At 38.4% G+C, this 288,358-nt stretch overlaps 6 protein-coding genes across 11 annotated transcripts in view; 3 read left to right on the forward strand and 3 right to left on the reverse strand.

Annotated features, from left to right (window-relative positions):
* The first annotated feature begins 18,445 nt into the window (after nt 1-18,445).
* FAM189A1 (family with sequence similarity 189 member A1) lies at nt 18,446-122,237 on the forward strand. The gene is made up of 12 exons (XM_042824739.1): nt 18,446-18,496; nt 63,420-63,476; nt 77,790-77,900; nt 82,889-83,020; nt 94,580-94,687; nt 106,883-107,043; nt 107,654-107,792; nt 112,964-113,039; nt 113,845-114,438; nt 117,565-117,636; nt 118,497-118,825; nt 120,837-122,237. Exons 3-12 carry the CDS (start codon nt 77,802-77,804, stop codon nt 121,020-121,022), a joined length of 1,896 nt encoding a protein of 631 aa, XP_042680673.1. The 5' UTR covers nt 18,446-18,496; nt 63,420-63,476; nt 77,790-77,801; the 3' UTR covers nt 121,023-122,237.
* A 1,385-nt stretch (nt 122,238-123,622) lies between these two features.
* On the reverse strand, nt 123,623-162,640 carry APBA2 (amyloid beta precursor protein binding family A member 2). Of its 2 annotated transcripts, XM_042824737.1 has the most exons (12): nt 161,672-162,640; nt 153,261-153,341; nt 151,953-151,989; nt 146,266-146,411; nt 145,332-145,367; nt 143,664-143,750; nt 138,037-138,222; nt 134,779-134,958; nt 132,592-132,804; nt 131,671-131,790; nt 125,194-125,334; nt 123,623-123,834 (listed from the first exon to the last, which is right to left on the reverse strand). In XM_042824737.1, exons 1-12 carry the CDS (start codon nt 162,638-162,640, stop codon nt 123,763-123,765), a joined length of 2,268 nt encoding a protein of 755 aa, XP_042680671.1. In that variant the 3' UTR covers nt 123,623-123,762. The 2 variants fall into 2 exon arrangements, with proteins under 2 accessions (XP_042680671.1, XP_042680672.1); XM_042824738.1 differs by lacking the exon at nt 145,332-145,367.
* Nucleotides 162,641-218,528: 55,888 nt separating this feature from the next.
* Nucleotides 218,529-227,192, reverse strand: MCEE (methylmalonyl-CoA epimerase). Of its 2 annotated transcripts, none has more exons than XM_042824566.1 (3): nt 227,051-227,192; nt 221,845-222,185; nt 218,529-219,192 (listed from the first exon to the last, which is right to left on the reverse strand). In XM_042824566.1, the coding sequence occupies exons 1-3, from the start codon at nt 227,175-227,177 to the stop codon at nt 219,040-219,042; spliced, it is 621 nt and encodes a 206-aa protein (XP_042680500.1). In that variant the 5' UTR covers nt 227,178-227,192; the 3' UTR covers nt 218,529-219,039. The 2 variants fall into 2 exon arrangements, with proteins under 2 accessions (XP_042680500.1, XP_042680501.1); XM_042824567.1 differs by lacking the exon at nt 227,051-227,192 and adding an exon at nt 226,808-226,864.
* A 209-nt stretch (nt 227,193-227,401) lies between these two features.
* MPHOSPH10 (M-phase phosphoprotein 10) lies at nt 227,402-233,409 on the forward strand. The gene is made up of 11 exons (XM_042824736.1): nt 227,402-227,484; nt 228,009-228,666; nt 229,415-229,563; nt 230,001-230,163; nt 230,412-230,553; nt 230,995-231,062; nt 231,360-231,497; nt 231,718-231,828; nt 232,059-232,166; nt 232,565-232,795; nt 233,133-233,409. The coding sequence occupies exons 1-11, from the start codon at nt 227,408-227,410 to the stop codon at nt 233,280-233,282; spliced, it is 1,995 nt and encodes a 664-aa protein (XP_042680670.1). The 5' UTR covers nt 227,402-227,407; the 3' UTR covers nt 233,283-233,409.
* Nucleotides 233,410-234,281: 872 nt separating this feature from the next.
* Nucleotides 234,282-258,176, forward strand: FAN1 (FANCD2 and FANCI associated nuclease 1). 4 transcript variants are annotated; one of them, XM_042824012.1, is made up of 13 exons: nt 234,282-235,676; nt 239,224-239,379; nt 240,370-240,565; nt 241,655-241,888; nt 242,389-242,520; nt 243,575-243,683; nt 244,347-244,466; nt 245,299-245,463; nt 247,847-248,018; nt 248,258-248,361; nt 249,508-249,702; nt 250,042-250,170; nt 251,024-258,176. In XM_042824012.1, the coding sequence occupies exons 1-13, from the start codon at nt 234,386-234,388 to the stop codon at nt 251,159-251,161; spliced, it is 3,141 nt and encodes a 1,046-aa protein (XP_042679946.1). In that variant the 5' UTR covers nt 234,282-234,385; the 3' UTR covers nt 251,162-258,176. The 4 variants fall into 4 exon arrangements, 3 of the variants coding, with proteins under 3 accessions (XP_042679946.1, XP_042679947.1, XP_042679948.1); XM_042824013.1 differs by having other exon boundaries at nt 239,224-239,364; XR_006169821.1 differs by lacking the exons at nt 250,042-250,170; nt 251,024-258,176 and having other exon boundaries at nt 247,847-247,969; nt 249,508-249,593.
* The window catches only part of MTMR10 (myotubularin related protein 10), a 37,090-nt gene continuing 712 nt past the window's right edge, over nt 251,981-288,358 (reverse strand). The window contains exons 2-16 of the mRNA XM_042824016.1: nt 287,686-287,746; nt 276,046-276,182; nt 274,446-274,518; nt 272,051-272,193; nt 264,009-264,099; nt 261,443-261,626; nt 260,935-261,022; nt 260,700-260,788; nt 259,687-259,817; nt 259,510-259,579; nt 259,259-259,329; nt 258,171-258,340; nt 257,792-257,962; nt 256,757-256,939; nt 251,981-256,238 (exon numbers count right to left, since the gene is read on the reverse strand). Of these exons, the coding sequence (XP_042679950.1) occupies nt 255,639-256,238; nt 256,757-256,939; nt 257,792-257,962; nt 258,171-258,340; nt 259,259-259,329; nt 259,510-259,579; nt 259,687-259,817; nt 260,700-260,788; nt 260,935-261,022; nt 261,443-261,626; nt 264,009-264,099; nt 272,051-272,193; nt 274,446-274,518; nt 276,046-276,182; nt 287,686-287,746 (2,262 nt within the window). The 3' untranslated portion in view covers nt 251,981-255,638. The remainder of the gene's footprint in view (nt 256,239-256,756; nt 256,940-257,791; nt 257,963-258,170; nt 258,341-259,258; nt 259,330-259,509; nt 259,580-259,686; nt 259,818-260,699; nt 260,789-260,934; nt 261,023-261,442; nt 261,627-264,008; nt 264,100-272,050; nt 272,194-274,445; nt 274,519-276,045; nt 276,183-287,685; nt 287,747-288,358) is intronic.

Genomic DNA, 288,358 nt, shown 5'->3' on the forward strand with positions numbered 1-288,358 from the left:
AAAGAGTAAGTGTATTAAAATAATTTCCCAAAGAGCAAGATATACCAACTGTATTGTTAGGCTTTGACTTCTCAAAGTTGATGTATTTTCAGAGCAATGTCTGTATGACAGTAGAATTCTTCCATAGTCTAAACGGCATAATTGAAAACAAATTCTAAAACAGGAAGAGTTCTTGTCCTGCAAAGCTTCCCCTTTGAGGAGGGAGGACCTTGAGCTTTGTGCCCCAGAAATATGTCCGGTAACTGATTTACTTTGTTCTACAGAAATAAAGCCATCTTTACAAAGAAGGCCCTCACTGTACTGCTGTGATTTAAATATGAGCATTTTGGGGCAAATAGTTTGGGTATAACATCAGCTACCTTCAAACATCAGTTACAAATACTCTTGCTCAGACTGCATTGGTTGCTTTTTTTTCCTCTTTAGAAAAGGAGTCAAGAAGAAAAGTTCAGAGTTCTCAGCGTTTTGGTGCATGCATCTTAATTTATGGTCCATTATTAAGTTCATTTCAGTTCTTTTTTAGTTGCTTTTAAGCAACGCTTTGCTGAATAAGTAAAACTTCTCAACTGACAATGGAAGTTAAATTTGAAATATCTTTGTGCAACCTCAAGTGTTCAAAAAAATCGACGCCTAATTTAAAAAAATCTTAATGTCTTCTTTCTGAAGAAAGGATGTTCAAATCCAAGAAAGTCAGATTAATGTACCTTTAACTAATTTTCTGTCGGTGTACTAATCCTGGGTAGCCAGATCAGGTAATACTTCTTGAAGCAACTGCAGCTTGGATTAGAATTGTCTTTCTTCCTTTTAAGTGAAAAATTAACATTGCCAGAAATGTTTCTTCTCTCAACTGCAACTGATGCTTTTTGAAGTGTTAGATAGGCAATGAAATTCAGGAGATTAAGGGATCCATCTGTGCATCATTATATTCTTAGTTCATGTTTTCTTAGAATTTAACATTTATAGTCACAGCTAAAAATATTTTGAGAGGGATGCTGAGGTTCTGGTGCGGAGTTATATAAGGATAAGTATAACTGGAAAATAATATTTGCTTATGTGCAGAAATCTAGGACTTCATTCCCCCATGCATGGAGTGTTAGCTGAATAGTTTCTGTGCTTTGCATTAAGAACAGTTGTATTGCAGCCACTGAATAAGTGCGGAAGGAAGAGGACTGAAGTACTTCTTTTAGTTCTGTGGGTCTCAGTAAATAATGGACATCTACATGCTCAGTCCTCCTCGTAAAATATCTGATATGTGAACAGTTTTCTTATGCAAGTCACTTTAGATGTAAGTAGACTTAAAAAAAAAAAAAATAGAGTGAATACTTTCTGAGTCCTTGTAAGTATTAGATTAAAACGTTTAGCTGTATTTGTGTTCCAAAAATAAATGGTTAATGGAGTCAGTCACCATCCTTTCTCTGGATGCTGTGTAGGTAACTGCAGCTGGCTGTGGGGCAATCGAGTCACGCTATGAAGAGCATCTTCCTGAATCAAAACGAATGCCATTTCTCTGTAGCATTGAACTTCCTCGCTTGCATTCTCTGCAGCATGGCCACCCTGACATTTTGATGGTGGGAAGCTTCATTTCCTGTAGTTGTTCTCTTTTATTCTCTTCTGTGTGTTTTTTTTTTTTTTTTGCCCACTGATCAATTAGTCTGTGGTCCTTAATCATACTGTTGTTCAGCCTCAAAAGTAAGTGTTAGACCCTTACCACCCAGAGCTGCATCCAGGTGTACATCACTGAAACGTCACCATTACACACAGCATGTGGAGGTGCTGTGTCTTTTTCAAATACATGCAGGCTTCCTGAACGTTGGAGAGTGATCAGGTCCTAAACAGATCATTGTTTTTTTAAGAAGTTTGTCTGCAGAATACCTTCAGACTTCATGAGCAATCTTGTCATCTTATCAGCCCTTACTGACAGAGAAGTGACCACTTCTTCCTCCCTCCCAATCTTTATAGAAAACCCAGTATCTCACATAATGCTTGCTGAATTTTTAAATGTTCTGGTGCCTGTCTTTCTCTCACCTGAGATGTAGTGCATCAGAATCTTTTTTTTTCTTTTTGCTTTTACCCTTTTTGGTTTTTGGTTTTTTTTCTTGTGCTCTATTTTGAAAAGTCTTCAAAACTTTTTTCCTCATCTGTATTTCCAGTGTAATGATGTTGCTGCACTGGAGTACACTATTTTTGGTGCTGTCTCTTCCAGGAATGTTTTCTGCTTTATATTTTACTAAACTGTTAAAAGCAGTTCCTCTACTGGAGGCCAAGAATATACTATAAGTATTTTTCAATTATTCAGGTATATTGAGTGAATGTAGAGCCTACCTTTTATAAGAACATCTCAGAGCATAAAAACCAACCACATGTCTAAGCAGAACACATGGAAGCTGCTCAGAGCTTTTGTCTCCAGCATCAATCCAAATACACTACAGTAAATCTCGTTAAACATACCTGGAGAAGGAAAAAGCGTACTGAAAAGAGCAAAAGCGTATCTTAGTCACAACTCTTCTAGAGCAGTAGTGCTGCTCAGCTGTTGTGTGACTAAATGTATGGCTAATTCTGAGAGTTGAGGCAAAAGGAAACTGCGTTCATGTTCAGCCTTAGTTGTGAGTCACAGTGCACATCTTCAATTTACAAATGAAAATGCCAGGTTTTCCTAATGTGCATCAGTTGTGATTCTAAAGCGTAGATGTTTTCCTTATTGCTGACAAATGGCAAGTTATGGTAGGGAAAAGCTATGTGCCTGTATCCATCAGGCCTCGTGAAATTACTTGTGCTTTTTCTTTAATCTTAATGTACTGAAAGTACAACTTTCATGCCATGCTGTACTGCCATCAGACCACCTTCTGAAGGTCTCAGTGAACAGTTCTTCCATTCACTGCTCTTCAGTGGTGCCCAGTCGTAGAACAAGAGGCAAGAGGCACAGACAGGAATACACGGTGTACTGTCCAAACAGCAGGAAGCACTGGTTTTGGCTGTAGAGATGATGGAGCATGGGCACTGGTCAGGCAGAGACTGCAGAATCTTTTCCTTGGAGAAGCTGAGCATGAGCTGAGCACCCTGCTGGGGATGGCCCTGCTGGGGCTGTGGTTGGAGAGCTGTCTTCCCAGCTCAGCTGCTCTGTGCTTTTTCTGACCAGGTAGCGTCACGTTCATGCTAGCTCCAGTGAAGTTGTTTCCTTGTTTTTAAGGGCCTGAACTAGATTAAACCTATAAATTCCTGTGGTCTAATAGCATTGGGAGGATCTGCTTGTGACCAAAGAAGTATGATAGCAAAAATGCTGTACTTCATAAAGCTCTTTACTTTTGTGAGACATCAAAGCGAGCTACAGCTCAGTTAAAGAAACAGTTCAGTTGCTGTTATTGGTATTCTAGCCTGCTGTCACACTTCATTATTGATGGAAGAATAGAAGTCAATAAACAGCAGCTAGTTCTGTCTCAAAATCCCTGTTAGTAGGAAATGTACCTTGGCTGTTAATTGACCAAAATGCAGCTGTCTGTAGTTCTTCAATCTAATTATATTGTTTTCTTTGAGGCTTCTGGAGTTAAATTGCTGCAAACTTGTGAAAATATAACATGGATGTCGCTGACAGTGCCACTAACCTCGTAATGTGATTTTATGCTGTAATGTTTTGAAGCATATGTTCTTCTCTCTTGATGCTATAAAGCTTTTTTTATTCACCTAGTCTGTGTTAATGTCTGTAGTCTTCAGTAGGTAAATTAACTCCATTCTATTGTGTGTCCAACATCAGGAAATATTAAAAGCTTTAATTGTAGAAGTGATGTGGCGTTTGCTGCACTAGTCATGCTCTGCTCTGCAGTCTGTTGTTTCATCTAGGCTTTGCTGAAGCATTTCTGTGTCTCTGAAATTGTTTTGCACAGTGCCTGCAAGCAGCAAGGGCACTGTGACACTTCCGTGTGTGTAGTGGACAGAAACAAATGAAGCACCGTAGATCATGCAGGTCTTCAGCTGCTGCAGTCTGACTTCAAGGTTAAAGCAATGGTTATGGCTCTGTAGTACGTGTGTTCTGTTCCTTTCCATGCTTGAATAGTTCCCTCACTGAATTTTCCCATGGAGGTTTCATGTTGGACCGTAAAATCAATTCTTCTCACCCAATGAACCTCAGGATACCTTTGAAGATGAGAATGGCACAGGTAACCCGTGCAGTCATTCTTAGTAGAATCTCAAAACCACTCTGTCTCAGCTGGATGCAAACAGCTCACACTTCATTGTTTTAGGGAGAATTCAACAGAAACAAAAGATTAAAGAACTGCAACTTCAGTGTTTTTCACTGCAGTACTTTAAGGTTCAGCAAATGAAAGAGAGAAGTGTTTTGAGCTTTCAGGATATTGCAGTCTGTGCTTTATTTAGGAAATGTTTTTATAGTGTCCCCAGCAGGGCTGTTATTCCCACTCTGCTCATGGTGCAAAAGCAAAAACCAGCTGCCTGGTGCTAGCACAGCCTTTCTATAGGTCAGCTTCCATAGGAGAAACTTCTATCCATTGTACACAGTTGAGATTCACCTTAGCTTTTCGGTTTCTTTGTGTGGGATCATAATTTCAGATTGCTGAGCATCAAGTGATGACAAGTAGCTTTTCATTGGCAGCTCTTTAAGAAATAGTTCTTGTTCTGATTTGGCAAATTAGGTATGTTTTCATTTAACTGTTACTGCAGCACTAAGAGGGAAACTGTCTGCCACATCAGAGCTAATAAATGTCATCGACGTTTGTGCCTAGCTGTCGTACACTCACAGTGCATTTAAATGGCAAGTCCAATGCAATAGGCTGCTGCCTGCTGTTGGACTCATTGTTAGTGTTCTGCTGCCAAAGCTGGCAAGGGCTGCCCCCAGCAATCAGAAATGCGTGTGTGCATACTGTTAATCCAGCCTTTGTGTACTTATGTGGGTTTTACACTGCTCCTGCCATGATGTGCAAGGAGCTTTATTCTCTGGTAAAAGGAGGAAAACCCCCTGTTGGACTTATTTCAGAGAGAATGATTGTAGGAAGGCCTCGTTATGAGCATTACAGTCTAGACAGATGCTACTGGGAGCAAATACAATAGAGAGCAAAAGTAAATACTGAAGTCAGCATAATGATTCAAAACGGTGTCTTACCACCTGGACGTGTAAAAAAATAAAATAAATAGAAATCCTGTGATTTCTGTATTCCAGCCTCACATTTCTGATGGATGCCCCAAGCCTACACTGACACTAGTCTGATTTTACTGATGCTGCATCTTTGAGGAGAACAGAGCCTGCCATATTCCTGGAGTATACACCTCAGGAACGTGTGAAACACTGCCTTCATCACCTGCATTCAACAACTCATTAGCTTGGCTTGCATCTGAACTTTTAAAAATCTACTTGTAGCTTGTAGTTAGTGAAATTTTGAGCATTTAAAACACAGACTTGCTGGAAATGCCCAGAATGAGGCACATTTGCTTCCTACAGCATCAGGCAAACTGTGTTATGTTGTGCTATTAAAAGTGAAATCTAATCTTGTATATGTAAGTTCCTCTTGTCTAAGTACTGCTCTGGAACAGCTGTGCTGTTCAGGCATTGTGGCAACACCTGTGCTTTTACTCTCCCCCCACTGGCTTTGGGAGCACTTGCTGCATCTCTCTAGCTGTTAATGGGGGATTTCTGACCTTGCTGCAGGTGAGGGAACAGAACTTACTGCAGCCTCTGTCACCAGAGGAGTTGAAAACAAGGGCAATGAAGACAGCAGATCTTAAAATGCCAGACTGACTTAGATGAAAAGATATATTAACAGCTAGTTCTGCGTAAATAAGTGGGAGACCCTGCCAGACCAGCTTTTTAAGCAATCCTAAAATCCCTTGTTAGAGCACGTAAGATCAGCAGTTGTGCATGGGTGCAGAGGAGTGGCAGATGACAGTGTCAGCAGCCCTGCACAGCTGGTTAGCAGCTGCCTGGCACTGGCTTAGGACGGTGCCCAGCTCTGGCAGCACAGCCCTACTGACAGCCATCTGCCCAATGGGGGATGCCTAGGACCGAGAGAACTCGCTGTTCTCTGCAAGGTACCAGTGGATGGGAAAAACACAAGCAGTAAGTTCCTATGGACGCTTGAAAATCTTCTTTGGTGTGTGTCAGTGGGAAGGTACTTGTGGTGTTTTTGTTTTTAAGCCAGCAGTTCAAAAGGGTTTTGGTCTTGTTTGCTGAATCCTACCCAGCTGGCGTATCAGCCCTTCCACTGGGAATGATGGAGACAGCAAATCATAATGCAATGGATATGCTTTCTGTGCCACCTGATTTGTATAGGAATGTCAGCAATTCATTCTCAAAAAGATCACATACCTCTGTAACAAATGTTCAAACTAAAAAATTGATTGAACTATCAGGAGACTCTGCTTTCTTATGTGGAGTCCATTAGTACTGCAGACCTGCCCCCCTCCATGCACTCTGCTGTCTCCAAAGGGTATGCAGAGAACTGACCTCAATCAAAATCAGAAAATCTACTGTGGTTTGTTTATGGTAGTCATTAATTGGGTTTTAAGACCCTTAGAGTATTTCTTTCCTTTGGAGAATGAGATCAAAAGACTTTCTTGGAAATCTTCCCATCTCTGAAGGGGAGTTAATGAGAGGTCCTGAGCATGGGCTGGGAAAGACTGGACTGGCTGTGCAGCACCAGATAAGATTGCTCTCTTACACTGTCCAAGAGAGTATATACAGCTTGCATTTTGGCACGCTGTAGCTTCTGTATGCTACTGTGGGCCCAGTAGTGTAAAATACTTCTTACTAAGTCATAACTGCTCATGTTGTGAATCAGAACTATTTTTGTCAGATTATAAACTTGTGTTTGTTTAGGAAGGATGGAAAGAATCATCAACTACAAACAAAAGGTTGCATAGTATACTCATATCTCTAATCTTGCTATTAAAAGGAGCTTAATTAAATAAAGTGCTGTGTGATTTATTAAAATAGCCCAAACAGCTCAGTGCAGCTTTCTCTTGAAATTCCAAAACCACACTGTGCTAATGCAGCTAATGCAAAGTCCATCATTATGCCACCTGTTTGTGATCTGTGAGGCCTATTAAGCCTATTTATCATTCAGCTGGTAAGGAACAGAGATAAAAGAATGACATTAGAATCATTTTCACAGAGTAAAATTGTATTGGATTGCATAAATCAATGCTAGTAGTCCTTTTCAGTCAAAGAGGCGGCAATTGATTGTGTATCTCCAAAAAACGTTTGGAGGTGAGACGAGTACATTGGCAATTTTTTTCTTTTCTCAATGAGCAAAAGAGTGCCACTTGATTTTTTTGTATCTTTTCTTGTCACAGAATTTATGCAAAACCACCTGTGATCAGTGTGAAAATAACAGTGGCATTAGGAACATCTCTATTCCTGTGTTAGTGTCAGTTGGTTCAAATGCCCATGTTTTTCCAGATACGGGAATCTTCCAGATCTGAATGTGTTATGAAAACTAGTGTCAGAGAAGAAAAACATGAAATCGTTAGGAAGTCAATTTAAGTTTCAGGAATGTTTGTTTTTAAATATTACACAACTCAAAGATGAAGAGAACAATTTAAATTTTTGTTTTATCCTACATTTCCATTAAAATGACTTCAGTGAACTTAAGTTCATTTTGCCACACAGATCTTGTTTCCCCAGGTGTTTGTTACCTTTCCACGTGTTCAGCAAAGCCAGCGCCAAGCGAGTGGGCAGCCACCTCAGTTTTCTGTTACATCAGCGATGGTCAGCAGAGTTGCATTAGAACTGAGATTTGTAGGCATGCTGGAAAGATTTTTGGTCCTTGTACCCAAATCACCAGTCTGTGCTGAGCTTTGAGGACATTTGCTGTAGTGCAGATACCAGCATGGCTAGCTTGCTGTGATAGAGTTCCTGTCACCATAGTGAGGTAGGAAGTTTAATGCTCTGTTTTTGTTTAAATATCAAGAATTCCACTATAATTGTGGATGAGGAGTAATCCTTGCTTGTACTTAAGCTGACCCTGTTAGTTTTGCTAGTTACTTCTTGGAAGAAAAAACAAGCAAATATAAAGGCTTAACGGTTTTTCTCACCAATTAGTTCTTTGTAAGAAGGGCGGCAAGACAAACCGCTCAATTATTTTTGGCAGTTAACATAATTCTGCTTTATAAAAGCTGCTTGTAGTAACTAAGACTCTGTGAGAGTTCTTGGTTTTTCCGCCCGCCTCTCTGTTTAATGTTTTCATATTGTTGCTTTTATTATAAACTCTCCAAGGAATAGATCTCTGCCAAACCAGTTTATATCCTTGGCGTGCTTTCTGCCTATATGGTTCTTGCCAGATCTGTGCGCTCTTCTCTGACAACCACCACAATTTAAGAAAGGTAAGTTTCTTTCTAGTACTCCAATGCATTTTACCATTTTGATGCTTGAAAGAGGAAAAAAAAAAAAAAGAAAAGCAGAGGTTGATGATCTGATTAAAGGTAATTATAGCTAATTCTTGTTCTCGCACCACCAGAAGCAAAGAGATTTGAACCATGCTATCATTCTTACTCACCCTGGGGCACTGCAGCTAGGGGACATTGCAAGCCACATTCCCCAGCAGTGATGACCCAGCATGCTGCTTGTTGCACACTGATATTCCTCATCCATTTCCCCCTTGCTCCTGGCCAACAGTAAGCTGATTTTGGAAAGACCTTGATAATACCAGCTACGGCCCGTGTCATGATATGGTGTGTAAGCAGAGAACTGTTGTGAATTATTACAGTCTTTCAGAAGAAACATCTGACCATACACAGCCTCGTTTAATCAGTGCTGCACATCTGTATGGAATGAACACCCGTGAGGTGTTGGGCATTTTAATGGTGAATATTGATAAGTGGGACTGTCTGACCTATTGGAGGTATTGAACATGCTTCAACAGTCAGGCTACTTTTCTGCCATAGAGATTAATACACAGTGATGGATCCTAGGAATTTTTGATTATGTTATGCAGTAGCTGTTATAACAGTACCACAGTCCTGTCAGGTATACAATATATCTTTCCAGCCATTCATTAGTTTCCAAAGAGAGGGATTAATGGGGGAAAGAGAAGGGTTGCTTGTGTTTAGTTTTGTGCCATCACAATTAGCTGCATCAGCTCTTCCACACACCAAGATACGCAGGAAGCGTATGACTCCAGGGGTTGCATCCATAGACTGTGTCTTTTTTTCCCTGTCAGTAGTTGAATTTGATGTGTTGTATGGTAATTTGATGGTGAATGGATAGTGATCGTATCCAGACAGAATAGAAGAGAAGCTAAGTTCACTGGACTGCATGGACTGCATCTTGTTTGCACTTGACAGGGATCATACCAAATATCACTGCTCCTTGCAGACAGAGATGACAGAATTGTGCAGCATGGAAAGATGTGTATATTTTCTAAAATACAAATGCTTAAGGAACACCAGATTTCACCACTGACCCACTGCTTTTGAATGTGTCAACTTTTTAAGAGATAGAGGCCAGGATTGTACAGCCGACAAGAAGGAAGGGTGCTATCTCTTGTGCTCTCCATTCCTGGTAGGCACTGCCCAACTGCCTGTTGCTTAGAAAATAAATCTGTGAATGTGATCCTGGAGGAAAGAAGGGAGTGGGGGAGAAGCAAACCCATGTTAAGTTTCACATCATTATACTTACAAACGTTTCAAGGCAAACTTTAACCAGATGTCCTCTGTGAGGACAGTAACAGATGTTTTTCTTTGCACTACAGACTGACCATTTAATGAAGTACTTTAGCATTTAATGGATCTTTTTTGCTAACATATCTATTACCATTAGCTGGACTGATCATGTACTGCTAGAGGAGAACAAGCTGTTTCACTCCTAAAACAGACCAAAACAGTACTGAGTATAGCATCAGGAGGATGATATAATTACGCTAAAGCAATCAATACCTGATGTCAGGTTAACACAATGTTCTGAACTGAGAAATGATTTCCTTGACTGTGCTCTTTATAAATCTCTACCTCAGATGTGACAAATAATTTTTCTAATTTTTTTGAAAGTGCAAGCTGCATAACTCTGGAGTTCTGTGAAAACTCTGAAGTACTCTTTTCCATTTCATCCAGCTGTTAAATAGAACCAACAGATTATTCAAGCACCCCTTTTGCAAATGCTTTTTTTCTGACTAGCTCAAGAAATTGTATGGCTCGAACTAGGAGAAGTATTGCTTCAGGCTGTCATCCAGCAGAGAGCTTCCTACTGAACATCACCCTGAGATGAGGAATAGGTATTTCTACAGGGAGAGCTGAAGAAACCTGTTTTCTTCTTTCCAAAGTGGGAAATTCAATTCTCTTAGATGCTCTAAAAAGAGTTTTCAGCATGTTGTTTTTCTGTGACTCCTTCTAAAACTACAGACATTGAGGAAAACCATAAATGTATGCCATCTAAATCTTTATCTCAGATTCTTAATAACATGAGAAAACTGTTAAATTACCAGTGGTGTGACAGATCTTGTCTGGTATTTCACCTTCCATGGCCACTTTTATGTAACATATATTTTAATCTCTAAGTACTTCTGTATCATAGGTTATTTAGGCAGTGTTACACTGGAAATCAGTTCTTATACACAACCTCATGACAATAGAGCATTCTTCTATATTAAAGAAAAAAGAACAAAAAAGGATCAAGTACTTCGTAGTTTCTTGGATAGGGTGAATTCTTACTGAATGCCATGAGATGGGTCTGTGCTAACAGGGACTTAGGACCATATATTTCAGTCTCTCCATCAGAAATATTTTTTATCATCATTTCAGCTTCTTGGTAGCTACCTCAGTGCTTTCCAGGAATGTCACGAGACAAAAAACAAGCTGTAACTAAATTTCACCTGCCTTCCTGTTATTGAAATATCTGAAAATTACTACCAGTATGCACGTTAAATGTAACAAACTGAGATGCGGCTAGAAGGGAGAAGCTGCGCAGTGTTCATGACAGATGTGTGTGTACTTACTTTGCAGTTTGATGCCTTTTTTCATCTCGGTGCCCAAGGGATCCGGAAGTGCCCCAGATTGCTGTAGTCTTCCCTGCTGGGATGATACTGGTGTTTACGTTAACCATTCTGAAATTTACTTTTTTCCTTAAGCTGTGACACACTTGAAACCTGGAGTGTATGAGAAAGTAGTGCTTTTCTTCAAGTTCTGAGCTGCAGGTTTTAAACTCATCCAGTTTTAAACCAAGAGACCACATAATAAATAGAAGAGGCGTGGATTAAACTTAATTGGACTAGAATGGTCATTTTATGTCAGTGCAGCCTTTAGCACAGAATGTGCTTATTTTTAATATATATATAGACTAATCTTTCCAATTTATGTAATTGTGCTTCTGTTTAATCAAGGCTTAAGGTTACTGACTGTAATGAATATGAAAATGGTGTGTTTATTGCTACAGCAGAACTGCTGATGTTGTAACAGGGGATCAGACGTAGAAATATTAATACAGAAGAAAATATTGTAGGTATTTCTAAATGTGAGTTGATAAAAAATGTAAATGGAACTCAAGTACTGTTTATCTCAGTATCAGTTTCTGGACAATTAGCTTTATAATGTAACTCCCCAAAAATAAGAACATCCTTTGCACTTTGTATAACGTGAAGATTTGCAAGTTTAGACAAATAAGGATATGGTTTTCTGGGGGAAGCTTTTTCCTGCATTTGGCTCTAAATGCATCCTGTATTTCAGCTGTGGTCACAACAGATCGGTGCTACAATAGTGAACAATGCTCAGTGGGAGTTGGGTCCTGTCAGGTCTGCTACTGATTGTAGATGGGTGTGACAAAACAAGTTTATTAGCCTAATAAAAGTGCTCAGCAAATGTAGATCTGCAGACACTGACGTCATTTCCCTCACGTTCTGTGCGTTCTCTCTCTGAAAGCTTAATGTAGAATAAGTAGTTATTTACAATTGTTTAAGGAATGCTTGAGGTATTTAGGAAGATTAGGGAAATTCAGAGGATCATGAGAGCTAAGTAGGTGAGAAAAGAATGAAAGACAACGAGTGTTGGTGAAGTTCATCTGTTCTGTGGAATAGGGTACAAATCAAAATGGACAATATAATTTCCATATGTGCAGGTTTATGCACATATGCAGCCTATTGCTTTGGTTTCTCTGGAGGGGAAGAGTGGTGGGAGGTCGAGTATCAGCAGAAGGATGCTTCTCCTCTGGGTAGTTTGATCTCCGAAGAGAGAGAGAGGGATAAGAGAGAACCATTTCATGACCACATCTACAGTGCAGCCCTATTAGATGTGAGTAGCTGGATAACACTGTCAAGCAAGTTTCCCTGCTTCAGAAATGAGATTTCAAGCCCTGTGTTATGAAGGAAGGTTTCTTGTGCCAAACAGATTGAGGTACAGTTTAAGAAAGTTTGCGTATAATAGTGTAACCCACAGAGCACTGCCAAGGTCAGTGAGTGATTTGCTGTGTAACTGTCAGTTATAGAAGTCTGACGTTGCCTGAAGGCTGGTTTGACTTAGACATGCGAGTTTTCCTCAAACATGAAAAAAACCTGCAATTTCCTGGGTTGTTTTTCCTTTGTACAGTTTTATTTTCAATATAATTATGCATTATATAATCATATATTTCAACCTTCTACACCTGGCAAAACTGTTATTGTCTGCATGTCTAATCACATATATTCAGTCACTACTGGAAGTACTCAAGAATGACTTCCAGTTTGTTTAAATGTATCACAGCCAATTTTACCTTCTGGTTTTCATCTGCATTTCACAAAGAAAAGTCTTGAGGAAATGATCCAATATCTTATAAGTTTAGGTTATATAGTGCAGCTTCATTCTTGTAGCTAAAAGAACAACGTAAAGATTCAAATAACTTAAATTAAGTGGCCCAAAAGCTCCTAAATTTTACAGTAGAGTAAAAGAACAGAGTCTTTTTCAGGAAAAACTGAAGAGAAAGGAGGGAAGAAAATTTAACCTTGGAGATATCTAAATGATATATAAACATATTTACATACTTAAAAATAAACAAATACCACCAAACACAACAAAACAACACTGCCACTGATCTATTTAAATTGCAGATCTTTGTATCTAGAAAGTTGGTATTCTTTCCATGAACACCTATTTGTGTAGGTAATCTTAATATTGCAGCTGTCTCAGTTATTTAAACATTTCTTTGCAATTGACATCGAAAAACTTAACTCATAAATCGAGTAGGTGTATTCTTACAGGTCTTCAGAGATATGTCAGGAGGTAACTTCACATTTTTTTAAACTGCCACTTGCTGGATGTGCTGAAGCAGGCATGTCCAAAGGTGTGATCAGAAACACCTGTGTGAGTCTTTGTCTATTGCAAGTGTCTCCAATTACATGGACTCAATGTTAGATCCTCAGCTGGCTTTAACAGGCTTAACAGATAAACCAGGTGAGGATGTGGTCCTGAAAGCACAGCATGATTAATTATAAGGAAAACTGTCATTAACTTCAGGTTAATGGTATGCCTAAGTTAAGGAAGGTATGCCTAATTTAAGGAAGGTATGCCTAAGTTAAAACTGTGGGTGTGGGTTCAGTGCTATGGTGAACCGGACAAGGGTTTAAATCCTCTTTCTCCTTATCCTCTGTACTTACTTTTCTACAAACTTTTCAAGTCGGATAAGCATATCTAGTGGAAAGTATCCCTGCCCAGGGCAGCCGTGTTGGAACTTGATGATCTTTGAGGTCTCTTCCAACCTAAACCAATCTATGACTCTCCGATATACCTAGGATTTCGATACCAATTAGCTGTGTTACGGGCACTGTGGCAGGACTGGCTTTATTTCTTCAGCATTGTTTAGTTATGCCGATCCATGTAAGCTTCGAGACCAAACTCAAATTTTGAGGTATGTTTAAGTCTTATTTCTCTTGTACTTCATGAATGAGGAAACTACTTAATAAAAATGAACATAGTATTTACAAATTTAGTCTCCATGGCATTGAAAGTTCTCTCAGCTCTGTAGTACCTATTTTCTGTAACCCATAAATATCTTCTACATAAATTATCTGCACCTGTTGTTGTTAATTCCATGCTTGTAGAACCACCCATATGTAACACGTAAATTTTTATCGGTTGTGATTCTGAAATTTGTCATATCCAGGTGCTCTCGAGTTTTGATATTCAGTTGTTAAACACATCCACACAGTAATTACAGTTGGGGCTGATGTTACCAAAAGCAGCCATTCAGATTTAAAAAGACTCCTCTCTCCAGTTACAGAAAGCTCTGTCATACTCAACCACATAGCCTGAAAATGTTCAGAGTAGGAACTCCAGTTTGGTGCATGTGATTAGGAATACAGCAGTGTCTTGTACACCATGGAAAATGAATCAAGGATTTAAGGATTCTGAACTCTGATACGGATCCTCATTTTCACTTGCACAAGAACTTGCACAAGAGATGCACAGCTTAACTGGGTTTCCTTGCTCCTTGTTGCTAAGATTTATTCTCTGCTGTTGGAGCAGGCTGCAGGTAAGATAGTGTACATTCCTGGTGTTATTTAGAACTATTGGGATATCCCACACATCTCTATACATTTTTTTTTTTTTTAGACTAGTTCATGTCAATTTTTTCTTTAAAATTGATGCATGCTGTTGAGCGGACTTAAAGAAATTAGCTCTTACTCTGCTCTTACCCACTGTCTCCTTTTCATTTCCTGCTGTGGAGTAGATTGGAGTTCTTGTTTTATTGGGAAGAGTGAGAATAGAGGGGGAATTAAAAAAAAAAAAAAAAAAAAAAGCTTTGCAGATGGATTTAAATTCATTGTAGTACAGTGGTTTTTTTCAGATTCTTGAAACTTTGCTATAATTTACTCACAAGATGATATGGCACAATTTCTATCTGTTGTTTCTTTGGAAGTCAGCTGGAGCTGATGAAAATTATAGAAGGAAAATCACAGTCCACTGCAAAAAAGGTCAAAGAGAAAAATCTGACAGTTCACAGCAAATGAATAACAAAGTATTTTTTTTTTATATGTAATATCCTGTTAGAGATTGATTTAATAAATCACAATAGAAACTTCGTATGAAATAATCCCATGTGAATTACTATTCCATTGAAGGAAAAAAATTAATAATCCTTACCTTCAGTTCACGAGTTGCAAGGCTGGAAAGAACATTTTATTATATCTATACTAGAAAAAGCTGTGCTTACCTACTATGGGTTTTAACTAAATTGGTGTGAGCGGCTCAGCTGGCCTCTGAGCTATTTTGGTTACCTACCCCATCCCTCTGAAAATAAAGCCTGGACGTCTTAGCCATCAAACAGTAATTTCTGCTCCTACAAGAAAATTCCTTTTGCCCTATGCTTAAAACTTTACTCCCTTACAACTAAAAAGACCATCTGCTTTTAGACAGCAACTTTATTGAGAGTAAATCTACGCAGCCAAATAAGTATTGTAATTTTTGTACCATGCTGATTGACTGAGAAATCATGCTTTGCAAATATTGCTTTTTTTTTTTTTTTTTCCATCAGGTCCCCTTACCAAATAATGGTGGTGGAGGCAATAAAGCTTAGCAATCTATCAACAGAAAACTCTGGCTAAGAGGAAAAATAGATGAAGACATAATCTGTATCTTTTCAAGTATTTTGATAACTTCAACTTGATGGCAATTTGAAATCTGATAGATTTTTCCTTTTTATCTTCACTGACGTGTGCATACTATTAAAGAAAAATTGGTAGATGCGCCCACAAGCAGATTCATTTCTGATTCCATGTCCCTTCCTGGAAAATCTACAATCTCAGCAACCTGAGGAATTATTGATTTTTGCTTTCTAAGCACTTCAAACCACTTACCTGTAAATCTTATATGTTTTTCTCAGTAAACCAAGTCTTTGAGTTCGATTAAATCACAATCTAGCTTTCAATTTTCTTTCAATAAAGGAAATAAAAGCCTACTTAGAAATGCTCGAAATGATCCTTCAGTTAAGTCACTAAAATCCAGATGTACTTTCTAATAAAATATTATTGTGTGCTGTTAAAAATGACCATGTTAAGTTCTACTTTGGACTTTCTACTATAGAACTTTAGTAGATGAAAAGAATCAAATAGCAGACTGGCACTGTCCAACCATTTTAGAAAATAATATGAAATAGCTGTATCTTAATTGATAAGCACTTATGAATTCTAACTATGAATAATAACTTCTTGTAATTGGTTTCTTGTTTCTGTCAAACTTGAAAATACTACTTGCCTACAGGACTTTGAATAATAATTTCAGAGGCAATGTACCTGAAATTCACCAACACTGAAAGTAAATAAAAATGTCAGTGCACCAATATAGCTCCTAGTAAGAGGCTTGAAGCTGCTTTCTGAACTGGCTGGGAGCTGGTAAAGATTGACAATAATGAGACAGTTACTGTAGAAATGAAATCATTTTCATGCTGGCTGCAGAGTTCTGATGTATTTTAATCTGCCAGATATGTAGTGCCCTTCTGGCTGCCTTCAGGATTGTTTTTTCAATTCAGAATGAATATATTATAGTGTTCAAACGTGGCTACTACAAATCTTTTGTTACTGTAGTTCTGGAAGGAATTTCAGTACTGCATCCCACTTTGTTAGAATCAATGATACGGCAATGAAAAATATGCATGAAAGTATTTTAAAAAGCCTCTTCAGCAAAACGACATCATTTAAAGCTGGAGATGGTAACAGTTCTCAAACTGCTCTTGTATCATTTTTAAACAGATGTCGTAACAGAGAGCCTCCAGAAGTCCAAGAACTATATATCCAGAGCTAAGTTGCACCTTGGGCAATATCTAGTTACACCTGAATGTGCAGAGAAATGAAATGAATGAGATGTGAAGCCAGAGTATGAAATGTGTTTATAAGTTCCTAAGTATCCTGCTGTTGAATAGGTTTAAACATTTGTGGTCTGGGGAATGAACTGTTTAATCATGATCACTGCACAAGTTCTGTTTTGGTTGTTTGTTTTTTTCTCTGCTAGTCCCTTTCACTCTCGCATAACAGAACAGTCTTCCTATACTTTGAAATGTGTCTTCTGAACTAACTTTTCAGCACTGGATAGCAGAGAGCTTTAGGGTTTGTTTTTTTTTTTCCCCCCTCTTATGTCAGTTTTAGTTTTCCCCTCTCCATTTCTCTTCATCTTTCTGTTCCACCTCAACTTCCAGGTGTGATGTAGCACTCCCACTGAAAGTCAGCAATCACGTCAGGAATGACAACGGGCGCAGAAACGTGGGCCAAGAGCTGTGTATTTTGTTTTAATCAACTCCCATTTGGCTCATATCCCATATGAGCAACTGAGGCACTCTAAGCTAACTCTTCTACATCCATGTTGAGTTGATAGCATTCTGCATTGGACTTGCTTTAACAAAACAGCGGTCTTCAGCATGGAGAGCTTTTTGGGACTGGTTAAATATGAATGCATGTGTGCTGGGGCTGCATCCGGCCGTGTTGGGAGTGGTACCGCTGTCAGTTGCTCTCCTTGCTGGTTTTGTACAAGTGCTGATTTAACTCAAGAAGAACAAGTTTCTTCTTTCTTTTCTTTCTTTCCTTTCTTTCTTTTCTTTCTTTTCTTTCTTTCATTTTGTTTGCTGTTACAGCAAAATATTTGACTGTATTAAGTATGATAAAAGAGGGGACGTAACGTCGTGAAGCTCTCCTCAAGGCACGCTTCTCCATTACCTCCTGAGGAACCAAAACACCGTACACAAAGAGCTCTCGAAAAAAGAAGGAGCCGGTGAATGAAGATGTAAGCCTCAACGCCGTGCCTGCAGACCACCACTCCCGCCTGCACCGCTCCGACCCGCGTCCGGCGCTACAGCGGTGTTGGACCACCCCCATTGTCCTGCTATATAGGGTGACGATCGTGCCTCGATTTCAGGACTGGGCCTACACTGGCTGTCGGGAGGCTATTCCTAGACTCTCCCTGACGTAGAACCCCCTGAGCGCGCTCCAGGCGCTGCTCGCACCGCCGCGGGGCCTCCCGTGCCAGCCGGAGCGCCGCGGGGCCGGGCCTCGCGCCGCCGCCGCTCCCTCCTCAGCCCTCCCCGCCATTGGCCGCCAGCAGCCCTCCCCCTTCGCCGCCCGCCCGCCTCCCTCCGCGGGAGGAGCGCGGGCCGGAGAGCGCGGCTCCGGTTCCCCAGGCGCGCGTCTCGCTCTCCGGGGCCGCCCCCGCTCTGCCGCCGGGAGAGGAGGAGGTGGCGGCGGCGGCGCTTTGCCCGCCCGTCCCCACCCGCCGGCCGCAGCCGCGCGGGCCGCCCCGGGCAGCGCCTGCTCCATGAGGCGCGGCCGTCGGCTGCCCGCGGGGCGGGGGGGCGGTCGGGAGGCCCCGCCGGAGGATGCCGCCGGGCGCTGTGGCGGCGCGGCCCCCCGGCGGGGCGCGCTCTCTGAGCCCCGCGGCGCTGTCTCGCAGCCTGTCCCGCCTGCGCGAGCACCGTGCCCGCTCGCGGGCCATGCTGGCGCTGGGGGTCACGCAGATGCTGCTGGGCTGCCTCATCGTGGCCGTCAGCTTCGCCGCTCTGGCGCTCACCACCTCGGCCCGCGTCCGCCACTCATGTCCCTTCTGGGCCGGCTTCTCGGTGAGCGGGGGCTGCGGGGCGGGTTGGGGCTGGGGTTGGGGTGGGATCGGCGGCACGCGCCCCCGGCCGTTAAACGCTCCTAACGGTCACTGCGGGCGCGTGCCGCGGCGCCGCCTCAGCGCTGCGGGCGGGAGCGGGGAGCGGGGCCGGGCACCGCGTGGCCAGGTGCGGGGCTCCCTTCCGAACCGCGGGAGGGCCGCCGCCCCGCCGTGGAGGCAGCGCCGCGTACGCGGCTGCCGCGCCCGGGGTTCTCGGGGCCGGATCCGAGGCGCTGAAGGCGATGAACCGAGCGCGGTGAGCAGCGGACACGGGCAGCGCCGCACGGGTTGCGGGCACGGCCTGCCGGCTCGCTTCGGTAGCGCGTGGTTAACCCGAGTTAAAGGGCGGTAATAAATCCCGGTGCGCTTCTCCGCTCGCGGCCCCTCAGCCCGTGCGCGGGCCGCCGTGAAAGTTCTGCCCGAGCGGCGCTCGGAGAAGCGGCGGATCCCGAGGGCGCCGGGAGCGGTGCGTGCGCTGCTGGTGAGGATGAACCTCGTGCGGTGTAAAGCCCGGTTTTTGGCTGCTCGTTCTTGTGGCTGCCCGGAAAGCTTTCCGTGCTTTAAGTACTGGTTAGGGACCAGAACCGCTGGGTGAATGGTGCGGGTTCGGAACCACCTGTTTGTGTGCAGCACTTCGCTCGGTAACTAACCAGCCCTATAGAGCAGGAGAGCGGTTTGCAGTCATTGTTAGGATACTTCTCTCGATTTCTCCAGGATGTTCTGTAATCTTGAGAGGAAATATCAGTTCATGCGAGTAGCCTTGATTCTGTCATAACCGCGTCCTTTGAGCCGTAAGCCCCGCAAGCTGAAATGCCAGCTTTTGTCACAGTGAGGTGTGAATTTCAAATCGGGAATCTGACTGCTCACTTATTAACGTGCTAATAAAACAACGCCACTGAGGCAGATCTGGTGCCTTAATCTCGACAGAGCAAGCCGCAGTGTGTGCAGCTGACTGTGTGTTCCAGCAAGCACGGCCTTCCCACTGATGCCTTTTCTCCTTGAACCCCATAATGTCTGTGAGGATTTTGGGGGTTATCAATATGCTGGAAGACATGCCGTTTCTCTTCTGTTTTTCTAGATGCCTTCTACTTTCCTCTCTACACCATGGACAGGTGTGCTTTCTAATTTGATTTCTTGATTGCTACTTGCTCAGTGTAGGTAATGGAGAAGAAAGATGTGCTTTATGGACACGTGTTGTGAACTGGTAGAAGCCGTAAAAAGTAAGAGGAGGGATTGCAAGATTGTTCACTGGAAAGCCTTCCTTCCTTATTCTCTTACGCTGTTAGAATGGGGCGGGTATACTTTCTTTTCCAAATTAAAGACTTAATTTTTAATGTAAAATTCTACCTTATAGAATAAATTATCAAAGAATAAGAAACGTGCTTTTCTCCTAAGCACTTTTCTCTCAGTCTCGAGAAATAAGGTAAATAACAAGTGCTTTTATTGCACTGTACTGTAGAAATCAAGCACTGTAGAAATCAAGCACTTTTTCATACTATGGTGAGTCCTAAAGAACTCTCAGTGTCTTAGTCTTTAACAAACCTTATTCTAAAAGCCTTTTTAAGGGCTTAGTCAACTCTGGTTGTCCTTTCCAGTTATTGTCTTACTCTGGAAATGTATGAGCATTTGCTGAAGCCACAGCAGGTCCTGCCCTGGAACTGAGGGCTGCCTGTGTGGAGCAGCACAGAGTGCTGCCAGACTTCAGAGTGGCTAAGTAGCTTAGTTGAAGTGGGAATTTCCAAGGTCAATAATCCGTTCATTAGTAGCTGCTGAATTTACCGCACCTCTGTTTTAGTTGTACGCTGCAGCGTGTTGAAGGAATGAGTTGTAAATTATCGTGCTTAATTGGCTATTCTTTCTTGGCTAATTTTTCTACTAATTCCTGTGCCTTTTGGAATCAAAGGACAGAAAAGATCATGGGGCTGCCTGAAACAATGTATAACAATTGTGGTGGTTTATTTGTATAGGAGTCCTCTCCTGGAAGCAGAATATACCCTTACGTTCCCTCTGTTCTGCAGGAATAGCCATACTGCTTTGAAGGAATAGCCTGCAAACCTGACTGTGCTAGGAAATTTATAACCAAACTATTTACACATTGAAAGCATCACCACTTCTGTGCAAGCCATTTCTTAAGATTAAAACTGGTCCTAGAGTAAGTCCCCTCAAGTCACAGAATTTGCCTCCTATAGCCAAGGGCTACAACATGAATTTCTAAGAACAATGGTTTGTAATTCCTTTAAAAGTGTGTAGCGATGTTGTTTGAGATATAGTCCTCTCCCCAGTGTAATTTCTCATCACTGTTGGTGGTTTGTAGGGGTGTGTCAGTGCTCCAGTTCACGTGCATGCTCCCACTCAGTTTTTCCATTGTGGATTGTTCTAAAAGCATACTGTTTTACTGGGGATAAACTGAGACTAAAAGATGTGCTGTAAGAGCTTAGGAGATGCAATCTGATTGCTGTAGGCATTAAGCCTCAGTGCCAAACCATAGTGTGTGTGAGTTAGATGCCTGTACAAAATGCATACAGTGTGAATGCTCTCTTAAGAGCCATTTCCTTTGCAAACAAAACTGCACTGTTCCATTTACTCCTAATTAGTTCAGCTAGGACCTGTGAAGTCAGACTGAAAACTCTTGGCTGGAGGACGTGCCCTCCCTCCTTAATTCTGCCTGATAGAAGGGATTCCTGGTACTTCAGTGTGCTGGCTGCACCTGCCTCAGTACTGCCGTGTGGATCTGCAGAATGAAGGAGCCAGCTGGGAGGGGGTGTTGCTTCTGAGTATCTCTAAAGTGGTGCTACAGCCTGAGAGCCAATTAACACCTAGCCCGCCTTTCAGTTTAGTTTCATCTGGGAGAACTGAGGTTATGTGATCTAAGGCATTTGCGTAGCGCTAACCACAGCCCGGTAACTAAGAGCAGTCAGGAGTTTCTCCTCAAGGTACACTTGTGGTGAATTTCCAGCAGATGTACAGCTGCTCTGCTGTGTGCTTACCATCTAGCACCTGGTATGAAGGGTGAAGTGATCTTTGCTGCAGTAGTCGTGTTATGCATGAGGATCTTGGTTAGTGGGAACACTTACAGGCTGTGTAGTGGTTGCATGAAACCATAACTCCCATGTCCTAAAGCAGCTTTGGGGAAGTCTTACCCTGGTGAAGACGTCTCCTGCTTTAATGGGTGCGTGTGTCTGGATAGTAATAAATGAAACCAGTAGGTAGGATGTGCTTTAGAAGGTGTTATTTCTGATGGCTGTAGAATTATTGTGAATTTATTTTATAGTACTTAGAGAAATACAGAGTAATTCCTCAATGTAACGTTAGTGATACACTTGTTTAAGCTTTTCTGATAGCTGTCATTGGCCATTTGTGTATGTAATCTGTTGGTATGCATTTTCCACCCTGAGCTCTTCTATTTTAAACTGTATTGTAGCCATTTTTGCTGTCACAGTTTGCATGCAGCGTCTCTGGTATAAATTCAGTGGGTTGTGTGTTCTAAGGATCCTTGGTTTGCTCTCCAGAATGTACAATACAGCGGTATTGTGAAAGGGATTTTTCTCCTCCTCCTCCTCCTTTCTCCTCTTAAAAACTCCCATTTTTCAAAATTAATGCTGTGCAAAAATGGTACAATTCTTAAAAAAAAGCAAGCAAAAACCCTGAGTTGTTGGAATTAGAATACCATGCAACAAAGGGTTCAACCTGTTCTGGGTGTGCAAATGGCATTTGCATGTAGGCATCGGGCTGCCTGCCTCTTTTTTGGGTGGGGTTTTGAGTTGCAGAACTAAGTGGCAGTAAGTTCTGATTAGTACACAGCCACTTGTAATGAGATGTTGTTGTTAGACTGTGATTATTTAAAAAAGGAATTATTTTACAGTGCTCTAACAAATACGTGCTTGTTTTTTATTGTTGTATGCAGAAAAAATGAGAAACTTCTTCAGTGTAAGTGCTTCTAAGGATATATTGATTTTTGTTGTTGTTGTTTTGTATTTTATTTTATTTTATTTGGCTGAGAGGAGACAAACTGCATGGTAACTTGTGGAGTTCCGGTCTTTACAGCAGCTTGGTTGAAACATGGGTAGCTGAACTAGTAAGATCTGAACAGTACACCTCAACCCAGAGTGGACCTTGAGATGAACCTCACAACCACACGTTATATAGCATCAGTATCTGATGGTTAGCAGAATGAGTATGACTATTAGAGAAATATGTATCTTAATGAGGTTATTTTAGATCAAACATTACAAGAATGTTATTAACCTTTCCTTGTATAGAAGCACGGTGTCAAGGCCTAATACGCAAACTTCCTTGGTTCTTCCTTGAGCCCTGGCCAGGCTTGAGGTGGAATCCAAAAAGGAGAATGAAACCAGATGTTTCCACCCTTGAAGATATGTGAACTTATTTATTCAGCAGTATAAAAGCTGGCCCTGCTTGCAGTGAAGTTGGAGCCCTCACCTGTGGATGGACACATTGCATAGGAGCTTCCCTGTGAGTGTGGATCTGAGTGGTGGTGCAGTAGCTGGGCAATTGGTGACACCTCTTTCTTAATCACTGCAGTTACTCTTGTATAGGAATAATTAGGTGCATTACCGTGTTCTGTTTTATTTTTGCTGTGTCGTTTCACCTTGTTTTGTTTCATTCTTGCTGCCTTATTTTTCTATTGCTTAAAGTGTAAGTAAAGATAAACTCACTATTTTGACTCGGTGTCTATGCTGACCCCGTCTGTGGACAGAGCAACAGTCAGAACTGTGTTACAAGCTTAAACTTACACAGACAGTGTGTCTGGTTTATACAAGTTAATGCAAGTAGGTGACTTTGCAAGCTTGTCTTCGGTTTTGAATATGAACTTTCATCCTTTCTAAATGCCATCATTGTGAATAATATGTTTTGCAGAACAAGCAAGTAATATCCTTATTGTACAGTTCTGGTAATCTAGTCACCTATCAGGAGCCTGTGTCAGCAGAATTACATTAATGTGAGGACATAATTTACTTAGGAGATTTTTTTTATTATTATTTTATTTTTTGCTGCCGTTTGTAGCAGAAAAGAGCATGGCTTAGTGTGAGGGCTTCAGATAAGCCTGCATTGTTGGCGAGATAAGAGCAGGAGCTTCTGAGCTGAATGCATTTCATCTAGAGATGCTGTGGGGTAATGAACATGTAACTTCAATGTCACTTTTACATTCACTCTTCACAGAAGCAGCTTGATTTTACTTAGGTGAAAATTGGGGAATGCAGCTTTTTAAAAAGATTTAGTTTGATACTTGTCCTCCTAGAAAAAGCAAGGCTGCTTTCTAGTTAAAAAAAAAAAAAAATCAAAACCAGAGGTACAACTTTGGCATGCATAATAAGGAGCTAATGGACAGTGTAACTTATCAATAATAAAAGCAGGTAATTATCTCCCTATCATGCATTTCACTGATTGCAGCTCCAACAGAAAAGTAAACTGGATGCTTTTCTGTTGTAGCAATAAAAGCATTCGTTGATGAGCACTACTAAAATAGGTGTTCAGTTTCTGACTGTAAAAATGATCAAGAGCTTCCTAAGCCGTGCCCTTTACAGTAGAGCTGTGAGCACCTGGCCAGCACATGGCCTGCTATGCTGTTCTGAAAGCAACACTGGTAGAAAGTGATTTTATTAAGTATTGAAGGTTGCTGTGGTTCCAACAAATGTTATTTTTCCAAGAGGCAATTTCAAAACCTTTTGAAAATTTGTGAAAAATGAGCTAATAGAAATGAAATGTTGCGGCATTTCTGTGGAGCTGGGAACGCGGTGCTTTTGGAATGTGAGAGGTGAAGGAAGCAAAGGCTCAAGTCCCATGGTTGTGTCAGTGTGAAGGGAGCTGAGTGTGTGCTGCACAGCCCCATGTGGTGCTGAGGCCAGGCCGCTGCCTTTGCACCTCCCACGTCCTTGCAGTGGGGTTCTGTTTTAGCACTTCAGTTTTGATGTATGTGATCTCTGAGTCAGAAACAGATTTCAAGAAGTCCGAATGAAAGTATGGGATCCTGGGTGAAAAGTGTCAGATTCCTCCTGTACAGAAATGCTGGCAGCTGAGTACGCATTCTGTCTCTGGAAGGTTGTTGTGTCTCTTTTAAACAATAAGAATCAGGAAAAAATCAGCCTCTCTTAAGTCAAGTGGATGCCTTTCTGCTCTGCCTTTGCAGTAACTTCCTGACAAAGCCATGTTAACTCAAGATGTGTCAGATTTGAATTTTTGGTTTTACAGTACTTTTTAATGGATAGACCTTCATGCAAAATACACTTTCATTACAGGTAGAGAGCAAAGAGGGGTGTCAAAAAAAGAGTGTTCATCAGAGTTTTAGCCACAAATATTTGGCTACATTTTAAAAACAGGGCAAGCAAGCCAGAAAGTACAACAGAAATGAAGCAAATGTGTATAAAATAACAAGCTTGTATTCTTGAGTCCACATCAGGGCTGTGTCGGGGCACACAGGAATCTGTGAGATCTGCACCGTGCAGGTGTGACCCATCTGTGACATTGCCACCACAGCATGCTGTGTGCGTGGGGAGAGCGGCTGGGATGGCTGGTGCCTTCCTTTCCTTTGTAGCACTGTGCAGAGCGATTAAAACATCGTCGTCTTTTCTGTGTTGCCTGTTTTGCATGAAGGTAGAAGTTACATCGGCAACAGTTGTCCTTTCAGAAGGACATTAGTGCTGTTGCTATGGGATATAGGAGCCAGATTTAATGTACAGGCCTGAGTCCTTCACATACCCAATCCCTCGTTGTTTGTTCTGCTGGAAAAAGAGTTGTTAGCCTTTTGAAGAGTTCCAGAAAAATGTATCACTTGCCTTCTTATAATTTGTATAACAGAGCTTAATCTGGGGTGATAGAATTTAGGAAGTCATTTAAAGATTACTTCCTTTCCTCTCTTTAACATTTTTTCTCCTTCCTCATGAAGGATCCATCATCAGACAGTATTCCAGGTTCCTGTGAAATACCATTGCTGTGGGAAATAACTAGCAACCATACTAAAGCATTAGCATCTATTTCTGAAGTTTGTGTTTATTCAGTAAATATGTTCTTAGTAGTATAAATAGTCAATGCAGTTTCCCTTTCAGCTTTTAAAAAAACTCCCGCTGTGATTTGACAGAATAATTTCTGTTAGTACATAGCATGTATCCTGTGAATGGAAAGGAACCTTTACCAGAAAAGCAATAATGACAGTACAAACAGTAAAAGGTTGTACAGATGGTAAGTAAAACCAACATCAGAATGGCATTTTGAAGTCTCCCAGAGACCATGTGCTCATCTTCCTTAACCAGCGCTGTGCTTATCTTCCTTAGTCTAACTTATTGTGAAGGAAGTGTCTGACAGTGAAAATATCAATCCAACTATTAGGAAAAGAAGTTGCTGGTAACAACACCCATCAGTTCTTGATGACAGATGTCTAAAATGTTCAGTCATATCCTTTGTTGGTTTGCGAATCCAAAGCAATTGGAAGGAAAGTATGAGAGAGAAAAAACATTTTCCATTTCTGATGCTGAACCTTCCTCAGAAGCAGTACATTTTTGCTTGTGGAACCCTTATTCAGCAGTAGACACACTGCACATGTCCTTCCACTTGACAGTTCCCAATTGCGTGCTGACAGTTTAAAAGCTTCCCTTACAGTATGAATTATTTGGGGTTAATTTGACGTTTCTCCAGATCAGCTGTTTTGGTTCCAAAAATACAAAGGTAATTATCTTGCATTGTCTGGTTGATTAACTGATTGCGAAAATCGGGTAAGGTAAGAAGTAATGGGCAAAACAGGAGTCAGTCTGAGAGTGGCAGTTACTTTTCAATCTTCAGTGTTTCTGCAGGTGACAGTATTTTGTTGGGAAGTGGTGTTGTTTTTTTGGTTTTTTTTTTGTACTTTGAATACTTCTTTCCCCATTCATAGCTGTTATGATATGTATATATATATATAATGTAAGGGAAACAAGTTTAGGTCTGTGAAGTATGAGATTTTTCTCGTCTAAATAAGGCTACGTGTGATTGAGTCTAGTGGCTCTGGAAAATAAGGATGACTTGGATTGTTACTTATTCATTTTGTTTGTTTATCATTAGGGATGCTTAGGAACTGTATGAGAGTCCATACACACTACATTTTTTGCACCTACCCTGCTGTAATCAAGGAAAATAATCTGATGCCCAATTGAATTCTGTATTAAATTCAATTAATGAATATTAATTCAATTAAGGATCAGATTCTGAAAAACGAGCCTGTTAAGAAATTTGAACCAGAATTTTAAGTTGTATTTCCCTAGTTCAGGGACATCTGGAAATACTTCTAGTATCTTCCTTCATTCAGTATGTTAATTACACGATGTCAAAGATATGCCTCCTTTGCCTTTAGTGTAAGAGCTTCATTTTAAGAATGTGGACTGAAGCAGTGTGAGGAGTGTGTATTTTGGATGAAGCTGAAGCTGTGATCCACGTCAGTTATTCTGATGGTAAGTTAATTCTTCAAGCAAGCAGATACCCGATGGAAGTGGTGAAAAATGCAAACAGCAATCTCACAAAGGCACTGCTTGCTGCAAAAGTGAGTCCTACTTGTTAAAAAGCAAATCTTCAATCACACATCTTACTTCCTTTGAATTATTTCAGAGCAAGCAGAGGGATTTTGTATGTTAGCCGGTGACTTTTTCCTTACAGGCAGTTGTACAGTAAGAAACAGAGCAGATGGAGGCGAAGTTCTGCTTAACATCATACACCACAGAGAGTGCTAAAGGTGAACAGGATATAAAAATCTTATACTTAATGATGCTTTGTGAACTGTTCTGCTTTTTGGAAGCAGAAAATTCAGCTGTCATTGTAATTATATTTGTTAAATGTCCATAAGGAGCCTGCAGCTTAACAGTAATGCATGATGATTATATAACTCAGTAGATACTTGTGGAAATGAGAGGTTGGTATAAATACTTATAATGATGATGTCCCGGATGATATAAAAATAGGGGTTGGTCTGTTTGTGTTTGATTGAGGTCAGTCTGAAGAAGATAGAAAGTGAACCTCTAATTTCTCTAACAGATTTGGGAAAAAAGACTCTACTCTGTTTTATTTAAATTACAAAGTGTGGGCTGCAAAAGCAAAAAGTAAGCTTGTATATTAGAAAAGGTGGAGTCTCTAGCACTATGAAAGGTAACTCATGCAGCTGTTTTAGAAACTGAAATTATGGCTGCGTCAAGTTACTGGATTTCTCAGCAGCAGGCATCAACCTTTTCATAAGTTCAGTACAAAGCAATCCAATCTATTTGTAGTACAAAAATCAGTGTTGTTGCTGTCTGCTAAAGAAGACTGCTATTACTTACCTGGGAGGAATGTTTGCTCCCCCAGCTGCCATTTGAAGTGCCTAAGGAGTGGGAAGATGAGGGTAAGCTAACAGTGTGTTCTCAGACGGGCTTCACACCTCCTCAGGCCCAGAAGTACTTTCTAAGAAATGTGCTATCTGTTCCTTCTGTGTTTCAACATCTGACAAGTGATGATCTGTTATTTTAGTAAGCTATAAATAGCCTGTACCATTGGCTAGCAAGGTTGTACAAATGTGCTGAGGGAACTGTAATGGCGTTGAGTTCTTGACTGTCTTTGCCTCTGAGACCTGAAAACTTTTTGGTCTGACATGTCTGTGTCTTTTTTAAGATGTTGAAGAGACAGTGAAATCATTTCTTTCAGTGACCCAGAGATCAGTTTTTGCTTTAGTGACCCAGCAAGGCTTTAGGGAAAGTATTAACAGATAATGCAAGGAATATTATGATTCAAAATCTAGGATTATAATAGTGGCATTAGTAGATGTATAGCTTTGCAGTTTATAATCCTTTGGAATTATGAATATGTAGAAGTAACCTTCTTAAACTTAAAAATAGTTCCTGCACAGCCTTTTTTTTGTGGTTGAAATTTCTAAAACACGATGTCAGAACAAAATAGAACTATGTAAGCTGACAGCTGATATTTTAAGAAAATAATGGAATGCTCATGGTATTTTTTTCTACAAATTTAGTTTTTCAGGAGAAAACAGTTTATTGGAAGGTGGAAAATCCTTATTCTTAGTTAGGTAAAAGCATTACATTTTTTTGTCAGCAACTTTCCTGCCTGTGAAGGTAGCAGCTCTCAGTTCCTGTGTTAAGAAGTGAGGAGCAATGTGCTGCTGTTGTTCTCAGGTTGCCTGTGATCCTAGCTCTTGGCCTATACATATGCCATTCAAAATCATCGTTCCCTTTGATTGGTTGACTTTTGATCTAGTCTGTTCCTCTGTATCAAATTAGGATCAGGTATGTTCTAACCTGTCTCTTTTATAATTTTGTGCAGTTGTTTCTCCATGCCTGCTGAAAACTATTATTTCTTATCCAGTTCTCAGCGATCACTTGAAAATGTTTAACTACTTCACAGCAACCTCTGATATATTTGAAGGCATCTACTGAGTGTCTCTTTCTATCAATAAATTAAACACCTGCAATCTTTTTGTCATTTTCTGTAGACCTCTGATCTTCTCCGTTGCTCTTTTTCATCATGTAGCTCCTTTACTGAAAATGTTGATCAAAGAAAAGTCTCTACAGAGTTTTACACAGTAATTCTTGACTACTTGATAGCAATCAGAGGTTAAATATTTTTCATGCATAGCTTTTCAGCCAGCTGTATATTTAACACACAACACCGTAGCCAGCAGCAAAAAAAAAAACTTCACTAAAAACACTGAAGATGTGATTCATCTTAATAATGGTTCTAGCCTAGTTATATGGTGAAGGCAAAAAAACATTATGACCATGATGTTTCTGCTGACAGTGGGCAAAGACAAGAAGGATTTGATTATTAGAATGTCAGAATTGTTTTCTACCAATAGAAGTGTCTCTTTTTTCATCAACGGAGATAAAAGGATGACTTTCAGGTGACACACTCTTCTAAGTTTAAGGACACAAAAAGTTCTACATAGAAAAGAATGAAAGCTAAAGAGCATGCACTATAGATGAGATGTTTGTGATTCCTAAGGTGTTTGGCACTCTTTTCTGAGTGTTAAACAGTTTCCTTTGTTAAGCAGTATAATGGTGCTATGTGGGCTAGCTAGGTGACTCTATGAAAAGTGAATGCAGGCTTACATTTGGAAGCTACGAATAACGAGCGTGATCAATGACTGCTGGTATAATATCATAGAAGCCGCCAGAAACTGAGAAGACAGTTTTTAACAGCGATTGCATATAAATAACATATATTGCACATAAATATACATTCTTTTCATAGGTTTTAATCTAATTGCCCAGAAAGTTCTTGATGATTTTTTCAGATTTTTTCAGCTTGTCCATAGAATCTCCTTGTTCTTATTGAAGTACTTATCTGACAAAAGTCTAAATAATTCATCGAGGGTGGGGAAAAAATGGAGATAGGTAGCAGTAAATGTCAACATTATAATTACATTGCAGCAAAAGCAAACAAATGTGAATTAACAGAGCAAGTTTAAGTAACAACTCTAAAACAACAGTACGTTGTTTATTTTTCTCATTTCTATATTGTTTAATCTGGGCACAGGTTGTATTGCCCTTCATAGGCTCAGATGGTGAGATTTCAGTTTTACTGGTGTAAAATGCATTGTTAGTGCTTTTGTTTTTTTTCTTTTTTTTTCTGTTTTTTTTTCCTCCCTTTCTGTCTTCAGACCACCGGCCTGCATGAATCAACCTAGCGGTGTGTCTGACTGTCTGGGCAGCAGCAGTAGCTTAGCAACACCAGCTAGTGCTGATGCCAAAGAACAGTATTGACTTTCATCATTTTTAAATGCCAACTGGCCCTTTAATAGTCATTCTATTTTTAGAGATGCATTGATAATCACATTTTAACTTCTAGACCTAGGTTTTGCCTTGATAAAGAAATTGGGAAGCGTAGAAGTCTTTAACTGTAGACACTGACAAAAGACATTGAAAAAAGATTTAGGAAAGGGGTGTTGGTAACTACAAATCCCAAGCTGAATCCTGGTGGTATCTGGAAATGGTACAGTGAAACCTTCCTTGCTGCCTATTCATGTTAAGTGCATAAGCAAAACTGCCTACATGTACTAAAGAAGTGGTAAACTGCATTATCAGAGAAAGATCAGGTGATGTTTTCTAAGTGTAATCTCTCATTAATAAATAGTAGTATCTGATAAATATGCAGACATTTTTGAAGAACATAATTTTGAAAGGAAATTAATATTACAAATATAAAACTAACATTCTATATAAGTAAAAGATCACTAATGTATTTTGGTATTTGGAAATGTAGACGCGGGAGGGACTTAACAGCTCATCCAGTCTGTGTGCTTTGAGATTCATCTGTAGCCACAGCGTTCCTTTTAAGTTTCACTTACATATTCCTAAATTTGTGTAATGAAGAAAACTTGGTGGATTGTTGGCCAAGTGTTGTGAGAGGTTACCTGTTTCTGTGCTAATATGAATTTCGTGTTATCTGTGTATGTCCTAGTAAATAACATATATCTTTGCTGCAAGTCAAGCTACTGATTTTTTTTTTATTATTATTATTTTTTTTTTTATATTTTTACTCATCCTTGATGGACACAAAGCAGATCTTTTTTTAGCACCCAAGAATAGTTCTGCTATCCTTTACCCTAGTCTAAACCAAACCAAGTCTGTCTAGCTTATAAATCACGTTTTCTCTAACTTATGCCAACTTTACATTTTCTAATTCTAACATTTTTTTCTACTTGCTGGGCATATTCAATAAAATATGATGCCTAGGCTTGGCAGAGTGTTCTACTGAGCCTTTAAGAATGGTCAGAGGGCTATGGCATCTCTCCTGTGAGGAGAAGCTGAGGGAGTTGGGGCTGTTCAGCCTGGAGAAGAGGAAGATCTGGGCAGACCTTCTAGCAGCCTTTCAGTACTTTAAGGGTCTACAGGAGAGCTGGGGAATGTAATGATAAGATAAAGGGGCAGCGGCTTCAAACTTAGAACAGAATAAATGTAGATGAGATATACGGAAGAAACTATTAATGATGGGGGTGGGTGAGACCTTTGTGCCTGCTGCCCAGGGGGGCTGTGGGTGCCTCAGCCCTGGAGCTGTTCAGGGCCCTGTTGCTTGGGGCCCGGGCGCTCCGATCTAGTGGGAGGCGTTCCTGCCCGCAGCAAGGGATTGAGCGATGTGGTCTTTAAGGTCCCTTCCAACTCGGATCATTCTGTGATTCACCATTGCCTACAGCAGAAGAATATATTCCGTTCTTTTCCTTTGTAAAATGTTCCTGCAACTTTTTTTCCAGGTGCTGTCTGTTATTTTAATGTTCCTCTGTTACCTTTTTATTTATATTTTGATTACTGGTTGAATTAATCCTCAGTTACTCATTTACAATTTTCTTGTTATTTTGGCATTTACTCCTTCTTACATCCAGAAGGAAGGATTAATTTCTTATGTGTCTTATTTTTCCAATACCATTAGAACTTCCTTATTTGCAAGTATCTTTTAATTTCCCATGTTAAATAATTGTTTTAATTTTTCAAGTGTCTTAGCCTGTTCTCCCAGCATATCTTCCAACTTTTGGCTATACCTGAATGGTGTTCTCAGCCTGCCTTCACATTAATGCATCAGTTCAGATGGGCACTTCTGAAATGAGCTATGCTGTTATTTCCTCACTTTGCTGTGTTTCACCTTGCATAGCCTTCTGAACACGTGATCTGTGTTTCTTTTGGATAAAGCTAAATTGGAAAGCATGCACCAGCAACCTCTCTAGTTTTGTCAAGGTGCAAACCGATGTTTAATCCATGAGCTGGGGATAGAGCTAGCTCTAACTGTAAAGCAAGCCAACAGAAGAAGAAACTATCAATACTCGCCTGAAATGTAAATAGTGTGGATGTCAGCTTCTCAGCAGCACTTGTTTGCTCTGGTCCTATTTACCCATGCTACTTGTTAATGTAGACACTGTTCTTAAGAGTGCTGTGGTTTAGTAAGCTATACTGATTGATCTCATGTCATATTCTTTGGAGTGATATAAACCCCTAGCTGGTAGCTCGCTCTCTGGATGTTGTTTGTGCCACTTTGTGTTCTTTGGGCTCTGCTTAGTTGAACGACTCAAATTAATCTCAGTATTCTTTCTCTATTCTGATTCACATTGCTATCCTAGTCTGATCTTACCAGTTTTGGAGAAAGCCAAAAAGATATCTTTATGGAGAACAAAAAAAACACGCTAGTGAGCTTTTCATGAAAAGAACTTCCCTATTATCGAATGGGCTAGTATTTTCGTTAGCTAGAGCAACCCTGGTGTGTCCTTTTGGAGTTTCAGCCTGTTTTGTATTGCTAGTTGAGTCCTCACGTGGTCCTGCCCTCACTGTCCTGCAGTAGTTCTGCTGTCCACGGTTCATTAGGGCTGCCCTCAGTGGTCAGTGTAAATAAATGCTGTCATTGAAATGACTTCTCTTAAAAGTGTGTAATCTGCTACTGAAGAGTACTTGGATGTGTTTTCTGGTTCAACTTTTTCTTATTGATCCCCTGGGTAATTACTACACAAGTATTTGGAGAAAAGGACTCTTCTGTTTGTAAAATGCTTCTAAAATAGCTTTATGAATTGGAAGCTGGCACTGTGCAACTTAACTCGTGTTTAATTAAACAGCAAATTGAAGGGTTGAATTTCAGGGAATGAATAACATGATTTCCTTTCAGTGTTGGATTTTACTTTCTTCATCTTGCTTTGCAAATACCACACTAGGTGTATATTACAACCAGAAAAAAGGTTGGAAAAGAAAGTAGTTTTTCCTCTGAAAGGTGGAGATGGGTTTTTTTGCTTGAAAACTGACAAGCAGTACACAGAAAAACAGAGGAGAGCAGCTGTGATAAGAGAGCATGAAGTTAAGTGAGGACAGATTTCTTGCACTCAGCCAGTAGCAGTTACTGTCTTTTGAATGTCCCTGTTGTTCTCCAGCAAGATGTTTTAAAGCAATTAATGACTTTTTCTATGAGTTTATGATAAATGGGATAACAGTAAATCATTGGTGCAGTGTGTGTCACCTACTGAAACACGTGGGCCTCATTTGATACCATGTGCCAGCAGAATAATTGTTTTGGCAGAAGATGACACTTCTTCAAATGCATCTCTGGTGCCTGTACCCTGCTGAAACTGGTACAGCACCGTGTGAGTGGGCTTAGTGGGGTGTTTTTTTGGCAGATGGAATTGATTATTGTCATGTTAATGAATGTAAATGCAACCTAAGGGTAACAGACCACAGAATGGAAGGCTTCTGTTACTTCTGATCAGAAGCCTGTGGAAAGCATCAGAGTTTTCTGTCCCAGATCTGCATCTTCTGGTATGCTAGCTCTCATGGAACTCCTCTTTCAGTGGAGTCTGCTGTCTCCAGTTATCCACAGCCCTACTTAAACTTCTCTCTCAGCTGACTATTGAAAGTCTGACTATTGAAAGCCTTCTTTTGAGGCTGTCTCTTAGGGGGATGTCACTGGCCAGCTCTGCCCTCCCATCTGCCTTTTTCTCCTTATGCTGGAGAGTGAGGGTGTAGCTTGCTCCTCAGGTAAGAACAAATCAAATTCTGTAGGCACAGCATTTAGCAAAAAGCGTGTCTCTTGGAACACTGCCAGGAAGTGCCACGTAGCTGGGAAGAGAAAGATTAGTGATTTTAGGAAAGTCGTAACTGCTGCGGCTACTGATTATTTTTTGACATTTGCTTTTTATATTTGAAATGAAATTGAGTTAAAACATTAAAATTCTGTCTAAAAAGCTATATGTTAATTGTTGTGAAAGTTACATGCTGGTACCTGTGATGAGAAGAGTGCTTTGGCACATGACTCTGAGTGAGTGGAAGGAGCTGTTCTCTTGCATTACTAATGTATTAGCAATGTATGAATCAGTGAATTATGAAGTTCTGTTTCTGAGTTGAGATTTTGTCCCTGGTTGTCAGTGTTTTGAAAGTTAAGTTAAAGATGGGGTAGATATGTTAATGTTCTTCAGGAGACTGCAGATAACATTCCTAGACTTTCTTGACAAACAGAAAACCTCAAACTGAAGCAAGCTATTGCTCCACAGATTACAGATGCCATCTGCATTCCTGAAATCTTGGATACTAAACGCCAGCTTGTAATGGGCATCCAGCACTGAGGGGGCAGGACACAGACTGCTGTGTTACTGTTGTTACTGGTTTCAGAGCTATTTGCAGAATTTCAGGAGAATGTTGGAAATCAGTATTCTTGGAATTTAATCTGTAATGGAGAGGATTCTCTTGATGTTACAAATACTACATTGCACGTTCCAATTAAAGGACAGAAGCTGTGTGTCATGCTTGAATTCTTTTTATTGGGGGAAGGTGCTGTTTGCAGATTGTGTTGGGTTTTACTTATCCTTCTTATCACAAATTACACTGGCTAAAATTTCAGGAGTGAAAGGCTCAGCTTAATAATTACACCTTTGATTTGTATGGAATTGCTGCTCACAGGCAGAATCCTGTGGTTGGTAGCTACGCCTTGTGTAAGCAGACTCTGTCTGTTAATATAGTACATGCTTATGAAAAAATAAATCTCCATAGATATGTGAGCTCCAGTCTGCTTGCATTTTTCTTTTGACCTACTACATAATGTAGTTGCAAGTTAATGGTTTGGTTTCTAGAGTATTAAATAATCAGATATCAGTAGGGATATATGTTAAACTGAAATATGAACAACATTCAGTCTAGCTTCTGTGAAAGATTTTGAATAAAGTTGGGATATGTTTTAGAGCTTTTCTGACTTTGTCCTTCTTTCTGATTACTCAGTGAAAGCAGTGTGCACAAACTATTTTGGAAGGACATCCTGCTCTTTCTATCTTTTGCTGTTTCTGTTGTTGCGTAGCTCTGAACTCAGCAGTGTGTTTCTTGTCCTCCTGACTGTTTGAATTTCTTTCCAAGCTAACTACTTTCTTCAGAGTTGGCCTAATTGGGTTATCTTCATTCCAGTTTAGAAGTTTCCTGCATGTAATTTGTCTTTTGTGGTAAGAATTAGTTTGTGCTTGTGTATATATTGGTTCAAAATATTTCACTTGAGAATTAATCAATCAGAATTAATCAAACTAAAGGCGTGATGATAGTTATTTTGGTGGCTGTATGGAACTGCTAAATCACGGCCTCAACCTGATTGATGGCCTGAGGCGAGCACTGAGTCAGTCAGCCCTGGGAGCGCAGGTAAGGCAGTTCACCTGTGCTGCCGGAACGGTGGAGCCTGGCTGCACCTCTCCCAGACCCATTTAAGAGCTGACTGCCAGTGGGGAAGGATCTCTTCTGGAGTTCCCTCCTTTGGAGTTTTACAGCGAGCCCAGTACAAGGGTAAGCACTCTATCTATTCTCTTTTTGGTATAATAACCTGCTTAGCTGAACTCTTCTGTTCATTTCATAATTATAACATCTGTATATTCATTGATTATACAGTGGTCTTGGTCTTGGTCTTTTTTTTGTTTATCTATTTATGTATTTATTTACAGTGGGTTATTTGGAACATTGGAGATATAGAAAATAGTCTTGTATTCTACCTTTGATTTCTGGCATATGTTCTTATGAACCTTTCAAAGAGGAGATGAGCTGGAATTGTTGTGAATTTTGCTGTGTAGCTAATATAATTAGTGACCCAGTGACATGCAGAATATGCAGCAGGCACCCTCGTTTGCGGCTTACAGTGCTTTATTATAATTAAGGAAATATTTAAGTAGCTTTAGGAGTCTGCCCTTCTGAACTGACTGTATTATTAAAGTATCGAGAGTTGTTACTAGTGATAGTATTGCAACAAAGGTCAAGAGCAGCACGTGCTTCTAGATATTGACTTCTGGGTGCTGACTACTGGTATTTTACAATGTTCTTTGAAGATAGATATATGTAAAAACCATTGGAGTTTAATCTATTCAGACTGTCCCTGAAGTTTAATGTTACATTCATCCAGAACAAAAACAATTAAGTATTAACAGAGATTGAAATAATGTATATATTAATATTTATTCTACAATTTAGCCATATCGTAATATTTCCATTTCAAATATGAATTCTCATAATAAAGCAAGTAAAGCAGAACAGATTAGTTTGGAAAAAAAAAAACCTGATGTTTACCATACCATGACTTATTCGATCTCAATGTACATTGTGGCCAGAGATCTCAACACGTTTTGTGTTTATTACCAAATTTCCTTGCCTAAAAGATTCTACAAGCTTTGTTTTCCTTGAGTAAAAACATAATGTAATGACAATAGAATACATTCTTGTCTGGTGTTACTGTTCTTATCAAATCAACTCTTTCTTCAAAAATGACATGTTAGTATCTTCTTATATTGTAAACGTATTTAAGATTTTGGGGGCTGTTCTTGAGGGTATCTATCAATCTGTGATCTGAATATTAATATCTGCATTTATGTTTCATAAAAATGCACTAGGTCAGTCTTCTGAATCTTGCTTAGTGTGTAACCCAAGCAGATTGTATCTAGGCGCTTTAAATACCTCTTAAAGGATTTAGCGTAGGATTTGCAAATTCTTTCTGCCAGTGGGCTATTTCAAATTTAAATTAAACATCCTAAAAAATACCTGTTTTGTTCTCATCTTGTTTTATTACATGAGAGGATAGTGATGGAATTAATCTGGTGTTGCACTGATAATAACTCAGTGGTGCTTCGTAATGTATTGGCTCTATATCTCAGAGGCAAAACTTTAAGGATGGCAACAAATATGTATATGATTCAGTGCCAAGAATTTGATATTGATTTCTGCTAGTTTATTATCACTGTGTTAGGGTTATAGATTTAGCATAGTAATGCTCTCGAAGTATATGAGTAGACCTGTCCGTGTTTTTTAATTGTGAACTGTACTGTGCACAATCATTTGTGCTCTCACTTCTGCCTTTGGGTTTAAAATGGCTTGCTTAATGTTTGACAGATCTTTTAAAAAGCTGAACTGAAATTTCCTTGGAGGGTCTGTACATATGGCATACAGTGAGGTCTGGTTTGGTGCTTGCAGGGAGCCAGTGCTCTCACTTGTTTCAGTAGGATTTGCAGTGTGCCCTCTGTCTCCTGCAGTGCTGTACTTGATCCAGAGATTTTGCTGAAAATCAGCATCCAAGTTAATTTCAATAAGCGAAGAAATTGCAAAAGAATAGCAAAACAAAATTTTATCAACTATGCCTGTTTTCAGAAAGCACTTCTCTTTTGGTACATGAAGTTTTATCGTCTCCTTAATTTCTTCTTTAGATACTAAACCCAATAGCTGTGTAACAGTACAGCAACATCAGTAGTTTTAAAGTGATGTAAAGGGAGAGCTGAGAAGTCTTCTCTGCGTATCATAATGAAGACAGTGATAAATTTCTTTTCCTTTTTCCCACTTCTTTCTTATCTTCAAAGCTGCTCAGATGCCCTGTTCTTAAATTGTCGATTTTAAAAGTGTAAAATATTTTCATAAAGCTTTCAGATGGAGGAAATTAGAATTTGTGCGACCTTCACACATGACACTAATGAAGTTCATAATCTGGATTTTAGCATTATTCAACATGTTACAGTCCTTCTGGATCATAGCCTATGTGTCAGTGTGAGTTTATATGTTTTTAAACTCAGTCACTGGCTGCTTGGACAAGGGAAGCCCTGACCGGGAGAATCTCAGTGCCCTGCGCTCAGCAGTCATAAAATGTCTTCTCTGACTTAGTTGTCTGAATTAGAGTAAAGATCACAGACTGCAGCAAAGTACAACTCATGAGTTTTTATTTTAATTGGCTTTTCAAGTAGTCTTGTCAGTATAAATGTTCATCTGGGAATGCTCCCACAGAGCTATTGTGTTGTGCTTTCACTTAATAATCTGATAATGAGATGCATGCAAGCTCAAAAGTTTACTGTCTAATTAATTTATATTTTTTAAGCACAAATTCTTTTGAATTATTTGGCTCAGAATCATGGTACTGTAAAGCAGAAGTGAATCATGCATGTCAAATTGCAGCTCAGATTTACTCTGCTTTAAGTCAGAACCATGATTTGAACACTATTTCCCTTAATAAATATGTTAAAGTTAGGAAGGTGTTGCTTTGTGTATTTAATGTGAGTGATTGAGACTTCTGATGTTTTCCAAACTTGAAGCCTAGGCAGCAGGTTCTGTAATAGGTTGTATGTCAGCAACCACATGGACTTCGCCAAGTTAAATGTGATTTGATACAAAAATGATTAGTTAAGCATTAACTGATTGGCTGAAAATAATGAACTAAACTTCTCTGAGAAAGTGGTGTAGGCAGATTTCTAAGTTGCTTAATGCTGAAAGCAGGTAAGTCAGCTTTGCAGTATTTACACCAAATAAACTTAATGGAGCTGTTTCTGATAGATAAACTGAGAAAATTGACTGCATTGATTAAATGTTTGTGGTGATCATCTGCGAAGCTGCAGGATCACTAATACATTTTTAAGAAGAGAGGCATTGCAAAATGAAAGTTGTGTAAAATATTTTTAATTGCTGTTTTGTCACGTGAACTGTTTGAATCTTAAAGCTGCTGTTACACAAGCAGACAAAAGCACAGCAATCTTTATGACAGCTTTCTAGCTTTAATGAGATAATTTTTTAAAGATATTCTGTTCTGTAGCTGAAAACTTAAGTTATTTTTATGTCATCAAATGTTTGTTTTTTCCTTTTTTTTTTTTTTTTTTTTACTGAGTTGTGGGAGAATTTGATGCATTTGCCGGCATTAATTTTATTAGTTGCAGCTTTGCTTTTTGTTTTAATGGTCTTTCAACATTTGATTATTTAATGGCATTTCTTTTAAAGACTGCAATTCACTGAATATTGAGTCGTTCTTACTTAATTACAGAACTGTCTATTTAAGACATCGTATGTGCCAGCCCTGCTCTCTTTCGTGTCCCGTTTCCCCAAATCCCCTCTACTGTAAGAGGGGAAAAAGCCCAACACATCACTGTGATGTGTGCTTCTCGTCTTGATAATCTGCTTTGTTTTGCTATTGTTGCTGTTTTCTCTTAGGATAAACAATAATATTGCAAGACCAGTGGTCAGATTAAAGAGGTGGGAGACAAGGAAAGTTTTCGCTGCTTTTCCTTCAATCTTACCATGTTTGGGATGCAGGGAACCTACAAAATGAGCAAAAATATTCAGCAGTACTGTTTCTCATAAAGCTGTCTTGGAATTTGCAGAATTTTTTGAGATCTCACATTAAAACAAAAGCTTATAATAAAGTATATTTTGTGTTGTTCAGTTAACCTCAAACTTTTCAAAAAAGAAACTTCTAGAGTAGACGTGTGTAATTTAAAAAAAAATCAGAAGAGTAAGAATGATTTACTGATGGAAAAATACATACTGATCTCCAGTGTTATGGAGTCATTAAGGTCAGAAAAGACCGCTAAGATCATCTAGTCCAACTGTCAGCCCATGCCCACCATGCCCACTGACCATGTCCCTCACTGTCACATCTACGTGTTTCTTGAACTCCTCCAAGGACAGTGATTCCATCACTTCTCTGGGCCATGGTTTGTTATATTGTATGCCACTGTGTGACATATAATTAATGATTTGTATAAAAAGAGAACAAACGGACCAAGTAATGCAGTGACATTAATCTTTTCAGCTCCAGTTTCATAAAGAATGTTGTCACCTTACTGTTGAGTTTCAGGTAATTGATTTTAATGCTTGTGAACTTGTTATGCCATGGTGTGAACTGCATCTTGCGTGGACTGAGGTAGGGAAAGGTAACAGCACTGGATTACTGCTTTTTCCCAAATGCTAGTATATATGGCATCACTGAGGAGTGGTGAGCTGGCATGTGTTGATAATGAAGGGAAACAATAGCTCGGTAGGGAGCTGTTGTAACCCTGCTTGCAGAACTGACAGTCAGAAGGCATTCACACAATCTGTGACAAAAAAGAAGCTTCTGTCCCACTAAGCTATACAAGGTAAAGCAAAGCCCTGAAATGTGAACTCATTTGATTTGATAAGGGAGGACTGTGCCAAAGTTGAGTAAATACGTTTAACAGAGATATTTCTTCCACTGCGTTGCTGAAATCCTTGACTGAATTAGAGGTGCATCTGGGGTTAAAGCAGCTAATTTAAATTGCGTTAAAGAAGTTGACGGTCATGCACAGCTTAAGTAATTTGTATGAAGTGTTACTAAGCAAAATAATAGTTGTCCATATGTATAGGTAAGATGAAATAAAACGGTCAAATATAAATTCTGAGAAAGCATTTGAACATGAATGAGGGGTCTTTTACCACCAAATTTTTGTGGTAATCTTTTCAAGAAGGATGTCAGGATACAGATCAGGAGCACTTCTAGATAACTACTGTTGAGATGAATATTAGTTTATAAAGTTGTCTATCCTGAAGTAGTTTAGAGGTAATGCAGTATAGCTTGTTCATGATGGCATAGTAAAAGCAGAATCTTCATGTGGTATTAGGTACTCAAAGCACTTCAGAAAGCATTACAATTTGTTAAATTTTGCAGCATTACATTACATTAAGGCAGCTCTTTGCTGAGTCGGTTGAGAGAGCCTGAAGCGTGGGAAGTTGAGATGACCTATGTTTGTGAGAAACATTCTTGCTTTTCAGAAAATGGAGGAGCCTACTATTTGAAAAAATAAAAATAAAAAACATCTCTTCAACTTTTTCCTTTGTATTTTCTCCCTTTGATGTTCTCTCATCTTTTCTTCGTGTCATTAGACCAGCCATTAGTTTAAGCGATGCCTGTAGTTATTGTCTCGCTGGTCTTAACCGTATGTATGTAGAAAAGTTTATGGTATTATGGTATGTGATACTACAGAATCACAAGGTTGGAAACGACCTGCAAGATCATGTAGTCCAACCACCCTCCCATTCCTATTAGTACCACAAGCACTAAACCATTAGTTTACTAAACACTAAACCACTAGTTTGGTCACTGCAAAATCACGCCGAGTTTTTATGCTCTGTGTTGCTAAGGAGAATCTGTACTATCAGGGAACACTATTACAGAGAGTAGAAATTCTGAATAATGTGGGATGAGGAGATATAGATGAAAGTTCCTCTGTATGCTGAAATTCAAACGATGGAGAATATAAAGACTTTTTTTTTCCAACCTTGGGAAACAAAACTAGTGTCACTTGGAGAGCAGTTTACTATCTTACTAGAATTTATTGAGAGAATTTTAAAATAAAGATTCCCACCATTTTTTTCATCCTGATCTACACTCATAGTGACTGAATACTGCATATCAATATTGTCTTTTGTTCCCAACAGCACTATGATTCTTTAATTCTCAGTTTCCTGCTGCTTCTGTATAGAGTACTTCATGTACCAGAAACTGTGATTAATTGAGGATGTCTGTGCCATCTTAGAGATCAAATTGAATTTCAGTTATAACACCCTGCTTTTGTGTATCCCAGCTCTCTTATAAAAATCTCTTTGATTCCAAATTCATTTTTGGCAAAAGCGTGTTTTGTTTGGTCTCTGAAATTCTCATCTTGTTATCTAGGCTCATCTCGCATCAAGTGACTGAGAAATACAGTGTTTGCTAGACTGGCTCAAGATAGTGAGGCTGTAAACCCATGCAGATACTATCCAACCCTGAATTGGCTTCTCAACGGCAGCTCAAGTAGCTGAAACCAGTGGAGTTTTGGGGGAATTGCCTGGAGCTTTTGAAGTGACTGTGCAGGATTGAGGCATTTTAAGTTTCCTAATGGTTCACCAGCACTCTGTCAGGGTGCATCATCAAGACTGACGTATTCTTGGTGTAGTTGTTTGACACTCATGTTTTGGTTATTTGTTCTTGTAAAGCTATTCACTCAGCTCTGTCACGTATTCAGGCCAATTTAGCACTTGTCAGCTCTGCAAAATGCATTTACCTAAAGCTAAATACAGATGCAGATGCCCAGGTGTGCACCAATGTGCTATTGTAGTGAGACTCATATTTGAGTTGTCTGTAGTCTCGTTTTTATGCTCTTCTACAGTAAAGAGCTGGAGGAAGTTTTGTTTTTTTTTAATTGGTTTGCAGATTGTTTGACGTTGTTACTTTTCAGTCTGCATCGAGATGATTTCCCTGTGTACTTGTCAGTATGCTGCATAAATAAAGATAAGTTCAAAAGGAAAAATCTCTCAGGTAAATTATTGGACAGGTTACAGGTTTTCTGTCCCCCAGCTGTTACCAGGTTCCTGTTTCAAATGACATCTCTGCTCTTTGTGCTGCAGTTTTGTTTTTTCTCAGAAAGGTAGTCGTATATAACTTGCCATGCACTGAGCAACAGGTTTTTGGTAAAGTGACAAACTTCATTTTACTGATGTACCTGAGAGTAAGGTGTCCTCTATTCTCAGGTGATTGTGTATGCCTTTCCTCTTCGTTGTCACATTAATGTGAACGTGAAATTTCAGTTTAAAATTCAACTCCAAACAACAAATGCAGTTGAAGAAATACCTAGGCCATATATTTTGTAGGTCTGACATTCTTCTTAACCTACTTCCGAGCTCAGAATTTCCTCCCACTTCTAAATTCTTCTGATTTTTAGATCTGACCATATTTTTTTTATTATTTTTTTGATGTTGAAATATTTTCCCTGGAAGCATAAGTTGATTATTATTGTGGCTAACTTCTTTATAAAAAGAATATTGTTGTTGTGGATGAGTTCTCATGCTACCCTATGTAATGCTCTTGCAATCCCCAAAGAACAGTTCTGATGCGTTCATTCTGATGGAAATACCAGGTTACTCTAATGTCAGTCAAACAAAGGATTGCTTTTTCCTTTACTAGAGTTTACATAAAATACATAAAAGCATTCTCTTTCTTAGTTCAATAGCTGGGATGTGGTGGGTTTTTCTTGCAAGTGTTTCTAAGGATATCTCAAAAAGCTTTGATTTACAAGTGGTAATGTTACTTGATTGTATTGATGGCTTGCAGATTCATTTTATTTTCTTGCAAAATTAGATGGAAATCTTAGATGTCTTGGGGACTTTTGTAGTTGGATATTATAATTGAGGAGTTTGTAATTCAAATTCAATGCTATTGCTGTTACTGAAAATGAGAATGAAATATTACTGGGACTCACCGGGGAACTGGAACTCCTTGTGGTAATTTGTATGATTTGAGGGATTCTGGGGATCATTACTTCTAAATTCGTGAATTTTCTTTTTTGTAATGTCTTCCCTTAATTCTTTAAAAAATATTCCTTACGGAATGGAGAAAGAAGGTGCAAAAGAGAATTGTAATAGCATATTCTATAATGTTTTTGGAGTCTTTTCCTTTAGTTAGACAGTACACTTATAGCTGCATTTGTTATCCACAGATATTTGTATGTTCTGAACTTCTGTGCATTGGGACATATTCAGTTCTGACCTATTCTATTCCTTTTGAAATGTGAATAATTTGAAGGAAATTATCAAAACTAAAGTAAATAATCCTTTAGTTTAATGAATCATTATTCCCTATCCCTTTGTGAGATAACATCTTGATAGTTATATTCACCTTGAAGACATCACCGTATTTTTCCTTTGATACTCTTGAAGGCATACTGACAGAACACGGAAGCCCCGCTTATTTGTATATTCATGTAGAACCATGCTTCACTTGGTTCTAGAGGGAAATATTTAGACTTCTGTTTCTTAGCAGCGAAAAGGAGAAGAAAGTCAAGAAATAATTATGAAGGGAAGTTGGAAGGTAATCATTGTTCTGTACATCCTGTGCACTCTGGTTCTATTCCATCCTTGGTAGCAGTGCTGCAAGGTCTTTTCAAATTGAAAGCTGGACTGAAAGCACGGAAATGTATTTCATTGCAGAAGCTGTCACAAGAGTGTATCAGCTGAGACAGGCTACGCTTTTTCTTGCATATTGTCTTGAGAAAAGTTGAGATGAATTTCCCTAGAGAAAAACAAGAATTTTACTTCTGGCTAGATTTTAATTGCGTTATGAAATTAAACAAACCAATATCCAAAGAGAATTGTTGTGCTTAGCCATTACCCAAGTAAATAACCTTCTTTTTGTAGTTGCAGGCTTAGAAGGACTTTCTTAAAATAGTACTATACTGTCACCATTACTGACAATATCAATAGTTGAGTATTCATAACAAGCTTACTTTGTTATGAAAAAAGTTATTAGGATTTGGAAAAATATTGATGTAGCAAATTTATAAATATTACAGAAACTATAGGAGATTGTAGAATGTATATTTAGAAATAATATTGGCTTTCATAATGTCTGCTGTTGGTTTTTATAAGCACAGTGATACGAAAAATGAAAATTTTCAACTGTTTTTCTGAGTTTGCCCATTGTATTTTGTAATAATACAACCTTGAAGTGAGTATTATTAAGCAAATCTTAAAACCTGGGATTGGTGGCTGTTTTTCTGTTCTTCTGCCATGTTTCATGGTTGTTAGGAGTGTTTGAGTTTTATAGTTGCTGTGTTCTTTAATAGTTTTTAGTAAGGAGAGATTATGTGATTGGATGCTAAGTTATTTTGTTGTCTTCTTAAATATTGGGAAAGTTAGTGAAATCCATTCATTGCCTACTTGAATCAATTAGATTAAAAAAAAAGACCATTTAAGTGTAGACTTTAACATTCACAACTCTTACAGAAGCAGTCCCATGAGAGTAAAGCCTTTGGTGGACATTCAAGCTTAGTATTTATCTTCACTTCCTGATTTTGCCGGTAGCCGTAATGCCCAGCTTACTCTAACCTTCCCTTTAACTAACAAAAAGCTGTGTAGTGAAATGCTGTTAAAAATACTTTGCATTCAAGTATTTCAGCAGCGCTGGATTGCTACTGACCTCTTCAGTTTGTGTTGAGTTCTTTTATGCAGAATCCGTATGCTATTTTCATGCCGGCTTTTTAAAGCTGTTGTTCTACCACAACAAGTTAAAAACATTTGGGACGGTCGGGGAACTGAAAAATAAGTTTAATTTAGGTCATTTATGGAGGAAAGTTCAAAACTTTTCTAAGAAAAACATAGAGGCTAATCTCCCTGGAATTTAGGAAAGCATTTTTTTCTTTCTTCTTCACCAAGTTTCAGTCCCAGTGGGTAAGAAGCAGATGTGTCATAGAAAATTCCATGCAGCATGAAACTGATTCATATTTTGAGCATATCTGCCATGCGAGGCACATGTTCTCTGAAGAATGGTATGAAGAATTAGTAAATCTTATTGCACCACAAATTATGCATGAATTGTGAACATAGATGGAATAGTGCAATTTGGGAGTTTGGGTCTTAGGAGAGAGCTACAAGAAGATGTGGGCTTTTACACTTTCAACTTTCTATTCTGTCCTGTTTCTTTTAGCCTTAAAATTGCATGCATCTTCTACTTCTCATTTGCAAACACTATCTTCAACCTCCAGTCTTCATTTTCCCCTTAATTTGCATGAGATCCTTTTGACTTCTACTTCTGGGTCATTTGTTGACAAGTATTTTTTTACTTTTCATGCTCAGTTCATTCTGCTTCCATCACCTATGCCTTCTGTACCTCCCTTGTCTGTCTAGCTGTTTGCATTTGGACACTGTTTTGAACTGTCTAAACCAAGCAGATAAAAGGTACTGGTTGCATAGACTTCATTTTCACTTCTGCTGTCTGTGTGTTTGACACAACTGCGTGGCTGCAGCTCATTAATTTCTAACTGATAGCCATGGCAGCTTTATGTGTACGTACTGCACATACACAGTATGTGTGAAGTTCTTATGTTTGTGTTGTGGGTGTCACAGATTGGCCAATATCAGATTATGCTGGAGCATGTGAGAGACTAAGAAAGTTTAATCTCTGGAATTCTAGTTTAGACTGTGTGTGTGTATTTTCAGATGCATAAAGGCTCTTTTTGAGCTGGGATCTATTGGCTGCTGCATATACGAAACCTTACTGAAATGTAAGCAGTGGAAATTATAGGAAATTAATCATCTCATGTTCTCAGAATATTTGATAATGGAAGAGAAATAGCACAGACTATAAAATGTTGTAGTCACGATTAGTACAGCTTTAATATAGGGAGCCTGCTTTTCAGGGGGGTTGGATTTTTTTTTAAACAAAAACCAAAATCTGCTAATTTTGTTTGTTTTCAGATTGCCACAGTTGTGCATTTCCTTTTGCCATGTTATGTTTTCTGTAATACAACGTGAGGTATAATGTATTACAGATAACCCTGTAGAGAATCTTCTTCTCAGATAAGATATCATTATCTGATATACCTGCTGTCCAAATTCTCCTTGAACAACTACATGCAGCTTGTGTTCCTGAAAGTCAATAGCAAGAGCTTGGGAGAATATTTGTTGATAGTGCTGGAGTGCTAAAGCTGATTTTCTTCAAGTTAGCTGCAAGCTGGGAGTTTGAGGTCGACTCAGCATGTAAATTGCATGTAGCAGTTAGATAAGTGAGCTTCAGTACGGCTCTTTGTCTTGAAAAGCCAATTCTATCTGTTTAATGCTTTTGATACCTGAAGACTTTGTCAGGATGACCATTGCTGTCATTGCTTTCCTATCAGCTTTCTCACTGTGTACAAAGAAATGCTGCTGAACAGAGCACATCTGAAGAGGTTCATCTCTCAGCATTCTGCAGCTTAAACATGAAGGTTTCTCTTCCGAGGTGGTAACTCTCTATACTTTTTTTTTTTTTTTCTCTAGTGAGAAGATACTTTTAGAAACAGGTTTTACAAGCTAAGCTACCACCCCTTTTTATTATAAACTTGACCTTATTAAGAGGAAGCACATGTTTTGAGAAGACAGCTGATGCTTATCTTTTGGAATACTATCCTATTACATTTTTTGATTCGAGAGCTAATTTTCAAAAACATCTGATTCAGGAGCCTAAAAGTCTAAGTTACTTTTGAATTACAACTTAAAGGTGTCAGTGTCTTGTTAAAAATCCAGGCTTATGTCTTATGTTCCTGCCTTGCTTGATTTATTTTTTTTTTTGTACGCTGAATGTCAATGCATGTAAAATACAGTAGCGCTAGATTCCTTGCAAATAATTATTAGCCTTCCTTATATTCATTTTAGCCTGTTCTAATGAATAAAATGTTTAAGAACAACTGAAGTAGGGGCATACTTTCTTTTATGAAAGTCAGCATGTTACTCTTTTGAGTTTGTGGTCAGCAAAGCTGCAGTAACACAAGCATTGAGTGTGGGAATCGTACTGGGATGAGAAATCAGAAGTGAAGTTATTGTGATTTCTCAGGAGATTTTTAAAAAGGTGTTTTAAAATATCTGTCATGGAGTTGTCAAGAGTGTTAAGCAAGTCACGTTATTAGAACAGGGAAGTGAAAAAAGGTAGATGAAGCCATCTTAATGTAACCTAAATCAATTCTGTTCCTCGTTGGTCTGAATCACTATGATGATGATACAGATGTTGCTTCATTAAGGCAGAAAAACCTTACAGGATGGGAAAGAGAATTCTTGAAGCTCTGTTGATTTCATTGTGATTATTGCATGTACGCACTAAGGTTTTTCTTTCACCAGAAGATTTTATTACCCTTCTAAATAGTATACAGGTTGTAAATATGACAAGCGAGAATTTATTGGTGGTGTTTAAATACGCTGAATTGAAGTATGCTTTAAAATACAGTGAGAATGTAACAGTGATCAGCCTAAAGCAGGTGTGTCCAACACTGGCACGAGGCAGTGCCATGTGCAGTCCAGCCCACCAGCCGCTCTCTGCCCCGTGCCATCATGGTGGCAGCTCTTCCCCACCATTGTGCAACGAGCATTGCATGGGCTGAAACCAGGACATGGGGCGGGCACTGTGCAGTGCTGACTCAAGTTATGGCAAAGAATTTTATGCTAATAACTTGATGAAATGCCTCAAGGTGAGCTTCTCACATTGAAAGGATCAGTATTTGCGTTCTTATGTGTTGTTAGACAGAATAACTTTTGTGTCTGTATTTGCCCTTGGTGTGCTCTGTTGTATTCAGAATCACAGAATCATTTGGGTTGGAACAGATCTCTAAGGTCCTTAAGTCCAACTGTTAACCTAGCACTGCCAGGTCTGCCACTGAATCATGTCCCCAAATGCTCCATCTGCATGTTTTTTAAAGTACCTCGAGGAAGCAGCAGCATGCACACAGCTGCAACAGCTCTGGTTTGGGTAAGAACGAGACTGGCCATGGAATAGTTGTAATTTTGAAATTATTTTTTCTTTTCTTTAAAAATAAGTGTAAGCCCTGCTTAGAAGCACTGCGGGGTCGGCCTCTTGCAGGACTGGGAAGCACCCTGGGCACTGCTGGCCCTTCTTGGGGTGTTAGGGACCCCTTAGAGGAGCAGTTCCCTCCCTAGCTGGGAGCAGAGTGCCTGTGGCTGCAACCCTGGGCGCTGAAACCTGCTGCTGGGTCCTGTGCTGAGCTCTGTGCATTAGAACGTGGCATCCCTGTCCAGCCCCAGCTACAGAGGCAGCGCAAGAAGAGGCTCTCTGATGGTCTGGCTTAACACCCATGGATCCTGTGGGTGGCAGAGAGCTGCTTCTGATGGAGGGAGGGCAGCACAGGGTCAAGGGTGCTGTGTTGTTCTCAGAACAGCGCGGTCCACTCTTGTGGCAGGAGACCACCCCATCTAGCCCTTATTTCTGGCCTCACACCCCTCTGCTCCAGTGTCAGTGACAGAGGGAATGGAGCACGTGATGCAATGCCATTGGGGTGGCTGGAGGTGCCGTGGTGAAAGTTGGTGGATACTGGCAGTGCAGGAGGGAAGGTGACATGTTCTTTGTAAGGTTTGTCTCCCCACACATGATGATCTGGTGTGGCTTCAGAGCTGGAGCTGTGCACGAAGAGCTTCTGTCTGTAATGATTCAGTGTACCCAAGTGTTTTGGTATTGTTTATGTTAAATCATAAGTTGCTGTTCAAATGAGTTGTGCTGCTGGGCATCAGAAATCAATGTGAATCTGTTGCAGAATAAAAAGAACTGTGTTTCTAGGATTTTCCTTTTCCCCACTTCCCACTTACACACAGAAGGGCTGTGGGTTTTGATTTTGGGAGGTTATGCTTTATTCAGTGCTTGTGCTAGCAATGCCCAAATACTTCATTTAATTAAAATTACTGAAATACTGTATTGCATGCTGAAATCTGTTGCTGGCTGACATCTAAAAATCGTATATTAGAATTGGACTTGGATTTGTTTGTGTTTTTTTGTTACTGCTACAGTTTTTTTTTTTCATCCTTTCTTAATATTTGACTTCAGTTTTGGTGGCATGTCACATACCAGATTTCACCAGAAGACAATTAAACTTCTGCAAAGTAGTTCTGGGTTTTGAGTGGATTTTAAATGCATGTCAGCACGCTGCCAAAGTGCTTGATGCAAAAACAACTCTCAGCTAGATTTTTCCAATAATGTGCGTTCTCCTTAATGAGCTTGATGGCTTTCATCACAAAATGGAATGCCATAGCTCATTTTTCTTGTGGTGGCATTGTTGATCTTCAGGGGTGGTTTGACCGCACTGTTGGAACGGTATGCTGTTCTACTTCCAAGTTCTTTGTTCTTTCTTTCCAATTTGAAATAGATTTTCATAAAAGTCGCGAGGGTTGTCACACAACAGACTTCTTATGCTTTGTATCTAGCATGCCTAAAATAATGTATTTCAAGTCTTAATTAATTAAAACTAAGAATAGTGTACCTGAGAGCATTAGTTCTAAATGCATTATGTTGTTCTTCAGGCATTTTGACTTTGTACCAGCATTTGCAGTTTGCCACAGCCAGGCTGTATCAGAAGATGCAGCAGTAGGTCCTGCTGTGCTGGCCTCTGAGCAGGGAGTGGGCTGCATGGCGCCTTCTCCTGCAGCATTGCCATTCTGTGGCACACAGGGTGGAGAAGCCCAGGTGGAGGAAGTGCTTACTGAAGCTATTTGGGATAGGGTTAGATTTGGGAGCAGATGAGGAACATTCTTAGTGTAGATGTACTTGGTCAAACCTATGTCTTTTGTAAGGGTAAGGCTGAGTATCAGTGCTGGTGTGTTCCGTGTCAGTGAGGTAATGTGAAACTTGGTGTTGTAGTCTGTGGACAAGAGATATACTAGATGGTTTTCCAGTACTGTCAGTAAAATGTAAGCAGAAAACCAGAATGACTTGCACTGCTGTGGGGTTTTGCAGATTAGTTTAATTAAAAATAAATTAAAAAAAAAAAATCTTTGCTTTTAATGAAGCCATATTCTACATGATAGCTTTGCATTTTTACAGCATGATTTTTCATATTTGGTATGGATGATATTAGATCACATGCCATTTTTAGCATGGAATTTTTCAAAATGACAAACTGATGTTTTTGTTCCTTGCAGTTTTAATTGGAAGTGCATTTGCTGTGCCTTCAGAAAAACGATTAAATAATAAGTAATGAAATAGTCCGTGGATACTTGCATGAAGTAAAACCCTGTGTCTAGAATTTATTTTGCTGTACTGCTTCATAAAAGATGAGGGCTTCAGGTGGCACAAAACCTTAAGCTGATCTTTTTATCATTTCTAAAATTAATTGCACTGTCTCTACTGCAAGCCTCTTCATTCTGCCAGAAGTCAGGTGTCAGTTGTGGCCTTTACCTGAGGATTACTGCTGCAGGTCTGCAACATGAATCTCCCAAACACCCTTGCATGCTACGTGTCCTGTACTCCGGAGAGGTCTTAATTACAGTTATAGGGAGGGATGAACAGAAAAACCAAAAGCTTTAAAGATTGACCAGTTACAGAAAACTTTATCAAATATAAAGGTCTCATTTAAAGAGTAGCTAAATTTGACCCTTCTCATCTTTCTTGATTAGTACGTTTGGAAGAAACAATCTAGTTATGGATACGGCTGTGCTTGAGAACACACCATGACTGTGAAATAGGAGTTTATTGCTAACTCGTTTTTAAAGGTTACAGGTGATTATCATTGTTTATATACATCTGTACATATATTATAAATGTGTTGGTGTGTTTGAAATATGTAGCTCATTATGAGAGATGAATGCAGGGAATATTAATGGGATGCACTGAGAATATTGTGTTTCTGGTTTCTATCTGAATATTTCTATATGCACACATACAGAGGAGGGAAGCATAAAAAGTAGAAAGGGAAAATGAAAAATATTTTCAGCGAGGCTGCTTTAAAAGGAAGATGAAATGAAACTGCAGGTTGGAGTTGGTGTATTTCAGGAGACGTTTCTGTAGAGTTGAAAAGGAATCTGCCAAATAGAGGAGGTGTAGGCAGCTTGCCGGGTGTTCTGAGGAAAAACTGAATTGGAAGGCTGAGGTTTTGATCTTCAACCAATTAATGGGAGGTGAGGGTAATTTTACTGCATTTCCCGAAACATCGCTATAAAGCAAGAGAGAAATAGCAATGCCTTTTGCATAAGCATTTTGCTGACCTGGGAGGGTGTGTTTGCAGTGGGCTCATGGAACACGTGGTTGAAATCTGCACCTCCAGATACTGAATTCCACTACCCTGTGAAGTTTGCTGTAGCTGTTGTAAAATGTATGAAGCTCAGTTTGAAGCAGAGCTGTCCGTGCACTTTTCTTTTTCACTCTGAAGCAGGGAAAGCGTCCAAGCATTTGTACAGACCAAACAAGCAGTGTAGCAGTTGATGTGAATGGAAAATGTCTCAGTAGAAAGGCCACTGGATAGAGAGGTGTAGGCTTTTAATTACTGTCTGTAAGTGGTAGTTGAGGCACATTAGGCAGCGTATGGAGGTGAGAGCTGAAATGCTGCTGGCTGGGAACTGTTAGTAAATATTCAGCGTAAGGTTCTAACACCGTTGGTTTTACATACTCTGTAGCTTTGAATTAATCCTTGAAAATATAGCTGTTTGCCTATGTAGTAGCCTGTATACAGAGGTTTGAAACACAAGGAGGTTGGTAGTACTCAAAAAAATAAAGATGTTTCGAAGCTTCTGTGAGAGTTTGTGAGTTTGTATGATTAGAATCAATTGCAGCATAACAAGATTTCTGTTACCCAGTCAGGGAGGAAGGTTTAAATACTGCATAGACTTCATACTAGTGTCCTTGCTACCTGCCACTGAAAGTGTTTCATGCTTTGCTGTATTTTATGTAACAGCTTAACCTTGAGATGTGTGTTGAGTTTGATACTCAAAAAGACTTCTTATTGTTAATGTGTAGCTTAATTAAGTAGGAATTATAGTTGCTTTTTTCTAAAAACAGAAATTTTAAATTCGAGCAAGACAAACGCTGGGATTCAGATATACTCACTCTGCTAATTAACACTAATAAGTTAACTTGATTAGACCTTCTAAAACAGTGAGATCCTTTGAGACCAGTAACTGAAAAAATTTGCATGCGTAGTTGGATACAATGTAAAAGACATGAAATCTGTCTTTATAACCCTCACTGTGTTCGGAAGGCATGAGTTAAACTGTGCTTATGTTAACTCATCCGTCCTTTCTCTCTCTCTTTATACATTTATGTAATGACTTTGGCACATGGTATGTTTTTGGAGGTGATGGCTACCAGCCTGCCGTGGTAATGGGTGCCTCCAAAGGGTGTTTTAAAACATGTGATGGATATGTACTGTATATAGTTTCCATTGAAAGTGTGACAAGCGTTGTAGGCAAGATACAGAGATGGTGTGCATTTAATACAACCGTTTACTATTTTCACTGTCCCTTTCTATCTCTTGTCAGAATCTATTCATCCGTAACATTCTTCTTATTGTTACTACACCTGAAGGATGACCCTAATCAGTAATTATGCTCATTAGAGTCTAAGGCTTATTACTTTTTGGTTAGCCTTCCTCCGTGCACCCTTGGGGCAGCGTGATTAGAAATATATGTTCACATGATCCAGAGAACTGGAGGACTGGAGTTTTGTGTGTGCCAGAGATATGTAGAAGCAAGTTTGTCTGCATTTGGAAGCTCTTCTGAGTATGAGGCAAAGAAAATACTGTTATTCTTGATGTTTGGATTGCTTTACAATGCACCTCAGGTTTCATCCCTTGAGGAATTGTGTCAGTAATTGAAAGAGCCATCTTCTCATTTCACTTATCTAAAGCAATTTCAGTCTTCATTCATATAATTGTTGGCAGAGCCCAGCAGCAAAAATCTGATTAGTGTTTTCCTAATGCTACTGGAAAACAACATTTCTAGAATAATATTCTGTACTGAGTTGATGATAGAAGTCAAGATTGGTGTGAAAACAGATTAGGAAAATGCCTGAAGAAATTTATCACAATGTTTTCTTTGTCACAGCAGCATAATGGATGTCATAATTCTCTTTGTTAACTGAAACGTAGAATGAGAACTCTGGAGGTGATGTCCTCATAGCTGGGTAAGATCTTAGAAATTGCCTTTGTAGTGGAAAAAGCATGGAATCTTTTGTTACTGGAGTAGTGCTCATGTTTTCAGGCCTTGAAGAAATTTTACTACAATGAAATTACAGGGAATGTAAAATCTTTTTTTTTTTTTTTTTCTGTTTTTCAAAACAAAATTCAATACAAGTTTTGTATTTTTGTTTTGTTTTGTTTTTGTTTTTTGTTTTGTTTTGCTTTGTTTGGAAGGGTTCTTATTCTCATAGCAGTCATCATTGTTTTCTGTTGCTTGGACTGCACATTAAGGGTCAAGAAATTATTCAGATGAGAAAACATCGAGCAATACATACATATAAATTTACTATAATAGACAAACTGTTTATAATTTCACATTATTATTATTATTATTATTATTATTATTATTATTTTGTTCACTGCACTTTAATTAAGCTTTGGGTAGAACCTGCCTGCTTCAAAGAATCAATAACCCATCTGGAGTTAATATGAGCTATTGTAGAGATCTTGAATAGCGTGCATAGACAGACAGTTATTCATTTTTTTCAAGTCCATTATTTTTAAAAGAATCAGTTATTTTATCTTTCATTTTGGAAATCATTGGGCATATGGGGACTGGTTCTGCAAAAGCAGTAGTGGTGGTGTGATTCAGTGGTACCACTGCTCTGTGATTCATTCATAAGTCATTCTAGAGGACAGAGATTGCTCAGGGTCTGTGGGGATCCTCATTTAAATTTTAAAGGATTGTCCAAAACTGCAAAAAAAGCTTCTTATGTACTCTCTTGCATTATCTCAATGGATCTTATTTTGATTTCAAGCTTTTCAACTGTGAAATAGCAGGAATTGAAGTAGGTCTTCAGTCCTCTGTTCATTTTGGATTTGACTATAGGTGTAATAAATTTGAAAGCATGAAGGACTGGTTGCAAACTGCTTTGTTTCCTTTCAGTTTAAATATTTTTATTCCGACAGCTGTCTACATTAAACTCCATAAATGTATTATGGGACACTTAAAATAATGCAACAGTGTGTTCAGCGAATATTTAAAAAAAAAGCAGATTAGAATTAAGATGTCTTGTGAGTCACTGATATATAATTTCTGTGCTTACCTAATCCCTGCCACGGTTTTCTAATACAGTTTGCATTTTGTAGTGAAGTTGAATGCAACAGATCTGAATTGCTTAGAAGAATAATAAATGCAGAGCATATAAACGTTATGTTCATAATTGGAAAACATACTTCCAAATAATATATCTGCCTGCTTCCAGGCCTTGGTTTTCTCTTTATTTAGAAGGGAAAAATATTTTTTGATAAATCCTTTTTCTATGTATTAACTAGTGAGTGTACTGCAATTTTATAATCGTTGTTTACTTCTGTAAATAAACTATAGATGTGAAACAAGCAGGTTTCTGATGGGTGTAAAGTATATTTCACAGGAAAAGAAAAATGAAACAATGAAGTCCACCCCGGAGCTTAAAATGAGATCAAAATTGCATGTTCTGAATGCATTCAGGTAGCTGTGTCAATATGTAGGTAATCTTACTGTCCTGTTCATGTGGGCCACCAAGGGATTTTCTCTGCTCCTGTTTCCATGGTAATTAGAATTAGATTAGTTTTAGGTTCACTGTGGGTAAATGAGATGAAGCTGTGGTGCAGTATTTGTTAGTGTGGAACATATTGAGTGTTTTTAGAAATTAGCTCAAAGCAATGCTGAAATTGTTGCTTTTTGCTTGCTGTTGTTTTAGTTGTATTTATCATGCACTGTAAAGATCTTTTGCTTCTGAGCGGGCTGTCTGGTGGTATTTGTGTTCTTTGTTTTCATTGTACTTTAGTCTTTAAAGGAGAGAGATGCCTGGATTCTAGTGATAAAATGCGTGTTGGAGAGTTTGCGTAAGTGCACAACTATCCGTATTGACTGCTTTACAGACCTTTAGCCTGTGACTAATTTATTATTTTTTTTTCTCAGCATTACGCACCTGTGGCAGTGTGGTGTGGTTTTTATCAGTATTTACCATTTATGATGACTTCTTTGAGAAGCCATTCCAAAATCATGTTGCTGTTCTGTATTTGTTCTGCAGTGTTTAGGCAAGTATGTATATGCATACAGAAACACATAAAAGTGATTTTTTTCTTCTGTTACTTGTTAATGCATTTCCACCACCCTCATCCCAAGAACTTCTTTACCTTTGCTGCTTTCTAAGCAATTGAAGTTGAGAATGATATTTCTCATAGACGATATTAGGAGTAAGTACCTTCTCTTAGCTAAGTCCCATGCTGTTCCAGTTCTCCCTCCTATAACTTGTATTTCACTTACCATCATTTCATACGAATGCATTGCAGATGCTGCAGTGAGTGCTCCTGATGGTAATGTGTTGCTTCTGAAGCCTCTGAGAATGTGATCTTTGTGACTTTACCCCCATAATACTTGGTAGTTGCATTTTGTGTAACAATAATCTTCCTATTTTGGGGGCCGTTAGGGATTTCACAAAACGCCATCCTCGAAGAGAGTCTAGCCATTGGTTTTAGCCCTTCTCTGGTATACCTAGGCCAAAATATAGTTGGGGATATCAGGACGACTTAATTGTTCAAGTAAAATCAAACTTCAGTTTTCCAGTAATGTTTGAGTTGGCAAAATTAAGCTGCAGCAGTCTGTGCTCTTGTGGAGGAAAGAAGGTGGAAGGTGTCCGTGGTTTCAAACACTTGGAAACGGAAACAATTCCTGTAGTGCTTTGCAGACATAAAGCACTGGGCAATGCTGATACTGGGAAAGCTCATAGTGAGCTCCTTAGGGATTGTGAAATGGGCAGCTTACTCTTTGCCCTCTGCACTCAGCTGCCTTGTGCATTTCACTGGATTGTTATTGAATTCTGGTGGTGGGAATTCCATAACTTGTCCCTTCATCAAAGATTGAATTGTGTCAATCATTAGAAAATTATTTTTAGCATCTAGCTTAAATTTTTTTTTAGTACAAATGAAAATCATTCATTTCTTGTTCAATACTTAATTTACCTGAAAAGTAATTGACTGTTCTCTTTTTAACTATCATGTATGTTTTTGAAACTTATTATATCTTATTATATCTCAGTCTTGTCTCATATGAAATCAACTTGCTTTAACACCTGGTACACTATTTTTTAAAAAGATGTACGCAAAATGGAAGGAGTTCCATTCCAAAATGTAAGGAATATCTGGAGAGTGACAACAAAATGACATTTTAAAGTACAGATCTTTATTTTGCTAAGAAATCCATGTCAAAACTAAATTTTAGCCCTAAGACCTCTAATTTTCCAGAGAAAAAAAATAGAAAATAGAAAAATTCTACTAAGTGTTAGAAGAATGTTAGGAGATAACAATACAGAAACTTACAAGTTAGAATGTTTGTTCTTAATGCTCCAGTTCCAGCACAGCACATTGAATACATTAATAATATGTTAATACACCCTTGGATTTGCTGTGAAATTTTGGTACTGATGTTTGATATCCTTAATGTCTTAGAAGAAAAAGAGAAAATGAAATCTGAGTTTCAGAAAGTGTTAAATCCCAAAACTGTGAAGAGAAGTGACTTATGGTTTCTTAACTGCATTTGAACTCATGTTATTAATTAAAGGTGACTGACAGCTGTGTACATTTTCCCTCATTTATAAAAGTATTTCCTTCTTTGACACCTCTTCCATTACTTTTCTGCATACCAGCTTGACAAATCTGCTGCTGTGAAATTTTAAAGTTAAGCCTCTCTTCGGGTGTGACAAGTAATTTTTTTGCAACTTAATTTTTTAAACTAGATTGAGATGAAAATTGAAGACTTTTCTGGTAATTGTTCCTGTTTAATATTCTTCTAAATACCAGGTTCTTCACAGCAGCACATCAAGGGATAAGAGACAAATGGGCATCAATTGAAACACAAGAGTTTCAGACAGCAAACGGGGAGATAAAAATTCCCCCATATGGACAGTGGTGGGTCCTGGAGTAGACATTCATAGACATTCAGACAGTCTTTTGATCTGTATGTATTCACATACAGGTTCACCAAACATGCAGTTTTGAAAAGGTGTACATATACATCTGTAACATCTATCTGTGGTCATTGTTACATTTATTGGGAATCATAGATAATTAATTGAAATTTCTCTTACATACTTCATTCAATCTTGTCAAAGGTTAAAATCATAGAGTTAGAGTTAGAGTCATTTAGGTTGGAAAAGACCATTAAGATAATGAAGTCTCACCATTAGCCTAGCACTACTAAGTAACTAAACGATGTCCCTAAGTGCCACATCCACACATTTCTTAAATACCACTGGGGAAGGGTCTTCCTCACCTCCCCAGGCAGCCTGCTCCAATGCCTAACCAGCCTTTCCATGAAGAAGTTCTTTCAATGTCCGATCTAAATCTGGCACAACGTTTCATTGCCACCTGTCACCTGACAAAAGTGACTGACATCCTCACTGCCTCCTCCTTTCAGGTAGGTGTAGAAAGCAGCGAGGTCTGCCTTCAGCCTTTTCCAGACCAAACAACTCCACTTCCCTTGGCTGTTCCTCTTATGTTTTATTTTCTAGTCCCATCCCCACCCTTGTTGCTGTTCTCTTAATGTGGTCCAGCAGCTCAGGATCTATCCTGTAGTGAGGGGCCCGAAACTAAACACAGTATCTGGGCTTCATTGTATTGTGTAAAATCACGTTTATTTTTCACAGCACCTTTCTCAAAATAGTTTTCTGGTCTTTTATTTTGAAATATGGATTAAATCTATTCATAAATGTATGGATATTTTTATTTTTTAAATAAAATTAGGCTGCCCCCAGTGTTTTCTTTATGTCCAGTGGAATGCTACAAAATTTTGGCGTATTGTTTTTAAAATACTATTTCGTGTTTGTAGGTAAAGCTGCTTTTTATGAGCACTTTGTACGTAGAAAACCACACCATGTTCTTTGCTGTTTCAATATTCTCCTCAGTTGTTATATGGTGTCTGTCCCTTAATTAGTTCGTTTGAAACTCCATTAAGCCCTGCTTCTGCAGTTATGCCTTAATTTCCTTAGTTATGCTTTAATTTACTTTGATTGCTACCTTGTCTATTCTAAGTCACCTGGAAGCACTTATATTTTCTTATGGTATGAAGCTATCCATTATTCTGCAAAATAAAGTGAGTGCTGTAGTTTTATCAATTATACCAAACTTGTTAGACAAGTGTTTCCATTTTGATTTCAGTTGTTACTGGAGCTCATTTACGTGTTGGATTGGCTTCCCCTCCACCACATTTGCAATGCTTTTAGTAGCACAGTTACTCTCTCTAAATTAAATATTATGATCTCTCTTTTTTCTGTCTCTCGAAAAATAGTTTATTTCAACATATTTGAATTGGTGTACATTTGAATTGACATGTTATATGCATATTGTCCTCTGCTTTGGAAGGAAATGCAGAAGCTGTTGTTTCTGCTTATTCAGGCAATTTAGGAGGTAGAGATGACCATAATTTCCATTATTTGCTATGTCTGGTATGTTAGAAGAAGGCTAAGGAGAAGTTTCCTTCAATTTTTATGAACGATAGGAATGCTTATTTTACTAGTGACTGAATCCATTGTCTGCAGAATTTGTTCAGAGTTTACGAGCTGAGGAGCTCTTAAAGTTGCAGAGCAGGAGCAGATGACTTGGCATATGGTGTATTATCCTCAACAAGAAACTAGAAATAAGGATAGGTAACTGGGCTTTGAGTTTTCTGTAGCTAATATGCTGTATGTTGGAAAGGCATTGCAAGATCTCAAGTTGTACTTAAAAAAAAAAAAAGAGAGGATTTGTTTTACTAAACAAATTAGTGCTGAAACATCAGTAATTTTACTGTTCTGTAGATTAACCTTGATAGCGTTTCATGGTATTTATTGTGGTTTGAATTGAATTAATGCTTGTATAAATATAATTTTTTGTAGTCCAAAAAAGATGTTTAAAAGGAGGATACCAGAAAAAGAATTGTATGCAAATAACCATGGTGGAGTTGAAGATTTGTAAAACCAGTAGTGTAAGGTGTATCATGAGACTGCATCATCTAATCTGTCCCATATTCAAAGTCAGACTCCTCTGAAAATGCTGGCAAACAAACTGTCAAGGATTTCTTTCTTTTTTTCTTTACTGCTGGTTTAAATCCATCTTTTGAAATCCCTGTACTGGGATGTAATTTTACCCTCTGTGTTTGTCCTGCCTCTGTATGTGCATGTTAAAATAAATGCATTTTCTCTGTGCATGAGCACAACTTGCATTAGTGATGGAGTCTTTATGTGCATGTTGAAAGGCATTGATACCTAGTGGTAGGGTGTTTCTAATACTGCTGAAGTCAGGACTGAAGTATTCTGTTTATTTTTTGCTCTGTGAATCAACACCATTGTTATAACTGTAGGAATTCTGCAAAAGCTGTCAAACATATGCTTTTGAACAAAATTTTAGCAGTTTCATTATATAATTATGATATGATTGGGCATTTTCACTAGCTCAGCAGTTAGAAGTTAGGTCCAGGACATTAGATAATGTTATGTGCAGGCTCTGAAATCAAACCCATTATCAAAGTTTAATAGGCAATACCAATTTACCATTTAGGTTTTTCTGTTTGAGACAGAAAAAAACCTGCAAGTTGTGCCTACAATGTATTGATTTTTGAAAAACATGAGAAGACCTGTGGATTGATATGCTGAGCTGTATGTGTTTAGGAAGTGCAGTTTAGATGCTTGTGTAAAAGAACTCCCTCACCTTGTACTTGGGCTTCATGGCCCTTCATCTGGTGAAACCGAATGTGGGTTATGCATACTGTTTCCACTGGTGGAAGCCTTGGATACCATGAATGATGACTGTATGGTTTCTTAGATCTGTGGGTTGCTTACTACTTTTCAAATAATTCATACTTCTGGATATGAAAGTTTTGTTTACTTTACCCAAAATAGGCATTGCATTTGTAAGAAGTAAAAAGGAAAAACAAAAAGAAGTAAAAATGAAGAGAATACAAAATTTTCATGTTGTTACGTTTAAGTCTTAGTTATGTACAAGGCCAAGAAGAAATCATCTTTAGATTTCTGTTTTAAGAGTCACTTGATGCATTTTAATGAGTGTTGGTATGTGATGTTCCCAGCATGCTTTTTTCCTAATTAAGCAGTTGTGTATATGGCAGCTTAACTGTTCTAGAGATGCACAGTGCCACAAGTGTTTTGAGGGGGAGAGATGTAACTTGCAGTAGAGAGGTTACATGGCAAATGGAAGAGACGATTTGCTAGCTGTAGGTAGTGTGTACTGAACCACTTTGACTCTTTAACACAACTTGGTGACTGAGAAGTACTGATTTATTGAGTATTTTACATATCAACACATACTCTTTTTTGAAAGGCAGTTTTTTGTTTTTCTTAAAGGATTTTCTGTAATAACCTCGTGGTTTCAGCTGTTCCATTTATTTAATTAAGAGCGTACCGCTGTTTAGCCTGAAGAAAAGCTAGATAACCCTGTCATTTTACCTTCTTGAGTGCAGCTTCACATTACGTGATTATCAGCCAGAGACAGTTGCCATACAGCAATCATAGGCAAATGCGTCTGTGTGAGCAAATTAAATTAACTTCAGAAATGGAACTCTGCTTTTCTCTGCCTTGGTCAGCATGCAGAAATATGATGCATAACTATAATGCTGTAAGATATGCTGTAGAATACAAAATGTGTGTTTGTATGTGGAGACCATTTGCGTGGTCATTAGACGCCCATATCCTGTTTTTTGGCTCACTTTTTGCCATGCTTTCTTTTTCTTTTCACCGGTTCTGTTTGCACTTGGATTCAGAACTAACATTGTAGTCTTACTATGAAACCTTATCTGAGGTTTTTCCACAGCTGCTAAATATCAGAAGATGCATCTTCCAACATGTCTTCCCGAGTAATATTTTCAACTGCAGTAGCTGTGGATTTCATTAAATTGTGTGTAATATGTTACAATGTGAGTGCCCACAGACCAGACATAGCGAGAGCTTAAACTGGGCACTGCACCACCCAGCTTTTCTGTGCACCAACAGATCTTCCTTCTGTATTCACACCAAACATCAGCAGACACTCTTATTTCAAGCCTGGTTTATCAGCAAGATTGTACAGCATTGCTTCTAGATGATAAATATAGATGCTTTTTTAATTATTATGCCCTACTGTTAATATACATGAAGGATTGCTGGTAAAGCATGATACAGTGAGTATAGTGACTTTCTGACATTTGAATTTCAGCCAGCTTCAAATACCACGTAATGGGAAGGAGTATTTTTTAGCTCCTGGTCTTTCACCCCTTTGAATATCAAAGGACTATAGAGAGCAGTAATGATACTATTGCTTACTTTAAGCGTTTACAGAAAGATTTCATAATGATTGTATCAGCTTAGCTAAGTATAAGAGTTAATGTTAGTCAGACGGGGTAAATGATACTGCAGAACCATGAAATAAACGTATTCCCTGGATTTTATTTTAATTAAATGTCCTAATGGAAAAAATTCCTGATGTTCTTTTCTTTTCCTCCACTCCGTTGTGTTTTACTCATTCTGTGTTTGCTGTAGCTGTGTTGAAATAATAACAGAGTTAATGATTGCCACATCTTGACTCCCCTTCTTGTGTGTTTCTCTGAGCTGATTTTTGTGGATATTGAGAGATCACGTGAAAACTTACCCTAAACATTTTTCCTCTGTTATTGTTGATAACATCTGGGGCTTGGGGAGAACTTGTTTGAAGACCTATTGTATTCTATCAGAACTAATTGGATTTGCGGTTGGATTGAAAAACAGATTAACAGTACTTCTGTTTAAGTCTTATGCAGAATAAAATGAAAGGTTTAGGTTCACCTCATTCGGGTGAACCTAATGAGGTTCAACACGGCAAAGTGCAAGGTTTTGCATTTGGGCCGGAAGAACCCCAGGCACCCGTACAGGCTGGGAGGAGTGGTCCTTGAGAGCAGCTCGGCAGAGAAGGACCTGGGGGTCCTGATGGACGAGAGACTGAACATGAGCCAGCAGTGCGCTCTGGCAGCTCGAAAGGCAAATGGGATCCTGGGCTCCATCAGGAGAGGGGTGGTCAGCAGGGACAGGGAGGTGATCGTCCCTCTCTACTCGGCTCTTGTGAGGCCCCATCTGGAGTCCTGTGTCCAGGTGTGGAGCCCTCAGTACAAGAAAGACATTGAGATTTTGGAAAGGGTCCAGAGGAGGGCGACTAAGATGATCAGGGGGCTGGAGCACCTCCCCTATGAGGACAGGCTGAGGGAGTTGGGCTTGTTCAGCCTGGAGAAGAGAAGGCTGCTCATTGCAGCCTATCAATACCTGAAGGGAACCTACACCCAGGAGGGGAGTAAACTCTTCAAAAGGGCTGACAATAGCAGGACTAGGGGAAATGGATCGAAGTTGAAGGAGGGAAGATTTAGGTTGGATGTTAGGGGGAAGTTCTATACAAGGAGAGTGGTTAGGCCCTGGAACGGGCTGCCCAGGGAGGTTGTGGATGCCCCGTCCTTGGATGTGTTTAAGGCCAGGTTGGACGGGGTCCTGGGCAACCTGATCTGAATGTGTGTGTTTGGTGGCCCTGCTAGGCAGGGGGGTTGGAACTACATGATCCTTGAGGTCCCTTCCAACCCGGGTGATTCTGTGATCTGTGATTCTGTGAAAACATTATCTTTTCAGCAGATTGTTTCCAACACTCTAGAAACATGTCATGACCGAAATTTACCTTAGCACGTACCAATATAATCATTTTTAACAATGCTGTTGTAAAACCCATGTCTTTGGTAACTCTGCTCTCTCTGTTGCAGGTGCTGCTGTCAGGATTGATTGGTGTTGTTTCATGGAAGAGGCCCCTTTCACTTGTGGTGAGTGATGGTGGGACTGCGGTCAGTTGTGTTATACAGACTTGTGTAAGCTGAGCAAAGGATTCTGCATAACAAACTCCTAAAAGTTTTGTCTTTATATGCACCTGTGCCTATCAAGATTTGTTTTTGATATCTTGCTACTTTGAAATGTTACAAATGGGCTTTAAGTAAGGGCTTCAGTAGCCTACTGTGGACCTTGTGGCATCCCATTGTACTTTTGGTTGATGATGAGTACCAGACTGGTAAACTGGATTGAATTCCTGTATAGTACTGCAGTCTGTGCATTTGCCGGTGTAATGTAACATTATGTATGCTTCCAAACTACTATAAATGAAGGAAAGAAGGTTTTAAAATAGTTTTGGTTTTGGAAATGTTTTCCCGCTTATTAAATAATGTTTATTAATTACGATCCTTATTTTATTCTGTAAAAAGAATGCATAGTTTCAATTATTCTTATGTACCACGTTGAGTTTGGATGAAGATGCATCTAAAATGTATGGAATGATACTAATTTTGCAATATAATTTAGGAAATAATTGAGTAAGAACTCAGTATTGTTAGGTTTGAGAAATATTTGGTAGTCTTTCCTTATCTAAAGCAGGCAGCAATCTGAGCAAAGTAATTAATTGTTTCTATTTGTCAGTTAAATTTCTCCTCAAATACAGATTCCCTCTAAGTGGTATGTTCCTTAAGGGGATAGGAAGATTAATTTGGGAAAACTATTTCATTTGCTAAGAATGAATAAAACAAGGTGTTTGGCACATGTGATTTTAGAATGCAATGCAGTGGTAAAAATCCAGAGTGCGTCAGCGATAGCTGTACTGAATCACAGTACTGAATACTGTGGTATGTTGTGTTTTTCTAGTATTCGTGTGTTACAGACATTGGAACACTTGGAAGAAATAAAATATGGTAAAGTCTTGGTTAATTTTTGATGAGCAGTGTATGTTCTGATAAAAATTAACTAATATTGTTATTAGTAGACCTGTAATTGATTGCCACTTGAAGTAATTCACATGTTTGTAAAGTTTTACAGTGAAATACCAATTAAAATGAACTGAATAATTTGATGTTAAATGTTAACTCATAAGTTAATGAATTTAACTCATGAAGAGACATTTATTGTTTGATTTGCTGCTCACTCCTACTTTTAGAAATATATAAATATAAAATACTGTTTCAACTGGAATTGTATTTTCTTATTGTATGTGTACATAAGATTTGTCTGTAGATGACTCTTGATCCCACTACTAAGGGTTAATGCTTCTTAAAATGTATTTTAATGTCTTTTACCACATTAATTTTCCTGTGTTAACAGACTTTCTTCGCAAGTATCATGTTAACAGACATTTCTATATGTAAGCATTATTGTAATAGGAATGCCATTGCATTACTCTGATAACCTGTGTGGTGGTTGTCTGTGATTGAAGTCTTCATTTTAATGCTTTAACACATAATTCATGCAGAAATAAACTTAGAAGAACTTGCAGTATGCATTTATAAATTGAAAAACTCTCAGTATGATTGGAGTGTAATGTAGGATTGCAAAATAGATTTCCATTCCATGCCAAGAAAAATTACAGGACTTTCGTTTTTTACTTTTTGTATTTTCTGCTTTGCACACTGATTCATTATTGCTTGCCTGCCTTTGACTATAGTGCGGTTTAAGACTGTATTAAGAAGAGAATAAGAGTCTTGCAATATCTCAGCAAATGTTTTTCAGTTCCTACTGTCACTTTCTCTCAGACAAGTATGGAGACTTACGGTTTTAACTTAATTCTAATAACCTGTTACCTATACATTATGCTGCTTTTCATTGTATCTTTCTAGATAAATATTTCTTGAAATGGATTGTTGCTGAACATAAACTTCATTCTTTTCTGTATTATTCTTCTTTTTCAAAATATATTTCTTGTGATAGCATGATTAGTGTTCCCAGCAATCTACCTTAATATCTCAATATGTATATATATTTATGAAAAAGTGTTAATATTTCTGAATATAATAGTGCCATAATATCTAATTGGAAAAATCTTACAAAGATTGATGTAATAGACATTAAAGTACTTGACTTATATTTTTCTTTTACTCATACTTAGTCTTGGAGAGACTCTGGTATTCATTATGTGTAAACAAATACAGGTATCTAGTACTGCTTCTATGCCACTGTTACAAGTGTCTCTCGTTTAGAAAGTGTTAGAATTTGGCTTGGTAATTTAAATAGAAGATCCATTGAGTCACAGACATTTTGGTGAGTATGCAGTTCTAAAGAAAGGTAGTGATCATACCGGAGATGAGAGTGTGAAATCTTAAATGGCTGACAGAAGTGAATTATTGCTTAGTAGATACATTGAAAACTGGACTATGGTTAGAATTAATAGATATTCATGAAGCATGCTTCCATTTTCAAAAGTGTATTAATGTATTTTAAAAAATAATAGTGAAATTAGAAGCACTTAGTCTGTAGTCAGTAGTGGTCTGCACGTGTCTTTAAGTGGAACTTAACTCTGACTTGCCTAAGATGACATGGCAGAGAATTCTTTTTAACCAGTTGTCTGTATGGCAAGAAAAGGATATTCCAAATTGCTGGTTGTCCTTTGTCTGAAAGACAATTTTCAGCTACATCGTATATTCTGTGAGATTCGTGTAGTTCACTTAATAATGAAAATTAATTTATTCTTCATATGCTGATGCTAACAGAGCTTCAATTAATGTATTTGGACAAAGCAATACTAGATTCAAATCTATGTTATTAAAATAGTGAGATGGTAGTGTTAATAAGGGTTCATGTGGTAAATATTGCCTTTGACAAAATGTGCATATGTAATGTAGCAGCGTTTCACATGTCCTTCTGCATTTTTTTCCCATAAGAATTTGTCACGGTGTCCAGATCAGTGAGTTAACCTCTTTGACAAGCAATGTGCCTTAAAAATTGTGTAAGTTTTACCGCAACCTATTAATATTGTTTTCTTTTGGTAGACTACTAGGATTTTGTCTGAGCCTACCGTTACTGTATAACAGTTGTTAATGCTGTGTTCTCAAATACAAAAAGTATTTTGTACACTACAGTGAGTGTCAATTACATTAAAAGAGGAAAAAGTCATAACTATTAGGAAATAAACTGTTTCAGATAACAATGTTGAACTTGTGAGTCTGATTAGTTTGAGTTACTTCAATTGTTACCCTTCTGATAGAGGAGTACTTGACATAGATTCAGATTTTAAAAACTTTTTGGAGATTATTTTCTCTTGGAGCTTAATGGCTGCCAAGTGCTTGCGATTACGATAACAGGAGTCGCCTCTTGCTTTTAAAATAATTGCATTTCTTTGCACCAAATTTCTTAGCATTCAAATCTCTTAAAAGATTTGACCAAACAAAAATTCTTCAAATTTCTACCAATATTTTTAACTCTTCTGTTTCTCCATTGCTAGGTGCACACTTTGTATGTTGGCTCTGATAAGTGATGGTAGTGGTTTAGATTTTGTCCTCTGGTATAACATTTCCATTCCCGTACCAGATTCCAGTAGGCTGATGCATGAACAAAAGTTTGCCTGCAGAACAGTTGAAGAAACTGAACTGAAGTTAGTTTCTTATGCTGCAACTAAAGAAAGTGAATGTGAATTAACTTGTTATTTTTTGAGTAGTTTTTCTCATCAGCTAGTATCATGTGTATGAAGAGAGGTATCAGGGAAATGTATAGATTAGAATTTGGCGGAGTATAAACAATGAATGAAAGATTTTTGTGGTAAAAAAAATGGCTATTTATAAAAAGGAAGGAATGTAAGTCCAGACTGGGGAGAATTCCTATTTATAAATTATAGCTGAATAAAAAAAATCTGCCATCTAGTGAAGTTATTGCTTCCAAAATTCATTTGGTATGCCAATCTGAATTACACTGCAACATTCTCTATATGCTGAGCTATATTTATGGATCAGGACTCCAAGAGAAGTCATTCAGTTTTCTAGAGTTTGTCAGCAATTCTTCTTTAATTGTTTAATTATTGATTATTTCCTTTAACATCACTAAAGAATTTTTTTAGAAATTAAATACTTCTCTTATAGGTCAAGTTTTTGCCACTACCTTCTGCTTCTCTTCCCATAGCATCTTATGTTGTTTTACTTGGAATTAATATTTTGAGATCTAGATTAATTACTACTGCTGTGATTTGCTTGTGAACATTCATATGTGGTGGCATTTTGTTTTGTTTTTGTCATTTCAATGTTAAATTTCAAAGTTAGTTGCAGAGCTAGCTTTCAAGGCTTGTTTTAGTATGGCTGAACATATATACGAATTGCTGGAGTAGTGAATCTTTCTCTGACCTGGTTGACTGTTGTATTTCAGTAAATTACCCATAAAAGCAGAAAAATGGATACTTCACTATTCAAAGTAATATGAAATAATAAAGACTTCTCTTTTGAGCATCGTTAGAATTTTAAAACACCCTAAGAAAGCTTTTCCTGAAGAGCAGACAAAGCCTGCCGGGACTAATGCTTAACTCTTCTGGACAAGCACGTCTCCGTTACAGCAGAGACTTAAGCAGCAGCCCCTTCTGCCATGTCAGCAGTTAATGCTAGCACAATACCTTGGCAGTAGGGAACTGTCACAGTTCCAGAGTCATTGCTGCTACTTAAGTGCAGGGTATGGTATGGGTGTTACATTTGCCTCTCTTCAGTCCATCAGTAATTCCCCCGTTCTCACACGTTTTCTAAATATATCTGCTAATGGTTCTTCCATCTCATTTGCTCTTTCTTTTAGAAATGTAGGCTGCAGCCCATCTGGTCCTGGACTTTTTGGCAGCTTTTGCACATTTCTAATTTCTTCAATTCTTTCTTGGCATGAGCCTTATTTCCTTCTCCTTGGGAAATTAATCTCTGCTTCTGACATCTGCCTCACTTCCTCTGTAAGCACCGGAGGAGCAAATTTATTTTATTTTTAGGGATATATCTCTGTTTTCATTTTTTAGGCCTTTGTGGTCTCCCTAATTGGTCACTTTTTGTTTATATACTAGAAATGTCACAATATTTACCTTTGCTTCTTAAATAACTTTCTCCTCAGGCTTGAGTAGTTTTTCCACACTATGGATATTTTAGTCCCTTTCCTGTTCTTAATTCTACCAAACATAGCTTCTTACCATGTGGTCATAAGGAGAGAAGGAATTAACTACTTCTAAATCCTTGGAGTCCATTATACCTTTATAGTTGTATCTTTTAGACACAATTGTGATAAAATGCATTTCTGAAGATAAGCAGCGTTTGTTTAACCATAGACATCGGATGTAGGTATTGTCATGTTAGAAGACTGAAATATGACGTGGTCATTTTACAAAATTACATGTTAATAAGTATGTTTTCTGTCCAGAGAGAGTAAGCAATGGAAATGGTACTTTCACAGTATGCCAGAGCCTTTTCTCCCTGTATGCTTGTAGGCAGTGCAGCACAAATTGACTACTACCTTTGAGATGCTGCAGTAGTATATTATAATGAGGCTCATGGAAAAGCTAAGTCTCTAAGATTCTGTAATTTATGGTTTGTGTATGACAGAGGGATGGATGTGAGCAGTACAGTCAGAAGATCTGGTGTAGTCCCTTAGAGCTTTTACTTGTGGTTTTACACATCTTTTTCTTTGCTGATTTACATAGCACTGTAGTACTAGAAGGCTGGTTAAGGGGGAAAAAGCAGTAGTCTTTTGGCATATTTTGATCTCTTTTCAGCTGATCATCAGACTAAAATGTTCATTAATACTATTTTCATATTTATTCTTGTAGAACAATGTAATTAAAAAAAGAGCATGGTCACACTTTTTTTGCTTCCAGTTGAGTTGAGGATGAATTACGAGAACAGATTAGCTTTAGGCTGACATTCATAATGAAATTTCAGCCCATTACAATACTTCAGTAGCTTTATTCTGTTTGAGGAGACCTGTAGTTTGCAGTAGAACAGCAATGTGACCACAACATATATGTGTTTTTGAGTGGATTTATAATTATAGAGATAAATATATCATAAAGTTACTGTTTTTCTCCTTCCCTTCTTTCCTAAGCAGCACAATACAAAATCACTACTTGTATTTGATTGGAAAACCAAAAGATTGGCTCTGTGGCAAGAGATCTGCTTTTCTCTGGTACTTGTTCAGTTGGTATAGAAAACAGCAAAGACTTGCTGCTTACTTTCTGCTGAAATTCTCCTTGTGGATACAGTAATAAAGAAGAAATTTGTATCATTTTTCTAACCCTGAAGTGGCCAAAGGTTTAGAGATACAAAGCAGCAGGGAGCAGCCTAGATGTTGTCCTCCTTTTGTTGTTCTCGCTGCCCTGATAAATTTCTACTTGCATGGAATGGAGGAGCAGAAACTTAGCCATGCTGGGTAGAGAAATGCACATAGGCCTTCTTCCCCAGCGGAGAAAGTAGAAGCATTGTGGTGTGTTAGCCTTTGCTGATACCACGTAACTTTTGTCAATGAGGGTAATTACACATGAATAAGTAATTGCTATTAATATTTTGGAAAAGACAGATGCAAAATATCTGTGTATTTGAACTTCGCAACCTGCTTCTCTCTAATTACGCTGCTGTCAGGAGGGGCTGCTTGCACAGCCTTTTGATGCCTGTCCTTGTCAGCAAGACAGTATGAGCTTTTATTTCCTCTGGGCATTGTGCTACAGATGTTATGGAAGGTTAATTTAGTGCAACATTTTGTTGGGACTTCTGTTTGTTCTGAAGGTGAATTGTTGCAGCAGTGTGACAGTTGCAAAAGTAACATACTGTGTATATGGAAGAACCCATTAATGCAGACCTGGAACCAGAAGTTCAATCTCATGTGAATTTACTGAAAAATTACTGCAATATAAATGCATTCTTTTTAGTGTATTAATTTCAGATTAGTGATCTAGCTGGCTCTTTCATTTACGTACAGCATTTTGTTATAAACAAAACTAAATTTTCTAATTGAAGTGTGTTCTTCTATCGTCTTGGAAAATGTTTGAGATTACCTATTTTATTAGGTTATTTAAAGAATGTAATTAATGCAGTTATTTTCTTTGTCAGATAATATATTGAAAAGAGATATGTCTGAAGTAGTTGCAAGTTTTATATCTGGCTGATATGGTCCTAATTCTATTAAAAATAATGTTGGAAGTTATTTTGATCATAGGGGATACATGTAGAGGCAAGCACACATGAAACCTGCAACTTAACTCTGCAGCTCACTGAGCTGGGGAGAGAGGGGGACAAAAGGAGCAGGTTATTGTGAGGGTTTGAAACATGCCAAAAAAGTTTTCTAGATACTAAAATAAATTACTACAAATCTACATGCAGATGTTTGTCACACTGTGAATAATGGTAGGGAGATGATAGAATCAGCAGAGCAACTGTCGAAATTATCTGTTTGGACTAAGTTTTTCATTTTCCAATGAAAACATCAGCTTCAGAAATGTGTGAATGTTAAAATGAAAACAGCAAAAAATGAGTAGATACTGAATTATCTAGCTTTGTCAAATTTGTTTAATCACTTTAGGAGCTGAGAGCACTAGAACTTTATTACTAAATAAGGCCTACTGGTACAGTTTCTAAAAAATATTAAAATCAACTGTAAATCGTTACCTCTGTAATATAGCATCACAAAAATAACACATAGTGTTAACATGTAGAATGTTACAGTGCTAAACTCACTTATGTTGCAGTCCTTTAGCCTGATCATGTGTGGAAAAAATTTGTATTGCCATCAAAATATCTACCTATCTAAATTGCCTTTACTGATAGAGAATTTCTTTGGGATATTGAATGGTAGACTCTCATTATAAGATATCAGAGGAGATTAGTTTTGATACTATCAGGTATTTCCCTTTATCTGTCCCTGTGTATGCAGAGACAAGGTCAAGTTTTTGACTCTGGAGTTCTTCAGAAGCTTTAGAAACAGCTATTGGATCCCTTCCTTTATTGTTATATATTACTAAAGAATGCCACAGGAGGAAACTGAACTACTTGTTCTGATTCTTAAGTACATTTTGTTTTTCATCTTGCAAATCCTGCTGGAACTACACAGTACCTTGTTCTATTCATGCACCATGCTCTTGGTGGCAGCTGTCTGATGATTAGTTTGAAAATGAGCTGTACTGACTCGTGGCCAAAGCCTCAGTAGTGGAAGCCGTACCTTTTTCTTAGAAATTAATGACAATAGCATTTGTTATAAACTCAAATAACATATTTTTTTATTAGTAGCATATATTAATTTTTTCACAGAAACAAAAAACAATGAAAATACTGTCCAGCAACAATTAATAAATTAATTGAACTAAAAGTTTGTGCGGATGGAAACAAGTCAGTAGGGCCTTTAACAGGGTCAGGTAAAATTGTGCATTCCAAATTTTAATTTTGGAAGTCTTTACCTGAAGTATTTACTTTTGAAAATTTAAACAGTTGAGTGTAATTTAATAATTATAACAAGATTTCAGCTTTCTCTGAAGTCAGATAGCCTCATTAGACCTAGTCAAAAGGAATTATATCTGTGGGCAATTTAATTCAATTTAGTACTGTTTGGAATGTGATGGTTATATATACTTCAGGATAAAATAATTTGTGTTTCTTCAGTTAGAAGCATTAAATCTTTAACATGCTATGTTGCAGAGCAGAGAATATTCCTGCCTGTTTAATACAAATCATTACTAGAGACTGATAGAGAACATTGTTGTTAAGACCTTTATTTTAATTTGGGCAAAGGACATGGAATGCTCAATTAAACAGATTTGAAATGCCAATGCTTTTTCATTATCAGTCACCTCTTGGCAAATGTTGAGAAATAATTTTGAAAATGATATATCGAATCATGAAATAAAACAGTCTTTATTATGAAGGAAATAACAGGAAGCTAAATTTTGCTTCTTGTGCACTTGGAAACCATTAGACAACAGTGTTACTGTGATTACCTTTCCTGTGCAGTAAGTTTTATAATTGGGTTCACTTTAGAATGATCTGTGGGTTATATATTTAATTACATAAATTGTAATTAAATCAACCTTTAGCTTTTTCTTCTGATATTTTTGTGTTGTGCACTTCATAGCTGAATAAATAAGGTCAGAAGGGATCTGTAGGATCGTGTAATATGACTGAGCCCAAAGAGCCTCAACCATGAGCACCAAAACTGCTTCTGGAATCATGGCAAATAGACCAAAATAATTCAAAAAATGTAATTTTCTGTTGCCTTTGTGATGAACATTCCACCATGCTAATAGATACAGTATTTCAATAACTCTAATAAATCTTAGAAAAAAACTAGGATCTGAATCTGCCTAGTTTTAGCTTCTCACTGTTATTACTTTATTATGTTTCTTCCTACTTGGCTCAATAGGCACTTTAGTTTGGCTCATGGTAGGATCTCATGTTGGTCACAGTTTCGACTCAGGTCTGTTTGGGCATTCTTTTATTGTGAATTGGGTAGGGAAAAAAACCATATGCTTTAGAGCCAGATTTTTTCAGGATATGAATTTTGATAGTTACCTTTTTATAATGGAACTACGTAAGACAGGGTAGAAATTATTGAATTTAATCTGATTCTTCTTGGAATCCAGGTAGTTTTGTGGTGAGTCCTTGCTAGTTTGCTTGCCTCAGTTATTTCCCAAGTGAAAGCATGTCATTCCATTTCCACTCTCCTGTCACTGGTGTAGTTCTGTCCACCCTGGCTACTGCTGCCTGCTCCCTGAGCTCTGCTCTGTGCTGAGACCCTCCTGCCCACATCTTCGGGTCTCAGGAATCCTCCCTGCCCTGAGCAAGCCTGGAGCTCCTCACTGAGAGGATGCTCATTGTGCCTCCCTTCAGGCTCCATGCAGGTAATGCACGTTGCACCATGCCAAACAAGAGAAACAGTGCCCATCGCAGTCTTCAGTCTTTGGATTTTGTTTTTAAATAGAATTAGTTTATTAAGATAAAATAAATAATTGTAATATTAATAATAAAGTGAAACAAATACAACTTGATTTAATGGGAAGTGATTTGTATTCGTAGAATTACATGTTGATACATTTTTTTATTTCTGCAAAGCTTACAGAGGGACCATTTGAAGAGAGTACAAATAAAGACTATTATCAGTTAATCAAGGTAACATAATAATGCATTATACTCATTATTAGGATTATGACTAAGGATTACAACTAAGGAAAAATAATCTGAAATAAGGTGAGGTATGAATTTACAGTCAGGTAGAGTTTGTGAGTAGTTTTCCAAAACTACCAAGTTCAGTATTTGCCTTCCAGTAATACATATAAAATGCTAGGGGTTCTTAGAAAAGAAATACAGAACGAGTCATAATATCTTGTTATATGTGTCACAGTTTAAATCCGCATATTGAGTGCTGAGTGCAATTCCAATTACCTCATTGAAAAGCTAGGAGAAGGGTGATAGGAATGATGACTCTTTGTCTTAATTAAGAGCTCCCATTTTACAGATGACATTGCAGGCCTTGAAAAGGTCATTAAGAAATAGTAGTTTGTAACTTTTCTTTGCACAAAAATGGCAAATTCTAGAAGAAACAAAGTGTTCCTTGAGACGTCACATACTTCAATCGTGGAACCCATTGTAAGGAAGCTGATTTAACCATTTTCTTGTCTATGTTTCACTAGTCAGTAAAGTCTTCAGAGATCTGTCCTGAATCAGAGTTGTATCATTGTTTATGAGGTTGTATCATGATTAAATAAGCTTAAAGCATGTAATACATTTCTTCAAATGTCATATATTCTTTTCCATCTCATCTAATGACAAATACTTATTAATCATTATACAAAATATAAGAAACGTAACATGCTACTTATATTTATAGTATCATTGAAGAAGAGTGCTCTGAGTGTTGAATACTGTTCTGAAGCATAATGTAATGTTCAAAGTTTGTTTTCTTGCAGTGTGATTGACAGCCGTTTTGATGCTGACTTAAGTTGTGTATTAGTGTCAAGTAATTGTTTGGGGAATTACAGCTGTCTTTCATATTAGTTTTTCCTAGTTTAATGTTCAGAGCAAAGCGAACAGAAAACATAAGGCAGAATGCTCTCAGTGATAAATGTACTTTTAATGGCATGTGCGGGTTGTAAAATAATGTGTATGTAGCTACTTGCATTTTGAAATTAATGTACGTTCTTGGACTTGTCTATTAAGAAAGATGAGAGCATTGCAGACAACTCTACTGCTGTGTGGATGGGAAGTTCTCTACCCATTTTTTAGAATACTCAAGTGGATAAATATTCAAAATAACTATATAATTTTTAATCTGTTATCAAAAGTGGTTTCCTATTAGAAACATGAAAAAGGAATAGGAGGTATCAGAATAGAAAAAAATAAGTGCTAAGTATGCTCTATTTTTGAACATTTTCACTATAGTTGAGCTCTCTTACTCCTAATGGTTTTTGTTACTATTTATTTGTAAATTGAGATTTGTTTACAATTTGTTTATTTTGAAGATAGGACTGGAAAATTAACATGACCCATTAGTGTTAGGGTTAAAATACATTTTTCTTTCAACATGGAAGGTATTACGGTCTTAATGCTTCATAAGCTGTCCCTTGAAAAGGCAGAGTGGGGAACTCACATTTTGCATTCTGTGCAAATGAGTGCACTGTGATATTTAATTAAGTGTACATGTTGGGTCTGCAATGTTTGAAACCCATTCTTGATACACTGGGTATATTTTTATTTGAAGCTGTTTTAAGAAATGTATAATTTAATTAAAGCCAGTTATTGGAATTATTAAATGAGATAATTCCACGCCGAATTTTTAATTGCATTCTTGAGTTAATGCCTGCGTTACAGCCCCCCTTGGTATTTTGCAAAATATTTTTCATCAGGTTGGTAATGCAAAGATAATTAAGGCTTATCAGAGTACCTGTGTTAGTTAAATCTTATTTCTTCTGTTTGGGCTCATCCTATCTAGTAATTGTAGTTGTTTACCAATGAAGTATATGCCAAATGCATATATTTATTATAGTTTAATGGATGTGTTCTCTAGAATCACATAGAAGGCTGGCAGATTGAGGGGAAAGAAAAAAGAAACAAAATGAAAGGGAGCGAGGAAGAGCAGACTGCCTTGACCCTTCATATCTAGGCTGCTAAAGATGACATCTTTGTGTGGACTTCAGTTTGTGAAGAGAGATATAGATTAGGGGGTTTGAAAAGAGAACTAAAATGTGTTATCTTCTCACTCAAGGAGTATATTATTTATTATGAATCTATGTTTTGCTGACAGAGGCAGCTTCTTAAATGGGTTTTAGTTTGATCAAATATTGGTTTTACTGTTGATGTGTTAGAACTCTGTCCTGTGTCTTTTCCTTTTAAAATGTTACAAAAGTCAATCAAACGTGTTCTGTGTGATGCTGTTAGATATTTCTCACATTTTTTAAATGAACTGAATACTTTGAACGCTCTGTGCTGCAGTGAAGCATAAACAGCATGTCACTGTGTTCACTATCTATTTTTTCACTTATTTGAAAGACAGAATGTTACGACAATTTTTTGGTAAATTGAGTTTAATTTATACATTGATTTGTTTTTAGTTAAATGTGGGCATCTTTGTTATCTTCATCTTATACTTAAGCAGTATGTTCATCGACAACCACTTGCTAAAAAAAAGCCTATATTTATGCAGATACACTGCATGATCCGTTTTGGGTTCCTTCGTTAGTAACCTGATGTTCAAGAATGAATATTTAGAAATACCACGATCCTTCCAGAAATAAATGGGTTATGAAGGAAAGCATAATGAATCTGGAAGAGTTATCTTACAAATTCTCTCTCCATTGTTCTGTATTTGCAAAGCTGCTGCATTAGCAATACAGAAGCAAATAGGACAAACATAAGCATTGCAATAGTAATTTCCTTATCAGTGAAGCCCAAATTAAATAGTAGCATGTTAGGAAAGCATGATTAGGTCTGTTTTGCGCCACTATAAATACTTCTTCCCAGTGTGGTTTCATCTGCAGACTTACTGAGGTACAGATGCACTTTTCAGCTGAACCATTTCATCACATTTGGCCTTATATATTGTGGCTGGAAAGGTAAAGAATGTAATGCTTAGCCTCACGCCATGTCTTCTTCACTTACAAACCTGTTCAAGTCAGTCAGTATGAAGTTACAGGATATTCAACTTTTTATTACTTTGGAGATGGGTGAAATGTAAGAACTTCATCTGAAATCTACTGAGAGCAAAGGTGACTGATGGCTCCTCTCCCCACCTCTCCCCCCTCCTTTCCGAACAAGTTTTGATGTCCACTGCATTTCTCTGAAGATATGAATTCTTAGGAACCTGTGTGTAGTTCATAAGAGGAATATAATGTGACCAGTAATGTGGAATTTCTTTTTCAGGACAGTTTGTAATACAAGGCTGGCATTTGAAATACTGGCAATGTAAAAAATAATAATATAAACAGGGAGTTTTCTCTAAAGATCCATAGAACTGTTCAAAGCAGTTTGCAGTAAAAGGGCTGGAAGAAGTTCCCCACATATTTGAATAAATAGGCTGAATTATTCAGAAAACAAAAAGAAAGACCCTAGATATTAACAGAATACTTCTAGGAGATACAGCATAGCCTATATTTATCTCCAGAGAGCATTGAGTACATGTTTTTGTTCTCTTCCTGCTTGTACCTTTCAATTTCCCTACACGTTGAATTCTCCACATACTGAAATTTGTCTGCTTATACTGGCCCAGCATTTTTTATGTTTACAGCTGTAAAATGATAGTTAAGCTGGTGTAATCAAGTAAATGATTGTTTTCATGTATTTTGAAAAGAGGATGAAGGAGTCATTAATACTGCGAGTAGCTGATATTGTGTTGTTTAAATTGTAGCTGTTTAAAAATCAAGTAAATTATTTATCAGAAATCTTATTCATTTTCCCTTTCTAACTTACACAAACTCATTATGCATGCTGTTCATCAATACTTTTCCTCTTTAAGATGCTTATGTCCTCATCAGAAAGGAGTCTGAATTGTTTAAAGACTGCTTTTGATTATAAAAACACTTCTTGTAAATGATGTTGATTAATAAAACCATAAATTTTCAGAATATTTGACCAATATGGAAGACAAATGGGGAATTTTGAAATGCCTGGACAAAAGTAAGTGATAGGCAAGTCTGGTTTCACTTTTGCTGTTTATTATGTGAGACTCAGTTTAAGATTGATGAATATTCTACGTTGTCCTTAAAAATGTATCAAGTCCGTTTAACATCCATCTAATTGCATGGTAGGAAGGAAGTTCTTGAACATCTACATGATTATTTTCTCCTGTTTGCCTCCTGCAGTGAATAATCAATAGTGTGCTTGTTTTTGTTTTTTGTTTTCCAGATAACCTTTTTCATGCTGCTCTCTGCAGTGTGTGTAATGCTGAATTTAGCTGGTTCCATTCTTTCTTGTCAGAATGCTCAGCTAGTAAAGTCCCTGGAAGGATGTCAGTTGGTGAGTAATGAAAAACAAACTTGTTCTAAAAAGGACAATATATATTATTTTCCATTTGTTTGCATTTTGTACACACGTTGCTTTAATTTTCAAACAGTACGTGTTCTGTAGAGCTGCTGTTAGCCTTTACTATGTGACAGGTCACATTGAAAAAAATTTGAGAATTTAAGAGCTAGCATAGTTAGAATATTCTCCCACCTTAAAAGACTTGCTTCTGTTGTAGGCAGAATAAGTGAAATGCAGACCCCTTCAAACCAGTGCAGTGGTTGCCATTTAATGTTACAAGTATCACAGTTTCATCCAGCGTCTCCTTCTATAGCTAATATATTGCCTAGACATATTGATAGTGATGTTTTAGTATGTGTACATTTTTTTTATCTACGTGAAGTAGTAATTTTATAATTTCCAAAGCAAATGTATGTTAAATAAAATACAGAATAATAATTAAAAGTTGCCATAATAACATGTTTTGAATTGTTAAAAGGTGCAATATACCTAAACACAGTGTTTTTATCTCATGAGAAAACACACATGGCCTGCCTGAAATCTCTAATTTAAAGTAAATATCAAAATAATGATCATTTTTCCTACGAATTTGGAAGACAAATTACATTAGATTATAAGAATGATGAATGAGCTAGAGAATGTTTGTGGACACGCATCAGTGTTCTTTTTAATGTAATCTGACTGAAAACCAATCAAATTATCTAAACTACATGAGTATGCACAATATTGATTAAATATTAGGGTTATGCTTGTATTGGCCTTATCCTTTGGGCACACACCAAAATGTTGACTGGAATTATAAAGAGAAAAGTAATTTTCATCTCTAATGTTAGCAGGTGAGTCTACAAGATGCTTCTTTATCTCTTCTATTCAGGCATTGTTTTCTTCTTCTGTTTTTTGCCCAGTAAATCCCTTCAAGCATCTATTTGAACGCAAGTATATAATAAAACAAAATTAAAATAAGAAAATCTCAACAAATATTTTTGAAATAGACCTGAAAAACGCAGAATGGGAGAATGTTTGGGTGTAATTTGCCATTGGGTGTAACTTATTTAGTCAGCTTTTAAGCCTTTGTTCTGTGTTCCTATCACCCATGTGTTGTTTTCAAAGGAGTGTGCCTGCAACTCCATAAATGAGCTACACTTTCTACAGTGTATGTGATTTCCAGCTCTGGTTAGGGTTCAGGCTTTACAAAACCAAATGGATGGAGCCAGGTGTCTGAGTGTGTGGAAAACCAGCAGCAACCCAGAGACAGGCAGAGAGGATTTTCCCTATATATATATATACGTGTGTGTGTGTGTGTATTTATTTTATTTGGGGAACTTGATGGGAGTTCTTGTTTCTCATTGCTATGGGAATTTGGAATTGTGCTGCAGAGCTAGAATGGTCAACTCATGGTACCTGGAGGTGTTACAGGATGCGTACCGCTCTCTGGAATTGTATTTTTTGAAGCTAAGTAACATAGGTATCTTTTGTTGGGAGCTCTTTAAAGTGAGTCTTACTGTTTTCTTTTGACGTCTCCGCTTTGATACTAAGGCTGTTTTTAATTACTTTTAGGGAGTGCATTTGTACTACAACTTCCCATGAGGACATAATGAAATGGCTGTGTATTTGCGTAGAAGAATAAGCAGCTTCTCAACAGAACTGCATTTTAACCTGCAGAGTCAAACAATTTTGTTTATGGCAGTTCACTGTAAGGGGTATATTGAATTTGTTTCTGGACAGAATGTTTGATACGTGGCATTGGTGTTCTCATGGAATGCCATCTTGTCACATCTTACGTATGGGAATAGCAGCAAAATCCTAAGGAAAAGAACATAAATGTTGGAAAGTAGATGGAATTACTTATGTTTTTCTTGCTCAGTGGACTGTTCTTTGATTTGTTGACCAAAAAAAAAAGCTGCTCTTTTAATTTCTCTAGTAGAATTTCTCTACTCTTTAATATATGTGATTTCAGATTAGAAATGCTCTTAACTACTCAGTGTTTTTGACATTTAATGACTATAGTATTAACTAAAAAAATTGTGAGTGGATATTGTAAATAATGTAGTAGTGTCTTAAGGGGTCCATCCAAACCTTTGTATGGAATCAGCTGCTATACTGCTGAATGTACAAAAGTGATGACATATTCAGCCTTCTTTACTGCTTCTCTTTAAAAAAAGAGTTGGTTTGTCAATTCACAGACATATTTAAAGGAAAAAGTGTATAGTAGGGCAAACTGTTGAAAGCTTTTCAAAAATATGTGTTTGATATTGAAAAGGAATTTTGTTTCATTCTGATCTTAATGTTCTCTGAATATGCTATATATTCTAGAACATCCTGATGTTTTGCAAAAACTTTCATGTAAACAATTCTAACAATGTTTAAGATTTGAATTAAAGAGAGAGTTACAGAATCACAGATTTGCAGGAGTTGGAAGGAGACCTCAAGAGATCTGGAAGTAGGAAGTTATGGAACATAATTCAGAGTGTATCAAGAATCTTTCATAAATGTTGGATTATAACCAAGGAACTACTTCTGTTTTCAGCCTTTTCTTATGTGACACCAGTTCATTATGTGAGATAGAAGTAGACCTGGCATCGGTATTTTCTTTTTAGAAATATCAAGTGTGTCTCACCTTGAGTCAGTGACTATTTTTCCTTGAACAGTGTCACCATGGATCACAGGAATAATCATTCTAGTAGGTAGCTTTGTCTGAAGTTCAAAACTTCACACAAAGTTATAACTTTTGTGCAGCTGAAGAGTGTATTGATCTGCCTGGTGCTGATATAGCGTGTGTGCTGTAGCATTCTGACTGCTGTCTTTGATGTAACTCTAAATTGAAAGTTCAGGCTTTAAATTTCCTCTGTGCATTTATCTATCTAACAGTTTACACCATTTCTAACATTCCTACAGGAGTTCAAGAGCAAGACCTCCTCAATGGCATTTCACGTTGTATTTTCTGTTGACTGGAGAAGCTGAGGTTGTTTGATTATAAGCCATAGTTGGGTTTTACTTGGATCTTTTGCTTTTCAAATGGAGTATTAAAAGTTGACAAGTGTAAAATCTGAAAAAGACTCCAAAACTTTTAAAGCAGCTTCATGAACTGTATGCTAGTTAGAAATAAACAGCGCAACTTCTTGAAGGTGTGCAAACTATGAAAGAGGGTATCATCAGTCTGTGTGAGTTGGTATAGTGAAGTATTTCCAGTGCTGCCATGTAGCATGTGAGAAATGGCCTAATTCTAATGCTCAGATTAAAATAAATAAATAAATCTTTTTTAGCAATTACACAGACTAGAGAGCAATCTAGATTCTCAGGAAATGGAATCCACTGAGACAGATGTTATTCTTTGAGTACAACTTCATCACTGTGTATGGAAAGCATAAAAGTTATCTGCATCTCATCTGGAAAATTTTATAGATTTTTAATGAACTCTATTCTTTCAATTGCTGTTCTTGTTGCCAGCATGAAAACAGTACTAAATAACATGACAGGAATGATTATATATATATATATATATATATATAAAATATATACACACACATATATATATACACACACACACACACACACATTATCTTAATCATTAATCATATGGTCTTAATCATTACATACTTAAATATACTAACAATTTTAATATTCTTCAAGGTCTTATACAGTAAGGAAAACTTCTGTTGAGGTGATTCTACACATATGGCTGTATGAGGTACTTCTGCAAGGAAGGCTTATATCATTGCAATTTCTTTGTTCAGGAAATTGACAACACTGTAGAAAGTCATTTGAGTTAAAAATAGTAAATGCACATTTTCATTAGGGATTTTTTTTGCTGGATTAGTGTCTGGAAAATTTGAAATACATTTCCCTTGTAGAGGAATAAGTAACGTGGTAGTTTAGATTTCTTAGCAGCCAACTATTTTGCTTCCATCTTTACTTAGAGGGATACAGCAGTGATTCAAGATGACTGAATAGTACCTTGAATCTATTATTCTTTGCATGGAGAGCTGTGTAAATTTCCTGTGGGTGTCATTCTTAGTACTGATCATTGGACTATAGAAACCTGGGATCCGGCATCTTAAAACTTGTAGGTCAAGCAACTCCTGTGTGATATGAATTCTTTTTCTCAGTACGAACTATTCAGTCTTAACAATTCAGATGGAATTGTAACAAGTGACCTGGAGAGGTAGGAGGTATTTATCAGTCCTTTGAATAACCTGTAAAAATGGGAATGAGGAAATCATAGAAACATCAAATTGAGAAAATAAGTGCAATGGTAATTCATGGCAGCAGACTAGTTAAAAATCTTTCTGGAGTTAAATTTTGGCCTAAAATTTTTTTTGAAGGAGGAAGAAAGATGATGCAATCCTTTCTCCCTCTCAAATATGGAATCCAAAATCATTATAACAGTTTTCTTCATTGAGCAAGATTTATTTTATAATCACGCACAGGAATCCAATGAGAGTCTAATGCTTAATGAATATTTAATGTCTTCAAAACAAACCAAATTCAGTAAAACAGTGTACAAATATTTTCCAAAGTGAAAGTATGGAGTTATGTTAATTCTTATTTTCTCCGCATTTTCTTAATGCTTTGTTCTCTCTTCTGAAGTATGTCTTAGTTTGTATTGTAGTTGGTTTTGTACATATGTGTAAGTACACGTGACATTTGTGACCATGACTCTCTTCTTTTTTCTTAATCTTTCTCCATTGCATATGATTTCATGCATATTCATTTGAGCTGAACTGTGGTTTCATCTGCCTCTGCAAAGCAAACATTTTCAGCAGTTCACTGTTCTTTAGTATCGTCTACTTCTTGTGTGTTTCACCTGTTTTTATAGTTTTTGTTAGCTAATGATTGACATTCTGCTGTAGGAGAATTATGAACAATGAAATAAAGGTTTGCATTTTACGTTCATTGCTGTCACAATAAGTGTAAATAAAATTGTTGGAAAGTGTTCTTCTATTTACTGGCATTTTCTCTGACTTTTTTTTTTCCCTCCTCAGATTAAATTTGACAGTGATGGTGTCTGTGTTTGCTGTGAGATGCAGCATCAAACGTCAGGTTGCAGTAACCTTGGAGAAATGCTGAAACTGAACCCCCTGCAGGAATGTAATGTTGTGAGGTTGACCCTAAAGGTGCGTTATGAGAAGGGTTAGCAATTTTATTCAATTTTTTTCAATTTTAAGTAGTAAGTTTGTTGTGAGATAAAAGTGTGTGATGAAAGGAGAAGTAGCTGGTGGTATTATCAATGTTTGTATACTTACTCCTGAAAACAAGGAGAAAAAAAAAAAAAAGAACAAAATCCTTAATCCAGTGGAATTCAATACTTAATATTTTCTGTTTCAGGTCTCGTGTTATACATTCAGTATCTTTGATTTGCATATGTAACTGTTTTTGTAGATTTCACTAAACCAGAGGCCATGCTTGCTTATAGCTAATACTGGAAGAAACAAAGACAGACACTTTTCTGGTTGTTGCTCAAGCAAATTGGGATGGGAAGTACTGGTTGGTGTTGTTCAGTGATGTGATAGACTGCAAGGAAATACTAAGTATTAGTAAAATGTATTTCAAGTTATGTTACTTTGGCAGAGAATGGCAAGAGTTTTTGTGACTGTGCGTGCTTATAAACTACTGTCCAATGTTATTAGAAGCTTAAATCATATCGTGTTTTGTGTTGAAATGACCCAAGTAAAGAATGGAGAGCAAGTGATAGTAATATTGTATTCAATTTTATTCCAATGTAATTGCATACATTCATTGTCACCAAAGTAGCAAGAAGTGGTGCTGTATTGTTTTGGAAAATTGTAATCTATGAAAGAACTGATCAAGAGAAAAGAACTCTAGCCTAAATTACAGATGTTGATTTATTTTAAGTTTAGTTTAATGATTGACATAATTAAGTCTGCATCTGTGGCTCTCAATTTCTAAGCATAAATTTTAATAAAGTTAGAATAGCATGGAATGAAGTAGTGTAACTCAATGTAATAAGAAGTTTAGGAATTAGGCTGTAGATTGAGGCCTGGAAACTCAAAATTAAGTTTATATTTGAAGAAGTATTTTACTGTTAAAAACAGGTGTAAGTCTTGCAAAAGGAACTGTAATAAGCAGTTATTCTTCAGCTGTGTTAAGAAAGATAGACAAGAAAAAGGACTACTAAGTGGTAAGGATTAGATAGAAATTAAAAATCTGCTTTGCACCAAAGCTAAAAAATTGTACACCGTGTTTTAATGAGGATGATATGGGGAAAAAATGGGACCAAAAGCCTGTTGAGCAGCAGGAATCTTGTGACAAAGAAGCAAATACTTAACACTACATCTGACCAATAATGTTAACTGTGACTTGGAATGCTAAATTCAGGACTCTGTTCAGTGCTGTGGGGCTTTCTCTTTAATATGAAGGAAATGCAGTCTTCAGTGTTTAGTAGATGGAAAAAATATGAATCTGTACAGAAAAATCTTAGTAGTTATCTTATAAAAATGGAGAGAATATATGATTACTGTTGTATGTATGTCTGTAAAGTAAACTGCAACAATAGAAAGAAAATAACTGAATCTTAGAGGACATTGTCAGCATATGAAGTGCATGTGGCCTTCGTTTACTGGAAATCAGGACAAAGTTTCTAACAAATACAGCAATAAGAACAGCTGCACAAAACGTAATTTCTTGTTTAAAAAAAAAAAAACACCGAGAAATTGGTGACATTTCTGTTTGCATCAGCAGAGGACTGAATTAAAATCAGGAGTTCCTGTGAGTATAAACTGCATGCAGCGTTAATTATCAGATTTTTTCAGTTAAGAGAGGATGATAATAATGTTTCTTAAATCTTTCATTTTTAATTCTGCATTTGCTTGCTTTGAGAGTTCTGTATTCCTGACAAATTTGAGGACTAGGAGCCTAGTGTCAAGCAACAAAAGGAAAAAAAAAACGATTACAGCGTGTTCCTTAAACAGCTGACTGAGAAAAAGCTTACCTTTAATTTCAATTAACAAGTATGATGTGATTTTGGGAGAACACATTTTTTACTAGAAGATCATTTCTGCTCATTGTTTAGGGCATCAGGGGAGAGAAAATGTAGAATATCGAAGTTAAGGTTATAGATCTTTATGAATGATGTTACTCAAGTTCCACTCTCCGTTTCTTTATTCAGACTGGGGGGAAATCTCATCTTTCCACTGTGTAACCTGGGCTTTTTGATGGTGGTAACTGCAGGAGCTCCAGTGTAAACAGAACAATGGCACACGTATCAACTGTCTGATCTTGTTCCCAATGAGGCTTTCTTGACTGTCTCTCTGTCATCTGATCTGTCTGTGCAACCTGAGTTTTGTTCATGTAAAACCAGAAAAAATTGCAGGAGCTTAAATCTCCTGTAAACATACACGTGTGCAGACATAAACGAGCACACGTGGACATAACTGTAAATCTGGTGTCATCTCTGGGTTACACTGCTGATTGTACCTCAGGCATAGTCCTGAATCTATTTCAGGATGAGATAGATATGAATGAGATATGGTTGGTTGGTTGTTCTTTTTTTTTTTCCTGTTTTTTTTCTTACATGTTTGCATGTAAGAGCATAATGTTATGTGGCTTTTGTTTAGAATCTGTTTAGTGGGATTTTTAAATTACTTTAACAGCTTATGTAGTCCAGAATATTTGCAATGATGCATGCTAACTTATGAATATATAGAAATATTTGCTTCCTGTTTTACTTAAGTGCATTTGTAGAGTGGTTTTGTGACTATACAGGCGAAGTAAAGGCTATTTCCTTCTGTATTTTCAGCACAAATAATTGTTTCAGAGCTACTGAAATTAAAGTACAACATTAAATAATAGTGTTCTTCAGTTCTGGTTCTATTCAGTAGCATCCTTATTAGGGATTTCTGTAGCAGGTTTCTTACAATCTTCCATGCAGATCTTTCCTTTAGTGTCCTTTGGAGCAGAATTCATTTTGACTGTGTTTTCTGATGACCAAGTTTAACCATGTTTTTTGTTTTTTTTGTCTTTTTTTTTTTCCATTTAGAACAACATGGTTTCACTTTCGTAACAGAGGATGTCTCCTTAAATGTTTTTTAGTTAGGAGAGCAGACTTATCTTCTTTGATGCTCCTCTCATTCCCTCTACAACCAAATACAAAGTAAAATTACTTTTCTAAAAGACTTTATAATATTTGAATTTGAATTTGGATGAAGCTCAGTGGGAAAAAAATAACTTTTAAGATAAGATTTTAAAATGCTGGAATTATTTGAAGTTCTGTAACAGGAAACTGAAACATACTGGCCACCATCAAAAATAGAGCAGTTCAGGTGTGGGCTTTTGTACTCAATAGTTGAGCTAAAAGTATTCAGAAGTTCTGAAAAACAATTGTGTAACATACACAATCTGTTCATTCTTTTCTTTCTTGTTTATTTCTGTTCCTAGTGTATAAAAATGAGTGAATACTATCAAGAACTTCTCTCATAACTGAGACACTGCCTTTTTTCAATGACTGAAATCCATTTATTGTGTGCTTGTCTAGTTAATTTATGGAACTTCAATACTTTGAGACTATCTTAATAATATATCACTACTACTGCATTTAACATAGATACCTCAGTTGATGAAGGATTTCAAGCATGCATCCAAGCAGTGATGATCTTTTAGAGTTTACTTTTATTAAGTAATTGCACTGTTTCTTCGAAAATATAGTAAATATTTTAGGCTTATGTAAAATAGTACATTAAATTGTACCTTTATACCGTAATTCTATTTTATGAAGCCTGGGCCATTTCTCCACATACAATTTGATGTGCATATGAAACTTTTCTGAATTGTCTTCCTAGTCTTAGAGCTGCTATTTTTCCTGGTCTTTTTCAGACATAACCAGTTAGAACAACTGAAGTTATGATTTGATTTAAAGGGAATGTTTTCATCAAATTCACAACTAAGAGAGGCAGAGAGAGATTCGTTTAATGGGTGAAAAAGCTTTATTGCTCAGTATCTATTTTCAGGTTGACATTGTATCAAAAATGAAATACCAGAATTGAAATCAATCAAGGAGAAAAAAAATAATCTTCACAGAAAGTGAAGCTGGCTTTAGGCCTTGATCAGAGTTTAAATCCATGAGTTCAGGGCTACTGGTTACAGAGTGTCCTTTTTACACATCAGCAAGCTTGTTTTACTCCTGTTATTGGTTATTGACCAAACTCTCAAAAGTTCACAGAACTTAAGAGCCTACAGAAATACCAACCTATTTCCTCAGGAAAACAATCTTTTCAACCAGCAAAATGAGAGTGTTTTGTCAAGTTCAATGGAAACGTGCTACTTCAATAGTGTTGTACAGGTTAGAACTCTTAGGAAGTACTGTCTTTGTGTTATGTAACTTATTTTTTGGTTATATGTGAATAAGTAACTCAGTTTACAAAAAATAAAACTATCTTAAATCTTGTAAATAAACATGGAGAGAGAAAATAGGAGACAAAAAGCCTTGATCTATATTTTGGTACCTTCTACCGCAAAATAGTTTTGAATGCATGATCTCAATTCTTTGTAAGCAGCGCAGGTTGATAACTTTCCATAATAGTTGAGAAAAAACAAGTACTTAGTAATAATAGTGCTTCATCTGTGTGATATGTTAGCATTTTTTAATGTTAAATTCCCTGGTTTGGTAACAATGCATGTAATTGAAAGTACAATACATCACTATGATAAGAAGAGGCTAGGGAGTGATTGAATATTTAGCAAAGACTATATTTGAGTTGTTGTGAAGCCATCCAGAGGTTCTTGTTTCACGTATTTTCATTTGCCTGGTTTCTATTCTGTATTCTGTGTGGGTATGTAAAGAATTATGGAGCCCCTGCAACAGTTTTCTTAGAAGGAGACAGATTAAGTAAGGTGATAAGTTATTATTCTAAATAATTATTCTGAAGCATGTGATTTTATTGTGCTTACACTGAAGTCCGTTGGTGTGCTTGGCATAACTTCATGGCAAGTGTTTATGAAACAATGGTTTGTGCTGGGTAATTGGAATACCAAAGTTTCAGGGGAACATTCTCTTTTATTAACTGGTGTATAATGCATTTGTCGAATAAAGTGTATGTTGTTAAGGTGGAATGCTCCCATCCAAAAAGTTAACTCATTTTACTGCTTTTGAGTATTGAGTTTGTTCTTGCTGTTGTGTTTGGAGTCATATATGGTAGCAAAGTTGTTTGGGAATTTACCTTACTGACCAATTTGGTATTTGGATTGCTGTCTGTCATGTGGTATTTCCCTTCCAGGCCTAAAATTACCTTGATGTTTTGCTCTAAATGTTGAATACATGTATTATTACATGTACTGCAGCCTGTTTGCAGCTGTGATTGATTAATATGCCTTTGGAAGGCATCCAGTATTTAGTAGAGAGAAATTCAGCTATAGCTTTGCTTTCTAAGATGTGAAAATACTTCTCGATTGCAGCAAATTGGTAGTGTTCCAGTTTTACTTTGTATTAACTGTGATAGGATGAACAAATTAACATTTTAAAGGAGAAAATTTCAGAAAGGGGAATACACTTTCCATGAGTGTTCTTTGATGATAAAGGACTCCATTCCTCCACCTTTCGCATTATTAATGTGGAGTTCACTTAATTATTGTGTTTTTTCATTTTGAATTCTGTCTTAAGCAAGATATTTTCTTTGCTTCTGTCTGGTAATTGTGTGTGTTAACTTCTGTTCTAGATTGCTTTGTTAAATAATCATTTCTACAACTTAACTATCAAAGTGATAAAGCAATCACCAATTTTTTCCCTGTTCCAGTTTAATGCTGTGATACCACACTATCGTCCAGCAGTAAGAAAACAAAGAGGATGAGTTGTCAAAGCAAATTGCTTTTTCAGTCTTTTTTACTGTCTATTCTTTCTCTTACGATATTCACACTAGAGTATATCATAAAATCATATTTTTGGACTACCAAAAGTATTCTGACACAAAGTTCAGTTTTTAAAACATGCTCAGGTGATGTAACGTAACTCCTTTTTAAGGTGTTCCGTAGGCTTTACGCAGTCTCAGATTTAGGTAAGTGTTTTTCTATAGTTATTTACCTGAAAGACAGTGTGCTTGGAATTGTAGGCTGTCTCTTCCTTAGACTGCAGTAAGAAGTAGATGACTTGTAGCCCCACTGGCTGTAACTTGTTTTTATTTCATATTTTTCTAGTTTAATCATTACCTACTGGTAATCTTCATATTGATAATATTTTGAGAGGCAATCACTTCTGCAAGTGTATCTTCCCTTGCCTTCACTCACTCACTAATCGTAAAAAATCCCTGCAGTTTAGTCTTCTCAGCAGTCACTTGTAAACTGGTGATGGAAAAGGGTATAAGGAAATGGGTGAACATATGGTAACAGTATCTCAAGGCTTAATGTGCCTTAATGTGGTTAAAGGGAAGGGGAAAAGGGTCAACAGCCTCTGAGGAATGGAAGTTTCTTAACTGTTTTTTGTGTGATCTGAGCTCACTGACATAAAGTGGTTAAGATCCCTCACATATTTGAGAGTACAGCTGGGGGTAGCGAGAGGCCTATGAAAGATGTAAGATACCTGATTCTGACTGGTGTGAATACCTCTCTTAAAAGCCCCCAAATACCTTTAAGTAGTCATATAATACCTAACAAATAAATTACGGATGTGAGTCACTGATGATTCAATTTTTTGCTTAGAACTGAACAGCTTCAATGTGAAAGTAGATTTTTCACATTCCCTTCCAGTAGTGAATGTGAGATAACTTAACTCACATGTTGCACTGAGGAAACAGAAAACTCTCCTGCTCTGCTGGTACTAAATGAAACACAGACCTTGACACAAGATTCCAATGAATTATGTTTATTTTCAGTGTGAATACATGAAAAAATATGCTCTAAAAACAAAATTTGAGGTCAGGCCTTTTGCAGCCTTTTGGGAAAATATGATGGGTACCTGTTTTTGGATGTCTCACAGTTCATTAGCTTTCTTTTCAGCAGATAGGATTGAATTTACTAGATATTATTATGTAGAACATAAAAGAAAATGTATTTTAAATTTGACTTCTGGTGTATTTCCTGTAAATTTAAGAGTTTCCAGAGGTTTATGAGATAGCAACATTGTTATTTTCATATTTTCTTGTGTGGAAATGTAGTAAGCAATGTAGTCTGTAAATCATACTTGCAAAAATCGAAGCTAAGGCAGCTTGCATTCATCAGCTAAGGTCTAAAAGCAATTGCATTAAAGAAAAGTGAACATGTTTTGAATGTTGAAGAGAAAGTACAGCTTTCAAAAAAAGGAATCAGAGATCTTTTTACAGGGCCGTGGTTAAGGATGCTAAAAGAATGGTGCTGCAAAATATTAAGCTGTCACTTTGCTGGAGAGCTCTACTTGTAGTGCGATTGGGTTCTATGTAATAGACCTTTCAATTTGTATAGCCAGCAATGCCTGCTTGCGTACCTGAGAGCACCAGAAAAACTAACTTATGATTGATTCTGATGTGTGTAAACTTGCCCTATAGCTAAGCTGGATAGAAACACATGAAGATTTTGTAGTTATGGCATCAGTAAAATAATGCTGATAATGGTTAAATTTTGGAACAGAGTAAATCCTTTATTACAACCAGCTTGAAAAAATCAGATTTTCTACAAACCAACAATAGCACATTCCATAACACATTCCAGTCTAGCAAGTAGACATAAACCCAGGGAGGGAAGTATTTCAGCATAAGCAGTGCTAATGCATAAAAACAAGAGCAAGGGTCTGAGGAATCTCTCTTCTGTTTCCATACAGCCTTCCCAAACATAAATAGTTCTGTGATATATCGCTACATAATAGATCTGACTGAGAGCTCCAACTCTGTTTCTTGCCAAAATTCTAAATGAAGTTAAATAAATGTGCAATGTCAAAATGGCATTTTTGACTGAAATACTTCTATTGGCTCTATTAGTAGCCCTAACTGCTTTCAGATTGGAGGAGTAGTCAAGTTTATCTCTAGCTAAGGTTTGAAAGATTTGTTTCTTTTTGGGATGGAAGATGGAAGTAAAATGATCTATTTTACTATGGGGTTGTTAATTTACTTTTGATTCTAATCAGGTAGTCTTTACTTATTTTATAGAAGAAAGTGCTACAAAGAAAGAGAAGGCACGTGCAAATTTAGCTTTTAAAAAAGATAGTTGATAAATGTTTAAGAACATCTACTAGATTAATCATCAATACCTTAGTAGGTGGTAAATAGGCTAGCTGAGTCTCTTTAAGTTATAATTCCTAAAGTGAATTTTACTTCAGATGATGTCCAGAGTTCTATCACTGGCATAATGAAATTCTGAAGATAAACTATGTATAATTTGAATTGCACTAGTAAAGATAGAGCTGCAGTAGCATAGGAATAGTATTAAAACAGTAAAACTAACAAAAGCTTAGAAGACATTAGCTCGGTTTTTTTCCTTAGAACATATGGGTGATAGCATGAAAAAAAAAAAAACACAATTGAGAATGCACAAATATCCTTTGCAGAACCACAGTGTGAGTAGAAAGTGTTTATTAAGAGGGAAGGAAAAAGCAATGAACAGGTACTTAGTTAATGGCATGATTATTTTGGTAATTATTAAGGTGTTCCAAATACAGAACACTGCAGATTTTTTTTTGAAATCGGTATTAAATTCAGCTTTTGAGATTTACTGGGGAGCTAGTTCAGAAAAACAGCTGGCCATGAAGAGCTCACAGTGCCATTCAACTCCTGTGGGTATTAATCTGAACTGATCCAGGTCTGCTTACAGGCAATTCTGACAGCTACATCTATTCTTAAAGGGAATTGTGTCTTTACTATGGAGCTAAGGCATGGCAAGGAAATCATATACATAAACTGCGACAGAATAATTTCATATGGTACATTATACCAGTCAGAGCATTAATTATTACATGAACGTGCAGAAGCATCAGATTATGTCTGTAGAAAGGAGCAAATATACTTAGAAAAATTCTGGATGATAATAAAATTGGTTTAACTGTTACAAAATTGGAAAGCAAAGAAACCTATTTCACACCATACTCGCTCATGCATTGTATTCTCCCATCAGTGTAGATGTTGCAGAAGTCAACTGTCACTATTAGTTACAGATAGATACAGATTTCCTACTCCTGTAACTGTCTGTGGGCAGGTGCAGTGGAGAATTAAGCTAGTCTCTGTTGTGGTTACTGACTTTTTAGAGACATATCCTGAAGGAAATCTTAATTGTCATCATGTTACAACTTGGATCTGCATAAGCATCAACACTGTCTTTCTGGGTAGTATGTTTGGCCACAGAGACTTATTGCTATTACTGTTGAACAAACGAGTGTCTTATGAATTACCTCATTGTCTGCTCAACAGGGCATAGGAAGGAAATTTCCTGAAAAAGCAATCTGTCAAAACACTGAATAATGTTTTTTGGGGTTTGGATTGGGTTAGAGGGTGAAGTGAATATTGCTGGATGGTTTGTGGTTTGATTCCTGTTTGAATTAAAAAAGACTTTAGAAATCTTTTAAAAATTAATTACCTCTCTTTAGATTTTGAGAATCTCTAGTGTTTGTCTTCTGTTACAGGAGCGGAGTAGCTGTAGATGTGAAATCATGCTATTTTGAGGCTGGCCAATTTTTTATTTTCCACATAAACTATTTTCAGATTAGCTAGTTTAATATCTAATATTAGCATTTTGTATGTAACACTTGAAACAACAGAGGTGTGATGTGATATCTTGATTTAATAGCAATAATAACCAAATAGATGCAAAATGAAATATCAAAATATTTGCTCTTTTAAAGCTTTACTCCTGTGTTTTCCTGAAGTTACAGGCATTTATAATCAAGTTAATCTAGTGCCTTTCAGTTTAGCACAGTCTGTGTTTTTCTGTAATTAAGGAGTAATTGTACAGATTCGGTTTGTTTTCTGTGTTTCACTCCTTTTTATGTTCCTGAGGAACTTTACTACTGGATTTACATGGGGACTAACTATTGAGGAAACCTCTTTCACAAATCTAAAATAGATATAAGTAAGAGTGAGGTTTTCATTTGGCATTTCTCCAATTTAAATATGTATGTGTCTGTATATATGTGGTTATTCTTCTTATCTAGTAGCAGGAAGAGGAGGATGGCAGTTCTTCAGGAAAGGATCCGAGGATTATATGGATAAACCAATATACAATTGCAAAAATCCTCAGTCATCACTGCCCTGTTCAGAATTCTGCGTTTCAGGAGGAATGTGGGGCAGCTTGAAGGTGAACCAAATGAAAGTAGTCAGGGCCCAGAAAATCTCTGTCTAGGATTTCAAGGAAGGGATAATGTCAGAAAATAAAGGAATTAAAACACTAAGCGAGATGATGGAGCTTAACCATGTAATAGTCTGTTCTTAATAGCTGTGGAGGAAGAGAAATGATTGTAAACAATTGGATGGAAATATTCTGATGGGAAAGATGGTTGAACGTTGGAATAGTAGGATGAAGCTCTGTGACCTTTAGGAACTGGTGACTGTCCTGAGGCACAGGAGTATGGTGAGGGTCTTAAGGACGCTTTGGATCCTAACTTACAACTTTGATGCAGAATGTATTACGTAGCATAAATGGTATTGTGTTACGCATTTGGGTTAGCTAAATCTGTTGGCTCTAAGTGACAGTATTTTACAAGTTAGATTCTGCAGTATGCATTTATGCAGAGTGTTTTTGCTCATATGTTACAATTTGATTGTTTTTCTCCTGAAATGGCTGTGTTTTTACTGGCTATTCTGAATACTGACTGAGCTTGTAATTGTCACAGGTACAGCAGGTAGGCAGTTGCCGGAGAAGGATTTTAGTGGTTTTTGTAATGTTATCAGCATGATGAATCAGAGTTCCTTTTGTTTACCTGCAAGGAAAATAAACAAAAATACAGTAATTGAAAGAAATGGATGCTTATGTTTTTGTTTTAGCTTGTTTTTTGTTTGTGTTGTTTTTATTTTGTTTCTAATTGTGCCTTCACCCTAAATGTATTTCAATTTTAATTAAAATATTCTTTTTATTCTACTTAGTAAATAGAAGTATTTGTTGTAGTTGAAAAGAGAGTTTTTAAAGAAACAGTGCACTTTTACAGTCAGTGCTTTTCTTCCATACTTTAAAATGTACTTGTTTCTTTCTGATCTGTTTCAGATGCACAATATATCTAATACAGAATGAAATTCTCTGTTTCATGCTAATTTTCCCATTTAGTATTTTTACCAAATAACACTGATTGGTTGATGGCATTTCTTCATGTGTGGTTTTGTTTTTAACCAGAAAAGTGTTTGTTAGTATTTTACTAGTGATATCTGCAACTTGAAGTCTATGTGAAAGCGATAATTTATCCTTTGCTAGGAAACTGGAAAACTTCAAGTATTTCTGAGGAAATTTCTAATACTGAATGTATTTTGTTAAGTGGGGAAGATAAGACTGTACAACCGTTTGTGTTGTAAAGGACCCACAACATAACTGGGTGCGACCATCACATAATGCTAGCAAGTCCTCCATTAAACTATGCCCCTAAAGGTGTTTGTTTATGTGAGGGTTTCCTTTGCTGACTGATTTAAAGCAAGTATTACACGTTGAGTGAATTCCACGCAGCTAATTGAGACCATGTAAATTTGCTAACAAGTGACAGTGTTCATTATCAAATTACTAAAAATGTTTCCTGTCTTTGTGTCCCTGAGATAAGAGATGATATTCTGATGCATGTCTTTTCACAGGACCTGTTGTTCAGTGTGTGCGCTCTCAATATCATCTCCACCATTGTCTGTGCTTTGGCAACAGCGATGTGTTGCATGCAGATGGTTTCTTCTGATCTTCTGCAAATGGTGAGTATGTTTTAGTGACAACACAATGTTGTCCAACATAATATGTTTTCCTATTCTGTATATACTCATTTGTACCTATTCCTTGCTTAGAACTTAGGCCTACTTGTGTCTTTGCATAGTGTTAGAATGTGTGTACCTAGGTGTGTATTTTAACTGTGTGTATCTATAAATACAGTGTATAGATGTATGCAATATGAATACCTGCTGCATTAGATGTGTATTATCTTATATATTACTGTATTATATATTATTATGTATTCTATATTATCTCAGCTAAATTCAGGATTTTGCCATTGGGAGTAAATAATTTTGGTTACTGGGGTTAGTAACAACGTTTGGCTTATATACGCACATTACATTTTTGGTTGTTGTATGTTCATTGTATTCAGTTTTCACACTACCCAGAGCAATTACTTAGCTTTGAGATACTGTTTTTCAAGTATGGGAGCTATGTTGTGTGAGAACTATATATTCAAAAGTGGAACTTTTCGTGGCACTGTGCCAGTAAGTGTTTTCAGAAGGAAAACATCTGGAGTAGTACTTGTGTTTAAAACAAAAGGGAACATGATCATTAGGCTTCTGCACAGTCAGCTGCGTTGCAGGATGATGTCTTGTTTTGCTTGGAAAAAGAAGAACCCTCCTATCCCGTGTAAGTGCTCTTCTTCTCAAGGTTTCAATTTAATGTTGAAACGTAAACAGTACTAACTTTAAATTAGTGTTTGGCAGGCCACATAAACTATTTAACCCACCTCTACAACAACTGATCTATGAAATAATGCTGTGTTTAGTATGAGACAGCAGACATGCAAACTAATGCTAGTCATTTGTAAATCTTGTATTTTAAAAGTCTGTGTGGCAAAAATACTGTTCCAACACGATACTTATAAACAGTTTGTGAAGTAGTGAGAAGTTGTATAACCTGCCCCAACTGGTTAAATGCATAAATATATACAAATACATTCACTGCCTGGATTTCACTTGAGTTCTAAGTATGTGACTTAGAGATATGGATGTCCTTTCTAGAGAAGTGTTCCAGTCACCAGGTTACAATGCATCCTCAGTCTGTGAGCTGTGGATTACTTCATGTGTTAGTGGGCATAACAAAGGGCAGGCAAAATCTGATGTGACATGAAAGCATATTTTCATTTAGCACTCTGTATTCATAGTGTGTGTGCTTGCAGCGGCTTATAAATAGTGCTTATTTAATAGCTGTCTTCTGGATGTCAAACAGCATTGACAAAATTCATCATTTCAATTGATGACATACTGTATTTTAAGTCTGAAAGAACTTTCACCATTTGTAGGTATTCTTTCTTTTTGTGCACTCCCCACCCCGTCAGTGTGTTCGCTGCAGGCTGCCCTTGACTGAAGATCCTGATTGTAAAGTAACCTTTTTCACGTTGCACTGATCACAGGGAGACAACTGATCACCACAGCTGGGAAGTTCTATCTTTCTAGGGTGACAAGGTTAGCAGTGATCCAGAAGTGAAATCATTTGTATTGAGGAAACCTTAACCTGGACTTAATTGTGTGTTTTTTCATGGTATAAGAAGAAGGAAATTGTTGATGACAATGAATCAAGAACAATATTTAAAGTACATTTGACTTGCGTGCACAAAATGGAATAACCTTGATAAGAATATATTTGAAAACCTTAAAAGGACATTATTTTTCTCCACCACTTCTTTCTTCATTTCTGGCATAAAGGTTTCTCTTTACCACTAGGAAATGCTTCTGTTGTGTCACTTTCTTTTTACTTCTCATATTTTGTGCCTCCAGGTTTCTTTCTACTTATTCAGTTCTCTGTTCTGCCTCCCCTCGTCTACAGCTCTGTTGATGAGAATTTTCTTCCCTCTCTGCAGAAGAAGAAAGATACGTATTTCTTTCAGCTGAACCCCAGTCTTTTGTTTATCCTTAAGATTTTCCCTTTCTTTTTTCAGGTTGCTGTGCCAGATTCCTACCAGGCCTAAGTGAGCATAACTTCCCTGGGGCTATGCTGACTTAGACCAGCTGAACCTGAAGAATACTCTTTCTTTCACTATTTTCAATCTGTTGTCCTTTTGATTCCCTTTTTCTACACTGCCCCAAACATATGATTTACTACTTTTTCTTTCTTGTAAATCCTTTTATCAGCAGGGTTTTATCATGCTGAAAAGTTTTAAGATCTCAGCACAAGGAGATAATATCCCATTTGGAATATGTTTTTGTTCTTTTACTCTATTCTTCCTGTATTCAAGAGCTACATAGGCTCTGCTGTAGGAAGAGAAGCCATAAAAGTGAAATTCTTGGTCAATAACACTTATACAGTCTGGAAAATCCTCAGACATCATTAGATTGTACAACCTTTAAACTTGCTGTCATCAGTTTTGTGGCTTGTGTACTGTTAGTATCCATCTCAGAAATTAACCAGTTAGAATGATGCATTTTTGCTGCTTACTCAGTCTTGAAATAATTTCTAGTTTTTCTCTGCTATCAAGCTATTCTGTGTGCATTGTGTATTTTATTGCCTAGCAACATTGGTCTTGTACATAATATACGTAGTTTCATGAATATCTGTGACAAGGTTTCATGAGTATTTGCTTCCTTGTATAAACCTTGCACACAATGAGTGTTTGATTCACACAAGCAAACTGACAGTATTTATTGGGAATTGGTACCTCTGGATGTAGTGATCTTTTAGTAAAAAATGCTCCAAAAACTATAACACAAACTGTTCACTAATGCACGCAGATAAAATCTTTCATTACATTTGAAGCTTTCTGTTTAAAAATAATGTCACTGAAGAAATATTGGCTTTCAAGTATTAAGGAAAAAAATACAAGTTCTTGTGGTATCTATGGAGATCCCTTCTTGGGCTGGGGTTTGAGATACACCAGTTTCTTTATCTTCACCCCTAGAGGCTGTACCCAGAGGTGTTAGGTTACATAGGATTTAAGAAACGTGAGCAGAAATAATTGTTTCCAATTCCAGTCTTTAAAGAAACAACTTCATTTCTATTTTTTTCCTGCACTTTTTAAACTAAATGATCTATCACACACCTCCTTACTCTCTAACTACTTCGAAGATCAGGTTCAAGATGCAAGTGAGGTAACAAAAAAATAGAATAAATATAGGAAGTCAGGTGCCTTGAAAAAATGTTTAATTATTATATCCTGTGATACATTATATTCTGTAATAATGTTACTGATTTTATGTAAGCTGTCAGTAACACTCATCGTTTTCTTTGTATTTATTTCAATAGGGACATAAAAGATACCTGGCATTTTTAGTCAATGCTCGTCTAAATGTTATTAAACTCACTTTTTGTACTGATTTAATATATACAATAATCCATTAATTTATGCCAATCTTACTCTTCTATTAGTGATAGCTTCCTGGTAAGAAATGTGCTTCAGCATGCAGTTCTTCTCTAAAAGCTATCCTGAGGACCTAGTCCAAGAAGCAGATAAGAACATGATTTGCAGTCATGTATGTGATTAGATGGCCTAAATAGCAGCTGAATCTTTGATGCAGTTATCTGGAGACAGACAGCTAAAAATATGCTTTTCTGCTTTTCTTTGTTTGCTTGTGAGTTTCTCCTCTATTCGTATTATATGTAAGTTTTGTAGCTATGTCAGGATTTTAAAAAATTCTCTTTACTCTTGATTGGCGTGTGCTATTAATTGTCACCACAGTAAATGATGAAGCATTCTATCTGACAGTCCTGAAATCTGAACTATGGTGTTCCAGCAGCTAGCATCCATTACACTGCTCAAATCACATCCTAGGCGAGGCAAAGTGCTGTTAAAATGTGTGAGCTCATTTGGGGCATGGCATGTAGGAGTCCTGGCCAACGGAATGCCAGTGGAGGAGTATCTGATGTCCTGACATTGTTTGACTGTCAGAAACCTGCTATGTGGAGACCTCAAGTGTGTCCCCACAACTTCCATTACTAACTATTGAAGTGTCTCTGAGAGAAACTGAGCAGCGTAGGGAGCTTTCAGTGTAATTAAAAGACTTGAGAAGACATAACAGTTTTGTATATCAGAGATGTGATACCAGTATATTCAAGACTCTTATTCAGGGATTGAATTTCTTCATTATCTTCTGATTCTGTTATTGTGTCTATCCATGTTAGTATGCTGTTGTGTACTAACAGGTGGTGTTGGAAGCTTGTCTACAGGCCTTTCATGTCATTGTATCTTGGCAGGTGTTCTGTGCTCAGAACTGCCTGTCTCTTATCAGTTTATAATATATCAATTACAATCTTTTAAAAATAATTGAAATTGCATCACTAATACAGGAATGATAATACCAGTAAGAGGACATACAGTGCAGGCAGCTTTGGTGGGAGTCCTGTTTTTCAGGTCTGGTAATATGCTTTTTTCAATCACATCTCTCTTGGGAATATTGCAAACTATTTTTCTTGCATTAGATTTTAGTTTCCTCTAGCTCTTACTTTTGTATTCACAAAAGTAGAAATCTTGAGATTGGTGTCAGAAACCATGCTGAAATTCGCTGTATGCCAGAAACCGAAATAAATCCTAACTACTCACCAATCACCAATAACAAAAGGAAAAATAACTCTTTCTTTGAGCACCTGCTCCTGTTTGTTAATGTATTTCATAGCATTTGTTGGCAACAGTACAATCTAACTCAATTTTCACAAGTATTATTATATGCAAGCTTCAAAAAGGGAGTGATGTAGGGTACAGCCATTGATTTGAACTGCTGAAATCTGAATTTTACCAGCAAGATCTTATCCTGAAGGAAAAAAAAGAAAAAACTGAAAACAGGAAAGGTTAAAAAAACAAAATGTGTATTTTTTTTTCTTGTTGTTGTTATTTTGGTGTGGTGGTTTTTTGTTGTTTTTTTTTTTTTGTTTGTCTGTTTTGTTTTAATACACGCAATTCAGTTTCTGCAATTTTTCAGGTGAATTATTTGGCACAAGACCAGGTGAACTGTTGTGGGGTTTGAGCTTCTGTTACAGGACATACAAAAAAATTCTCCTAGATTGTTCCCTATTTGAGTTGACTAATTCAGGAGCTATCCCAGCTCATTAAGCATACACAGCTTCTCAGTAGAAGCCTACTGATTGTACTGTGGGTCTGAATGGCACTTGCTGTGTATTTTGCTAGTTTGGACAGTTTAAGACTGCACTCCTTTTCAGAGCTTCCTAGAATGATTCTCTCTGTTTATACACTCCTCCAGAAGATAAGTGTGAATCATATCAGATGATATCAGTGTTCTGAAATGTGAAGAAACATTCCTTAATAACCGAGCTGTCACTTCCAGGATATTTTATTTGTTGCTTGAAGGCAGTTTCAGTTTCCATGTTGTCAGATGAATGGCACATGCAAAAATTAATAGTATTTTCTTCAGAGGGTAACTGCCTCAGCTAGACAAAGCAATGCACCAGAAGTTGTGCCCATTGTGGTCAGATTAAAGCATGAAGAATACCTGCTTCCTTCTTCAGATATGTTTATATCATGGTTATCCTAGAAGTACTGGCACTGATACTACTCAGCGTGTTCTGATTTTATCACCATCACTGTTTTTAACTGCTCATTGTGCTATGTGATATGTAAAACAATCTGTTATTTTGTAAAGGAAATAAGGTAATGATGACACATGCAAACTGTAATATTTAATTACTGTTTTCATCAGCTTTAATGATAATGGAGTGTGTCATTACTGAAATTAATACAGAAAAATAATAAATCCTTTTTGTTCTCTTGAATGTAAATTATACAGTATAGCCATGCTATCTGGGCTATCAAGTTCTGTGGTCCTCCTGGTCGGAGAAAAAGCTCCCATTGATATGGGAGGAAGACACTACTTAGCTTTTCTTAAAGAGATCTGTACGTCACGGTGTATTGCCTTATATATAGTGTATATATATAGTACATATGTGTGTATAGTATGTGAAGGACAATAACGTAATGCAGCAACTCTGGATGATTAAAAAAATGTTTTGTGGAAGGACTTTTTAACAAAATTTTCAGATAGCTTCAGGAGATTAAGGATAAAAGCATTTAGACAATTGAAGCAATAAATATTCTGATGGAAGATGAGGTAGCAATAATGCTAATGTCAGATGTTTCTTTTATATCTCTTACATCTTTGTTTTATTCTCATTCTGTAGATCTGTGTAACACTACTTTTTTTTCTTTTTAAAATCATTTGTGTCAGTATGTACTAACAAAACACTGAGCTCTTACATTGCTGCCCAGACCTTTTCATTCTCTTTTCAAGGATCCTTAAAGCTTTTTCTCTTCTAAACAATAACTAATTAATAGGATTTGTTAAAATTTGCACTATAACACCTTGCCATTTAAAACTTTCTTAGGCAACAGTAGGCAGTTGTTTCTATTCATGTCCTTAAGACTATAAATCCATCTAGAGTATCGATTTAATTTGTTTCTGAAATAAAACAGTTGAGTTTTCTTGGCAGAGTTTTTGCATAGGATAGGATATGTGAATAATCTCAATGATTAATGTTTGTTCTCTGTACTTGTTTGTGGTAATCTTTTCCAGTTTAACGTGAGAGTTATAACAATGCCTGTCAGCTTTAATTTTCATTTAATTTTCATTGTTAGAGGAATATATTACTAACTTCTGCTCCGTGCTTCTATTTCTCAAATGTCTTATTCCTCCATTATTTTGTTTCAATACTTATGCCTCCTCTAGTGATAACAGTTTTTTGCTTAGGAAAAAGTTGAAATGGAAACTAAACTATCAAATGTGCAAAGCAATCTGATGAAACTGCTTATTTTTAAGTAAGATTGGTAATCTGCTTGTATTGCTGTTTTTAACTTGTTTAACAAGTGAATTTTTGGCTGGCCTAAAATTATATAGTAGAAAATTATATGTATATAATTAAATATATTATATATATTATATAAATATATATATATATATAAATATAATATATATATAATATAATAATATTTTATATCTATATATATTATATTATATGTATATGATTAAATTAATTATATGTAGAAAATTCAGTGCATGAAGTGTATTCAAACCATATAGATTACACAGCATGCAGAGACAAGCTGTCTTGGTTTGCCCTGCAGAGGAACACAGCTCTTTATGTGAAGCTCAGTGCTTTCGATATGTGTTGCCTGAAAGAAATTGATCCATTTGAATTTTTTTAATTGTGCTTTTTCTTTGTGCTGACAGCTGAAAGTGAGACAATCCCTGGCTGTTTTGAAATAGTTTCATTCTAAAGCATAAGAGAGACCATCTAGAATCCAGATTCATTGGTAGCTATCCTGTTCTTGGTATCAGGTTGTTGCTGTTTGTGGTGCGCTTGTCATGCTGATTATTTGAAAGCGTGTGATGCTTTTGGCATATCTGATGTTGAGCTAACACACATTCTTTTCTAAGTGAGTTTTTTAAATAAGCTTTTCTTTACTTCTGTCACACAGGCCATTTTATCACTAAATGTTTACTCTGAACCCTCAATCATAGCTGCTAGCCAGAGTGATTCCTGAAAACGTGTATAGTGTGTGTGATAGCTTAGGAACACCTATTAAGTGTGGTGACATACTTTGAATATAAATTACTGCCATTTCCTTTCACAACATCCTAAATAAAGTCTCTTTTAAATAAAAGAAGTGTGCCAGAGAAAAAAATAATAAAGTCCAAACATTTTTCTGTTTCTGTATTCCAAAATAATTATTCTCAGAATAATTCAAAATTGTTAAATTAACATTTTGCTAAATAATTTGTTAAATTTTGCTATTACTCTGAGGAATAGTTCCATTGTATTTGTTTTTTATTTTTTTCAGTTAACATTTCTATCGTGTCATTCAGATAGGTCAAACAACGTAGTTAACTGTGAGGATGACATCTTGCTAGCATTGTTCAACCCATTCTTCTGATTTATAATGTTGAAGTAATCATAATAATTTCAAAAATCTTTTGGGATATGCTTCAAATTAAGTGAGAATTGATCGTAAGTGATTAAATACTTAAACTAATGATGAAAAGGAAGGCTTTATTCAGGTTTTGTGGGAATGACACATGCCTGGGAGCACTGATGAACAAGTGCTTATTCTTACAGATCTCAGAGGAACTTAGCATACTGTATCACAACAGGTAACTGTTCCTTCAGAGAATATTTACAGTCCTCTTTTGCTGTTTCATCAGTTCACTAATTGATACTTCTCCATCAGTGTTTACTTGAATATACTCAAAGTATTAGAAACATCAATAACTAGCCACAATCTTTCTGATCATTTCAGAGGCTAGCTTTTGTGAGAATTTTGATTGAAGAGCTGGAAATTTGACTTGACAGTGAAAAAAGAGTGCATTTTGTAGCCTTGCTAATTACCTATTTAACAGTAAGAACTAGAAGGGATCCTGTTCTTTCCAAAAAATACTGCTGCCTTCACAAGGAAATGACAGCACCTATGCCTTGCTACAGGTTCTAATCTTTCTGGAAAGGTCATTGGCATTCAGTCCAGTGTCTCTGGCTGTGTGGAGTTCCTTCTATAGCACATGGACCTTTCAGCAAAACTGTGATTTCAGAAAACTTGAACCTGTTCTGTTCTACTGGAAATTATATCTTGTGTTTCTAATTTGCCTGTTGATAACAACTTGCCGCTGATGCTATCAGTAACTTCTATGTTGACTTCAGGTCCAAGCAATGTGTACAGAAATGCAGCATCGTAAGGCTTCCACATCTGTTTTAGTTTTCCCTCATAACTGCAAACCAAGTAACAAATGACACTGTCTCAATATGAAACAGCAATGAGAGAGATTCTGTAAAAGAAGAGTATGAATTGTAGATCTGTTCTCCATTGTCTGGTGGATTTCTGAAAGTTCTTAGCATCAACAGGTCCAGGTGGAGTATTTGGGATTTCCACTGTTAAGGCACATCAATTTATGCCTAATGGATATGTTCTAAGTGGCTGTTGCTAGCTATGAAGTTATGCTAAGCTTTTTCAAGTGTTGACCACTTACTGTAGTTAGCACTGGTGCTGTTTACTGTTTGTTCTCATCTGCAACGATGTTGTGTCTGTTGCTTCTGCAGTTATCATTGGTTTAATCCCAAAAGCCTGGCTGGAAGTGTGCTGAATGGTTTAATAGTGTGAGCTATTGGTTTTGAAATTACACTGAATGCAGCTTGAAGTCGTGACTATGCAGGCTGTACCAATTTTTTTTTGCCACCAAATGTTTTGAGATTGATTATTTAGTAACTACTTTTTAATACAGAAAAAAGTGTATTTCCTTGCAAGCATTTGTCAGTATTCCTCCACCTAGTGCAGCTCTGTCTGCTATCAGTGTTTTCTTACCATTCCTCTTCTAGCTGTCTCCCCTAGACACTTTGCTTTGTCTTTGAACTCCTGCTAGCCTTCAATATTTGAGACTAACTCTTCAGGATTTTTAAAATATGTTTTACTGTAGGCAGAATAAATTTTTGCAGGCCAACAGAGAATAGGAGATACTGTAGCATAGAATAGCATATGATTAATTCTTGTTCAATACCTTTTCCACTGTTTTCTCAAGGAAGTCTGTTCTTTCTGATAATCCCTTGTATTTGCTGTTGTTTCATTTCCTTCCAGTCTCCCCCTTACAGCTTCTTTCAATTTAATTTCTATGCCTTCCAGCAGGATGATATCATATAGGCAAACTGTCACTTACAAACTCCTCTCCAAATGTGTGCCTCTTTCATATCCACTTTGCCAGTCGTTTTCAGCACTGGTCAAACAGTTCATTGCTATGATTTGTATTTGCAGTAAAGCTTCTTGAAGGTGGTGCGAGAGACTCTGTTAAACTAAACAGCATCTAACAGTGAGGTCTCTTCCTTCTTGAATCACTGAAATCCCACAGAATGGATGCTGATACTTCACTCTGCATTAATTGCCTTATTCTGAGAAACATTAAATCTATTGCCTCTTATAGATACCTGAATTAAGTGAGCTTCAGGGAACTTGATAACTGAAGAGATGGAGCTACCTCTTTCCTAGTGGAAGCCAAACCTTTATTTTCCTGTCAGTGTATGTAAATGGCCTGTGGGAGACAGTAACAGTTACAAAAGAAAATTGCTTAGTGTCATGACTATAAAAGACTATCCAAATCATCAACTCCTGTAGGAAAATTACTATCATCCTGAATTTGTTGAGACCAAATAAGGTACAAAATGCAAGCCTAAATATATAGAGATGTCTTCATTGTGATAAATTTTTCTAAGATTTAGGTCATTAAGTAGTCTTTTTTTATTTTCTGGAAGAGACTTTTAAGGGTTTTTGTTTTGCTTTTGTGTTTTTTTTTTTTTGCTGGCAGTAGATCAGTATTTCATCTTTACCTTTGTTTCCTTTTTTCCTATCAGATTCTTCAGTGTTATGTGTTTATGTGATAACAAACTGATGATCATATCACATAGGTTTGGTGTTCATCAGTTAATGGAATGTCAGAATTTGGGAAATAGGTGTAGAAAGATCAGGTGAATTTAAACTGAATTACTATAAAATTTTTCTTTATTCTGCATGAGAAACCTGTAGAAGTGTCTGGTTATACTCAAAACAACAGTGTCACATCTCATGGGTTTAAAAGCATTAGACATGTTATAATAATGGAGGAGTGAATGAAGTAGATGTCTCTTATTGCTCTAACATTAGTAGAATACGATGTCTGAGTCGTTGGTTATTGGACATAATATAAAGTGTTCTGCAGAGGAAATTCTTGATTTACTAATTGTGAAAATGCCTCTAGAGATCCAATTACTAAGCAGCTACTAGTTCATTTTCCCAAGCAATTGAAATAGGTCCTTTCCAGCTCTCTGTTTTGTTGCATTATTAAAAAAACAACCTTTGAAGCAACATGCAGAGATTGTGTTTGGTGGAAGTAAGATGTAGCCCAGCCTTCTAAATACCAAAGACCAACATCACTTGTACAGTAGTATTAAGCAAGAATAACTGACAATGAGAATTTTTCTGGAAAAGTTCAAAAAATATGAAACTGACATTAAAAATGAAATAAATTACTCTTTATGGGATCTCTGAAGCATTAGTATTGTCATTTTTACAAAAGTGCTTTTTCATTTATCTGAAAAATAGTAATGATGTAATGAGACAGCAGTTCACAAATTTCAGTGTTAAAAGAGAAATGAGCCTCTAGCCAATTTTCTTACCTCGCTGGTTTCAAAAGGCAGGAGTTGAAGACCAGGTTACCTACTGATACAAAATAGTGGCATGACAGCAAAAAGAGCATCTTGTCTGAAGAAGGAAGAAATCTATCATTTTTATTGTAATTTCCCCTTTCTCCATGGCAACCGTATAAAGCCAGGCCAAGGCCTCTGGGTTCCATGTGATCTGCAGAATGGTCTGTATTTGATCTTGAAGTAGTTTAAGACTTTGAGAGAGGGTTTTTTTAAACTTCCTACTGTCAGTCTCAGAAAGGTCTTGATATCACTGCCATGCTAGAAGCTGATTCGTTTCTTATCACAAACACTGACAGTACTTCACAGTGTTATCACTTCTCATTATTCATTATGTTGTTGTTCTTTTTCTAGTTTTGAGATGTTCAGGTAGAATAAATGTTTTGCTTATGTTCATACCAGTATTTTAAACCTTTATGTAGCATGTGTGCACTGTCTATATCACCAAACTATAAATGTTTATTAAGAATTTTTTGTAAGTATAATAAAGAACAGTTCTAACTGCTGCTTTTTTTAGTGAAAAACAGAGTGGCCGTAGTCAAAATCAAATAAATCTGTAGCCGTGAATTTCTAGTTTGTTTTATTTGAAGGTTTGTTTGGTATTGTCTTAAGCACGAGGCTTTTCAGATTAGAAGCAAAACTATGCAAATAGTTATTTTACTAGTTCTATTTATGTTTATTAAAATACAGCTGGCTGTGTAGCGTAACAATAAAATTGTACTACAAGGTAGGATTGGTTCTTGAAATGTTATTTAAATTGAAATACCTGTGCTTTCCACCATAGGAATAATTGGCTTTGAGGTAGATATATCTTTGTCTTTGGTATAACCTTGCTTTATATTTTAGTAATTTGACTCTCGGTCCTTGCAGATCTTACATATACTTTTTTGCTTCCAGAAGTGTCTACCATTTCTGTATGGATATTCATGAAATAGGGTATTGGTTAGAATTGCTAAAATTGACCTTTCATTGCAATTCTTACTATTGAAAATGGCCTTATTTTCCTACCATCTGAAGGAACTTTACCTATTCATTTTCAGTTTCTGCCGCAGCGGCCACATTCTGCCAATGCAGACTGCATGACTCCACATGGGACAGTTCTGCATCAGACTTTGGATTTTGATGAGTTCATCCCACCAATACCACCTCCACCCTACTACCCACCAGAATATACCTGCACACCTGTGGTAGAGGCACAGAGGTGATTCTTCTTTCCTGTAGTTAGTTATTCCATAGTTCGTAGCTACAGACTATGAAACTTCTTAAAAAAATACGAAGTAATGCCTTTCACTTACATTAGCTGCTGCTTTTCCTGAGAGATTATGTACGTATTTTGCAGACTTGTTAGAACACACGTGGAAATATTTTTGTTAAAGCACTGTTGTGATACGGAAGTGATTGAACTTAGCAAAGACAAGGATGACTATAAAAAGTCAAGGATAACTTAAAGGAAAATGAGCTTATAGGTAATCCTTTTACAGTTAACATTGTACACTTGAGGTTGAATGTGAGATTTAATTTTCTTAGGAAATACTGCTCTGTATGTGCTTTATTGTGGAGTAATGAAAGGCATTAGTGACAGAAATGGACTAGGACAGATGGCTGGTATCCAAAATGAAACAGTTTTTAATGCTAAGAGGTGAATGAAGGTTTTGTTTTGGCTGTCTTGTAAATTGCTTCAGTTGATTGTTTGTACTGTATTAGCTTTGAATTCAGAGAAAGCTCTACGTCACTGTGGTACAGATATTAGTATGCCAAATAGATCTAATGTAATTTCCTAATAGTTAAGTTTCCTTGTTTGTGTTTTTAAGCAGAAGTCTCCATTTGGAATTTCCTCATTCTCCATTCAGTGCTTTATATGAAGTCACCATTAACAGCCCAGGAATGCTGTATCCAACTGAGCTGCCACCTCCTTATGAGGCAGTGATTGGAGAAACACCTGCCAGTCAGGTAAGGCAAGCTGAAGGGAATTTACTACATAGTCTCCAGATTTTCATGGTGTGAAATATCAGTGAAAATAATCTAAATACTCCTTAGAGTATATAACAGCTTTATTGGAACTATGAGAAAGGATCTATTGGATTTCAGACAAATGCATTATATGTTTTGCCTTGTGTTTTGCTATACAGTGTCAGCTCTAGTGAAACTAGAATCGTAATGTATTTAGATGCAACCAAAGCTAATTTGAGCGAAATTTTCTTTCAAGTGACTTGTCATAATTGAATAGTCTAGAATGGCCTTCTACATAATTATATTTGTTTTTATAAACTCTAATTTACAGCAGAATTCACTAGAAACTCAAGGAATCAAACAATCTTGATGTTGCTTATTGGACATCAGTGGCGTTTCCCCTAAATATGTAATTGAAGAAGTTGCTAGTGATTTTTTCACACTGGGGAAACCCACCACAACAAAAAGCACAAAAACAACAGCAAAGAAAACCAACACAGTTACATGCAAAATATTAGTAGAACTATTCACAAAGTGTCTGAGGAAAAAACAGTTTATTTGCACAGTCCCTGACCAGGGTACAATTTTAAAAGCTCTAGATACGCTTAATTTCGCTGCTGCTTTTACTGATAAAGCAGTTTCTGACAACTTCTCCATTTCTTTCGTTCTATCATGCCCTTCACTGTCTGTTAAAATATACAAGCTTACATGAAATGAGCCTATATAAGCTGCTTTCAAGATTTTTGCTGAACAGCAAAGTTGGAGTTTCCAAGGCTAAAATGTGTTTTACCAGTATTCCATTGTTTTGACTTTGAGTAAGTCGGAGGAACCTGCAAGTCCTGGAGGAGCTGATGTTTTTCAGAAATTAATTTTAAAAATTTACAGAAATGGTAATGGATTACAGATGAATTGAGGGGAGGAGAAGAATCGTATATGTGAAAAGAAGTCACATGTGGTGCTCACTAAGGTTTAAAGAAGGGTCTGTACTTGAGCATGGAATTGCTTTGGGCACTTCTGTAATTGAGATCCACTTTGCATGCGCTTCAACATCCAATAGCACAATAACATGAGCATGTGACAAAAGTAGGATGAACTAATTTGAAGTAGCAAAGTCATGCTCTTGCTATAGGAGAGCAGTAGATTTGATGTGAAGGCGTATGAACTTCTATTTTTTGGTGTCTGGGGTCCATGTCAATACCTCACCTATTTTTCTGAGGCTACCTGAGTTCCAGAAGTGTTTGTCACACAATGGTAAGGTCTGGTGATTTTAAATTTCTAAGTGGTGGTAAATACACAGTAAGTGTACTCATGCCTGGTAGTGTCTGGTTAGGAAGGCTTGTAGGAGCAAAGTAATAACAGGAACTGAGTATAAGAGTGAAATACATTGGCATTGCTAACTAAAGCCTGTGCAGCAACTTTGTATTTGTATGCTTTTCTTGATGGCATAAGTTCTGACATTTTTTGCAGACAGTGTCCCAATCAATCTGTAAATGAAGGAATAGAGCCAGAGTCTAAGACAGTTTAGGTCTTCAAGACGAATCAAATGTAGTCCTAAGTGCTTATGTGGTACAGATGTTCCCATCTAGTATACATCGAGCCACAGGACAAAATGAACTGAAATAACTAGATTTATAAATCCCTTAGGCAGACTTTGCAGTGGTAATCATAGCAGAGCTTTAGCTACAGATCTTCTGGGAGCCATTATGCGACAATAATTATTAATCTCTTACTGGTCATCAAGCAATAGATTTTGTTTGTTTTTAGATGGATTGAACTCCCTAGAGTTTTATTAAATTCTATCAAATTAGATTCAGTGCTCATGCATTTCATGCACAACAAATGTCAATGCTAATTTAACCAGTTGAATCTAAACAAAAATTGCTGTTGTCATCTGTACTGATTAGGAATTCTGGTTTTATGACCATGAAAAAAAAGCTTTCCAAACAATTTTCCATGGGAGGAATTGATGAGGCTGTAGTAAAGAACAGACAGATTAAGGTCCTGGATAAATTATACCAGTGACTATTTTGTAAGCTTTACTAGATTATATGCTGTACAGATTTGTTTAGAGCATGTTTTTTCTCACTTTTTTTCTGTTGTTAACTTAGTGACAATTTGCCAACCATTATGTCTGAGGATGTGCAAGTTGATCTTTGTTACTCTATGCAGTGCAGGAAACTGTGTAAGCCCACCTGCCATCTGTATGCAACTGTGACCTAACTAAAATTAGCCACTGTTACCTCCTACAGTTAAAACCGTGATTCTCCTTTGCTCAAGCAAGAAGATTAATCAATTCAGAATGCATATAAAGTGTAAATAGGAGTTATTTTAGATTTACTAGATCAAAGCTACAGATAGTTCTTATTCTCTGGTAGAGATATGCCAAAACCTCAACCTTGCACAACTGATTTTATAGGTTGAAGGTGCTAGACAATGTCACTGCATCTGCCATGTGACTAAGAGTGTAGAAGGTCAGTAAACATTTCAGCACAGCTACTCAGCAGGTATTAGCATAGACTCATAGAATGTCTTAGTTGGAGGGAGTCTTAAAAATCATCATCACTAAAGACAATCCCCTTCCTCTCCCTGCTATCACTTCTCTTTTGATGCAGCCCAGGATATCATTGGCCTTCTGGGCTATAAGCACACTGCTGGCTTGTGTTCAGCTTGTCGTCAAGTCAGGACCCTCAAGTCCTTCTCTGCTGAACTGCTCTCAATGAATTCTTTTCCCAGCCTGTACTTGTACTTGAGATTGCCTCATCCCACACATGCAACCCGTCACACTTAGCTTTGTTAAACCTCATTAAATTCTTGTGTGCAATATTATTTGTTCAGTGATTAAGAATTTATGACGCAACCTAGCAAACAAAGATTATTTCATCAGAAATCTAGTTAGAGAAATTAAATATATTTATTTTCTGATCAAATTTTGTCCAGCACCAAAGAGCATTTCTTGCTTTAGACAAAACATTTCCCAAACTTAACATTCTTTTCACAAGCTTGCATTTTCTTCTGTAAAGTTGCTCTTGCATTTTGTGATCTGAAAATAAAACTACAATTTCCATTTTTTGACAGTAAACTTAGAGTCATAGAATCACAAGGTTGGAAACGACCTGTAAGATCATCCAATCCAATCGTCTTCTCATCACCAGTGCTACCACAAACTAACCCATATCTCGTAGCTCCTCATCCAGATGCCTCTTGAACGCTGCCAGGGACAGCAACTCCATCACCTCCCTGGGCAGCCATTCCAGTGCCTGACCATTCGCTGAGAGAAAAAGTTCTTCCTTATGTCCAACCTAAACCTCCTCTGGTACAACTTGTGGCCATTTCCTCAGATCCTGTTTGTTGCCTGGGAGAAAAGGCCAAACCCCTCCTCATCACAGCCTTCCTTCAGGAGGTTGTACAGTGCAATGAGGTCTCCTCTGAGCCTCCTCTTCTCCAGACTGAACAATCCCAGCTCCCTCAGCCGCTCCTCATAGGATCTGTGCTCCAGACCCCTCACCAATTTTGTTGCTCTTCCCTGGACATGCTCCAGGGCCTCTTTCTTGAAGTGAGGGGCCCAAAACTGAACACAATACTTGAGGTGCAGCCTCACCAGAACTGAGTAGAGGGGGGATAGAAATTATTGCAAATCTCCTTGTTGATAAAAGGCTGTTACTTCAGCACAAGCAGCAGAACGTTTCTAAAAGGCCACTACAGTGAAAAAATAATAGACTCTGCGTACATGAAACTGTTGCGCTGGATTGAGGGAGTGGGGAGAGCACTTCCACTGTGAGTTCCCAGAAGTGGTCTGCAACTTAAAATGACACCACAGATTTTTTTTTTACCATGTAAAAATTTGCTTCCATGAAGAAATACAAAAAAATCTGCAAGCGTATTTTTAAAAACATGACTGATGTTGCCTGTTCTTTGTTTCCAAGTCCCCTGTCCATGTAGTGGTGAGGTAAAAAGTTTCTGATACTTTCTAAAAAAATTATATTTGCAAACTCTTAGAAGCTGTTTTTAAAATTGTATTTGGAAAGTGTTTTTTTGACCACTTGATCATAATAAGGTGTGGATACATACATAACAAAGAGTGGGCACAGTAATTTAGGTGTGTATATGCATTGATCTACACTGACGTGTGCCTTGGAAGCTCTGTTCTTAATAGGTCCAGAGTGATAGTGTCACATTCAACTTTTTAGAAGGCTAGATACAAATTAAGCTCTTGACTAAAAGGTTTTCAAAGAAGCGATTGATGGTTATTTCTTAAGTCTGTAATCATCAGTAATGAGCTTTTACTAGTTAATTATGGCCTTACAGAAGTAGATTAGATGCTTTCTACTGAAGATGATTATCAATGTCTCAGTCACATTTTCTTTGTCTTTGGGTATTTTTCATATGTAGTTACGAGCTGTTTATTGGAACCTTTTTTCTTTTCCTAATACCAATCATGATCACAAAGAACTGCTGAAAATCTAAAGAGGTTGGCAGCAAGGTTCTGTTAAAATCAATAGAAAGAAAATTTTCTAAATTTTAGTTGTCTGTGGATCAAGTTTATGGATCAGCAGGGCCAGTTCTGGGTTTTCTTCTCGTAACTCTCGTAAGTGAAGGGAAGTTACCCACTTAGATCTGTTCTTTAGGAAAAAGATGACTCTAAAAGCAATCCCTGATAGGCTGGAGAGCAGCCTACCTTGCCAAATTTGGTTAAGTTTTGTTAGAGCGCTTAGAAATACGGTGGATGTTAACATCTTGTAATATCATTAGAGAAAAATAAATCTCCTATGCTTGTTTTTATCATTGATTGTTATATGTGGTACAATGTTGTGTGATGTGTGGGGAAAAAAAGCATAATATGGAAAAATGCACAGTATTCAGTTTGTTCCTAATAGCAGCATTAGTTTTTAGCAGTACAAACACTTGTTTGGTAATGTGGGCCTGCAACCGCAGCTGTATATATATTCGAGGTGAATTTAGCTGTAGACTCCAGAAAAGTGAAAAATTGCTTCATGTGTGTTCTTTTGCACTGAGTTGGTTCCTGACACAAAGACATCGTAAAATATATCAATCTGAATAGCAACAGGTAGTTATTTCACGCTGCCAGATGTGTTGTTCAGATTATTAGCACTGTACTTCATTTTGGTAAGCTGCAGATTGATGTGCTGTTTCATGAAACAACTTTCATTTAGGTCACTGGTACTGATCAGCAAGTATCTGAATCAAGCTTGGGGGAGAGGAATGCGACTCCGGGCTTCAGCACACAAGGTAATCATAGCATTATTGAAAGAGAGAGAGCACTGAATTTCTGAGTGGACTTTTCCTTCTCTTCTGCCATTCCCAGTGGAGAAAGAAGCATTTGCTTCCAGCTTATTCATGGAAGAACCTTTTCCTAGCCATAAACAGATACGGCTGGAAACACAGAGGAAATCAAAGAGGAGTCATTTTTAACAAAGTGTGCTTTACAGCTACCCTGGAAATGTACTCACTTTGATTAAAGCCTCTGAGGCAGATGCAACAACTGTCATTTCTTTTTGAAGAATCATGCATATAACCAGCAGTTTGCTTCTCATTGTCAGCAGCAAGGGCTGCCAATCGGATTGCCCACATAGCTTCCTCCTGCATGGCTTCTAGAGGCCAGGACAAGAAACCTGTTGCCTGAAGAATAGGTGTGAATGACATAGATGAGTAGCAGCACACAGCAGGTTTAAGAGTTTCTAAAAGAGGTCTCCTTAATGTGTTTGTTGATGTGGAGGGCATTTCAAACTCTGTCTCAGCTATATAGAATATGTTGAAAAAGAATAATGTCATTATGTTAAAAAAAAAAAAAAAATTGGGGGACCTATCACAAATATAAGTGATCCAATCAACTACTGTAGCTTGAGTAGTGCACATGACACGTTTTTAATATAGCATTAAAATTATAATGTAGATGTCACGAATTTGGGAATAATGCAGAGCCAAATACTTATTTGGACAAGAGGACCTTTTCATCTGTAACATCTGTATGATGAAACTGGGGGGAGGATGACGTTTGAAGCCTTTATTTTTTTCTGACTCTCCTCTTTTGCAGTTTCTGTTGAGAGCACCTCATTGATAACCTCTGAAACTGCTGAAATCCCAGACCACAGCTGCTCCTCTGAAGATCTTTGTTCGCTGGAAGTTCAAGGATCTCTTCGTTCTTCAGATTTTTCTCCCTCCTGTACAAACTGCAAAGGGGCTGCAGGCCAGAGCTGCAACAGTCTGGACTGCAGCACCCGCTGTAGGTTCCATAGAACTCGCTCAGAAGGTTTTCCTGATGAGGATGTCAGTTTGCACAGCAGAATCTCTATGGACAAGTCTCAAGGACAGGAAAATGAAAACTCTGCCCACGGCAGATCCTCAGACTGTTCCTCAGAGAATTTCAACCCCTCAGAAAGAGAACTGCAGAGTACTGCTCAAGAAGGCAGTGTCTCGTCACATTTGAAACAAATGAAAATCTGCTGTGGGGTCTTTAGCCAGCCTTCTGTCCCTTCCCACACCGCTCCCTGTTTTGGGCCTGCAAATACTTCATCATATGCACGCAGTTCTGAGAGTACTGTCCAGCAGCATCACGTTACAAAACACCGCATTTCAAATATTGTCCGATCAACCAGTGATCCTGTATCATGTTCGTCTTATCTAGAAGGTACGTGTGGTACAGCGAGGCCATGGAGTGTGCAACAAGTGAGGGGTGTTGGATTTATGCAATTGGTGCTGCTGGAAGTTATTGGAAACAATTTCCTGTGTTGACTTACCTGTGGGGAATTTAACTCCATGCCCAGCTTCTAGATTTGAGGTTTTTTAAGAACGGAAGTGGTAAAAAGCGACAGTGACGTTAATTTTGGATTTTCTGACTTGTGAAAAAAGGTCCTAGCCTTTCTGCACTTGTCAGAAAGCCATCTCCTGAGTAGATTCTTCCATCGCTCTGTTTCTGCTATACTGAGAAACTAAACCTAGTGGTTGAACAGTTGCTGTGGGAAATGATTAATTGAGCTGTCGTGCTCTTAATACAGCAGGCTGTGTTTCCTGAAGGTGACACTGACATGGATGGTTGCATTGCAGATGCAGTCACAGTGTGACTGTATTGGACTGTATTGTGAAAGGTTTTAGAGTAGGAAAGGAGAAATGAGGCATACAGCAAGGTGATGAAAGAGAAGGAGAGCTTGTGACTGTTGAAAATAAGCATCTGTTAAGAATCTCCTTTTAGACAAGTAAGGGAGAAGAGAGGAATTATTAGCTGAACACTGTATCTTCATAAAAATCTGCTTGTTAATGGAAAATATGTGTTTGATTTAGTGGGGAGTGGTTTGATCAAACAATAACAGGAATGTGGAAGTGGCATTTGAGAAGTACGGGTTTTATGAAGGGATATAAGCTGTTTGGAGAAGTTAACATGGAGAAGTGATTTGAAAGCAAAGATGAAGGCTTTGTAAGCTGTTAGGCAGGTTGTGCTGATACAGAAGCATTCACTGGGTTTTCTAAGGCATCTAAGGGAAGAACTGACTACCTCAAAAAAAAAAAAGTACACAAAATGCTGATATAGCTTTACATAGAAGTGTTGATTCTGTTATGGTTTTTTTCTGCATCATTATTCTTTTCCTGTGAACTTCAGAGACCTCATACCTAGTTCAGTAATTGACTGAACTACCTTTAGAAATCTGGCCTCAGCATGCTGTCAAGGAAATGTAAATCTTTAATCTAGAAGTCTGTGCTTATTTTATGAAACTTAATCTGCTAGGATATATAGGTTCTATGAAGCTGTTGTGCAGACAGCAAGTAGGAATTTCAGAATCCTTTCTGCTGGGCCAAGCGCAAGAAGAACAGCTCTTTCTCTTCTAGATTACACTCTGCAAGTTTTCCATATTGTGCTCCATATGCTCTTTGAGCAGTGTTTGACAGAGACATTAATGTAGGCAGCCATATCTATGTGCTCTAGCTGACTTCTGGGACACCTGCCATAACAGATGCTTTGCCTTTATTTTTACATGTCCTAAATACATCCATCATCTCTTCTGGAGGAGTGGCATTATTTAATTAACCCTTATGGGAATTACTTTGATTCCAAGTTTCTAGTCCTGTATGAGCTGAGAACAAGAGTTGAACATTACAGAGATTTAACTGGGTTTAGCAAAGATTTTAATAACAATGCAGAGATGATTCTAGAAATATTGATACGCATGTGGCAAAGGGGGATTATGGGAGTAACTTGCATGTCTGTGTTGGCCTAGTTGCTGCTCTGTGTGTGGAAGATGCCTTAAAATGAAATGTTTGAGAGGCATTTGAGTTTAGATTTTATTTGCATCTTTATTTCATTAATATTTTTGGCATAATAGGATTTATCAAAATTTTTGTCTGAAACTTTTCACTACTTTGCTCACTTTCCTCACTTTACCTTTTGTTGTCCATCATTTGGAAATCACTCAGATTGGAAGAGGCACAATTTACCACATACCAGCTGCTTGTGGCAGCTTCCAGATTTTTCACAACTGACTGCTGCTCTATGGATTCTAATTCCAAAATTTTGAAATGCTTAGTAATACTTCTAATACTTCTGTGCTTGATTTTAAATACGTAGATACATATAATAAATACTTATAATTCTGTGGGCCATACATTATGTAATATTGCAGTTTTGGCAAGATAAAGCCTGTGCAGCAGTGAATGTATGGCACCAGTAACACTGACAGACATGGAAGATTTGGAGCACACTTAAGGTAGCTTGCAGGCTTAGATGTGTGATGGTATGAGTCAGGAGAGGCTAAAAGAAAGCGTACACCTACTGTGCATGCTGAGTTGGTGCTCTGTTTCACAACCATCTGTATGACTCCAGTGCAGTGTGCAGTGGGAAGGAAAATGAAAGATGTAATAGTGTCTTAATTTCTCACCACTTCTCTGTGTTTGTAGCATGTTTGCCTTTGTTGAATTGCTCTCTCTGCCAGAGGGGATTATGCCAGCTTTTCATGACAGGCTTTTCCAGAAGAAATGGAAGGAAACCTCTTCTATTATGCTAAGAAGTCTAAAATAGTTCTCAGTTCTGAAAACAGATGTAAATAGGCGTAGCGTAAATGGGAGAGTTTACTTCTTCTTGATTGTCACAAGCTTGAGATCGCAAAGACTGTGCTGATGTGTATTGTGATCCCATGGTCACTGATCTGTGCTAGCATCAGAGAAACACTCTCATTAGAGGGCAACTATGTTTAGAGCTGTGTTCAGATGCTCTGTAACCATTTGTTATTAATTGGATCAGCAGTAACCATAGTGGTCAGCCTGCCCATCAGTTTAATCCGTGGTGGATAGCATTTGTTGTTCTTCAAAGAATGAAAATATATTCATTTAAAAAAAAAATCTGAACAAAAGACTATTTTTGTAGGGAAAAAAAAGGTTCATCTTTCCTGTTTCTCCATTACTTGTTTATTTTATTTTAAAGATAAACTATGTTCACCAAGAAAGTACAGAGTGGTCTGAATTCTGCCCCTAGAAATCACTGAGCCTTCTGTAACTTGAGTACCTAGGCCTGAAATACGTTGGATGTGAGCTGCATAAGAGAGAAAACCATCAAGCGTGGAACTGTATTTTTCTGTCTGTGTTTAATAACTGAAAGGACATTTCAGTACATAGTAGCTTCTCTTCATGAACGGACTTTTTGCAAGTAGTGTTTCATCTGAGTAGATTCATTCAGGAAAGGTAATGAGAAAAGATCCAAATGTATTTTTTCCTTGCTTTCAACAGATAACAGGGCTTGATTGTGCTCTTTTTGGCTCTTTGTTTAAAGGTGATCATTGTGCCTGGAGTCCTATATGTAGACAGCATCAAGATGCAGGATCTTCAGCCACATTAGAAACAGGTGAGATCAGTTTTCTAAAGCAGGTGGATTTCTTTTTAAAAAAGTAATTAGATAAGCTTGTGATATAGACAATAAGATCAAGAAAATGTGAGGTAAAAGTCACTTTAATAACCGCTCAGTACATGCACAATGTACAGCTCCGATGGAATCGTATTTACACGCGTTCGTAGAGCCCACCTACTGACAGAGTGCTGTTTTTGTACTGAATGTAGTGATGGGGTTTGTCTCACAGCAGACTGTGAAAAGGGAAAATTGATTGTTCCCACACCCAAGCATGAGGTGTGCATGCAAAATTTTCTCATTCCGTTACAGAGTTGGTTGCAGTTTTTTGGAAGCAGACTTTGATCACAAAGCACGAGTGCTGTGACTGAAGTCTCCATTTTCATTTAGTGTTTTTGCTATCTCTATTTCTTGCTGATCTCTCATGTTCATTGTTCTTATTTGTGAGGTCTAACTAGAAGGGGAACTAGGTTCTTAAAGTCAGGCAAGCTAAAACACTGCAAATTACATGTATAACATTGCTTAGTTGGTGCTTCCCCTTACCATTAATCTCAACTGAAATCCGTTAAAGTAGACGTAACAAAAATGTTGGAAATCTGTGAAGTACTTTAATTACACCCTCACTCATCTAAATGCAGTCTTTCTTGCTCATGAGAGTAAATTGTAACCCAACTTCTGGTTAAAATTACCCATTTTTGGAGTGTTTTCTTGATTACGTGTTGTTATCTCCAGGAAAAAAAAAAAGCACCAAAAAAACTAAGTAAAACCTTTTGTAGCAATTCTTGACTTGCTTTTTTTTCTTCTTCTTTAAAAAATCATCAAACTATTACTTTAAAGATATTCTTCCCCCCCTTTTTTAGTTCCTGTTTCTGGTTCTCATGTGGCTGCCTCTGCTTGTCAGCATTCTTTGAGCAGTTTCCTACCAACTGGAAAACAGAGGGATACAAGGAACATTGATCTACACTTAAAGCCAAGGGCTTTGCAAACAGTCTCAAAAGAACGACCACACTCTTTAGTGGACCTTAAGGCCTATAAAGATACAAAAATTTTAGTGGCAAAATTTTTGGAACATTCAAACTGTAATCTCCCTCCAGAAGTACGTCATGTAGTGAACAGTATACGATCAGTAATAAAATCTGATGAGAGACACATGGAAGAAGCCATCTTCAGTGCCAATATTATAGACCAGGTAGGCCACAAATGTTCTAAAGATTTGTTCGACTCTGATAGACACATATTGTATGGAAATGTTTTTACACTTTTAAATATTTCAAAGAATTATTACAGAAGTTCTTTTATAATAACATGGCTTCAGTAAGAAATAACTAACGTTTATCAAGGGGTAATGTGTTACACGCTGAGGAAGTCATAAATGTATTGAAAATTCTTCATCCAGACCCAGTGCTGGTAATGCCCTCACCATCTCCAGGGCGATTTTACACATTGGTAATCATAACTTGCCATTGCCAAGGTCTTTCTACACCTGGGACATACTATTCCATGCATGCATTTGTGTTCATATATAGAGGTACGGATTCCAGAACTGACAACTGACTTGGGTCTGTTTTTTTCAGGCAGCTGTGTCTGTACAGCATAAGCTACTAGCTGAAAAGAAAGAGTGGATAAACAAGTAGAACCACAATCTATCGAAGCAGAACACTGCAGTTATCCTTAAACCTGGCTAGAAGAATGACAATGATCCTTGCTATTTATAAGAAAAATAATTGATAATTTTGTGCTTTTCCAAATGAAAGAATAGTACATCTTCTTACCACAAGATAGAGCAAAGCAGATGCAGGGTTTGGAAGGAATTATAAAACAAAGGAATTAGTAGAGGCAGCAACTTTTATAATCTAATACATGTTTAATAATAAGTCATTTTTGGGGAAGGAAGGTGATAAATCACCTCTTGATAGTACTGTTACCAGTGATAGATATAGAAATGAAATTCCTTTTATATGGCTAGGTTTGATAAGCAGACTGTTCCTGACACTGACTGACTGTGTTCAGGTTGACAGAAGACTTTCCACAGATATGAATTGATGATTAAGGGTGGACACCTGGGTCTGCTGGTTTTACCTTCTGAGATACTTAATATGTGTGGCATTAGTTTGCTGATCCTTAAATGGGGTAAATTTGCTAAGTATTTAAACAGTAATATAATAACATCTAAACTGCATGTGAAGTAGCTTGAAGTTTAGCAGGAAGCACGCACCATTTGCAGTCTTGCTGCAAGATTGCCTTTTGCTAACTATGAAGTAGAACAAAGATGGAGCATTGTATCATTTAACTCAAGTCAAATTAGTAGAAAAGCAGTACTACCATGACATACTTAGAGTGACAGTATGGAATCAACTTTTAACATTTTTATTCTTTACAATATTTGCAGGCCATTAAATCCTCAGGGTTAGAAAGCTGAAAACAAAAACAATATATTTTAAAAAAAAACACCATAATTTCTCACAGAATTGGAGAGTGTGAAGGAACACGAGTGTTCATGTAGCTCATAAAACTAGAAACTCATAGCACAGTTCTTACCCTGTGCACATCTCTTTGCTCCAAGGGGTCACGTGTGTGGGGGTTTTTTCACAGTAAAGAAATCATTTCAGGAAAGGTATTTTTTCAGCCAGAAAACAGCATTCTTTTATAAAAGTCCAGGCCATCCCAGCAGTCTACGTAAGTGACAGGATTTTGGTGAAATGGCTGTATAATTCAGATTTGTGAAGCAGGCTGATCATTCTTTAACTCCAAAATGTTTATCAGGCTTGCAAGGTTTTAGTTCTTTCCCACCTTCACCGAAGCATCTCTTTCTCCTAAGACAAACAGATGAGTTTAATTTACTCCAGACTTGCATTTTTTTCTTATAAAGCAGAACTGTCTTCTTTTCCACCAGTTTCCTTTCCACTCCTATACAGAGCAACAAGTATTTGTTTGCTCCTTTGTTGATTTAATACTGTGGTACAGGTGCAACACCTGATACCTTTAAAGTCTGACTTTGCTTTCCAATAGCCAGCTATGACCAGGTGTAAAAGCAGAGGTGGGATAGACTCTGGGTGGGTGCATAACATGCATCTTCTTTGGTGGAGCTCCAGCACTCGGTAACTTATCTTATGTTCAGAGGCCAAACCTTTTAAATGGAAAAAAATGTTTACCCTGTTGTCTCCACTTTTTTCCCTCTCCATTCCTGCCCTTTTGAACAGGTAATTACAAGTTCCCAGCTGGGTGTGAATACCTCTAGAAAGCGACTTCAGGAAGACCTTCATCTTCAGAGTTGTGGTGCTCTGAGCTCTCCAGTGGCCTTCTTACGCAGGTCCCGTATCACTCGCAGTTTAGAGCGGGACAGGCCTCGCAGTTTAATTGGAGTTTGCCAGGAGACCAGCCTTTGAAAATACTGACAGGTATGTGATTCCAGCAGAGAGAATTAAGGAAGAAACCAGGACTGGGAGAAATGCGAGTAGTGGATGGCTTAAAAAGGAAGAAGTGTCTTCCTTTGGAATTCTACTTTTTTTCCAACAGCAGGAAGAGAACACCTGTTTTTCTGAATGTAAATTTCAGCCCTGAATTTTGAAAAAAAAAAATAACTGATTTATTAGTAAACTCATAACAAATGTTTTCCCGACCAGGAATGCATATATTTCACTGTACTTATAGAAATGCTGCTGATGCTGTCTAGCATTTCTTCAAAACCATTGCAAAACCACCACAGACTGGCTGTACAACTTAGAAGTTGTATTTATTTAATGTACCTCAAGGTGTTTTAACTACTATCAGTGTTTTAATAAAAAGTATTTCTGGACTTTGCTTTTTCAACAACTGATTTGGATAGAACTGTAAAGATGATTGATATGCACAGAGTGCTGCTTCTAATTCATTTTTCCTGTGTCTTACATGCCAGGCTAACTGATCTGCTGTATTATTCTTTCCCTCTTAACTTCTGCAATGTGTTGCCCCTTTAAATAATACAGAAGGCTGTGGTGTGGTTTATTTTTACTTTGTTCTCAATGGTCATGAGGTTGTTAGTGGAGTAGCACATGCTACTGAAAACTGACGTTTTAGGTACTCTGTGAATTGTGGCCAACAGGTGCATTAGGGAAGAATGAAATGGCTGAAATTCTGCATTTCCAATAAGGTTTTCTAAGCTTGTAAACATCAGGTGATCAGAAACAAGATGAATTTTTATCTAGCAGAGCCATGAACAATTGCAAAAAGAATTGTTATGCCAATTAGTAGTTTGAACATTTGTATTACTAAAACATTTCCTTGTGGCTCTGCTGCATTTTTATTTGAATTATCTTAGGGAAAAGAAAAAAAAGGTAAGTATTGTTCACGCTAATTTGATTACCAGCATAAACAGAGCTCTACCAGCTCTTCCGGTGCAAGATTAATCCTGGCTCTCTCAGAGGAAAATGGAAAGGCCTCAAACAACAAGATTCTCTTAAAGAACCTACCACAAGTTTTGATGTTTCAGGGTTTTAATTTTTTTGCAGCAGTGCTTGTCAGTAGCATTACAGTTTCCGTTTGAGGTTTAGTCATATACTGCTTTCATTTGTGTCATTCTGAGCTGGGCTGACGTCCTTTGAAAAGGTCACAAAGGAATGTAGCTGAAGATGAATAGTTTAATTTTTATGGAATAATCCATTTGGAAGTATACCATGCTTCCATATTGATGTGAACTTACAGTGACATCCAGTGGCAACAAGGTAATTTCCAATGCTATTGGAAAGCAGCAGCTCTAAAGATGACACATTAATTACTAATTAGAGAGAAAATTCTCTTCAAAAAACAATCTGTGACCTTTGCAACTGCACTTAGTTGAAGAATTAAATGGTAGTTGAATTCTTTACAATGTAAAGTTGTGGAACAAACAAAATAAGCGTGCTTTCTTTGTTACTTCAGATTTATTAGTGATAATAGGTTAATTCTTTCCTAAGGTCAGTTGCATGCAACACACTACTCCTTGAAGTACAGTCATCTAAAGACCTTTAGTTACTGCATGATAAGGCTTATTAAGTCACAGTGTATTTTCCTCAAGGTTTTGCCCCCTCTGCACCCTCAACCCCCTTCTCCTCCAAAAAAAAAAAAACCTAGACAAAAAGTTACACCAATTAACATTTATCGCATAAAGAATACAACTTTACTACTATTTTTTTAAAATCTACACACATTCCAGTACTGCTGATGGTGCTAGGTTATTTGTTGAAACAATTTACATTCAGAACACATTGCCCCCAGAAATAAGAATGCTTTATAAAAAAAACAACAGAAAACAGGTAAGCATGGCTTTCCCATTTTGAGCTCAGATTAACAAAGAATATGCAAAAATTAAAAGAAAAAAACAGCCCAACACATACATTACACAAACTGTGCAATAAGTCATCCATGAAATCACTCAGTTAAATCATAAAAATCACAAGCATTAAAAATAAATATGTATCTAAATAAATATTTTGATTTTTATCTTGTGGCAATTATTCTTTATTTAGCATATGAAACACTTGTTACATGTTTATGTTCACACCTTGCCAAACAGGTTACACTTGTCATAACAATACCAAGTACTACAGTGGTTTTCTTTACATTAGAATCTAAAAGGTTTAACTGCACACATTCTTTTCCACTGAAATACCATCTATTCAGCACCAGTTTTAAAATTACACAATGCTCTTGGACCACTTTATGGACTGGGATTCTTTTTTATAGCTTCCTAGCCATAGTTTTCTCAATTGCTTATCTTTGCCATTTGTTGTAGTCTCAGTTATCAAGTTTTCACATTCATCGTGTTATCAAACAGGACAGACATACATACATCACTCCACATAAAGGTTACAAATAAATATGAGAAAAGAGTTTAGAAGATGTTGCAAAATACTTCAATGCTTTACAAAGATTTTGTGTCAGTGATTATTGTCCTTGACCATCCTTCTCATCACTTTTTGACAAAGAAATAAAAAGGAGAGGAAAAACAGACACCTGTCTGTTCCTTGTTTCGGAGTCCTCATGGCAGCTTCAAAGCCTTTCATTTGTACAAAATACAAAATTCTCTTCAGCTATGAGGGCTTTGGTGGAATCGTTAATTCATTCGGCTTTGATGGAATCATTTAATCATTCTCCTGCAAGAGTCGCATGCTAGATGTATAGGGGTGTTTCTTGCCCAGTTAGAAGCCTGAACATGGCAGCTGGCATAGTCTTCATATGAATCTGTTGGTTGATTTACACAAAAATTAGCAGAATTGCTTTCTACTAGTTTTAAGTAATTCATAAGGCCCAGTTTGTCTCTCCCATTTGTTCCTACGGATGTGAATGTTACCAAAATTTCATCCATTCTCTGGATGTGAGAAGCTGTTTTGCTGCATTTTATTTTTTCAATGACAGCTGACAGGAAGTCCCCTCATATAGCTAAGAAGATGTTTAAATACTTTTTGTTGTTATACTCTACTCCAATTACAGACATTAAAGAAAAAAGGCAGCACAAACTTTTCTGAAAATTGAATCTGCTGCTCTAATGTTAACTGAACTTGCATTTTCTTCAACTTTGCTCCCAAATTTGAGGGTCATTTTATTTGTTTTTCTCCTGATCAATGAATGTTTGAACACAAAATTTGATCTTTATCACCTGATAATTAAATGCCAATCCAGGGATTAGGGAACCAGGTTCTTGCATAGCTAGCATATTTGTTTTTACAAAGAGAACTGTGGTAAGCATCAGAGGGTGTCAGGTAATCAGTTGTACAGAAACTTGCTAGCACCAGTAAAGCAGCTATCAGACTATATGAGGCTAAGAACTGTGTGCTTTACTAACTGTTCATTCTCTTGGTCTCTTCATGCTGAAAAAAGAAGAAAAAAAAAACTTTCATAATGCTCTCGTGTTTAAAGAGCTTTTGTGCAGCAGAGGTACCACAAAGACATGGAAGTTCTCTTGAAATCTACATGGCTTTGTTTCTGCCAACATGCATGGACCGCATGTACTCTGAATTCTTTTTCAAGCACCATTTTCCAGAGGAAAAGAAGTTACCTCTGATTTTTTTGCAGAGGAGGTAGTGGAAGATCTGGCCAGGGTTGTGTATGATCCTATTCTAAATTGAGTAGATTTTGGTAAACCAGAGGATCTTGTTCATCCTTTGATGATTTCTCTAAAAGTACTGCAGAGAGGTGTCTTATTCCCAAGGTAAGTTGGAAATGTTCCATCAGAGTGAATTGAAATACATATGAATTTTAATCTCAGCTCTTTGAACACTGATTTATTTTTACAGCAGGTGCTGTAGTCAGAAGTTAAGAGACATAGCTAACGTGCTTAATTGATTCCTTCCTTTAACAGACTGGTTTAATTCAAACAGCAGGCTGAGGTTCAGAATCATGCCACACACTCTTGAAATGAGTGTAAAAACTGAACATACATCTAAGTGTTCAAAGATGTTTTGTTAATTGTTATCAGTGCTCAACTCCAATCTACTGAGTTGATGGTTTTAATACTATGTTAAGACATTTTTCAACTGATTTTTTTGACAGTTTTAAGTCTTTGATAAAAATTGAAGATTATTTAGTTAATACTTTTCTTACCTCTCCCACTGAGTTAGACAGTGCTTGTACTATCTTCTCGTGAGCAGTTGCAACAACACTCTGTCCATTGATCTCAATAATACGATGACCCACTCTAACCCCTCCCCTCTCAGCTATTCCACCTCGCATCAAGCTGCAAATCTACCAAGAAAAAGCAAAAGTTATTAAAGATTAGAAATGTCAAAATATAGCAGTTAATAGGATTTAGTACACCATACCGAGAGGTGACACCATAGAGACTTCAGAAGATACCAGCAGAAAGCAATGAGCAGTACTACAAGGTATCAGTGGTCTACCATTTTTCAAAATTTATGGAAATTACCATTTTTACTTTCATTCTTCTGGACTGGAATGTGTAAACATGTACAAGGATGCACCTAGCCGCAGGGCAGGAGCAGCAGAAGTGGAGTTATGGGGAAAAGAGAAGTTTTACGTTCTGTTGGGATAAGAAAGTGATTCTTTTGAAAACTATTTCTCACTGTACCACCTGGACTCTTTCTGAAATTACCACATTGTTCTTTCTGAACAATCAGATGTAAAAAACAACTAGAATACAAATTAATTTACAACAGCAAACTTTTCATATACATGGAAAAAACTGACATAAAGCTTAATCCACAATCATTAATTCTGGGGAAACACTGATGTAGGCTGAATGAAAGGACGACGACGTGTAGGTGTTCTGTACTGAAAGGTAGAGAGGGGTCTTAAATGAGCACATTCTTATTACAGGCTGTTATCAGCAAACTAATTGAATAGTGAACGATGACAGCTTGTTTTCTGTACCTCTGCAGGCTGGAAAAGGGCACTGCCCTCCCGAGCCACCGCTTTTCTCCATGTTTTATAGTGCTGCTGAATAGAGAGATTTTAGGACAAAGAAGGCAGATCAGGCCACTGTTTCAACTGGCGTTCACAGGTACCAGTAAAGACATACGCACAGTTCTTTGTTTTTTTTTTTTAATTTTATGCCTAATATTATAGGAAATAATTCTGTAAGAATTCTGTTTATTAGGCATAATCTTAACAGTCACTGATATTTGAATTGATTCTGAGGTAACAAAATGCTTTGTGTATAGGCAGAAGGAATACAGCTCAATGCAGCACGGTGATCTTCATTAAAAAACTGTCTTCTCTGCAATATCTGTGCTGTGATGGGGCCTTCCTGTCAGTCTAGACAGATGTGCATTGGATGGAAATCCCTGCTAAATTGTTTCAAAAGACCTAAGCTGATACAGCACGTAAGGGAGGTGAAATTGAGCAGAGCTCACCATGCTGTGCTGTACCTATTGCTTACTGAGAAGAATCTGTTCTTGGAGAAAAAGAAATGAGTCCTACAGGAATAGCACCCAGTGATGGCTGCTTCTGCAGCTACTGTCAATGGTTATAATCATATGCCAAGAATTATTTGTTGACATCTTATAGTTTGCTCTGGGCTAAATGTAAGTATGATAAGATGTGGCTTGTGTCTCAGCAAGTTTATAATTTAATTCAGAAACAAATATAGTATGTGGGAAGATGGACAAGCTAGCATAAAATGAGGGTAAAACACTGTGGTTGAGCAGTATCTTTTCTGTTTGACTACTGGTTTTCCTCGAAGTCCTCTTTGCAAATATCAGTGCTCAGAGAAATGAAATCCTTACTCAAATTCAGGGTGTCTAATATGAGGAAGGAAAATATATAGATCTTCATTTATTATCAAACAAACAAATAAAACCCACCTTCTTTAACATTATGAAAAAGTTTATCCTACGGTGATACTTATCTTGCAGCAGCCACTTTATAATGAGTGGCTGAGCTTCGGCCACAGTGACTCTGAAATTGCTTCTGCTGGACTCTAATGATTAGAGGCACCATCAAGACCTTTCACAGAATGAGCATCTTGAATTTCAGTGCGTTGTTGTACAGGTTGCCTACCTTCTAATCGTAGCCCTAACAAGATAAGCTGCATTACACAGATCTTCACCTGACTCTTATACAAAGCTTCTCATTTAACTCACTGTTGAAATTTGTTCAGTGCTTTTGGGGATTGTATGAAGCCGTGTGACAGGACAAGAGCAGAATGTGCCAAAGGAAACCCTATACATACATTTTATCAAATAAAATAACACAGGCCATACAACCAACTGAAATAAAAGCTTTCAGAGCAAATGGAAATGTTGCATTTAACCCCACTGGCATAAAGGGAAAGATAATGGCTTGTGTATCTATCTAGAGCATTTTTTTTCTTCGGGGGCACTCAAAACGCTTTTAGTACCGGTGAATTACTAACAGCCTCAGACATAGGAAGTGGTCTCTTATTCTCATTCAAGAACATTATCCCTCTCCAGGGAGAGGATTCAGCTTCCTTTTTATAAGCATTAGATATTTTAATGAGGTAGAAAAAGGAACAGATGCAGATCTCAAGTGGCTCTGACTAACTTCACAGATCACGCTGTGCTAGAGGCAGAGTGCAGATGTAAGGAAATGCATTGCACTTCTAGCACAGATTTATGTGGCTCCTGTATTTGTGAGTGACTGATGAAAACAGCTTGAGGCTTCAGTCTCCAGCCCACATACGTGAGATGTATTTGGCTGGCAAGTTTAAGGTGAGCTGTCCTTAAGTAAATGAGATTCAGCCAGGACTGTTTACCTTGCTATCATAGTTGTGAAATATGGCAACTATTATTAAAAAAAGCATAACTGATCTGGATCTTGTAAGCAAGAGCCTGTGCTCTATTTACTCTGTAAACAGAGAGAAAAAATAAAGTAAGCCATACTAGTTGAATCTACTCAGCTGTTACGTATTCTGTAGTGTCTTAGGCAAGTTGCAGTGAATCCCATGTGAAACTTCAGTCCCATCAGTTTTTGCCCATTGTGTATCAAAATATTGACTGTGAGACAGTTCAAGACAAATTGTCTTCTCTGAGCAAATACCTAAATACAACCTATTAAACCAGGTTTCTCATCATCTCATACCTATAGTTCTCTATTTAAGCCCTGTATGATTTTTTCCTTTAAAAGTTTACACAAGTATAAACAAAGGCAAGAAAGCAAGAACTATTTATCAGTTTGGTTAACTTTCACCTAGTCTTACTGTAGTTTTAGATAGAATTCTGCTGGATGAGGGATGGGTAGATACACTTGTCAGAGGAAGTGAATGAGCATCCCAGAGTTTGCTGACAAGTGGTAGATTATTAGCAGTGTGCCTCTATCATAATGAAGGAAACAAGAAAATGATGTGGTGTGAAAAGTCGATTTGTGTTTGGATATGAATTTTACAAGAAATGTGGCATAATAATTTTCAAAAGATGGCTGATAGGTTGCTTTAATTCACCTTCCCATCACACAACATTTCTGCCACTTGTTTCATATCTCGATATGTTGTTTCATATGCACGATATTTTAGTTTTTTTTCCTAACGTTTTAAAGTTCAAATTTCAGTTTTCTTTTATAAGTGTTCAATGAAGCTACTGCAGAAGCTTTCAAGAGCCATGCAGAATATCTGCAATATCTGCAATTACCAATGCAAGAACAATTCTGCAAATATAATACTAGATTTGTGCAGTTGTGCTGTTCACTAACTAAAACTTCCAAAAGCTAGTTCCTCTACTGCTCCCTGAGGCACCATTTTAGGATTTACATGAGTTAAGCTATACGGAAGACACAAACTAAAGCAGTCACCTGCAGCAATCCAGTCTCTGCATCTTCCTGATATCCTAAAAAAACAAATCCCAGATCAATTACTACTTCTGTATGTTCAGGTTGTTTGTGGTCTATTCACAAAGACAATAGCTGTACATTCTGCATAGATGAGATAGGCAGCTTGAAAAGGAATTACCACAAAACTGCTATCAGAAGAGGAACAGAAGTAAGCACCAGATGCATGCATAATGAGGTAATTGCACAGCAGTAGGAGAGATTTAATTATACCTGATCTGGCAAGCTACTTGTTTTTTCACTGTGCTAATGCTAAGCCAAACAAAAGATCAGGATGTTGTTTCCCATCATGTTTATAACAATTGTTAGCATTTAGAAGAATGTTTTTTAGAAGTGTTAAACTACCAGGAAAATATACTTTGCAAAGTCATATTTTCAAATGTTAGTTGAAGTAAGGGAGATGTTTATCTGAGCAAGAAATTACAGCACCAGAATCCAGTCTACTTAGCAGCCTAACAAAGTTGCTATTTTATATATTTAATGTATTTATATTAAGCTCTTCTTTTTGTTCTTTGGCTTTTATATCCAAACACAGACGCTTCATAAATTGAATGTATTTTATAAGCCTTTCTTTGTTTTCAATGAAGGGTTCCTGCTGAGTTTGGTAAACTTCCTGTTGGATGTCATCTAAATGTTACTAATGTAAAAACAGTGATTTGTGACCATCCGTAGTGGTGAATACAACAAACGTCCAGTAGATGGAGAGAACACACCATGAAAGGAAACAACCAATGTGTGCAGGAGTGAGGCTCCAAGTGTATAAGAGATGGTCAGATGGGACAGTTTGATTGTCTCTCGGACTGTTAGCACCCTGCAAGGACATGTGTTTCCTTTACTCTGCCTTGGCCAGATTCTTTTCCTGCAGCCCTGACCCACCCCTGATAGTACTGTGACAGGCCTCCCAAAAGAGGTGATAGATGCACTGTAGTTCTGCTCATTGTTCCTTAAATGTATTTTCTCTTTTTATCATTGCACCATCTGTACATACTGGACTTCTCAAGGATGGCAATTAGGAAATAAATCTCTGCCTCACACAATATGCTGCTCTCAGCATCCTCTGTGGAATCTCGGAAAATCAGATCGCAACACTTGGGAAATGCTAATGCTGAGTGCACTGCCAGTATTGTCCAGACCCTCTAAACATACATGTATATAGGTGAAACAGGTTTAAAGGTGTGTAAAGGAGGACAGAAATACTACGATTGATTTTCCTGTATTTTTGTTTTTGTAGACTTCTGTCTACTCAAGTATCAGAGTATTAATCCCAAACGGGATACTTCAAACCCCTGCTTCTAAAGGACATCAGCCCGGGGGGAGGTATCACATCATAGTATTTCCAGCTGGATAAAGCCTTGTAGTAACATTGTTCACACCAGCCTGCTGTGACCACACAACAATATGTGATCTTAGGTAGGAACACGTAAAACTTCAGTACAATAATTTCTCAGCAATAGTTGGTATAGCTGAGAATCCACTAAGGAGCCACCTGCTTCCCAAAGCATAGTACATCTCATAGACAGTATAAACAGGGACCTGCTACTCTTTTCAAGGGTGACAAACAAATCTGGCAAATTCAATCAATGAGTTCCACAGAACTGGGAACCACAGCCCACAGTCCCTTTTTAATGCACTTTTCTGTGTGGATAGCCTGATTTTATTTTATTTTTATAGACTGAAAGAAGAGGAAAAGGTGATGGTCCTGCATTGCAGGTGGTCCTTAATGCTGTATCAGCCCTCAAAAACAATGGGTGGCTACCTGAGCTAACAGTGCCCTGGAAGTTTGCTTTGTACCAGAAAATGGCTTGGGCAAGAAGAGCTATGAGAAAAGAACCCTGAGCTGCAGTGGGTGAGTGTTACTTGTCACACCTGTTCTCCTGTTTTACTGTGGTTGCAGGGAAACTGCTGCATGCAGAGAAGGGAAAGGGATACTTAGGCCACAACTCCTTTTTCTTTTTTAAACTTGTAGTGAGAGAGGCTTAGCTTTAACCAGAGGCAGTCACAGTTATATTCCTGTGTCTGCTTTTCAAGATGCAGTCCACTACCGTATAATCCAAATAAGTTCTACACAGTAGAAGAAAAATTAAAGCCTTAGTGAGACTGTGCTGAAAGAAAAAAAAAAGATCAGAGCTAAGATTAGGAAGTTAGAATTGCAAAAATCTGTTTCAGTATTACTGCTTTCCTTGAAACTCAGGCACACTAATGCCAGAATCGTGTATATATTAGCTGATCCAGATATTGCACCAAACAACCTGAACTATAGCAGCACTTCTTTTGGTGTTATTTCCCATATGTTATCAGAGTTAATTGTAAGGTTTTGATTAATTAATGAATCAGAGTATAAAACCTGAGGTCTTGGAATGTAGGTATAAATCAATATGAGTTAACTGCAATTCATTACAAAAAAATACAAAATAGATTTAACAACTGTTTTGGTTCTGTGTAGGATCTCCAAGTAGAGAAGCTGTGAAGGCAGTAGCTGGTAGAGACTATTGACAAACATGGACATATCCAACCTCCAAAAACTAATTAACAAATCATTGAAGTTGATGATAATTTTCAGTGAATTTAATTTTCAGATAATTTTCAGCCCATAAATATGTATGCAATACACATCTAGCTTGAGATGAATACAACATGAAGGTGCCTGCAAACTTACACACTAACCAGGAAGAAGTTCTCCAAATCTATAGATTCTGAGATAGGGGCACGTGAAAGGAATTTTTCAATATTTCAGTGTATTTCTTCTTCAGAAAAACATAGCTACTGAACACAGAAACTTACAATTCCATTCTGTACGCTGAATCCCAGCTGGTATTTCAAGTCTGGCCGTTTTATGAGTACAGTAGTGACGGGAGGGCAGCTGACAATGTTCAGTTTGACTTGTGTCTGATTCTTGAGACCCTGTAAAACATCCCAAAAGATATTTCTCAAAGAGATTTTAATTTGATCTTTCATTAAGTTTCCTAATTGCAAGACTGTAAAATGGTTGTTTTGGGAGACAACAGCTGGAGTTAACAGAAGTCAGTTGTGAACCTAGAGATACATGTCTCTATTTCATTAACAGTACTGTATTTCCTAAGCTGTTTGGCCCAGCAATGCCCATTAAAGCCTTAACTTTAATTACCATTAAATCTTTCAAGTCAAGAATTACTAAAACTGACTACTGCCTGCCCTTTACCAGTATCTGGCTAATTAATCTGCTGCTGATCTTAGTTATATTTGAACAGATATTAGATTTCATCTCAGTACTTAAAGGTAATGCATCCTGAGATTGCATTGTGTCTGAGGAATCTTCATACATTTACTTGGTCTGTCCTACAGTCTACCAGGTTCCCATTCAGCCTCCTGTGAATTCATCTACATTGAGCTCAAGAGCAGCATTGTAGATTTTGATATTCAGATTTTAATTTGGAGTCTGTGGGGAAGCATGAAACTTAAAGATAATTATGCTGGACAGGTTTTTCATACATGGCCTTGTTTGGTACAGTCCAATAACAGAGGTATCGCCAGATTTTCCAGCTCTAACTTTCTGTACATTATCACCCCTGAACTTCTGTTTCCAAGTCTACATTTTGTTAGTGACAGATTCCTTATTTCTCATACATAAAATCACATCTGCTAAACATCTACAGGGTTGCGTGTCAGAGTATCGTATCTCTGCTAGTTCACAATCTACAGCTTATAGAGGCAAGTTTGGGGTACCTTTATGATCCCTTGGCATGTTGCAAGAGGTAGACCAACTAAACTGGTCCCATTAATAGACATAATCTGGTCCCCAATGCTTAGTTTTCCTGAACGGGCTGCAGGGCCTCCATTCATCATGTTTGCCAGGATAACAGTGGGTAGAATGGATCCCCATCCAGATTCCACAATCACTACTCCAAGAATTTCTCCCTTCTGTTTTTCTAGCTGGAGCTGCAATTAGAAAGAAAATTTAAAATTTAAAAAAAAAAAAAAAAAAAGAAGAAGAAGAAAGGAAAAAAAAACCCTTTTTCCTTTGATTTGTCCAGATTTGGGCACTGGCATCTCAGTTGTTCCTGACTGACACCTAAAAATTACAAAAATAATCCCATTTTTTGCCACTGCATAGTAGCATGACTTCAAAAAGGCAGTTAGAACTGTATTTAGCATAGTTGTTTCTTTTGAGGGGCTTTTCAGGCAGCTTCCAGTTGCTTGTTCTGGGTGGTAAGGTATGTCCTTATGATAAACAGAAAACCTAACATTTCATGTTAACTACAGAAGATGGTGAAACTGAATACCAAATGCATGAGTGCCAATGTCCTTGGGATCTAGCAATCATGGGAGGCTGCAGTGTTTTGTGGCTAAGGCAGCGGCTGGAGCACAAGTGTGAGTTCAGCTCCACCTCTACCATCAGAGTGCAGGTCTGCTCTTGATCTCAGGATTTCACCCTCAAACCTGTCCTCATCTTGAGGCAAGGACCCACGGCTTATTATTACCGTTAACACTACTGAATGCACTTGTGCCTAGCATGTTAGTCTCAGATTCCTGATGCGCTGATATTTAAATATGGTGATGTTAACAGTTCATAGCATCATAAAGAGGAATAAAAATTGATAATATATTCTTTAACAAACTAATAGGAATTGATTTCTTCCAAATGAAAAACATTGTATCTACAACCTGTACTATGCAAAGTTTACAACTCTTCTGCAGTCAGATCAGCTTTCTGAACTCAAAAGCAACAAGGGCAAGAGAATCTGTACTTCAAAGGAATCACAAAGGCCACTTGTTGAAGCCATCTGCCAAGGCTTTGAACCACTATGCCACTACTCTGTCACTGTTCAAACTTTCATAAGCCAGTTAGAAACAAAGGTGCTACAGAAAGTTATCTCTTTTAATCACTTTGAAATGTTATATACTTGCATTTTTATGTTTCAATTCTTAAATGATTACTTCTCCAACTGAATGTTCCCTTGTCTGCTACAGGAGACATACTTTGTCATGTTTATATGTAATACATGAGAACACTTTACTGATATCTAGTGAGTGTAGTCATGTTACACAGCACATCAAATCCTAACATCTCTTATCTGGAGGTACAGGTGGAAAATGCTCTCTTTCCAAGAACACACATATGAGACTCTATAATGCTAAGAAAAAAAATGATGAAAGCAGGAAAACTGTGACTGAAGGATTAGGCAATAGGAATTCAAATCAAAGTAAGTTGCTTTAGGACTCAGCATGGGAACTCTACCTTTGGAACACAGACCAAGTCCCCATCACAATCCAGCAGTGTAAGGTAAGAGCAGAGTTTAGGTGCAATTACAGTTAACATGTTCTCGTTTGGAATGCTCAGTATTGCAATGACCTACATGAGAAATGTAAAGTGTGAAATATTTTGTTAATGTTAGGAGTTACAATTAAGTAATTCAGGGGTAATTAAAGGAAATTCTTGCCTTTTTATGCATTTTAAGTGTTAAACTCCATTTCTTGTCACAGTTTTGCTTGTGTTCTACTACATGAGATACTAGCATGCCCAGTGTCACAGCATCCTGGACATGTGGTTCTTTTCTCTCTCAAGAAAGTAATATCTTACAGTGGGCATGAAAATAGATTGCCATCTCTCTCTGTCAATACATTGGTAAAACATGAAAGCACTTTACATGGTGTACTGCACAGAGGTCATAATCAAATGGTGTAAGCACAGAGGTCATTTATTCAGAGGTAAAAGTTTTGATCAGTGGAAGCAGAAAGAACCTGGACTTTTTTTTTTAAATTTTGAAAGTGACTTTAGTAGCACAGTTCTGATGAAACAATGCATCTTGAGATGTTAAATCATCCTTAAAATGCCAAAGAAATTCCCAGGAGAACTACATTCATCTGAAAAAGACAGATCAGTCTGAAATGAAGATTCCAAAGCTAGTTTACCTCTTTGCAGTTTTCTGAATTGGAAAAGTGTATGAGATCATCGTTGTACATCTCCTGGGTATTGATGATGTCACTGTACTCTTTCTGACTGAGATCCTCAGGGTTAATTCCATTGGCTCTTAAAAACTCCTGGTAAGCTACGCTGAAAGCCTGACCAATAGACTGAGCTATCAGCTGTGCCTATAATATAAAATAAAAAAAGAGCTGAGGGAAAGATCTGAAACAATAAGAAACGAGACACTGGATTTAAGACAAAGTCAAACAATCCTGTGAAGTTGCTATGTTAGTATGTATATGAAATCACTTTAAGGTCAGTTGTATAGAAAAAGTGCCTTATATCCAAAATCAAATTGCAAACTCCATTAAAAAAAAAAAAAGCCTTGTATCAGTGAGGGACAGTTTTCAGAATAACACGGTCACAGGCTGTGCTTTTCACCACAGTGTATTTACAAGAGTGATGAGAGCTGTTGCTAAGCTTTCACATGACTTCATGGACATGTACAAGCAGTGATTTTGGCTGTAGTGTCACCGATGCTTTTCCATCTTAGTTTTATACAACTGAAGACACTGCTTCAGTAAAAACGTGTGCTCTCCCATTACTGCTGTGACATCTCTCATGTTCCCAGCAAACCAGTAATAGCTCCACTTGACCACTAGATATCTACAGTTACCACCTTTGCACTAATAGTGTGAGAGATGCTTTCAAGACCATAGCCAGAGCCATGAGTACAGCTTTCTCATGCTAACTACCCCAAACCCCCTGTATCTTTATTAACTTTTTTTAGCATTTATCTGGGTATGGATTTTACTATAGTATGTAATATAAGCTGACTTCCCTTTAAAGTGGGCTGTATGGTGTGTACAGTTAATCAAACATTACAGTTACAGATATTTAGATGTGCCAGAATACGTATGCATTAGAAAGAAATTGACAGAAATTGATGATAATGATAGTGATTTCTTTGCATATTTACCTTACTGCACACAGATTAAGACACTAATCTACTGTCATAAAATTTACTTTCTGGTTCCACTAGGTGGCAATGGAACACAGGGAAAAAGGCAGAGGTAAGTAAAAGGAACTTGGGTCTTTTTTTTTTCTTCCCCTCAGGCTTACAGGGGAATGCCAAGTTGGGGTTTATGTATTTGTAGTTTTCAGGAACTGTAATCTATCATTAGAGAATATGAGTAATGTTACTCCCAGTGATCTGAAGAATATAACTCCCTAAAGATACTCGTAATGAAAACTATAAAACTCTTCTGGAAATGCAGCACAACTGCTTAGACAGTAGGCCATACCAAGTACAGTATGATGCACAAGGTTTTCTGAACAACATAAGTCTAAGTCTTTTCTACCTATGAGAGAAACAGTGCTTTCTTCTTTGATGCTACATTACGTGGTGAAGTACACAAAAGCACCAATCCGCATGACTGGAAAACAAGGGTATGTTTAGCCTGTAGCCAGTCACTTCCTATTCCTTCACATTTTAAAATATCTCAACTCTTGTAAGAATAATTCATCAATACCACGATGTTTGTAGTTGTGCAGAAGTCATCAAGAATGTTTCTGTCTCATTCCATCAGTAGTTTATCACCAGTCCTTATCAACTTACTAACTCCAGTGTAATTGCTTTCTTTTCCTGCCCATTACTTTTTTCCTCACCTTCTCAAAACTAACATGCCTGGATGTTATATTCTTATTGCTAGCAGTAGACAGTAATTACATTTCAATTTCATCTGTATTTGCAAATTTTTATGAATGTTTTTGAAAGCCTTCAGTATTATGCACAGCTTAGAGATAATGTAATTCAGTTCTTGAAAAGATGACTGCAGCAGAGCAGTTTCAGAGCTCAGATGTAGGTCTGAGAACAGTTTCAGTCTAGAGCTCCAACCTTTTGACAGCACCATTTCTCCTTCACAAGCTTAATTGCTTTAAAATAAAGAAGATGTTTGCTTAGCTCACAAACTGTGCAACCTGATAATTATGACTGAAGGGATATATATATTTTTAAATTCGTATAATAGAAATTATATTTAAAGCTGTTGCTATAAAATGGTGGTCAGAAATGTTTAGTTCTGCCTATAACTCATACTGTATTTCAGCTTTTCCAATTAAAAACAGATAACAAATTTTACGGTTTGGTATTTTTTTCCATATGTATTGAAGTCCTCAGGTCTGCTGCTTTAGACATGAGTATCTTCTATTTAGCTACAAAACAATGCCTAGACAGATGATGGCAACAAAGCAAGGTTATCTACCTCTGCCATAAGAGATAAGGGCATAGCACACCATGAATTTTCACAGGGCTGAAACGGATATGTACAGAATTCTTCTGCAACCACTAGTTCTGCAGTCCTATTTTGAGAATGGTTCCAAGTACATCCATCCAATTTTCAGTTGCATCGGAAATACTGAAAGAACCTAAATTCTCAAGCAGTCACTCCATTTCTTTCTTAAAGTGCTTCTTAGTATTTACGGCTGTCGTGGAATTGAATCTCAGAGTTTGACTGAAATTATCCTTTCTGTTGCACAGATGTTCTGAAGCAATAGTTGAAGTTCTTCCTACGTACTATAGCCTTTTGCTGAAGAACTACTGAACACTTTTGGTTGTGAAGAAACATTTTTCCAAATAGAGAGAATGAGACTTTCTTAGCTCCACTGCATTTATTCAAAAGCTTCTATTTCTTTATCTTTGCTTGGGATGGGAAAAAAAAAGAGAACTGAAAAAATTAACTGAATGTTTGTGTTCTTAAATACCAAAGGATCAAGTTGCATCTTTGAGAAGGAGTGCATGTACCAACCAGAGGTAAGTAAGCATCTTGTGCCACAACTGCCAAATTGGTAGATGTTCTTAGCAACTTGGCTTCAGTCTGAAAGAACCAGAATGGTTCCACCCCATTGCCTCCCATCTTGGAGTCTTGCATACCTGGCAATCTTCTGGACTAGGGAATCTAATCTAGGATTATCTACTTCATGTCTCATAAATTCATTTTAGCCATGGAAGGTCAGACAACTCAAGGTAACTAAGGCAGATGGAGAAGCATTGCTGAAAGAACAGAAATGATTCAATGATCATTTGATTTGACTGAGATAACTGGAGACAGAAAACGTAAGAATATGGACTGTTTTTCCCCAGATCAGCTCTAGCTTCAGTCAGAAAAAAATTACTGACAACAAAAACTCATTCAAAAAATTACATGTAATTTCATTCTCCAAGTGATTCATTTTTTGAATAGAGTTTAATTCAGTTTACTTACATCCTCTGATTCGAAGACATGGCATATCATTTTATACTGCTTCTTTCCTTCCTGGGCACCAGGTGTTGTTTCAATGCAGTCTTGAGAAGCTGATCTCGGCATGCGGCGTCGTGCCATTAAAACCACAATGTTACCAATGTCAGCAATGTAGGAGATTGTGCGCAGTGCATGATCCATCATTGTTTCCTGCATAACACAAAGAGAAACATTTTTCATACCTGCTGTTACTTTACAAATGCTGCATCTTCTCTCTTGGATGATCTGCTTGAGAACAACAAAAACTGCAGCTCTGCTGGCAATACCAATGCAGTTCATGGGCAGGAACTCTGAAGGCATGTTCATGGTTCAAGACATCAGCTTTGGTGGAAGTGCTGCCTGTGCAGATGCAACATGGTAAAGCAGTAACAACGATCTATACTAATGTTTTCTAAACAATTTCATGCTGTCGGAAAATTACATTTCACTTTCGTGTTTGTTCTGCTAAATGAAGCAGATGCATTTCACAGTGACAGAACAAGTTTCAGCAGTCATCTCAGTATGAGAAAATGTTAAATTTCCTGATTTTTTTTTTTTTTGTATTTATGTTTTTCAGTAGCAATAATATGTAAAATATTATCTTTTAATTGTGATTGATTTTGTTTATGTCCTACAAGAATACTAATGCATAAGATAATGTTTTCTTATATACAGCAAAGGCATACTTTCCATCTTTATAAATACTGTTCATTGCTGGCAAAAGTGCATAGCTAATGGTGGTGGTTCTGTTGAAAAAGAGTGTTTTGTAGCTGAGAATTTGCTCTACCAAATAGTGTTGTTGTGCTCTTCGTATCTGTTGTAGTTTCCATAGAAATAAAGAGGAGGCATTACTTTTTAGAGTAAACTTTCTATTTATTGCTCAAAGTGAAAACACATGGAAACATAATAGTGTGATTGGTCAAACCAGCTGAAGTTTTGACCTTCAGTGAACAACTAAAAACATGCACCAAGTTTTACCTGAATCAGAATGCAGAAGTACTTATTAGTCAATTGTTTTGTTTTGCTTTACTTTATGATCTCTATTAGTTTTATGTCATATTGTTTTCTTGTTGTCCAACATATATTTGGTTCTTGGCTAAGACTGAGTTTGTCTCTACTGCTTTTGGCATCTGCTTGAATATATATGTACAGATATTTCTAATTTGAAGAAACAGGACAAAAAAACCTATAGGTTCATTAGTTTTTTTGAGTGTTGTACTTTTGGCAGGTGGTTGTTGTTTGTGTGGTTTGTTGTTTTTGTATTGTTGTGGGGTTTTTTTAATTCCTCTGTTGTCCATTCTCATTGTATGAAGGCTGCTTTCCTGTTTTCAGGGAAGTTTTATTATTGTATTCAATGCATTTTATTTTATTGCTAGTGATTCTTAGTGTAAATCTGGATATCCTACTGGGCAGCATGAGATCAGTTTTTACATAGTTCAGTCATATTAGATGACTGACGTACCCTCCTTGGTATGTCAGCAGTAGCAGTGTTTCTCTTGATATCTGATCTTCCTTAAAAAAAAACAAAACACCTTACTGAGATATGAGACAACACACAATTTTCATTGTTTTATGTAAGCATCGGCATCACTTATATAAATAGCTGGCTTCTACTTTACCATTAGGAGAACAAATCTCTAAGGCCTAACAGAAGAAGAGTGTCAAGTTGACAAGTAATTAAGAATTTCAGTGTGATTTAACTTGACAGAGAAAAATGCTGATTGTTTCTTAGAGCCACCTGTCTTATTTAAGAGAATCATTATCCATAAAATAATTTTAATGATTCTTCTCAGTCTTAAAAGAAAATGTTCTATGCTTATATCTATGCTATGAAAAGAGGTGATGGTCAAGAGATGGTTGGGGGTTCTTTCTAAGGTTTGCAGGGGCTCATTAGGATTTATAACACCACTCTCAGTATGGAAAAATGTTTTATAATGGACATCTCTCAGCAGGATGTTGGGAGCTCTGCAGAGGTAATTGCTGTTCAGCAGTCTGCAATGAGTATATGTAAGGGTGTAATCATACCTGCAATATTCACAAGAGTGAATGGACCTGGGAAAATGAAGGCATTTATCTCACCTGCCAAAAAAGCCTTTGTGTTTATCGTCACACAGAAGTTACTCAGAGGATTTTTTTTTACTTTCCCCTTGTAGGAGTGAAAGCAGTAATTCCCCCATTCCATCCCATCTTTTGGTTAACTGATGCAATTATATTTTGGAATAAGGTAAATATTATATAATGACTGTAAGCGTGTATCAGTCTTTACTTCTTGCTTTCATTCCATATGCCATTCCAATCTATTTTCCATTACCTTTATCTCATTTTCACTTTTTTTTTAACCTTTCCACAATCCCCCCATCTCTGCCCTGCCTATCCGCTTTATTTTTTCACTTATCCTTTGTCAATAGCACCATCCACTCAATTCTTCCTATCTTTTTATTTGTCCTTAAAAATTCTGTCTTTTTCAAGACTCCTTTCTGGCTTCTGTCCACCTTTCCTTTACAAAGTATCTCCTTTCTTTCCATGGAGCTCTCCTAGAATCCCTGTTGCTGTCCTCGAAACTCAGAAGGAAAGCCTAAGCATTATTCTTTGAAGTGCAGTAGTCCTGTGGCAGTGTGACTCAATCTGAGAAGCCAAACGATTTTATGTAACCAATCATCCAGCAGGGACTCAGTACATACAGTTGTCACTTGTATATCTTTTTATCTGCTAGCTTTCCCAGTTGCTTCACTCCCACCTTCTTTCCACTGGATAAGTAAGAAGAGGCGAAAGGCTGCTCTGATATTTCTGCTGCTTTTGTGCATGTAAATCCACAGCAGTCAGGAAAGAGCCGCTCTTGTGCAAAGCAGGTATGTGACCAAACCTAGGAATGCTTCTACCAAGTCTGCTAAGGAGGTGGTGGTCACCTTGGGCTGAATATTTTCAGTAACTAAACACCAGGGAACTAAAAAGTGGCACAGGGACCGTTTTAGTGCCATCAGAGCTGGTCTTATTTTGACAGAGCAATATAACCTTAATGGTGCTAGTCATCATATTCAGCCCTACTGCACATCATCATTTAACTGAGAACATTACGTTTCTAATTGGCTGCTACCTCATGTGAGCTATGCAGTGCTACAGGTGGATTGAAACATGGATGGCACGCTGCAGATATAGGATTTATGTAATTGATAAAGCCATGGAATAACAGACTGCCTCTGCCAGCTGCCACACCAGCTGAAGTAGATCTATGATAATTACACTACTCAAGAAACTTTACGAGCTCTGAAAAAATATTACCAGGCCAAAGAAGCAAAGCATGCCAACAGCAGAATTTAAAAGTTCCTTACAGCATTCTGAAAGACTCACTGTACAAAAAGAAAAAAACACCAAGCATGTGTAGACAGTTTGTAACCCCACTATTGCTCTTTTTGATCAGATCATACTGGACATCATTCCTTGTGGTAAATAATATTTTAAATGCTTTTCTAGTGTTATCTCAAATGAATCAGGAAAGTAAGATAATAGTTACTCTGACAAAATGTTTGTGGTGTGCTCAAAGGATTTTTATATATATATATATATATTTTTTTTTAATTGCTGTTCAGGCTTTAAGTACTTCAAGAGTGAAGTGCTTAGATGGAAGAGATAGGGTGAATTACACTAAGACTAGCATTTGCTTAACAAAGACAAGTCCCTGCTTTACCCACTAACAAAAGGTAGCTGTTAATTTATCAATAATTGTGTTTAGCTGTCCTTACAATTACTAGCATTTTATTTTGCACAAATGCAAAAATTTGTCCAACTTTGATGATACGCTCTTGGATAATGCGCAAAAAAAGGCTGACATAACAAATAGTTGTATTGGTCATCATTATAGATGAAGTGCAGTACTGGGACTGATTATGGTTGGCAGATTGTAAATAGTTCTGCCAAGTTAGATACTTTGTTCTGTTCTGTATCTGGTGCCACTCTATGGCATGTTAAGGACATGCTTATGATAAAAGAAAACTGAGGAATTTACTGGAGATGTTATAATTACCCACACATTAACAGATGCTAACTCTATCTTAAATTTTAGGAAGAAGTAGGTGTCTGCCTTGCTAATAAAACAAATACAGTGATCAAAAATAACATAAAATCCTGCATGTAGAATTCTACATTTGTAGGCACTGTATTTAGTAAAGATCTTTTCCTCTTTAGCCATGGTATTTCTGAACTCTGATCTTATAAACCAAGCTAAAAGTTTAATAACCATTTTCTGTTTCCCTCTTCCAAGTTGTTCATGAAAATATGGAAGAGTATTACATCAAAACATGCTTCTGAGTCCCCTCTGCTCTTTATATTCCTGTCTACATGGCAACATATCAGTTAAGTATCAATAAGTACACTGAAAAATGTTTGGCCTGCTTGTATCTCCTCTATCCAAATGATATAATCTAGAAAAAGTTACATGAGACAGCAATTAAAAGCCTTATTCAAGTTAGTAGGTGATGTTGGCTGCTTCTCTGCTGTGGACAAATATATTCCCTTGTCACAAAAGAAAATTATTGATTTGACATGATTTACTTCTGACAAACCTGTGCTGATGCTTGCTTTTCTCCAAATGGTTGGTTTATTTTGGCATCTGACAGTTAAACTTTTCTGTAATTCTTGGTGCTACTTTAAAAAAAAAAAAAAGACTGAAACTATGTTCATAATTTCTGGAAAAATATAATTGAAACAATGTCATTAAATTGCTCCAATGATTTTCCCAAACATAACAAGATGAATTTTCCTGTGCCCCTCTAATTTCGATATATCTAAGAAAACTAGATATTTTCTAGACGTTTCTTTATTGTAGCTGGAGGTCTATTATCTATTGTTTTCAGCTGTTATTAGCTGCATACAGTGGAGACTTTTAATAAAAAACAGAGCAAAAACATTAGTAACATGTTCCTTCTCTGAGCCTCTTGTAAGAGTGAAAATTTGACTATATTTCTGTAAGCGTGGCTGTAGAGTAAGAGATGTTGTGAGATGATGATACTTAATACTGAAACATGCATTAAATATATGTTAATAGTGGTCAATTCCTTAAGAAAAGTATTCTCCCAAAGATTGCCTCTTTTTGAAGACGTATGTGATTCCTAGAAGATAATGCTGATCATAGCTGCAGCCTTTGAATGTTGTTTTAATATGAGTAATTAATAATCAGTAATCTACCTCAGGCAAATAAGATGGTAGCATGGATGCATGGATGTGGTTTATGAAAAAGTTGTAGGTTGAATTTTTTTAATGGCAAGATACGAATGTCACGGTCAAAGAAGTGAATGACTTTCTTGTTAGGTCCTAAGTGCAGGTAATGGAACTTTCGGAGACACAGGTGCACACATTCTGAATTAATCTCAAATCTTTTCCTAAATTGAATTATAGATCTCAATCTCAAACATTTTCTCACACATCAAAGAAGCAAAATCAGTCATTGGAAAGCGTGACAACAATTATATTTCTAAGATTCAACTATGCTATTTCTCTCAACAGCAAATTTATCCAAACTTATTAGTTTCCCATTAGTAATCATAGGATTGCAGACTAACAAAAAATGGCTCTGAAGCAATCAATGTTATTCATGGAGATGTTTAATCACAACTTACCTGTGTGTCTGCATTTAGAACTTTGATTCTCTGTGTGGAGATGAACAGGTCCACCTCAGTCAAGGCCTGGGAATCTCCTTCTGAGGTCTACAAGACAGATGCTTTGTTACAGTGGGAATTTTAATTTCCTTTTTAGAATGACAAATTCACGGATCACTTCAAGCATAATGTGATGTGAGCCAATTGCATTGTTACACCACTACAAAGACAGTTATTCAAAGGTGTTTCTACATACATGCAAAGGACACATTGACTGCATAGGAAGAGTGAAGCGTACTCTTGTGGATAAGAGCGAATTTTCAGAGCCCCTGGGATTGACTGCTCAGGTACTATAATTCTCTATGAATAGCCAGAACAGGAGAATCAATGTGGCTGTTTCTTCCCCACTGTCTTATTGATGCACATCAGTTCTTGAGGCACTGGAATTGAGAAAGTGACTTCCATCAGCTGCTTAGCCCTTGCTGTCTTCAGTGAGCTCACACACAGAAGTTCAAGATGATGCTCAATACTGTGGTTTGGATGGGTTTTTTTAGATTGTTTCCCCTAGAAAACACAGAACTGAGAGCTCACCTAACATCTCTTACTGCACAGAGAGCCTTTAGGTAGGTGTACTGGAGACCTTAAATTCTAAGCACTGCTTTTAGGGAAATGATATACCATAAGAAAACAAGGTTACAGAGCAAGTGGGGCTGCAGAATAATGCCAGGTGTTTTTTTCTTAAGTGTGAGGCCTGGCCTTGTGCCAGGGAGACAACAGAAGAGAAGGTGGCAAAGAAGCTTCTGCCTCTCATCACTGCATCATGCAGGAGCGTACCCAACACTCTGAGTCCCAGCAGGAACCTATTTATTCCTCCAGCCTGTTTATCCACAGTGCACCCCTGCAATCAATATTTACCAGCGCCCACCTTAGCAGCCTCAGAATAAAAAGGCCACAGACCATATTACCTTTTGCTAAATGCAGGCATCAGTCTCCAGATTACAACTGTGTTTCTTTGATGACATGGTACAAGGAAGAGTGATGTATTTGCTATCCTTTTTTATAGCTAAAAAGGCTTAGCTATGCCTATAACGCATTCATATTAATTCAAATTAAATTAACTGCAGCAAAATACAAAGCAGCACAAATCCACTTTGGCAGAGATGACTTGTGGTGCTTTTTATCCATGATTGTTACGAGGAGATTAATTTCAGTGATATTTTTGTTAAATATAGTTACTTAACTAATGTATATTTTTGACTAGGTGAAATGCCTCTTGAATTGCTCCAGCTACTACTTGGTTAATGTACTTTATTTGTTTTTTAAGTACTGACAATATTTTAGTAAATATATGTCAGTCATAGGCATAGAAAACAGACCTAATTGCTTTGGCTCGCAAAATACAAATCAGGATTACATTTTAAAAGTCTCCTGGAAAACACTGAGTGTATATCTGGACTAAACAAATCAGAAATATTAAACAGAAGAGCAGCATCAGACAGGCACTCTAGCAAGTGAACGATGAAGAAAATGAGTTAATTTTATTCCATCCAGCATTCTATTACTTAACAAAGAATAAATCAAAATGACAACTTTATGAGGACCCATAATGAAAGACACAATGCTCTGTGAGGAACAAATACAACAGAAATGGAAGTAAACATTAGAATTCAAGAAAAACAGTTTACACACCGCTTTTTTCTTGATTTTAGCCGCCTTTTGCATCCTCTGAAGAGTAGCATAAAAAAAGAATGCAGACAGATGTACACACAAAAAAAGAGAAAAGACAGCGTGTGAAATCAGGGAAACCTTTTGACTATGAATCCAGACTGCTGAAAATTAAAAATCGGGGGCCAGTGGGAGAAGGATGTGCGAGAGGTAAGGGACTGCCTATATCTTATGCTGTTCTGGAGCATAATTGGATTTAATGGCATTATGCATGTTGTTGATTGATTACCAAAAAAAAAAATACCAAAGAGTGTTGTCTGTTATCAGCTGCTCATAACATTTATCCTACTAAATATACAGCAGTCTAAACTGATAGTACATGCACTATTTTAAATTCAAGTTTTTCTATTAATATTATAGTAATATTAGTCATACGTCCAAAATGTAATTGTCATACAGAACGTAACTTAAGTTCCTTCAGAGGCTATCCAAAGTAGTCAATTATACCTGGCAGGTTGGGATTGTTATAGCTTCAGACTTCACAAAAGGTTAAATAGAAATTAAAAGGTTTGAAAATGCAAAATAATTCAGTATACTAACAGTCATTTTCACAATCTGTAATAAAGGAATTAATGACACAGTGGGGAACAGTCAGAACACATCCATTGGTCATTGGAATATTTCCTAATTACAGTCTGCCACTTGTCTTTAATATATAAATTCTTCATACAGCTTTCAAACGATTTTGAATAGACTGTGGAGTGATTTATATTTTGCTCCTAGGAGAAGCTGTATGTTTCTTCATGACAAGCACTGGAAAATTATGGTGTGTATTCTTCTGGATCTGTGCTCACCGAAATGCACTTCAGATTAGGTTTGAAGCTGCGGATCTCATCATGTTTAGAGATCAGCTGTCAGAGTACCAGAGAGTATTCTGCAAACCATAAAAATCCCCTACCTTAACACGGCTCACTGCCTCTTGAGCCTGCATCATCCTTATGTTTTTGGAAGGGTTGCGCTCAGAGAGCAGCTGTGTAGAGCCCAGGTAATTGGCTGCAAAGATGATTCCATCAATGAGGTCTTCAGGTTCGCAAGGTCCTGGAACTGACATGGCAAATTTACTGTTACTGTGTCTCAGAAGAGGATAGAGATGAGAAACTGAATTAAGGCTATTCATGTTTGGGAGAAAGATGTGCTCTGTTTCAGCATGAAACCTAACAGTAAGTAGGCATCTTGATGCCATATAGTAATATATAAGGCCTAAATTCAGGGACAGATAGAAAAATATAGGCATCAGTCTGGTACCAATTGTATAAAATGGAGAGCTGGAGAAACACGTCTCAGAACAGAGCAGAATGAAAGCCTCACACTCTGAGCAATAGCACCTGCAAGGTCATACAGCATTTTCCCCTGAAAATAGGAAAGTCATGTAAGGCAGTTATGGAAATGAAACACATGGAAAGATTAGGGAAAAATTCGTGTAAAACAGAGGGAAATAGTGGAACTTAGTATTCCTTAATTATTAAACCTCATTCAGCAAAATGCCTTTGCATATGCTTAATATTCATTATGGAGTGACTTGTGAATTATGAGTAAATCTTAGAACCTTACCCAAGTTGTTTCTTTCCAAAGATGAAGAAGAGGGGACAGGGACAAGAATAAAGGACAGCATTTACTTCTTACTGGGACTATGCTCATCACCCTCTTTATTTAGCTGTTAAACTTTACATCGAGCTTTATTAGAACAGCCATTCCAGACAGAACCTGAAATCCCTAGACTGCAAATATTTTCTGATGCCCAAGAGTTTTTTTAAAGAAATTTTCTTTCAGCTCTGTCAACTTGACAAGCAGATAATTTCCATTAAAAATGAGAAAAACCTTAACAAAATCCTTCTGAATCTAATAATTTAAAACATCACATAAACTTTTCGTTAAGATCAAGTCTTTCAATATCTCAAAAAATGATCCTTGTTCCTGCAGTGATAATTCCTTGAATTACATAATTAAAAAATATATATAATTCCAACAAAACTCCATTTACTGTATCTCTGATCTTATTTGTTTACAACTGTGCACCATTAAATTTTTCAGCAGGCAAGTGATGCATTTTACATGGTAGCTCTTATGATGATGTCATTCAGACATCCTCTCAGGCCTAAAACATAGTTTTGTAAATCTGTACCTCTTTCAGCAAGCAAAAAACATATCCATGCTGTATCACACTGATATCTTGCTTCACAGATAGCAAAGAGGAAAAAAAAAAGCGATTTTAATGCTGGTTAGCAAAATTTCATTAGATACCTGCATCAATACCATCATTCAAAATTAAAGTGGCTTTAATTTTGTTTACCTTCACTCTTTTCAGGCTAAGTAAATCAGGCTAAATTAAATCAGGGCTGTGTTAACTCTGAAATGCAGTTACCCACATAATGTTTAAATCAGTTTAACTAACCTCTGCTGGCAGTTAATTTAGATGCATGTTATTGAAATATTTTGTATGCATAAAGACAAATAAAACTGGAATGCTTGATACAAACTCTAATATAGATAGTAAAGCATCAAGCAAGGACCAGAATTCTCTCTCCTAGCAGAATTTGTCAACAAAAATAAGAAAAAAAGATAGTGGTTATTTGAAACATCTCGGTCCCTAAATTACTTCCTTCCCATCCCAAAAGTTCTGGCTGAATTTAGGAAAGCCTGTGTTCAGTTCTAATTGTTTTCAAGAATGTGAAGTTAGCTCTTTTTTTGTTAAATTTGTCCCTTTCAGATCTTTGAATAAGACATTTTTGTCTTGATTTCCAAGTGACTGCTAGCTGTGTCAAAGGCCTTTCAAAGATAAATTTAGAGACCTGTTTGTATGCATATGCTATTGGCAGCTCAGTGCATGAAACAGTAACAACTCAGTGTAGCTTATGGGGTTGTGAAATTAATGAGCGTTACAAAGGAAAGAACAAATTCTTCTCATATTTGGGTAGTTTGATGCCAGCAATAGTATTTTTAAGAAGTTTGTCCAAAAAATTCTTGAAAATGCAAAAACCCTGGGGTTTTAAGCAGTTCTGTTATTCTAATTTTATTTATTTTTCAAGTAAAATTTTTTCTTCAAAAACTGTTCCTTTTGGTTAGATATAGTCTCATCATTTCCTCATAGAGCTCACATTAGTGCTTTTTGCAGAATTATTATAGTAGTAACAAGTTGTGCTGCATTAAGTATAAAATAACAGCTCGTACGGAATCATAGAATCATAGAATCATAGAATCACCAAGGTTGGAAAAGACCTAAAAGATCACCCAGTCCAACCGTTCACCTATTCCCAATAGCTCCCACTAAACCATGTCCCTCAACACAACATCCAGTCTTTCCTTGAACACCCCCAGGCTCGGTGACTCCACCACCTCCCTGGGCAGTCTGTTCCAGTGCCTGACCACCCTTTCTGAAAAGTAATACTTCCTCATGTCCAGCCTGAATCTCCCCTGCCGTAGCTTGAAGCCATTCCCCCTGGTCCTATCACTAATGACACGAGAGAAGAGGCCGACCCCCAGCTCACTACAACCTCCCTTCAGGAAGTTATAGAGAGCAATGAGGTCTCCCCTGAGCCTCCTCTTCTCCAGGCTGAACATTCCCAGCTCCTTCAGCCTCTCCTCATATGGCCTGTGTTCCAGACCCCTCACCAGCTTTGTTGCCCTCCTTTGAACACGTTCCAGGGCCTCAATATCTTTCTTGCAGTGAGGGGCCCAAAACTGGACACAGTACTCGAGGTGCGGCCTCACCAGTGCTGAATACAGGGGAAAAGTACAGCGTACATTTCCAACGTACGCTTCCCATCGTGAGAGAAGTGGAAGGTAGTGTCAGAAAGGTTAAGACATCTGTTGGAAGGGTGTAAGGAATAGTATTGAAAATTGCCAGGGTCAAACTGGGTTACCTGAGCATTTTCTTTCCTTATCTGTGATGTTTAAAGAATATAAAAATGCAGACTTGGCTGAGATCCCAGCTCATCAGAGCACTTAAGCGTGCCCTTGGCTGTAAGTATGTGTAAGGCTTACTGATAAGGAAGGGAAGGAGAAAGACATTTGGATGTTGAAGACTGGAATTTTATGTTGGCTGTAGATATTTATAAAAGTTAGAGAACTTGTTCTGAAAAATTTAAATTTCTGTACCATATGAAGACAACAGAGATTACTTGATTTTTGCTGAACTAGTAATACTAGAAAATAGTATATTGATTATTTCTAAACCAAAACAGGAGACTCTAAAAATGTTTAAATTAACTTATTAATTATTTTTAAGAAAAAAATTCAATAATGCAACGTAACTGAATTTAATAAGGTCTTGAGATCATACGTTTTATATTTATCTAAAATAACATGTAAATCCAAGATTCAGAGAGTATTAGGGATTGCACTCAAAGCACTGAAGCACCATCAGCTGCCTGCTGAGAACCATTGTGCTCCGTGAAGTCACTGAGACCTCAGGATGTGTGGCAGTGCAGCAGAAGGACTTCTGGTAAGGAATAAATGGCCACAGAGCATATGTCACCTTGCAGAATGTCTACCTACAAATTCCATCTTTTGGCTTATTTCGCTATTTCATCTTGGTTGAGACTCTGCAATGGAAATGAGATTTAAGGTGACAGGATAAATATAGGGTGGGAAAAAAGCAAAACTCCTGAACACTGCACAAATTACCTACAAGCACATATTGGTACAACTGCCGAAATAACTGCAATAGCAAAGACACATCTCCTATATTTTTTGCACCAGCTATCTAATTTGTTTTTATATCTGTAATTCGTATGCAAAACTATAATGAATGTACAGAGATACAAATACAGCTATTGTAGCTGAGGAGTCATACTGTATGTTAAGTGCCTCGACAGCTGAATGATGACCAGAACATGGTTATAGTGCCATCAAGAACAAGGATGTTAGCTGGTAGATTCTTTTTCAGTGTGCAGAGGTGTCCCATGCTTTTTGAGACACAATATACAAATTAATTATGAGAACTGTGAATGGTTTTTGGGTTCAGAAAGCAGAGATTATCTATCACAGAATTGCAGGGGTTGGAAGAGACCTCTGGGGATCATCAAGTCCAAACCCACTGCTCACAAGCTCCTAGTGAGCTACGTTTATTTCTATTAGTGCTCTGTAATACCTGCAATAGGAAAAGCCCGATGGATGGCTTATGCCCTCACACTGTGCTACTTGAGAAAAAAAATCAGAGACAGCAGGAAGACTGAACTAAAAAAGACTCCTATGTTACTAAAAGAGTATACTGACCCCCTTCCAATGGAGAGCTGACCGGTTTAAAAAGAGAAAAATGTAACCTTTTTACCCCAGTAAAATAAAAGGCGTAGTTTTTTCTGCCAGTGTTGTTAGGGATAATTTTTTTACTTTTTAAAGCTCCATTAGTGCTGCCCTGCCTTTATAATTGTCCACCATACACTCAGTAGACGCTTATTACAAAGGATCAGCTTGCTGTCTTGTCTCTCCTGCCTTTGGGAAATGCATTTAATTTACTTCTATTTAGGGCCTGTTAGCCAGTATATGCCAAGCGTGGAGTGTAGTTTCTGTCAGATGTCAATTGTGTAAATGGGGCTGTCTCTGAACTTTCCATTTGCTGTAGCTCTTCAAAGAAATGATTAGAAGCTGCTAGTCAAGCTGACAGGATCAGGGAATAGGTGAAAAACACATTGAACATTCTAATATTGTTCTAAGTCACAGTAACTTTTCCTTGAGTTGGGAATGGCATCAGAAATAAAGTTTTTATCCTTCATTTATGGTTCACATTGTAGGGAAATGCATGTCAGAGCAGAGGAGTCAAATCCTTTGGAACATCCTACTGCCTTCACTTGCTTTATGATGTAGACACTTCCTCTGTAGAAAGAGCTGTGGGGCTCGGTATATTTTCCCCATAGAAAGCTCTTCAATTTCTCCTGTGCTGCTATTACTTATTTTCCATTTGGAGAAAAGTCAATTTATTAAAACAAGAAGGTGGACTAGGATTGTACTGAATATCATTATCACTCTTTGACTGACAGACAATTGAAGTAACACATGAAAACGTGGTTCTACCAAACCAAATCACCAAAGAGGTGATTATGGTTCTCCTTGTCTCCATTTTGTACTCCTAATTTTTTCTCAGATTGGGAAATCCTCTCCCATTTGTGCCTAAAACTGAGATTCCCAAAGTGCAATATAGGCGTCATGTCAAAATGACACAGGGGCTCTGAACAGTTCAGTTGCGTGACTCCTTCCTCTGTGCAGAGCAATAAAGAATGGGCTGCTCTTCTACCTCCATAAATCTCCAACCTGGTAGGACCCGCTGTTTTCAGCCATTTTTTCTCCTTGCAGGTTTGTAGCTATCTCCATCCTTACATTTACTCTTGCCCATTGCTCCGTTTCTCCCTCTCATCGTCATTAGCTCTCATTGTCACAGGTATGTATAAGAATATACCTTATTCTTATACCTTATTTAATATTAAATTAAATATTATTTCCATACATAGTGTATTCTGAACAGAAATAGGTTTTAGTTTATTCTTTGCACTTTGGAGCTGCTTCTCTTGGGTTTGACTTTTTTTTTAGAATTTTGATTTATAAAATATATTGGTTTTTTAATACTTTAACTATGGATGATGCAAAACTTACCATCAACAAAACTTGGAAATGAGGATACTTTCTTTGACTGTTGAAAAATAAAAATAATACATGGTATAAATGTAATGAAATAATTTTCACAAACTGAAGTGAATTCATATTACGAAGAGCTGACTATTATTTAAAACAAACACACAAACAAACAATTTTCTCTGTATAACTTTTGCATAGCCATTATTTGCAACAGTGAAACACATTGCATCATAGTAATTAACCCAGCCTGTTACATAGCTCTGTTTACCTGGAATCTTGAAGTATTTAAGCAGGTTCTATCACACAAAAAATAAGGGGGTGTGAGGAAAAAAATGAAGTCAGCTGCAAAATGAGCAATACCAACCACAGATTCCAATCCCAGTCCAGTAACTCATCCACCAGATCACACTACGTAATATCCCAAATTTACAGTTAAGAACATTTAACAGTATTTCAACAAAACAAGAATCTTAGTGAATGAAAGGAACTGTTTCTGATTGCACTCTACCTAAGCCTACCACTACTGTCTGTACTCTAAATAAGCAGATCAAGTCCTGCACTTTGCTTGGCTTATGTTGGCCTCCTCAGGCACTGCTGTTTCCAGGAAAGGGGCTGATTTCTCTGTTATGAGAAAAGGCTTCAGAAATCTGTCTCCTCAGTAAAGTAACAGGCCAAATACGTTGTATGTTTGTGAGAAAACTCACTGCTGCTTTTAAGTCTGAATTTTACTTGATTGTGTCTAGCCTCAAGCATAACCTCATTGTGCATTCCTAGATGCCTTGTGCGCTCCACTCTTGAGAGACAAGAACAGCTCTGCCTATCACCGTGCCTTTTTCACAGCTGACTGAGCAGGGACATGTTCACCCCAGAGGCCACTAAAAAAACTGAATCATTTGAGCCCTCAGAACTGAATGAGGTGCTTCGTATTAGGGATAAGTGAAAGAACTGTGAGAATTAAGCAGTCCTCTGGTTTCGAAGTCTGGCATTTTAGGGCGAAAAGAAAACAAGGATAAGCCAATTTCTTTTTGATGTTGCTTTTACTCTTCAGTAATACAAAAAGAACTTCTGAAGTGTTCTCTCTCTTCTTTGTGTCATCAGAAAATTCTAGGCTTAAGTATATACTGTGGATGGTTAAATAAAATGAATGTGGTAGCAAGTGATTCATGGATTTGGTTTAAAGATCCGAACACACAGTCACAGAATTTATTGTCAGTTCAGGAAAAGAAAGAGTTTATGTAATGTGTTTGTGAGAGGGGGAAAACTGACAGTTTGGTAACTGCTTTCCCTCATGGAAGCTCAACCAGCAGGATGGCCTAAAGCACCTACCTCAGGTGTGTTATTATTGTCAACTGGGCCATTGAGGTCAGAACGCTGCTGCTTCCTTGGCTGTTCTATACCATTGCACACCTGTAAAAAAAGAGAAAGGACTTAAAATCCTTTTGTCTTCTGAAAAGCTTAAAAACAAAGGAGATTTCAAGTCAGTGCTGCAAGGATAGTCGGAAAATTTTCATCAGAAAATGTTATTTCATCTGAAAAGAATTATTTAAGTTTCAACTGAAAGTTGTATGGGGAAAGAATAAATTACATTCAGAAAATCTTAACAAAAATGCATAATGCTTTAAAATATGAAACAGTATGTAGCATTTTCTCTGTTATTTTGTGACAAGCAGTCATTTGTCATGAAGCTGTTCTGTGTAGTTATTTATATGCAATCAATATTCATTATTGATACTGAGGTATATGAGGATACTGTAGTTGAAATTTCCTATTTTAATTTAATATATATGAGATTAATATAAAAACATTGAGGTGTTTAATTATAATAAAAGATCAACTTAGATGTAAGTAAGGCATTTCAAATACCATTGAACAGCAGTCACACCACTGACTTAAATTAAGATGATGACTTTATTTCAATGCAGATGTTTCATGCAAAATGAAACAGATACCGAAATGTTGAAATAGTTCACAAACCAAAGTCAGAATTTTAAAATATGTATATGCTCAGCACTGGACAAAATTGCAGCAGTCCTAATGGCACCTCTGATTGGAAAAGAAATATCCAGCACTGTCTCTAGGATTCTCCGTTCATGGGATATTCCTTATGGTATCTCCCTCTTTTTGGGCCAAGCACATGTACAGAAAGCTGGCAGTGCAGCTTCAGGCTTCTGAATAGATGTAGAAGAGAAAATATAGGAACGTATTTGAGAAAAAAAAATGAGTTGTTTAAACCAGAGAATGCTCTTTTTCCTCTCAGGAGCAAAGTCCTCACAGGCAGAATTTCTCAAGGGTGACACAAGTCACGGAACAGCAGCACCTGGTACAGGGACTGCACGTCCCACGTCTGCCAAGAAAGAGAAGTTTTCCTGACACTGTTTCACTGTTAGAAATCTGGAAAGCCAACCTGATTTTTTATGGTTAATGACATTCCACTTCCTTTTTTCTCTGTTTCCCCATTATGTGTAAAAGAAGAGAGCCTAAATACCACCGTCACTGTAAGGCTGGACAAATACAATTCTGTACCAACAGTTGTGCTAAACGCTGAGCCAGTATTATTTCAAAGCATCAGCATGAAAGTTACCTCTGAACAAAACTCCGTGTCTACTGACTTTCAAATGCATACGTAGCTGTAGATCAAAGAATGTCTCCATGTTTGTCTCTAGGCAAATTATTCCCTGTGAGTAATGTTTTGTCAGCTAAATAAAATGTGCGACTGAAGCAGCTGTATTAGTGCTGCTAGTTCCATAGCAGTAATGTTCAGGTAAGACAGCATACACAAGGAAAAAATTCACCAAAATACTGGGCACAGTTTTTGGGAAATAGAATACCTGAAACAGATTGATGCACAGAGCACCACGACACGGGGAAGCAGACCAGTGCCCTGCCTAGATGGCTGCAGTAGCTAAGAAGCTTACTACATCCTTGTATGCTTAGTAATGCTATTTTGTTTGAGACAAGACAAATCTAATCATACTGCAGGGTGAACAGATACAGAGCAGTGCAGTGATACACATTAACATGGGTAAACAAATACCCAAAGAGCTTTAATAATAATAGTATAATAATCATACATTATTCCCTAAAATAGTAGGATTAGACCAAATATGCTTTAAGCAAGAAACATGACATGGCCATAATGAATATACATTGAACTGTAAAAAGAGTGACAGCAAATAAATTAAATTCAGTACAACAGAATTTTAATACTTCTAAATCACTGCCAGTTCTGATTACCACACACTTGAATAAACTGAAAGCGCACCTGCATATCAAGAAAGAATTGGTTGGCTGCTTTATTAAGCATACACTGGATGCTCTAAAATACTACTGAAAAACGTCTGTCACAAATCCTAAATAGAGGTGGACTCAGCCCGTGGGATCACAGTTCCAATTATGCTCTTTGATAATAACTCCAAGGAAGGTTCCATGTAGCCTTACTGTAAAATATCACCAAATACATGGATGACATTTCATTCTTGAGTTATTTCCAAGCACATTTGAGCTAGACACTTGCAAGGTATTGTAAATGCTTTACACCTTGACTTATTGGATGCATACTTATTTAAACTATTCTGCTGTTACTCTTTCAAATCATTTGAGCAATGGATCATTTTACATCCTGCAGTTCCCTGTCTTTTCATACCTATTCATGTGTACACAGTGAAAGAACACACTGTAAGGTAAACTTGAAGACATGCATTTTTTTGAGAGATCATTCACTAGGATAAGGAAGGAGTCCCTGTTTGTAAGCTGTAGAAAAGGAGCTCAAGGAATTTGTTCTGCACAGAGTTGCTTTGCTCGTGTACGTTTACCTCCACTTTAAGAACAATACTGTACACTCTTGCTTAAGCAAAACCTGTTTCAAACAACTGTAAGGTACTGTTGTTGCCCTTTGGGTATCACTAACAACCATCATGCAGTCTGAACGGGAGATATCCAGCAACTATCAGAACATTAAAGGTGTGGTGCCACTGACATTTATGTCTCTGAGAGAGCACCAAAGCAGTATCCAGCATTACATAGTAGAATATAAGGCAGCTGGAAAAGTCATCTTGAGGCTGGGAGGAACACCACACTGCACTCACTTAGCAACAGCACAGGTGGTGCAGAAACAAACCCACGGTTCCACCCACACCTTGATTGCCAGCCTGGGGTCACCTGGGCTGCTCTCCCCAAGGCTATCAGACCCCCTTATAATCACCCTTCCCTGCCCTCTGTGGGTCCCACCTGCTGCTAAAGTTGGTAATGAGTGAATGCTGTTGGTGTTTAGTGTACTAATCGCTTATTCCACTGAAAGCTGTACTTCTTTTCAGTTAGAAGCTCATTTCAGCTATGTGGTTCTTGAGATTGTGCTCCTGAATGCTGTTGCGGTACGCAGCACTGAATGTGCACTTTTCTGCTGGAAACGAACAGGTTTGTCTCCTTTTATTTCTTTATTTGGAGTAATAATTTGAGAGAGGAATGAAAGATTAGCTTTTCTGTAGCTGATAATCCTCTTGGTAAAGAGTTGAAAAGCACCTTTGTAGCTCAAAGGCAGGGTAAGGTTATATTATAGTGTTTTAAATGTCTGAATAATTAAGCTTACGGTATGCCTGCCAATCTCTTCACTAGCAATGCTGTTCAAATGCTGCATCAAGTAATGTGCTCAGAAACAGATCTACCTGCTTATATACACTGAAGCTAATTTGCATCTTGAGATGAAACGATTGCACGAATGAAACAATTACAATGTTGACTACATTGTAAAGTTGTCTGTTGCGTGAGTGAACCAGCAGGTCTAGATGTTTTTGTCTAGATATGTTTTTTTAATCTCTAGAACAAAGGTGAAGCAAATGGGTACTGTTATGTCACTGAACTTCAGTTTCTAGTTTCTTGATCTCCAGTGGTGGTTTCTGAAGGTGATTTATCATACAGGATTTTCTCCTGGTATTTAAATGCTACTATGTCTCTAGAAAGTTATCAATGTGCAACTAAAGTATCAATTTGAATCAGGAGAGGTAACCTAGTAATAAGCCTGCCATAGTGACTGTATGGGGACTGCTGAGTCATGGCCTGAGCCACTGATTGAGCACCTGGTCAGCCCTGGAAGCACAGGTGAAGGTAATGATGTGCTCCACCCCTTAGACCTCATTTAAGAGCTGACTGCTAGTGAGGAAGGATGTCTTGCTGGAGATCTCTTCTTTGGGGAGTCCTTCTGTGAGCCTAGATCTTCAGAGATGGGTGAGCATTCTTCTTTTTGTAACATCTTCTCATTGCACCAGTCCTGCTGCTGTTACAATGCTATAATTCCTATTAAACTAAATTCACTGTCAGATGGTTGGGGCTGTTAGGTGCTGGGAAGGACTGCTGGTCTGCCAGAGGGGAGAAAGTTGCCACAGAAAGATCTGGATAGGCTGGATCAATGGGCCAAGGTAAAGTGTATGAGTTTCAGTAGGGTTAAGCTTTGAGTCCTTTATTTTGGTCACAACAACCCCAGGCAACCCTACAGGCCTGGGGAGGAGTGGCTGGAAAGCTGTCTGATGGAAAGAGGCCTTGGTGTACTGATGGACTGTTGGCTGAATATGAGCCCAGCAGCATGCCCAGGCCAAGAAGGCCAATGGCATCCTGGCTTGTATCAGGGATGCTGTGGTGAGCAGGACTAGGGAAGTCACCCTGCCCCTGTACTCCGCGCTGGTGAGGCCTCACCTCGAGTACCGTGTTCAGTTTTGGGCGCCTCAGTGCACAGAGGACATTGAGGTGCTGGAGCAGGTCCAAAGAAGGGCAGCAAGGCTTGTGAAGGGCTTGGAGAATGTGTCCTATGAGGAGAGACTGAAGGAACTGGGGCTGTTTAGTCTGGGAAGAGGAGGCTGAGGAGAGACCATATTGCTCTCTTCCAATATCTGAAAGGTGACTGCAGAGAGAGCAGGGTTGGTCTCTTCTCACTGGTGACAGGTGACAGGATGAGGGGAAATGGCTTCAAGTTGTGCCAGAGTAAGTTTAAGTTGGATATTAGGAAAAACTTCTTTACAAAAAGGGTTGTTAAGCACTGGAATAGGCTCCCCAGGGAGGTGGTTGAGTCACCATCCCTGGATGTGTTTAAAAACCGTTTGGATGTGGTGCTGTAAAGTATGTAAAGTGTGGTGTGTAAAGTAGAGAAAACGTGGAAAATTGAAGTTGAGTAAGCAGCAAGTTACAGCAAAAATATGATCTAAGTGTATCCTGGGTTTGCCAGGTTTCTCTCTGGCCTATCTCGTGCAGATATCCTTCTATGCTTTCCTGGAAAAATTTGAAGAGAAAGGTTCATAACATGAATCTCTCACATCCACAGGTTTTCGAGGTTGAGTATATGTGTTTACAACTGGAGGCTGACCTGCACACGGAGTAGATACTGTGCACAGAGATGCTGTGTTTGTTTTGCAAATCTGTAGATTGTTGGGTCTTTCCCAGATGATGGAGATTAGTTGCTAAAAGCAGACTTACCTACTGGAACCTTTAAAATAGTGGGTGTTGTTTTGTTTTTTTGTTTGTTTGTTTGTTTGTTTCTTTTTTTTTTCTTTACTGTTTAGTGCTTGATATGCAAGGCTATTAGCTCTTAACCTAGACAGTGACGGTACATTTCCTAAACGTATAAATAATTTTTCTTCTGTACATCAATTTCAGTTGCTGGAAACTAACCTAGGACTTTATATATGGTATAGTCAGCTATGGGAGATGGGAGCAGAAACCTTTTTTTTTTAAAAAAAAAAAAAAAAAAAAACAACCAAACACTAAAGACAGTGCAGTACATGCATTTTGTGCATTTATGCATGTTTGTTTGCTCATTGATTTAAAAAAATACAAACACATTCATGCAGTTTTTCGGTTTAAAATAAAAGCATCTAAGTTTACACTTAAAGAACTGTGGCGTTAATGTTCCATGTGCAGTACATGAACTTCCCCCTCATTCCTTTTGCCACAGTAGTTTGTACTGTGAGATACACTTCTAAATAACTGACATTTGAGTAAGGCCACAAATCCAAGGATCTTCTAGGCAAGAGGTCTAGCATGAAAATCTAACACCAGTGGCTTTGGGTTTTTCTCTTTTTGCTCTAGATAAACTTGATTTATTGTAAATAATATAACTACTACCTTGCTTTCACAAATGAGAGACACTTTCCTCTATAAAGTTCAGTAACTGCCTCCAGCTCTTGCACATTTTATAGTGAGTTTTAGAAGAATGCCTCAGAAGAAAATCTTACGTGCTCCAAACTCTGTGAGGTCTGATGCTGGTGCTAAAGGTGCACCCAAACCTCGAACTAATGGCACTTAGTGAACTATTAAGTGCCAAACACATCTTGGCAGGAATGGTACCATAATGTCCTCCCATCTAGCCTGATTTCTAGAAAGAGCTGAGGATGGGCAACCTACAGTGAGTGAACAGAACACAGCAAGATAAGGCTTAGCCTATAAATTCAGATGATACTTGCCTAAGGTTATTTAACAGGCTTTTAAGTATTTCCTTTCTATCCCTGGAGACTTGGAAGGAGGCTAGGGGAAAGTCTGTCTACTCATGTCTTCATTTGCCAGCCTTTGTGTGTCCACACTTCACATCTTCAGGACTTAGGGGCTTATGTGCCCCTCTCCCCAGCAAAGACACAGCAGTTCTTCTCCATCTCCTTTACTGTGAATTAGGAGCATGTATGCTCACCCTGCTGACTTATCTCTTCATACAGAGCTGAAATGGATGCTTATATCTACATGAGGAACTACTTTACTTTTTTCTTCTTATTTGAAGAGAGAGGTGAAATACTGTGCACTGCTTCATGCTCTATCTGTTAGACAATAGCATATGGGTTTCATGAAGAGTGATTGCAGAAATTCAAAGGCTGTATGCCAGATAGTGCCTACCAATCCTAACAGCTTCTTCTATGTTATTAAAAAAGATTAAGGCATTGGTCCAAGACTGACTGGAAATAATGTTTAAAACTCAAGCAGCTCAGTGACGCCTGGGTCCCTTTGATTATTTTCACTCCAGCAGCAGTTGCATCAATATTCTTGTGCTGCAGCGCCCTGGTTGTTAGAAGTCTGACAAGAATAGTAAAGGTACAGTGCAACTCAGCTCTGTAAAATAAACACTGAAAGGGTACAAAAAGATGTTGAAAGAAAAGCCTATTTTGAAGTCTGCTGGGGACTAGCAGTCATTCAGGATTAAAATTAAAAAAAAAAACACCACTTATTCAACCATACATAAGAATTCACTGCGTAACTTTCTTGTTCAAAAGCTCTTCTTATGAAGCAGCAGCTTACAAGCAGCAGCATTGAGCAGCAGCTACTGGTGTGCTGGATGAGCCAGCTCTTTCTGACACCCACTAGCCTAAAAAAATCTTGCAGTTCCTCGCCAATAACTAGTTGCTACTCAAAGCTAGCAAGTTCATCAATCCTTAATCGTGCAAGCTAGCACTTTAATGCTGGCAATAAGCTACTGAATATAGTAGGTTATGCGTTTCAGTTCTAATTATACTTTGAAAATAGAACACAGAATACCTAAAATTTGCTGTGGATACAGGAAATCTGTGAATACACCCCCGAAGGTTTTTTGTTCATTATAATAAAAGCTGACCTGTTTCATCTACTCGTACTTAGACATTTGATTTCTTTTTGTTGTGTTGTTTGTTTGGGTTTTTTTTAGAGGAATTGATGTATTTTGATGTCTTTTTTTTTTTTTTTTTATGGAATAGTCTAGGATAGATTACTTCGTTAGACACGGGGCATTACAGTATTATGATTTCCTATAGCGATAGCTTCTGTGAAACTGAAGCAGGAAATTTATACCTCTGAAGCTTAAAGTGTTTTAATTAAAAGATAATATACAAAATAACCTAATTATCTTTCCTAGTCTGCCATCTAAATACTCTTTATTTTACTTCTTTCAAGCAGATCTGTTCGTTAAAGAAAATAATATTCAGCTGCATACAATTTCAGAATAATTAGATTTTGCTTGCACGTGGTGAGAGATGAACAGCCAAAGCTTCAAAGTATCTAACCTGAGAGGAGTCTTATGTCATTTTGAAATTCAAAAAAACATTGAAGAAAACCTCACAGCTCTGTTCCTCTGGAGCTGAAATTTGAGCTTTGTTCTCAGATTCTTTTTTTGGGACTTTCTTGTAATGCAGAAGACCATGCATCGTGTAAATCGGCATCAACATCATTGTGGTAAAACTGATGAATACCATTTTTTGTATGAGTGAAGTTTCTTGTCCAGATCAAGGTAGTACCAGGTAATGCACAAACACAGCAATATGCGGACATTTCTTGCTGTTGGTTTTCACATATGCAGCATCTAGTGTTGGTTTGTGCTCTATTGAAAGCAAAGAAAATTAAAGCTAATTGGCTATGACGGTGGTGAAAGAGGAGACCTTAATGGAGGGGAAAACCCCTCAACTATTTCAGTGTTGACCTTCAGTTGTAAGGTTGTATTAACTGTGTCTCTGTGGAGGGGAGGAAGGGGAAATTACAGAATTACAAAACTGTTTTGCCCCATGCATCTAGAATACCTTGTTTCGCTTAGTTCTCTGATTTGTGTAAGAACAACTTTCCTAGATGGACCTAAATTGACTATATTAAGCACACTTTCCTAAGCACGCCATGTAGTTATGTAGTTTGAATGCAATATAGAGTAAAAGCAAAACTATTGCTCTCCAGTTCTGTTTGGAATAAGTAATAAGCATAACAACTGCGTTAATGCCTCTGACAATCTGGATAAAAAGAGAACCTCGTACCTGCTCTTGTGGCCACTTCTGCCTGTCCTCTGGAGTTCTTGATTTTGCTTTAAAACCTCTAGGCACATCTCCACCATGCTTAGAAGCAGATGGGATATTCAGTGATTTTGGCCTCCCTTCGTGCCTGTTAGCACTGTGAACAGCTTCTCCCTTTGAACAAGTCTCTTTATAGTCATGTGCCATGCTTTCAGTCCCAGTGTGCTCTGGACTCATCTCTGTCGTACTGTTTATGCTGCTCATGCTCATACTCATTTTGATTTCTGCTACAATCTGGTCAATGTCCTCTTCCTGCTCTTCCAGCTCTGCATCCTCTTTTCTAGAATGATATGGCGATATCCCCTGTGAGTTTCCATTAGCCTCTGCTGGGTAATAGTCCGGGTAGCCACCTTCACTTTGACAATATTGTATATTCTCATCTTGGTCTTGAATCTCCAAAGATGATGCTTCATCCTCTAAAACCTGAATGCCGTTATCTTGACCTTCCTGCCACTCTTGCCTGTCTGTCACCTCATTTTCATCCTGGTGCTGAATTTTACCTTCAGACCACTCTTCTACAGCTTCCTGACACTCATCTGTTTCAACATGGTGTTCCTCATTGGCAGCATATTCTTCTCCATTGCAGTCCATTCCTTCCAGGTAACTGTCATCCTCTGGACAGTATCTAATGTAGTATGTGATCCCTTCCTCCTCTTCTGGCAAGCCTTCATCATAGTCCTCCTCCTCAGAGGTGTTATTCACATAGTCAGAGCTGGAGTCACCATCTCCGCTGTGATCGTTGCACTCATGTTCCAAGGGTGTAGGACTGCCTTGTCTGATGGCTGTTAGTTCTGCCTCCTTTGCTGGGTAATCTTCAATAGGAAGATCACTTTCCTCATTTTCAGGCTCCCTGCTGTGAGATGAAGTTGGGCAAGCTCTTGCTCTGTGATCCAGCATGCTGGCTGTAGTGCTCTGACGCTTCCTGTTTGCCATAGCCAACTCTTTATACGACAATCATTTCTAAGCAATTACTGTAGGAAAGATGGAAAAACACATTCAGGAAAGGTCATCATCAGAGATCAGTGATGCTAATAAGAAACAACAAGTGATGGATTAAAGTGGCAGAAAGGATGTGTTTATAAGCATTTAAACTAGATTCACAGGCACCTAAATTCTAAAATGCTTGTGCTGCAGAACTGTGATATTAAATGTAATGACTTGCATACTGAAAGGAACAGAAAGAGAAGGTTCTACACTTACACAAAGCATGTTCTAATGTAGCATCTTTTTTTGTGAATTTGATAGAAAATTCATCTGGAAGCTTTAAACTGTGGCTTTTTCTTGCCACTAAGAGGTCATGCTTTGATTGCAATACAGTAAGCTGTAGTTATTTTCAATTTTCAGCTTAAATATGACTTTAACATGTACTGGAAAAAATACGGTTAAGGTTTGACCCGCTCTTATGAAAGCTAAAGGAAAGGTAAGTCTATCAATTTAGCTGTCACATAGGGCACTTAAGTATAATATATTGCTATTATGCTATTAAAAAATAAATGGCTCACTGGTTTATTAGCTCTTACTAGCTGGATGCCATTAAGCATCTCCTATTGTTAAATCAAATATTGGCTTTCAAACAATTTAACCTACATTCCAAGAAAAAAGATGTATTCACAATAAAACCGTATTACCTCTACCAGCTGAACAGTTAGGAATGGGTAGGCACATGATACAAGCTTATTTAAAGCAAGATCAAGAGCTATGGAATAGGTATTTTTGAATGACAGTGCAAGAAGGCTGTAAGAGACCTCATTTGTCTTTACTGAAGGATAGCTATGGCCAGTCAAGAACAGTGTTACTCAGTATTTCTTATGGGAAGAACTGTTCTTACTTGCAGTAGCCTCAGTCTCTATTAGTCACTGGAAATATTCTCCATATTAAATAATACTTGGGGAGGACATACTGCAACAGACCCTGCACAGATGTAGTTAGTGTCAACTGAAGATATAGAAGCAGAAAACTGCAACACCATCACAGAGAGAATCTGAAACTCTCTGCTTGCATGTTCCTGCAGAACACAGAGATGAGAATCCTTTCTGTACAATGTAATGGATTTTTTTTTTTTTTTTTGCATACATCTAAAAATTTTCACTTGGCATTGGTCCTGGAATATACCAATCCTTAATTGGTATAATTTCAGTGATAACCCAATGCAGATTACAGCAGCAGGATGTTCATAAATGTTACTTACCTGCCCACTAAGATGCTGTACATCAATGCACACCACAGGAAGCTGTTTACACATGGAGCCCAAAGGCTAGACAGGGCATGGGGGCTTGGAAGGGAGCAGTGGCTGATGATGGCAGCTACAACAGCTGTGGGGAATGGCCAGGTTAGGGGCTCTGAGGACTGTATGATGTTTGGCTGCTGGGCAGCACTAATAAACAGCAGCTGGAGCTCTCCTCCAGCAGTGGTGTATGAAAGTGCAACAGAGGAACTAGCAGAGAGAGTGTGATAGAAGAACTTCAAATAGTGGCATGCTGGGAAGACTTTAGGGCACTGATGATGACAAGAAATAGAGAAAGGAATTCCTTTGAAGCATCTAGAAATGCAGTAGTAGGAAGACATGGCAAAACTCATTTCCTATAACAATTTCCCATTAAATAAGAATTCTGTCAAAGAACATGACTGAAGACTGCTCTATGCAAGTATGCAAAACTGAGGCACCTTCTCACAACAGGTTAAAAAAAAAGTTTGATCTCTTTCAATAAGAGGCGAGGCTGACCTTAATGGAATTGAAACTCAATTGGACTCAGGAGCAAGCCATGTGCAGCAGTTACACTTCTGGTTGCCCTCCTTTCCTTTGCCAACTTCATAGCCAGGCACTACATGACAAGAATCTAAATACTGATTACATGGAGGAAAATAAAGCAGAATTTCTTTTTCTCAGCTTCTGAATTGCAGACTGAATGTGTGCTGATGATACTATTTTCAACTACAGTAAATGTGGCTTCCACTACTGTACCGATGCATTTGAATTAGTAAATGCAGTTTTGAAACCCAAGTGGATATGAAGATTGCTTTTTGAGAAAAGACTTGCTCTTACAGCTGAGGAGCTCCACCTGTTCAGTTCTGTCAGCAGGTCACTTGCTCTGCTTGGTGTAGAGCTCCTTCCTACTGTCTCAGTTTCCTCTTTAACAGAAGAGTTAACTTAAATCTCTGCGTCATTCAAAGTGGAGTTTTCAACTTCCAAAAAAACAAGTGTCTCTGAGAGCATAGATGTCAGTGCTGAGTTCTCCACTCTCCTCAGAATTCAGTCATTTTTACTTTGATTAGACAAATTTGTGTTGTATGGTACACCACTAAAGCTTCATTAGTGTTGTCAAGATCAGTGGTTAAGGACCTAGTCACACAGAGCTCTTTCCCTGCCTCAAAATATTGAGCAGAAAAGGGAATTAACCTCCAGAAAGCACACGCTGCATTTCTAAATGTGAGCGGCTCCCCTACATACACTCCTGCAGCAGGGTTACTGCTTATAACTGGACTGCATTCTAATCAAGGCTCAGTACAGACATTAGTATTCTCCTGGATTCCTTGCACCTAATCCCAGACAGCTGTAGAGAGGGGGTTATGAACTGCTAGCACTTGCACATCTTTTTCACCTGTGTAGGAAGATACCTTCACTACTGCTCCTACGGAGACAGACCAATTAAATTCCCATTAGGAATGGGAAACAGTGCACAACTGTAAGCACAGCAATAAAGTAAAATACCCAATAGGACACTCCTGGCTGTGTTTAAAGAGCTGCTTTACATGTGTAATGGATTCAGGAGTTGGACGGTGTCCTAAGAAGAACAAGCTGTCTCGCAGTTTTTCTCTCAACAGTTTGGGGTTTGTTAGCCTCCTCCAGTTGTAAATGTGCTGTACCATTGTGTGCTTCTCTACAGCTACATGATCTTTCCGGCCTGGGTTTTACAACCCATAAGTGAATCCTGAGTTTTGCTGGCCTCACTGATACCCTTACTTCATGTCAGGCCTTCTTCCTGTGCTTGCTGTTTTTTGGGTTACTTTCTCCATCTATTTCTGTCTCCTTTCACTCACACTTCAAACGTGTGGCCCTCCTCTGGTTGTTGTTTTGTGTTGTTTTGTGGTGGTGTTTTTTTTTGTTGTTGTTGTGTTTTTTTGTGTTTTTTTTTTTTTTTTTAACAAAATTCCCAGCCAAGTTATGGTTCCTTCAGGTAATTTAGTATCTCCTATTCTCTCCACGTACCCACTGCAATCTAGGTTTTGAATTGTTTCTAAAAATACTAATTTATCTGCCTTTTACCATGGTTGCCTTCAGGTGCAAGAGGAACGTAAGCATTGCCATGCACTTTGCCATCAGTCTATGTTACAACACATGGTCTGCTGGCATCTTTCTCTTCTGCTGAGCGGTGTTTTCAGAGCTCAGTAGACTTAAACTATTCCAGATATTAGTCCTATGCAATAATCATTTAAAAATACTGCCAAGAAACTGACCCTTTCACATACATAACCACACATGTGATTTCACAGGTTCATAAGAGCTGTATTTAGCAAATTATTCAGTTCAGTTGTAACTTGGATGATAGGATTTTTCAACAAAACTGTACTAGAAAAGTTGTGATTCCAGGACTTTACACTAATATACTTTTTTTTTTAATAAGCAGATAAGTTAAAGCAGGAGAAAATCTAACTTTAATTTCTTCAAAACAATTTTAATATCAGACTAATAGTATTTCTCAGTTGGCTTTCATTACAGAAGACTTAATAGAATCCCATCAGCTAAGTCAGCCAAGATGAATTGTGACTGATTCTAGACTGGGGAAATAGAATTTTTAATGAGCAGATAACAGAACATGAGCCTGCCATAACTTTGTTGGATTCTGCAGTCGTTTGATTCCCCAAGGCCAAACTACATTAGCTACATGTTCCCTTTTCAGTAGATCTGATACTACAGACAGTGAGAAATCATGCAGAGCTATATAACTGGAGTGCAGGCTGACCTGCTGACTCTTCTAAAAGCAGGTGCAAAGAGGATCCTTGTTTCCAAAGGAACACTGATTCACCTGTGTAATGCACAGGTGACTAAGCCTGTAGGCACTGATTTCAGAGAGGGCACAATGTCTCCAATGAAAGAAATGTAGGGGGACATACAGCTGAGTATCTCTGATCTTCTTCCACATACGCTCCTTGTCTAGTGTGTTTGGAAGCAATACGAATGTATCCTATAGTCAGAACTATCAAGGCAAAACTAAATTAGGGATCTATTGTGCCATTCTTCATCGTGAATGGCACCTCTATTTTATGAAAATTCACAAGTGTGAAAATTCTCTTACTGTCTCTGAGTAAGGCTGCTGCAGCCTGACAGTAAGTATTAGTTGGGTCTGTTAAAAAATGTTTAGACTTTTCTCTAAAGCTTTTGAATAACAACAACAAAAATATATACACAACCATATTGCAACCCATTATTTCCAGGTTGGAAAAGATCTGGGACAGAAGCTTCAATTATTTGTTAGGGTAAATAGAACTACTGTTTTTTATAATCAGGATCTAGATATGCATTTGAAGTAAATACACATAAATATCAAGTGTACACATGCCTTTTGCTTCATACGTGCTCAGCAGGTCTAACATATCCTAATGCCTGTTTTTATGGGATTTGATTCAGAGGTGCTGCTGTAACTGAGTACCTGTAATTCTAAGAGATGGCCAATGCCCCCTGCGTTCAAGGAAAGTTCTTGGAGGAACAAAGCCTGCCACCAAACACACCCAAGAAATCTGGACGTGTTGTAGTCCTCAGCTCCAGACCCAGTGACTTGAGGTTTCATTTGAAGTTGGGCTGTTACTTTTAAACCAATAAAATGGCTTCACTTGCATATTTGAAAATATACCATAAAGGATGGTTTCAAGTAAGGAAGTGCCTGAGTGCACAAAATATGAATTTCTAGCAGTTTAGACCTGTTTTTGTTTGTTTGTTCTACTGTGAAAATTGAGACTGAAAATCAGACTTAGGTTTAGCATTGGTGGATAGAACTCCAATCACCCACATGAGCCTAAGCCAGCAGCCTAGGTTTGCGGTTTCGTCCACAGCACTTTGCCTCTTATGTTGTATGCTGGCGTGTCTAAGAAAGTTTTCTACATATTGTAATCTTAGAAGCACAAGTACTTAGGTAAGCCACAAGATGATGATTCTATGATTCCTTCATATTTCTGTTATGTTCCAACAGAATTTTCTTCCCAGCTCTCAAAAGGAACGGAAGAGCTAACCCAAGTCACACAAATCTTAAACACTTTTGCCATCTAAGATATTTCAGTTCTTACATACTTGACCTCTTCTAGTTAGTGTGGCCCAAAATAAGTGGCACATACAAAATGCTGGTAGAATTAATGTCAATCTGCAATTAATGAACATTTATTAGGGAACTAGAGGAAAGGGTGGACAGCATCACTTTAAAACATCAAAACTCAAAAGAAAGAAGTTCTCCAGCCTTTAACAATTGATACATTTCCCCTTTAGCAGTATCTACTAAGACATAAAATTCAGGTATTGCTAGTAGCTATTCTTGCAGCTGGTTAGCTGGAGGCATGTAGCATTGGCCATTCAAAAATGAATTGTTAACCATGGTCCAAAAAATATAAAAAGACATGACATCACCATTCACCACGCTTGTGTGCTTAAGTCTGAAATAATAATAATAAAAAAGTCAAAATGCACAACATACTTTAAAGGGTTTACGAAATTCCAACAGTTTTCCAGGTGAAAATAGTCAATAACAGATACTGCTGAGTACTATTTGCAGCAGAATGCAGAACAGGCTTTTAAGATCTGGAAATTCTATGGAATTCTCCCAGCAATGAAATCTCTAAAATCTTGCTGAAAGCCATTAGCACCCTCCCTATGCCATTAGCGTAAGAGGATTAGATTGCATTTTTCTCCTGTTAGCACAGTATTGTCTCTTTCAAACCCAGGAATACTTGAGCTGCTGGCAGATTGAGTAAACAAAAAAAACCAACCAAACAAAAAAAACCCACAAAACAACTATTGAAATGATACAAAAGTAGACTATTGTATTAATTCTTTTCAAGATAAAATATCTTGTCTCTGTTAAGCAGAATCAGCAAGTTGCAAGGTTAAATTATGAGACATTTTACAGAATACAGATTTAATAATAATAGTAAATCATGAAGATAATCAAGGGTTTTATTAACAGTGAATTATGTCATGGGATTTAACATTTGCAAGCTTTGAGAAAATATCTGCAGCCTGCAGCTGTGTTTCAGGCACACTGCTCCATAGCAGATGATCATCTTCTTTAAAAAGCAAAATTAGAAAGATCTTCCCTCTGTCTAAGGCATGCCTTGTGTATCAGTAAATACTCTTCAGTTTGTAAAACTGGCTAGAAGATAAATACCTGACAGTCATTTTTTAGTAGATGCTCAAGATGGCTTGAAACCTATACAATATCAGCTTTTCCATCAGTTGTCAGCAGAAAAATTGCATGCATCTTATGAAAGTAACAGCTTCCTTAAATATGGATTTTGAGTGTGAAACTATTTAGATGCTCTGAATAATACTGTTATAGTCTAACAGGTTTGCACATAGTTACTGAAAGTGAAGTACCAACCATAGTGATGTGCTTTAAGCTATAATTGGGTACTAGCATTAAAGATGAGCAGTGACATGACATGCGTAACCTCATGCTAGATTCTATACGAGCACTTTCAAGCAGGCCTAAGGAGCAGCACATAACACTGGACTTTGGTGTATCTGGAGGAACCCCTGCATGCAATGTGTTGCCTATCCAAAAGTCTGTTTTGTCCCTTGCATAGCAGAGTACTTAACACAGTCATTTAGATCTGATGACACAGAATGCGCTGCAGAGATCTGCAAGTGGGATGAAAGGACTTTATCCAGAGAGCATAGTTAACTATCACTGAAAATATTTATTAAAATTCAAAAAATGCTGAAAAAAATGTTGTCATTAGGAAGTACCAAAGTCACTGCACAAATTCACTTCATGTAGCAGGAGGTCAAATTGTTTGGGGAAAACTAGTAATTGAATACAAAATGTTTAACCTGGGGCACTTTTGAGTAAGGAAGTGCTCCCCAGAATTCTTTCATCGCTGAAGAGAGATGTAATGTGTTTACAGCTGAGCTGCTGAAAGCAAGCTTTCTGAAGTTCAAACATTTAATCTTTTCAAAGCTGGTAAGAATAGTAAGTTTTCTACAACATACAAATGCCTTAGACTAAACACAGTATAGCATTTCAATTGCAGAGTACTGTGGAATTTGACTACCAAGCATTAAGGCACTACAAAACGTAATGTCAGCTCCAGCAGCCCATTATTATTGCTCAATAAAGTACAAGACAGATGAGATCTCTATACTGATTCAGGATTTCATGTATCCTTCATAAACAGTTTCTTCAGTGTGTCTTCTCTCCAGGAAACACTTTACCAAGGAAAAATAGAATGCTTCTCAGGGAGAAGTCCTGCATCTGTAGCCACAGTTACAAGTAAAACGTACCTATAAACTATGATTGACTCAAGAACCTGAATAAATATTAAGCTTAATTCTTTATTTAAAAACAAGTGAAAGAAATGAACTTTTCAAGTATTTTATAGCCCTACTCTTTTGCTAGCTTACTGGTACCCAACTTTATGTCTGCATTATTCTCACCAGTGTGTGTCAGAGTACTTAGAGCACTACAAGCACTTAGAAACCTTTGAAGGTGGTTTCTGAGAAAAGTCAAGAACGGTATGGTCACTAATGGCAAGATAACAGCCATCTTACACCTAAATCACTTATCTTTATAGCAGAAGATTGCTATCTAAAAAATGTTTCTTTTATTTAGGCCTTGCACTAGATCTGTGTTCTGGATGTCAAGAGCCTTAAATTAGGATATTTTCATTCTATCAGTACATGATGTGAATCTAAGCCATCCCAGTGCAAATTCTTTCTCCTGTTCACGCTTTTTTCTCTCAATTTATGACTTTGAAAAGGGGAGCATTCATGTTTGTTCCCTACCATAAAGATAAAAATTAAACGTGAGACAGCTGTAGTTTCTATAGTTTCTTTTACTGGCGTATTTTGAAACTTCTTCCTTCCTTCATTCCATTCCCGTCTTTACCAAATCCACTGCTGAGACACACGAGTGGTTCCATCTGAAAAATACTGGAACTCTGGGGCTATTACTGCTGTACTGCTGTACTCTTTCTTGCTTAAGACTACTGGCCTGATAACCTGTGCCGTGGACCAGATGGTTTTAAATTTCACAGATTTTAGATTTCTGCACACTATTCTATCACACATCTCTCTTCTGTACTTTGGTATCTTATTCCTTGAGCAGTTGTCTGAAATGCTAGGTATGGCTTTGTTTCAAAATAACAGTTCCCCAAAATAAGGACCATCTTCTTGTTCTTCTCACAGAACTAAGCTGGCAACATTTTAAACAGGCCTCAAGCCAATGATTTAGCATTTGGTAATGCAGGGTTACTGAAAGTTATTGGCTCAAAGTAAATTATAGTTGTTGAACATCTTGAATATCATGCGTCTGTGCACTTAATGTTGGGATCAAAGCCAATCATCTGTAGTGCATCTATCAATGTAAAGAATGTTGTACCTATGGATAAAACTTGCTCCTAACTCGCTTAGAGAACGTTTACTACTTCATTTATCTTAGATGGGAAAGTAGCAAATGTGTTCAGGGTGTGCTGTTTGTTGATGAGAGGTGGGAATACCTGGAAGAAATGTTACAAGTTAGTTTCCGCAAAACAGCTGCATTTATTTTTCATCATGTTCAGATAGATTTCAGTTTAAAATATTAGATTTGTCTGCAGTTATTACAACTATGAGCCTTGAAGACTACTGTAGCAAAGAGTGATTAGCATATTTTTTTCTACAGTGCGTAGTTTCCTTGCAGCTCTGAATTTGATTTCATTGTTTCCAAAGCACGTGCAATTTCTTCTTGGCCTTTCATACGGTCACTGAGAAGAGAATACCAGTGGAAAAGAGGTGCTGTGGTTGAAAAGACAGACTTGGCAGAGGGAAGTAAGAATTGCCTCTGTTAATTGAAGCTGACTTTAGTATCTTTAATTATCCACCTAGCTTCTTTTTAGTAATTTCCAGGTATTTTCCAAACATACCCAAATATCGTATTTTTTTCTCTAGCTGCTGTCTCTGGTAATGTTGCTCAGAATGTCAGTGCTGCTCAGCCACAAACGCTCACTGAGATGTTGCTGAAAAATAATGATAATTTCACCGGTTAAATGAAACACGTGAAAGTACTCTCAGACCACGTACAGGCGAATGAAATTCACACATGCATCTAAAAAAGCCAAAACTAAAACAAGAAGAAATAAAAATGCAATCTGAAATATATATTCAGGATATTCACTTGAAATTCCAGTTTAATATCTTAGCCACAGAAGCAAATTTCCATGTACTCAGACTTCAGTGAGGATTGATAGCAATATCCATAAATAGATTCTATTTCTGTGACCCTCCTCACCCTCCCTGAAAGGACGGGTGAGATGCTGCCAATTTAATTTCCTTTCTCAATTTGAATTATCCAAGTCATATTTGCCCCATTTTAATAGTCATGGAGGCTGTGCATGTGTGTGCATATGATACAATAAGCTCAAGACACCCAGGGTAGCTTTTTAAGCGTAGCTCGAAAATAAGCATTCTGCTATGGCAGCTGACACCCACAGCACGAGGTGTGCAAGCTCTGCTAAACCAATTCTGCACCTCCTTAGTTTGGTTATCTGTAATACAGAATCAGAAAATGGCAGAAAATAATGTGCATGAATACTGAACAGATTAGCTGACCACATATAGTGTCTTAATTTGTCCATTCTGTACCTGAATTCAAAGAACAATCCAGAATACTTCCAAGAATCAGATGTCATAAACAATCCATCTAAGAAGCTGATCATCCAACACAGTGCAAATAAGTAAGATCCATCATATTCCAGTGGAATTCCTACGTCCTTTCACCACTTTTATCCTGAATGAGAAAGTTGAATTTCTCATCTACCTTACAAAGCACAGTAAGAAACTACATTAAAATGCTCAATACCCCAAGTAAACAGGTTTTGTTAATAACAGTTCATTTAATCAAAACTTGAAGAGAGAGATTGGCCAAGAGAGCAAGTTAAACTTTATAAGTAGGCAGCAGCAGCTGGCTATCAAATTCCTTAACACATAAATATAATAATTCCAGTCACAAGTGGAAGGGAATTCGGAGTCTTCTCCCTGACTGTTGAGTGATGCAGAGCCTACAGGATTTGTGGCTTTGGCTTCTTGTAAGGGCTACAAGGATGGGATCACTTACTGCTGATTCGGATCCTAACTGATACAGCTGTTAGTCTCCAACTGATGATTAACACTATTATTAACTTTAAATAGTGTAAAACTATCACAGAATCACAGAATCACCCGGGTTGGAAGGGACCTCAAGGATCATGTAGTTCCAACCCCCCTGCCTAGCAGGGCCACCAAACACACACATTCAGATCAGGTTGCCCAGGACCCCGTCCAACCTGGCCTTAAACACATCCAAGGACGGGGCATCCACAACCTCCCTGGGCAGCCCGTTCCAGGGCCTAACCACTCTCCTTGTATAGAACTTCCCCCTAACATCCAACCTAAATCTTCTCTCCTTCAACTTGGATCCATTTCCCCTAGTCCTGCTGTTGTCAGCCCTTTTGAAGAGTTTACTCCCCTCCTGGGTGTAGGTTCCCTTCAGGTATTGATAGGCTGCAATGAGGTCACCCCGCAGCCTTCTCTTCTCCAGGCTGAACAAGCCCAACTCCCTCAGCCTGTCCTCATAGGGGAGGTGCTCCAGCCCCCTGATCATCTTAGTCGCCCTCCTCTGGACCCTTTCCAAAATCTCAATGTCTTTCTTGTACTGAGGGCTCCACACCTGGACACAGGACTCCAGATGGGGCCTCACAAGAGCCGAGTAGAGAGGGACAATCACCTCCCTGTCCCTGCTGACCACCCCTCTCCTGATGGAGCCCAGGATCCCATTTGCCTTTCGAGCTGCCAGCGCGCACTGCTGCCTCATGTTAAGTCTCTCGTCCATACTAGATAATGAAGTAATCAGTGCTTTAAAAAATGTATGTCTAAGACATGAAAACATCAACTGATAGAGGGGACTTATGCTCTGCAAGGTATACACGTTTAAAAGGAATCCTGATTATTTTGCTCCCAGACTCTCCTTGAATGTTGATGAGCATTTTCAAAAGCATTTCCAGTATCGTCAAAGTGGGAGATAATGTACTGTGTCTGTCTCTATATTAACTCAGTTTTAGTATTTAGTTAGGATGTCATTAACATTTTATTCTACTGATGCAAACATGCAACTAAAAATGCTTTTAATTTGAATGTCACCTACAAATCAAATGCAAATAGAATTTTCCTTCAGTGTTAATTAAAAAATCTAAAAAAGCTTTTCTCTTATTTCCTTTAATTACTTCAAACATTTCCATACGAAAGACATTTTATTAGCCTTTTTCTTTTTAAGCTCATGCAAAATAGCTGTAAAATAAAATTTTTACAAGCTTTGCTATTACTTATAGCTAGTAAGGATTTTAATTGAGTTTTATTGCTGAGCCAACACTAACAATTAGGACAGGAGGCACTTTACAAATTAATGTTTGGTTCTAATGTTCTTCCTGGCCATTTTTAACTGGCTTTACTTGTCATCCTTGGTCTTGCAGAGGTCAAAATTACTTCAGAGTATCCTCTCATTTTCCTTTTTAAAAATTTGTATCATTTGTAAGGGCTGTTTGAAAATAAGACAACTGGACAAGTATATTCCTATGGCAGGAGGCAGGAGAGGAGAGGCCTTGCTTTCCCTTAGCTCGTGAGCTTGCAGCTATGAAGCCAGTTAATACCAACTACAGAGAAATGGATGCTGAAAATCAAGAACTTGTTAGATGAGAATCTTTACACAAAAAGTTTAAAGCTGCTCCTTTTTTCCATTTATTGCAATCATCTGTAAATGTCATATGGTTCTACTGAGGAAATGTTCATTTGAGGAGAAATGATTTAAGTATTTACCTACTGCCGTGGTATAACTTTAAGAGTTTATACTCGCACATGGTGCTAAGCACACACTAAATGCCTTTCACTTCTTTCTTTCACATCAAGAGATTTTTTTTTTCATGCTGATACAGCAAAGCTGAGGACATGCTGCAGTAATCAATGCTGAAAACAGAAGCAAGGCTTAAAATGCCTGCAGAGATGCCGTTAATAATGGGCTGTCTTGGACAACCAAAAGAGCAGTAAACATTTCCAGATTGCTTTCTGCATGAAAATTTCAGCTGTTTCTTTAGGGGATATTTAAGAACATAGTATCATTGACTTCAGAGAATCCATATAAAAACACACAGCAAATTGCCACAACTACTTATTTCAGGATAACAAAAGCATAAACAAGCTTTCTCCTAAAAATATCCAGCTTATCTTTGCTAAGAATGTGTGTCAGACAATTTCAACATGAATTTAGACGGCAAACAAAAGCACACAAGGTAAATTAGGTCATGTTTGAACAACAGTCAATTTCATATTATCAGACTAACAAATTGAGCTGATAATGTAGCACACTGATGACAGCGTACTTGAATTAAAACAGTCACCAGAAAAAAGAGTCTGTACAGAAAAGAATATTGTGTAGCATCTTCAAGGGAATTAAGGAGAGAAAGACACTCCAAGTATTGTCCAATCTTAGAAGATATTTTGCTTCATACTTGTACTGGAGTTGATTGTACTTAAACATGTACTTTCTCCAGATATAAAGTTTACATATTACAGGTTTCATCTGTGCAATTGTGTACTTGGCAGCATAAATACATAAGGTTTCTTATGTATTTTTCTAAAGTAAAGAACATACAAGACCTTTCATGCCTTGTTTCTCTCTTTATCCTTATTTCACCTCAAAAACTCAAGAACGTTTCCATGTGTAATTGCACAGTTTCTACACCTAAACCCAGACCGTGCATGAAACTTGATTTTTAAATCTTGCATTCCATTTTCTTGTCTATCAATCTTCTTTTACATGCATCCATTTTAAGCAAGAAATTTAATTTTTACCTTACCACTCAAAGGCAAAACTATGGTAATTGTTCTTCCTGTGAAATGAAGATGATCAAAAACAGTGTAAGACTATGAACTTTTTTTTTAATCTAGGTACAGGTAGGATGGAAAACACGTTTTCAATGTAGTCACACCTATGCGTTTTCTCCAGCAATGAACAAGAACCTGCATGTTGTGCTTATAAAAATCTCCATCAGTGGAGACGACCCACTGTTTTGCAGCTGCCGTGATGGTGCTGCTGCTAGGAAAATGTTGCCCATTCAGTCCATCTTTCATCAGCTCAAACAGATGGAATTCAGAAGGTGCTAAATCCAGACCATACAGTGGGTGTGGCAGGATAGTTCAGCTAAGATTGACAATGTGCTCCACAGTCTTCAGGCTGGCATGGAGCCTGGTGTTACTGCTGTGTCAGAAGAAAGAGATTATCTTCATCTATGGCCTGACTCTGAAAGTTTGAGCTTTTAGCTTAGTCAGTTTTCACCATTGTTTCCAATGCATTAAAGCTGACATTCAGCTCTGTACAGTTTTCTGGTCATAATCCACTGATTCATGCAGATGAGCTGATTGTGATGCTCTTCATTTTGTGGTATGACAGCTGTGCATAGCTGTCCAGAACATAGTTTGTCTTTCACATTCCTGTCACCACTTCTGAAACGCACCACCTACTGCCTCACTGTGCTCACATCTGCTGTTTGGCTTCCAGAAACATTCAGTTAGTATCAATCTGTGCCAACAGATGCCATTTTTTTTTTTGCAGAGAATTGCACCCCTTTGCTTCATTTGCACTTCCATGTCAGATACCATTGTGTCAGACTGCCCCTCTGCTGCCATCCATCACATGGCAAAACAGTGAAATGGAATATTGGTGGAAAGGTTCAACTTCTGCTGCCATGCCACCAACATCCAACTCTGATGTTGTGGGCCAGTATAGGAAAACCAGAGGCTACTTCTGGAGGACCCCTCATATATGCATCCATGAAATCGAAAAATAAATGTTTTTTTGTTTTTACAAATGGGAAAATTTTCATTGTCAAAAGGTATATATTACAAGGTATCAACTGTAGAACAGTCTAGGCTTCAGCTAAAAGAGTAAAACTACATTCAACAAGCTCAAAGACTAGCTTCCTACAATTAAAAAAAAGTGTAGAAAGCAGAAGTCAAGGATTAAAGTCCTGAACTTCAACCAGGTTATGATGTCATGCACGTAGAACTACATTCTAGCCATTTTCAGAAATGCAAGAATTTAAAGTTTATTTTATATCAAAATGATTTTAAAGGAAATTTCTTGACATTTTCTGTCAAGCTGATATTTTCGTAGGTGTTTGGTGCCTTTTATTTATACGTCTTTGTGAGTGTGAAATAATTTTTCCCCAGCTTAGAATGACAAATGATTTATGTTCACTTTCTATTTTATTCTGTGAATCTCCTATCCTGGCATCGTTTTCCTCCTTCCATTTAAAAAAAAAAAATCCTAGTAGGCTGCTGGCAACGCCTTTCATTTCTCCTGTCTCTTAGCAACACATTACAATCTACATATTTTTATTAGTTTTTCATATAGACTTTATGCTGTTATAGAACATTGTTTTGTAGCTGCTAGCACAGGGTCAGTCTCTAGCTGTTAGAATATAAAAAGTGCTTGTATCTGGTTGATTCATTACAGAGGAATAAGGCTGTTGAGAAGGGTGGTTCCTTCCGTCCTTTTTGGGAACGTGAATGGTATTCAAGAAGAAAAGTTCAGATTCTTCCTTCTAGGATTTCATTGCAAGCCATGTAATAGCAATTATATTTTCCCTAGTTAATTTTCCTTTTCTCTGTGTTATATTACTAAGGATTTCTTGAGATTCTCGGGCCATCCTGAGGCTAGATCTACTTCTTTAACACAAGTGTTAACATGCTTCTTTTTCTTACAAGGATTATTTCCCATCATGCAGTTGCCATGACTAACTCTTTCAAGGTCAAGTGAATATCAGGAGCTAAGCTGTTAAAGCAAAACAAATGCTCTATCGAGACTAACTGGGAAGATTTATTTATCTGTTCTATTTTTTTAAGTGCAGGACTGGCACAATCTGCAGCACTGAATGTCGCATCGTGTGTAATACTGTACTGATTAGCATAATGCTAACACTTCATCTTGTGTGCTGAACACACCTCCAGTCAGCCCAGCCCACCAGCAGAGATGTCTTGCATAGGGAGAACTGCTCAGGCTTTCCTCTTACATGATACATTCAATGAATCTATGGGATGAAATTCTAGGCTAGCATCAGTGGTTTTCTAAATCATTTGCTTCCCTCACATAGTCATTTATAAGCCTTACTTGAAGGGGTTTTGTTGTTGTTTTCAGATGGTCTTTGACTTGATCATGTGAGCATTATAAATTACTCTATTTTTATTGTTGAATAGATGCTCCCCTAACCTTCCCCAGTGTAGATAATCTGTCTACCTACTTCTGCCCTGAAGGGTGCAAGAAAGGTTGCATTATAACGCTGCTTAAAGCAGCTGTTGCAATAGTACTGTATATATGCCTCACTGGGTACATCAGAACAGACTTGTGGAATGAAATCCATGAAAGCAGAGAAAGAGGTCTGCATGAGAAGAAACAGCTTAAGGTCTAGAGATTAATCCATCACCAACTTGATTCCTCCACTGCAAGTTAGAGGCCCATATCTGGTCAGTTTCATTTAGCAAAGCATTTGAATATTTCACCCAAAATGATTTCAAAGTAATTTTTTACTTGTATTTATCTCTGCATTTCCTCAGAAGTAATAAAATTTTAAATAAGTACACAACACATTCACTACAGGATTAGGGAACAGAAGCGAAAATATCCAGTAGACACTTCTGTGCTCTAACAGAAAATATATTTTCTTTCAGAAGCTATGAAATTACTCATAGATTTTGTTCACTCTGTGACCGAAACGAGTAATCAGTTCTTAAAATATTCCTTTTAAAACATTGAGCATCCCAGTAATTTTGCTCAGTTTTAATTCTGACAACCATATGAAATATGAGAGAAACTTTTATAAGTACACATTTATGTTTGGGATTGATAAGGAATAAAAATAAGCCTCCCAGAGACTAAACAAAAGGTTTTCACTCTCCCACTTCTTTTTCTTTAAAAATACATCTTACATTAAATCCCCTCCCACTGAAACATTGTTTCTGAAAAATGCCTTCTACCAAGAAGTTCAATTTCAGATGCCAGCAGCTCGCTCTGAATTGCGTAGGCAGTATGAGAACACTGTAGAAGCGTAAGCGTAGAAGTAACATATAAGTGCATGAATAATATCTTCTTACTGATGTAACTGTGAAATATGTTCTTTTGGCATTTATAATTAGGGGTAGAACAGATGGTGAAAGCTTAATACACCCATTAAAATAAATTATGCTGCCAGTGTTTCTTTAGTCTGTAAAACTTTGATTGGGTTGGCTATTTCTGGTTGAATTTTTCTGTTCTCCTTGATGTAGATCCTGTGCATGTGCTGGAAGATATTTTGTACTGCAACTGCAGCAGAAAAAAAAGGAATGTGAAGGGTAGCAATGGGGAATTCTGTCCAAGACTAACGACGTTTTCAAAAGGGAGAAGTCTGATTTAATTGTCTCCTCACTCCCCAACAGTCTTTTTCTTCATAAAAGAAAGACTAGCTGTATTCCCTTTACTCCTTCACTTTTAGTTCTCAAAGCCTCAGAAACAATGCACGTTTCTTTGTTTCCTTCTTAAATGATCAGCAAAAACAAAGACCTGTTATATGTACTGCTGAATTGCATCTCTCAAGTACAGCATGTGCATTTCATAATTCACACGTGCGTTAACTGTTTGAAGGAACAACTGTGGTGACTGTTGGCTGCAGCTTTCTGTCACAGAACAGAAGACAAGGCAGGCATCTTATTTTCACCGTGCTCCCACAAGCACACACAGCTAGTGAGATGGCTCAGTAGCTGGGAGTACTCCATTGCCTCATGCTGAGCACTGAGGTTTAGGATTTGCCTTAGGATACATTCAAAGAAGTCTTGCTCTTCTGAAGGGAGGCATGGTATTACCTGCATTTCTCTTCTAGATAACTACCAACAGACGATGTAACACTTAGAGGAAACTTTACGGTTTGGTTTATGCAAAAATATAATTGCTGCAATTTGAGACTGAAGGGTAAAAACTGCAATGGAGCCAAAGCAGAGATGATGAAATAGCATACAACTATTTGAGTGGTGTGCACCAATTGGAATGTAATTAAAGCTCTACTTGTTTGGGGGATTTGTCTCGAAGTATTCCACCTCTATCATTACAGTTCTAGTGGAAAGATACTGACATCATAGGAAGATATGCTTCTCTGATGAGCTTGTGAAAGACTGTTTACCAAGATAATGAGGATACATTCAAAGCTTTCTTGTGCCTAGGCCTTTGCCATTCTTCTCATCTCTGCAATGAGCTTTTCATATCAGTGACTCTCTATATTATGCTAGTAGCTGCAACTGCTTCCTATTATTGAGAAAGTAATAAATTCCTGCTTCCCGGTAACAGCAGGGACTTCAATTGTCCTCAGCTACCCAAAACAACTGCATTAAAACTCCTAATTCCAGATCATGAAAGAAAAACCTCTATAATCTAACAACTAACAGAAACTCCTGTTTTGCTATGCACTTTTCTTAAAACTTTTCTATTCTGTCTATTCTGTCTATTTTCTTCTTTTTTATTGGAGAAAACTTTTAGTCTGACTTCAGTCAAATGCAAGTATTTGCAAGACATGAAACAGACATTTATTTATTTATTTATTTATTTATTTAAAGTGCTGGAATACATATGTATCATTTAGAGTATTGTAATATTTTATATTCTGAAACAAAATAATAATTTTAGAACATGAGGTTGCAATTGACTCAGTCTATATCCAGAGACAATTTATTCAGAGCACTTAGAGGATGTGCGTTGAATTATTCTGCAAATAAATCAGTAGAGACTGAAAACAACTTTGAAAGCTGAGCCAGTTAGTGGTGTTGTTCAAGGCAACTGGCAAAGCAGCTCCAGTGCCAAACAGTGTTCCCAGAAGCCGTGGGATCCACAGACAGACAAGCAGCAGTGTCTCCTTTCTGCTGCACATGAACTGTATGGGGGAAGAAGATGTCACCAGAAGAAAGAGCTGTTGTCACTATGTTTGACTTATTTTTGATTTCCAGGAGAGAATTTTAAGAAATACAGGCAGTCAGATTAGGATAAAAATGTGAAAGACACAAAACTTCACCAGAGGGTCTTTATTAACAATGTTCTTTGAGCTGACTCCAACCAAATCGAGTCATTGAAAAAAATCTGAATTTTTTTTTTTGCTTGTTTTTGTGTGTTTTTGTTTTGGTTTGGTTATTTTTGTTATGTGTAATATAGACAGGAAGCATGTCTGAGGTTTAGAGAAGATGCGGTAGACTTCAAATACTTGAATGAAATCAGGTGTCAGCTGTCATTTGTGCCTCTGAAAACCGTCCTTCAGCCTTTGCCATCTGTACCCTTTCCCACTGCCTGGAGACCTGCTGCTACTCTTATCTCTTTCCATGCCTGTGCTGTGTCTGATAAAGGATTCTGCTGTGTGAAATGCATATTAGTTCACTGCTTGGATTAATAGTAGCCATCAGTGGCAAGTGCATTCTAAAATAATCTTTCCCAGGAGAGCTAACTAGAGAAAGTCCGTACACATCACATTAACAGCATACATTAAATATTATAATGCTTAAATATAGACCATGAATTCCTACATTAAATTATTACATATTCAAAAATGAAATGATATAGCCAGGTATGTATTCAAAGGGAGAAAAACAAACCCTTTTGAATAAAAAGAATGGGAAAAAAAAACAAGTGTTACATTTCAACAGATACTGCAGCAATTGAAGTGTGGGAATTAGTAACCGAGATTGGAATAATGTCCTCAAAAGCAGCTGTTTCATTTCTAGGAGCTACAGTTTTTTTCTGTACTATATTCTGTACCATACAAGAGGATGCAGTGCTATCATAAGAGAATGAACTCTCAGGAAGTTTCCCTCATCTGGAAAAAAATAACTAGAGAAGCTGACATCTTTGAAAACACTTTTCAAATCTCATAATTAATTTAAAATTCTGTACAAATTCAGTTCTTCAGCAGGGGGACAACAGGTAAATATCATGACCTTTCCTAGGAGGTTCCAAATTCATATTTAACCTACTGCCTATTCTGGGAGACCAAGATAGGAAAATAAGAGCAAAGTATTGATAAGAGTTCAGGAAGAGGAGTTAAAACAATTTACTGAATAACAATTCTATCCTAGATGACTAAGAAAAGTTTTTCTCTATGCCAGACTTCCATTACATTCTTCAGCTGATAATCTTTTTCTCTCCTCTGTCCCCACCGCAACTGCTCCCCATCCTTCTTGTTCTGGGGGCCCTGCACCTGGACACAGAACTCCAGTTGTGGCTGTACAAGGGCAAAGCAGAGGTGGACAATCACCTCCCTTGCTCTACTGGCCACCTACCTTTAGATGTGGCCCAGGATACCGTTGCCCTTCCAGGCTGCAAACGCATACTGTTGGCTCATGGCCAGCTTTTTGTCCATCAGGACCCCCAACTCCTTCTCTGCAGGACTTCTCTCAGTGAGTTCTTCTCTCAGTGAGTTCTTCTCTCAGTCTGCACATATATCTGAGATTGCCACACCCAAGCACAACACCTTGCACTTGTCCTTTTTGAACCTCACTCTGTTCACGTGGGCCCACTTTTCAAGCCTGTCCATGTCCCTCTGGATGGCATCCCTCCCTTCTATTGTGTCAGTTGCACCACTCAGCTTAGTGTCATCAGCAAGCTCAATCCCAATGTCTGTGTCATTGTCAAAGATGTTGACGCGCACCATTTTCACAACAGACCCCTGAGGGACACCATTTGTGACCAGTCTCCATGTGACCAATCTCATTTTAAACTGAATACAGTAAGAATTTCATAGTTACAGACCAAAGCATTCATGTTGCTTTTTTTTGTTGTTGTTTCAGGGTACATTATTACAGTATGCAGAATTTTTTGTCATTATTACAACATTTCATCGCAAAGATGGAATTCACATCAGTTTGGCATCCCCAAGCAGCCACCACAGTTGGGATACCGTTGCTTTCCTTAACTAGCATATTTCATAAAGCATCAACTATTAAGCAGAATATCACTCTCTTTTCCATCTGTTAAGAAAAGACTATCTCTAACTACTTCCATTACATAGTAATTATGTTTTAGATTAAAGCAACGGGACATGTATTTTAGGAGAGGTACTGCAGGCAGGCAGGCAGTGAATCAAGAGAAGGCATTGAGGTATCTCTGTCTAAACAAGACTCAAATCCTTCAAAATCGTTACAGCTTTGCTAAGTATGGTTTTCCACATTTGTTAATTTCAATAAAAGTATGTAAATTTTAATAATAAATCTACTAAGGTGAATCTTCACTTATTTTACAAAATAATCGATTTTTGAAGTGGGTACAAATCATAGATGAAAACTAAGCAGGTAATTTGAAGCAGGTTGAGTTTAAATAATAAATAATGAAATACACTGCACTTTAATCTGCTGAGCTCACTTCAGAAAACATGACACTTTCTGAACTGCTTGCCTCTACAAATGCATGAAACAATGGCAACATCTGAAGGCTCATAAGAAAGCATCTAAACTGAAAATTCTTTTAGAGGACTTTCTGTTATGATTAGATAAGTGGCCAGGGATGTCCACAAGATGTGGCACTTTGATAAATGAGAGAAAAATGGAAAATGAAAAGGGAGGAGAAACTGGTAGAGCAAATGGAAAATGAAAAAGGATCAAAGGATAGTGACAGCTGCTGATGAGAAAACCCACCCATGCAGCATAGACAAGAATGTCACCATTAAGGAACATGCTGTTGAAATAATGACAGGAGGCCTAGACGATGAATTTTGCAGTGTGTCAGGTGATCTAAGACTATGCCAAAGTATTATTCTATTTTTGTCCTCAGGCTTACATTTGCAAAACTCACAAATTCAACTCCCAGAGGAAAAATCACTGTAAATTGTCCAAAATTATCATTTATGTACTGTCATATCTTTAGAAAAATCTACCTGTGAGCTGTTCAGTGGGGTAAAGCTACGACACACTGTGCATTTGTAAGACTAAAAATAAACATCATCAAATCGTTGACTAATCTCACTCTTAGATGGCAGTGCTGTGTCTGGGGCTTTGGGGCCCAAGCTGTTACAACTCTAGCTACAAACATATTGTGACTGTTCCAGTATACAGAACTGGTGCAGAAGATCTGCAGGCATAATTAAAGTGATAGGGAACTGTAAAACAAAAATGCCACCGAACAAGAATTACACTGATTCATAGAGACCAGCTAGAGTTCTCTGTGCCCTTACTCCTGAATCCCAGTAGGGCTCCAACAGCATCTGGATTTATGCTTTGTCATGAGACCATACCCACATTCATCTTGGGCATTCTATGCAAGATTTGTAGTGTCTGCCCAGATGCATACAACCACTAATTCTGTATGCTTATCAAATTCTTTACCTGCAAGATTTTAAAAGTTTTAGTATTATCCTGAGGTTATTCTTCAACACTATTTTCTCATTCTTTGGTTGTGTTTTTCAGACCTCAGCTGAAACTCATCCAAACAGCTGAGCACAAAATGTCCTCAAGAACAGGAATAATTAAAGTGCACAGTAACTTCAAATGTCTCCTTAGCTTTACAGGAACTTTAACATTCTAAGCAACTGAAAACCAGCAATATGTTATTTCAAGTGACAGTTATACAGGAAGTGCCCTTAAAGCAGTCTCCATAGCACTGTTTTTTCCACAAGCATAGGTTTGTTTTATGTTATGCTGGTAATGTGTATTGAATCATGCCTGGAGTTCTTAGCCTAACATGATTCTCTACAGTGTTATTTCACGGATGAAAGAAATCCATATTCACCTATTTGTGCAGAGGCCTGAAGTCCTCCCAGGTGTGTCTCAAAATGGTTATGACATCCCAAGGGATGGGTTTTGCTTTTGGATCACTAATTGAGTTGATGGATGTGAACACTCATGCTGCTAGATAGCAAGCTACTGGCTACACTTCTAAGGAGTGAATAAATTATCCTGAGCTTAGCAGAAATTTATGCTTACAGAATAAGGAAGGGTACCATCTGTTCAAGAAGAGATAATATACATTTTTTTGGTGTTATATTGTTCACTTCTGATACAGCTGTATCACTGGTGCATACCCCATATACTGAAATTATGTGGAAGCCAAAATCTACCTTTTCAGAGCAATGGCAGGAAATCACCTAGGACTGTATGCAAGGTGGATGTCACAATTTTGAAAACATAATGAATGCCTCTGGAGTAAATGTGAGGGAAAATCTGAATTCTTAATGGGGGGAAAAAAATGAGAAGGAAGAACTTTACTAACACCATTTATATGAGTTTGAAATAATTTCACATTACCTCAGCTATTCTTCAGAACAATTTTAAACTTGGACTAAGCAAGGTGTCTCATACCAGGAAACAGAGGCACTCTCTGTACTCAGTTCATTTCCATATTTCTAATAAAAGTCCTTACTAACTTCTGAGGACTGAAGTCCTCCTCTGTCTCTCTAGAGATCAGACAGCCAGACCTCCAAAGTCATTCTAAGTAGGTTAAGGCAATGGACATGATGTGCATACAGAAGCTGAAAACACCCAACAGGATCCCAGCATTACAGTCTGTATATTGAATCATTTTTATATCTTATCCATGATAGTATCTAAAAAACTTAATTTGTGCATTCTTCTTGGGAAACTGTGATCACACCCTATACTCCATAAACATTTTCACTAATACTTACTGGAGATGATGCAAGCTAAGTTTTAATTACATTTTATCCTACTGGATGAAGGAAATTATTAGTGTAATAAAAAATCAGAAAAATGAGCTGGTAAATAGCATCTCATATTTATTTCTACTCTCCCATCTGAGAAGGATGAGAAATCTACACATTCCTCTTCCTTGTGTTGGCAGTTCACTGAGCCAGAGAAAATAGAATCTATTATGTTTTACTATTCATATTACTAATATGAATAAGCTAAGTGGATGGTCAAATACAGAATAGTAAGATTTTCCATGTCCTAAGAAGTTCATTATTTAACTACAAAGTAAAAGCCAGCAGACTCCTACAAAAGTGAATGCAAGGACTAGGTCAGTCACAGCAAGCACTAGCACTTCTGTTGCTTTTTGCTTGTTTCTTTGTTTTGCAGGTGGGTTTAGTAAAATTTTCAAAATTAATTTGCAGGATGTAGATAAATCATTTCTGGTGTTTCATAGCATTGTATCCTAGAAGCAAGGGATTAGGCACAAGATGTTTATTAAAAATCATAGAATCTTTTTTGTTGGAAGGGACCTTTAAAGGTCATCTAGTCCAACTCCCCTGCCACGGACAGGGATACCTCAGCTAGATCATGTTCCTTAGAGCCTGGTCCAGCCTGATCTTGAATACCTCCAAGAACTGGGCCTCCACTACCTCTCTGGGCAAGCTGTTCCAGTGCCTCACCACTCTTATTGCAAAAAACTTCTTCCATATGTCCAATCTAAATCTCCTCTCTTTTAGTTTAAAACTGTTACCCCTTGTCCTATCACAACAGACCCTGCTAAAGAGTCTGTCCCCTTCCATCTTATGGCTCCCCTTTAGGTACTGAAAGGCCACTGTCAGGTCACCTGGAGTCTTCTCTTCTTCAGGCACTCTCAGCCTGACCCTGCAGGGTAGGTTTTCCATCCCTTGGATCATTTTTGCGAGCGCACTCCAGCAGGTCCACATCTCTCTTGTACTAAGGGCTCCCCATCTGGATGCAGTACTACAGGTGAGGTCTCACAGTGCATAGCACAGAGACAGGATCACTTCCCTCACCCTGCTGGCCATGCTTCTTTTGATGCAGCTCAGGATACAGTTGGCTTTCTGGGCTGTAAGGGCACATTGCTGGCTTATGTCCAGCTTGCCATCCACCAGTACCCCCAGGCCCTTTCTGGCAGGGCTGCGCTCCATCCTTACATCTCCCAGCTTGTACTGATAGCAGGGGTTGCCACGATCCAGGCAGGCACAAGACCTTGCACTTGGATTTATTGCATCTCTTGAGGTCCTGGGCTCACTGCTCGAACCTGTCCAGTTCTCACTGAATGGCATTAAAGGCCTTACTGAAGTCCAGTTAGATGACATCAGTGTATCTTCTATCTTCCGTTGTCCACTCATGTGGTTATGCCATCATAAAAAGCAACAAAGTTGGTCAGGCAGGGCTTGCCCTTGGTAAAGCCATGCTGATTGTCCCATATCAGCTCCCTCAATTCCATGTGCCTTTGCATAGCTTGCAGGGAGAATCTCCTCCATGATCTTCCCTGGCACTGAGGTGAGGCTAATGGGTCAGTAGTTCCCTGGGGCATTCTTCCTACTCTTCTTAAAAATGGGTGCTATACTGCCTTTTTTCCAGTCACTGGGAAGTTCACCTGAATGCCATGACTTCAAATATCATCGAGTCTCATCAGTTGGCTGATGAACAGAAAATAAAAACTTTAAAATTTTTCACTTGAATAGCCATTTTTAAAAATCATTATTATTATTGTAATGGCAATTGGAAGCAGTGCTGTCAAGATAAGAGGTGATGCAGTCACATCAGAGTGTGAGAAAATGATCTTTGCAGTGGTAGACTCATCATATATAAAAGAAATTGCTTTCACCAAGGTCAGAGGAAGCATCACAAAAATCAGATGACTTAATTAGAATATGTAAAAGAAGCTGACTTACATGGACATGATACTGAAAGAATATGCTACATATAAGCACATAAATAGAGAGGTGCTAATTGCTGGCTTGAATGATAGATAAAAAAGTATTGTCTGCGGGGGGAAACTGAATTTGTGTTTGATAATTACTGAGACTAAGGGGTGAAGGAAAAAAGACAGAACATTGAACAGGGCTGTACAGACCTCTACAGACAAAGGAGATTCCTTGGATGAATACCTTCAAAAAATATTTCAGGACACAGAAATGGATAGAATCATGACAGACTGGTAGGGGAGGGCACCATTTCAAGAAGGAAAACATGCTGGCAGTGGTGAAGACAGTTGAGAACAAAGCAGTCATTCTGATCTTTGACTACCAGAATGAGAAATCTCAAAATAGAAAGCAACTCTACAGCAGTGTCATTGGAGGAATGCAATTTGGTCTAATAGCTTAAACATAAGAGAGGAATAGAAGTTTACGGTGATATTTCTACATCCATTAATTTTTGTATACATCTTCCTCAATGTACTTGGCACCTACAATGTGTTGCTGCAAATACTGTGGCATCATCCTTTCTTCCATAAAATCTGTACTAGTATTTTTCCTATGCACAAAAGTATGGAAAAAATAACAGTCATTAAATGAACAGGCATGCAGTCATTTTAAGTTATTGAGATCTCAACACATTGCATTTCTCAGTGCAACATCCATTCTCAGACGAAAGAAGAGGACATTTGCCTGTTTTAGAGTTGGAGCAAAATGACCTATAAAGGTTTTTCACCCACTAGATTAATGACAACTGAACTTGTATGTTACTGTTTCAGTCAGTTCAAAATCTTAACAGTAAAGCTCTGCATGATCTCATGCATTTCTCTCTCAGTGAAATCAAGAGCCCATGCGTTCACTCCAATAGAGACATACTTCAGATATATTTTATATACTAGTGAATATCCTTATCACACTAACCAGAATATAATCATGAAACAAAAAATAAACTGATACAGCTTGGCAGATGAAATTAAGTATCTGTATTTGAAATATTACTCTCAATCTAAGTTTTTCATGCGTACTCCCCTTAGTAAGCAGCTCACTATTTTATACTAAGAGTTGCATCTTAATTTGGATTTTTTTCTTTTTTCCTCTTTTTTAGGATTTAGACCAGACTCTTTAAGATTACTTCTATGAAAGAATACCTTAAGCAGCGCAGTTCAGGGGAACACAGACAATGTTTCTGCACAAGCTGGATAAGATTATGAAGAACATTCAGCTAGAGTAAGTGATATCATTAGTATTCTAAATGTTTTGTGAATATTCGTGTCAGTAATACCGGGTGCACTGTTAAATAACAACATTGTATAGGGCTACTTCAGTGTGAGCTAAATTCTCAGAATCCCAGTTTGTCAAGGGGCTTCTGTGCCTCCTGAGCTGCAGAGGTACTGAAGGTACAGAGGCTCACAGAGGTACAGGAACACACTTACATGCTTTTAGAGCTACTGCTGTGCTTAGGTGAATAAGTGAAAGATTCCTTCCAACACCAACTGAGGCAGAGTTGGGAGGAATTTAGTGGTTTGCTAAATCCATTTTAACATATAGGTGATGAAGACAACTGAGGATCTAGTTGTAGCCACCATATCAGCATTTGCAGATGTGTTTAAATTTATGTCTGAGGTGACTTGCCCCAAGAGTATGTGGCGAGATGGAAATACTTACCAAGGACAAGAAAACTTTTCCAACAGTTTTACAGCTCTTGAGTTGTCCAGCTCTGCAAGGGATTTGGTCGTAGGTCTTCTAAAGCAGCTGCTGCAGCAATGCAAGCATGAATTTTTAAACAAAAGAAACAATAAATTAGAACCTTGCAAAAATTTTAGAGGAATGAGTCTGCTTTAGACTCAAAATAATTTCTAGTGCTATTTCTAAAACTAAAATACCTTTGAAGTTAAAACTGTGTTTAAAAGGCATGCAGTCTCACATAGTAACTAAATGATCTCATTAAAAGTCCATGAAAGAAAGTTACAGCTCATATGGTGCATTTCCTAGATGCTGTGCCCAAGACAGTACTTCTTCGTACCAAAGTCATTTAAATATGTCTCTGAGGTCAATCAGATTTAATTTTTTAATTGATCTTGCAGTAATAACTTGGTTCCACAGCATTCTAAACACATTCTCTCTGCTTATTGTGGTATTTCTTTTACAATACATTTTATTGTATTTTACTTCAGATTATACAATCTGCCATTTATACTGCATTGCAAGTATATTACTACATAGTTTTATTATAATGTCCTTGCGATCTACAATTAGAGAGCAGTTAATTTTCTCAAGCCCTTTACACAGTAAGGCTTAGAAGTACGGCAAAACTTGGCTGCAGTAAGATTCAACCTTTGGGATCAGTGCCAAAAGGTGGCAGCAAGCTGATGTACCACTGCACCATACTGCAGCAATTTTCTACGTCTCACCACAGAACCAAGAATGCGTGCTGAATGAATAAGTAGCATTCCAACACCAGCATTTACAGAAATGCTGCCAGGCTTCCTAGCAAATATGATTTGATGAACAACCCCATGGATTTCAGTCAAATAAAACTCTAGCAATTATGTTTCTTAAAGGTCAAAGAGGGAATAACTTTATGTTTTTGGAATGAGAAAGGTCTGCTGTCTTGACAGAAGAGACCTGTTCACCCTCTTTTTAAGGCATGAAGTAAGAAAGGAATCACCAGAACAGAGGACTAGTGGTACTACCATAGAGGACAAATAGAGGTTACTATGCCAAGGTGTTGCACAAAGACATAATTATCCCAGAATACAAAAAAAATTAAAAAAAAAATTAAGCCTAGTAAATAAATAGTAGAGAGTATGTGGGAATTTCTTGTCCAAAATATAATGTTTATTTGTAGTTTTCTACAGTAGTCCTGAGCAACCTAGAACTCATAGAATAAATATATATCTCAAGTAGAATATGAATAATAAATTCTGAGTCTATTATTATGAGTAATCTGGGGAATGGAGAGGGGTTCAGGAAGACATAAATTGTCCCTGAGTTACACATAAAAATAAAAGGCATTTTATTTCTGATCAGCTACTCCATCTGAGTGAAAGACAGATCAAGACAGAAATTTATACTTTTATTGTGCAGATTCACAGGAGTCCTGAGTGGATTCCTGGAACACTTTCAGACCCTACCCGAACAAGCAAACATATCTGTTTGTTTCTATTTTAAGTCATCTTAAAATATTTAAACGTTTCCATGAGAATTTTGCCTGTCTAGGGGCAGTATGTGGACTTCTCACAAGAATTATCAAGAAAACGAAGTAAAACTTCTCCTGAAGGTATTATGTGTGATGCTGACATTGATTGTGTAAGGTGCTAGCTACCTTAAGCGTCAAGGTATCTTCAGGGCAAGTACTTAATAATGCCTATGATAAAACAAACATACTCCTTTTTATGCAGTAAACAGGCTCTGCTCTACTCGTATTTTTGGGAAAAAAAAAAAACCAACAAAATGTGATGTGAAGACAGCCTTTATCCCTCCATCAATTTACAGAATTCTAAAGGTTTCCACTTAATTCCAAAATAGATTATAAGTTACACATAAATTACTAGATGATCTTATTGGTCTTTCCAACCAAATTTTCCTATGATGCTATGATTCTACTTTTTCTTACAACGCTCTGTTTGTTGGTACTGGCTGCAGCCTCCTTTAGTGATGCGTTATGAAAAAGTACATGCTAGTATATTACTTGTACATATAAAATAAATCCTATTTATTTTTCCTCTAAGTTTATGTAAAAATTTGACAGTGCCAACTTCTTCTATTTGACATTGTCAAATGAGATATGTTTTGTGTTAGCTTAAATTCATAAGATCCTTTGCTTGAAGAAAGATCTCAAAATCTGTAATTATCACCTTACAACTCTGTTCAATTCCTGCATGAAAAAAGACAGACTTCATTCTATTATTTATGCTTGGGAGATGAACAGACATTTTCCTGCTTGTGCCAACAAGCGAACACCTACTTGTTTCCTTTGATTCTGAAAAAAGTGCTTGGAGAAACCCAGAATACCAGGCTGGCTTAATTTGTATGCTAAATTCAATATTTCATTTTAATACTCCACTCTGTGGTCCCAGGTGCTAACAGAACATCAACATTTTGGTTCTGCAAAATTAAGCTAGTCTTCTTATTTCTCCCCCAGAAAGAACAAAACATTTTTCAGATAATAGGAGAAAATGAGGATAATAGTTGTCCATTAGCCAATGTTTGTACAGTGCCATGAAGATGAAGAACTTCTAGCGTTTTCATCACCATATGTTTTCATCCGTTTCATTAGCTGCAGCATGGAGAACAAAATCAATAGACTGTACAGTATCTAAGGGCTTCAGGCTTCAGCAAATAAAACATCAAGCTCTGAAAACGGAAGCAAGATCTCCTACAAGAAAAAGATGCAGATATATGACAATTCCTAGAAACAGTTTATCTTTATTTCACCACTGGCATATTAATTCCTGGGTGATTGGGACTAATTTTTTCTCACTCATTAGTGAAATTACTGGATTTAATTTTAATTTACACTGAGTATATGGCTCACTCATTACATTCCCAATTGTAGTTTCTTTTTCAATTCATTGATTATTATTAAGATATATTTCAGCAGGGACTCTCCTACAGAATATGTATTGCCAACAAAGGCGCATATATGAATAAAAGAAACAAAAATGAATTTACAGTATGCTGACATTGACTGCATCTATCAGATGACATACTGGTAATGGTAACCAGCATTTTACCTATTGATAGGAAAAGCACTTTACAATTTGACTTACATCCACTCTCAGTATAAAAGCAATGTAAATTTTAACAGTAAACAAATCCTGATCAATCTGTTAAGTTCTCTGATTACTATACTGCAGGGGAACACATATGGTATAAACGTGCACTTCATCAAACTGCTGTTTTCTCAATACACAAGTCATGCAGACGATGTCTGGAAACAAATATGTCCACCTTTTATTATAACTGTTACATTCTCTTAACAAGGATGGCTCTTAAACATACCACAGCACAAGAACATTTAAGGAGCGTGTATTTCGCTGTAATGTAGTCTCTCACTTGAATACGTCTAGTTTGATCATCACTAAACTTTAACTGCAGATCAGCATAATTGGAGCTTGAATTGTATTTCAAATTCTTTAAGGATCACATGGAGCTGCCTGGAGACACTACAGCTTACAGTTTGCTTTACTGTCACTTTTCCAAATGCCTTGGCATCCCTCTTTATGCTATCATGGACTTCCCTTCCCTGTAGGTCATGACAGCATTCTGGTACAAAGAACTATGTCTGTACCAAAGGCCCCACATTTCCTCTTTTTTAGGGCAGTTTGTACAATCTATCCCATTATCATCAGTTTTACAACAGTGAAGTTTGCTGAGAAATGAACACAAACAAAATTATATATAAAAGGATACTTAAAGTCAATGTGTAATGGAACTTAAGTGAAAATTTAAAATAAATTAATTAGCATGCTTATTACTTTCCAGAGATCAATTATTTCATAAATAGTGCTGGAGGCATGGATTTGAATTTTAAATGAAGTGAAAAGGACGGAGGTGAAATAATACAGAAAGACTTTAGAAAGAAACTAAGAGAAAACAGCTTCCTATATATCACTCAAGGGTTAGTAAATGCATGCTTGTATACATTATGTGAAAGGACAGATATTAAACTATAAAAACACAATTAGCTCTCTTCCATCAGTTCTAAGTAACTCTGAATACATCATCAGTTATTTTGTAGCATATTAGGATTATCATGAGATGTCTTTCTAAATCCACTTAAAAATGTTCCTGTTTGCCTCTAATCCAAATTACTGTAGTCACTGCAGATTTCATGCAGCTAGGCAAAGACAATTCTGCTTGATCAGTTCAACTTTAAACCATAGTGACACAAACGATCTATCCTTACTTATTTTTATTTGCCTTCTCTGCTCCAACTGCAGCCCAAAACACCATTATTGTGTGAAGCAGCAGCCCGGGGAACAACCATTTCATAGGTCTGCACAGAAGGACTGGAGCATCTTATTAAAAATAAATGTTATTGCTTCAGCAATGAAAAAGCCCAGCCCTGCAAATTCTTACCTACATGAATAGTGTCACCTTTACTATACTAGCAGTAAAACTGAAGGCTCTAGAATTGCTCAATGGATTTAGGATTAACTACCTATCTGTGGACTGAAGTCCCAAACCTAGTGTTTTCTAATCTTGAAAGATTATCTTTTCATCCAAAACCACAATTATGACAGCTATTTTGAAGAAATAAAACAGCTGCTGCTCCGCATATAAAATGCCTATATATCACTGGCTACAGACAATAAATGAAACACTGGAAAAATCCACTGCATTATACCCCAAACTGCTCCTGTTTATGCTCAGAGTGGCACTAAAGTAAGTGTTGATGTCTTATCACTGCTGTGCAGGTCTACAAATCTGCATCAGACTTGATCATACTGCATGACAAATGAGAATGTGTTTCCAATTCTGGGCCAGCCTGATGTACCACAACTATACTATAGCAAAAAAAGCATATCTTGTTTGTTTAGAACAAGCCTGATCTAAGATTTTTACTGTACTTTTTCACCTTTCATTTAAGCTTACATGAATTTAAGATCTTTCCTCAAAATTATTTATCGGTGAAATCCTGACATGATGCAGAGGAGTTAGCTGAATAACCCCGTAAAGACACTTTTTAGCATGACTGCTGCTGGTTTTTTTACATCTGCAGAGAGCACTAAGGTTTCAGTGGAGTTATGGAAACAGCCTCAGAGTAGCTAATTAGAGAGAATCAACATAGGAGAGTATATATTAAAAAAGCTAGTATGTTGTGAGCAAGCAAAACAGATAGCTGTATATGTCTAAAATGTATTTCAAACTGATCTACTAAGAAATGAATCTTTTTGTGGAATTAGAATAAAAGTATGACTAGCAAGAAAATTATAGGTCACACAAAAGCAGCATAATAGCACCAATGTGTAAACCACATGAAAAAAGATATATTCCAGAAGTAACAGCAGTGTGCCCTGCAGGCATCTAACTCCCCTCTTACTATGAGATCAAAGTCTGTACTGAGGATATACACAATTAGCACTGTCTTCTAAAAGAAAATACAGCAAACAAAACAGTAAGAAGAGTGGGAAAAGAAGTATGGTAGCTCTTGTCCACTTTAAAAGATAAAGAACAACAAAAATGTTCCCATTCCAAAGCAACAGAATCTGTTTCTTTAGGATAGAAGTAAAACATGGGAGATTCTACAACCTTCCTTTTGCTCTCTGAAAGAATTAAAGGACTCTTTCCAATTGAAAGTAAAGGTATTTCCACAATAACAGTAACTGATGCTCTGCAATTAGCTGAATCCACTGATCAATTCAATACAGCTTAACTGGTGAAATAATGGCAAAAGAAAAGCCTGGTCTGCACAGCGCGTTGCACCTGAAATCAGCAACTACAGTAACACTGGATCCCTTCTCAGACTACATGCAGCAGGGCCGGGGTCCTTCCCACACATGCCTACTTCAAGAGGGCTTCAGTTTAGTACTCCTAAATCATTTGATATGCTCTTTATGTCACTATTCTTGATAGCACTTTTCCCACAGGTGGAAGAGTCCAAGAATAGTTTCAACTAAAGATGGTGGCAGTGAAACTGGATTACAGGACTGAGTCAAAAGCTGTCAGAGTTTTCTGCCATGATCTCTATCTATTAGATCTACAATGTCTGACAGATAGAGGTTTTTAGAACTAATTACTGGACCTGCTCCTGCCTCTTCCTGAAGCTAACAGCCAACCCCAATCAGTTATGTCCTTAATGTAACTGTATGTCTTTGCCACAGAGATAAATTAAGGATGACACATTTCATATCAGGCTATATCTGACCCTGTGACACTGAATTCATTAGGAAAAATGAACATCAGAATTCATTAGATAGCCTGAAAAGCCTAACATTTTTCTTTTAAAATTATTATGGTTTAAAAACAAAACCCAAACTCCCAAACAGTTTCAGTGCAGAGCAGGCATGTGTGCACAACATAAATAACTGGAGCTATACCTGAGGCAGAGATGTTTCAAACCCAGATGAAGAGGCTGGCCCAAGAGCACCTCTTTTCCGTACATACACATAAGCAGATGAGATTTGTTTGTTCACTTTTTAGCTCTGTATATGTAAGAGGACATATTCTTGTGTTTCTCTGGATTTCATTTGATAACTGTGTATCAGATGATTATTGGAATTCACATACATGTCCTTGTGGTATTTTTCTGAAGGTTCTTCCTAGGTGACAAAACCTAATTATTCTTAAGGTCACTACTGGATGTAGTTTTTTAGAACAGTCAACAAGAGCAATCATGGTATTATTTCAGGTGTACCTACTGGTTGTAGTTATTTGGCTATTTCCTCACCTTTCTAATAAAGAAACAAAAATTTGTTTTATTCTAAGTCAGAGAAGGTTGGAAACAGCATAATAAGATGTGACAGGTTACAGCAAAAGTCAACTCTTGAGACTTCTTTTATTTCCCCATGCCAAACTTGAAGATATTGTGAATTCAAATCCTCTGTGCTAGTCATAAAATTTTAATTAGCTAAACTAAAATTACTGGTACTTTTTACCACTGTTCTTATTTATTTCTTAAACTACTAGATTTAGCACCACCAGAATAAATTGCAGATTGCAAAAGGTCACCACCTGTATGTTAACACTTCCACTTCTGCCTACACGTGAGCATTCTGTGAAGCTTGATTATAATTAATCAGTAATCTAGTCTCTTATTTCTGACTGCCAAGTGATAAATTAACTATTAGCTACAATCACAGATGGAATATTAATTTCTACAGTGCCCTAGGGGTAATTCTGTATGTAGTACAAGATGCCTCATGAATGGATCTGATTCAAAGCTTTAGTAGAACTATGAAACAAAGCAGAGCAAATCTAGTCAGGATCAGCTGTAGCTATATTAAAACCAAAGTTACCCACATCAGCAATTTTAGTAAGCAGCTCTGAGATACATAAGAACTTAAATTTAGATATCACATGAAAAGATGAATTCCTCTTTCAAACAATCAAACTTAAGCACCTTTGTTTGCAAAGCATTAGTATTACCCAGAGGTTTGTGAAAGACAGTTTGACTTTCAAGGTTGAAATATGTTCTCTAAGGACATCACTGTATGTATGTTGTGCAATGGGGAAAGTTCTCGTAGGGAAATAATTGGTTTTTCCCTAGTTGCTCTGCAGTACACACTAAAGCATCTCTCTACACTCAAGAGCAGCAGATGGATCCAGAGGTTCTGCCTCTGGTTTTCCCTGTTTTTCAGCTTCATATTTGCCACAGGCTTCATCTTGCAGCATCTCTCAGATTTCTAGTGCATGAAAATGACCTCTGCACAGGTGCAGAAATATATTCAGCTGTCCTCTTTCCCTATAGTCTTTTTCATGGTTTCTCTGCATTTTTCTAGCCTTTGAACGTTGTACAAGACAGAGAAAATATTATTTTTTAATAGTGGAGGCAGGAAGTTCCATAAAATATTAACAATTCAGTGGCACTTGGAAGTAGCAAAATACACTTCAGATGTATTACATTGCATCAGTTTTTCAAAGACTATAGAAAACTGAATACAGCAGGAGTTCCTAGTTAGACTATAAGAGAATGCAGCCTCTTTGTAAAGTGCTAGTCTGTATTTTGGTAGCTTACGGCAACCCAGCACAGAATTATCCAGTCAAGGCACCTGGTCATCTGACTACAAATTATTTGAGTCTTGAGTCTATCAGCAATCCAGAATGGCATTCACAGCACTAGAAATACAGCACAAGAAAATGCTTGAATAGGAAGAATAGGATGAAAATCTCTGAGAAAGAAACAGTTATTTCAAACTTGTAAAAGAATATTACTAATTATTATGAAGCTTTCCCTTCATAGAAATTTAAATTCCTTTTTCATTTTGCAATCAATCACTGCAGCATACATAACATAATTTCAAGCTTTAATTGTAAAAGAATAGGCAATGTGCTTTGAAAACAGGGTAAAGATGTAGCCAATTTAGACATTTCAAGCAAGACTCATATTGTGAGTTCACCTTTTTTGTTGCATTTTAACATCTTAAGCATTCTGTATTATGGGAGGTTATCACTTATTGCACAGCAAGTCTAAGAGAGCTGCTGTTCTCTGTGGACCTAACTGTTCTGTCGATGGCACAATCTGATATGAAATAGCAGAGCAGATGAGAAGCCTAGCAACAAATGGTGGCAGGGGAAAGCAACTACCAGCACTGACTGCCAGACCTACACAACTAAGGAATAATGCCCAGAAGGGAAAGAACAGCATCATTTGACAGCTTATACCTAGATTACACACAGAAGTACTTCTATACCACAATGTATTGCATGGAGCTCCCCCTACAGAAATATGAATAGGTTTTTTGCACAAAGTGTAAAATCTCATTAGCTACTGCAACCCCATTTACAGTCATTTAGGTCCCATGAGCTTTTGATGGAAAACCCCATCACATCTGTATTTACAACCTCTGCCAAAGCTCAGGGTCTAGTTAGGCTCACAGAGCACAAGTTTGATTTCTTTGTTACTAGCTGAAAGATTTTTGGAAAGACGAAGCATTGGCTGTGTGCTAGAGAGCTGCCTTCAGCTGATGTCCTTTAGGAAGGCTTATCCTGAATTTATCAGCAGAGGGCACAAGAAAGCAGCACTCTTCTGCAATCATGAAAAAACAAAGGGATAGCTCACTAGGTCTCTCCTCAACAAGCCACTGGGTTAGTGTTGTCTTAAAAAATAAAACAACACTGGACCAACTATATATCAAGCCTATATCATTTTGGTTGAGTAAGCCCTAACAGTTCAACTGAGATATTACTCATGACACTACTAACTCCAGGATGCTTCAAATACACCGATATTTGAAAACCTCAGTGCCTGAAGATAAGTATTCATATATTTCAAATGAAAGAAGTAGTTCCTAGTAGTATCAAGCAACATATTGGCAGATATTAAATCCTACTGCATAAATAATCTGATTAGAATCATAGAATCACCAAGGTTGGAAAAGACCTCCAACATCAAACAGTCCAACCATCTACCTACCACCAATAATTCCTCACTGAATTGTGTCCCTTGGTACAACATCTAAACTTTAAACCTGTACTTGTGAAACCTAACAGCATTTACTTTGAATTTTCAAAACTATGTGTCCCTTACGCTCTATGTAAAACAATTTAACTAAGCAAGAAAACGTTGAGAAGCAAGGTAGGCTAAATGCTCTTCACTGGTAGGTTGCTGGATGCAGAGGATCTTGGCAGAATTTATTTGATTTAGCTGTAAAGGAAAAAAGGCTACTATAAAACAGCTTGCAATGCAAAGTTCAACATATTATGCTATGCAGTCTTTCCCAATTGTAGACCACTCCCTTCTGAGAGGAAAATGGGGCCTGATACGCTGGACCCTACCTACAGGGAAGCGTGCAGCCTCCCTGAGGCCCAGGTTAGGGAGACATTGCTAGGAAGCTCCCTGGTCTGGTACTTCAACTTGCCTGACAGTTGCTGGAAATACAATACAGCAGAGAAGAAGCAGTTTAGGAGGTTTCTGGAGTGTGTGGAAGATATCAGAGGAACCACCTTGCTGTTTACAAGCAGAGAAAGACTTGTGGGAGACATGGTGGTTGGAAGCTGCCTTGGGCATAGTGACCACAAAATGGTAACTGTCTATTCTTGGTGAAGTCAGGAGAGAGATCAACAAAACTGCCACACTGGACTTCCAGAGGGCACAACTTAGAACTGTATGGCATTGGTGTGGAGAGTCCCTTGCAGAGTCAGTGCTTAAGGGCAAAGGGATCCAGAAAGGCTGGACATTCCTCAAGAGGGAAACCTTAAAGGCACAATAATAGACTGTCGTGACAGTGTGCCATAAGATGAGCTGCTGGGAAAGAAGACCCATCTGGCTGAACAGGGAGCTTTTGCTGAGATTCTAGTAAAAAGAGTTTACCACCTTTGGAAGAAGGGATGGGCAACTTGGGAAGAGTACAAGGATGTTGTTAGGATACGCAGGCAGAGGGAAAATTAGAGAAGTAAAAGCCCAGCAAGAAGGAGGAAACAGCCCCTCACTACAAGAAAGACGCTGTGGCCCTGGAGCATGCTCAGAGAAGGGCAATGAAGTTGGTGAAGGATCTGGAGCACAAGTCTTATGGGGAGCAGCTGAAGGAACTGCAATTGTATATTCTGGAGGAGGCTCAGGGGAGACCTTGTCACCCCCCACAACTCCTTGGAAGAAAGTTGTAGCAAGGTGGGAGTCATACTCTTCTCCCAGTGTGCTGTAGTTTCTTTGAACTCTGGCTCTGCAGCTTATATTTACATCCTGCAGATAGAGCTTTCAGTTTCCAGAAACACAGAAAGCACTTATACAGATCACAGAATGGCTTGGGTTGGAAGGGATCTCAAGGATCATCAAGTTCCAACCCCCCTGTTACAGGCAGGCTTGCCAACCACTAGATCAAGTACTAGATCAGATTGCACAGGGCCACAGCCTGTCCTTAAGCACCTCAAGGGATGAGGCATCCACAACCTCTCTGGGCAGCCTGTTCCAGCACCTCACCACTCTCTCAGTAAAAAACTTCCCCCTAACATCTAATTTAAGTCTCCTCTCCCTTAATTTAAAACCACTGCCCCTTGTCCTACCACTATCTATCCTTGTAAAAAGTTGATTTCCCTCATGTTTATAAGCTTCCTTTAAAGATTGGAAGGCTGCAGCGTGGTCTGCCCACAACCTTCTCTTTTCTAGGCTGAACAAGCTGACTTCCTTCAGCCTGTCTTCACAGGAGAGGTGGTCCAGCCCTCTAATCATCATGCTCTCCTCTGGAGATTCAAATTTGTTATGAGAGCAGTAAATGCCCTGTATATTTAAGGACTGGGACCTTATAACTGTAACAGAAGGAGGTAATTAGTAAGGTAAAAGGTTAAAGAAAGCTTATTTTCAATTCTACTGAAGTATCTATTTCAAAATGTTATTGTAGTATTGTGTTAGAAAAATTGGGCCCACCCAGACTAGATTTTTCTGAGATTGTGAAGTGTTTTTACAGTTGTATGACCAATGCAAAGAATGACATTTGAAAAAAGTCTTGCATCACCAAGTGGTGACTACTCTACTCAGATTTCTACCCATGAAATTGCAAAACCAGATAGGGATTTTATTGTTTTGGAGAACTGAGCCTGTTACTTGTTTTTCCTCACTCAATATTCTTATTGCCTGAACAGACGATTTCAAAGCTTTGTTTCTTCTCTGATGCTACATAAAGAACAAAAAGCATTCATCACTCATTGAATAAGCACTTTGAAATTTTTGCTAACTTCCCAAACATGCCACTTCTCTCTGGGAAGCGAAGGATTTGAGTGGAGTGGCAGATACAGCTGTTGAAGCATTATGGATTCTATTTATCTTTGGCTGGAAGACAGGGTCAGAGCCAAGTACCAATTTTAAGAAAGTCTTGAGCTCTGAGAAAGAAAACTTACCTGATGTCAAGTGCTCTGCAGATTGTAGTGATTACAATAAAAGACCACTCAGCTGTTTGGAAAATAATGAAATGCCTTCATGAGTGGTTCAAAATGAAGGGTACAAAAGAACTTAAAGAGTGAAGCAAAATACTGTGAACAGATTGTTCATCCTTTGGGATAGAAGAGAATGTTACCATTAAATGTAACACATGCAAGGTATAAAACAAAGTATGCAATTAGCCTGCCATTAAAAGATTCTTTCTTTAGACTGCCTACTCTGGCTTGAAAAAAGTTTTCAGTGAAGGTGGAGAGAATATTTCTCAAAAATCCACAGGCAAAATTCAAATTAAATCCTTGACGGAACAGACTTTGTATACTTACAATGTAGGCATAAACACTGTTATTTCAAAGCAGCTACTTAAAGCCAGGAAGTCAGATGCCATTTGCTGCCTGGGTTCTGATGCACAAGTCTTCTTATCCCATCAGATTCTAACAGCTTGTAGAGCAGAAGGGAACCATGGGGATCTCATCTAGCTGGAGTTGTTGAATACTGGAAAACTAGGCTTGCTCAGAAAAAGCAGAATGACAAAATACTGGCTTACTCCTGATCTTGGATGGTTCTGGTAAGGAAAGGAAGGGGATGAATATTTATTAAAATCTCTGATTATCTTCAAAAGGGCATCCGGCTTTTATGTGCCTTCTGCAGCTATACAGTGGATTCCATATGATTCAAGGAAAAAGCACCAAGTCTGAGAGGTTAAACCCCATTAGATGAATAACTTCCCAGCACAGCTCCTCTGCAATCAACAGTCTGCTCAAAGGCTGAGGGAGCATTCATTTCCCTTTAGACCTCCATGAAGACAGTGAATTTTTATTTCATTTTTGCAAAGTCATTATAGGGAAAGCAACTTGAAACACTGGAGACTGTAGATCCTGCTCTCTATAGTGTGGTAAAGCTGAAATACTGTTAAAGCAAACATAAATACAAACATTAGACAGAAATTGTAGATCAGATTGGCATACGTTTTTGGTATTCTATACTATGACTTTTATACCTTTTTAGAGCACATCTTGGACAGTTTTTGTATGCATGTCCTAATTGCTTCAGCAAAGTTCAGGAGACAGTACCTTGGTGGCTCTTCTTGTGCTTTGCTAGAGATGGGAATGTTGAGAATTCTTGTTATCTGGTAAAATTCTAACTATCAGAGATTTTCAGCTTATTTTTGTGGCTAGGTTTGGAGTAGGTGGTTTGGGTTTTTTTCTTCTTTTTTTTTCCTATATCAAACTTGAGTGAGTCTGTCTGTAACTGAAGATATGAAAGTTTGCACACCCGTGGACAGAGTTTCTGTATTAGTTATTGACAAACTAAGTAGGTATCAGTACAGTTCAGAACGAGAAGAAAACTGAAAATGCACTGTTAAGCAATTCCAAAAAGCATTAATGCACCTTCAGCCATTCTCCTTAGTAAAAGTACTTGTGGTTGAACAGCATGCAGTGTCAGGATTAACTAGGTCAGCAGTTGGTGACAACACAAGATTTGTTGAAGGCTGCAACTTAACCTGAGTGCAGCATGCAAATTCAGTAATAGTATGTAAAAAATTGTATGTAAGAGTTCTATAAGATAGAGGGCATTAATCCTGCAGTGCAAGGTTGCTGTACTTCTGTATAAGGGAAGGTTATAGCTGGACACAAGTATGGAAAACAGCTGCGCACAGGAAGTGCTATGCTCCATAACTGCTCATTACCTTATTTGTTTCATACTGGCTGTCAAAGGATTAAGATGTATTTTGAGAAATATTAATGAAGCTTCAGAGATACATGTATAAGCTTATATGAGAACAAGATTTTCCCCTACATTTTATTTCATTTGTGGCTAGATAATACCTTGCTTGAATGATCATTACATTTCCTAGGCTAGGCTCTTTGATAATACTTCCAGTAATCAATGTTTTTTCTTTCAAAATGAATTGACAGATCACTACCTGAGACATCAAATCAGTACACTTTGGATCATAGCCTGTTTTGTGTCTATCTTTGTATATACCATTCAGTATTCTGCCTCTCTCATCACTAGACATGCAGTAAGCAGATATTAAGCAAAAGTCTAAATGGCAATATAAGTATTGCTAATACTTATTTTTCAGTGTTTCGATTATTTGGTCATAAATAGATAGAGTTTTCTTCAGCTGATGCTCTGGACAATATGTATGTAAGTTCTGGTACAGGCTTAGAACAAGTAATGTCTTGTCTGCAGTTACTTTTATACATGGCACAAATTATGACAGCTGGCAGAATATGATATTTAAAGAACACCTATATAATTGTTCTCATTGAGGCTAATTCCTTTAACAAATGGACAAATTCCTTTTTTTTTTTTTTTTTTTTTTTTTTTTTTTTCCTGTAATTTAATCAACTAGGCTTAATTTTTCTAAATTTAATCATTCCAATCTGAACCACTACACCGTGGCAGACTCATCCTCCTAACTAGAACGTCTGCTATTACAAAACGACATACAGCTACAGTCCTGCTAGGGTGGGACGTTCTAGGGGACCAAAGTACTTCAGAAAAGTTTGTAGATGTAGCAAAAAAATAAATCTTGAGATGTTGCTGAGCTGCACCCAGCTCAAATCAAAGGTTGGCCTGCAGCCACCTGAACTTCAAAGACATGTCACTGTCCCTTCATAACCTGAGGTTGACTCCAACTGTAAAACAATAAGATAACCCTGTGCAGACCTTTTCTCGGCTCTCTCAGTGAATTTTGGAAGGCACTTTGTATCCTCTGAGGAAACCTATTTGGTACCATCATTTGTAGCCTATCATTGCATGGCTGTAATCGGTTTCTCTGCTATTTGACACCTCTTTTTCAGAGTCAAGCCCTCAATGGTCACATAGTATCTCTCCTGCATTTAATTCTACAACTTCATTTGCTACAGTAACAACAGGCAGCTGGGGCAAATAAACCCCCAAATTTGATTTATTTTACAGCAGCTCCATTTAATTCAAGATGTTACTGCATCGGTTAGTATAGTTTCAGCTCTGCAGTAAACTTATGACCAGGTGAAAACACTTCAAACTTCACTGTTTAAAAACAGTTTGAGTTTTCCCTGTTCCTTGTCTTAATGACATGAGAGACTGTGGTGTTCAGCGTGCTTCCTGTGATAGGGAGATTGGCGTGCGGCTCAGCAAGAGACATCACTGCTGGCCCCCCAGTGGATGGTGTGAAGAAGAAAGCAGAAGTAGGAAGGATTATTGCCACACTAGCCTGAGGAGGTGACAGTCACTGTGTCAATGGACCAACACATTACAAGCTGTGAACCAGTCAGCTAGGGTGACCCAAGCTAGAGTCACATGCTCACGTGATGTTGTAAGAGAGGCAATCTCAAATGCAATATGGACTTCATTCTGTCAAAAAACAAGATCCATTGTGCCAGGATATGGAAAGGTTGGGAAAGTTATGATCACCAGTGTAATCGTCTGATGTTTCCCAGCCTTGTGATGTTATTTATCAATACCACATCAGGCTACTACATTACCTTAAGTACCAGATTAATTTAATTAGGATTATCATTACACAGATAAAAACATGAAACACTGTGGAGCAATTACTGACAAAACAGCTAGTTCAGAAACTAACTGGTATCATAAACACTAACTCAAGTTTATACTACTGAAGTTTCTTAATATTAACCAGCACCTGTTTACTTCCACTACAACTGCTGTAGCATTGCCAATCACGAGGATTCCAAAATTATTTAAAGATGTCATACTGTCCTCAGATGTTTAAAGTACTTATTCACAGTTTTCTCCATTCTTACAGCCAGTGTGAATAGAAACCTGAAGCTAAGATTCTCACACACTAACAGCTGGAACATTAGCCAAGCCATGAAATATAACAAGACTCCCAGTATAAAAAATGTTATCAAATCTCAGTTCAATGTTGACCGAAGAATAAGGCTAAGATTTTACTAAATTTTGATTTTAAAACTCCAGAATAAATACAGATACGTACACAGAAAAGAAAAATATTGTCACAGGGGGACAGCAGTGCTGCAACAACAACAACAACAAAATCAGTTTCCCTCCTTCCAGGCCTTAGGAAGCAAATCACAGATGACTATGGGTCTTTACCACATCAGAATGTAAAATGTCTTTGTACATTTGCTCATGAAGCAAAACATTCCTACACCAAAATGACAGCAAGATATTTGTATGACAGAAAGCTCATTGGTTAACAGTTTGTTCTTTTCGTGAATGTTATTGTACAAAGCAGGAACAAGAGTAGGATAGCAACATGGATAAACCATTAAACATGTTCTGCAGACCTTGGTACTTCTGGCTCAGTCATCAAGCAGGACAAATGATTTTAGCCAAGTCATTTCAGCATCTCTTTGTCTGTAACACAGGACCATCAAATTTACTTTCTTTACCCTGACACTTTATGATAAGATGTTCAAAAGCTAAATTTCACCTATTATATGTTTGTTGAATACTAAAAGGGCCAAATATCAGCAGAAAGACATGCTCTGGAGATAATAAATTATCACTGCACAAAGGTGTAATAGAACTGCTAAAAACCCTAAGGTGTTCTCTTTCCAAATACTGAAAACAGCAAGTATCTCAACACACAATTTTGGTGTCACTTCAGGAAGAAGAAACAGAGCTTTCCACCCACCACTGAAAGCCCAAAGAAAAACCCTTTATTATAATGTTTAAAAAAGACTTAAAAATAGACTACTGCTTCTACACTGGTATTGCCATAGCAAGTCTTCCAACAAGAAAGCCTTCATAATATTGAAATAAATAATGCAATGCAATTCAGTATTTACTAGGAGTGCTCCTCTCGGTTGCTCACTTCATACCACTGATGCAGCACTAAGCATGACACTTCTAGTTACCAACAGAACTGTTTCTGCCTATCATCCACTATGCCACAGCTCTTATCTCCTGGGCCATAGTATGTCAAATACTTTTACATAATTAAAGCCACACTGATTGACTGGCTAATAATATCACAAGGATAAGCTGCTTTTTAAAGCTTCCATATCTTTAATCAAGAGTTATGTTCCAGTACCACAAGCTTGTGCATCTAAAGAATTGTGTGTATGTATTTAAAAAGCGTTCTTTTTTTGTCCACAGCTGAACAATGACAAGAAAATATCATTATCCTCTGATTTCCCTGTGTGATGATAAATCATGGACTCTACAAAGGATGGAAGAGGCACTTACTGAGGTAGGCAAAATGCACGTTTTCATTAAGTGTGGAAATTACAATTTATATTCCTCTCTTGACATAAACCTTTACTGCACAGACCCTTATCAGATTGTGTTGCTTCATCCATCTCTGGGATTTCTGATGTTGTGGTGGGCTTTATTTAGTGATTAAAAAACAAACCAAACAAAAAAACATCTGCAGAAGTCAGAAATGTATGATGAAATGAATGACAAGGTTTATGCCTTATCAGGTTATTTATATTTTAATGTACTTTAACGCTAATAGTTCATTCTCTTTAAATGTAAATCTGTTAAGGGTAAATTTAAATATGAAGGCAAGCAATTCTGGTAGCATGGCAACAACTTGCTATGCTGCTAAGTAAGAATTTGGATCCAAGGCAAGCCTTTGCTTCTTTCCCATCCTGGATCAGTTTATAATAGTGGAAATATTTGTGTTCTTTGTGAGACTGCACTTACAGTTACTCCTACATTGGAAACAATGAGCATTAGATAGTGGGATAGAACTTGCACCCTCATTCAAGACAGTCCAGCAATCATGGCACCTGGTAGCAAGTAGTATCAAATCTCTGAAAACCCTTCTGGCCCAGAAAATTGCAGTCAGGGTGGCCATCCTTAATAGAAAAGCTACAGATTAGAACAAAACATTAAAAAATAAAAAATAAAAAATAAAAAATAAAAAATAAAAAATAAACCCTCATTCCCATGAGAGAGATTTAGTGTGTATTTGGTAGCTGTAAAGCAATCTTCCTTCTGAATGGGAAACAAGCAATTCCATTTCCAGGTATTCACTCTGATGTAAGGGCACCCTTACTGGCTTTAAGAGTATGAGTTTTGATGCCTATTTCAAAATTTGACTACAGCAAAAGGGTTCAATTTCCCTTGCATTGAAGTGTTATTTCTGTGGTAGCTAATACCAGTGATTCTAGAGAGTAATGGCAACAACTTGGTATCATTTTGCTCTTGTTGAAATCAAACAAACAAACAAACAAACAAACAAACAACAAAAACTATGCCATTCCAGAACAGAATCTTGTCTGTACAACTGTTCTTTTTAGTTGCTCCAGTCTCTTCAGTAACCATGCACTCAGTTAGGAATATATCACATTTTGCTGGGGCAGGAGAAGGCAAAATTAACTAGCACTTCTGAGACTCCTAAGACAGGCTAACCAGTGAAGTACAGCAGAGGATGCTTGTTTTGAACAGCACAGTGGGAGACAAAAACTCCATGCAAACACCCTTGTTTCTGTCTAATGCATGAAGGTAGCAAACACATGGGAGGGCTGTGGGAGAATCCTATTTTATTTTGTTTCCTTTCTCTCACATCAAGATTAGCTATTTCACAGAATCTGAACACTGAATACCAAATACAGCTACTCTTTCTGGGATTATCTTTTGCTTAAATAAGTGCTTTCCTTGTGGAACTTGAGCTTCTCCCCCTGTACTAGAACTTGTACAGTGGCGGGGGAAAAAGAGCTGTGTAGTGTAAAAATACTTGGCTAAATGGTTTGATGTACTTGAGAACAAAAAAGAAAAGAAAGGCATAGAGGCTGAATTTTTTATTGCTTGGTAGTTGGTTATTCTGGTTAAATGCATCTAACACACCAGTGACTTCTCTGGTTAATGTTTATAAATATCTAAAGGGATGTGGGAGGCAAATGGAGAGGCCAGGTTCTTCTCAGTGGTGCATAGCAATAGGACAAGGAGCAACAGCCCAAAACGTGAACATAGGAAGTTCCTTACAAACATGTGGAAGAACTTCTGTACAGTAAGGCACAGCAGAGCACTGGAACAGGTTGCCCAGAGAAGTTGTGGAATCTCCTTCTCTAGAGATATTCAAGACCCATCTCAATGCCTACCTGTGTGACCTATTGTAGGGACTGCTTTTAGAGGGGGTTAGACTTGATAACCTCTTGAGGTCCCTTCCAACCCCTGCAATTCTGTGATTCTGTGACTTCATAGTTTTGTGTTTCATTCCGTTTGAGCCAAGTATCACCTTGACTAGAAACACAGCTAATATTAGCTAGACTCCATACCTCCAAATATTCTCTCTTTTGAAGCCTACACTTCAAAAATTCATCACTTCCTCCTCCTCAGAGAATTTTCACATACAGACTATCACCACCAAAACACAGATGTTATCATGTTGTGCCCCCTCTCTTTTCCCCCCAGTGTTCCTCCTTTGTGATGTGCTAATAATATTTCTCTAATCAGTTTATAGCTCCTAAAGCAATTCAGCATTTAAAGATCTACAGGTGTCTCCTTTGCGTAGATGAGATTTTCCCAAGCTTTATTACCAAAACAACTCCAAAACTTCCTACCCTTTGCAAATGCTTCATGACAAGAAGAGTTGCTTCCATCTGACTTTTCATGTGCTTTATTTCTTCCTTGGTATGAAATGCTGTAATGCCTTCATCTTCTCTGTGATTAAGAATTATTGGTGGCCTTCTGCATGGCAGGAAGCCTATGGACTTCCTTCTATATAGATCCTTCGGGATCACATCTAGGTACAGTATGTTTGTGAAAAATTAAGGTAACATTGTCAATATCTGTTGCCACTTTGTTAGTTAATATAAACTAAAGTTTTATTAACTGTTAAAAGCCTCAGATATGAAAGGTCTCCACTTAACATTGTGAGATGTAAAGATGAAAGTGTATATGTAAGAACATAAATTCTCAATCTCTGCTTCTGAACCTTCTATTCAATTTTTACTGGAATTACAATCTCACTAAATCTTTAGAGAACCTTGCAGTGTCATGCTAAGATAAGCACTTGGCTGTCACTCACAACAAATCCAAAGAAAAACAACATTAAAGCAGAGATGACTCTTTACAGTCACTGAGCAAGAGTGCCTTACAGTAGAAAAGGGAAATGAACCCCTAAATCCCCAAGTTATCTTGTTACTTGGTATTCTGGACTGCAGTAGTCATGCAGCTAGACCTGCAAATCTACCTCAACAGTGTCACCTCCCATGGGTTGTGTTACAAAACCAGTGTTGGATTGTAATCAGTGGGCTACACTTATGACCATGAGAAGAAACTTTCCTGCTATGATCACTAAATCTTAGCTGAATCTAACCATTGAACTTAGGTGAAAGAGTTCCACTAATTCTTCAAGGATTAGATCTCACAAACTCTTGACACACGAAGATAGAAGAGTTACAGAAGAAAAACTTGCAAGGTCAGGTCTCTCAATTGTAGAAATGTTTTAAGAAAGAAAACCTAGCAGATTTCACTGTTTGATACAACTTGCTTGGGGAGAGGAACTTTCACAAAGGTTGTAACTGACAGATGTGTTTGAGAGGGGAATCTTTCCAAAAATAAAAGGAAGTGCAGAACACTGGAAATAATCTTAGCTGTTCACAATGCTCCCAACATCAATTTACAAAATGAAGTTCAGAAATTACTTCCTTCAATTAACAGAATAGAAATATTCAACCCGTCTTTTAAGAAATAAAACAATAGCAAGTTATTCCTATGTGGATGAACCTTAATTACTAAAGCCTGTAATGAGAAGTACTAGTCCCTAAGGGAAGCTTCATCTTTAGTACTTCAAAACAGACAACTATCCCAAAACACTCCTTCCTGTAACCACCAGTGGGAATCCAGGTGGATATCAGCATTGCAGAATTACTGCTATTTGAAAATCCTTATTTAGACTACAAACCCCATGCTGCTCATAACTGCCATACTTCTTCCATCCAAGCTTTTTTTTTTTTTTTTTTTTTTAATACAGATATACACACACACACACACACGCATTTTTGGTAAACTTTCTCTTCCTCTCTATCTACCTCTATTTTAGAAGCAAATGATCCCTTCATGCATGAATATACTTATAGTTAAGTAGATGCATCTCCAGCATTACATCGCACAGCCTTATCATATGAAAATGCTGAGACTTTTCTGTAGGTGGGGATGAGAAGATAGCTTCTGGTTCTCTCCCTTTTCCCTAGGTGGAAGTACCTATTAATCCTACAATTTTCTGTAGCAGCTCTGGTCTACTCTAATTCACTCCTCTCGAAGTGCAAGTCATCCATCTCTGCTGCAGTAGGTGAAGATAGTAAGTACTGCAACAAAAAAAGGAAAGAAATGTAATGTACTCAAGTGACAGTGCATTTACCTACAAGTATCAGAAATAACGTTCATTCTGTATTTGTTTTTGCCAGTGCTATAAGATCTTTCTTCTGGAGAATGGTACCATTAAGAGATGAGACTGAAGTTTTGACAAAATTAAAACTTGAAAGAAAGCCCTCCTCACAGATGCCATAATAAAGTTTATGTGTATGTTTAGCTTCTGCAGGCACAACAAGCCCAAAGCATTGAACATTTCAGGAAATGCATGGTGCTTTCTGGTGCTGCTTTTCACACAGTTTTCAAAGGGAAATAGGTCATTCTCCCCAGTATTTTCAAGTATTCAAAGTACTTACAATGAACTTTTAGATCAGCAATTGCATATTTCTTGAAGCGTCTAAAACTTAGTGGATTTTGGCTCTACTTGCATGCCTTCCTCTTAACTTGTGAAATCCATACAACTGCACTGGTGCTTTATTTTCTCCAGCTATAAGAACTACTGTTACGTCTCTTGCACTAATGTTCCAAGGCTTTAACTGCCCGACAGCAGTGCCAAAAAAAACCCAACAACCCATTAACTTAGAGAGTGCATTCTTCCTTTTGTTTACACCAACATTAAAATATGAAGTTATCAAGTAATATCTCTTCTCCAGTAGGCTTGTAGTAATGCATCAATTTATCAACAAAGGTAATGATAGTTGGCCAGTCTATCATACTGATACTACATTCTGTTTTAGCCAAGATACATGGATAAGTCTTAGAAGGGAAGCACTAGTTCCTCCTAAAAAAGTTCTTTGTTGTGGAACATCTACTTGCTGTATCAGTTAAGGATAGGCACAAACATACAACTGTTTGCAGGATTGTATGAAAATTCAGGTTGGAAAGAATGTTGGAGGTCTGTTGCTCAAGATTCTGTTCAAACCATGGTCTTCAGAAGAGCCAGATCTGGTTGCTCAGGGTATTATCCATTTTGGTCTTAAAAATCCCCAAGGATAAAGACCACACAACCTCTCTAGGCAACCTGCTCCCATGTATCACTTCGCAGCTGAAAAAATTCTCTTAGTATCTGCCTAGAACATCTCTTGTTCCAACACGTGCCTGTTGTCTCTCATTCTCTGCCACATACCACTGTGAGGAGGCTTGCTCTACTTTCTTGATGACATCCTTATAAGTACTGGAAGGCTGCTCCCCAGTACTTCCTTTCATCCAGACTGAGCAACCCCACTCCCAACGTCTCCTTTCATAGGGCTTGGCCTCCAGCCCCAGTCGCTTGGGTGGCCTCTGCTTAACACGCTCCAGTTCATAAATATCTTCCCTGTACTAGGTGTGCCAAAAACCAGGCACAATTTTACAGATACTGTATAATTAATGCAGAGCAGAAGGGAATAATTACTTCCCTTGGTCTACTGGCTGCATTCCACACAGATGAAGATGCTGCTGGCCATCTTTGCTGCTGAGGCACACATCTGGTTCATGTGCAGCTTGATGTCTACCATAACCCTAGAGCCCTCTCAGCAGTGCTGCCCTCCATCCTCTATTGCTGCAATGGCTTACAGCATGGGCTATTTTATTCAAGCACGGATTAAATTGGAAATGGATATAAAAGGTCATTAACGTTAGGCTTCCCCAACTGAGGTTGGGTTCAAAGGCTTCAACCAGCATTTTGCTCTGGACAAGAAGATCTTTACTTTTCTCTGTGATCTAGTAACCAGAAGCAGATCCCTTCTTGCTGGATTTTTTCACCTTCAGCACAGGAACATAACATGGAAGAGGCTTAAGCAATGGTATTTTTGGAAATTAGCAAGTATTATCGGAACAGCTGGAGAGATGGTACAATGACTCCTCTTGAAGTAGTTCCTCATGTTTACAGTGTTAATCAAATGTCACTTTTTAAGGACCTAGCTCTTGTAAAAATTTATCTCCAGTCTCCAGCCTGAGCTGGCATCAACCAAGTCATTCCACAAAAGATTGCTCTTCAAGAGGCCCCCCTTAGAATCATAAGACTGACCAAAAAAGCTGAGCAACCATGACCTTTTCAGGAACGCTTTTTCTTTATGATTAGAGGATCAGGGCGAAGTAATAACGCAGCTGATGATTAGGGGCAACACTGCATCTTTAAAAATAGCCCTAGCTATTTCCAAGTGCAGATAAGACCTAATCTATCACAGAATTCAGGCTCTGGAAGCCTGACAGTCAAGGCTTACAAGGACAACTCTGCAGCATGAAACCTTATAAGCCTATAGAGGAATAAGTACAGCGACTTCCCCTTCTGTGGTTTAGTACCCATAGCACAACATACAGAAATAAAAGGTCCATCCACCTTGACTGTCCCACACAGAGGAGAATCTGGACTATACAGTGATCGATTTCCATCTTATGCTTTAAGGAAAGCTTCAGTCTTATGCTTTTCAACATACAGATAACCAGCACGTCCTGTGTTTTTACTTTTAAGTGCTGATAAACAATTACACAAAAATTCCTTTTAAGATTATCTTATGTAGAAATACTATTGCTTACACACAACCACGTAAAACTGTGATAGCAGTTGCTCCTGTTTTTCATTTCTGCTGCTAAAATGAGGGAGCATTGGGCAATCGGCAAAATAGATGGAATACCTTCTCTGCAAACAGATTTCCCAGCCCCCCTCCAGGGAGATTATACAGTGGCCTTGACAAGGTAATACAACTGAAACATTTCCATTTCTTACGCGAATGAGCCACAGTCATTTATGACTTTTCTTAATCCTCAGTGTAATGCACATCATCTCTGAATTGCAACCAGATTTCCATCGCCTTTATTTACACTTCTTATACGCCTTCACCACCATGCAGCAGCCACCAGAACGACGCTGGGGATGCTAACTACAGAGCCCTGTAAGCGCAGGCTGCCGAGGCAAGGAGCCAGCCCTCACCTCTCGAGATGCAGCCAAAAACGCAGCATTCCCCTGCTCTCCCCCACCCCCACCCCTTTTGTTACGGCAATACAAAAATTGTATTCAAAAACTACTCCAAAAGGGGAAAGCAGATCAGGATGTAATAAATGCCTGGTGCTGTTTATCCCAAGAAAAATCGTGAGTTCCTCATGGAGTGGCTTCTTCACCTCCAGATCTCATGACGAAGAGAGTGGGGGGGAAAAAAAAAAAAAAAAAAAAAAAGGAAAAAAAAAAAAAAAGAAAAAAAAAAAAAAAAAAAAGCAAATGGCAATGTTTGATCCGTTTGTACACGGGAGGCACGAAATCAGAGACAAATACAAACTCCTAGCGGTGCTGCATTGCATGAGGGCTCCTCCTGCGTTTCGTCTGACTCTATTAAGGGACCCTCGAGTCTCCAGCCCTGCAACAAAACCCTGACATCGTGGGTGTACCGCGCCGCTTTGCACCGGGGCGTCCGCATCACCGGACGGAGCCGCTCCGGCGCAGCGGTGCTGAGGGGAGCCGGGCGGTCAGGTCACGCCGCTCGGGGCGGCCGTCCCGCGGGGAGCGGAGGGGCAGAGCGACCGCCGCGATGCATCGCTCCGCCGATCTCCGCCGGCTCCGGGCGGCTGAGGGGCGGCGGTGGCACCGCCTCGCGACCGCGGGAGGAGAGCGGCCCCGCGCATCCCCGAGCGCCCCGAGCCCCGCGCCGCCATGCCGCAGGGTCCCCCCCGGGCAGGGGGATGAGGCGGGGTCGGCCCCCGCTTCGGCTCTCGAGGTGCGGGCCGAGCTCGGCTCCCGCCCGGCGCCGCGGGCTCCCCGCTCCCCTGAGGAGCCGTAGGGATGCTGCCGCCCCACCCCCGGCGGAGCCCCGGCCCCGCCGTGTCGCCGACCGCCGCGTCGCCGACCGCCGGGCCCCCCGCCCTGCGGCCCCGCTCCTTACCCTGGCTGACAGCGGCGACGCCGGTCCCCACCCCGCGCCGCGGCGACCGACACGGGGGCAGCCGCAACCGCTCTTTTGTGTGCCTGCCTCGGCGCCACACACCGAGACGGCTGATGGGCCCGGGAAGCTGCGTGCGAGAATACAGACGGCCGCCCGGGAACCTGCATGGCGCATAGCGCGACCGCCGCGGCGCCTCGGGGAGATTGGGAGGCCCCCGCCTCGCGCCCGCCTCGCTCGTGCCTCGCGCCCGCCTCGCCTCAGCCCGTCCGCCTCGTCCCGCCGTGCGGCCGTCCTCGCGCCCCGAAGCGCAGGAGTCGCTCTCCGCTCAGAGGGTGCTGCTCCCGGCGAGGCTGTGAGGAGGTCGTGGAAGACCCCCTCGCGCTGCCCTGCGGGCGGCCAGCGGGCTGTGGCGCGCCCCTGAGCCTGACAGAATGGCACAGAAAGCATGCGGTGCGGTGATGGGTGCTAACCGGCCGGGTACCGGGACGCTGAGCAGAGCAATCCGCTGGGGCTGCCTGCGGGAGCCCTCAGGCACCATTAGTGCTGGAGGCCTCCAGGTTGGCAACCACACGCACCCAGTTTGCACACCCAAGAACCCAGCTCTGGTGTGGGCCATCGCATGTTATTTCGTCAGTCTTCCATCCCATTCTGCTGTGAAGTGAAAGCCATCCTGCTGTTAAAGGCGTTGGGTTGAGGTCATTCGTGACCTGTTACATGAGGTGCAACAAAACCAAGTAAAAAAATAGAAGTCTGAACACTGCAGTGAGGGTTAGCACTTGGCCTCCAACATTCACATTCCACCCTGGGGGCAGACTTGGAGACTGAATCACAATATTTATCTTCTTGTGCTGATAATACATAAAACCTCCTATATAACAACTAAAAAAAAAGGAAGGGAGCATACAAATAGGAGGGGTTACGACTGTTTACAAGGGTGGATAGTGATAGGACAAGGGGGAATGGTTTTACACTGAGACAGGGGAGGTTTAGGTTAGATATAAGGAGGAAGTTTTTCACCCAGAGGGTGGTGAAGCACTGGAACAGGTTGCCCAAGGAGGCTGTGGATGCCCCATCCCTGGAGGCATTCAAGGCCAGGCTGGATGTGGCTCTGGGCAGCCTGGCCTGCTGGTTGGTGACCCTGCACACAGCAGGGGGTTGAAACTAGATGATCACTGTGGTGCTTTGCTGTGGTGCTTTGAAAAAGAAGAATCATCATTCTGTGATTCTATGATTCTCCAAGAATGGCATTTCTTATGGTGAGTGACAAACCCAGGTGGTTTCTCAGGCATTTTATCAGAAAGAATGAGATCTTCCCAGAGCAGCCAGGTGACGGTGGTTACTTGGTATACAAAGGAGAATATGTGAGATCAAGTGCTGCTAGGCCAATTATGACAGGACTTGCTCATTAGTATGCAGATTTCAGACTGGAAGCTATTGACTGTAAAAAGTAATCTTTGTAATGACAGCAAAAGTGAAAAGCCGCCTTAATGTAATTATATTGCATTCCGGTCAGCTCGGTCTCGATGTTCACTCTGCATCCCATCCAGCTTGGTACTCTTTGTTTGCCCTGGGGTAGCTGTACCAGTTGCTTAGCACCAACTCAAATTCCATCTACATGCAAAGGTCTTTCATGGAAACCCAGACAGTGGATTTTTTTGTATGTTAGACATGATTTCTGTTAAGATTCACACAACAGCCATTTTCTTTTTAAATGCTTTTTTTTTTTTTTTTTTTTTTTTTTTTTTTTTTTCCCCTCTGGTACCTTTTCTCATCTGTTTATATCCTGTAGATATCTCTGATTTTATTTCTCCTTTGAAAATAATGAAACCCAAGTATTACATAAACAGTAATGCATATGTGTTTTACACAGAATTACAGGAAGTTACGTATGATCCTTAGATGAGTAATGCAGACATCTGAAAGATCATGTTTTAATTAACACTATAAATTTTCAAAATTGTTAACTTAATGAATTAAGCTTTATATACATAATGAACTTTTCACTTTCCCCAACAATACATCCAAAGCAGTACTCCCAGTTGCATAGGGCAGCCAGGTGTTTTCTTCATGAAGCTGCTGCAGTTACAAGTATTGTGCTACAGCTGGTCCAAAAGTGAGTAAGATACATTTTTTTAATTCTTAAATTTAAGTTCCTAACAAACAATCTCCCTTCACCTCATTTTAGAGATAGTGACTGAGACAGATGGTTATTATAAATTTAATATACCAAAATGGAAGGCAAAAATAAAGTGCATAATATCAGTCCAATAATATACTTCTTTGCTAACCTTCAATTTCTGAAAATAATCTTTTCCATACAAACCAGCCACTGATGCAGAAGTGAGATTTTCCTTCCCATTTAATGCACATTTTGTCTGGTCTCTTATGCCTTCAGAGTACTCACAGTTACTTGTTACTTTAGAACTTCTTGTTTCCTTTAAATCATGACTTAGACCTACCTTTATTACTGGGAGAAAATGCAACGTAAAAGTGAGTAAAAAGGCTCATTAAACATTTTATGGAGTATTTTAGTAGCTATGTACTACTTTCATGGTAACAAAGCATAACAGTTAAAGATCACTTTATATTATATCTAGAAATGTCACAAAGTGATTCAAAATATATCTACTTAAAATGTTTGGAAGAACTCTTCCTAACTTCAGAGTCTGTGCTTTTATATTTAGCAGTTAACAGTGCTCTTAAAAAACGTGAAAGACAGTGCAAATGAACGTGAAGCACCAGAGATAGCATAATATTATAGATACTAAAGGACTATACAATTTTAAGAGGCAAACATTCCTCCTTCACAATAAAATAAATTTACATTTCATAAAACATTCAAACTGCTTTGAAAATGTTTATCAAAGGTGACAGAATTTGTGTTTCCAAGAAGGTGAGATCTTCCATTTTAACATGTTGGCCAATTCCTTTGTAAGTTTGTAAGTTACAAGTAAGTCCTTTATAAGTTGTCAGTTTCCATTTCTACATTAATCTTACATGGTTCAACATTCTGTGATTTAAACTATCAGTTAACTTACTGTTTCTAGTTCAGCTCAGTAACAACATGAGAAGTGCTAAGAATTTGCTTCTGCTTCACAGTCTAATAATTTCACCAAAAAGACAAATACAGTGATAAAACAAATGAGTATTTACTAAAACAATTAACTCTTACCTTTTATTCTTTTCTGTGGGTTCTTGAGTCCAACAAACCCAAGTCCATATCACTAGAGGAAGAATTTCTAATAACGAGAGAATCAATCAACTGAGCGCTTTCTGTTAGTATCTCAACTTCCCCACATTCCACTGTTTTCCAGTGAGACTTTCTTGGTCACACCAATTTCCATTAATCTGCCACAGCAACACTCCAAATCCAAGGACTGTCCTTAACAATATGCAGCAATACTTTTGCGTGTGCATTAAGAAAGATATCCATTCAGGAACTGGTGAGCAGAAGTTTCTCTTGTCGTTCATTCACAGCTTTCCAAATTGTCAGTCTCACAACTGTTTTAAATGCTGCAACTGCGGCTTCAAAACAGAAGTTATTCCAAAACTTATGATAACTGGGTGAAGATGGTAACAATGAACACAAATCCAAACTGATATACTACTTTTTTTTTTTAAATTCAGATGGATTAATTGCAGAATAAACATGATAAAACAAGAGGTTTTTTTATCCTAGAATAAAATGAACTTATTTTAGAACAAGGTGGAGTATGTGCAGGGATGTAGGAAAATAAAAAATCAAGGTTGTGGTTCAGCTAAAAATATTTCTAAGGATTGGGAAAAATAATGAGAGAAACAGAAAGTATTCCATTTCTACAGATGATATCAAAACAAACTTAGAGAAGTATCAGGACAAACACTGCTTGCTTAACATGCACAAATAAAGTGAAGTCTGGCCATGAATAAGTCAACAAACTGTGACTGCGCTCTATGAGAAACTAAGTACACTGGCATGCTCTCTGATGTGAGGAGATTATACATAACCAAGACTTATGTTTCTTATGCTTTCCAGTGATTCTGTAAGCACTTTTGCATTAGAAAACAGTATTTATAAAGCAAGTGGTTTCCCACTATTTGTACAGGTGTCTCAGAGATCTTCCTACGGATAAAATCTGAAAACAAATATTCACTACCTGACAAAAAAAAAAATGCAAGATGCATCTTAAAGTCTGAAATATATCTCAGTCAGGTAATTTTTCAGACATTTTTCTTCCCGTTGCCTGCATATGCAGAATTCATAAACAACAACATTATGATTTATGCTTGTAACTTCCTCACTAGTAATTGTTATGCCAAGGAAAATGTATTTAATGATTTCAGATAGCCATACAATAACATATGGATTTATTTATTGCATGAACCAATCAATCAGTACGAAGCATAGACAGTGAATGGTGAAAACAAAGTACGATGTTCCTTTTCCCTTTATTTTTAGAGGGACTATCTAAGCTTTTACTGTTGTCACTGAGAATTGGGTCTCTGCTTTAAAATGTAGAACAAAATAATGTGGGATGACCTAGAAACTGTACAGTTTCTGTGGTTACAGAAGTAAAGCCACGCGGCAAAAACATGAGACAACAGAACAAAATTACTGTTATAAATGCAACTTGGCTTAGGTATACATCTTGAGAATCACAGTGAATTCAAGAAATGTCAACTGATTGTGAAAATCAAATGCGGAACAAAAAAATCTGCAGCACTATCTTACTGCTCAGAAGCTGTACTTAATCCACAGGAACGACAGTGAATTTGTAAAGATTGAATAGCACATCAGTATTCTCAGCACCAGCTCAGTAACTTCACAACTCATTTATTGTCTTATTTATGAATATTGTAGCTCAGGCTTGCTCAAGTTCCACAAGGACTCCATGGCAATCTTTAGGGTGAAGAAAAATCACAGGTTTACCATGTGCACCTATTTTTGGCTCTTCACTCAATATTCGAATCTTTTTTTTCTTCAGTTCTGCCATTGCTGCTTTTATGTCATCAACCTTATGAGAGAAAAATACGGTTTACAGAAATTCATCAGAAAACATCCCCAGACTATGACCTGTTCCTTTTTCTTTTTTTTTTTAAGTCAAACTTAATTATAATAATAGCATTTACCATTAAATTTCAGAGGTTTCCTGCAGTAAAATGTAATTAACAAAAACCTGTCTAAACTATATAATGTGATCTTAAGTTTGATGTCATGACATCAAATTGTTTGAATGTTCCCAAACCTTAAAGGTATCCCTCCTTCAAAATAATAAAATGAGCACTCAGTTTAGCCAAGACAACAGTCAATAATCTATAATGACCTAGAATTAAAATAATTGCACTGTTTTTTTCCCAGTTGAGGTGTCTGGACATAACTCCATGAATAAACATTCAGAACACTATTGTATGAAAGATGCCGAGTCTTGACTCAGACTAACAGACATCTGTTAATTCCTACTCGTTTGCTGCAGTTTTGTTCATCAGAATTCAGAACTCCCTACAACTCCTCCTACACACAACTACCAGTCAGCTAGGAAAAAAAAAAAAAAAAGAAGTGACTCAAGTGTTATATAAAAAAAGACAGCAAAAGTGTCAGAAGTAGCAGATAGCCCCCTTCAGGTTGCTTTCCCAAGTAGAAAAGCTACTGCAGCTCCTGCAGAGATAGCCAGAAGAGGAACTGTGTCTGGGCTCAGCTGGAATCAATTTCTGTATCCCTAAGGAAGCAATGAGAGCAAACAGTGGAAAGCCTGTGGTTGCAATCACGTTACGAGTTTCAGGACTGGATATCCCACCAAACATTCAGCGTTCTTTTCATTGCAGTTACTAATTTCAATTGCAGATCATGATGGAATTACTTAATTTCTTATAAAAATGCTTATTTTGTCCAAAGCAAATTCTCCACCAACACATTTATATAAAATTTTCCTTTGAATAAGGCGGAAGGAAAAAACGAAAAGCAATTTGATAAACTCATCAGACTTCCACCCTAGCACTGAAAGATATTTTTGAAATTCAGCTTTTTACAATAAGATTTTTCATGGAAAGTTATTTCTACAACATATTTTCAAATTTCAAATGAACAACCAAGTGAAATTTTTTTTTTGTTTGTTTATCTGAAAATTATTTTTGCTTAAATTCAGAAGAGAATATGCCCTGAAATGCTGGGATTTTCATTCTGGAGGGAATAGGAAATTAGGGGAGGAGTGGTTAATTTCTTTTTGATTGTCTATGGTGGTGACCAAATTTGGTTTTGGTTCCATTTAAAAATCAAGCCAACAACTGAATATCTTTTTCCATGTAAACTGATCTATAACCTTCCATTTTGAATTTATATGGAGACCGTTAATATAGGAGACTTTGAACAATCAGGATCTGATTTTTTTTTTTTATTTTTTTTTGCTTAGGGAATGTAGCAGTAAGTTCTAAGACTTCACTTAGGAGATTCTGGCTGTAGGTAGTAGTCCTTCATATGTTTCATCAAACTTAGCTGTTCCATTATGACTCCTGGTTCTCTTGGCCTACTCTATCCAGCTACATGTTTTCTTCTTTAATACAACACTTCTGCATTTTTCAATACAAGATAACTAGCGTGTCCCATTCTTCACAGTTTTCATAATTAACAGTATGTTTTCCCTTGACAACTGTCTTTGGTTTGTCTTCAACAAGAAAGATCCTATCTCTACAGAATGGAGAACTAGACAGAACAATTTCAGATGGTAATAACATTTCTTAAAACTTCTTCAGAAGGATTACATTTACTTGAAACTCTAGGGAGGTTTTTGCTGAAAAGTGCCCACATCTTCTTTCTCTTGTACCTATGACTTAGCACTGCTGGTCCTACAGAGGGCTTGAGCTTTTCTCTGGTCTTATTCCAAATCACTTCTTTCTTCTATAGTCCCCATTTCCTAGGTTCACCTTCATGTTTCTAAAACAGAATGGTCTTTATAGATGAAGTTGGAAAGCCATTTCACTCACATTGGGCATCCCTTTATTTATTTATAACTCTTTGAGCGAAATAATACAGTTTGCAAACAGTATTCAAATATGGAAAGCATTAAAAACAGGCAGCAATGTGGAATTTTGCATCCAATGTTTGCGCTAAAATATGAATATACTACATAAGTTGACTACTAATATAGTTGACTACCTTTATACTGCATTACTTCCAAACAGGACAGAAGAAACTCTACAGACTTTGCTGATGTTTGGTCATAGTGACCAATGGTCTTTTTTGACTTCTTTATACAAGTATCAATGACATATCAAACAGCAAGAAACTACTGAAAATCTAAACTATGCTTCAGCTTAAATTTACAACTGCATCTTTTACCAGTATATATCAGGAAGTTCCAATGTCAAGAAGTTACCACCTGTCAAGTACCCTTAACAAGCCATTGGGCTTGTCTACCTTCCACACTGGCTATAGATTAACAACACATAATATAATTTTTACAGCATACAGGAGGAAAACTTCATGACATAATTTAAGGAATGGAACTCTGGTTTCCAAAACAGAAAAAAGCCACGTTTAAGACTTCCATCTCTACAGCAGGAATTTTCACAAATAAGACAGCCTTATATGTTTGTTCCTTACACATTTTAAGCCTATGGAAAACAAATTCAAACTTTATATTTCTATTTATATAATATATTATGTTAAATACCTCAATGCAGATATGATGCATTCCTCCAGTCTTATTCTTTTGCAGAAAGCTTGCAATGGGACTTTTCTCTCCTAAAGGGTGTAGAAGTTCCAGCTTTGTATTTCCCAGCTCCACAAAAACAGTGTAGACACCATGTTCAGGAAGAGCAACAGTCTCGCTCACCCGTGCTCCTAGCACATCTTTGTACAAGGACTGAGCTTTCTCCAGATCAGGCACTGCAATTGCTACATGATTAAGTCGGCCCAATTTCCACAAACAGCTTGGAATGTTTTGAGAAGCAGAATTTGATGATAATAAAGTTCGTACTGTTGGAACTGAAGTCTGCAGTCTGGTCAGAAGCCCTGAAAAAAAAGTGAAAAGCATCAATATGATGCTTCTGAGAAAGCATAGGTATTGCTCTTTGACCTTTTAAGAGACCTGCGTAACTCCTTGTTGTCAGCAAACTACTGTGGAATGTAGACTGTAGACAAAGACCAAGGAAAGGAAAGAATTATTCCGTAGAACTCTCAGCTCAAGGGAAATTCTTTTTTCAGAGACTAATTATTCAGAAGTGTTCTAAATGCTTATATATGCTTGTTAAAAGTAGGAATATGTGGCCAAATACAGCAGTCAGCTGTATAATGTACTTACAAGTTGCTTCTGAATTTTTCAGAGCTTTTTATAAAACACAGAAAGAAATAAGGACATACCTACACATGTAGAAATTAAAGCAAGCAAATAAGAACAACAACAAAAACCTAGGACAGAACTAACTGATACTGCAAGACCCAAAAGAAAGATAAAAGACTTGAGGTTTTATCTGTTAGAACTAACTCCAGCAAGGAAAGAAATGTCACGTTGTATTTGAGGCTTGAGGGATGCTACCATCTCCTCTCCTGTCTTTCATTTCCTATTTTCTCTTTCTCCAATCATTATTCTTTAACCGCTCTTACTTTTCTCATGTGCCATACAGGTCTTTCACTTAGTTTCACTGGCACGTTTCAAGATGTTTAGAAATAATTTCTCTTCTAAGTACAATGAATAATACCATGCCCTACTGAAAAGTAATGATTCAGAAGATTAAAACGATATTTGCTTTTTTAATGCAACTAGTGCCACTGGCTTCAGCATGACTTAAAAACTACCATTTGTCTCATCGTAAATGAAAAGGTAATGAAAAACAAAACATACTGAATGACAGTATGACACAAAGGCCAGGGCTAACATCTAGATGTAGATAAAAGATGGAGAAACCGTAAAGGAACAAAGTGCAATGAAAAACTGCTTAGATGTCTATAAAACTCTTCAGACTGCTCTGACAAGTCAGTACTGAACGTTGTACTATGTCTTATTTCTGTTCTGATCAAATAGTTCAAAAGTTGGGGTTTTTTTAATCTGAAAAAAAATAAAAAGAATTAGAACAACTACAAATAAGTATCAGTCTGTTGAATTTGGAGAGATGGGAGGGAAACGTTACTCTTACGGGTTGCATCTAGCACTGCAATTAGAATTAAATGAAAGGATATATTCAGAAAGGCAGCATTTGAATTTCATGCCAGTTTGCTTTAGGCCATGTCAGAGTTCCCAGTGCCTCAAGGCCAAGCTAGAGGCATCTCAGCATTTGTCTTTGATGCATTCTTAGCTGCAAATTCACAGATGTGCCATTTTGCTAAGAGATTGTGCCAAGGATGCACTGAGATTCTGAATGCTTTCCAATACACTTAGGATAGACTGGCTTACATTTTTCAGGCTCTTTGTTCTCTGGAAAGGTACTGGTCCCTGTAAGGTACAGCAGGAGCTGTAATTAATCAGCTGGTTTCACAGTAGGAAACAGAAGTACCGTTTTGCTGGAAGACTACAGCTATCAATTCATTTTACTTCACAAACAAGAATGATGCAGTACTGAGACATGTATGTGTGTGTGCACTTACGTATAAGCTTTAACAATATGCAAAATTTACATATTTTCAATACTTACTACCATAAAAGTAAGCATATTCAGAATATTTTGATAGTAAATTAGCATCCTACGCTAAGTGCTTTCATAAGCTTGCTTAGCTCTCCAAGTAAGCACTCTGCTGTAATTCTTGCCAGCCTTTCACACAGTACATCCTGTCATCACTTTCATCTGAGCCAGAAGTTCTGGAAAATTCTTTTTTGCTTTTGTTACATTTAGGTTACAATAGTGATACTATAGTAACTCAATATTTCAAAGTACTTTTCAGCTTTTTATTTACATATTTATTTACATATTAAAACAAAATCTACCAGCAACTTCTATGCAGAAGAAAATTTTTTGTTTCTCAAATATCTATGCAGAAAGTCTTTTGCAGATACAGTTGTTATCTAAATGGAAATGTGTCTGGAGTGAACAAAGCAGTTGCCTGAGGAAGCAGTAGCATGCAACGCTCTATAACATACAAAACAAAACATGCACCTTCTAGCTGGTATAATCAGAGGAATGGATAATTAACTAGACTTGAGTTTAACCAGGTTACCAGAGTAAATAATGCATTTTAAAAAAAGTCAAATACTCTTTTCAATCTACCTAAGATTAATAGTTGTTTCCTGTCATCACTTTTTAAGATCTGATTCAATTTTTGGTGAAGCAAGAGAAATTTTCACTTACAGAAAGTCAGTATTTTCCAAAAGAGAAAAAAGATGTGAAATTACTACTTGCTATGCTATTTCTGATGTTTTCTAAGCAATTTTCTTATTTAATTCCTGTTTCCAAGTACTAATATGCCATGATTGAGTGGAAATAATAATAATGTAGATTTTCAGGCAGTCATGACCAGTAGGAAAAGCTTCAATGTTTCTCAGTCATCTTGATATCTCCCATCTGTAATTCTTGCTGTACTTCATCCAGGGCATAAGATTAGCATAAGATTACATGGCTATTATGATTAAATTTGCATTTTTTGGCAAAAATTAGAGAGGTAGACTGTTACTTGGCTATTACTGAAGCAAGAGTAAAGGAAATAAAGAGTGTTATTTCTTTTGGTTTCTACTCAAGAAAACACTTGATTTTTGTAGTATTTTCTGGACTGATAATGGAGTGAAAAAGTTAACAATAATCCAAAGATTCTTGTGAAGTCAAAACATATACAAAATATATATTATTCATCAACCCACTTCCTCCTCCTAAGAACTCTTTTTTTTCAGTAAGTATGTATGGACAGAGGACATTTTTAGAGTTGTGAAGACGTATGACTTTATCCTGACTCTAGTCATATGCGTGTTTTAATTCCAAAAGGATCGGTATGAACTGGCTGAGAATAAACAAACAGCATTTGTATTTTTCTGGCATTATATAGATTAGTACCCATATAGTTACTAGTTACTTGAAATTCTACTCTTTATTCATCTTCATGGTTTTGGCCTCATTTTCATGCTAAGAAGTAGCACACCCAATAATCAAAGGATGACCCTGCAGTGAAAAAGAAAGCTTTCCAGCAACGTCAGAATGAAACTCCATCACTTTCATGTTTCAGTGAGTTATGCATAAATCACAAAGCTAGTCCTTTGTTCAGAGAGATGCGGTTACATTCTTCAAACAAAAAAGCATTCATCCAATAACTTAGAGAATTACTCAAATAAATCTGAACTTCATCCAATGATAAAAAATAAGACTTTGTTCCTTTTGAAACCAATGGAGACTGCTACTGAAGTATCTATCCGATCATCTGTCCCTCTTTGACAAACTTGCATGTGCAGACCAAATTCACACGTGCAGTTTCTTCTCCTATTATGTATGTAATCTACCCTACTGTTCTTTTTAAATATGTAATTTTTCAGGCACTGATAACCCAAGCTGAATTTTTTAAGGCATCTTGTCCTTTAGGGAAGATTCAGCACACCCTGCCCTCCTATATGATTACTGTTTTTAGCCTTGGCATTACTGTGGAATGTATGTTACCATGTTCAGCTTCACTTGAAGAATATTTTTAATGTATCTATTTGGGTTTTATTTTTTTAATTGTTAAATGTCTGAGTGCTGGTATTATGTGCATCAAGAATTTAAACATGTGCAATTGTCCTGATAGAGGCATAAAATGGCATTCTGCAAATGCTGACTCATAGGCCTGTTGCCCCTGATGGCGGCCGTTTTTGTTGACTTACATGGTGAGGTAAATAAATACAAGCAAAATCCTACTCAGTGCAGCAGTGCTCTCTGGAGGAGTTGCAGAGCTGTGGGCCACACTGAGAAGATCCTTCTCACTGGGCACTGCTCTATGGCTTGGTTTGACATTGAGAAAAACTCCCAAGCGCAAAGACAGTGTTGTCACTATGCGGAGCTGGACATAGCAGGGCTGTGGATACTGTGTATAAGCTCTCTGGAGCAAATGGAAAAAGGGCACAGTTTGTCCCTTTTAAATCCCAGGAGTTTCGAGGTGCTGTTCACATCTTGGAAGCTGCCAGCAAGGCCTGGACCATCCTTAGCACTGCTCTGTTTGTGCCAGAGGTACTTTTGGGATCAGAAGGGCTCCATAGTTCTGAAGGAGCACCAGACTGCACCAAGTCTTATTCACTTTTCCCCTGCAGTCAGTGGCAGTAAGGCAGTGCGGTGAGGATACAGTGAGGGCAATCTGCCATCGCTGTTAGGAGAGGGAACAGTTCAAGTAATTATTATAGTGAATGGGAAATAATTTTGCATTTGATTTCTAAGTTACATTTTAAAGGCAAGCTTCTCTTTGCTTCTCTACCCTGGTGCTCTAAGTAGGCGGTTTGCTGCGTAGGTTTATGCTGAGACAGGTAACGCCGTCCGTATCAGACCTTTTTAAAACCAATCCCGTAGGTCGCTCAGCAAGCAGCAGGCCCGCAAAGCTACCAAAAGACGCCGCGGGCGGCTCTGCGCCAGAGCTGGCAGAGGTGGCGGTACCCGCACAGCCCCGCTCCCGCTCCCAGCCCGGCTCCCGCCACGCGCCCACGCCTGGCGCCGCTCCCGCTCTCAGCAGCCCCGCCGCGTTCGGCCCCCCGTTACCGGCCGCCGCGCGCCCCAGGGAGGCCGCCATGTCGCCGCCCACCGTTCGCAGCCCGACCGGCCGCACGCAGGCGGGGCCGGGCCTCCCTCCGCCGTCACCGCCACCGCCCCCCGTCCGGTGGTGCCGAGCGGAGCCCTCGGGCGCAGTGACGGCGCAGAGCTGCGCGCCCATTCGGGCGTCACGGTGCGCGCCCGGCACGGCGGCGTGCTGCCGCGGCCCCAGGGGCTGCGCGGGCGCCTTGCCTGGCGTTGTGGAGTGAACGAGCAGGCCGGATCGGTGCTTGAGGCACAACAAGGCTTTGCGAGCGGCTGTGACACTGTGCTGTACCCAGTAATAAATATCTCCGTAATTAACAGTGTACATCAGCATCGCCGCTCGGACACGGGGACTTCTGAGTGCTCAGTGCCAGCGGGAGGACGTGGGTTCGTGCGGGGCTCCCGCCGCCGAGCAGCCGGGGGCGGGCCGCCTCCTGCCGCTGCGCCTGGAGAGGCCGCGAGGGCGGAACGTTGGTGTGCGGAACGCCGGTGCCGGCTGCTGGAGGCGCTCGGAGCTTTTGGCGAGTGCTCGGGGGCGGTGCCGGGCAGCTGCACGTGAGGGCGATGGCGGCCACGGCTGGGCTGGAGAGGTGCCTCCGCGTGGCGGGTGCTGCTGCGGCGCGGCCTGAACGCTTCCTCAGGTACCTCAGGCGCGGGGCTCGCTGCTCGCTGCGGGGCTTCGTGGCGGCCCGACGGGATTTCTGGTGCCGCAGAGCCGCGTTCTGCCGGGCCCTGCCCGTGCCGGTGCGACGTCCCGGACCTTTCCTCAGCCGTCGGGATGTCCGTTTCTTCCTTCTGTGTTTTGGCGCTGGGAGAAACTGGAATGGCTGCCCGAGGATGAATACTGAGGAATGAGACAGCAGAGAGATGGTTGTTGTTTTGAGTCTGGGGATCTTGGGTGTTTGGTGCTGTACTGCCTCGAAACTTGTGGGTTGCTTACATGTGATCAGAATTCTGTAAAGTGCGGGTGCGGAAGGGGGGAACGTGCAGCAAAGAGACTTAACTACAGCGTCTGTATTGCTGGGAATGCTCGATATGGTTAACTCATAGAAGCCGTGGATGAATGAAAACGAGTGAGTTCTGCAAAGTAGAAGTGTGTGGGGAGGAACAAAAAGACAACACCTGCTGTGCTTTTTAAGGTTCTTATTTTTTTTCTTACTCCCAGTGTGCAGGATGAGCTGGCTGCTGACTTCAGAACGTTAACAAAGACTCTTTATGATTTAAATAAAGCTCTTGGAAGCAGTGTAGTTCGTGGAAGTCCTCTCAAAGAGCTGGTGATAGAGAATTTTGATGAAGAACAGATCTGGCAACAACTAGAGCTCCAGAATAATGCGGTCCTTGATGTCTTCAAGAAATCTGTTGCACAGTGTACCAATGATAAAGACCTTTGCCTGATCTCTGACCAGGAAGATGACGGCTCTGATGCAGAAGCCAGCAGTGATAGTGAAGTGGAAGACATGCTAGAAGCAGAAACTGAACAGGAGAATGTCTATACAGAACATAAAACTGAAGTTAAAGAGAAGAAAAGTAAACCCAGAGAAAGCGTAGTAGAGAAATACAGTGATGATGATTCTGATGTTGACTTTGATATTGAAGCACTAGAGCAAGAAACTAAAACAGCCAAGAAAACAGCGGTGAGAAAAACAGGAAGAACGTCTATAGTGGATGACAAATTCTTCAAGCTGGCTGAGATGGAAGCTTTTCTAGAACATGTGGAGAAGGAAAATGGGGAGAGGGAGGAGGAGGATGATGATGATATCGACTATTTTGAAGACATTATCTCAGATGATGAGGAAGAAGAGTTTGAAGAAACTAAAGTCAAAGTAAGAATATCAGTAACATAATTCTCTGAAATTTTTTTTCTGTAAATCAGGGTCTGGTATCTGGTGGGGTGACTATAAATTGTTGAGCTCGAAGTGGAAATTGCCAAGTTAGATTTGATTAAATGACTAATGATTATTTCTGAGGCTTTACATTAATAATGTACTCGACTTCAATCTCTGTAACAAAATACGCTGATTTAGAAAAACGTACCATCTTCCTATTCCAGTTTCTCTTTAGATGTCTCTTGTGTTTCGGCATGAAGTAAGGGCTAGGAAGTCTTGCGGTAAGAAATTTGTGACCTTGCCTAATTGCAGAATACCTGACCCAGCAAACAAGGAAGCATTGCTCATACTGACCAGTGGTGATGAGAGATCTCTAGGGTGACTGGTGCAAAGCCAGAGCAAAGGGGGCTTGGCAACTTCTTTTTTCAGGGACATGGCTTTGTAACTCTCATTTTGTTGAATTGCTGTGTACTTGTTTTGAAAATAAGTCTTATTAGCATTTCCCGAGATTCTTGCTACAAAGAATGCCCAAGATATAAGGGAATAAATACCTGTGAATAATCAGCAATATCTATTTGTCTCTGACTTTTGTATATGTTGAAATAAGAAAGTCAGAATGTCTTGGCTATTTCTATAAGAGGTTATACTGAGATTCTCCAAGTTACTGTGTCAGTAAGTTACAGGAGTAGTGCTGTTCTCCAGGTGTTGAAGGCTGTTAACAGGTTTTTCTATCTCATGTTTTTAGCCACTTAAAAGTTCTAGAGATCTAACATACAAAGACTTCTTTGATCCTGTTGATGACAATGATGACTTAGTAGCTAATGATGCTGAAGACTATGAGAATGAAGAAGCCGATAGTGCTATTGAAAAGGAGAATGAAGAAGGCATGTCTGAGTAAGTATATGCATTATTTGCAGTTAAAATGCTCTTGCAGTTTTACACTAAATGTGCCACTCTGTTGAAGTAGAAAATGAAGTGTGAATTCTAGGTTCTCTTTATTCACCATTTGCCATTTTGTTTTCTGCTGTGTCATTTTGGATTGTATTATCATCTTAGTCAGAAAGTATTTTACTCCTCTCCTGAGTGTTTCTTGGTATTTATTTCACTAAATCAGATAAAAGCCATAACTTCAGCTATTGAAAGTTGATTTTAATGTATGAAAGTTTCCCTAGTATTTCTGCCTTCATTGAAAGTCTATTGTAGTTCTTAAGTGTGAGTTAGTCATGCCAGGTTAAACTGCCAGGTAGTGAATGAAATATCTTCATGTAAAAGTGGTGACTTTTAAACTTTTAAACTCCTACTTTAGCATGCATTGTATTTTGATTTTACAGGGCTGAGGATATTAATGAAGCAATCATGGAAAATATGAGAAATAAAAAAGTTTCTTTTAGTTTGCCAGATGACAGTGAAACAGAAGATGTTGCTGATGTGCAATTAGAGAGGGGTATTGATCTCAGTGAGGTTAAGTCATCTTTTGAGAAGAGACAGGAAAAGGTAATTATTTTATTTTTCTAATACTTTGAAACTGTGGCCATTGGTTTTTATTGATTGCTGAAGAAGTTAGAGAAACATGAAGAGGCCGCTTGCAACTTAAAGTGCTTTATGTATATCTGATGTACGTATAGAGTTATATGTTCTCACATTTGTATGTGAGTAGGTATTGAAAGTACCTGAAATGGCTATTTCTTTCTTTGAGTTTACTTGTGAACTGTTTTTAACTTCTTAGGAAATTTGTTTTCCAGATGAGTGAAAAAATAAAAAGTTTAGAAGAAGAGTTGTTGGAGGAGAAACCTTGGCAGCTTAAAGGGGAAGTGAGTGGACATAAGAGACCTGAAAATAGCCTTTTGGAGGAAACAGTACTCTTTGATCATGCAGTCCGAATGGGTGAGCACTGAAGGGTGGCTTTCTTGAAGGCATGTTGCCCTGTCACGTTGGATTGTCTTCTCTCTAAGCATGCTGATAGCACCCTTGACTCAAGAGTAGGGTAACAAGAACAACGGTTAAACATTTCAGCACGTTTCTGAGGCTGTGCACTTTCATTCTGGAAAATACAGGATACAACAATTTTATTGATTCAATTTTAACTTGCTTGAATGTTCCTTAATATAGTGGCAGACTTAATTGCTTATGAGTCCCACATAATATGATTCTCCTTCCCATTCATATCTCTCTGCAGTAGAAGAGAACAGTGTTACTTACTTAGCTTCACCTATCAACAAAAATCTCACACTACTACGTTTTTATTGAGGACTTACTTTCTTTTTTTATTCCTCATAACAAAAAGTATGCCTTGCTGCAGAAACATAAATGTTTTCTTTTTCTCAGCTCCTGTGATCACAGAAGAAACTACTTTTCAACTTGAAGATATCATCAAGCAGAGAATATTGGATGAGGTTAATATCTTGCTTGCTCTTTAATAAAAGTATATATTTGAAGGATATTTAAGTACTTAAGGAAATTACACACCTATTATTGATTATACTATTTTTTGCCCTGATCCACTGAAAATAAGCACGCAAACTTGAGCTATACATCTTCTATTACATTTACAAGCGAGAGTGTGAACTTCCAGAGGTTTTGGGGAGCCATGTGTGAACTTGTTAATATACCTGATAAGTTCATGTTCTAAATAAGCTGTTGCACGTATTGGTCTGTACTTGCATTTGATCATTAATTTATCACCTTCTCAGGCATGGGATGATGTAGTTCCGAAAGAAAAACCAAAAGAGGATGCCTTTGAATACAAGAAACGTATTACTTTGGATCATGAAAAGAGTAAATTGAGTCTGGCTGAGATCTATGAGCAAGAATACTTGAAACTTCACCAGGTAACATAAACAATGCCTTTTCTTTTGGTTTGAAGTTTTCATATGTAAATGTGTGTATTTACTTGTATGCTGCTACCTGTCTTTGCCTTTGTGGAAATACCTCAGTATTTCTGATTGTTCATAGGTGGAACAGCGGTGAATTGCATACTGTGTTATCAATCTTGCTAAAGTAAAATTGTTTTAGGAATGATGTTGCAATAACATTGCATTATTAATGCAGCAAAAAACAGAAGAAGAAGAAAATCCTGAGCACAAAGAAATTCAGGAGATGATGGATTCGCTGTTCCTAAAACTGGATGCGCTTTGTAATTTCCACTTCACGCCCAAACCAGTATGTACTTGTTTCAAAATTACTCTTTTTCTTCCTTTTTATTCATCTCCCAAACAGGAGATGTTCCATTTTCCAAGTATATTTTTAAGTGAACATAGAACTTGTTCTGTTTTCATGTTAGATACATTAGATAATTGGTTGTAAACAAAAACAAATACCTAGTATATCCAGTTACCTATAAACTCCTGTGAAATGGTGTGCTCAGTCTTGAATGTTTCCTTATTTTCTAGCCTGTGCCAGAAGTTAAAATAGTGTCAAACCTGCCAGCTATAAGCATGGAAGAAGTAGCACCTGTTGCTGTTAGCGATGCTGCTCTCTTAGCACCAGAGGAGATCAAGGTAGTAGAAATCCTCACTTTTTTGTTTTCTTTCTTTCTTTTATACTTCTATATATTTAAAAACAAACAAACAAACAAAAAAAACAGTTGTCACAACAGTCAGAGAATTCTGCCTTTCAAGCCAGGTATCCTAGGTTGTGATAGTATGGTTGGGTTTTGTTCTTTACCTGTGAGGGTAATTATCTCAGTGTATAGCTGAGTGGAAGAGGCAGTTGAATGGCAATAGAATCTATCAGCTGTACAGATAGCAGCTTCTGACAGTTTTTAATCTGTCTTAATGTGGTATTGCCCTAAGCTGGTTAAACATCTGAAATAATCAAAATGCTAAGACGGACTTGAATACTCTGCGGTGAGCTTTCTTTTGTGCGCTTACGGATACAGAAATCTCTTTCTCTTTAGGAAAAGAACAAAGCAGGTGATGTAAAAACAGATGCAGAAAAGACTCCCACGGACAAAAAACGAGAGCGGAGAAAGAAAAAGCTTCGTAAACGTATAAAGCTCAGGGAAAAGGAAAAACGGCAAAAACTTCTTGAGAAGATGAAACCAGAACAAAGCATGAAGCTCAGCAAAAAAGCTGCTGCAGCAAAATTGAAAAAGCTTACAAAAGAAGGCAAAGCGTCACTACTCAAGGTATGGTGCTCTCAAATATCCCTGCATCATTTCATTTTCACTAGCTGAGGACCTCTAAAATCTGCAGGATAATGTTTAGCATACTTAGAGGGAGAAGTTTCTTTCCTGTTCTTTGTGTAATTGCATCTACAGTCCCTTTGGATATCTTGGACCCAAATAGTGTGTGTGCTTGCCTGCCCAGAGCTTGTTACATAGTTTGAGCAAATACGTCAGGTAAATATGACCTTTCAGAAGTCAGTTATTAGTTACAGATGATACGTGATTTCTTTTAAAGAACTGATGAATATGATGATGCTGTTTATATGTTTCTGGGCTATAACGATTTGTCTGTTGACAGGATGAAGGAAAAGATAAGGCCGTGAAGTCATCCCAAGCCTTCTTCTCCCAATTACAAGATCAAGTGAGAATGCAAATCAAAGATGCAAACAAATTGAAGAAGAAACAAAAAAAGCAGAAAGACGTCTCTGTCCATAAGCTTAAATTATAATTGACTTTTTTATATGTACTAGATCTGTATATATCAGTACATACAGAAACAGCGTTTGTATTTTAATGCTGAATTGGAATGGTTCTTAGTCTTTGTACATCATTAAAATGTTCTGGGAAGGCCTAAACTGTGATAAAGACATGTTCCTCTATTTTTTTTTTTTTTTTTTTTTTTTTTTTTCATTCCAGAACAAAAACTTGGTGACATCAGCCACATCCATAACTATGTTTGTGATGTGACTTACAGGTGCCAGCTGTAAGCTATTGCTTTTTTTATACAATGTTTTAATTTAGTAGAGATGTAACAGTGTTTATTATAGCTTAAATTTTCAACCTGTAGTCTAGGGATGCTCTGTAATTGAATCTCTGTCTGTTTTGAGCAACTTATGACCACTTCAGCATATAAAAGTTTCCTTGAAGAGCGACTGCCTCTACCCTTACCCACTCTTGTCAGTAATGAAAGGATTGCTTCCCTTCTAAACCAGATAGCAAACAAGTGGTTAGCTACTGAAGATGTATAGTAACATAGCTCTTTTTAACACAGGTTAGTTGCTGTATTCATCTTAACTCTGCCTCAGCTGTGCTGCTCCTGCACAGTCGCAGGTGGACTCCTCCAGGCGCAGACTACTCTCTGAGGAGGGAGGAATGTGAAGCAGGGAGGCCATAGCTGCTTTTAAGGCAGCACCCACAATTGTTCTTACAGCGTTTTGACCAAGGTAGAGCTATTTCGGCACTGCTGGGAAGCGTAAGCCCCACGTGACTCGCTCAGAGCTCTCGCAGGCGTTGTTCAGCCGTAGCCCCGCCGGGATTTCCCGGCTGCGGGCCGTGCCTTTCGCGCTGCCGCTCCGCGCTCGGCTGCCCGTGCCTGCCGTCCGCTCTGCTCGGCGCTGCGCTGCACGACCTGCCGGCGGGCGGCTCCAGGCCTGGGCGCGGGCGGCCGTTGGGCCTCAGGTGGCGATGCGGCGCTTGAGCGCGGCGCGGAGGCGCTGGGCGGGCTCGGCGGGGCCGTGAGGGCGCCGGAGGAGTGCGGGGAGTGCTGCGGGCCGGATGGGTCGTGCAAAGGCAGTAGTCGCCAATGCCGCGGGAAGGCTCTGAAGTTCCATCATGTCCGAATCCAGGTCTTCAGGAAGGAGAAAAGCCCAGATCGCTTTGTCACCGAGTGCAAAGAAGAAAAAGAAAGAAGCGGCGAGGAAAGCGAAAGATAAAGGAACGCCCTCTATACCTCCGCAGTCCTGCTCTATTATTTCGTTATTCAACAGCGCGCCTCCTGCTAAAGTTAGCTGTCCCGTGTGTGGGCAGCTGGTGCCGAGGTACGGGATAAACCAGCACATGGACCGGCTGTGTCGAAGCGGCTGTGCCGGACTGGGTGCTGCTGCTGCTGCTGCTGGTGATGGGGGTGCGGCGCTCGGCACCACACAGAGTCTGCCAGGCACACCTGTGAGCGGTAATTCCAGCTCGTATTGCTCGGAGCCCTCGCATCTGAGGACAAGTCCTTCCCAAAGCAGAGTGCTGAAAGCAGAAGGCAGGGCAGTGCAGCACGTTAGTCCTTATTTTAGCAGTCGGGGTCCAGCCGGTGATGCTTACACTGAGCCCCTGGAGCAAACGGTTAAAGTCGTTTCTTTGGGAAGCTTGTCATCTAAACTGTCCAGAAGACGTCGCATCCAGAGGGGAAAACAGATCGTGTATAAGGAGATGGACTCCTCGCCTCCAGCTGCTCACAGCATGTGTGGCAGTGCTGCAGCACTGGATGGCAGTGCTGATGACATCTGTGCTGGGAGTAGTTCTCAGAAAGAAAACGAGCTTGTTCAGAGAGTGCACCAGGAGCAAAATCCCTTGGAAGAGTTTGAATTTCAAACTGAAATAGACGAATATAATAAGGGAGATGTTACAGATGTTGTTCAGGTATCGTTACCGGCTGATGGAGTGCTGTTTGGTGCAAGGAACTCCAGAGCGGGAAGTAGATCTAAAGGCGTGGTGCTCAGTCCCAGTAATTCTCAAACACCTCTGGCTGTTGGTACCTCAGCAGGGCTGGTCAGCAGTTCAGAGGTTGAGGCACAGCCTTGTGCTCAGCGTGTTCCGTCTTCAGAGATGGAAGTGGACTGTGGTACGCAAAGCTGCTTTAATGACAGTGATGAACAGGTACTTCCTGTGGAAGTTCTTGAAGACTTTAATTATGAGTTTAATCATAACTTAGCAGAAACTGTGGAAAAGGTGGATTTTCAAAATTCCGTTGGTGATATTTTAAATATAATAAATGAGGTTAGCTCTCCTAGTCACCCATATTACCTCCGAAACTTTTTAATGGTGTTGCGAGCAGTGTTGGAGAACGAAGATGATCTGAGACTCTTTGATGAGCAAGATATGAACGTTATTACTCAGTTCTGCCAATTATCAGGTATCTGTCTGTTTTTATATTATCATGCTGTCTTTTGTAGAGAGAACTGTTTCATAGTTTTGAGTGAAGAGCACTGTACCAACAGGCAATTCAGCTTGTTAAACTTAATGGAAGAAAGTCCTTTTTCTCAGGAGACACGTCCCTCCAGAAGCTTCCTGCAGGTAAACTTACCAAATGCTGCGTTAATGGGCTGTAATAATAAACAGGGAAGAGATGGGTGAAGTAAGGAGAGAATTTAAAGTATGTATATATGATTGTGCATATTTCTGTAGCTTAACTTGCAAAATACCTTTTTTTAATAGAATCTTAAGTCAACTTGCTTCAGCATTTAACTTCAATTCACAGGAATAGTTATCAGTTAGCACTGTGTTTTGCTTTTTTGGTTTCTTTTGTAGTGAAACACTGAAGTTTTTATGAATAATACACATGGAAATTCTGCAAAATGTGGTTACAAAGAGGTCTGTGCTATACACACAGACCTTGAAAAAAGTAGTTCTGAAATGGTGTGTTTCTGAGCTCTGGTTCTGCACATTTCCAGGTGACTTTTATGCTTGGTTTGAATACATAGTTATCCTAGTTATTATTATGAATGCTAACTGCTAATTACCAGTCATTTTCTTGCAAGTCTCGTGGTGCTTTTAACTCTCATTAGGCATAATATTTGAGATTTAAACCCACCATTTAAATGTTGCTTGAATCCTACACAGAAGGTTTTACTGTAAAAAAGGCGGAATTTAACGCGAGTTAAAACTATCCCTCCAAATTTACATGTATGCTTTTAATTTGTCATAAGTTGTAATTAAGAATGGATTTGCCAGTATTTCTGCTAACTTGGGGCATCAAAATAGAAATAAGTTTGTATTAACTAGAAGAATACTCACCTTAGAGTATTGCAGCCATAGCTGTCCATGTTGCCGTCAGCTACTGTGGTAACACACAGATACCCGACAAAATATTTGTATGCTTATGCTCTTATGAGCTGTGTGCATCTGAGCTGAATGTGCAGAACTGCCAAAATGTTACGTGCGCATCTGCTGGTAGAAAATCAGTTGGAAAGCATTCTGCACTTAGCGATGTGTTGTGTTAGGTCAGCTTGGTTTAGCTAGTAGTCTGTGGAGTGTGTCACACTAAAGAAGACTAGTATTTCAAAACTGACACGCATCTTGCTCTTTTTCCTCTCTAGAGATTATATTTAGGTTAGATATCAGGAAAAACTTCTTCACAGAAAGGGTTGTTGAGCACTGGAATAGGCTCCCCAAGGATGTCGAGTCACCATCCCTGGGTGTGTTCAAAAACTGTTTGGATGTGGTGCTCAGGGACATGACTTAGCAGAGGGTTGTTAGAGCTGGGGTAGTATGGTTAGGTTGTGGTTGGACTCAATGATCTTTAAGGTCTTTTCCAAGCTGAGCAATTCTATCCTATTCCTTTTTTTCTGCACTAGCATACTGTCTTTAGACCAGCTGTTTCTCCGTGTTCTGTCTTACTGCAGATTGGAAGAAAACTATCTTAATAATTTAGAGCTCTGTGTCCTTTAATGTTTGTTTCTAGAAAGTCCTAACAATACTGTAGATTGACACCACAGGACATTAGAAAAGAGAGTATCAAGGCCGTAACTTATGACTAACAACTATGTGAAATTTTTCCAAGCCCAGTCGGAGGCTCTCAACAAAGTTATTGCTAATGCCTTTTTTAGTACAGACGCCCATTTTAGTACAGAGTGCTGGGTGACAAAAATGGAGACATGTTTGTTCATGCTTTTTAGGAAAAATAGAGCCCTGATGAGTAGTCTCAGTTCCTTTATTTAAAAAAAAAAAAAAAAAGTAAACACCTCTGTTTCTTTATGGAGCACTTAAGCTGTGGTCAGGCAGCCTGCAGAAAAGGTCTTCTGGTCTTACATTAAAGCAGCTGGAAGACCATATTAGTGTTATTTCATCTGTCCTAGTGGACAAGTCAGCTGAGTTAACTCCAACCACGTAAAGAGATGATTGTTAAGAAAGGGTGAAGAAACTTCAGGGGAGGAAGTAGACCTCTACACTTAGGCATTTCTACAGTGATTGCTTCCTTACAAGCAAATTATTTTAGATTGTATTGTAATAATGAAATGCAGTAACACCGAGCACTTAAAATGCTGACATAAGTTGAGACTACCTTAAGTAAGATGAGGTGATAACATAGGACTTTATTTATCAGGAGTCAGGAAAGGCCACTCGGCAAGGGATGGTGAGCCAGCAGCACAAGAAATGTGGTTGGAAAGCATTAAGTCAATAGAGAATGAATTCTGGACAAGTGATGGAACACTTTTTACCTTCAAGAAACCTTGGACAGAATGAATAGTTCAGGTAGATGGGATGTTTGTTCCACATTCGTAGTTTCTACCCAAGCAAGTGTTGCTTCTTGGTTATCATAACAAGAAAAAGTGCATACACTTTTTAAATTGTTATTTGTTATTCATTTTTATTTTGTATTTGTTATTCAAATCCTTTAGAAAGAAAACAGTCCTCACATGCCTTTCCTGAACATTTCCCACAGGCTGATTTAGGTCAGATTACATGGTGGAGAAAGGATGTCAGTGTGTTACTCAACTCTTTTCTTCCAGATTTGAAAAATGGGGAGATAACCTTACAGAGAAAATAACAAGCTGAGGTGTCTGAATGTAGTTATCTCAGTGAACTGAGCCTGGAAACATTCTATTAACAAAAAGGCTGAAGAAGTCTGCGTGAGGACAAGAGAACAGTTAAATAAGCATGTAAAAATCAATTCTTATTTCTTAAACATATCTGTGTCTGGTAGTGTTTCAGTGTCTGTTTTTATTAAGGATCAGTTTCAGTTCAGCAGCAGCAGACAGGAATAAGCAAATCGATGAGGGGTGACAAGTGAGGTAGGTATTTAAAAGGGTGCTGAAGGTAACAACAGTGACTAGGCTTTTTTCTGCTAAGATGTTGTAAGTTTTTATTTGGTTGAATTTCAGCATAGTTAGTAAATTCAGAGTATTTTTTAAAGTTGCTTTAAGTGAAATCTTCCCTGATAAAACATCAAAGAGTATTTTGGTGGTTGGTTTTGTGTTTTTTTTGTGTTTTTTTTTTTACTCTTTCAGTTGATGTACTAGTAAAGCTTATGTACCTTTGGTAAAGATAAGAGTCTGAAGACAGATACACTGAGATGTATTGTGTGATTCTGAAATCACTCCACAACTTCTTTTGTTCCTCCATCATCAGATGGTTAGTTATTGAGTGAGTGTTAAAGAAAGCAAAAGATCTATTTAATATCACACAGCTTGAAAAATGGAATTGCCTTTTCCTAGAAAATAAACCATTCCTTAAAGGGTAAGCATTGCCAAAATACATTGTGGCAATGTTCATTACCTATCAAATACTTTGTGATAATTACTGTTATCTTACCAAGTTTGTCTTAAGGGTGCAGGCAGGTTTAAAATGTGTTTTAGTGGACATCTGCATCTAAGTTCTTTTTGTAGGTGAGGTATGCATAGCGTCAGGTTCTAGAATTTAATTTTCTTGTTTTGCTTCCTTGTTTCAACTACAATTTGCAGTTGGTGGGCAGAAGTTATATGTGAGACTTTTTCAACGTAAGCTGAACTGGTTAAAAGTGAACAAAATTGAGTATGAAGAGATAGCTAAGGATTTGTCACCAATAATTGAAGAACTGGTTGAAGCCAGATTTTTGCAAACAGGTATGGCCTGCACTGGTAAGTATTCAAAGTATTATAAGTAAAATATGGAGTTGTGGCACGTTAGCATTTAATGCTCTACGTGTTTGTCCTTCCCATGAGAATTAGAAGAGCACAATAACTAAAGGTTTTGGGTCCATGAGCCCCATGTTATATTGCATTAATAATGAAAACAGTGCATAGGAGATAGTAGGGAGAGATGAATAAATGTTAGTGTCACTGATGCACCTGTAGGCTTTACTTGCCCTCATCAGCCTCATCTTAGACCCTGAGCTGTGCATCATCTGCACGTTGGTCCAGGAGCTCCAGCTGGTATCTCTCAGTAGTGCCAGGAGCTGTCGTACAGGCGTACCTGTCTTCATCTCTGTCATGGTTTGCTGGGTGGACCTCTAACCAGTGCTTCAGTTGTTTGTTTCCAGTCTCACCTACAGCCATTTACTGTGGATGGGACTCAGACTTAAACTGTAGGCTTGTTTCTAACCCAATGTCTGGCTCGTCTTCTAGATGAACCATCGTTGTGTCTTTCTTGGGGCTGCCAGTAGAGACTGTTACCAGGACTTTTGATCCACCCATTCTCTCAGTAATGGTGGGGCTGCACAGGGGGATGGTGAAGGCACTGCCCATGCTGTGATCACCCTTGATTCCTGGCTGACTGCTCCCTGTGGAGCAGCCCTGCTCATGCTTCTCCCTGGCAGTCCGTTTGTTTTTTGCACTGAGCAAACGGTTTCAATCATCAGGAAGACTGAGGCTCTTTCTGAACAGCAGATTTTGTGACCTAGCAAAATTTCCTTGTGTTTGCTTTGCTTTACCGAGGGATTTTTTCTGATTATTCCATTCCTTCATACTGGACCTTTGAAAATAATGAAGTTCAAGCTGGACTGGGTAGCATCAGTAATATATTTTTGAAGAATCTAAATCATTAAATTGGGTTATATCAATGTGCTATACTTTGAACTGTTGCTTGAGTGTGCATGTATAACAAACGTATGTGGATTGTTTTATTTCTAGAATCTGAGCTGGAAGACCTGTGTGAAGGTTTGGATTTGCTTTCTGCCCCTGAACTAAAATCTTTAGCAAAGATCTTTCACTTGCCAAATCCAAACGGTCAGAAACAACAACTTGTGGATGATTTCCTGAGGTTGGCAAAACAACGTTCCATCTTCAGCAGGAATCAGGCTGGTATTGGGACTGTTATTTTAAAAAGGTACCTCTTAAGCTGTTTAAATCTGCAGTTAAGATTTGCAAGCAGATGCATGTTATCTTTTGAAGAACTAAATCAACATGCCTTTTGATGAGAGTTCAGTAAATTCAAATATAATAATAATTAAAAAAAGGCAGTGTTAAATATTGATTCACAGTTTACTGACTTATAATTTCTGGATCAAAAAGAAGGGGAAGAATCAGACCCCTTTTAAAACAGCATCGTGCTTTTCTGCTCTGGGCACTATTATCCCTTTTTTTGTTGTTGTTGTTTACTTAAACTATATGAAGGAAGGGTTAAGAAAAAATGTGTTCAGGAAATGGAAAAGAACTTGGTAAACTCAGATTCTAAAAATGTCCCCTAGCCTTCTCCAAGAAAAAAAGGCTGTTAGTTACTTGCTTAATTGTATCAGCTTTGGGAAGGTACTGCCTTCCTCTGTAGTCAACAGCTAAAACACTAGTTGCTCTCTAAGGTTAGAGGAAATCTTGTATAAATCTGTGCTGCCCTGTGAACAGAAATCTTATCTTGTATGAAATGACTTTATGAAGATTCTAAACCGCAGGATCTAAAATTGTGATCTTTAAATGCTGCCCTAACAGCTAACCACATCTTGATGCATGTTGGCAACACTTGGTGTAGCAACAGGAGTGGTTGCACTCAAAGGGCAGTTAGTTCTAATTCTGTTCTTCCTGGGGTTTGGTCCTTACGCTTTTTTTTTTTAGTTAAAGCATTTTCACTTTAGGTTGTGGATTCTGTGTTGTTTCTCAAGGGGCTTTTTGGGGGAAAAGTTGCAAGAGTGGTTATGCACGGAACAGGCTTCCCAGGGCAGTGGTCACAGCCCTAAGCTCCTGGAGTTCCAGGAGTGTTTGGATACAGCTCTCAGGCATAGGGTTTGAATTTTGGCTGGTCCTGTGTGGAGCCAGGATTTGTTGGACTTGTGGGTCCCTTCTGGCTCAGGATATTCTTTGAAAGCGGAGGTTAAACATTAGACTGTGTGAGAATAAAACAATTCTCATAGTGCATTTGAATATTCAAATATTTATTAGTGATGGGGGAAGATGATTTGCATAATCACTTCACTTGTTCTTCCAGGGCAAAGGATCTGGCTGGAAGATCAGTCAGAATATGTAAAGGCCCTCGAGCTGTCTTTTCTCGAATCCTGCTGCTATTTTCCCTGTCTGAATCAGTGGAGGATGAAGAAGCTGGCAGTGCTGGTCAAGGGCAGCTCTTCACAGTTCTGATGGTAAACATGGGACGTATGGTGTTCCCCAGTTATGCTGTGAATAGGAAAACACAAGTCTTCCAGGACAGAGAAGATCTTATCAGGTAGGGGGAGCTTTGGCAATTTGGAAGTCTGTTTTCTTCTACAGAAGCCTTACTGCAGTACTTATGTAGGCAGATAAGATACTTTTGTAGAAATGCAGATGTGAATAAGTAGAATTGCACTTTTGCAGTGATCTAAGATGCTTTTCTGTGTCTGTGTTAGACTTGTAATTCACAATAGCTTGTACACTGAACCAGAATAGAATATTAATTTGCTTAATGGTCATCTGCTGGTGAAAGTTGTGTCTGACATTGCTGTGATGATTATTAGAAAAAATCCTGAACAAAACTAAAAATATGTTCCCCAGTTTTATAAATACTTCAAAATGTAACATCTGCATCTCTGCTGATTGTACAAGATTAAGAATAAAGTCGACTGCATGGTTCAGTAGCTTTGGAGACTGGAAGGGAAATTTTAGAAAGTATTGTATGAAGGAACTGATCTATTTTAATTATAAATGCTTCTTGATTCTAAAGCAGTAATTATGTTTTTGTTCCCTTAGGTATGCAAATGCTGCTCACCTGTCAAACGATATAGCCACTGCAATGGTAAATGGGAACTGGGAAGAAGCTCATCATCTGTATGTGTGTGCAAAAGAAACCTGGAACAGTCTGAAAGATCACCCCTCTTTGAGGTAGTAAACTGGAAACTGCTGTTCATATGTGACTGTTAGGTGCACTGTCTTAATTTTTGTTTGGAGAGAGGCTGTTAAACTCATTCAAGCCTAATAAAATTAAGGAGCTTGAATGTTCTTGAAAGTTCTGAACTTCCTGCTGTTTGTTTAGCTTTTAAGTGCTATATATGAAAAGGCTTTGTTTTTTTCCTAAAGCCTTGGGAATGAATCGATAGCATGGATAAGGCACTGAGACATTTCTGTTCTACATGCCAGTGTGGGAGAACAAGAGCCTTATTTTTCCCTTGTCATAGTTTGGTTTTATGGCTTTTAGGCCAGTAACAGTCAGCAGAGTTGAAAATTCACTGTGAACAAAAGAATGTTGCAAAGGTTATGGGAAAACATACTGGGTTATTCATCTGTTGAAACTTCTAAGCGTGTGTCATTCAGGAAACATAACTAAAGATCTGAGAACTGAAGTAATGTGGACTATTTTTGAGGCATCTTTCATTAGTTACTGTTTTAATTATTTTGATTTCTGGCTTAATGATGCACAGAAAGTTAAAGCGTTAAATTTGATGTATTCATTGTCAATGCAGCTGATTTAAGCTGGTATTCATAGAGAGTGATGTGGAGGTCTGTTCTGTTTCACACTATGGCAGTGTGAAATTTTGTAAAGTATTCAAATAACTCAGTAATTTCTTGGAACATAGAGGTGCCTGCACAGAGGAAGTCCTTGTTACAGCCTTTCCCTTTTGTTCAGCTGAGTTTCTGAGGTGATCCTTCTGACTTCAGAGAACAAGATGGCAGTAAGGAAGCATGATGTAATAGCTTATTATTTTGGATCTCATGCAGAAGTTGTTAATTAATGATTCCTCTTCTCTGGGATCAAAAACTGTGGCACAAATGCAGCTTACTGGCCCTACCTAGCTTACGTTTGGGTTCTTGACTTTGTACCTGTAATACTCAGTTCATACATAAGACATTTCATGTTTTGAATGCTTTAGTTCTTATTTTCGTAAGAGTGTTTTAAGATGAATTAAAATTGGTCTCCTGAGCTCCTCTCACCTTTCAGCAATCACAGAGTTCTGCCCGAGTATCTGCGACATTTCACAGTTGGCTGGAAATACACAAGGATACTTTCTCAAGGTGTTGAAATTTTGCAGAGACTTCACATGTATGAGGTAAAGTGGTGAAGTGAACAGCAAAGCGTTTTGAATGTAGCATTATACATTGCTTTGTATTTCTGATGTGCATGGCAAGCGGTGATGTTTGCCATAGCTTCCTACACTTCTCTTAACGTTACTTTCAAGTATACGGTGTCTCTTTTTTTTGCTGCTGTAGAAGCTATTAGAAGAAACCCAGATTTTAAAAATTGCTTTTATGTATGCTTATGCTTTAGAGATTTCCCATGTGCAGTGTGCTGTAGTGCTGTTTCTGAGACATTACTTCTTTATTTGAAGGTACATCTGTTTCACTAGTTTGGTTATTACCTTTAAAAATGAAAAATCTTGGGAGAGAAGTCTTGTGGAATCTCTGGCCTCTTCACCTGAGGTATCAAGTTCTCCAAAGGCCTCTGATTTATTTGATGCAGCAAAACAGATTACTCAAAAAAAGGCTTTGCCTATTTTACTTGGGTTGGCTAACTTACATGTTTACATAGAAATAGAGTTCCTAAATTATACCCAGGCAACTGAATACTCGGGTGCAGAAGTAAAAATATTGTTTGAATTGTTCTAAGTTTTTATAGTACCCAATTAGAAAGAAAAATGATAAGCAAATTATATAATGGAACTTCAGCTTGGTTTTCTAACTTTGCTAATGAAGACCCGCTTCCGTTGCTGCAGGCAGCAGTGCAGGAGCTGCAGGAGCTTTTGGCTCAGGACGTGTATTGTACCGACAGCAGGGGGCGGTGGTGGGATCGCCTCGCTCTGAATTTACATCAGCACTTGAAAAACACCCCGCAGGTAACTTTCCAGCTGAGTGCTGTATGACTGCAAGCACTGCAGGTGCTGGGTGGAAACATTTGAAAACTATATTGTTTTGTGAAAGGCATAGCTGGGTGGGCTCTTCTGAAAATACAGATGTTAGAAATCCCAGGTTCTCCATGTTTTCTGTTGCATTAGATTATGAAATTGTTATAAGGAAATACTGCCATAAGTTGTCTAGTTTCTGCATTGTCTCTTCTGCATCTTGTAATTTCACATCAGGCTTTTCCAAATTTCAAATTGGAAATTGTATAGAAGAAGAGTTAGTCTTGGCTCCTCATTTATACGTTAGGACAAAATGCCTTTCCCAAGTCACAGATGAGTAAATCAGAATCATAATGTGAGTACATTTTTAAAATTTCCAACTTAGTCCTGGATTATCTTCGGCGCAGTTGTGCATTTGTCTAAAATGTGTTCCATGTCTGCATTCTTGCACAGCTGATCTGGTCCTTCAGTTTCCACATTAAGTACTGTGAAGAAACTGGCTTAAAAGTGTTAAACTGATTTGCTCAAGTGTTAAGTTTTTTTTCTGGTCACTTACTTAGAATTTGAACTTACTCAGTCTTACATTGATAGAGCAAATGGAGAATAATTCCTTCTCAGCACACCCAGAGTTTGAATATAGAGGCCTTCCGATGCAAAATAAGATGATAAAACTTTATTACAGACGTACGAAACCTGGCCCTATCTTACATGCTGGGTTTTCATATTCGTATTCTCCCTGAATCAGTTGGTCCTTCGGGCTTGGTAAGGACAGAAGGATGTGTGTTAGTCTTTCTAAGTTAGTGCTTGTTATGTGGCTCTTTGCCAGGCCGTTGACTGCATTAGGAATGGACTGGCTGACCCGTTTGTGCGGACGGGGCACCGTCTCGCTCTCTACCTGCGGGCTGTACGCATCAGAGACTCACCAAGCTGCAGGCAGCTCAGATGCCTTTTTCATGATTTGCCAGGCATAACTGTGGAGGATGTGACACACGTGAGTAAAGATACCAGGTACTTTGAAACACCCAACTCCATAAGCCTTTACTGTTCTGACAAGAAGTGATTTGGGATGCTGTCAGCATGAGCTGTTCACCAGCGGCTTACTCATGCTGTAGGAAAGTGAATATAAATGTGTTTCTGAAACAGAAATGTACAAAATACTTTTTTACAAATCCTACAGATATAAACCCCAAGAATTTACCACTAACACCCTCAGAACTTCTCTGATGGAAGTCAGAGTCTGAGCAAGAAGTCTGGGTATTACTGCTTATGTGTTCAGGCATTCTGTATTTGAGAAAAAGTTATTGGATGTTGCTAGCATAAGGTTAATGGCACAAGAAAATGCAAGGGTTTATTTTTCACTAATATACACGATGCAGCTATGCTATATAATAGACTTTCATCCTATTGGAGCATTTCTTTTCTTTACTGTTGCAAAGAAATCAGGGCACTTCACGCCCTGATCTGGAAGTCTGGGATGCTACACAGAATACACCCAGTGATTGAGGTGGAGACAGAGAGCTGCTCCTCCATCTGGACTGTCACAAGTCCATAGGACTGCACGGGCTTCATCCTAGCATGCTGAGGGAGCTGGCAGGGCCAATTACCGAGCTGCTCTTGGCCATCTACCAGCACTCCTGGTTAACTGGAGAGGTCCCAGAGGATTGGAGGCTTGCCAATGTGACTTTCATCCACAAGAAGGGCCATAAGGAGGATCTGGGGAATTACAGGCCTATCAGCCTGACCTCAGTACCAGGGAAAGTTATGGAGCAAATCATCTTGGGTGACATCACATGACATGTGCATAGGTGATGTCCAGGGGATCAGGCCCAGCCAGCACAGGTTCATGAAAGGCAGGTTGTGCTTGACCAACCTCATCTCCTTCTATGACTGGGTGACTAAACTGGTAAACAAGGGAAAGGCTGTTGATGTAGTCTACCTAGACTCTTCAGCGAAGCCTTTGGCACGGTCTCTCACAGTATTCTCCTGGGAAGCTGGCTGCCCATGACCTGGATAAGTATACCCTTCTTTGGGTAAGGAGCTGGCTAGAGGGCCGTGCCCAGCAGGTAGTGGTTAGTGGAGTTAAGTCCAGCTGGCAACCTGTTACAAGTGGTGTCCCCTAGGGGTTGGTACTGGGACCCATATTGTTTAATATCTATTGATTACCTAAATCAGGGGATTGAGTGCACCCTCAGTAAGTTTGCAGATGACACCAAGCTGGGAGGTAGTGTCGATCTGCCTGAGGGTAGGGAGGCTCTTCAGAGAGATTTAGATAAGTTGGATCACTAGGCTGAGGTGAATGGAATGGCCAAGTGCTGAGTCCTGCTCTGTAGCCACAACCCCATGCAGCACTCTAGGCTTGGGGATGAGGGGCTGGATGACTGTGAAGAAAGGAACCTGTGGGTGTTGGTTGATGCTTGGCTGAACACGAGCCAACAGTGTGCCCAGGTGGCCAAGAGGGCCAACGGCATCCTGGCCTGCATTAGAAATAGTGTGGCCAGCAGGAGCAGGGAGGTGATCATCCCCCTTATTCAGCACTGGTGAGGCCGCACCTTGACTATTGTGTTCAGTTTTGGGCCCCTCACTGCAGGAAAGAGGCCCTGGAGCATGTCCAGAAAAGGGAAACAAAGTGGTGAGGGGTCTGGAGCACAGGTCTATGAGGAGCAGCTGAGGGAGCTGGGATTGTTCAGTCTGGAGAAGAGGAGGCTCAGAGGAGACCTCATGGCGTTCTGCAACTTCCTGAAGGGAGGTTGTGTTGAGGAGGGGTTTGGCCTTTTCTCCCAGGCAACAAACAGGATCCAAGGAAATGGTCACAAGTTGTACCAGAGGAGGTTTAGGATGGACGTGAGGAAAAGCTTTTTCTCTCAGAAAGTGGAATGGCTGCCCAGGGAGGTGGTGGAGTCGCCGTCCCTGGCAGCTTTCAAGAGGCGTCTGGATGAGGAGCTATGAGATAAGGGTTGGTAATGGGAGGGCGGTTGGACTTAGATGATCTCGTAGGGCTTTTCCAACTTATGATTCTGTGATCTGTGTCCAGACAAAGTCAGAGCAGAGCACCTTTCTCCCTCAGCATACCTCCCTATAGCCCTGCTCATCTCAGGCCAGAATTTGTTGTTGTCCATATTCTTTCTTCCTGGTTTTGCAGATGGAAACAGTAACAGTTCAGCATTTTGGGAGAATTTCTTTTTTTTTTTTCTTAAAAATTTGCCTGTTTATAAAAGCTGATTTGCTTTGTACGGAATGGCTTTTGGGGAATAACCAGTTAAATATTTTATGTAGTTCCTTCCAAAAGCCAATCTAGTTCTGGTTTAAAAAAAAAAAAAGAGAGAGAGAGAAAATTTGTGATGCTGGAAAGTAACGAATTGGTTTAATATTTTCAGGTTACAATCAAGGGAAAGATGTGTCCTCAAACAGGATTGGGAAAATCTGTGTTTCTAATGGAGGATATCAGTGATGAAGAAGAAGGAAGCAAAGACTGCAGTGTATCCACAGTCATGTGCTCAGTTGAGGAGCTTGCATTAACTCATTACAGACAGAATGGTTTTGATCAGGGTAACAGTAACTCTTTTTTACAGTAAGATAACTAAGGGAGCAAAGAACCAATTTACTAAGCAATTTAGGTAATTAATTAGACATGTTTTTTGTCTGATTGTGTTCCTTCCTCAAAATGTTCTCTGTGTTTTCCTGCTGCCCTTTCTGGTCTGTGAACTTCATATGAAATTGTTGTAGAAGTTAATAATGTTTCCATTTTTGTGATTGAAATACTTGTCTTTTTAAATTTTGCTCTTCAGGTATTCATGGAGAGGGTTCGACGTTTATTACACTGTATGGTATTCTAATGTGGGATATCATTTTCATGGATGGCATACCTGATGTCTTCAGAAATTCCTATCAGGTATTTTTGAAAGGCTGTGTTAGTTCCTTCAGCCATATTGTTGTAGGCTCTGTAGCAGTGTTAGCACTCTCATTCTGGACTGTATTCACATTTCATTCTGAGGGACTTTTCAGACAAAGCTTGGCAGTACTTGTTGTGTGCTGTTGTGTGGGGCTCGTTGCTGAAGGGCTTCTCAGTGGCAGAGTGCCATGTAAGCCTGCACCGACTGTCAGATGGGGTGGGATTCATTGGGTGAAATGCAGCTGTCCTATATCTGATCTCACTGGTTGAAGTGTTCTTTATAACCAGTGGTAGAACTTGTATTCCATTTTATAGTTCATGTTTGAAGATGACACGTTCCATTAAAAATACATTTTCAATATATTTTCTTCAATTACTTTTAAAGGGGAATGCATTTTCCTTTAACTTCAGGTTTCAGATTTGTGAGTGCCCACCTCCATCTGCCCTGCCCTGCCTTACCTATCATCTCCTTTCATATCTAATTAGCGGGCACTGGAAATATCTCTTTGTAAGTGGGGAAGCTGGAGCTGAAGTGATGTGGAAATGTAGCAAACTGATGGTTTTTATTAGGCCAGTAGGATTAAACTCAAGCCTATGGCTGCGTGAGTCTCTCAAAGCTGAAACGCAACTTGTTTTTTGATTTGGGTTGACCTGTGTTCCTTAAAATGTCTTTTTCAAGTTTCTTTCTGTTTGTGTATGACCAAGTCTGTATGGGGTTAAGTACTGTTTGCAGGGTAAGCAGACCAAGCGGATTGGTCTTCGGAAGGTTGAGGTGGGACATAAGGGAATTTGCAGGCTCACAGCAGCCTTGATCATGATTCCAAATCCCAACTGGGAGTTAGCTGAGCACAAGCCCTTTATTTTCTATGTATTAATGGGATTTCTGACTAGAGTTCAAAAAAAAAAAAAAACACCACCACAACAGCCTGGGCTGAGATGGGGCCAGTGTATGCTGCACTGTCATCAACTGTTTGTTGTAATATACAACTTTTTCCCTATTAAATTGAGGTGGATGCATTTGAATTACACTGTCTGTAAACGAAGTGGTAGTTCAGATGAAGAACAGTATGACGTAGGGCATTGTCATTCTTGGAGTTGCTGCTTTGGCCAGCAGATCCTCAGCACTGTGTTTACCTTCTCATGCAGATGTTCCCCCTGGATTTGTACACTGACTGCTTCTATGAGAACAGGAGGGATGCCATTGAGGCCAGGCTCCAACAGCTTCACGGAGCTTCTTTGGAGACTCTGGCAAACTTGGTTGCTGACATCTGGACCACGCAGGAGGGAAAAGCAGCAGCACTGGTTAGCTGGGGACTTTTTAGTTCCCTCCAGCAGGTTCAGGTAAACAATTATTGTCCAGGATGGGCGCTCTGTTTTATTAAGCTCCCACACAGCTTCAGAATGCTCAGAAAATTAGTAAGGTTGACCTGAGGCACTAAGAAAACAAATTCCTTCCTCTTCGATGGTGAGGGGGGGAACTGAGTGCGGACTTCAGCACAGTTTTCACTAATGCTAAGAAGTGCTGTTACCCTTTACAGATATGGTCACTTTTCCTACAACAATCATTAGGAACACAGAGGGAAAATGTCTGTATTTAATTGGCCATCAAATATTCTTGTGGGAATTGAGAAGTGGTTGTACAGTAAAGTGAAATGGTCAACTGTGTGACTTCTCTTACAGAGCCTTGTCTCTTGCCTTGGAGGAATGTTTCTGAGTGGTGTTTTTAGGCGACTTTCCAAAGATCTGCGCCACTGCAGAGGGGGGCTTCCTGATCTGGTGGTGTGGAGTACTCACAGTAATCACTTCAAGGTATGCTGGGATACAGGTAGATGATGGCAGTGGTGCTCAGTGGATCCTACCTTTTAGATATAACAACTTCCACTTGTCAGTCTATATAAACTGTATTTTCCTGTTGTGGTAGAGCTAAACCTGCTGCTCCTCTAATCAGCAGCTGTATGGCAAATGGTCATTGATTGTTTACCTGATGTTTTATTACATCTTTTGGTGTTGCTTTAATGGATGTAATAAACACCAGCAGGAGATGGCTAGGTAGTGTTGCAGAATAGGTCCTTTAGGTGAAAATTACAGTAAAATTACTGTTATTCAATTGGCCATACAGATTCTCACTGCTGTTCACAAGGGGTGTTAAAGTCACCACTCAAAAATACATAGGACAACTACAGAACTCTGTTACAAAACAGATGGAGTAAACAGTCATGGTTTGCATCTTGTGTTGTGGAGGAATAGCGCTAGAAGACTGTTGGGTGCCCTAGCTGGAGCATCTTGTTATGCCTTTATAAAGCACAGCTGAATAACAAAAGTTCTCTGAAGCAGCTGCTGTACTTTATGTTGCAGTCTGTTGAAGCTGGAACTGTGATACTGGAGATGAGTGGCAGTTAAGGTTGGTAAGGGACCAGTTTTGATCACTTAGGACCAGTTCCTCTGACTGTAGTTGGGTGGATAATTACTATATTAAATTCCAGTCTCTTTTAGTCAAGCTTTTTTAGGGATATTAACCATTTAGCACCTACTGGTCTTCCATTGTGTTCAGTCTGTATTATTTTTGTTGCAAATAGCCATAGAGGAAAGAGCCTATGAAATGAACTTTTTCATTTCTTTCCCACATACATACACACAGCTCATCATCCCCATTTCTTTGTAGCTCGTAGAAGTGAAAGGCCCCAACGATCGCCTGTCCCACAAGCAGATGATCTGGCTGAGCGAGCTGAAGAAGCTGGGGGCTGCTGTAGAAGTCTGTCACGTACAAGCAGTTGGAGCTAAAAGTAAACGGCTCAGTTGACAAAAGGTGCCTTAACCACATGGGTAACTTGGTTGTTTCTAAGGATGTGGTGGGCCATACACTACCGTTACTGCTTCTTCTAAGTGTTTTCTTCTGAATTCTGGCTTCTCAGTGCACAAAACATTCTAAAGAATAGTCTGAGAAAACTGTCACTTGTGTTCAGTAGAATAAAGCATTTTCTTTTATACACATTTCATAACTGATTCTGTGAAGGGTAATCGAGGGCCTCTGTCCAGTCTAGACAAACAGCTGCAGGTGCATTTTGTACCATTGAGAACATTCTCTATCACAAACAATGTGGGCAGCAAAGCCTGGTGCTTCCCACATTGCATTCATTACCTTCCCTTCAGCTCCTTTCCAGGACCAGCATGGTTTTATAACTGTCTCCACACTGTATCATCTATTTCAATTTTTCATTGTATTTTTCATGTAAAATACAGAGCCAGGCGTTGGTCGCATTGCTTGAGGCATAAAACATGTTTATAAATATTTCAGTTTGCTGCTGTATCTGACTGAGTGATAGGATCATTTGCTCAATAACTCCTGTCTGAAATAGCTGTGTTACCTACAAAAATGGGCCAGGATGGTTTGGGTAGTAGACAGGAGTTGAGAAGTGCCACCAGGCATTCTGCTTACCATGCAAACAGCAAATGCTTTAATAATAGAATATAGTGAGAAATTAAGATCAGCTGCACACCTTTTTTTTCCTCTTAATCAGTCATCTTTCTTCAGCACAGCAACCCTGCTTTTCTTGGAGAAAAAAGCCATGTAGCCCCCCCAGTTTTGTTGTTGGAGGAAGTGAAAGAAAAGCACCTGAAATTCACTCTGGAAAGGTATGAATTTTATTTAGTCTAATTTACTTCACATTCACAAGTCAGCATCAGGATGTTATAATCTTCCTGGCACTGCTACTTTACTCAGTAAATCATTATCAGGCACAAGGGTTTTAGTTTCAATTGAAATAGCAAACTCTACACCATCACAGCAACAGCATTAGAACCCTACTGCCTAGAGCCACTTGAGGTACAGATTTCTGTCTCTTCCACTGGAGGCTGCAAATGTTAGAAATTTTTGGTTTTAATGTTTCTTTCCATCTGAGTGTAAGCCAAAACCTTTGACCCACTTGCTACATCTTCATTCCGAGTGCAAGGCAGTTAATAGCGGAGTGGTATTGCCAGCATGTGCACACACACACACACAGGTGCAGGCCTGGGTTTACATGTAACACACTTTTCAATGAGTTTCTGGAATGAAAGGAATTTCTTTGATTTTTGGCAGTAAAAACGGGGAATAATGTTGTCCTACCACAGTGACCTCTACCTAGCAGTAATCAGTGACACCACAGGTACACTTAAATCTTACCAACCTGCAATTTGTGTTTCACCCCCTGCAAGGTTTACAGTGTAGTTACAAAAAAATAATGATTATAACAGCTGGTACCAGCCAAAATAGTGCACTTTTCTTTTACAAGAAACAGACAAAAATAGGAGTTTCTCTGTAGCTTTTCTACTCTTGAAACAACCAAATGCCATCAACAGTTTTGTTTTAAAATGGTGAACAGAAATAGTAATTTGAGAACGTGTATACATATACACATACACACACATTCATATACACACTTGTATGTTGATTTTGTACACAGAAGTTAAGTACTTGCACACCAAAACTGCTTCTGAAAGCTATTAGAAATGTTCAGAGCAGTCCCTGCTGATGATAAGGCAACTGTGTAGAGTGGAGAATATTCTGAAATTAGCTTTTAGTACCTGTGTTTCAAAAGCAAATTTAAAGAAGGAAAAAAAAAAAAAAAAAAAAGCTGTAGAACTTACTCAAAGGGAAGAACCAACAGTCACAGGCACTCTCAGTCTGCAAACACAAGGCAGCAGACAGGCTCCTCTCCTCCCTTCATCCTTTCCATGCAAGTTGGGGATGTCCCTGTGCTCGTCTCCTTCTCAGCCTCTGCCTGCCTAACTCTCCTGGTAACTGCTTATTAAACAAGTCTGTTATTTTTTAACATCCCCTCCCCTATTATATATGTATAGTTATATGTATATCTATATACATATACATACACATATAGACTACAAAGACCATCTGCAGCATCTGTACCCACTGTTGAACTGAAAGGTAAAAATTTCTTAAGTCTCATTACAGTCAACCTCATTTGTTTAAACATAGCACCCATTTTTCCCCAACAGGCATGGGCCTAAATACTGTGTGTTGCATTCTACCAGCTCCCTGTTTGAGTAATTATTTTTTTTTTTAATACGTTTTAGGTTCTTTTAAGCCAAACAAGTTACACCTTTAAGGACAAAAAAAAAAAAAAAAAAAAGACACCATAGTTCTAATTGTAATTTAAGGAGAAAAAAAAAAGAGAAAAAACTGGTACCAAAATACCCCCACGCACATGGGTTGAGGTCTTTACATCAAGTATCAGGCCAGGGAAAACAGTAAGCTAGTTCAAAAAAACCATTACAAAAGCAAAATAAGAGTCACTTGAGTAATGAATCAGTTGGCTGACTGCTCCAGCAAGCTTGCAATTAAGAACAGCTTGTTTGGGGAACATATAACATGCTCAGACTGTCTTGCAGCATAATTAGGCAACTGAGGTGAATGCACATTTTTTCCCTCACAGGGAGCTGAGCAGAAGCAATCTGACAAGGGTCATAAGCCCCCACCTGCCCCACACACAGGGTGGGGGGAAGTGCTGGTTAGTTAAAAAAGGAAGTTTATTTTTCCTTTTCCTCCCACACCTCAGCTCACCTTTAAAACAAGCCCACTCGTCCCTGGCAAACCAAGCAGTGTGAGAACCCAGTGTGCCACTGCTCCTCGCAGCTTTGCACTTCACGTCATTTGTAGCCTGGTGAAAATGGGGTCCTGTGTGCAGCAGGCTCAGCTAGCACTGTGCTGGCACCTGTAAGGCCACTCTGTTAAATAAATACTTGAGCCATCATAGACATCCAAAACCCTTGTTACTTTGATTTAGGCTGCAGAGAAGACCAGTTTGGTTTTACACAGAAATAAACAACTCCAAATCTCCCTGCTCCCCTCCCCCTGCTTGTTTGTTTTTTTTTAAACGCTCTACAGGCTGCATATGATCTAAAACTTTTTTTTTCCTACTAACTGGGAACAGCTTGATCAGCCTGGTCAGTAAGGCTCAGCATTAATAGCTTTTGCATTTTACAGAGATCAGGTACTATAAGACTCACTGTTAAGAGAACGTATTCCACAGAAGTATTCTCTTGTCCTCCACCCATGCCTTCACTTCAGATAATGATGCACTGTACTGCCCTCCCACCCCCATCTCTTGTTTGTTTCATGCAGCATCCAGCAGAGAGTGACAAGGCAAAGGTTTAAGAGCTGTGCTTGTCCACTGCATTGTCCACGGGGGCTACTAGTAGGTAAAAAAGAAGGCACTGCTGATCACTCTTCTCCCAGCCCTGCTCAAGAGGAGCACCAGCACCCCTCACAGATGCGGCCTCTCACAGCCCAGCCTCTGTTCCAAAAAGTGTTAGGGCTGAAGTGTGCTGCAGCCTGGAACTGGGCGTGAGAGGGATCTGTGCATGATAGTGCTGAATATCAGAGGTGCTGAGAAAAGGAGACGCTCTCATGAGACTTAAAAAAAAAAAAAATGAGCTTAACCTTTGGGAAGAACAACCTATTGTCTCCTGAGCTATATTCTCTTATTTCCACAAAAGGAAAGGGGAAGGCAGAGGAAGGAACCAGAACTTACCTTAACAATCTGCTGTAAAAAAAAAAAAGGGGGGGGGGGGAGCAGGTAGCTGCATTAGAGTAAATCTTGCTACTTTTTCCTCCTGTTTAAAGGCACTTCTAAAGCTACTACATTATCTATGTACAGTAAATGGTTTAAGGTTAACAGTGCATTGTCCTGAAGTTGATTCCTATAGCCTAACGGCAAGCTCATGACAAAGAGCAAAAATCTGATTGCTAATGGATGCATTCTGGGGAGAAAGGAAAAGGAACACCTCCTCCGTGGATGCACACTACATTAACACATATGAAAGGTGATCCAGTCACAGGACATCAGTATCTGTGTACACACGTTTTCTGCCTGGAAAGTAAATCTGAGGGAAGAGTTTGTGCTCAGAGTTCAGTCGTTACCAAGTGAACACAAGCTATCTGGGAAAATAGGTATTTCAAACAACCCTCATTAACAACCACACCAAACCAGCAGTTAGCATCGGCGTTCATTAGAAATCTCATATAAAGAGTCGAACCCCCCAAACACAGAAAGAAGTAGGGACCAGAAACCAGACAAGACATGGATGAGAACTACTGAGGACAAAATTGTGCGATTTGAAGCCTGACTCGCTTTGCTTTTAAATATTTGTGCAAAATTTACGTAACGTTTGTATATAAAAATTATTACAGCTTTCAAGGCTGCCTTTAGCAGTGTTAAATTAGAAAAGACAAAACAATATGCTATAGCCTCCCTGGATCTATAGGCCATCACATCATCTTAGTCTTCATTCGCAAGCGTCTCAGTGGATAGCCAGATTTTGGCACCACTCAAGAATTTGCTTAAAGGCGTTCCCAGAATGCTCCGTCTGCACAGGTTCCCTACAGGTGAAAATGGGAAAGAGGAGGAGAGAAAGTCTGGGGCCCCAGAGGTGTCGTTTAAGCCATTTGCTCGGAAGTACATCCTGCCTTGATCCAGTTCTGAGCAGTTACCTTGCAAAGGAGAGTTGCTTTTGCACTGTCGAAGGCTCCGGTTTAACATGTCTATTTCATCTGCCAGCAAAGAGACTTTATGGAAAGCAGCAATGAAGCCACCATGATTAATCTGGGCCTCAGGAACCCAGCGGAAGTAGCACAGTTTCCAGAGTTTTATTTGTGTTCCAGAGATATGGGGCAGAATTACGCCGTGCAAATCAACAGGCTTTGCAAACCAGTCTCTGAAGTACTGTTCCATACTGTTACTCTGACTCTCTGTTTGCTGTAAGAAGTCTGGTTTCAGTTTCAGTATCAGAGAGTTTCTTCTTGGAAGGAACTCCTGCTCACTGATGATGCCATTTTTCAATGCTGGGGGGACACCTCGCAGTGTCGAGCTGTAGTTTTTCTGCAGAGAATAAATACTGGTCATTTTCCAGCTTTACCCTCACTGCAACAGCAGATTTCCCTGAGCAATTGCAGGTATTAACCAGCTAAACGATGTGACCTTCAAACAGTTCTGCACTTAGGAGCCACTGCACGGCTCACAGACCAAATGGAGTCCCTTGAGGCCTTCAGAAAGAAATACTTAGGTTTTCTAGGCTTAGCAAAACAACAAGTGATTGTAGTAATCAGCACTCACAAATGACAACTCTGGGGAAAAGAAAGTGTGTCGCTGCTTTTCCACAGGTGGAATAATGCAGCTGCTGGCAGTGAGCTGAGGTGCATCAGGGAATGTCCTGGAACACAGGCACAGTCTTTACTTGTATTGAAAGCCCTGTGTACCTTTTCTTTAGGCTGTGGAGGTAAGAGAAGCCTTAGCACTCCTAGTGCTAAGTGACAGTGTAAAACATCACGTAACTGTACGTTTCTGACTTACAGTTAAGCACAAACAGTCCATTCACAAACAGAAGTCACCAAAGTTACCTTTGAGCGCTTGAAAGTTTTCACTGCTCCGTTCTGCACACATGGTGAGCTTTTCCCAATGTACAAAGGGTTGTGAAAGAGCAGGCGATCCCTGCTTGTAAACTGAAGAGACCAGTCCCAAACACAAGGAAATCTGAGGCCCTTCTCATCACCCAGCTGAATATTTTTGCTTATAGCAAATTCCTGCAAGAAGTAACATTTGGGCATATTACAAATCAAACATCTTCCACAAATCTGAACCATAGTAGTGTGTAATAACCAGGTGAGGAGGCATAGCTGAGAGGTGGCTGCAGATCAAACCAGTGCAGCAAGACAGCCTGCTGCTGGAGCACACAGCTGTGCCCTGCTTTTCACTTACACAGCAGAGATGCAGGACTAATGCTTACTTAGCAAAAAGCACTCTTCAGTAGTATGAAATCGTTCACTATTAAAACAATTCATATTCTGAGAATACAAATGGTTTTTCAACGTTCTACTTCTTTGTGAGGTTGTTCCCTACAGCTTTAATGGGAAGCTGCCTAACAAAACTCACTCGTGCTTAATTTTTATCAGCCATCAAATATCGTCTACACAGAGTTCTCATAAAATCTAGTTTTCAAAAATAAATTCAAGTGCTCAGTTTCCTAAATATCTTGAAATAAACATTCACTGTGCATTACTATTTTGCACTCGCACATCCTTTTCCAACTTTTTCTATTGTTTAAACAATTATGTCAGTGGACTTCAAAGTTTGCCTGAAATGTGAAATTCTGTAATTGCCTGTCATTCTGCAATTCCAGACATAAATACACGTTTCTTAGTGGAGCAGAAATAATCACGTACAATAGGAAAACTATGTAGAAAAGAAGAAATTCAATAGACTTTCTTCCAGAACACTCTTACTGCCTTCGCAAAGCTCACCTGAAAGGACATTTGACCGTATTCACCCGGGGAGTATTTTGCACCAAACAAGAGTGTGACATTTTGGAAACACGAAGGAGCACCACTTGCTTTAGATGATGCAGCTGAAAAGGGGCTGGAACACTTAATACTCACAGTGCTTTCCTTTACTCGTTGATGAGGACAGTTGAAAAGGAAAGTGCCAAACAAGGAGATACGTGCACTGTCATACAGTATCGTCAAGTACATTTCAGAGAACTCAAAGGCTGCTGGGTACTGTTCTAGCAGCTGCCAAACACAGTCGAGAAACATCAAGAACAAAGGGGACTGGGAAGAGAAATGGAATTTAATTAGATCTCACATGGCAACTATTGATAAACAGCATTTCTCTACCCTGGACAGCAACTCATTTTCTCTGACGTAAGTTTCATGAAATTTCATAAAAAGTATGGATGATATTTTTACTTTCAGACTTTTTTTGTGAGTAAATGTTTAAGGCAGTACAGTTATCAGATACAAATAAAGTCACTTTTACCTCTTTGTCAGATCTCTTTAAGTGGTTACACCTATCTAAAAACTGATATCCTGCCATGACCCACTCCTTCTGTATCAAGCTTTGAAATCCAACAATCGTTCGAAAGTAGGGATCCAGCATGACTTGAACGAGAGAAGCAACAAGACAGCTCAGGTCCCGTCCCTCTTCCTCTGTGAATCACACAATGTATGAAATACATGAGGTGCACATTCACACACACTGATACAAAGTAATATCACAAAGAGCATAAGGAGGCAACTGGGTTTAGTTTTGAATTTCTTTTAAATTTAACATAATTTATAATTATAAAAATATATATCTTTACATTTATTTCGTGTTGTGGGTTTGTGCAGTTATTTCAGTTCCAAAAATAAGAGCTACCTTTTTTATTCTTAATTTGTTTTAACCAAGACTCATCCCATATTGATGGTTCCTGCCGCATATGCAGCTAGCAATGCATTCACAAAGAACCAAAGCATCTCAGGGAAAGCCTGGTACTTACAAAACATGCTGTGCAGGAGGGTAATCGTGTTGAGGGAAAGCTTTAACATGTATTCTACCCTGAAGGAGTTCTTACAAAGCTAATAAACCAATGTTGACAAGCATGATACACAAGCCGAACATGTCTTGTAAAAATGACAGAAATTACAATGTTTCTGATCTAGAAAGCAGAAAGTTTTTCAGAGAGTTTTCTTCTATAACGTCTGTTTGCACTGACATTGGTTGCTCTTGTGTAACTGAAATGCCACGAGCTGGTAAATGAGCCCTCTGAATTACAGTGGTATTGCTTACGCAAGGAATATTAGCCCAGCTTACACAGTACAAAAGTCCACCCTGCAGTTGTGATGCTACCGTATCGTTACCAGAGCAAAAACAAGAAGACTCAAAGTGAAATTCCCCTTTGATTCTATGGACTACACTACAGTCCAGAAACATAATAAAATTATCTTCCATTCCAGGTCCTCAAATGCTTAAAATATTTAGAACTGATGTGTTTATCACTTATAAAGATTATAGTTTATTTTAAGAAATTGTGTTTGTGTACATTACACCATTAATGCTAAGAATTACAGGCATGGCTGTATTACCTTGTAGAACTACAGAAACGTGCTTACACTCCATCATGTATACGAGCTCAGCAGAGTGCTTAAGAAATGATCTAGACAGGGAAAGAAAGTGATATCGCAATTAATATTATAGTTTCACACTCTTAAAAAATATTAGTCCTACCTATATTTCCTAATTTGTTAATTAAAATAGCAAATCCTTCATCCGATTCACTTCTTTCTTACACTGTGCAAGTCTACATCTCAGGAGCCATTTTATTAATGATACAAACCTGATATACTCTAACCAGCGAGTATTTTCCAGTGAGGACAGCCACTTCTCTTCTGTTTCTTCAAAGGGCTCTGCAACAAGGAAAGCAGTAATGCTGCAGAACAACTATCTATTCTCTTATGTCTATTAGAATTGTAGTTCAGGGAAACGACCACCTCAGAAGGACAGCTCAGCTTACCGTTAACACACAGCTGTTTGAGTTTGATGTGCGCAGCCTGGATTTCCTGGATGTTGGGGAGACACTTGTCCAGATCAGATTTGTAGACGTCACTTCTCAGGGGATGGCTTCGAGTTATTGCATTACAAATCCTTTAGGAAGTAAAAATAAAAAATTTTACTTAATTACTGGAGAGACAGAGAGAGAGAGAGAGAGAGAGAAGAGAGAACTTATGAAACATGCCAAACTGCAAAACAGCAAAAACATGTAAAACACATGCTTGGTTAAAAAAGAAAGAACAAGTTCCAGTTTATCTTTAGGAGATGCTTTGCTCCTGCTACAAAGCTGCTGGCTCAAATACTTTCAATACATGAAGCTACAAAGCAAAAATGGAAGGGTTGAACTTTAAAACACTTTGGGTAAGTGAAAATCTGAGGCAGAGTTGCAGGTTAAACAAGCAGCTCTACGCAGTGTTTCATTTTCTGCCATTTTTAGTAAGACTTACCTGTGCCAAACAAACACAACATGCATCAAGTATATAAAGCCAGGAAATCTGACAGGGTTTTAAAAATGGAACTCAAAGCCCCAGCATAACACATGCAGTGCAACACCTAAAACAAGCGGCTGTGTGTATTGCGGCACTGCATCTAGAAAACAGTAAATGCTATAAAACAAATCACTTTTGCTGTGGTTCTCTGAAGCAGGTAAGAAATTCTACATAAACTTAAGTTTTACTGCAGTATCACCAATACTGATCCAATCCTTCTAACAGTGAATTCTATTGGCTGGAAGACTGGCAATTAAAAAATACACAGCCATTAAACTCAATAAATTATTCAGTTTTCCAGCTGAACCGGACCTTGAACAGAACACAGGCCTGGACTATACTCAGAAGACCATTTCTCAAAAGATTTTGCACTGTAACATTAAGAAAAAATATGCTCTGCACTACAGAACGCTGCTCTACATTACACACCGTTGCCACACACTTTATGCTGTATCTGGTTAAACAATTAGTTGATGTTATTCTTTACCTTTGATCAATTCTTCTTTGTTGCAGCACATCCTTGATGTTGGCCATTCTTACAAGGGCACTCCCATTGGGATGATTCCAGGACCATAACTAATAGACAAAAAACACACAACAACAACAAAGCATGTTTGTGTTATTCTGCGGATTTTTCTTCTTAATGCTCTCTAAGCTATGTTAACTGGCATACATATCTTTTATTTAATGTTGCATAAATAAAGAATGAAGACTTTACTTACTGGCATTCTTCTCCCAATAAAAGAGTGGGAGTAGAGCTTAAGGTCTTGATCTGCTAAGGAAGAAGGGACCACAAAATATTCTGGAAGGCTTGGGAAACAAACACAATACAAAAAGTTACTTTTCCCTCAGTATTTTATCAGCTTTTCTTTTGTTGCAGTGCTGTCTTATCAGCTCTGTTCAACTCTAAAGCGTCAGACGTTAATATCACAGGGCTAACTAGTTGTCATGTGCATCTCCTACATCTATGGCTCAGGTGCATTTGCTTACAAACATGCAGATTTCAGAGGCACAAGAGCATGAAAGAAATAGATGCCAGATTCAATACGTTCTGAAAATACAGCATTCCTACAAAGACAGCATCTGCAGGATCTTCCAGCTAAGGGCTCTCTGCAGGGAGCACACTGAAGAGTTAAATTAGAGTTGGGTGGGATTGAGACTTAGAGGAGAAAAGGCAGCGTAATTGCCTCATTTGCTTCTATGCTTACTTGCATTATAAGAAAAACTTACCAAGTAGATATCATATAACCTTCATTGACTGAACAAACTCTCCACTCTGATGCACCCGTCCTTTTGATTTCTCTATCCCAATCAGAGTAAGTTTCAAACAAAGGTGTCTGCTGACCACTGGCACTGCTGATGCCGCCACCACTGCCTCCACCGCCTCCTGGGTCTACTCCATTCACCTTCTTTGCTAGGAAAAGAAAATTCATCAATGCACATTTAAAAAAAAACATTTATCTTCCTAATTACAAGACAAATACCAGTACCAGCTTTACCTATCTTTGCATGAACACAGATCTGGGGCTCAATGACGGCTAAGATGCAAATGCATTTTTTTCCTGTGATGTCAACAGAGAAGTGACACAAAGCTGGTGTGTTGTGCTGCTTGCTAGAAAGCAGAACATGCTAATGGTCAGGAGCAGAGCTTATCTTAAGTGACAAGATGTCTCTCTTCAACATGCCGAAGTCACAGATGTTTTAGAAGCATCTAACCTTTACACGCTACCCTTTAATTAACTGTCTTCTGTATGAAGTAAAATACTTGGTACACAATTTCAACAGTTTTTCCTTACAAGTTACCATCTGTATTAATAAAAAGAAAAAAAAAACAAGTGAAGGCTAGGCTAAAAACTGTTTGATAATGTTTTTTAATTTTTAAATATGTTACCTATGTACATACACATATATATGCACACCTGACCCATCACTTTGTGGGTAGGGACCAAAATGATATGCCCTGCTACTATTACAGAAAATTCTCTTTGCTGGTCATTCTTTAGGTGCCAAGGATGCAGTCAGCTGTGTCAAAGGAGACTGCAGTCTGTTCCTCAGTACTTGGTAAAGTTATTAAATGAAGGTGAAAGAAGCTGAGACTTTTCCACCAGGAAAACTCCTTGTAAGCATCGTAAAGATGGAAGGAACGATGTGAACTCTGCCCAAGCGAAGCAGAAGTCACTCTACTGTGATTTCAGTGACTGTATCTTCTACCTTCTGCTATCTATCAACTTGAGCACTCAGACTACTTTTTATAATTTCATTCTTTCAGAAGAAAACTACACAGAACTCAGGATGAAGGAGTTGTCCAAACGTAGTACGCAGAGGAATGTTGTAATTACCAGGCGGTTCATGTTAGAATTTCACTGTTTAACAACGGTTAATTATCAAACATATTCTAGGATAAGACGACGTTCAGGTACACCAGGGCAACGCAGGCTCTTTATGTTCCCCTAGCAGCATAATGACAGCATTTCAAATCCCGCTGTACCAGGATTGCTGAGAGCAGACAGTCACAGAACACAGCGCTGTAACGGTAGGAGCACAGCCACAGATCCATGCCGCAAACAAACCAGGGGACACTTTAACATGTGGAGATCTTTCAGTTAATAACACTAACAATCACCGCCAAGTATTTCAAGCTTTTTCCTCCAGCAACTACAACCAGTTTCTGCCATTCTGATCTGCTGCTTCATAGGAATAACGTATTTTACCCACCTCTTGTAATTGTTCCCCTATTCGTTTTTTCCCTATACTGCAAATCGAACTTTAAGAACAAAATTAAGGCAACTTTGTGGCAGATCACTATTTTGTTCATGCTCTGCTTTAACAGTTCATTGTCCCCTTTTCTGCAAAACGACTTCCTCCCTAGTACCTCATTACACAACCTTAACAACCACCCAAGATTTACCAGGTAAGAAAATATGTCATTATGCGTGCAATATAATCACATGCACATTCATTCTTGTGCATGCACACGGCGGTCATGTAGGCACCTGCATGGAAAATGTCCACTTTTGTACAAATTTGAATGTCTGAGCCTACGATTCCACAGCATTCAAATTTTGTGACAGGCAGATCAGCGGTTTCTAATCTCAGCTGCTGAGCAAATATTTCAGTACCACAGAACTACGCTGACGGTATTTCTGCTATTTGGAGGCTTGTCGTGCTAGAACTGATCGTTTTCAGCTGTGTATTGGCTGGGGAACACTAAGCAGTGACCGCACAGCATTACACTAGAAACCAAGTTCCAAAGGCATCTTTTTCAGGCTTACCTAACTGACAGGGTTCAGTTGGAGATTGGCCTTGAGCAGAGAGGGTGTGCTCCAACTCAGCAGGGGTGGTGGAGGTTTTGGGTGGGAAGAACTGCCTAGTAAGCCTCTAGGAAAGAAGGTATGGAGTCCCAAGCTGCACAAATCCTCCTGCAATACCACCAGAAGAGAAACTTATTCCCAAAAGAAGGGCAGCTGAATGAGCCTGCCTGATGGGAGATTAGCTAGGCACCTAGAGTACCAGTAAAGACCCATATGCTGATAGGAGGACCAAAGTGTGAATTGGAAATATGAGTATTCATGCTGACATCGGTAGCTTTGTTTCACACAAGAAATATATTTCTTTTGATTTTGGTACTTAACATCAATCACGGCAACTGACTTGCATCTGAGAGTAAGAGGTTGGCTGCAGGACAGGCCACTTTAATTACCCCAAGGAAGCCTCAAATGCTTTTTGCTGTTGTTTCTGGATAGAAGCCTTACTAAACTTACACATTGTAGAATAATGAAAATATTTTCATACATACCTGGGTTATGATATATTTCCCCAACATACTCGAATGCAAAGAGAAGCTGAAGATCCGTTGGCTGAGAATAATGAGCTATTGCAAGGCACACCTAGGATAGAAACAGTTATTAGTAATACTTATCTACATAGAATTTATTGCCCATGATTATGATAGCGTTAACTTTGCAGAGCAAAAGCTAAAACCAGGCCTCATGCCTACTTCCATACCAAATTGAAGGGAAAACAAGAGGTTGCTTGAAGACTTCTAGGACCTAAGCTAATTTCACACATTATTGTGTTTCAAAATTGTGAAAAGTACTGATGAATGTAAGTAAAAAGCAAATTATTTGGTAATAAAGAACAGCTTTTCTCCCTATGCCACTTGCAAATGAATAATTCACAGTGGGAGATGCCTTCTTGGTGTTTGTAGTTTACCAGTTGAATGAGAGGCCGAAGTTTCTCCACCAATCTCCAAACTCAGTAAAAACAGAATTTTCATGTTAGTCCTGTTTGTCAAGGGTGGGGGAACTGCAATTCTTCCCACTCCTCAGCTGTGAGAACTGAAGCAGGAGCCAACCGAAACATATCAGCATGTCAGCCTCGCTAGATCTGGCCCAGCCCAAATAACTTCAGACTCAGATGGCTCATTTTCATTCAAAAAGGAACCCGCCCAGCACTTCTTGCTGCCTGCGGGCTTCACAAGCTCCAACTCCATCTCTGACAATGCGATGCAGCAATCAGGTTTGACCAGGCTGAGTCACAGCTCTGCTCTGGGAAGAGAAATTCATCAGAGATTTCGAATAAGAGGTGCATCCTCAGAACTGCAGAGATCAACCTGAGGCACGAGGAGACTTGTCTAAGCTTTCACGTTCTTCCTAATAGCTCAGGACCGGCATATAAGCAATTTGGTTTCTCTCCAAACATACGGTCCTTTTTAGTAGAACTCGTCCTGTTAAAACTAAGAATGCAACAGACTGTTTAAGATTAGATACTGGGTATCAAGCAGCCAAATTCTGCTATCTGTTGTTGCTTTACAGGTGGTAAAATCACCATTAAATAAAAGGACTTGAAAAAAAGTAATGCAAAAATTGAACTCAGGAAGAAAAAAAAACCTTTCAAGTACAGTTTTGTGCTGTTATTCTTTACATTTCAGGATTTGATTTTGAGCTTTTAGCTTTGCCTCCTTCCCTCAGGATTTGTTCATTCTACTAGAACGTACCTGCCTCACCTCTAAAGATAAAGAGGTTATAAAATACAAACTCCACAAATCTCTATGTTCAGATACAGAAACTCAATACGCTCAAATTTTTACTTAGGACAAAGATGCCATGCAGTCTAAGTTCATACTATCACCACCTAAAACCTCGTGTCTCCTTTTGCTTCCTTCCTTTCAACTCTGTGACTTTTATACCTGGCACCACGAGCACCATTTATTCGCTGCTAAGCCGTCTCAGACATTAATTTTGAACAAGTTTCTGTGCTTCCAAGAAATTATGTTCTGTTAGTGAAGAAAAGTTGTCTTATTCTGAAGCATATAAAAGAAAAATATTTATGATACCAACTGAAGGAATACTACTATTGGCATCACTGTGCAATGGGAGAAGCATCCAGGCTCATTTGTGCAAAGTTCTGCATGGAGAAAGCTTCTGTACATCTACTAGTTGGCATGCAACATGTAAGCAGCATTATGGAACCTTTGCTATGTTTTTGTATTGATGTTGGCTTTTGATGGGTACATTGCCTACAATTTATAAGGCCAGTAATGACTGCAGACTAACTACAGCTGAATTTTTTTCCCCACAGATTCGCCAACAAAAAAACTCCTATCGAGCTTTACAACAACAGTTGTTTTGCCTTTTCTCCCCACCACTTTCAGTTTTACGACAGAGCTGCAGTACAAAACAGAGGACAGGACATTCCTGAGAAAGGAACAGTGGAAGTGCTACAGGGAAATGGAGTAGCACAGCCACTCATTAGCCAATTTCCAGGATTTGGTAAAGCCATTAATAACTATCAAGAAGTAATCAGAAGCCTTGCACGTTTTAATACACCTTGTAATTTAAAAAGCTGAAGAACTCTAATAAGGCAACAGCAATTCTGTAACATTGGCATTTTCTAACAGACTGCTTTTGCCCATCAGTAACAATGAAGCAAAATGGAAATCCGCATACATCTATATTCTGACTTCCATTGTTTTCATTAACTTTTCATTAGAGCAACTGCTGTTAGAGCCACTCACAATCTTCATTTACGGGCATGAAGGATGAAAGCCTTTTGCTACGCTGATCAGGTTTCAAAGGCTTGAAGATGAACTGAAAGGCATAAAAGGATTCCACTGTGCTGCCAAATAATACAACAGAAATACAGTAAAAACTATTTTTAAAGGCAGAATCTAAGAACTCTGTCTTTGCAAAAGAAAGCGTGTGTGGCGTGTTAAGAGGGCTCAGCTGAGGGGAGATGAGCACCAAGATCTGCTGCACAGCAAACATGAGGCCATAGCTGTGCTCTTGAGCCCAGCTGCTAAAAAACTTTCCTTTCCTTAGGTGTCCAGACAGTGCTTGCCCAGCTACGGCGTGAGTGAAACAGCCCACCTGTGCATTACAGCTGAGGTTCAAAACCCCATTTCTGTTGCTTTAAATAAATAAAATTACTCAGCTCTCACTTTACATCTTAGAAAAAAAATGAGTAATATACACTAAGCAACATTAAAGACATGCTCATTTTCTTTCCCTTCTAAACTTGCATAGTAGTTTTATTGTCTGCAAGTTTCAAAGGACAAGTAAATTCCACAGATCTCAACAGATTATTACCATAAGCAGAAAGCTCTTAAATGGGAAGACAAACATGTTTTACAGGAAATGTTCTCATATCAAACTGAAAAATGTTTGGTATTTTTGCCAATTTAAAATTGTGTAAAGCTGAAGATATTTAGGCTCAGTCAAACAAGAGAATAGGCTGCCTGCTGGAAAGTTCATTTATTAAGAACAGTAAACACAATGGGTTTAATTATTTCACTGCACAAAGGCCATTTCCCCATGTCAGCGCCCTCTGCACAACCCCTTGCTGCACAAAATAAGCGATGCTTGCAGGGCAAGGTTTTCCTTCCTTAACAGAAGCTTTACCAGTAAGAGGAGCTTCAAAGCATCATCAATGCTCTTTGGAAAAAAATTGTGAGCACTAACACTGAAGATGTGTTCTGTTAGCACAGCGCTGCATTTCACCTCTTTCCTTACAACAGACCGACTGATGAACCCACTGAAAGCACATTATTTCTCCTTACTACAGCAGTTCCCATTCCCAATAGACATCTGTAATGGAAACTCATGCAACCAGGACTAGATCAAGTCCCACAGAAACACTTTCTGATTTTCCAGGCAGCAAGTCTTCTTGGAACAAGCAGCTTTCAGCTCAAAGACCCTTCAGCCCCAGCCGTCACGCACGTTCTCCTAGCTGCTAAATTACCCACTGCCTAACCCCCAGCACTGCTTTCTTCCCCTTCTGTAGGAGTTCCAGTAGCAGCAATGCATTAATTTGGTTTGTATACAAGTACTCTACATAAGAGGAAATAGTAAAACAACTTCAGAAGCTGAAATAATACATATCAGAACCCTCATTTGCACAAACACGTTTGAAGTCTCAGCACAGGTTACCCAAGCCTTCAGACATTAAATATTGTCAAATACTAAAATGCACTGCTATGTTTAAACCACCACTAGATGAACTTACTTTGGGGGAAGAAAAAAAAAAAAAAAAAGCTTTCTTCATCTCTCCAAAAACCATAAGAACATAAAAGTTTTCTCATGTATTCCCAGTTTTCTCATGTATTCCCAGATTCAAGGTATTACATTCTAGAATCAGTACAATTGGAAGATAATAGAGAAGTTTGGGGGGTGAAGGAGGAGGAAGACCTTAGGAAGGGTCAGGATGATTTGTTCAAAACTCTCATCAGTTTCACATTATTCCTTGCAATCATTAGGAAAAAATGGCACCACTTCATCCCAAATGTTATGACATATATGAAGGACAGCTGCCACTGCATGGGAAACAAGACTTGGGACAGTTTGCATTCTGTTTTGATCAAGCTTGTGTTTCTGAAACTCATCTCCTACATGTTTTGAAAAGTTTCCTAAAGGAAAAGAGTTGAGGGAGCTCTAGAAGAGAAAGGGAGTCCAAAAATGGATACGTACTTGGGAAACAGGAGATTACAGGGTGTGTGCCACTCTGGTACATGGCCAAGACTCATTTGTGTGGTAAGGCAGCACACTTTCTATCACAAAACAGACGTAAAGCTTCAACTTCTTAAATATTTTTATATCTTAGTCTAGTGTCAGGTATTGCAGAGACTGGAAATCAGCAGGTCTTTCCAATTTGACCTGCTGTGATTTCTAACATAAAATTATTCCTTTTCCTTTAAAGAAGGTGAAATGCTGCTGCTTCCACATTGCCTAACTTCAGACTTCCCCAACTTGCTTCCCCATCCTCCGCTTCCTCCCACACCCAGCTGGCTTTCCTTCCTGTGGAGATCCTACAGTTATTTTAGAGACAAAATGGAAACCAACTGCTACATGGTGAGGAATGCAAGGCTCCACCCCTCAGACATTTCTTAACTCCTATTTCCCAAATATCCATGGATAAAAATAAGAAAGGAAATATTTACCTGACTGGTTAACGCTGCGGCAGTATTCCATTAGCATGAGTTGGCTGCAGCTAATGCTGGGCATGTGTTTATTAAGGCACATCGAAGGAATGAGTTTTTGTACTCCTCCATAATATCTGGCACCTTAATAAGTTAATTCATCTAAATCTGATGCGTTCTCCCACTTTATTTCTGCTTCAATTTGAGAAAGAAGAACTTGGGAAGATCTCCCAGCACTACCCTCATACTTATTTACATATATTTATGTCATTAAATAGATTGTCCATATCTGCTCTGACTGCTTTCAAATTTGGATCATTTCTTCTCCCATTTACTACCCCAATCAGAATACTCTTTATTCCAGTAAGCAGCCTAATTAGCAGGGGTTATTCTCCCTTATGTCCTGTTCTGCAGAGCTAGCTACTTCCTTAGAAACAGATTACACTCTTTGTCAACACCGATTTATGTAACTGAATGCTGATGAGCATTTCCATTGCATTCCAGAAACTCTGCTTGAAGCAACTTACTTAACCGTGACAGTTACGGCCGATTCTCCTTGCAACCATTCCACACGTTTAAAGTTCACCTTTGAAGTAATAATTACCAAGTGTTTTACTTTCAAGCTATTACTGTACCCAATTAAATTGAATGCACAAATACTCCCACAGTTTGAAGTGTATACTGCAGTAAGGAGGGTTTCATTTTGAACTTGTTTCATTTACACAACGATGCAGTCCTGTACTATTGGGATTTCACTTGGGTAGAGAGAAATCTCCCTGCCCTGATCCGGGTACCTGGCAGCATTTCTGCCAAGTCTGCCAGAGGAAGCTGTTTATGATTTATAAAGGCCTGGCATGCAGGTCTCCTGCTTTACAGAACAGAGACTGCAATATCAACTGTAACATCATCTTCTCTTCTGCTTATTTTAAAGCTATAAAATAGAAAAAGCTTTATAAAAAAACCAAAAACCTGCAAGTCAGAAATACTTCTGACATGATTATAATTGAATTGTAGCCTCCACAACTGTGATTCTAACAGAAAAGTTGAGTTCTGCAGCTTCTTAATACCAGAAACCATAGGAAACATTCATATATCCCATATACAAAATTCTACATTCTTGGTTGGTTGTGGGGTTTTTTGTTTGCTTTTTTACACTCAGGATGTTTTCGTATCTAGTTCCAAAATGAGCATGATCACATTTCTGAGGAAAAACAGTTGTGCCTAGCTCACAACTGACAGTAGAGGGGAGAGCAGCTAATGGTCACCTAATGGACACAGCCCTGTAGAGAAAGGGGTTCCAGAAGCCCATTTACAATCATTCCAGGTTTTGGTGCTCCTTACAAAATTTAGGCACATACCACTATTTCCATGCACACAGCTATCAAATTTCCATGCACAAATAGCAGGATGTAAACATATATTAAGAGGTTCTTCAGTCACACGGGGGGGTCTGACCACCTGTCCTGACTGTTTTCAATCTTTAGGACAGCTTTGGTAATGTGTGCTGTACGAAAGGCAAGAACAGAAACCAGATAAAAATCTTTCAAGAATGTGGAGCTAGCATGCCATTGAAATGCCACAGAGAACAAAACAATTCCATCCCATATGCTACATAAGACCATTCTACTTGAGTTCACTGGAACATCTGAAGCAAAATCTTGATAGAGAAACCAGATCTAAGGACAACTTGCCTTCAGGCAATTATATTTGAATGTTAACAGAACAACATCGTTATGAAAACACTAGATTATGTTAACAGAACTCTACCCCCCTTCAAGTAAAAGCGTGCTCCTGTACTGCACCCAAACATGAAAGCTGCAGCCACCTTCTGCACAGCTGTAAGTTACATCTGTACACATTTCCTTCCACTCCTCTTTGTGATCACGGCCTGATACTTGTAAATGGGAACTGCCATGTTTTTAGTCACCACCACTACTATTCTTATAAACAGATTCAGATCCTTCTGCATCTCCAAAACTATTCTTCTTATCAGTAATCACACTGACCATGTAATTACAAACACATTAAAAAAATGTTTTTATAAAAAGGTTTTGCATTTTGCTCTTGCATAAGGAAATGCAGCACAAGAAGTGTTAATAAGATGCTGAGTTTGTGCTCTCTTTCCCCTCCTCCAGGCTAATTACTCCTCTTAACTGTGACAACCAATCAGAAAGAGTTGCTATAAAGATATTCCAGATAGACTGCTCCTGGGTGACTTCAGAGAAGCTGTAAAAGGGGAACTGACTGCTGAAAGACTGCCAGACATGAAAGGTTATGAACAGCAGACAGGCAGGAATGGAGAACACTAACGAGGAAGAACAGCATGGTTCATAACTAGGTTTCTGCTAATGGATCTCTAAAAGTAGAACATGGAGAAGTAATGTATTGGGCATCATTCTGTCGATAAATGCAGACTTATGTCTGGGCAGATGGTACTGAGGATTTACAGGGTTAAGCTCAAACTTTATCCCACTGAGAAGGAGAACTCAACCTCTGAGCAAATTGGGTCATTCCTTACAAAAAGGCTGGTATGCCATGCCTGGCCACAAAGCAGTGCAACAGAGGTGAAAAGAGCTGTAACTGCAACTGCTACGCCAGCGTTCCACAGCAAGAAAGCTGGTGAGCCAGCATTACATAGACTGCTCACCTCTGAGTAGGAGAGACTTATCTGAACCTTAACAGGTTAAACAATGTTGCAGGATGTTACGGAGACTTATGACAAGTGTTTAAATTGGGGAATACAATTTCTAGTAGTGTACAGAAAGATAATTCCACACCAGAAGGCATGCAGCTCTCAGCCAGGACAGCACTAACAAAGAACACACTTTTTCAAGAGCTCACAGAACTTGTTGTGTTAAACATACAAGAATTACATATAACATAACATTCTATGTTAACTGTTGAGTCCTGGCCTGGCTCACTGATTGAGCACCTGTGGAAAGAACCTGGGAGCACAGGTGAAGGCAATTCAGCTTTGCGACTGGAAGAGGGGGGCCTGACTGCACATCTCCTAGACCCCATTTAAGGGCTGACTGCCAGAGAGAAGAATCTCTGGTTGGAGATCCATCCCTCATGGAGTTTTTGCTGTGAGTTGATACCTACAGACATGGGTGAGCATCTTTCTTTGTAACACCATTCCATCACACTTGTCCCTTTGTCATTACAGCTCCTGCATCACCATTTCACCACCATGATCTTCCTGACTGTTACAACAGTACACTCCACACACTGAAGTTTTTACTTTTGGAAAACCTAAGTATCAAACCCATACTGAAATGTAAATATCTGTTGCACAACTGCAACATGAAGGTTGTAAAATGTTCGAAATGCTCCCTCTGTGCACTTCTATCAAAACAAAACATTACATGTAACACACGCATGCTAGTTCTATCTACACAGCAAGGCTTCATAAAATGACATATTACCTTTTTTGCACTTTCAGGACCTGCTTCATCAAAACGAAATCTGACAATTCGAAAATCTTTGCAATAAATGATTAATTCAGTTGGATTAAATTTAAGTTTCTGGTTGGGACCAAGGACTTTCTGCTTCCTCTTGGTATCATTCACTGTAAAGAAAACACAAAGTTATTGCACTGTGTTTTTTAAGCACACAAGAAAAGACTGGCTCAAACAGATACAATAGCATTGCTAACAGAACTGCATTTCAAATACTCAGTTTAGGTAAAGCTTGTATATATGCTCTTGTTGAGGAATGTTCTTTCAAATAAGTGGCTGAATTACTGTTTCCCACACACCCATATTATTTTTATGGATCAACAACTTCACAAACATGGAATTAACAGCAGTACTTCAAAGAGCAATTTTGGTTCCCTGGCAGTTGATCACATATTCTGCAAGGACCTTCTGATGTACACTAATTAGCAGAGATGCTTTTTCCCTCTCCTTCCATTTGGATGTATAAAAAGAAGTGTCTGAGTTAAGACATAGATTAACTGCTTATTTCTGACATAAAACTAAACAATGTAAGTACAGTAATTTGGCAGGCTGCGTAGACATGCATAGACAGGTTGTCTCTTAGACTGTGCAACTCACCTTCAAATGGAGGAACTAAAGTTTTTTAAAATAATAATCACTAAAGCCAAAGGGATTTTATTAGTGTTAACTGGGAAAACAGCAGCACACAGCTGCTGAATGATTCATTGCCACGGCTGGCTGTCACAGGTGTCTTCTGGATTAGGCTTCACTAATTCCAGGAAACAAAAAGCAGGATGGATCTATGCACCATGCTCTTTACTATCCTGAGAAAAGCATGAAGGGTTTATGGCTACACAAGGAGCTAACAACTACTAATAATACTAAACAGTGTTACCAATAGCTTACTCTTACTATAACTGCAGTTACTTAGAGCATATCAGGTGGACTAGCAGCTCTTTTCAAGAAAGTCTCTCGCATCTCTCATGCTCTGCTTCTTTTCAGCTACATCTTCCACTTCCCAACCCCTACGTGAAAATCTCAACCAGAAACTCAGAAGCCAAGGGATATAACTGAAAAGAACAACTCCCACCTGGCCACTGTATGTGTGTATATACACATACACATATTTAGATATAAGTCAATCAAACAATATACCCTCAGCTATTCAAGCAACCTCTTCTGCAACTTCAGTCAAAGCTCTCTCAATTCTTGTTAAGAAAAGCTTATGCTTTACTGAATTTAGGTAAATCTGCACAATAGAAGAACAAAGACTCATTCCTTTAAATGTGCAACAAGAAATACTATTATTCCCCTCTAAAGAACTTCAAATTTTCATGGAAAAGCCAAACAAAGGGGTACAAGATAATTTTTATCATTCTTGTAATGAAACTGCCAATCTTAGGCTATTTGAAAGTTTACCCTGGGGAAAGATGAAGAAAAGAGTAATCTACAACCTGCCAGACTTCAAGTTTCAAAATAAAATCTATGAGTAGTCTCCATCTGGGACCAAACATGCCATAGAATAGAGGACATAATTATTAGATCATTCAAAGATACTGGCTCTTTCCCCCTATTTAGCAGAACATATTATGTGAGTGTCTGCAACAGATGCTAAACAATAAGGCTGCAGCACTACTGTAACATAAGCATCTCTCCACAGAACGCAGTCATTAACAGATGTTTTCAGTTTTGAAACTGCTGCCTATTGAAAAAGGGCAGTAAGTGTGGCCAGCCCAAGACCATACAGAAGGCCAGCAGCATCTCTTCATTCAAAAACAGCATTTCTTCACAATGTTCCTTCTCAGGCACAAATTCATCTTTTCTTCGCCATTAAAAACTCCTTCTAGAGTGGAAATGGATTACTGAATGACTTCAGGCAACAAAAGCTTATCTACAAGCAATTTTTAAACTGCATACAGTCAAAAACAAGTATTTAGCAGCCCTAGCTGTAACAGCAATACAACAATTGATTATTTGTGAAATTCCTCAGTTAAAAGATGGAAAATGTTCTTTTTAGCTTAGCCTATTGGATCCACGTGATCAAAAACTGCTTCTTCAAAATGAAGCATAGTTTTTTCTTCAGATTAAGATGACTACTGCCATTTGTAGATTTCGAGGACTGCTGGCTACTAACCTGGCTAAAAGTTAGACTATATTTACACAGAAGAAATTCACATGCTCAAAAACAAAAAAAAAACATTATCAAAATCTGTACTGCAGTAACAGGTGCGTATCACAGAACAAGTGCTGATCTGTTATTGTGCTAATGTTTAGTACCTTGAATTGGGTATTTAAGTGACAACGATTGTGCACAACCTAACCAGCAGTTAGCAGCTGTGAACTGACTAAGCACGATGACAGGCTTTAACTCTTTTAGACATACCTGTGACAATCTGCTCAATGCATGTCAGAGGAACATCATGTTCACCAAGAAGAAGATTTTTGTAATGGAATTTCTGAAACACATGAACTCATAGTCATCAATTGCAGCTCTGCAGTTCTCAACCAGATACACAACTTCGAAGAAACAACAATGGAAAAAAAAATCAGGCACACCTAGACTTTCCTCACATGTACCACCCTTGGCTATTCACAAGCAACTGAAAATACTGAAACTAGCTTTCTTGTGTTGGGGAATGCATGCCAAACAGTTTGCAAGAGCCAGTGGAGTATGCAAAAAGCCTCATGATTTGTATTTTTAGCCTTAAAATTTGCTGGCAAAAATTCAGCGTAATCTGAAGCATAAAGTTCATACATATATATTTAAAAAAAATAAACAGCTACTGTAGTTGATTATTACTCTATCATAAGAAAGCAAAAAATATGAACTCAGCTTTCATGAGGACAAACACAAAGCTTTATTTTCCTATAACAAATAGAACTAGAAGAGTTTAAATAGTAAGAATTCCTCCTCAATGCTAGTACAAATTCCCCAGTACAGACGATTCTGAGCGTTCTGAGTTCACCTTCCTTACAGTACACTGCATGTGGCCACTTACTCCTTTCACATAAAACAAAAGCAGTAAGAATCTCAGCCCTACTTGGTGAATAACCAGAGCAGAAAAATACAATTGAACAATAACAACCTTAAGTGCACTTACTTACCTCCAACATGCACATAAAACAGTGGCTATTAAATTGACACTTGCTTTTAGAGGAACAAGTAACATCATCTACTTTTGCTCCTTAGAACAAAGGCATAACCAGCCAAATGCCAATAAGATTTGCCAACTGCTTCATGACCAAAAACATATTTTTGTCATGCTGAAAATGTAAGTTTTTGAAGTAGCTTTTGTCAAACACAGGGCTCCTGAGAAAGTGCCTGTGTACTTTTGGAGCTTTATACCTGCACAGTTAATGCAGCATTCCTTTGAAAACTGCAAAAGGAATACGAGACAACTCCACTGAAAATAACACACAGCTCACAATTTGGATTTCCAAACACCACTGTATGCTGTGCTGTTCAAAGAAAACCCATTAAGATTTTGAATTTCACACTCCTGCTCTGACAAAGGCTTGGTTTCCTTCTTTTTGCTGTTGCCTCAGCTAAGATGAAAACTTATTTCACAGTTACTTTGTCCTCCTTTCACTAATGCCAATAAAAGTTGAACACATTAAAGGTTTTGCTGATTGACACTTGTGTAAGAAAAGGAACATTCTCAGTTCTCCACCTCAAGGAGGAACAAGTCTTTATATAATTCCTGCTTCACCTTTTATAAAACCACTTCTCCATGAAGCCTGAATAAACAGAATTAAATAGAGCAGGCTGTAATTCCACCCCAAAGTTGCTCCGTCCTTATATTCTTGATTCAGGAATGGAATAGCAAAGCATTCAGAACAGGACAGTTTAACCACATTGCTCAGCTTGCTTTATGTCAGAAGGGATCATAACTATATCAGCTATGAGACAGGCTTTTTTCCCTAATAAAATCCATTTTATCTATCGCATTTGTTGTCATGAAGTGACAGAAGTAGTAACAAACCTGTAGTGGCATTGGGTCATCCGTAATAAAGGAAATCTTGAAGTTAGTGCAAACCAGCTTGCCCCACAGGTCATACTGACTCGTATCTGTTGCGATGCATTTTCTCACAAAATTGACTTCATTTACCACAATTTCACCTAGAACAGAAAAAGGGGAGGGAAAAATGTAGCGTATGTAAATCTTGGTTCTAAGTTTGCAGTACCAAGAAACCCCCCTTTACTCCATTTCAAGACAGACACAGCTGCTGGGGAAACCTCGAGTTCAATTAACGCCGTCCGTGGGAACGAAAGCATACGCACACAAAAAAACACAGTAAGAAACCTACCTTTCCAAACCAGGTAACACTGCTTAGTAGTTAAAAGCAAAGAACAAGCCCTTCCTTCTGTTCAGAGACTAAAGCCTGCAATTCCCCATTATTAAAAAGTCACTGTTTAAAGGACATTCTTCAAATGAAAGGCCCACATTCACATCATTCTGCTAGTATTCAATTTACAACCTGAAACTAGTTGGCTACAGTTAAGTATGACACTATTAGGAGCTTTGTAAATTCAGAAAATTATTCTACATGTAGCTTTGCATTTATAAACACACGTTCAGCTGCTTCCATAAAAGAAAAACTGGGAAACAAAACCAGTAAGCACTGTTCTTCATTTCAAAGTTTCTACTGTGACCATCTAACGAAGGAGACTAACCACCTCATTTTGCAAAACAGAAGATACAAGCATCAGTTAAAAAACCTTCAACTTACCCAGGACAACCTCTGAAACAAAGAAGTTTACAGGCAAACGTAAATGAGAATGACTTTTTTTACTGAAAAAAGTAACTTTCTGCACACAGGGCTACTTTTTAGTTCTACACCAGAGGTTTCTGAAAGCTAACTGGTAACTTCATTCTTCAGGAAGAAAACTTGCTCGTTTATTTCACTTCTATATAGGGCTATCACTTCTGTCATCAACCACTTCCTTCTACTGCTGCCTACTCCAAGCAGTGTAGTAATGGAAACATGTTCAAGGAAAGGGTAATTTCACATCAGCTGTAGAGGTCATTTTTTGTTTGGTTATTTGTGTTAAACAAAGAGTAAGGACTAAAGATCACTGAAGACTAACTTGCTGGGCGTATCATATCTGGACCCAGTTATCTAAGGTGCCACCTCAGAACGTCCTGTGCTTTGCAAGGAAACAGTCAGTTCTTTGGACAGCTACACTGATGGCAGTAAGCAGTCACCTGTGTGCCCCATGAATACAGATACAGCTCTGAGTAAGTGTGCCATCCCCCTTCTGATAGAGAAGGGGTTATGGCACCCGAGTAACCATAAACTCAAAGATCTCTCCTCAGCATTTCCAGCACTTAGGCACCTGACTTTGGAACCTCGGCACCCTTCTCCAGTCTTGAATTCCAGTCTCTGTGCATGCTTCTCCTCCTAAGCCATTGTACAGTCCACAAATGAACAGCTGAAAAGAGTATCATAGTGAGAGGGCAAAGGAACAAACAGAGAAGGAATGCTCACCTGTATCCAAAGATTTACACTCATGATGAAAAGCTCCACAAAGAAAGGATCTCCAGAAAGAGATCATTCCCCAGTGGCACTCAGCCCTTAAATGGAGTCCAGGAGTTCCACCCCTACCAGTAACACAGCTGAATTGCCCTCACCTGTGCTCCCAGGGCTGACCCAGTCCTTGCCTCAGGTGATCAATCACAGGTTCAGGCTGGGACTCAGCAGCTCCCATAGAGCCAATCAGCCACAGAGCTGTAACTCGCTCTCTTGTCCACAGTATGGTTAGGCATCAGGCTGAAGGTCACTGAGAGCAGCAGCAATGGAGAACCTCCTTTTAGTTCAGCTGTCACACACAAAAGTCTCTTGCACTGACTGTGGTCCGGAGCTGGCAGAATTACAATTAGTGTTCTGGAGGGCTGTCACGTCCTTCCAGTTAGAAGATGTAAGGGAACAAGTCTCACAGACCTACAGTTATCATACTGGGACACAGTCCTCCTTATGACAGAAGTAGGAAGAGTTGGGAAGGTGCTCTAAGGACAGGCTGACATGCTGGACCTTCAAAATATATTCTCAAATGTGGTTCAATATGCCTCCAAAATTTCAGGAAAGAATCAATAGCAATTGAAAACAATATGCACCTCTTAAAATGAGGTACATAAAAATGTAGCAGCCTATTTCTAAGCACGGAAATTAAAATATTACAATACTTCTAGCAGAGCCTGGCCTGAAGCCTCTTAACATCCCGCATTTTTTCCTAACAAGCTACTTGCTTAAGTAACTGCAAAAGCACAAACTGTGTATTTAAGCAATTCCTTCTCACTATTGGTGTTAATCTTCAGCTACTCAGTGCTGAGTTCTGTGCCTGCCAGGCTTCTTCCCTGCTCAGGTCAGTTCTTCCAAACCTAAATATTTACCCTTCTTACCCATCTCTCAAATACACTGGTATATCATTACATTTCTAATTAAAAGATACGGAGAAAGAGGAAAAAAAAAAAGGCAACACAAAAAGAGAATGTCCAAGATAGGTATTTTCCATGAAATATTTTCTCCTATCTGTTATCAAGTGGAACATTTTCTTACTAGCACTCGCTCTTGCTCAAAGCACAATTACCAATTACAATTTACAATTACCAATTACAATTACTATTACCAAGCTATTTTAGTACTTCATGCCTTTGCAAATCTCTTCAATTCGGAACAACTACAGTTTCAAATATGCTCAAAACATCTTTTTCTTCAGCAAAGCTGGTCTCTCTCACTTCCTTCCTCTGTTCCTCATAGTTGCATAGCTACACTACAACATGGTCATATCAATCCTGTTTTAGTGCAGCTTTTTATTCTCATTTCTTCCAACACAAATACATTCTGGATTGTTTGGCCTCACTTGGATCTTCTGTTTTGCACTCCAGTTTCTGTGCCTAGAGCAGAACTGTCTGTTTGGAACACAAGTGTTACAACTCACAGCGTACACATACCGATTTCCACTGAAGGACTCAAACATAACTGCAATAAAGCAGGAGAAGGTTTGCCACACAAACACAGAATATCTGCAGTTTTCAGAAGCCTCAGCAAGCCTGTTTAAATAGCAGGTTTGGAATTTTACGTGGACCCACCACTCATCCCTCCATTAGATGTCTGCAATGAGCAGTACAGGGTGCGAGCCTTCCAAACACAATGCACGTTTAAGAAAGTTGCTAAACTAAGTAGTAACGTGTTGGTCTGGCACAATGAAACCTTCTTGTGCTCGTAGCTCAGTAGGTGATTTTGGTATGCGTCAACAACAGAGCTATTCAGAGATATTACGCTGCACATTTTTACAATGTAGCTGTTGCTTTTTTCCAGTAAACAGTCACAAGCTGTTCCAGACACGGAACAGCAGTCAATGCTCCATGTGACTCCAGCAGTCAAAGAACGATCTCGGGAGACAAGAGCAGTTTGTTTAAACTCTGACAGGAAACCAGAAGGAAAATCACAGGCTGCCACCCTTAAGTATAAAGCCTAATAATGATTAATAAAAATACTTCTACCCTGAATGCATGAATCACAAAAATAACAAGAGAGACTGAAAGATTTATCCAGCAAACACCTTTCCTGGGAAATACAGCTTCAAAAACTGATCGACTCCAGAAAAATTCTGCTAAGCTTCCCAAAAGCACGCCCAATTTGACCTTTCCATATTTTAGATGTGAATTCACAGCACACGTTGTACCTAATCAACCATGATGCACAACCCATTACAAACCAATGAAAACTCAGGAGCAAGCATGCAGGGAGGTAGGAGACAGCAGAGGCAAGACTGGGAGAGCTGAGATCAGCAGCACATCACAGCTGCAGGGCAACAGCACCCTTTGCTCAACCACCCTGGGCCTAAGTTTGGTCCGGTATTCCTTGGTCAACAGCAATTACACCCAATTAAGGAAGCAGAAAAGCAGCCTGTGTGAAAGACTGAGCCTAAAAAGTTCACAACAGTAAAAGAGTTATTTCAAGCTGTCATTTACCCATTAAAGACAAGCATTAATAAGTTCACTTGTATTTACAAAGATGCAAGTCTAAAACTGTTCCAAAATGATTGGCAAATAATTAACTTCAGTTTGAGCAGAAGTTTTCAAAAAGAAAAATGTCATTAATAAGCAACTGACATCAGCAGCATTTTCCTCCATTCAGCTGCCTTTTCTCCTGTAGTACATGGGATAGGTTTATTAGCATGCTCTCAGCATTCGGATGTCAATGCCCCTAATCCATCCCTACAAGGAACGGTCTGGTCGGTGTGCTCAACCCCTCACAAACTTAAGGAAAAGTATTTGCAAGCTCATCAAATAATCATTTTTCTAATTTTCACGAGCTCTTACGGTGAATTTAGGGATGAAAGTACGGCAAAGACAAAAAAGCTTCACAACAGATATCAACCACTTTTTTCCTCTCTACTGTTTTCCAGTATTTTCACAATTACTTATGAAATAATCTACATCACTTAAGTTTCTGTGCACCTGCAGAATGCAAAGTAAAAATAAAAGTACAGCTCAGTACTGCGACTACTGGGGAGCAGAACATAACCTCATTGTTGTCTATCTGCATTCATTTCAAACAGGAGGACCTCACTTTTCTGTCAAAAAAACCTTGCTTGCCACTCACGGGAGAGGAGTGTTTTAAATGCACAGCACCAAAAGAGCTTGCTTTGTCAATGTGATTTAGAAAAATTGTTATTAAAATATTATATATGAATACTATACAGTTTTTCTTGTGTGCTAACAAAAAGTAGAGCACAGCAAGCTTCTTTAAATTTCAGAAACAGCGAGGAAAAATGTAGCAAAAACAAAGATTGCTTGGTGAAAGTCTTCAAAAAAGAACTATTCCATCCCTGGAGCTGTTCAGGAAATGTCTCAATGCAATACTGAGGGACACGGTTTAGTGGGGAAATGTTGCTGGTAGGTGGATGGTTGGTCTGGATGGTCTTGGAGGTCTTCTCCAGCCTTCCTGATTCCATGATTTTATTCTTCTAAGGTCCACAACTGCAGGAGTAGAAAGGGCATCTGCATAATAGCAGCTGTGAGCCTTAGCAATGAAACTGACCATAGTAGGGATCTGTATGCACACCCCATTGGACAGGCAGTGCAGGACGTGGGAACACAAAGCAGCCACTCAGCAGGAGTTCAAGTGACCAGAAGAGAATATCCATCCATTACTAGGAACGCTCCATTAGTGACCAGACCCAGAGCAAACTGCTGCAGCAGCTCAAAAATCCAATGACACTTACAGAATTGCTTTAATCCAGCATAAACCTGTAACACAGCTCACATTCACTCCCAGCTCAACCCTTGTGCTGGCACTGCCATTTGTGAGACTTGCTGACTGCACAGAACTGATCCAGCTGAAAATTCTAACTACGCATTTTTCTTCCTTTTTTTGTCAGTCCTGATTTTAACTGAAATAGCTCTGATCTGGTTTGTGCTACAGGAGCACTGAACAAGTGTCAGCACGAAGTCGTTAACAGGAATGCACCTGTGATTGTGCAAATTAAATAATAAACTGCTCTTCTTGGCATCAGTATGGATTTTTAGGCTGAACTAAAACAATCCTACCAACAAAAAACATAAAAGGTTTAGCACTGAATTGGTCCCAGTTCCATAACACAGTAGGGAAGCTGGCGAAGAAGGAAAAGTGTTTTGTGTTTTGCTTATTTTTAGTCTGGCTACATAAACTACAGATCCCCAAACCCTGTCTTTGTTTACACATACTGTAACCCATAACAATTTGAGATGATTGCAGTTCTCATCCTGTTACTTTATCACAGTGTCACCAACAGAAGAGGCTGTTCTGAACCTGTAAAATACTTATGGGACAAACATAAATTACTCAGGGTTGGCTTAAGAATAAGTAGGTCAATAGAGACATGTACACTTCTTGAGAATTAGTCTGCTGAAAACTTCTTTTACTGGAAATAAATACAACTGCTGCAAGTCCAATAAGCAGCTGTTTGGTCAGCTGATAACCCGAAGCCTTCAGTTACATTTTATTCCCTTTCTGGCCCCTATGACATGTGGCACTAATGGACTTCTCTGTAGGATGTGCAAGGAGAAACATTAAAATATTCTATTTTAAAGCACATCTGGGCAGTTTCCTTACTGCACTACAGCTAAGCAAATATGAAATAATCTTTGTACATATTACAAACACTTAAAACATATTACTAGTCAGAAACCTTAATAAATACATGCTATGTATTCACAACAAAGAAAGCAGAACAAACTGACTCCCCGCAGTACAACCCACTCATGAAGCAGTATTTGGAATTTAGATTCTACTTGCAGACTGCTTCGGTATGATGCCATGCCATAAGAAACAAAAAAAGCCTAAACAAAACCAAGACAGCAGTTAACTGAACCCAAAGCATGGGTTTACTGAATCCAGCAAACAAACATAAGAACTATAACTGCAGAGTGCATTTAAAATACACTTACTGTAAGTGATACCTCAATCGCTCTAAATATAAGTAAAATGCTTGGTTTGTTTTTAAACTTCTTGCATGTGAAAGAGAAGTTTTCTGAAAGCTGCTGGTTCTGTTTTCAAGTCTAGAATTATTTAAATAATTTACTTTAATTAAAGACTCACATCAGGAAAAAGCCCCCAACTCTGCAACGTCTTCATCAGTTAAAAAACAAGTGCTGGAAATGGCCATCAACAGTTGAGTATGCTTTGGAAACCATCAGTGCTGGGGTTCATACAAGTTCAGTTGAGCTCTCAGCATCAATTGGCCTTCTCTGTTCACCACCCACAAAAAATAGATGTAATATATCAAGCAATACGTGTCTGAACATCAACAATTTGTCCACAAACATAATGGGAAAAGGCACTGGCAGTAACAGCATCATGACTTGCACTCTATGGCTCAAACAATCCCAGTTTCCTCTCAGAGGTGTTAAAACAAAGAGATTACTTCTAGTACACAAATCTCTGGGGTACAAACTAAGCTCAGTGACTCGGACTCCATTTCTTGCCTCACTGTCACAGTGCTGGCAGCTGTATCACATCACAACACCATCACTGCTCTCAACTCGGGGATGCCACAAACCAAATGAAAATGCCAAGAAAGGCACAGCAGCTCAAAGCAGTCACGAAGGAATGAATGTACCTGGTGTACTACATGCCATGGTGAGTCACCAGAATGTACTTTCCCCCTCCTATCACAAGATGTGTTGCAGTTGTTCTGGAATACGATTCAACATTTTAAGGATTTGCAAAGCAGAGAAAAAGTAGAAAAAGAGCTGGGAGCTAAATCAAAGGAGAATCACACACTTCTAAAAGATTAAAGCCTTCCATGATAGTCTTAAAAGATCCCACAATTAAACCTCTATAGTCAGCTGCTGATCAAAGGGCATACAGATACAGAACCAATAAAAAGGAAACCAAAACAAAAGAGAAGGTGAAGCCAATCAGACTAGTATTTACTACATTAAAAAAATGCATATACATTGGTGAAAATCTTGAACAAGCAATTACACCTCAGCCAGAACACAGCACAGGAAAACGTTCAGAGGAAATCATGTGTGAGACAAGGAGGTGATCCAAGACATCTTGCATGGCTTCACCAAGGGCAAATCGTGCCTGACCAATCTAGTGGCCTTCTGTGATGGAGAGGTAGCACTGATGGACTAAGGAAGGGCAACTAATGTCACCTACCTGGACTTGTGCAAGGCCACTGATTTGACCCTGCACCACATCCCTATCTCTAAATTGGAGTGATTAGGATTTGAAGGGTGGGCTGATGGACAAGGAGTTGGTTGGAAGGTCACAGCCAGAGGGCTGTGGTCAATGGATCCATGTCCAGGTGTCTTGAGACTGGTGCTCTTCAACATCTTTATCGATGACACGGACAGATCAAGCATACCCTCAGTGAGTTTGCTGATGACACCATCAAAGAAAAAGGAAAATCCTGCTAGGAGAATTAAATATGAAAACAGTCTCTGCAACACCTCACTTTGAGCTACTCTGCTCAACAAGCTACTCTGAAATGAAAACACCATTCCATGCACTGAAGTAAACAGAGAAGGCAGAAGAAGCAGACTGACACTGACTTCTGCATCTGACCATGAAATATGGCACAAGAGACTGTGAGTAACTGTTCTGCCTGTAATTCAACGCCAGTAATACCTTAATGTGAGCAGGTCTAATGATCAATATATGATACTCTAAGTCAGTTCATTTCTGTAATGTTACTGTATAAGCTTTTAAAAGCAATGACAACTATTTCCAGCTGGTGTGTAAAGCCTTACAGATAGCAAATATTACCTTAATGTATTAACAGATTTGCACACAGAGCACCACTTTAAAATAATTACTACAAGTGGGTATTAAGATTCAGGAGGGACAATCCTTTTCTCATTCTTAATCGGATGTTCCAGAAGCTAAGTGATCTCCTGCAGAGCAGCTTGTGAGGACCTTTATGCCTGATCATGCCCACAGCACAGGGATACTGGACTGGTCCTTCAGCCACCCATGTATTGCACTTCTCCGTACAGCTTTTCATTAAAATCAAACAAATATACACTGCAATATATTCCAGCAAAGTTGCACAATTTTGTTCGAATGCTTTGGTTGATGTCTCAAAAATGCTAGACACTGATGTGGAAAATAGGCTACAGTTTATTACCAGAACAAAAACACACCCTCAAGCTTCAGCTAAGTATCAGTAACGATGGCTGTATCACACTCTGAACTCTCCCCAGAGCACTCAAGTAATTACTTACTACCTGGGCAAGTCACTTTTAGGAGCTTGTAGCAGGCTACTTGCCACTCCTTTATTTTCCCTCTCGGATAGCTAAGAAACCAAGCTATGCAAACAAAGCAGAAAAATAAGTGGAACTGCTGCACAGGTCAACTCTTCAAGTAAATCAAGCAGAAGAGTTTTGATCAGAGAACAAGACTAGTAGAATGGAATTATAGAAAGAAAAAAATACATTTCTTTAACTCCTAAAATGTTATAAAGTGTTTCGGAGTGAAGTCATACCGAATTCTATAAAATCCCTTGCTTTTTACCACAGCTGTATCAGTGTTGCCACTAACTACCAATGTTTTTACTTGTCTGAAAAAAAAAAAAAAAAGCCATGTTGCTTTTGTAAAAGCCACACCTTCCTCAGGGCAGGCCGCCCCACAAGAATATAGGCTTTTGTTCCAAAAGCTGAAGACATCTATCTATTGCTCTACGAACCCAAGGGAAAATTGAAAACGAGTTATACAGGTTCAAAGTTGATGCCAATATAAATTCCAACATTTATTTCTGTTATTGGTTTTCTTTTTCGAAATAAAAGCCTCTTCATTTTGTAACTTGACTCATCATATTTCCACGCCTGGAACTCCCTTTCCTAACCTCCACTGCATAAAAATACAAGTTAGAGAGGAGGCTATTTAATTAGCTATAGCCCTTCTTTTGAATTTTAGTAAATTACTATATCAAAATCATCATATTTTAGGAACCTGATATTCAATGCAGCTACATGCAGTTTTTGAGGATTGCTAAAGTGATTAATTAACAGCTTGTGCTGATATTTATTTTCAGAGTAACTCCTTAAAAAGCCAGCCAATTAAAGGAGCATAACCAACATTCAGCCGCTCAGGTTTGACTGTTTTTAACAGCAAAAGCAATTTCACTCAACTGTTAAAGACAGGATATTAGGAATCCCATACTCAAATTGTATTTGCAGGGGAGTACGAGTCAGCTTTAATGCAATTAAATGCACTGGAACTTGGCCAGAAACTTAGGACAAATCCAAAAGCCAGTCTGCCCAACAGTACAATGCGTACTTGTTTATACACTTTTCTTCTGCACCATTTGACAACAAAAAAGTGCACTCAGGCTTCTGCTTAAAAGAAACTCTTACTGTTTAAAGTTAACTCGTTTTAAATAAGTCACTCCTAAGCTTCACCACGCCCTTGTACAGACCAAAAGGTTTAGCCAGAACTGTAGCTGCATGGAGCCGTGAATTTTATTACGGAATAATTCAAAATAGCATCTCAGAATGATACAGAGACAGAAGTTTTAATTCCATGGTCTGAGTCCCACTCTTCCAATCGCCTGCTATACTAACAAAGGCAACTTACCACAAGTGTCCCACAAGCAATCAAATGCTGATTTCACAGACAAGGGAAATGAGAAATGTTGCAAACGTGGGACAAACAAGAGCCAGCTGGGAAAAAACAAACCCCCTCAGCATCAGCTGAAGTGAACTTTAGAGTTTCACAAGGGAAGAATTGGTCACACAGCAAAAAAGTTACTGCGAATGAGCCGTTTTCTATAGCTGCTCACACAAGCCCACGGCAAAGGCAAGAGGTGTTACATTTTGAGAACAGCAATTTCTTACTGCCTTGCATTTAGTGTGTAACATCTCAGAGAATAACATGCAGTCACTTCCTCGTGAGTCAAAGGCCTTGGATGAATAACAACTAAGCAGTAAGATGCCAAGTGTTAAGCAGAAGTTTAGCAAGCATAGAAACGCAACTATGTCAAACACCAAGCAGTCTTAGCAACGTATCTTAGGGCACTTCTATTACTTTTCTTCATTAAAGAGTTTCAGTGAGCTGATATTTACTCTATCACCTGAATGTCTTCTACCAGGTTTTGGCCTCTTCAGGGGCCTCACCAGACCATACCACAAAGCAATTAGTACAGCTTCATTAACAACAGTTCAAAACGAAGCAGTAAGGGAAATAATTTTCAAGAGCAACTTTTTAATTCTATTGACCATCTTGAAAGTTACCACCTTTATCAGCTTAGACAACTTGATCACAGTAGGTTCCACATCATGTGTGTAAATTCACCTTTGGTAACATACTCTAAACACTAAGAAAAACCCTTTATGCAGTTCTGTTTTGAACTTAAACATTACACTGAGAAACAACAAGATTTTGAGTTGGCCAAGCGTACTGCTGTGATTAAAGTAATCATGAGAACAGGTGACTCTTCTTTTCCTATCTGAAAAAGGCTTCAGGAAATCCTCATCGATCAAACTGTCACTTACCAAACATTATTTCTCATTTAAAATGTGCAAGAGCAAATCCCTTAGATTTTTGTGACTATGAACAGTACTGAAACATTGCTTTTCTGATTCTCATATTAATTCACCAGATCCAAAATCATGTAACAGTTGGATATTAAGAGTAAGTGAATAAAGATGGTATCAGAAGTCTTCTACAAGTCAATCATGCCTACTCAGAGGAAGTTCTAGACATACTTTCCTTTAAACAAAGGAAGACCACAGAACATGCTTTAGCAGTGCGTATTGCATGCCTTGAAAGTCTGACTACCTAAAAAATCCTGATTACTGGAAGATTCTTCTGGAAAGAGTCACAAAAGTAACAAAATTCACAACAGTTCCATATGTCATACTTGCAGTAAAACAAGGACATTACTCTACACCCCAGCAAAATTCCATAAGTGTTTGTTAAGCATTTCAGCTTTAGGTAAACAGGTTAGACAGCTCCCTACAGACTACAGTGACAGCAGATTTCCCAATTGAGTTTTATTCCTTTGAGGTGCATGCTACAATTAAAATAAGGGAAAAAATTTACACATTACCAATTCTATTAAAAGAAACAGAAGTCATCAATATATCTCTATTGAGATATCTGTCAAATTCCTGGTTTATGCCTACCTGGCAAAAGTACTGGTTCCAGTTTTTTAATCCTGGGTTCTGAAGTTATATGGTCTTCAGTCTGGGGAAGAAAAAAAAAAAAGGGGGGGGAGTTTAAAAAAAAAAAAAAATCACAATTTTGCAACAAGATACAAGCTTATTTGGGCAAAGGAGAAAGTCCTTCTTTGAACTCAGAGCTTATTTTTAAAAGAGAGTCTCTAATCATAGTAACAGCTTTCTGTAATGCTATCAACAGGCTGCAGACGTGCAGCTCCATACTAAAAGCATGCTATAATACTTCAAGTGCTAACTTTTTACTAACCACGTAACTCAGGACACAGTAAGTCAGAAGATAATAAAAACCACAAAAGCTTGAGTCCTACAACAAGCTCCATACAGACACAGGCATTCAGATTCGCACAAAACTCTCTGCTGGCTTTTGATGTGAGTGACTTTCTTGGCCTAGGAAGAATTCCCTAAAACCAAGCCTAGAACATATCTACCTGCATTTTAGTTCCAAATTTTAACAATAAAAACCCTTGTGTAAGAAGATGGGAACCCTCAGCACAATAAGCTCAGTGCTCACTCACCTCTCCTATACTGAAAGTGGTACAGACACCTTCCAGGACCAACAGTCCCAGAACTACACAACCCCGGTGCTTCACTTTTACTAAGTTTCTCTGAAAAAGCAAAG

Source organism: Centrocercus urophasianus, unplaced genomic scaffold (genome assembly GCF_019232065.1).
Source record: "Centrocercus urophasianus isolate 14NV4802_14NV808 unplaced genomic scaffold, USGS_Curo_1.0 seq_23, whole genome shotgun sequence".
Lineage (NCBI taxonomy): Eukaryota > Metazoa > Chordata > Aves > Galliformes > Phasianidae > Centrocercus > Centrocercus urophasianus.

Bases quoted from the DNA above. Each gene is read 5' to 3' on its own strand.
- FAM189A1 (XM_042824739.1), top strand. From the start codon at position 77,802: ATGCTGCTCTCTGCAGTGTGTGTAATGCTGAATTTAGCTGGTTCCATT. The intron at 94,688-106,882 runs GTGAGTATGTTT...ATTCATTTTCAG, and splicing joins CTTCTGATCTTCTGCAAATG to TTTCTGCCGCAGCGGCCACA. The intron at 113,040-113,844 runs GTAATCATAGCA...CCTCTTTTGCAG, and splicing joins TCCGGGCTTCAGCACACAAG to TTTCTGTTGAGAGCACCTCA.
- APBA2 (XM_042824737.1), bottom strand. From the start codon at position 162,640: ATGGCAAACAGGAAGCGTCAGAGCACTACAGCCAGCATGCTGGATCAC. The intron at 143,751-145,331 runs GTGTGTAAACTG...TCTGTCTTGTAG, and splicing joins CTAAAATCAAGAAAAAAGCG to ACCTCAGAAGGAGATTCCCA. The intron at 125,335-131,670 runs GTAAGTTTCTGT...TTTTCTTGGTAG, and splicing joins TCAGCGTACAGAATGGAATT to ATTTGCAGCTTGATGCGAGG.
- MCEE (XM_042824566.1), bottom strand. From the start codon at position 227,177: ATGCTGATGTACACTGTTAATTACGGAGATATTTATTACTGGGTACAG. The intron at 222,186-227,050 runs GCAAGGCGCCCG...CTTTTTTTTCAG, and splicing joins CGTTCACTCCACAACGCCAG to GGCTTCTGACCAGACTGCAG. The intron at 219,193-221,844 runs GTATTTAACATA...TTCTCTCATAAG, and splicing joins TGCATCATATCTGCATTGAG to GTTGATGACATAAAAGCAGC.
- MPHOSPH10 (XM_042824736.1), top strand. From the start codon at position 227,408: ATGGCGGCCACGGCTGGGCTGGAGAGGTGCCTCCGCGTGGCGGGTGCT. The intron at 230,164-230,411 runs GTAATTATTTTA...TTTGTTTTCCAG, and splicing joins TTGAGAAGAGACAGGAAAAG to ATGAGTGAAAAAATAAAAAG. The intron at 232,796-233,132 runs GTATGGTGCTCT...GTCTGTTGACAG, and splicing joins GCAAAGCGTCACTACTCAAG to GATGAAGGAAAAGATAAGGC.
- FAN1 (XM_042824012.1), top strand. From the start codon at position 234,386: ATGTCCGAATCCAGGTCTTCAGGAAGGAGAAAAGCCCAGATCGCTTTG. The intron at 239,380-240,369 runs GTAAGTATTCAA...TTTTATTTCTAG, and splicing joins AACAGGTATGGCCTGCACTG to AATCTGAGCTGGAAGACCTG. The intron at 248,019-248,257 runs GTAACAGTAACT...TTTGCTCTTCAG, and splicing joins ACAGAATGGTTTTGATCAGG to GTATTCATGGAGAGGGTTCG.